This window comes from Mesoplodon densirostris, chromosome 5, assembly GCF_025265405.1.
Source record: "Mesoplodon densirostris isolate mMesDen1 chromosome 5, mMesDen1 primary haplotype, whole genome shotgun sequence".
In the NCBI taxonomy this organism is placed as follows: domain Eukaryota; kingdom Metazoa; phylum Chordata; class Mammalia; order Artiodactyla; family Ziphiidae; genus Mesoplodon; species Mesoplodon densirostris.
Window position 1 is genome coordinate 145,368,210 of NC_082665.1, and position 288,358 is coordinate 145,656,567.

At 41.5% G+C, this 288,358-nt stretch overlaps 2 protein-coding genes across 11 annotated transcripts; both read right to left on the reverse strand.

Annotated features, from left to right (window-relative positions):
* Nucleotides 1-15,481: 15,481 nt before the first annotated feature.
* On the reverse strand, nt 15,482-141,206 carry RASA2 (RAS p21 protein activator 2). Of its 3 annotated transcripts, none has more exons than XM_060099593.1 (24): nt 141,176-141,206; nt 116,132-116,249; nt 111,725-111,828; nt 101,973-102,067; nt 87,537-87,613; nt 70,570-70,653; nt 68,597-68,669; nt 65,246-65,322; nt 63,131-63,232; nt 52,787-52,943; nt 52,262-52,410; nt 51,137-51,251; nt 50,639-50,713; nt 50,069-50,192; nt 47,382-47,488; nt 42,603-42,686; nt 42,091-42,168; nt 38,565-38,638; nt 37,903-38,012; nt 22,493-22,575; nt 21,630-21,838; nt 20,862-20,965; nt 19,977-20,166; nt 15,482-18,486 (listed from the first exon to the last, which is right to left on the reverse strand). In XM_060099593.1, the coding sequence occupies exons 2-24, from the start codon at nt 116,206-116,208 to the stop codon at nt 18,456-18,458; spliced, it is 2,379 nt and encodes a 792-aa protein (XP_059955576.1). In that variant the 5' UTR covers nt 116,209-116,249; nt 141,176-141,206; the 3' UTR covers nt 15,482-18,455. The 3 variants fall into 3 exon arrangements, with proteins under 3 accessions (XP_059955576.1, XP_059955574.1, XP_059955573.1); XM_060099591.1 differs by lacking the exon at nt 141,176-141,206 and adding an exon at nt 140,826-140,989 and having other exon boundaries at nt 37,906-38,012; XM_060099590.1 differs by lacking the exon at nt 141,176-141,206 and adding an exon at nt 140,826-140,989.
* Nucleotides 141,207-178,950: 37,744 nt separating this feature from the next.
* ZBTB38 (zinc finger and BTB domain containing 38) lies at nt 178,951-257,059 on the reverse strand. Of its 8 annotated transcripts, XM_060099595.1 has the most exons (5): nt 256,730-257,059; nt 255,437-255,511; nt 236,528-236,593; nt 221,506-221,610; nt 178,951-185,516 (listed from the first exon to the last, which is right to left on the reverse strand). In XM_060099595.1, the coding sequence occupies exon 5, from the start codon at nt 185,514-185,516 to the stop codon at nt 181,923-181,925; it is 3,594 nt and encodes a 1,197-aa protein (XP_059955578.1). In that variant the 5' UTR covers nt 221,506-221,610; nt 236,528-236,593; nt 255,437-255,511; nt 256,730-257,059; the 3' UTR covers nt 178,951-181,922. The 8 variants fall into 8 exon arrangements, 6 of the variants coding, with proteins under 6 accessions (XP_059955578.1, XP_059955579.1, XP_059955577.1 ...); XM_060099596.1 differs by lacking the exon at nt 236,528-236,593; XR_009532609.1 differs by lacking the exons at nt 178,951-185,516; nt 221,506-221,610 and adding an exon at nt 234,871-235,914.
* Nucleotides 257,060-288,358: the final 31,299 nt, after the last annotated feature.

Here is a 288,358-nt window from a genome sequence, read left to right on the forward strand (position 1 = left end):
CCTACTATGATTGTGTTACTGTCGATTTCCACTTTTATGGCTGTTAATATTTGCCTTATGTATTGAGGTGCTGCTGTGTTGGGTGCATAAATATTTAAATTGTTATACCTACTTTTTGGATTGATCCCTTGATCATTATGTAACTTCCTTCTTTGTCTCTTGTAATAGTCTTTGTTTTAAAGTCTATTTTGTGTGATATGAGAATTGCTGTTCCAGCTTTCTTTTGATTTCCATTTGCATGGAATATCTTTTTCCATTCCCTCACTTTCAGTCTGTATGTGTCCCTAGGTCTGAAGTGGGTCTCTTGTAGACAGCATATATATGGGTCTTTTTTTTGTATCCATTCAACCAGTCTATGTCTTTTGGTTGGAGCATTTAATCCATTTACATTTAAGGTAGTTATCAATATGCATGTTCCTATTACCATTTTCTTAATTGTTTGGGGTTTGTTATTGTAGGTCTTTTCCTTCTCTTGTGTTTCCTGCGTAGAGAAGTTCCTTTAGCATTTGTTGTAAAGCTGGATTGGTGGTGCTGAATTCTCTTAACTTTTGCTTGTCTGTAAAGCTTTTAATTTCTCTGTCACATCTGAATGAGATCTTTGTTGGATAGAGTATCTTGGTTTTAGGTTTTTCTCCTCCATCACTTTAAATATGTCTCACCACTCCCTTCTGGCTTGCAGAGTTTCTACTGAAAGATCAGCTGTTAACCTCATGGTGATTCCCTTATGTGTTATTTGTTGTTTTCCCCTTGCTGCTTTTAATATTTGTTCTTTGTATTTAATTTTTGATAGTTTGATTAATATGTGTCTTGCCATGTTTCTCCTTGGATTTATCCTGTATGGGACTCTTGTGCTTCCTGGACTTGATTAACTATTTCCTTTCCCATATTAGGGAAGTTTTTACCTATAATCTCTTCAAATATTTTCTCAGTCCCTTTCTTTTCTCTTCTTCTTCTGGGACCCCTACAATTCGAATGTTGGTGCATTTAATGTTGTCCCAGAGGTCTCTGAGACTGTCCTCAATTCTTTTCATTCTTTTCTCTTTATTCTGCTCTGCAGCAGTTAGTTCCACTATTTTATCTTCCAGGTCACTTATCCTTTCTTCTGCCTCAGTTACTGTGCTATTGATTCCTTGTAGAGAATTTAAAATTTCATTTATTTTGTTGTTCGTCATTGTTTGTTTGCTCTTTAGATCTTCTAGGTCCTTGTTAAATGTTTCTTGTATTTTCTCCATTCTATTTTCAGGATTTTGGATCATCTTTACCATCATTACTCTGAATTCTTTTTCAGGTAGACTGCCTATTTCCTTTTCATTTGTTAAGTCTGGTGGGTTTTAACCTTGCTCCTTCAACTGCTGTGTTTCTCTATCTTCTCATTTTGCTTAACTTACTGTGTTTGGGGTCTCCTTTTTGCAGGTTGCAGGTTCATAGTTCTCCTTGTTTTTGGTGTCTGCCCCCAGTGGGTAACGTTGGTTCAGTGGGTTGTATAGGCTTCCTGGTAGAGGGGACTGTGCCTGTGTTCTGCTGGATGAGGCTGGATCTTGCCTTTCTTGTGGGCAGGTCAGAGTCTGGTGGTGTGTTTTGGGGTGTCTGTGACCTTATTATGATTTTAGGCAGCCTCTCTGCCAATGGGTGATGTTGTGTTCCTGTCTTGCTAGTTGTTTGGCATGGGGTGTCCAGCACTGTAGCTTGCTGATCGTTGAGTGGAGCTGGGTCTTAGCATTGAGATTGAGATCTCTGTGAGAGCTTTTGCTGTTTGATATTACGTGGGGCCGGAAGGTCTCTGGTGGACCAATGTCCTGAATTCGGCTCTCCCACCTCAGAGGCTCAGGCCTGACACCCGGCCGGAGCACCAGGACTCTGTCAGCCACATGGCTGGTCTTCCTAAAGCGGGGCCACCTGCAGCAACCTGACCAATGGAATATTCAAGTTGGACCCTTTGCCTTAGCACTGGGTGCTAGAGGAGATCTCCATCACTCCATACCAGAAATAAAAAAGGATAGACAATTCCCTTATATGTTGTAAAGACTTTTGACAATGGCAAAAAATCAATTCAATGGGGGGAAGGAAAGTCTTTTCAACAAATACAGGAGAAATAATTGGCTATGGAGAATCTTGATCTTTACTTCTTATCCATGATGCAAAGTTAAATTCTGTTCCTCCGGGGGAGATTTCAGGGTACTGCCCCTGCCACCACCAGTAATAGAGATGGCTTGGGAAGCATTAGAACCACCTCTAAGCTGGGGATTTTATGAATCTGAAGTGGCTCCTCCACTGTCTCTTTCCCTTTCTGCCAACGGAAGCAGAAGACTCGGAGGCTTTAGACCAGGGCGGTCCTCCTCCTCAACAGTGTCGAGGTCATCAAAAATGAGGGAAGTATGAGAAGTGGTCACAGCCAAGAGGAGCCTTGGCTTCCCGTGGCCACCCGGGCCCGCATCCCCAACAAGAATTGGCTCCGGGGCCTCACATTTCCAGGTACCCAGAAGGGGGAGCGCATGTCTCTTTTTGAATTATGGTTTTCTCTGGATATATGCCCAGGAGTGGGATTGCAGGATCATACAGTAGCTCTATTTTTTGTTTTTTAAGGAGCCTCCATACTGTTTTCCACAGTGGCTGCACCAATTACATTCCCACCAACAATGTAGGAGCATTCCTTTTTCTACACACCCATTTGCAAATGGTGCGACTGGCAAGGGGTTAATCTCCAAAATATACAAACAGCTCATGCAGCTCAATATCAAAAAAACAAACAACCCAATCAAAAAATGAGCACATCTCAACAGCCATTTCTCCAAAGAAGACACAGAGTTGCCAAAAGGCACATGAAAAGATGCTTAACATCGCTAATTATTAGAGAAATGCAAATTAAAACTACAGTGAGGTATCACCTCACACCAGTCAGAATGGCCATCATAAAAAGGTCTACAAAAAAGCTTTCTTTATATTATGTCTAAAGTATGTATTATCAGTATTCCAGAAGTTATATGAAATTCCTGGAAATTTTATACATCCTGACATAGAATGTTCTCTGTCATCAAAATTGAGGCTCATGCTAAAGGGACTGAACCCAAGTATTAGGGAAAGGCCCTTTCATGCAAAGGCAACAACAGAATGTCAAGATTATAGCTCCTGCTCTTGAAGTCCATTCAGTGTCTACAAAAAAATTAACCCTCATTGACAGACTTTTGCCATCCTGATGTCCTTATAACACGGCAACAGTCTGCTCCTAAATCAGAAATTAAGATGGGTAAGCAATGCTGTTAATTAAGCAGTCAGGGCTGTGGGAAATGCAAAACAGCCTCTTGGCTCTTCCTGGCTCCCTGGAAAACCCCATTATATTTGATGTGTTAAAGCCTTCCCTGGCTACAAGGCTGATGCACTTACAATGATAAAGAAACTGTTAGAAAATGTGTTTTCCACTTGGTATACTTTCCACAATCTCCAGTGAACAAGGTGGCACCCACTTCACTGGACAAATCATACAAGCTTTAACAAAAACCTCATCAACTTCTTAACTCTATCCTCAATCATCAGACAAGGTCAACAAAACTAATAGAAAAACTGGACTCAATCAGAACAAAAGTTAATTACATGGGACTGAATGAACTGATAAATATGATTATAATTTATATGACTTTTTGTCTGAACTGTTACTGGCTTTTAAACTCTGTTTTCCAGATAGAAGAAAACCTTTCCCTTTAAGCTAATTATGACTTATAGCAGTTTGGTAAAACATACATTTGTAACCAGAATGGAAGCATTTATCTTTTCTCTCTACCTGATTCCCCCTGAATTTAGAATCTCTTCGGTTCCTAGTAGGCTTTCCAAGTGAAAAAGGAAGGCCACTTCCTGGCAGAAATAAGAACCTCAAGATATTTTGGAACTCGAGAAGGGAGGAATGCACCTAAATCTGTAGGTATTCTAGGTAGAATCTAATGGTATGGCTTTCCTGGCCTTGAGAGGCCTTTTAAAACTTCAATTTGAGATCCCTTATGAAAAGTTCCAATAAAGGCAAATTTAACAGAGCCTATATGACAATTACACTTATGTAAATAATCAGGCCAAGTGTATAGAAACCAGACTTAGTTTGCAAAAACAAAAAATCTTAATTGACTATGGTCAAAATGAAGATAATTTAGAGAGAAAAATTGTTTCAGTAATACACCTTTGTGGATATTGAGGTTTTATATATACTGAGGCGTATTTACTACCTACATCCAAGAAACCGCTTTGTTGTTATGTCACCTTATTGTAAAGTTTAATTGAATTATTCAAAGGATATTCGAAGGTCATTTCTGAATCTGATCACAATGATCTATCTTTGGATGAAGGTCAGGTGCTCCATGACCTGCACTTAGGAGATTGTGCATACTGGAAAGGATATCATTTAAAGGACTATCTATCTCCCACCTAAAGAGAAGGATTCTTATCAGGTACTCTTAACTAGATCATACACAGTGAAACTGAAGGGAATGAACTCTTGAATTCATATTTCCCACTTCAAAGGGGCCTCTGCATTGGACTGGCTTATAGAGGGGACTGCTAACCTCAAACTCACCTTAAAACAACCATCAGGCCAGGTTGAGAAGCTGACGCCAACAGTGGTCAACAGCTGACCCAAGAATCCAGGCCAGGCCTGTGAGACCCATCCTACTGGTTCACTTGAAGTTATTCAAACGTTTGTCTCCCTATCAAAATTGAAAGTTACTCTTTTACTTCGAGCTATACTTTTGCCCCAGTATTCAGGATGGGAAGAACATTTTTTAGTAACGCTGTCACAAAGCGTATATACTGGGACAGGCCCTTCATACTACAATACCTATCCCTGGCTTTTCAGATGTTCCTCACGTTCCCACTCACCCAGACCAACTTCCCTCTGACCTAATCTTTCAAGTTTAAATTCTTCAACATATTAATATGTCCACTCCTTATCTGATACTCGCTTCAGTTCTTAGAGACTGAGCGCAGCTTACCCCGAACCCCCTCCCTTCCTCCCTTACTTCGTTGAAAAATGTTTTAATAGCTGACAAATAGAAGGTTTATGTTTATTAGAACATTATGCTACCCCATTGTCTATACATCAGGAAGGAGATGAACCTCCTTTCTCGCTTCTTTACAGAGTCAAGCAATCTATGTTAGCATCTTGGTTCCTAATGCAGGAGTGTATGTACACAAAGAGATGATCAGAAATTTATCGGCCACCATTGGTCAAATAGCTGAAAAGATTGCACTGCAGCACAATAGACATCCCTCAATTCCTTAGCCCAGTTAGAATGAGATAATTGGGTTGCCTTAGATTTTCTAGTCCTCACACTTACGGGTTAAATATTTTTTTAATTAGAATGGAGATAATAGTAACCTGTGCGACCTTGTTATTACAGTGATAATTCCTGAGATAATGGTCAGGAGAATGATAGTAAAAACAATAGGGTTTCTTAGTACTGAAAGGATACAAACCAACATTCTTGGGGTATGGGCCCGGTAGCTTAGTTAGCTGACTTTACTTTAGAATATAGTACAAACTGATAGCATGAAGAATTTAAAATTAAGGGTAGGTTCAATTTCTATGATTCTAGAAATAAGAGGGTTTAAACCTCTATTATTTACTTTATCAAAGTAACTCTTTCTTCAGACATATTATGTTTGTGGTAGGATGCCTGATGTGATGACAGGTAGTGAAACTTCTCGTATACACAGGGCTAATGTTAGTGGTAAAATTTTTTCATAAGAGATATATATGCTGATCATATATACGTGTGGCTGATTCACTTTGCTGTACAGCAGAAACTAACACAACATTGTAAAGCAACTACAATCCAATAAAAAAATTTGTGGGTAGGATGCTTGAATTCATAGAAAGGAGACAGGAGTGTTTTAAGGATGGATGACATTGTCTGTATAGAATTCTGGCATATGGGGGTTGTTAAATGCTCCTAAAAATAGGGTTGTTGTGAAAATATTTATTATAATGATATTGACATATTCTGCTAGGAAGAACGGTGAATGCGCCTGCTATGTTTTCTACATTGAAGCTAAAGACAGGTTTTGATTCTACTTCTGCTCAATGAAATGCAGCTCTGTTGGTTTCTGCTAGAGTAGAGATAAACATTCTAGCTAGTGGTCAGGATGGGAAATTTAGTCAAAGGCATTCTTGTGTAATAATTACTGTTGAAAGTGTAAATGATCCATTTATCAGTAGGACTGATAAGAGAATAATTGCTACTGTTACTTCTATGAGATTGTCTGTGCTACTGCCTGTAGACCTCCGATGACTGTATTTTGAATCCGAAGCTCATCCAGATCAGAGGATAGTAGAAATGGCTAGGCTTGATATAGCTACTATAAATAGCACACCTAGGTTTATATTAACTAGCAGATAGGGCGTGGGGAGAGGAATTCATACTGTGAGAGCCAGGGTTTAGAGCCATTATTGAGGATGTAATAATAAATACATAAACTGATGAGATCGATGGTCATAGTGGTTCTTTAATAAATAATTTGACTGCATCAGCAAAGGGTTGTAATAATCCATAAGGGCTGATGATGTGTGGCCCCTTCTGGTTTTGTATATAGCCTAGGACTTTCTGTTCAATTAATATGATGAATGCTACAGTGAGTAAAAGTGGAATAATGAGTGAAAGAATGCTGATTATATGTATTTTCTTAGGAAAAGGACTTGAACCTCTGCAGAAAAATGTTTTTTTTTTTTTTTTTTTGCGGTATGCGGGCCTCTCACTGTTGTGGCCTCCCCCGTCGTGGAGCACAGGCTCTGGATGCTCAGGCTCAACAGCCATGGCTCACGGGCCCAGCCGCTCCGCAGCATGTGGGATCCTCCCGGACCAGGGCATGAACCCGTGTCCCCTGCATGGGCAGGCGGACTATCAACCACTGCACCACCAGGGAAGCCCAATCGGTGGGATTTTTAAATGTTGGGCATTTGTGTTCCTATAGTTGAAACAATGATTATTTTTCAAGTCATTGGCCATGGTTACATTCCATGTAAGAGTAATGATGACAGGGACTTCCCTGGTGGCGCAGTGGTTGAGAGTCTGCCTGCCAATGCAGGGGACACAGGTCCGAGCCCTGGTCTGGGAAGATCCCACATGTCACAGAACAACTAAGCCCGTGCGTCACAACTACTGAGCCTGCGCTCTAGAGCCCATGCGCCACAACTACTGAAGCCCGTGTGCCTAGAGCCCGTGCTCTGCAACAAGAGAAGCCACCGCAATGAGAAGCCCGTGCACCGCAACAAAGAGTAGCCCCTGCTCGCAGCAACTAGAGAACGCCCGTGCGCAGCAACAAAGACCCAAACACAGCCAAAAATAAATTAATTAAAAAAAAAAAAAAAGAGAATAGGGCTTCCCTGGTGGCGCAGTGGTTGAGAGTCCGCCTGCCGATGCAGGGGACGTGGGTTCGTGCCCCGGTTCAGGAAGATCCCACATGCTGTGGAGCGGCTGGGCCCCTGAGCCATGGCCGCTGAGCCTGCGCATCCGGAGCCTGTGCTCGGCAACGGGAGAGGCCGCAACAGTGAGAGGCCTGCATACCGAAAAAAAAAAAAAAAAAAAAAAGAAAAATGATGACATAGATTGTATTTATTTTAAGCACTATTTTGGTAGTTAGTTTTGTAGGTTTTTCTTCAAAACCTTCACAGGTTTATGGTGGGCTTGGGTTAATTGTGAGTGGTGTGGTATTGTAATGAATTGTGGTGGATCGTTTTTGTGCTTAATAGTTTTTAAAATTTACTTAAGGGGAATGTTAATAGTTTTTGGTTATGCAACACCTGTCTACTGAGCAGGATCCTGAGGTTTGAGATTCTAATAAAACCCTCTTAGGTATATTTCTTTCATGTCATGATGGAAATGCAAATTAAACTCACAATGTGACATCCATTCACGTACAATAAATGGTCATAATCAAGAACAAACAAATTAAAATGCTGGCAACAATGTAGAGAAATTGGAACCCTGACACATTGCTTATGGAAATGTAAAATGGTGCAGGCAATATGTACGGTAGTGTGGCACTTCCTCAAAAAGATAAAAGTACAATTAGAGTTGGGTTCAAGACCTCTACTCCTAGAAATATGCCACAAAGAATAGAAAGCAGGTGTACAAACAAAAACTTGTGCACGAATATTCATAGCGGGCTTGTTGACATTGGCCCAATGGTAGAAACAATTTGAATATCCATCAGTGGATGAATGGATAAGCAAAACAGGATAGATCTATAAACTCCCATAGTATTCTGCCATATACAGAAATAGAGTAAGATGGTGCAGTGGATGTGGAAAACAGTATGGCGTTTTGTCAGACACTTAAGTTAACATATGATCACATCAAAATCCAACCCACAGGCTCACGTGGGCTCTCACCAGCTGTTTCAAACCTAGAGAAATGTCTTTTTGCATTATGATCCTGTTTTCTTCTTTTGGAACCATGACTGATACATCTCATCAACTTCACAACCTTGATGAATTGAAAGTGCACAGGATATGATCTGGTTTGCCTTTTCTGTGTGGTAACAAGCATCAGTGCTTTGTTCATTTTTTTTCTTGTGATTAATTGTACATACCAATTACCATTTAAAGCATTTTAAGTGCAAAATTCTATGGCATTAACCACACTCACATTGTTGTACAAATAACCTCAGAATCCACGTTCAGAACTTCTCCATTTTCACGGTGAATCTCTGTAGCCATTTGACACTAATTCCTTTTAGCCCCTGGCAACTGCATTTTAAATATTTCCTTTGAATTTGACTTCTCTGGACACCTCCTATAAGTGGAATCATATCGTTTTTGTCCTTTTGTGACAGGGCTATTTCACTTCTCCTAACGGCTTCAAGATTCATATATATTGTAGCACATGTCAGAATTTTCTGAATTTTTAAGGCTGAATGACATCCCTTTGTGTGTACGCCACGTTCAGTTTATCCATTGATCCATCAATGGATGGATACTTGGTTCACTTCCACCTTTTGCTACTATGGTTAATGCTGCTGGGAAGATGGTTGTACCCATATCTGTTCCAGTCTTTGCTTTCAATATCTTGGGTATATACCCTGATGTGGAATTAATGGATCGTACGTTAATTCTCTAATGAAGTTTTTGAGGAACTGCCATACTAGTTTCCACTGCACCATTTCTCTTGATCCCTTTTATGGCAGAATAATACGGCAATTTATGGGCCAACTGCATTTTGTTTATCCATTTACCCATTGGTGGACATTTGCATTGTTTCTTCCTTTTGAATATTGTGAACAGCGCTGCTATCAATAGATGTGTACACCTGTGTTTAATACTTTCTGTTATTCTAGGAGTGGAGTTGTTGTTCCATCTGGTAATTGTATATTCATATTGAAAACATAGGTGGCGCTCTCTTCCATGTCCACCATAATGATTAATGGTTCGAATGTCTCCGCATTTTTGCCAATATTAGTTATTGTTAATTTTCTTGATTATAACTATTTTAGTGTATGTGAAATAGTTACTGCCTTGTGGATTTAATTTGCATTTCCATCCTATCTTTTCATCTGCTTGTTGACCATTTGCATGTCTTGTATAGAGACGGGTCTGCTTAAGTCTTTTTTTCATATTTAAAACAGCTTGTTTGTTGATGAATTGTACAATAACAGTTCTTGATATATACTGGATAAAGACCCATCAGATATATAATGTGGAATTATTTTCTTCCATTCTGTGGGCTGTCTTTTCACTTTCTGGATTGGATCTTTTGATGCACAAAAGTTTGATGTACAAAGTTTTCCATTTTGAGGAAATCCAATCTGTTTCTTTGTTGTTGTTGCTTGTGCTTTGCTGTCAGATCTAAGAAACCATTGCTAAATCCAAGTATATGAAGGTTTATTCTCATGTCTTCTTGGAGGTTTCACAGTCTTCCCTGGTATTAGTGGGGGATTGGTTCCAGGACTCCCAGAGCTTACCAAAATCCATGGATGTACATGTCATTTTTATAAAATGGTATAGTATTTGCAAATAACCTAGGCATATCTTCCTGTATACTTTAAATCATCCCTAGATTATTTATAATAACTAATACAATAGAAATTCTATATAAATATTTAAAATACAATGTAAATTCTACGTAAATAGTTGTGGGCATTTGGAAATTCAAGTTTTTCCTTTTGAAAGTTTTTGGAATTTTTTTCCTAATATTTCTGATCTGGAGTTGGTTGAAAACATGGATGTAGAACACGTGAATACATGGGGCTGAGTGAAATTTTATTTTTTACATTTAAGCCTTTTATGTATTTTGAGATACTTTTCATATGTGGTATAAAGGGTCCAGTTTCCTTGCCCTGCCTATGGATAGCCAATTGCCTAGCACCATTTGTTGAAAACATCATTTCCCCCCAATTTCATGCTGTTTACTCTTGTCTAAAATCAGTTCATCCTATACAGATGGCTTTATTACTGGGATCTCCATTCAATTCCATTCATCTCTATGTACAGCTCATGCCAGTATCACAGTGGTTTATTTCCTGTTGCTGTGTACTAACATTTGAAATTGGGAAGTGTGAGCCTCCAACTTTGATTTTCTTTGTCAAAATTGTTTTAGCTGTTTGGGGTCTACTGAAATTCGATAGTTTGGGGTGTCCGATTCTCCCCTTCACATGTATGTACCCCAATTTCCTTAAGCATTCGTCTTCTGAAGAAACCCTGATTCCTGGAAGGTTTCGACGTTATGAGTAGAGCTTCTGTGCATAATATTGTTCCTTTTTCATTTGGATATAGTTTTTTTTTGTTGTTGTTGTTGTCGTTGTTGTTTTTGCGGTACGCGGGCCTCTCACTGCTGTGGCCTCTCCCGTTGCGGAGCACAGGCTCCAGCCGCGCAGGCTCAGCGACCATGGCTCACGGGCCCAGCCGCTCCGCAGCATGTGGGATCTTCCCGGACCGGGGCACGAACCCGTGTCCCCTGCATCGGCAGGCGGACTCTCAACCACTGCGCCACCAGGGAAGCCCTGGATATCGTTTTTCAAAGCAGTTCTGTGAATACTGGAGGCATAGAGATGGATCTCAAGGGGTGAGACTTGCTTGGCTTTGGAAAATACTGCCAAACTGTATCTCAAGCGGCCATATTTGTGTGCCATCAGCAAGGAAGGAGAGTTGCTGTTTTGCCCCATCCTCCAGTAATTGGTGTTGTCCTTTTGGGAGGAGGTTAGCAGTTCTAATATGTGTGTAGTGCTGTCTTATTGTTTTCATGTGTAATCCCCTAATGGTATACAACGTGGATCATATTTTTTCCACTTTGTAATCTTCTTTGGCCAGGTGTTTGTTCAGATCTTTACCCATTTTAATGCAGTTATTTGTTTTATAGTTCTTTGTATAATGTGGGTACAAATTCTTTATCAGATATGTATTTTTTTTTTTTTTTTTTTTTTTTGCGGTATGCGGGCCTCTCACTGTTGTGGCCTCTCCCGTCACGGAGCACAGGCTCCGGACGCACAGGCTCAGCGGCCATGGCTCACGGGCCCAGCCGCTCCGCAGCATGTGGGATCCTCCCGGACCGGGGCACAAACCCGTGTCCCCTGCATCGGCAGGCAGACTCTCAACCACCACGCCACCAGGGAAGCCCTATCAGATATGTATTTTGAAAATATTTTTCTCCCAGTTTGCTGCTTGTCTTTTGGCTTTCTGAGTAAAGGCATTTTGCTGAGTAGAAATTTCTAATTTTATAGAACACATATTATGAATAGTCTTACCCTTTTGTGTGTGGGCTTTACGTGTTGTATGATAAAATTCGAAGCTCATGATCTACGTGACCAAATCCATGGCCACGTCAATTTTCTTATATGTTTTAGTCTGTAATTTTTATAGTCTTATTTCTAAATGTGTGTGGACCATTTTGAGTGACTTTGGGTGTAAGGTGTAAAGTTTGTATCTACGTTCATTTCATTGCACATGGTTTCTAACTGTTCTGTAACTCTTTGAGAATTCATGGGACATTGCCTGCATCTATCTTTATTCCCAAACATTAGTGGATTCGGCAGGACTGCCAGCAGTGAACTCAGCCTCCACTAAACTGAGTGGGTGCGGCCTGCATTTCCTAGTTTGCCAGCAGAGGGCGACAAGCCCGTCTCTCTTACCAGTGCAAGGCCTGCCTGATATGCCCACAGACCTGGCTCTGTGCACAGCTGACAGGAACTGTGTCTCCTTAGGACGTACCAGGGATTTGGTTTCAGGACAATGCAGGTCTGCATCCACGTTGAGTGGATCTCGGTTTCTTTAGGACCTGCCGCAAGGTGCTGCCATGGGAAGAAAAGTGATGAAAAGTTGAGGAGAGTCTTTTGTGCATGGCTGACTGCTGGGGGTCTGTCATCAGAGGACCCAGCAAAGGAAGGGCTTCATGTGCAGAACTGTGTATTTCAGTTAGCTTTGTGTGCGAGGCAGACGATGTCCAGTGTCCTTCTGCTTGTGATGTTCCGTTTTCCAAGCAATTTATTGGGGAACATGTCCTCTGGCTACTGCATGTCCTTTGTATGGCAGCTTTGTCATAAATGAACTGACCACGTATTTGTGGGTTTATTCCTGGGCTCTCTATTCTATTCCTCTGGCCCGTGTGCCTCTTTTGTTTACTCCAGCTGCTGGTCTCCTTTGTCAGGATCCCCCCCTTGGTTGTTCGGGGTCCTCTGTGGTTCCATACGAATCTCACACGAATAGGCTGCTAGCCTACCCAATCTCCTGCTGCCGCCTATGCCTGCAAGACCTTTCTCAACACAGCAGCCAGAGCAATCCAAACAAGCCAAGTCCACCACATTACTCCACTGCTCAAAATGGTCTCTCATCCCAGGCATCCCAGTCCCTCTCTCACTCATTTCGCTCTGGTCACACTAATCTCCTTGCTGTTTCGAGCACACCACACATTTTCTTTCTTCTGCCTGGGAGGATCTTTCCCCTCATATCCTTAAGGCTCCCTTTGCTCACCTTCTTCAGATCTTTGTTCGAATGTCACCTACCTTGTGAGGGCCTGTCTGACCACCTAATTTTAAACCGTCTCCCAGCCCTCCCGGCCCCACATGCAGCACTCCGTCTCCCTTCCCCGCTTTACTTTGCTCCATAATACTTATCACCATCTGACATATTTTACCTGTTTGTTTAATCTTCCGTCTTGCCCCAGAATGCAAACTCCAAGGAGGCAGTGATTTTGGTTGTAGTTTTACTCCTGACAGCTACTTCTGATGTACAGTTTAATAAGAGACTTGGGATCAGGATTTGGAATTTAGCCCATATTCCAGTGTTTCCCAAACTTTGAAAACAAATGTCCCACATTAACACAAATACCTCAAGCTCCATATTGCAAAGGGCCTTCAGGTGAGAATCATGGTCTCACCTATGCTATTTGTACCAGTCAATATTTTGTTGACTTTTCTGTTCTATGAATTACAAAAATAGGTGTCTTTTGCATTTTCAAGTATAAAAATCATATTGACTCATGCCTTTTCAAACTACACCTGAGCCCTCTCTCTCCTCAGGGAGATTCTGATAGGCCTCTCGAGGGGTCACTTACCCCACACTGCATTGAGTCTGACTAAAATGATGGGTGCTTCTGTAACATTGCAGTGTGGCCTTCTCAGTTCTGGGTGGAGTTGAGAAACGTTAAATTTGGAAAACAATATTGTTCACTCCAGACAGAATTTTCCTTGATGAGCAAAAACTTCATGTATCTAAGACCATGTCAAAAAGTAGATAAATGCAAAGACAGCAAAGGCTTTGATAGTATGAAATAAAAAGGATTTAACATACAAGGCAGAAAACTGAATGAATCTTAATAGGACTTTAAACAGGTTACCTTCTCTGCTGTTAATATAAAATCTAGGTATAAGCTTAAAATATGATGGCAAATGGTTCACCAAACTGAGAAGTCACATGGCAAAATGACAAGCCAATGAATGAGACTTTTGGCCACAAAAGACTAAACCTCAGGTGAAGATACATCTGAGGAATGACAACCCGAGGTCTCTGGACATGGATCAGTTTATTTATTTATTTATTTATTTATTTATTTTCTGTGGTACGCAGGCCTCTCCCTGTTGTGGCCTCTCCCGTTGCAGAGCACAGGCTCCGGACGCGCAGGCTCAGCGGCCATGGCTCACGGGCCCAGCCGCTCCGCGGCATGTGGGATCTTCCCGGACCGGGGCACGAACCCGTGTCCCCTGCATCGGCAGGCGGACTCTCAGCCACTGCGCCACCAGGGAAGCCCTGGATCAGTTTATTTTTGAAGTACGTCATGTCTATCCAATGCAGGTATTCTCTGAAGGGCCACACTGGTCATTGAGACTTGGGGCAGTAGAGGAACTTACATCAGCCAATGGAACATAAAAGGACTCTGCTTGGCCTTAGGTGTCTCTTGTTTTGGAGTCATGAAACTTAAAGAGAAACCCAACAGAAGTATTGCCCCCTCTCTCTTTAAAGAACTAGTCTGTTATGTCATAGAATAGAACCCATACAGAACCCTCTGATGTTTCTATTCTAAGGTCTATTCTTTTCTTTTTTTTTTCTTTTGAAGGAACCAGTCTACAGATGTGCATTGTATCCAGTTGATTGATGTTGTTGAGTTCAACTGTGTCCTTACTGGTTTTTCTAAGGTCTATTCTAATACATGGGCTAGTATGAGTGGGATTCTGGTATTTCAGTAAAAACAAGATGCTTAGAGAGTCAGAACCCTATTCCTTCCTCTTTGTTAACCTTCAGTTTCTCTGGAGCTGCAGGGACTAGGTTTTATGGAGGTTGATTTGAGGATCCTAAGAGGCTGCTGAGGAGGCACTAATGGGGAAGATCCTGGCTTCTCTCGTTGGGGGTGCAAGTCAGCTCTGAACCATTCACTCAGAAAAGAGGGGGATGGGCCTCCCTGGTGGCGCAGTGGTTGAGAGTCCGCCTGCCGATGCAGGGGACGCGGGTTCGTGCCCCGATCCCGGAGGATCCCGCATGCCGCGGAGCGGCTGGGCCCGCGAGCCATGGCCGCGGGGCCTGTGTGTCCGGAGCCTGTGCTCCGCAACGGGAGAGGCCGCAGCAGTGAGAGGCCCGCGTACAGCAAAAAAAAAAAAAAAAAAGAAAAGAGGGGGATGTATGCCCACACACCAGATGTGCACGGCTCTAGGGAATGATGGGACCCTTCACAGCACCTGCACACTGTAGGTCTTCAAAACAAGTCTGCTGAGTGAATAAATGAGGACCTCAGTCCATCAAAAACCAGCCTAGATAAATGCAGAAGACGACTGCACCCTTTCCAGATGGTTTGCTCTTTGTTACTGAGGACTCCTCACTTCTGCTATTCCCTTCCTAATAGGTGAGGTACGATAATTTTAAATGAGAAGAAATTCTTACATCAGTGAGAAAGTAAGGTCACACCAAGAGGGGACAGGCTTCTTGTAATTTATTTGAGTTATTTCCAAGCGACAGCTACAAAAGTTCTTAATTTTTATAATATTTTGATAAGAAAATAAAATTTAAATAAAAATACATTCTCAACAATACAACATGGTTACACAAATTCACTACATTAAGTTTTGATAACTTACATTTTCAAACTGGACACTGTAAAAACCAATATTTACTAGCAACGTTAATTTCCAAAAGTTAATAAAAATGGAAGCAGATAATATCCATCAAGACTGGCAATTTAACTCTAGAATGAGTCCTGTATTTTTCACATACTGTAAGGACACCTAAAAGGCTTTGTAGCATTTTGTCTTTACAGGATGTACCATTAGAACAAATTAAAGGTGCTTTTACTTAAAAAAAAAAAAAAAACAAACAAAAAACAAAGAAATCTGTCTTCTAAAATCTGGCATGAATGAGCCTTTCTGATAAATGAATGGCTTCAGAAACAAAAACAAAAGCCACATCATTCATCATCTTTTTTTGTACAATACGGAAAGCCTTGTTTTGACACTTAACCACTACCCATGATAAACAAACAAATTTCTTTTCTTTGGCAAAGAAAATAGTTCAGTTTGATAAATTATATTCCTGGGAGTAAAAAAATGTTGCTATTGCCCATTATCATATTAAATGAATATTAAAAAAAACAAAGCTAAATGAAGAACAAAACAAACGATAACAACAAAACAAGCAACATACCAGCATAATTTCAAATGATAGAAATGGCTAAACTAAGAACCAGAATTGGCATTTATGGCAAGAGTTTCTCCATATCATCCTTTTCTTTTCTTCTTGGGGTTTTCAGGGTTTTAGGGTAAAGTGAGCTGCCATGTATTTTTTTCAAGTTTAGAAAAGGCAGAGAAAGCATATCAGGTAGTAAAAATCAAAGTACTCATAAGTAACAGCAGAGGAATGAGGAGCCCCTTGGAAGCAAGTAAGTACCTTGGTTATTTTGGGGTCCCACTGACATGGCCTCTTATTTCAGAAGACTTTCAAAGAAAATTTCATGTCATATTACTTGTTTTTAGGCTATGCCAAGGTGGTTAATTCCAGTCAAACTGGCTGTTTAAAAAGTGTCATGTGAAGAAAATAACTAGTAACTGAACTCTTCAAATTCTGAGTTACGTATTCACACAGCCTTGGTCCCTTTGAGAACGCTGTGATCTTTAAGAACCGTCCTAACTGAGGGCTTGACGTTAGAAATATTAGAAGACTATAACTAAAGAAGCCACTAGAGAGTAATGAGTGGTACCTGGCAATGCTCACATGGCCTTTCCAGGCAGACATTCAGAGACCCTTAAAATGAAATTTCAATCTGAATGAAATTTAAAAGTGAGAAATTTATTAAATGGTAAAATTCTTTCACAATGATGAATCAGTGTAGTTTATGGAATCTACAAGCTCATGAAATTTAAAAGACTTTTCAAACCTGTCTTTAAAATGGGCCAGCAATGACCTACCATAATGCAGACTAGGACTGATTCTTAAATAAAACCAACTGATTTTTACAAGTCCTTTAGAGACTTGTACATTAGAAACATTGCTCCATTATAATCATTTATGGAACAACTTTGATGACTGTGTGCGAATGGTCTTTAAAAATAATTACCTAGTAACATTATAATTTAAAAACAGTTACCAATAACATAATTGGCAAAGTATACCTTGAAATATAGCTTATGCTCAGGGAAACAAAAAAAGCACTACTAGCTAGATTTACATTAATAAGTAGTCACAGTTTTAAACAGAAACATGTAAAATACTCCAAGGTTCAAAGTACCACACTTAGAAAATGTTTTGAATTTAAAAAGACAAAATAAGAGTACCATGGTTTTTAATACTGATGAAGCAAAGTGCATACCTCTTAACTTCAAGGTGGCAACTCGCTTCAATTGCTTATTTACAGTTATGATTTTTAGGATAAAAGTAAATTAGGGAAAAACAGGATTCAAACAGTTGCTTGCCCAAATTCCATTTGGCTAGCAGGCAATAAGAAAACAGCAGTGAAATATAAACATTTTCAGGAAAGCACTATTTCTAGACTTAAACACTGATCATTCAACTGATCATAAAGATTAGATACCACAGAGTATCTAAAGTATAATCTGGGGTGGCCCAGATGAGTAAAGTGCGCCGAGTGACTGTTCTCGAGTTAGATCTCAGCCTCACGCTGGGAGGAGGGCGTCCTGTGGTGGTGGCCCTTATAATAATGGAGTAATGAGTGAAGTGGAGTGAGTTTACCACCACCTTTTCCCATTGTTTACTTTCTCTTCTTTTTCAAAAGTGAAGTCCTTAGAAGTCACATTAACCTGAACTCGCAAATCAAGAAAATGAGTACCTGATGTTTAAATAATGAAAAAAATTAAGTGGTCTCATTTTATTTCATCTGCCGTCACTCATCCCAAATGTAAACAAGATGCAGACAATAGTACATGTTCCCTGATTTCTCCTATCTGAGTTCTGTTTACATCATCTCGAAATAGACAAAAGATCTACCAGCTTTCAAGGATACCCTGGCAGTTTTCTAACACTTCTGTCGCTGTTCCTAGTGTAATCTGTAATGACCAATGGACCGAAAGAGATCTTTTTTTTTTTTGGAAGAGGGAGGGTCTAGATGAACTAAATGGAAAGCTCTGCATAGTCATGGATTGGAATATTCCAGTAAAACACAGTGTTGGCCGTATAGAGCAGGCGCTAATGGTAGTGAACAGCCCACAGAACACAGAGTTACAGGGAGAAATGGTTTCTTGCTATGGAGGAGTGCTCCTTTTGTTACAAAGCCTCTTTAGGAAGATGCTTTCTGTTAAAAAGAAGTCGCAGAAACATGGCTTTCGACACGTAAGACATGAAGGGGATCTTGGGTTTTCACTTCTCTAGGAACACATCAATACCAGGATGCCCACACAGTTAAGTTCAATTATTAAATATTAAATACAAGGTGAATGCAGGTGACAGTGAAGCCAAGGTTCATTCTTAAATACGATGAACAAAATATAGGATGAATTAAAAAACTCCAACAAAAATAATATTTTCCAGTTCTTCTGAGTCAACTGGTCAAACTCTAAAATGTTTTCCCAATAATTGGATTTTCCCTAGAGGAAATAAGATGAACAGATAAAATATTTAGTACAAGAGAGACTGGTATTTTTTAACAGAGGAAAATACAGCTGGGAAAGGGGGTGTGGGTACAGGGGGAGTGTGTGTGGCTACAGGGGGAGAATGCTATTTAAGAAGGATGGTCAAGCATTGACGAGGACCTCATATGGAAACCTGCCAGGGCTCCAAGAAAACTGGATTACTACTGTTGGAAGAGAACGAAGTATACGAATGTAGGAAAGACAGTATTAGGATGCTTACACTAATCTTCCTAATGTACTGAGCCTTCTAGCTAGGGAGAACACAAATATTTATACCTGTCAAACTGATTTTTATTGTTTATAAAATATATATAATTATCAATCCGCATAGGTAAAAAAAAAAAAAAGTAAAAATAGCAGGGCCAAGATTCAAAGCCCCTCCTTAATCAGCCGTATGACCTTGTGCAAGACACTTAACTTTCCTGAGCCTCGGTTTCTCTAGTTGTGAAATGGGAATATAACCCTGTTGGGCTGATGTGAGGATCAATGAGAGAGTGTGCATTGTGGCAAACACTTCGTTGCTGGTCCAAGAACCATCTCTCCCTATCTACCTCTGTGCAAATCGAAACCTGACTCTAGTGCTAGTACTGGGCAGCCCTGTGTTTCAGGGGAAGCTAGGGGTAACTTTGGGCAAGGTTTCCTTCCTCTTGAGGAGGAAGTAGCTTTTTCTGCCCCTGGTTGCTATTATTAAAAATGTGGGGCTCTGAACTATTGCAGCCCAGCTGTAACCATGAGGGGACAAGTTTGAGGAAGACAGAAATCATCTTGTTGAAGATGGTTGAGCGGCTGGATCGTCCTTGATGACACTGTTGAGCTGAGCTAACCGATTGTAGAAATCGGGACTTAATTTCTGAGGTTAAAAAATGTCCTATTACTTAAGCCACTTAAATTGGGATTTTCTGTTACTTGCTGCTAAAAACTATCTAACTGATGCAATGTAAAGTACTAGGTACAGTGCCCAGTAGTAAGGAGTAAGCTCCTTAATAAATATTAACTCATGCTGCTGTTTCCACCAGTGCCCATCTGCATCTGAGATGGATCCAAAGCATCAACTATAAACTACTTCCAGCACTACGTAGCTGATCCTTTTATTCTACTACTTAGTATGTATAAAGGTACTGTAAGAGATATAGAAGGAAGAGGATCAGCAAAACAAAACAAAAACAGAAAACTACTAAGTATTCAGTTCAAAGATTACATTGAAATATAACATTAAAAAGTGATGACGAAGTACTGCACCAATATAATGAAATGTTACCAGAATTGAAAAAGACAAAGATCCCTGTATGAGTGGCCAGGGAGATTTCTGCACAAGAGAAAGGTTCTGAGCCGGTTTTGAAAGACGAAGGTAAGCAGGAGGCCTGCACTTCAGGTGTGAGTACAGGGTAGCAGAGGCAATCTCAAACTATGTTGGAAAATGTTGAAAGTATCTTAAAAATACTTACTTGCTCCCATATTTTGCACTACTTGATCTTTTCTTCCTATACTTTTCATGAGGTTCATCTAGCTTCTCTACGACGCTTTTTATTTGTTGAATTGTCTTAAAGGTTGTTACAGAATCCTCGATTACAAAGTTAGAATAGTCATCAGGCTCTTTCTGTGGTCCTTGATAGACTGCTATAGTTCCACAAGCCTCTACAAGAAGCAATAAAATCTCTGATCAGACAACTAAATTCATTAAATGTAATTTCTATTGATAGTATAAGTAAGAACTTTTCGGGCTTCCTTGGTGGCGCAGTGGTTAAGAATCTGCCTGCCAATGCAGGGGACACGGGTTCGAGCCCTGGTCCGGGAAGATCCCACATGCCGTGGAGCAACTAAGCCCGTGCGCCACAACTACTGAGCCTGCGCTCTAGAGCCTGCGAGCCACAACTACTGAAGCCCGTGTGCCTAGAGCCCGTGCTCCGCAACAAGAGAAGCCACTGCAATGAGAAGCCCGTGCACCGCAACCAAGGGTAGCCCCTGCTCACCACACTAGAGAAAGCCTGCGCACAGCAACAAAGACACAATGCAGCCAAAAATAAAATAATTTATTAAAAAAAAAACTTTTCAAGGGGCTCAAGCTGGGAAGATCTCCCCTGGAAATGCATAGATAACCAAAATACATATATTTTATTAATTATGATAATCACATTTATTCAAAAACAGTATTTTTACTTGATGAATATCTATGAAAAAGGCTCCCTTTGGGAGTTTGTCAACTTTCATATAAGTAACATTTTGGTAAATCTATGAGGTATCTTTGACTTTAAGAAAATGCCAAAGCAACACTTCAGGCATTGGTAATGAAGGATCATGGTTATATAAAAGTATTTTAATTGTATAGTTACCTTCCATTTTCTGCAGCTTAAGTAAATTGAGGGTAAAAAGGGAATAAATTCTTTCTGTTTCTCTGTCTTCATCAATATCTATTTGGATGTCTGCAGGGACACCTCTATGGTAAAAATGAAATCAAAGACATTGGAAAAATATCACTTTGTTAACATACTAAAGACTTTTGATGGTTTGAGACTGAAAATAGAACCACAGAATTTTGCAGAAGGAACCTTAGGAATCTAGTCTAATTTGATAATTAAATAAAATAGGGCCAAGAGAGGTTTGGTCATTATGCGACTCTAACCGAAAGGAAGGGAATTTTAAAAGTGAAACCACTTTCATTACCTGTGCTTCATCCCATTACTTTTTAAGTCTACAGGGCTAAGCCCTTCGTCCTCGGTAGCTTGCTCAAGTTTGCACATCTATTTAAACATTGCCCTGTTTTTATTTTTTGACCTGTGCAACCACAATTTATTTGAGAACATTTTCATCGTCCCCAGAAGAAACCTGTATTCATTAGTACTCCCCATTCCTCCCTCCCTCTGGTCCCTCACAACCACGAATCTACTTTCTTTCTCTATAAATTTACCTATTCTGGATACTTTATGTAAATGTTATCATACAGTATATGGCCTTTGTGTCTGGTTTCTTTCACTCAGCATCTTTTCCAGGTTCATCTGTGCATGTATCAGGACTTCAGTCCATTTTATGGCTGAATAATATTCCACTGTATGACTATAACACATTTAAAACATTGCTTCTTTAATCAACAAGAAACTTACGCAGTACATGGCTTGCAGCCGAGAGCGTTTTCACTGGTCTCCAGACAGCAGAGCCAGTTTCCGTTCAGATATGCAGAGGGATGGTAAGAGCTGAGCCTGTTCTGATTGCATCGGCTCACCCTGCAGAGGACATCTATCCATTCATTAGCTTCCACACAATTATTTGCCTGGACATAGAGTGGTTTCTCCGTGTGTATCACTTGGAACATCTTCATAGGCAATTAAGACAAAAAGTTAGTGACAGAGTCTAAAAACCAAACAGTACAAAACACAAAAAGGTACATAAGAGAAATCTAGTTTGCTTGGCTAGGTAACTGTTGCTCAGGTATCTTATAAACTATTATGTTTCAAGCAAGTTAGTCCCTGGGACTGTCTGAGTCACATGGTACTAAACGGTACAACAGAGTATAATTTTTAGAAATCGCACAAATCCAAAGGAAGGAACTATCATATAATCAGGAATAAAGGGACAGAATTTCAGATGGAGGAAAGAAGTATGAGTAAAGACAAAGCAGTGGGAAAATAGAAACAAGGAAATCATCTTGGCTGACTTGAGTGTACTGGTATGTACTGAAGGGTAGCAGAAGATAAGGCTGCACAGGCTGGTCGGGACTATACTCTTAGAGACTTGCATGTCAAGCTGAGAAGTTTGAGAATATGCAAATATTGAGAAAAGTACCTTTAACTTAACAGGGGAGGCAGACTACATAAAGCATCAACAATAATGGACAAGTTTAAGACAGATTTCTAGCCACCAATTATAAGATATTAATGATTAATAACAAATACTAAAATAAACCTCTTTTTAAATTTCCAGCTAAGTAATATATGCACTTTAAAAAGCTTTAAATTATGTAACTTACATTTTTCTTGTTGAAAGAGCTCTCTTCCAGTTTTTCCACAGCAAGAATGTTTTTCACTGGAATCGTGTAAATTGCATCTTTGCCTAAATTATAAAAGAAGTAGGATAAAATTAAAATAATTTCCATCAAAATTATAGAGGTGAGAGGTTAACTCTATAAGATTTAAGATCGTTCTCTTGATGGTAGGTGTATAAGAAACTTACAGATTTCCAAATGGTGCATATATAAGTATCCTTTGTTTTGTGGAACAAATGAATTTTGATTGTTTTCTATGTGACTTCCTCTTTATTTTTTTAAAAATAAAATTCAAACATTTGCAAGGAAAAATGAGGGAATAAATCTGATCTCCATGTAGAAAATAAAAATGTTATTATATTTGTAACATTAATTATGTGGGGACTATACTTAGCAATAAAGGTCTACTCAAAACTTGCGGAAACGTGGAATTTTCTTTCATGGAGTTATTAAATAAACAATGAATCTGACTGTATCTAAGTGGATTTTTCTGCTTTTCCAATCAAATATTTAATTAAGGAATTAACCTTCAAAACAATGATTTGAAATTGAAAAATTGTTCATTACTATCACATAATGGCTGGTCAGCTGACTAGAGCTACCAAATTTACTCTAAGAGATACAGGAAATAAAAGTAAAATTTTATTCGGTAGAGTTAATCATTAACCTAATTTAAGAATTTGGGGACTTCCCTGGTGGTCCTGTGGTTAAGAATCCACCTTCCAATGCAGGGGATGTGGGTTCAATCCCTGGTCGGGGAACTATGATCCCACATGCCACGGGGCAACTAAGCCCAAGCGCCACAACTACTGAGCCTGCATGCCACAACTGGAGATCCTGTGTGCCGCAACTAAGACCCAACACAGCCAAAAATAATAAATCAATAAATATTTTTTAAAAAAAGAATTTGGAAATTTGGGTTCTCTAAAAGAGCTTCATAATAAGATGGCATGAGGATATGAAGCATTTCAACTTACAATTTACTTGAGAATAAACTACATTCATATAGTCATAGAAACTATAAGCAAATATAATTATGACTTTTTCTGATCATTTTGTAATGTTCTTAGAAAATCAAAGCTTTGCTTCCCCTTCCACCAAACTTTGCTTTAATGACATTTGGGTTGAGTGATGGAGGCTAAGACCTTTATATTATCCATGGATTAATGTATAGCTTTTTGGTCAAAGACACTAATTTGATTAATAAAGGTTTTCTTTCTTGAACAGAGAGGTTAACAGAGTATTTGCTAAGCCTGGTTCCTGATGTAAAATCTAAAATTTGTGTAATTCAAGAAGATGTGATATACAATTTTTTAAAAAAGATAAAGTCACTTAATTCAACTATCACACACTGAATGTTTACTATATACCAGACACTGTCCTGTAACCACTTGGGATACAGGAGTAAACAGAACGCATAAGGCCCCTAATGAAGTTTGCATTTAGGTCTGGAAAGACTGACGAAAGACAAATATCAGGTAGAGATGAATGCTATGATGACAACAACCCAAGGCGACATGATAGAAAGTAGCTGGGAAGTTACTTTAAACTGGGCAGGTAGGGAAAACTTTTCTGCGGAAACGACATTTCAATTCAACAAATACAAATTATATATACATGGGAAAATAAGAAAAGACTATCAACCGTGTCCTGGGAGCTACTAGCTACAAGATCAAATTTATGAGGAGGTGTGGGGAGTGGGGAAGGGAGTAAACTGGAAGAAGCCACAACCCAAACCACACGTAGGAAAAGACATCTGTAAAAGGAGGACTGGTTTAGAAAAGCTTCAAGCCAGAGTCAATGGACACAAGACAGTTGGCGGGGCGAGGGGGAACACATTCAGACATGTGTGATGACAGTCACATCAGGATGACTGATTGGTACGCTGCATCTGCAACAGCTGGGTCAGTTAGGTCCTCACCGCCCCCCTCGCCCCGCCACCTTGTGCTAAGCAGCAGTCAACAGAGGCATAGCCCCAGGCTAAAGCAGTAAGGATGCGTACTGGGCTGTAAAGCAGGGCTGCCACAGGTTGTTGAAAGCATCCACGCCAGAAGACAAGCACTAGCACCCTTGCCCCTCAGCAGCTCGTCCTGTCCCTCCCTCGAAATCACTGGCTGTAAGCTACTGAACACGCAAGCAGGTGAATGGACTGTAACACAAAGATAAGCAAATCGCCAAAAAAAATCACCAAACAGATGAGGAAAATCAGCACTCTGGAGGAGACACACATACAACAAAGAGAATAACATCTGAGGAAATCAGGGGTATAATAAATGAGGGGGCAAAGGAGACATGTCTTTCGGTACTAATCTACATGGGGCACCACAGAGATTGCAGAGAATTTAAAAATTTTGCAGGAAGTTTCTATCTTTAGATTTGTTGAATACACAAAAGCATGCCCATATCCTAGAATTGCTGTATTTGTTCATTTCTGGACAATACAGCATATGTAAAGAAAGTGCACTGCTCCAGGCACATATGATGTTATTAGAGTTAATTTCAGTTGATAATGTCAATTGGAATGAATTGCAAGGTGAATTAGTAAGATGGAAGATTTTACTGAGGACTCTAAATATATAGTACAAAAGCACAAAGAAACAGAAAATAAAAATGTTAAGAGCCATGATGGATGAACTTAGAAGTTTTGGTACCTGTCTAATAAGCATTCCAGAAACAGAACAGAAAGAGTGTTCAGAGTAAAATTACCAATGAAAATGTCCCAAGGATAAAGGTATAAAACTTCAGATTGAAAGGATCCATCAAGTGCTGAGCAGGATGGAAGAAAGGTAATACTTAGACACTGGGCAGTAAAATATTAGAGCTTGAAGAGTAAAGAAAAATCCTAAGAGTTTCTAGGGAGAAGAATCAAGGCTAAGAATCAGAATGACACCAAAATTCTCACCAGCAACAAAGGAAACTAGCAAACCATGGAGAAGTATCTTAAAAGTTCTGTGGGAGGGCCTCCCTGGTGGCGCAGTGGTTGAGAGTCCGCCTGCCGATGCAGGGGATACGGGTTCGTGCCCCAATCTGGGAGGATCCCATATGCCGCGGAGCGGCTGGGCCCGTGAGCCATGGCCGCTGGGCCTGCGCATCCGGAGCCTGTGCTCCGCAACGGGAGAGGCCACGACAGTGAGAGGCCCGCATACCGCAAAAAGAAAAAAAAAAAAAAAAGTTCTGTGGGAAATGATTTTAAATCCGATCTAACTTATTCAAGTGTAAGGGTAAAATAGACTTTTTTTTTAAAATATGCAAGGACTCATGCAAGGACTCAGAAAATTTATCAGCCCTAATGCCTACCTGAAATAATTCTTTGAGAACATACTCCTGCAAAATAAGTAAGAATTCAGGAAAAAGACAAGTACGTTATATCAAAAATAGTGCTGGGCAAAGAAATCAGAAAAATTGATAAGCATGGTTAGAAAAATCATTAAAACATAAAAAGGTAAAAGAAACAAGAGAACCTCTAATGATTAGTGATGTTGAGCATCCTTTCATGTGTTTGTTGGCAATCTGTATATCTTCTCTGGAGAAATGTCTATTTGGGTCTTCTGCCCATTTTTGGATTGGGGTGTTTGTTTTTTGATGTTGAGCTGCATGAGCTCCTTGTATATTCTGGAGATTAATTAATTAAGCAACTTTGTCAGTTGCTTCGTTTGCAAATATTTTCTCCCATTCTGAGGGTTGTCACCTCACACCGGTCAGAACGGCCATCATCAAAAACTCTACAAACAATAAATGCTGGAGAGGGTGGGGAGAAAAGGGAACCCTCTTGCACTGTTGGTGGGAATGTAAACTGATACAGCCACTATGGAGAACAGTATGGAGGTTCCTTAAAAAACTACAAATAGAACTACCATATGACCCAGCAATCCCAGTACTGGGCATATACCCTGAGGAAACCATAATTCAAAAAGAGACATGTACCAAAATGTTCATTGCAGCTCTATTCACAATAGCCAGGACATGGAAGCAACCTAAATGTCCATCAACAGATGAATGGATAAAGAAGAAAAAGGAATGAAATTGAGTTATTTGTAGTGAGGTGGTTGGACCCTACAGTGCAGTGAGTCAGAAAGAGAAAAACAAATACCGTATGCTAACACATCTATATGGAATCTAAAAAAAAAAAAAAAAAAAGGTTCTGAAGAACCTAGGGGCTGGATAGGAATAAAGACACAGACATAGAGAATGGACTTGAGGACACGGGGAGGGGGAAGGGTAAGCTGGGACGAAGTGAGAGAGTGGCATGGACATATATACATTACCAAATGTAAAATAGTGGGAAGCAGCCACACAGCACAGGGAGATCAGCTCGGTGCTCTGTGTCCACCTAGAAGGATGGGATAGGGAGGGTGGAAGGGAGATGCAAGAGGGAGGAGATATGGGGATATATGTATACGTATACCTGATTCACTTTGTTATACAGCAAAAACTAACACACCATTGTAAAGCAATTATACTCCAATAAAGATGTTAAAAAAATGAAACAAGAGAACCTAGTACTAAAATTTCAGATGACTTCATTAGGTAGACGCTAGGGAAAAATAAATTGAAAGCATGCTCATGTTCTTTCTCAGCTTGAACAGAGACTGTGATTAACTGCAGACAACATGGTAAACATGTAAGTTTAAACCTGTCTGTTAACAATTTAAAAGTAGAAATAGGATGCCCAAATTCTCTCACTAGGTAGGACAGGATGAACATGAGTGGGACTGATTATTCCAATTAAAAAGGCAGGAGAAAAACCCTCAATAAACAGAAAAGCCTAATAAACAAAAAACATAAAACAAAGTAGCAATTACAGTAATCACAATAAATGTGAGTGTATTAAATTTCCTTATTAAATAACTAAAATCCAGTTTAGGTTCAAATCATCATTACCTCCTCAAAAAGTTAAACATAAAGTTAGTTACCATAGGACTCACTGATTCCACTCCTAAGTACATAGCCAAGAGAACTGAAGACATATGTCCACACAAAAACATATATGTGAATGTTCGCAGCATTATTAAAAAAATGGATACAATCTAAATGTACATCAACTGATGAACTGATAAACAAAATCAGGAATATATCCAAACAACAAAATATTATTCAGCCATAAAAGGAATAAAGTACTGATTCATGCCATATCATAGATGAACTTTGAAAACATTATGCGAAGTGAAAGAACCCAGTCTTACAAGGTTACATACACATTGTTTAAGTCCATTTACATGAAACGTCCAGAATAGGCAAATCCATAGAGACAGAAAGCAGATTTGTTTGCCAGGGGCCGGGAGAAGGGAGGAGTGAGCAGTGACTGTTAATGGGTGTAGGTTTTCTTTTTTGGGGGGATGAAAATGTGCTGTGACTAGTGGTGATTGCACAACTTTGTGAATATACTGAAAATGGACTGTACACTTTAAATAGGTGAATTTTATGGTTATGTGAATTATATCTCCATTAAAAAATCATTACCACCCCAAGAAAAACAGAATTCCAGCTATATATCGGTCCCAAGGAACACAGATGAAATAAAATAACTGTGAATCTATCTTTTGATAGTAGTGTAAGGAAGCTGAGTAATTCCATTCCTTAGAAAGTAAGTATAAAACTGGGCAAATTGGGCTTCCCTGGTGGCGCAGTGGTTGAGAGTCTGCCTGCCGATGCAGGGGACACGGGTTCATGCCCCGGTCTGGGAAGATCCCACATGCCACGGAGCGGCTGGGCCCGTGAGCCATGGCTACTGAGCCTGCGCGTCCGGAGCCTGTACTCCGCAACGGGAGAGGCCACAGTGGTGAGAGGCCCGCGTACTGCAAAAAAAAAAAAAAAAAAAGCCAACAACTGGGCAAATTATTAAAAACAACCACTTCAGAGCGCTGGAAAATAACCAAAGGCAAGTAAAAATCTGAGACGTGTTTACTCAACAAACAACTGCTACCGCATAGGATAAGAACTGTGCGTTTACAGTCTTCCTCCCTGAAGGTGTTTCCATAATTCCCCAGATCAGTGAAAACTCACAGCTTTACTGGCTGGAGGTTACAAATTCAGTTTAAGGGTGAGATTTTGGAAACAAGAGAGCTATAGAAAGGCTGAGATAATAAACCTGCCACATCCTTGGCTGACTGCTAAAGATGCATGTATGTGGACCATCCCAGAGAGTCTGGCAAAAGTGGAAAGCCTGGGGAGACATGTGAATTTACTGTGCCTTTGAATGTGTTCCGACTCACAAACAGCTCAGGTGATAAAGGGTGGAAGACTTACTGGCTTCAGGTATTTGAGCACTATGCTCAAATCACTGGCTGATCACTAAACTAAGCAAGCTCAGGTGAGAGCCCTAGGGAGGTAGTTAGGATGAGGGAAAAAAAAAAATCTGAGCAAAGACAACAGCAGCTATACACTGACAGAGAGAAAGATAAAGAGAGACAGACAGACAGACAGACACACACACACACAGAACAGACGTTGCAGTCTGAGTTCTTCAGAAGAACAAACAGAATCCAGACACACTATAATGTATTACCTACAAAGCCCAGTTTTTAACTAAAAAATAAGATGTGGAAAGAAACAGGAAAAGTATGACCCATACTTGGGAAAGAAAGCAGCCAACTGAAACTGACTCTAAGTGGACTCAGATGTTGAATTTATTCTATTAGGGAGCAAAGCCACTATTATAAATATGTTCAAATAATTCAAGGAAAATATGCTAATAATGACTGAACAAATATGGACTCTAAACAGGAAAAGTGAAACCATAAAAAGAATCAAACAAATTTTAGAGCTGAAAAGCACAATAAATGGAATGACAAATTCACTACATGAGCTGAAGAGAAGATTTGAGATGGTAAATGAATCATGAATGTAAACAGAAACTATCCAATCTAAAGAACAAAGATAAAAGGGAAAGAAGACAAATAAGGGAAAGAAGACAAACTGTCTCAGAGAGACCTGTGAGACAATATCAAGCATGACTGAATAAGTATATCTGGAGTCCTAAGGAGAGAAAATGGACAGAAAAAAAATATTTGAAGTAAAAAATTTCCCAAATTTGGTGAAAAACATTAGCTTATGGTTTAAAGAAACTCAAATCCCAACAACCTCTTGAAAAATTTCAACTGCCAAGCAACACATTTTATGCCCATTATCATAACAAAAAAGAAAGAAAAAGGAGTGATGATATAAAGAATGGGAAAGTCTTACTTTAATGAAGTTCAATTTATCTTAAAAAGATGTTTAGTGCATTTGATATCCGAAGAAATCACTGCATACTCTACAGTTGCAAAGATATTCTCTTATGTTTTCACTGAGGCCTATGATCCTCTTATCTTGAATTAAATTTTGTGTGTAGTATGAGGTAAGGTGAAGTTCGTTTTCTCTTCGTTTATCCAGTTGTTCCAGCACCATCTGTTGAAAAGACTTTCCTTTCCCAATTGAATTGTCTTGACACTTTTGTCAAAACTGAATTGACCATATATATGTGTGTGTGTCTTTCTGGACTCTTGTCTGTTCACTGATCTCTCTAGCTCTTATGCCAAAATTTCAGACTTGAATTACTTAGTAATTAGTAGTCTTAGTAAGTCTTAGTCCTCCAACTTTGTTCTACTTTTTCAACATTGGCTCAGCCATGTTAAGTCCTTTGTTTTCCCATTGACATCAATTTTAGAATCAACTTATCAATTTTTACCCCAAAAAACTTGGGATTTGGAGTGGGATTGTGTTAAAATCAAGATGAATTTGAGAAGTGACTTCTTAAAAAATATTGAACCTTAAAATCCACGAGCATGATGTATGTCTCCTTTTATTTGCATCTCCTTTATTTTATCTCAGCAATGTTTTATAATTTTCTTTAAAGTCTTATACTTATTTTTAAAAAAATGATCCTAAGTATTTTAAGTGGGTGTTTTTGAAGGGGGGGGTTGCTACTGTAAATGGTATTATTTTTTAAATTTCATCTTCTAACATTTTGATGCCAGTTTATACAAATACAACTGATCTGTATATACAAATCATGTATCCCAAGACCTTGCTAAATTCACTTATCAGTTCAAACAGTTGTTGTGAAGATTCCTTAGGACTTTTTACGTAACTCCATACGTCCTTTTCTTCTTTGGGTGGGGAGGGGTCTTACTGCATTGTTTACAACCTCCAATACGATGCTGAAGAGAACTGACTGAAGTGCATAATCCTTGCTTTGCTCCAGATCTTAGATATGATGTTACATGTATTCTAATTACTTGTTACCGTTGGGCTTAACCTATCATTTTGCTATTTGTTTTCTATTTGTCCCATCCGGTTTTTGCTCCTCCGTTCTTCCCCTCCTGTTAAATTTATTTTTTGTGCAGGGGAGAGGAGATGGGTTATACTTTTTTTCTTTAAAGTTTTCTTCTAGAGATTAATATATACAGCCTTAACTCATTACAGTCTACTTAAAACTATTCTTGGGTCACTTCACATAAAATAGATGATCCTTGCGATAATTTACTCCACCCCCTTCCCTGGTGCTACTATTGTCATATATTCTACATCTAAATTTGTTATAAATGCTATAATTCAATGTTATAAATTCTGCATTAAACAGCTGTTTTTTAAAAAATTCAGACAGACATGATTACATTGATGTACACAGTTACCATTTTCAGTGCTCTTCATTCCTTCCTGTAGATCTAAGTTTCCATCAGGTGTTATGTCACTTCAGCCTGAAGAATTTCCTTTAGCATTTCATATAGTGCAAGTCTACTTAACAACTTACCTAAAGGATTATTTTCATTTTTGAAGGAAATTTTCACTAGAGTTCTAAGTAGAGAGCTTTTTTCCTTCAGCACTTGAAAGACATCATTTCACTGTCTTTTGGCTTTGGTTGCTTTTTGTTAGAAGTTAGCTGTCACTTGTATTGTTCTCCTGTATGTAATCTGTCTTTTGTTCCTCTGCTTTTGAGATTCCTCTCTTTATCTTTGGTTTGATTATTATATGTCTAAGTGTAGTCTTCTTTGTATTTACTATGCTTGGTGTTCACTGATCTTAGATCTGTATTATGTTTTTCCCCAAATCTGGGAAATTTCAGGCCATTTTTTCTTCTAGTATTTTTTTCTGCCTCTTTCTCTATTCTGCTTCTAGGATACCAACCATGCATATGTTAGACTGCCTGATACTGTCCCACAACTCACTAAGGTTCTGTTCATTTTTCCCAATATTTTTTCTCTGTGTTCTTTGAGTGGATAATTCTCATTGATCTGTCTTCAAGTCCACTGAATCTTTCTTCTGACATCTCCAAACCGTTGTTAAGCCCATCCAATAAACTTTTCATTTACAATGTTGTACTTTTCAATTCCAGATTTCCATTTGATTCCTTTTTATAGTTTCTATTTTTTTCTTTTGCTGGAATTCCCCATCTCTTTAATCATGATGACTATCTTTTCCATTAAAGCCTTGAAATATTTATAACAGCTTTAAAGTGCATATCTGATAATTCCAACATGTAGACCATATAGGGGTCTGCGTCTGTTAAGTGCTTTTTCTCTTGACTAGTGTTGTATTTTCCTGTTTCTTCTCAAACTTGTTAATATTTCACTGTATACTGGACACTAAGAATAATACATTGTACAGACTCTGGATTCAGTTATCTTCCCTCGAAAAGTTACATCATTAGCTGATCACTCTGAGGCTTGGTTTTATACTCTGTTTATACGATACTTTGTTAATTCTTAATCCTAGGGCATAGTCTTTACTTCTGAACCACCGCCTTCTAAAATTCCAAACTCTGTCTCTGAGGAGGAAAGCAGCTGAGATCTCTGCTCATCTTTTTTAATCTTTCAGTTATTGCTTTTCACTAGCCTCTCTGAAGTTCCCCCTAGCATGAGCAGTTCGAGTCAGCTGAGGATTTCAGGGGAGTTCAAAGCAGATTGGAAGGCTCCTCCTTTTAATCTCCTCAATTTCTGCCTTCTCTGGCAGCCTTGGACTCTGTCCTTTGCCATTTCAAGGCAATAAAACTATGACTTTCTGGGAATTCCCTGGTGGTCCAGTGGTTAGGATTCCATGCTTCCACTGCAGGGGGCATGGGTTTGATCCCTGGTTGGGGAACTAGGATCCCGCACGCCATGTGGTGTGCCCCCCCCCCAAAAAAAAAAAAGCAAACTATGACTTTCTGTTTGAATTCTAGCCACCTCATACTGCACAGATTGGGAGTGCTCTCAGGGGGAAAAGCCACATAAACATAAATCTCACCCAGCATAGTTCTCATCTTCCAAGGGTCAAATTCTTCAGAGAGTTGTTTTATATATTCTGGCCAAAGTTTTTAGTTGTTATCTATGAGAGAGTTAGTCTAGTACAAGCTTCTCTACTATTACCAGAACTCCCATGTCTATTTTTAAAAAGGCAACTTCATCAGTCTACTTGTGTAAGCCCAAATCCCTGGAGCTATCCTTGACTTTCTCTTACTCTTGATATCCGACCCTATAGCAAATCTGGTGAATACTATCTTTAAAATAGATCCAAGATGTGATCTATTTTTACAACCTCCGTTGCTACTAACAGGTCCAAGCCATTATCTTGTCTCCCCTGAATTAGTGCAGTAGCTTCTTACTTGGTCTCCTTGCCCCCTTCAGTCTAATCTCCACACAGCACTCTACATGGCAAGGGAGATCAATCCTATCAAAACATAATTCAAATGATATCATTCCTTTGCTTATCACTCTCCAGTGCCCTGCCATCTTATTCAAACTCTTTCAATGATCCACAAGCCCTATAATATCTAGCTCCTCCATGGTCTTTTTGATCTCAGTTCCTGTGATTACTCCCTTATTCATTTTTTTTTTATAGTCACAAAAGCGTTCTCTTGTCTCCTGAATACTCCAGGTGTACCTCTGTTTCAGGGCCTCTGTACCAGCTGCTGTTAGCTATGTCTGCATCACTACTACCTCGAATTTATCCACATAGCTCACTCCCTCACCCTCCTTAGGTCTGTGCTCAAATGTCACTTTCTCAGTGAAGCCTTCCCTGACTAGACTTTTTAATATTGCAACTCTCCTGAGTTCTCTATTCCCCTTCCCTGCTTTATTTTTGTTCATCTCATTTATAATCATCCCATATAGTATAAAATTCTTTTGTTTGCTTGTTTACTGTCGATCACTACTAAACTATAAGATCCACGGGGGTAAGGATTTTGGTATGTTTTGTTCACTACTGTTTTCTCCAGAGCTTGGAACAACATCTGGCACACAGCAGGCACCCAATAAAATATCTGTTGAATATAATGCACAGACAAATCAATGGTGTTCTTTAGTTATTAAAGAAAAAAAAGACTGCAGAGCCCTGTGTGTGAAAATATGAGCAGGTAAAAACCAAATCAACCTAAATGTATTGAGATGCGTGTTTAAAACATCATGGAAACTTCTTTTATATTGTCCACAGGTTATATGAGCTAGAACACTGATATCATATGGAAGTTCTGTAGGCTGTATGTATGTATCTGTGTATAACAGGTCATCCATAAGTAGACAATATCTAATCAAGTTTGGAGAACACAAATGGAGGTTCAGAGATGAATCTGTTTGTAACTTATTATTTAAAAAAATAACCTATTAGTAGTAAGCTTGGCAGAAATTTTAGAAACCCAGAGCAGTGGTTCTTAATGTATTCAGATAACAGCATATCTGGAAAACATGGTGTCCTCTGAAGAAAACCATTTATTAAAATTTAATAAATGCCTTAATGAAGGTAGTAAAAACATGGTCCTTACCACTGAGGATCTTAAAAAACTAGGGCAAGAGATAGATAAAAGTAATGACCACACAGTGTGACATAAGTTATCACTAATGTGCTAAAGAAACATAGTAAGAGAATACTCAACTGAGGTGGCCAGAAGCTTTATGAAAACAACTTCCATAAACAGCTGACACTTGTTCTGAGGGTTAAAGGACAACAGATCACACAGGTTAAGAAGGAAAGAAAGGGATTTCTAGATAGAGCAAACGCAAAAGCATGAATGTAAAAGAGCACAACTGAAAGGAGCTTCAAGAGTTAGTCTGGCAAAGTGACATATGGAGAATGCAATAGATGAGGCTGGATGAGATAGGAAAAGGCTGGAACATCAATAACTCATTTGATTCCAGCATACAACTAGAAGAACTTTTACTTGTAGAAGATGACCACGTTATAGTGTATCAATATAAAATCATGATCACACTCAGATCCATAAGAAACTGTCAAGGTAATCATGACTGATAGCTGACTGAATGCCCTATGATATTCATTTGCCACATGTTAATTTAGTGATATTGAAGATTGATTGCTTACTAAGTGGGCATCAAAATTTAATAACTTATTTGAGAAAAACCCTTAAAATTGAGAAAATTCTATTAATTACTTTTCCAGTAAACTGGAAAACTATTATTTGATTCTAAGTGTTAGAAATACTTGATTCAGAATACTAGCGTTCAGTAGGAGGAAAGAGTGAAAGACTCCATGATTTAAAGCGACGTTACAGAATATGTGGGAGGCGCTCTTTCAGACACCAAAGTCGTGAAGTGTAATAAGAGACTAATTACCTAGCAGTCTTAGCTATGCAAAAAACTGCAAGGAAACAGGAAGTAAGCAAAACAGTTGCTGAACAACCAAAGAGAGAATCCAAAGCCTATGTATTTTATTCACAGAGGAAAGTCCTGAAATCATCAATCAAGGCCTTTTAATCTTATGCATAATTTTAACAAACACAGTACCTACATCCTCACTCATAGTATATTAGCAGTAAAAAATGGCAGTAGGGGATAAGAGGTGGGAGTGAGATGCTATATTATTGTTCATTGACAGCACAAGAAATTTAAGGTGACAGCCTGAACACAGAGGGGATAATGAAAAACTGTATAAAGCAAACACAGGAACACAAAAAAGCACAGCAGTCCAAGGCATGTAGCTGGGAAGTAAACAGCTGCACACACCCATAAGCAGCCCAGAAAACATCACTAAATCAGAGTACTATATAATAATTAATATTATCACTGACAGCCCCAAGCCATCTAGAAAATGTTAACTTACGTTCAATGAACTCTTTTTTAGAAGGCAGGGAAGCATGTAATACATTTTGGAAAAATCCAACAAAATAGTTAAAAAAAAGCATGGATGCTTAAAACTGTAGGCTTTGGTAAATAATCTTGAAACTTCATATAATAGAGCTCATTCCTCCAATGCCATTCCAACATGTTAAATTTCTTAAGGTCTGAAAATAATGTAACTTCTAATGTGTCTATTTTATACTTTAGAGCAGTCTAATCATTCTAGAGAATTTTATCCTCATAAGATCACTGGATAGAACAGAAGTTCTTGAGAACTGTGCATGGACTCTGGGACTATGAACTCCCTGAAATTATATGCAAGATTTTGTGTCTACATTTGTTCATGAATTTTTCTAGAGGAAAAGGGTCCAAAGTTATCATCTGATTCCTAAAGCCTTAAGCCAAAGAAGACTTTAGAATGTTGGTTTAGATTAGAAAATACTTTAAATGGGGAGAAGATAGCCAACTTATTCACAGAGAATGACTAACTTACCTTAAACTTTATTTCAGTGCACTGCTGATGTAAACATAATTAGCATATTATGCCAGCTATTTTAAAAATGGTGCTATATATGTGAGAGCATTTATATAGTATTCAACATAAACTGTAACTTCTAAAACATTAAAAGTATGCTTAGCTTAAAGAATGCTGTCTGGAGGGCAAGTATGTAGCCGATTGATCCTTAGTCACTGGAATACTTATATTCCACAACAAATTATCTGGGTGCCTAAAAATATAGTGCATTTGGCCTCTTATGTCTTACTAATATATGTGGACATATGTAGTCATTCTGGCTAAGGATCCTCAGGAATTATGAAACAAAAAAATTTCTTTTCAGTTCACTCTTCTAGACTCTCCACTGAAGCACTCTGCTTAACTGAGTCTACGTTCTCTTGAAAGTATCTTATGTCTGGTGTTTGTTTTATCATTTCAGAATTTATACCAGAAGTTCTCTTAACAGATTTTACCTAACAGATTTGTCAGATTAACCAAGACTCTCCATTTCCTCTGTAGAACTTACTGAATGATGCTCATGGGATGCTGAATGCTTGTGGCTGCTAGGGTACTAACTATTAAGCTTGTACCCTTCTGTTTCCATTGGTTAGGCTGTTTTGATTACCAAGTCCATTGTGTTTGTTCCCAGACCTATTTATGCCATTTTTTCATGGTGTAATTATAATTTACTTAAACATTATGTAAAGTGACAAAAGAAGTGCCACCTACCAAGAGGCATACATTTATTTGAAAATCAGGCAAACACTCTGAAAAGCCTTTCAAAAAAGGAGACCAACACAAATAAAGTTGATTTATATGGGGGTGTGACAGCTGCAAACACTTAGGGTGACTATCATGACTCTAAAAGGATTCTATAATTGGACTACGTTTCAAGTATTTAAGTTCTAGCTTCACTTTAGAGAAATCAACCTGAAAACTGATGCATTAGGGTTATGTCTGCACAAGAAAGACAGAGGGGAAATCTAATCTATAGATCCATATTCAAAGAAAAGATCTTGGCTATCATAAGACTGCTAAACAAACATATAAATATTTAAGGTATGAATGCATCTTTTTGTTTGTTTTTAAGTGATTCTTGCTTTAACTGACCTTTCTGGTTAAGTGAACAACTTTGGATCCTGATCACTCTGAACAGAAGGAATTTTACTGTGTGTGATCTATGATCTAGATACTAAATTCTTGCTAAGGTATCAGAAACTAGTGGCCTTCTATGGATAATGCTTTACCCCCAAAGGAATAAACTTAAAAGGTAGAGATTTTAAGCATTATGTCAGTCCACTGAGGGACAAACTTTGCCTCTCCGAAGCCCTCAAATCACACTGTAGGAAGATGGCTCTCTGCACCCAAATAGATAGCCAATTTGTGCCTTTTCAGGGGGCAAATTACTAAAATTTTCATCTTGGAGTTAGCTTGGCAATAGTCTAGAATGAATCTTTTAACTGAATAGGAATCACAGCCTATGGTATGACTGCGGCAACTTCTGGCAAACCACTGAAACACTCTCATTTACTAGAAACTGATTCTTACCAATTTGACTCTGGAAGTTAAAATTCTGAGTTTCAAAATATCTAACTGTTGTTCCTTATGGATTGATTATAAAAACAGGGATTCACCAGGGATTTTTAGAAAACAGAGCATACGGTAGGAACACCTACCGTAGAGAGAAAAAGTGTAATTTACATGGTGTTACTTGTCAAATATTTATTACATTTTTAGTGTGTGTACATCACTGTGAGAAACCATGAACTACAGTAACATTAGTAAAAAGGTTCACTAGTCACATTAAGCAGCAGAAAAAGAAATCTTCAGTGGGAATCGGGAAAAGCCCCACAACAGAGCATAAACACAACTACCTGGCTGCTTGTGGTAGGTGAGCTCTCTGCTTGTTAAGCAGAACCACCGTTTCTTGAAATTCTTTTTTCCAATCCGAGTTCTTCCCTGAGCTCTTTTATACATCTCACTGCCAAAACAACAGAGTAAACATTTAGCTACAAATATTAAAATAATTAATCCAAATCAAAGAATTATCCTTTAATTTTAAATGACATGAAGAGCTGTCAAAGATTATATTAAGTTTATGAAAATGTCTTTGCCATCTATAACTCCTGCATTTATTTTGGCCATACAAAGGGAATAAAGTCCTTAAATAATTTGATATTTACAACTGTACTATCCAGAACTAAAAAGGCCAAGTGAGTAATTTTCCCCTTTAACTTCCAATGAAAACACTACTTTACGACTGAATAATGCTGTTACTTTTTTCAAAGTACTACCCTACCACCCCTAATCTCATTATATTTGCAAAACAACTATAGCACTGTATGGACAAGAAGTCATGCCCATCTGGTGTATAGTTTATAGGATAGTGAGGGTGACTTACCTGATTGATGTTACTTAGGCAGTTTTAGCACAGAATAAAGCCCAGATTTCCTCACTCCTGGACCCATGCTCTTTGTACTTACTTAATGTCTATACTGAAATATGACTTTAAAATCTAATTTCATTAAATTACCCTTCTTTCAGGTGCACAGGCTCACTGGTACCACTGGACACTTTAGTTTCAGTAGATGAAATTTCATCCAAGAACTAAACGGGGAAAGGGGCAAATATTACACTTTGTGACAAGGTACATCATAAATTCAGTTTATCAATGTCGCTGATAGATAATATCGTGAAGTTCTTCATTATTAAGGAATAAAGCAAAATACATATTTAATTGTAGGGGAAGTCCCTAATTTACATATGACAGGTATTCTAAAAGTTTATCGTTAAGTTACTTAAAACCCAGAATATATGTCCCTGTAGAAATAATTCAACCCATAATTCCTTAACTGCAACTCTGAAATCTAAAAAGCTCTGAGTACAAAGAGTTTTTTGGTTTGCTTTTGATTTACGGTAAACTCATTTACAGTAACTTAACCTGAACTGGTGAAAGGCTACTTACAGCCTGTATTTATCCTACTTAGTGTGAATATTCACTAATGTGCTACATAAACATTACTGTGTGACACACTGGGGGTATTATATAATATATAGCATATACCTATTATCTTTCAAAACTTTGAAAAACTGAATTCTGAAATACTTCCGTTCCCAAAGATTTCAGATACAGGATTGTGAACCTATACTGTGGGTCAGGAACTGTCAAACTATAGCTCAGCAGGCCAAATTCAACCCGTTTTTGTAAGGCCCACAAGAACAGTTTTTAAATTTTTAAAGGGTTGTAAAAACAAAGAAAAATATGTGGCAGTCTCCTTATGCAGCCATCAAAGCCTAAAGTATTTACTCACTGGCCCTTTACAGAAGAGTTTGCTGACTTTCATCATATATAATTGACTTTAGCCCTGAGAGCTAGTATTTCAGTTATGACTAAAGTGTAATTGGGTTCTTTGGAATAGCCTGAAAATCTAATAACCAGTTAGAAACTTCCCATGGAACATGTGGAAATGAGGTGGTCCAGAAAATTTGAAGTACCCAAATCTAGCAATGGCAAACCACCCAGTGAAAAGCATTTAAGCTTCAAGAATACGCTACCTCAACTGGTCAAGGGGTTCCTGACATGTGGCATCTCTTCATGGGAGAGGGAAATTAGTAGTTCAGAAACAATTCCTGTTCTTAGACAGGAGTCCTATTTTGCCCCATAAATGAACTATTTATTTGTTTAGTCCTTGTTTTTTCCTTTATACTTTTCTATGTTGTCCCGCTTAGGGTTTAAAACAAAAACAAAGTACATTCCGATAAGGATGACATTCAGGCACCAGTGAATAAGCTAAAGTAGAGTTTGTGGGCACAGTCATTTTCTCCTAAGACTGGCTGTAGATTGCCCACCAGACAATCTAAAAGACTGGCTGTAGATTGCCCTCCACTTGTGGGATTTTCCAGTGGAATGTTTACTTCTAGTTTGCTGGAAGAAATCTTGGTAACTGAAAGAACAAGAACAGAGTTTCTTTTGAATTATATATGGGTGACACAGAACAAGTATCCAAGGAAACTAAAGAAATGTCCTATTACCTCTTCAGTGCTCACAGATCAACCATCCACTAATGGAGCGTGAAAGAGTTATTTGAATATTTTATTTCTTAATATTTGCCTGCGGGCACTAATTTTCTTATTTGATAAATATTTATTATTTATTTATGGTAATTATTAAATTTATTATTTATTTGTTATATTGTTAAGGAATATGAGGTAAATCCACTTATATAAGGTGAAAGAAAACATAATAATTCAGATGGACTATAGGCAGGGTAAATATAGGCCTCAATTTGCTCAGGGCCATCCTTGTCTACAACTTTGGTCCCCTCATAATCAAAGTACTCCTTTTCACCCTTGAAAACTTTGTAGTTTTGGACACTAAATTATATGGTCAGCCTGTTTACAGACCTATTCAGGTTATTTTTCCTAAACTTTGTGGAAATAGTATAGGATTCAGAATTATAAACTATTTTCTTCTGGAGCAGTGATCAATGTCACTAGTGAGAACACCACTAATTGAGAAATTGGGTTTCATAAGCTTTTGTACTTTCTAGCACTGCACATATCTAGACTAGTAAATAATAAAGAAAATTCATATATTAGGGCAAAATATCCTATGTAAATGTGAGACAGGAGATGTACTACAGTGATAGTGCATGAGAATGTGAGTGGGTGACTCAGAGCAGATCAGGAACAGACTACACTCCTGGCACCCTTAAATACTTTCTCCACTGACATGACCAACTATACACATTCCGATTGTATCAGGAAAAAGAAATCAGATGCTGCCATAGCCTAGGTCATTAAAAAATGGAAAAACAACCCCAAAACAAAAGACAGAACATCATAATCTTGCCAACAAAAGTCTGCCTACACTGTCCCACAAACTGTTTCAACAATGTCCTGAGAATAAAAGGGCAGCTTTTTCTTTGCCTATTCTTTTGAGAGACTTTCTCCTCAGAAACATTCAATGGTTGCTTAAAAAAAAATTTTTTTTGGTTGAACTTGCGCTATTATTCAAGATGAAAAAAATCCAACTGGCTTTAATTTTTTAAATGATCACTTTCATTTACGAGTCCCTGTAAGAAATTTAAAAGCACACATAAAAAACTACAAACAAAATATACTCCTGGCAGTCACCTGTGAATTATGCTACAGAAACTGAATGCAATCTTTAAAATCTAACCATGCTAATTTAGATTCATTAAGTTAGAATTGTGATAAATAAGATACAGTACTTTCTTCAAGCTAAGTTTAGATGTACTTAAAAATAACTTTTCTTTACAAATTTTTAGGATTTTACAACAATGCTACATTTTGTTTGGGGTGATTCAGAACTAAAGACTCAAGAAATTAAAAATCTTCCCCAAACATTCTCAATTTCTAAGTATAGCAACTTTTGTTTGTTGCAGCTCTTTTGTTATGACCTTATATACTATAGACTTTTGTACATTTTAAATTAAAGTAACTTTCCTCAGGTTACTAACCACAAGCCTATATTGTTTATAAGATATTCAAATAATTCATATATTTTCTCCAGTGGCAAGTAAGTGCCCACTATACATCAGGTACCATTAAGTCTTTCCCCCTAAACCAAAGGTTCTTAATCAGAGGCAATTTTGTCCCTCAGGGGACTTTTGGCAACATTTAGAGACATTTTTAGTTGTAAAAACTGGGAACATGCTTCTGGCATCTAATAGTAGAGGCCAGGGCTGCTGTACATTTTACAGTGGACAAAAATGCCCCTCATAGTCAAGAATTGCCCAACCAAATTGTCAACAGTGCTGCTGTTAAGAAATATTAACTCTAGATATTTGTAATTTGTGTTACTAAGACACTGGCAATAGTAGCTGTTGCTAAAACTCATTTAGGTATTTTCACAGCTGAAAAACCCATAGTTCTGTATGGGAGGAGAAATATAGTAAAAGACAGCCTTTTCACGTTTGATGGACAGGTTAAACATTTTTTTAAAACTGGGGATTGATTCCTAGAACAATATAAAATGTTATTTGCCTAATGCTATATGATAAGAAGTTAATATTTCCAGAGTAAAACAATCATACCTTTTTAACTGCCATAATATATCCTTCTTCTTGAAACATTTTGAAAAATTCACACATGAATGTTTCTTTGAAACTTGACTAAGAAAAAAACACATGGAATTTATATATGTTAAGTAGAGAACTAAGAATATAATTGACTGTATTTTTAAACTTAGGATTAGGGCCTAAAGGGATTCAATCGTATATTTCAAGAGAGTTATAGGGCTTGGAGCTGAAGATTTCTCTCAACAGCTGCTGGATGATTATGGCACAAAAAGATAAATAAAAGGCTTTTGCATCTGTTAACTAGACTCTCTCTCCCATCTTAGACACATTAGTTTAAATGAAACTGTCTTCTGTAACAGGTGACTAAGACACAACATCTAAAAGACACCTATCGCCATCTATACATATATATGTTTTTGGTTCTGCTTTGTTTTTAATTTGAAAGGGAGTAAAGTGAGGGAGAAGGGATCACAGGGTACAACGACATTTAGAAGTGTGAATACAGAGCAAAAGATGTAAAGACTTACCTTGCTTTTGGACAGACTCCCCCAGCTTCCCAAAGTTTGAATGGTTTTTGAGATGAGAGTTAATGTTCTAACTGTCTGTGAATCCTAAAGAATGTAGAAAAGACACAAAAAGTCTTGTTAGGTTTTCAAGAAATAGAATTTGTGTAAAAAGTAGAATAGAGTGAACGGGCTACTTTGCTCTAAAACAGTGACTCAAAAATGTTCATTCAAACCAGCTAAAATCTAGCTAAGGTTTGGCACAATTCACTGAACTAAGGAATTAAGAGACTAAAGAAGCCACATGTAATTGACAGTTCCTCTCAAAGTAATTATATCTAATGACATGTTATACTTTCTTTTGAAAGCCATAATTTAATCAATATTAATTTTTGGGGGGTGGGTACAGTATGGCAGATGGGATCACGTAAAAAATTGTATTCACTTTTGGAATGTCAATGGCATCTACTTTTTTCTACCATATGACTTAAAATGGCAGTTTCCAAATTTTCTGTATTCAACCCACTTGTAAGCATATTCAGTACTTTTATGGCTTCTGCAATCAATTCTTTTCACCATGGAAGCAAAGACCTAAATTCAACTTAGGAAATGAGAAATCACTTAGTTCATGTAGGATCTTAGCAGAAGGTAACTATTTGAGTCTATTATCCAGGCCTATCTGCCAGAAAGAAGTAAATACAAATAAAGTTGACTAAACAGTGCTCCCTAATGAATCCTTGCTGCTTCCTTTTTTTTTTAAATTGAGGTATAATTTACATACAATAAAATGAACAGATTTTAAATGTATATAGTCTGATGAGTTTCCACCAATCCATCCATTTGTATAACCAATTCCCTTATCACTATATAAAACATCTTCTTTGTTTTGGAGATTCAAATACCCATAATCTGCCATCAAAAGACATGTTCAAGGGCTTCTCTGGTGGCGCAGTGGTTAAGAATCCGCCTGCCAATGCAGGAGATACGGGTTCGAGCCCTGGTCCGGGAAGATCCCACATGCCATGGAGCAACTAAGCCCATGCACCACAACTACTGAGCCTGAGCTCTAGAGCCCGTGTGCCACAACTACTGAAGCCTGCGTGCCTAGAGCCCATGCTCCGCAACAGGAGAAGCCACCGCAATGAGAAGCCTGCGCACTGCAGCGAAGAGTAGCCCCCGCTTGCCACAACTAGAGAAAGCCCACGCGCAGCAATGAAGACCCAATGCAGCCCAAAATAAATAAATAAATAAATATTTTAAAAAAGAGATGAAAAAGAATCAAAATAAAATTAAATTAAAAAAGCAAAAGACATGTTCAAGAAAATTTAGATACAGAAATGCTTTAGTTTAGTGTTTGGTTGACATTCCCTAATATTTTAGTATCCCCACACTGAAAATAGACAGTGACTGTGAAGGTGAAGAGATGACCAGGATGTAAGGCCATTCTGGAAAAGAAGGAATATCTGAGATATGATCATTACGATATACTCGTGAAACAGTTACACACCTTAATTAAGGTTATTCAGAAATATTTTAGCTACAACATCCAGAAAATATTTTAGCTACAATATCTATAAAAGGTCCCTCCAATTCTCTGCCTTGAAGAATATAAAATTCTTAACGATGTGCTAACAACCTGAATTTGAACTGAATTTCATCAAGACTTCCCTGTTCAAATTTGGTTTTGAAATCAATGTTTTAGCTCATTATTTTCCTGAACTGGAAAAAGTGAGCAAACCATATTTTGCATAATTTCTGCATGTCAGAGGTTTGTTTACACCAATATGGCCCTCACTACTATTTGACAATCGTATCATTTAGTTACTGCTGATTCCCTAGTGTACTCTACAAAGAAGCTGTTCTAAATTTTCACTCTGCTACTATCTGCCATCATAATTTTTCATAGATGCCCAGGACCTTAGTCATCTGGCACCTAGTACACAGACTAGCACTAGCATATAGTAGATGCTATATTACATGTATTAAATTGAACTGAAACGTTGACTCTGTCACCCCAAAACAACATATCCTATCCTTTTTTCCTTATATTAAGTTGAACCATGTGAAATTGCTGTTGACTATTTTTGATCTACAAAAAAACAAACCAAAACAATTTCATAGGATTCACCATAATACTTCAAAGGGGAAACTGTTCTTTCCCCCGGCAAGTTTATCCTATCACTTTTTCTTTTAAAGACACTCTTTCTGAATCATCCAGTATATGGACGTATTAGTAAGGCCCCTTCTGTCTTTAATTTCTCCCTTTCTGTTGGTCTCTTCTCCTCTATTTAAACCACACATAGCTTTTCCCATTTTTGGAAAAGACATCATTTGATGAGCTCTCTCTCTGAGCGACCATCTTTCACCTATCAAACATTTACTGAGCACCTACTTGTCCTAGAAATTGTGCCATGTGCTTGGGATACACAAATGTGAAAAAGATCCAGCCCTTGCTGTTAAGGTATTGACAGTCCACATGCAGAGACAATAAATAGATGATTATAGAACAGTATGACAAGTGCCATGACAGAGAAAGCCCCAGGGTGCTACAGGCACATATAAGAGAGGAGCCTAACCCAGACTGAAGGGTTAGAGAAGTCTGCCTTGGCTGAGTCTTGGAAGGAGATATCAGTGAGAGACCAGGGGACAGGATGAGAAGGAAAGTTCAATTTTTCTTCTTCACCGTGAAACTTCTCAAAAGAATGGTCTACCATGTCAATGTTACTATAACCCATATTTTAAAATTAGTGTTTTTCAAAAGAAGTATTTATTCATGTGTATATGCACACACACATGTACATGCTTGAATTTGCCCATGTCTTTTAGCAGCAGGGCAAGCTCACTTTTGATATATTTCCTAGGTAAAACTGCATTCACCTACTTATTCCTTAATCTTCTGCAATTGGATTTTCTTCTTTTCTACTTTACTAATATTCTCAAAATTCAAAGAACTTATAAATGTAAAATCTAACAACCTTTAATTGGTTCTCCTCCTCAACCACTCTGTAACTTTCAATACTAGTCCTGACAATGTCATCACCCTCAGGTCACTGGGATCATTCCTTGCTCTCAATTTCTGTAGTATGGATTGTCTATACTCCTTACTTGGTACTAATCAGGTGCTAGTTTTAGATTTAGGTATGTAGCTTTAGATTATGTGTCTTATATATTTGCCTTATTTCCCCAATTAGAATGAAAGGCTCACTTAAAAGCAAACAGTAAAGTTATATGACAGTTTGAAGCAATCCTTCTGACATACTGATTGGAAAGGTGACTTCAAGTACAGAGTCTGTGGTTAGAAGGACTTTATCATAACATCCGTTACAGGGATATGCAAATTCAAGTCTGAATATAAGGCGGGGTCACAAGCTCAGAGGTAGGAGTTCTGTTTATGTCCAGAATATCATCAAGCTTTTGATGCCCCACAGCTCTGTACAGCTTCAGTAACGTAGCCACAGAAAGGACAGCCCTGTGAACAGAAGGCACTGGCCCAATCCTCGGCTGTAGCTACTCAGAGACCATTTGTTCTTTGACAAGAAAGTGTGCGTTGCTGCCACAGCAGCATGGTTTTACTCAGTTCTCAAAGTTAAAAAAGTGGCCGATGTGTAGCTGTCAAGAGAAGCATTGGCTGCAGAGCCCAGTTTAACTCCAAAACCTGTGTGTCTTCCCTACACTGTATTAGTGAGTTTCCTAAGGGCAGGGAGTGTCTCTCCCTCATCACTGCATCTCCAGTGCTGAGCACAGCACCTGATACACTGCAGGTGCTCAAACACCTGACTGCCTAAGAGGCAGGAAGGAACACGGGTAAGCTTACAGCCTGGGAAGACTGAGTGGGTCAGTCAGTGAACTTTCTTAATCCAGTTCAAATTGAGTGAGATCAAATCATAATTTATTAGTTGTGTGACCTTGGAGAAGTCCTTGAATTGTGGTTTTCTTATCTATAAATAAAGATGAGAATAGAATTTACCTCACAGGGTTACTGGGAGGACTGAGTAAGTTAGAACATATAAAGTACTTAGAAGAAGGCCTAGTGCAAAGCAAGGACTACATAAATGTTGGCTTTTATTATTATTATTTGTTATAAAAATCAGCAACAAAAACAATTAGATAAGATTATAAAATGTTTGGAACATAAAAGGTTAAAGAATTAGCAATAATACACTGTAGGAGAAGGAAAAAGAAACAGCAAAAATAAGGAAGTTTAAAATGTTAAGAAACATGTACATCTATGCAGTGCAGATTCAGATTTAAGTAACTAAATACGACTTCAGAACAGACAGATTATATGCCTTAAGTTTTAAATCTCCTATATTTATATCATCATCTCAGGTGAATAAAAAGTAAAACTATGGAGATACCAAACAAATTACATTCCAATGAAAGTTTCTACACCTTTCAGAAATGAGCCTCTTCAAATTTCTGTGAGATTTAAAGCTATCTGCAAGATCAAACTAAACCTATAACTAACGAAAGAAAAAAAAAGACATCCCTGTATTACGGAAATTTACAAACATACAGAACAGCAGAGGGAGAAGATGATGAATCTTCTTTGTACCCATCACCAAGCTGCAGCTATTACCAACACAGTATTATTATTCATGTGCATATCTTTTAACAATAACAAAAAAATAGAATTTTCCGCCTTCTGTGAAAGAATGAAATGGCTAAGAAAAATGCCCAGTAAATTTAATTATCTGTTATAAGAAAACATAGCCAAGTGAAACTTGCCTGTTATTTTATCTTTTCTTATTTTAATAAAAATAAATTAAAATGGAATAAAGCTTTGAGAAGAACAACACTTACTGGATGATGAGGTCGCAAATGAAAAGTATGAGGTGATACTACCGCTACAGCAAAGAAACGAAGAAACACAAAGCTGCTCACTGCAGAATACTGAACATGAGGGTCATCTGCAGGAAAAAAATGGTGAAATGTCATGCACAAAAACACTGAATTAAAAAACAGATGACCAGGTAAAAAATATTGGAAAAACATGTAAATTAAATAGGAGATAAATATAATTTGTATAGTAAGAACTGAGTTGATGAAATGATAGTAATGGTTATGACTAAATTAAAGGAAAAAAATCCTATGACTAAAAAAAATCTGAAAGAAATAATAAATAATAAAGAAAGTGAAAGACAAAGCGGCTAGGTTGTCAGAAATACTTTAATTTGGAAAAATACCTCTTTCCTCATCTGCAAGAAGAGACTCCTGAAATTACAACAACAAAAATAAAGGTAGTATCTAGCACTACCTAGTGGTAATACTGAATCCCCTAAGACTAAGATAGGTGATTGTCTTCAGTTTTGGGATACTGTTTCAATTTTCCCCTCAAAAATCTTGACAATATCAAAGGTTATGTAATAAAAACAATTAGACAGAAATCTTTACTTTAAAAAAGCTACCAATATTCCCTATAAAAATGCAGATGAACTGAAGACAACTTGTGGCTTTGATCATTCAGCTACAGCTTTTGTTGCTGACTGGAGTCAACACTGAACAATCAATCAGATGGTAGAGAAGCAGGTGAGGGAAACAATGTCTGCATTTGGTCTGAGTTTTAACTCTTCTAAGTCACTCAGCAGGTGGTCACCCACAAGTCATTTAATGTGTAGTTCTTTAGTAACACTTGCTTCCCATGACTGCCTCCCCACTCCCCACCCATCTTCCCAGGGCAGTAAGAACAAATGAGAAAATAATGAAAATACTTTATGAGAACAGAACTATCACTACTGGAGTCTACTGAGAATATCTAAGGCCAACAAAAAGATAGTTAAGGAAATATGTTTGCATTTATTAAAAAATCATAGGATGTGTTTTAGATTATTCACATAAACAAGAATGAAACAGCTGATGCATACTGAAGGCCAAATTCACTGGGTAGTGTAGAGCACGGTGAGCAGTAGCATGCTTTGGAGTGGGCCGGGCCCAGGTGTGAGACCCTGCTCGCCTGCTGGCCATGTCACGGACCTTGGGCAAATTACTTGACTTCCCTAAACCTCAGTTTCATTAACTACTGCAGGGGAGCAGTACCTATCTCATGTGGTGTTGTGTAGGTGAGAGAGAGGAGATAGTGAGGCTAGCACTGTGCCTGTTCACTAAGTCCTCAATGTGGTTATTATGATCTAACACACTATTTAAAACTATAATTTCAGGGCTTCCCTGGTGGCGCAGTGGTTGAGAGTCCACCTGCCGATGCAGGGGACACGGGCTTGTGCCCCGGTCCAGGAAGATCCCACATGCCGCGGAGCAGCTGGGCCCGTGAGCCATGGCCGCTGGGCCTGCGTGTTGGAGCCTGTGCTCCGCAACAGGAGAGGCCACAGCAGTGAGAGGCCCGCGTACCGCAAAAAAAAAAAAAAAAAAAAAAAAAAAAAAAAAATATATATATATATATATATATATATAACTTCAGCCAGCATTTCATCTTTCCATACTTTAATGTCTCTGCTCCCCTTATTTTCATTACAAAGTCTAGATTTAGTATGCTTATTTCAAGTTAACTGTTCATATTTTTACTATAATTAGCAAAGACATCTAGGGCTGAATTTATCTACATGTTAGTTAGACAACTCAACCCCACTTTAGCTTTGGGTAATTTAGTGGAGCAGCAGATAACTGCACACACCTGTGTGCACACAACACTTAAAAAAATATGATAAAATAGCAAAATCTCTTCAGATGGTTACAGAAATAAACTTACAGTTTCACACGGCTGGATAAGACTGATAATTTAAGCAGCTGCCTTACCTCCTTACCCTCCCCCCCATTACAGGCAGATCTGGAAAGACAGCCATAGTAAGTTTATTTACTTAATCAGAGATGCATATAATTAGAATAATTCCAAGTACTGACAATCAGAGATAGCAGCTGTTAATTTAATTGAAATGTTTCTAAGCAAAGCCTTGACACAGGTGTTCTTGCAAAATTAAAGCATGCCAGATATTGATATATGTTACCTCAAAATTCTATGTATATTGCAACAGAGATGTTTCTAATGTCTAAAACCATTTTTGCAAAAACCTCTCATCACTAAGACCTTAGCATTCTCAAACTGTCAAATCTAGTTAGGTGTACAGAACTTAAAAATTCTCACTATTTTGAGTGCATGCAAGTGGAAAAGGTAGTTGGTACAAATAACAAAGCTGTTTTTGTTTATCATATTTAACAGTCTCATAAGCAGCTGGTATAAATATTTACTTATATACTGTTATGGTTCTAAATTTCTGCCTTTCTTAAAATTAGTGTTGATTTTGATTTGCTTGTATAAAGTTGCTATTATATTGAAATAAACAAGAGTATTCTGTTTAGAGATTACAGGAAAATTAAATCAGATGTTTCATTAAAAAGCTAGAACTATTTTGAAAAATGAAAGAAGACTATACTTAACAAACCATAAACACATTCACATAAACCAAATAGATAACAAATCTACAGAAAAATCAAGTATAGGAAAAAAATGGCGTATTTTAGTAAAACAAGGCACTTACTAGGAAATCTTTGAGTGGCCATTTGCCTTAGAGAATAAAAGATATCACACATTACAGTGGGGCAACTCATACTTGATTTTACAATTGTACTGAATAACTTGTCTACATAGTAGCGCAGATTCTCCTGTAGGATTTAAAAAGGTAAACATTAAGATTTTGACTTTTATGCATCTTCAATAGCCTTTATGGAAAAAAATTCAGCGAAAATGAGATATATTAGGCAGTCATCATCTAGTATTCTAAAGCTTTGCTTCCCTTCTCTAAACACACTCAGCTAAAGGACAATTGCATCCTGAACTCATTTAATGAATTAGATTTAGACTAGTTAGATATAAGAGGTGAATGTATGGAATAAAATTCATAAGAAGCAGCAGAGAATAAAATGATCCAAAGAGAAATGAGGGAAATAACATTCTAAAAACTAGACACAGGAAATGCTGCTAATAGTATGGGCATCATGCAAATGAAAAGCACTGCTCTCCTCCAAATAACATTACTACAACATAAGTGGGAGACAGGTATACCATTAAGACCAATTTTAATGCAGTTATAAAGGCAGCGAAGACTTACCTTATTATTTTCTACATTATCTCCCTCTTTCAATTTAATAGGATCAATTTCACAGGATTTTGAGGATTCACATATCTGGAAAATAGATCAATTTTTCATCTAATGCTCTAAATAATGGGGCAAAATGAAAATAACTATTATTTTTCTGATCATACAATTATAAAAATTAAAACTGTAACAAAGTTTAAAACCCCCATCCAGAAATAATGTATACAATATGCCTAAAGAACTGTATCAAAAAACATTTCTCATATATTTGAAACTCCAGCTAAAATAAACCCTATAACAAAGAAATAATTATGTAGAGTATACTACAATGTGCCCTTCAAGTAAAAATCCATTGATGGAACAGTAAATCATTTATTTTACTTCTAAAGTGTTCACCTGTGTTCTTTCACTAATGTGTGAATGGATATATCATCCCCATCAGTAGATAACTTGATGAAAGAGATGCTGTAATAAGGACAAACTATTAGTATCAGAGGTTATATTCTGTACCTCATCTAGAATAGGTTTTAATGTTACTTTCAGGTAGTGCCTTCCCACTATTTTCATCATCTCATCCAGACATCGGGTAGCCAAGGAATTTCCTCTAAAAATTGTGTTTGCATCTCTGAAATACAAATAGAAATAAGGTGAAATCAAGTGTAATAAACAAAGGCTGTAAAATCAATAATGAGGTATTTGACTTTGGTCATATAAACAATTTTAGTAATTTTTACCAACCTGCTACAATTAGGATTTTCAAACTTACCAAAAACATAAAAAAATAAGTTAGGAAAAAAAAGTAACCTATATTTGAACTACAAAAGTAGTGTGTGTCTAAAACAAGTGTTAGACTATGACAGGAACAGGAAGCCATCTGATTGCTTTTAATGTCACACATGGGCATATAAGGGTGCTACATAATGGATAAGGGGGAAAAAACCCTTCTGTCCTGGTGTTTTATTTGTGACATGTGACTCATTACAATAAAGAAGCAAAGATTAATAACAGGAAATTTTAACAATGAGTGAAAAAAATCTTTTAATTGTTAACTTTACTGTTGGTGGATACTGTTTGCTATCTTAAAGACCTGCCTTTTATTACTTGCTAAGCAGTTCTTTTACGACCTCTATACAGAAAGGCTGGTCAATACAAGAGAACTGAGATTACAAAAACAATTTGGGGGCTTCCCTGGTGGCGCAGTGGTTGTGAATCTGCCTGCCAATGCAGGGGACACGGGTTTGAGCCCTGGTCTGGGAAGATCCCACATGCCACGGAGCAACTAAGCCCGTGCGCCACAACTGCTGAGCCTGTGCTCTAGATCCCGTGAGCCACAACTACTGAGCCCATGTGCCTCAACTACAGAAGCCCACGCGCCTACAGCCCGTGCTCCACAACAAGAGAGGCCACTGCAGTGAGAAGCCCGTGCACTGCAACGAAGAGTAGCCCCCGCTCTCCGCAACTAGAGAAAGCCCGCGCGCTGCAACAAACACCCAACACAGCCAAAAATAAATAAAATAAATAAATTTATAAAAAATAATTAAAAAAAGAAATACTTAAAAAAAAAGAAACAATTTGGCAAATTAAGGTCCAATTTCAACAGCACATAATTAACATTTAGTAAAATATAACTCTTACTGTGTATCCTTCAAGTCTAATTCAGCTACTGCAGTGGCAAAAGGAACAAGTTTATCATGGTGGAGCAGCAGTCGTACAAGGGGCAAAACAGCATCATTTTTATCTCGACATATTTCACCCAAAATGTAAGCAGCTGAGGCAGATATTGGCTAGAATACAGAAAGGTAGAAAACAAGCACAAAATCAAAGAAGCATGATTAAATATTCAATCATTAGCCTTTAAAAAGTAATGCAAATATGTTCATTAATGGTAACTGTTGTATAGAATAATATTTAATATTCTAGATTTTTATCAGAGATGAAATTTGGAGCAGATATTGGTATATAGTACTCTGGTTCAGAATATATATATATATTTATATATATATATACACATACATACAGAGTGTGTCTGTGTGTGTATATATATATACACACGTATACATAGTTTTAATAAAACCTGATATTCTGAAATCTTTTCCACATCATTTACAGAATTATTTTAGCCTTTCCATATTAAGTTAACACACAACATTTTTAAAGTACCTGAACATCTGGTGATTTTAGCAGCAAAGTTTTCAAAGGACCATAGTACTCTGAAGGAAGCACACAGTCTTCTGTATAACATATATTTAATCGAAGGGATCCCAGGTCATCAGTTTTAGATGACTTGTTTCCGTTGTCTCTTGGTTGTAGCAAGTACCTAAAGTAAAAATAGAATCAATTCTATGCAATGGTAATGGGCATCAAAGTTGGTGAGGTAAACAAACAGCTAAGCTATCAAAAAACTAAATCAAAAAAGTCAACTTAATATTTAATGTTAGGATAATTCATTAAATAGCAGAGTATTCATTTTCAGAGGCTTAATAGTGGCTGTCTATTGAACTAGAAAGCTAAAAGTAGATTTTAATCCAGGAAAAAAAAGTATAGATAATACAAAAATCAAGATCTCAAAAGGACTGAATAAGAGTCTGATTAGCTTGCAGGTTAGGAAAAAAATAATAAAAAATAAAACACAAAATCCAACACATTATCAAAAATAACTCTTTACCAACTAAATTTAAGAAAGACGCATTTGGTTGAAATAGATAAGACATACTACAAGAAGGTATAAGTGATCTCATTTTAAAGTAAATCCTACATTGTAAAAATTTGAACTTTTTTTTTTTTTTTTTTTTTTTTGCGATACGCAGGCCTCTCACTGTTGTGGCCTCTCCCGTTGTGGAGCACAGGCTCCGGACACGCAGGCCCAGCGGCCATGGCTCACGGGCCCAGCTGCTCCGCGGCATGTGGGATCTTCCTGGACCGGGGCACAAGCCCGTGTCCCCTGCATCGGCAGGTGGACTCTCAACCGCTGTGCCACCAGGGAAGCCCTGAACTTATTTTTTAAAAGTTAGTGATTGAAGGTTTATAAAGGATTTTTATATTATTAAAGGATTCACAGTGCAAATATATTGAAAATGTTTTTATTTGCAACAATCAGATTTACATGAATTTTTTCAGGTAAGTAAAAGGCAAAAAATATATATGTACAAAATAGAGGCAGCTTTAAATTGGAATATTTAAGAAATATTAAAGGAATATTAAGGAAAGAGAAGTGTTTAAAAATCAAGAGAAATTTATAGGACCAAAACCAGAAATCTAAGTTATTTCTAAAGACCTTCTGTCATGGAAATTTAAAAATACATACAAAAGTAAAAAGAGTAGCATACTGAACTCCCATGTACCATCACCTAACTTCAATAATTATCAACTCAAGGCTATTCTTGTTTTAGCCATCTCTCTACTCAGTCCTCCCATCCCACTCCTGCATTATTTTAAAACAATTTCCAGGTGTTTTATAATTTCATCTATAAATATTTAAGTATATATAACTATATAACTATAAATATATATATAAACTTTTAAAAATCATTGCTATCCCGTCAGTATGCAAATTCTCCCAAACTTAAACAGTTTTCTATATTCTATTCAAATCCAAGTTTTAGAGATTGTAATTGGTTGATAGCTTAAGTTTCTTTTAACCTATAGATTCCCTCTAACCACTAAGAAATCAGGTAATTTATCTAGACAGTTTTCCAGACTTGGGACTCTGTTAACTCTATCTCCATGATGTCATTTAACATGTTCTTTTGTCTCCTCTGTATTTCCTGTAGTATTGTAGATAGATCTAGGAGCTTGGTTAGATTCTGATTTCATATTCTGGCAAGAACATTTCATTTAGAGTGCTGTGTAGTCCCACCAAGAGGCACTAATGTCTGACTGTTTTCTCTTTTTGTGATATTAGCAATCACTGATGACCACTGCCGAGAGTCATTAATCTGCACAGGTTGCAAAATGATAACTATAATTCTATCATCCCTCCTTCACTCATTAGCTAGAATGCTTTTTATAAAGGAGTCAGTAGTTTTGATATTTACTTTTGATGTCTTCCCCTAACAGACTAACTTGTTTAAAAATAGAAGAGAGGGGGGTTTTAATAGAATTCTAGCTTTCAGAAAGATATGATAAATATATAAAAGAGAACTAGAGAATTAACCAAGAAAAATTTAAAAGATGAAGGAATGGTAATGTAAGGAGAAGAAATTATACAGAAATTGTATCACTACCCACAAAACAGGAATTCTTGTCTCAGAAGACCAACCTTCAGAACTTCTAGTCTCTGATTTGAGAAATAATGATTTAAAGAATTTGCCTATGGAAATAATTGGAAATAAGCCTATTAGCAAAGATGACTCTGAAGTGCCTCTAAGGGAAGTCTAGCTGGCTGATCCACAAGCATCCTGATGTGGGCATCACTATGGTCAATTTCCAACAATGCAGTGTATGTTCTGTAGCTTTGCAGACTCAGATACCTAGTTTTAACAGCACATCTCAAAGTGAACCTGAATTGCAATGATTGAGCACAGAGACTAATATATTTAAAACAGAAGGCCAATTACTAAATTTATGAAAAGAAATACTGTTGACCCTTGAACAACATGGGTTTGAACTTCACGGTTCCTGGAAGTAATCCCCCATGGATACCGAGCAAAGACTGTACAACAGTCAAATGGCAAAGAGACCCACACTTTTTTGTGACTAATACATTTTATTATGGAAATGTTAATTCACAAAAGTAGGGAGAAGGGTGATAATATTAGTAAGCAACACCCTCACCATCACCCTCATGCACTTATCACTTGGCTTCAACAATTATCACCATTTCCCATAGTGTTTCATCTACATCTCCTACTTCAACTAATACCTTTTTTTTACCTGTTAATACAATTGTTTATGTTTGATCAGTACATTTTTTACCTATTGGTAAGCTATTTGGAAAGCCAAATTATTTATCGGAAGGTGCTGTGGTGAGTACAGAGACACAACACAGAGATCTAAGGAAATCTGAAGAATCTCTCAGCTAAGACAATTTTGCCAAGGAAAGAACAATACTTCTAGAACAGAATCCCCTTACCGCTCGACTGTGCTTGAATGGGCAGCAGCCACCCATGTTGGCCTCTTTGGGACACATTTTTATTCTGCCCCATCTATTTTAACTTATGTTTTCTGTATATGGAGGATAAAATTACTTGTGTTACAGTTAAAACCCAGACTCCCAGGGACTGCGCCTACCCATCCTAAACAGTGTCCTCATACTCTAGTCAGGTTACAGATTCTGTTTTGGTTTGTTCTATGGAAATTATACTCAGAGGGCATCTCTAATTCCCTTATCTCCGAATTACTGGGGGAAGGAATATGCTTTATCCCTCTGGTACTCCCATAAAACTACAAAATACCCGCAAAATAGGTCTACAGTCCTAACACGGCACATTCTTTGCAGAGGGATTCGGGCAGTGTTATGCCAGTTATTCGTTTTTATGCATACACTGTTCTAGGACGCTCAGGAACTCCAGAGGGCTTGCTCCTGCCACTCTTTTTAAACCTGTCTCCTTGGGTTCCTTTGGCAGGATAAGAAATTCCTATGGACAAAATACTTCACCCATGTCTACTTGAACAAAATACAGAATTTCAAAACTGTCCTACCCATTCCTTAAAAAGATCATTTTTTTAAATGAGAAGGGACCACTCACTCAATTTTCTTTTTAATAATATTTTATAAGCAAGGGACACTCAAATCTTTGCTGACAGCTTAAAACAGAATATTTTTGAGTTTTAAATATATTCAAAAATATTTATGCCAAAGTACAAATTTATTATGGTACACTGGTTAAGAGCACAAACTTTGGAGTCAAAGAGTTTGGTCCAAATCACAGCTGTATGACCTTGGGAAAACTGCTCAATCTCTCTGTGCTTGTTTCCTTACCTCTTAAATAAGGGGTAATAATAGTATCTAACTGATTTAATCCCTAAGGAGGTTATATAAGTAAAGCACTTAGAATAGTGCCTTGTACACAGTAAATGTTATTTATAAAACATTTATATACATATAACTGTTACCACTTAAAATATATTAAATAGCTTTTCCGGTAAACGGCCTGAGGTAACCTCTAAAAATGGTTCGTTATTCACTTGACCCAGAAAACCACAAAAAATCAGGCAAATCAAGAGGTTCAAATCTTCGTGTTCACTTTAAGAACCCTTGTGAAACTGCCCAGGCCATTAAGTGTATGCATATATGAAAAGCCACCGAGTATCTGAAGGATGTCACTTTACAGAAGCAATGTGTGCCATTCCATCATTACAATGGTGGAGTTCATAGGTGTGCCCCAGGCCAAACAGTGGGGCTGGACACAGGGTTGGAGGCCCAAAAGGAGTGCTGAATTTTTACTGCACATGCTCAAAAACGCAGAGAGTAATGCTGAACTTAAGGGCTTAGATGTAGATTCTCTGGTCATTGAGCACATCCAGGTGAACAAAGCCCTCCCAAGATACGGCACAGGATTTATAGAGCTCATGGTAGGATCAACCCATACATGAGCTCTCCCTGCCACAATGAGATGATCCTCACTGAAAAAGAACAGATTGTTCCTAAACCAGAAGAGGAGGTTGCACAGAAGAAAAAGATATCCCAGAAGAAACTAAAGAAACAAAAACTTATGGCCTGGGAATAAATGCTTCAAAAAAATAAATGCAAGTAAAAGTTAAAAAACATATATATGTAAAATAACTATACATAATGTCATTATTTATATAATTAGGTACATGTAATTTATTATTTTAAAACACTGTTACAAAAATCTCAATTTAAACAATCTAAAGGAGCCCTGGTGAATTAAGCAATCTTGTATGAATTAGAGCTAAAAAGAAAAACCTCGGGCTTCCCTGGTGGCGCAGTGGTTAAGAGTCTGCCTGCCGATGCAGGGGACATGGGTTCGTGCCCCGGTCCGGGAAGATCCCACATGCCGCGGAGCGGCTGGGCCCGTGAGCCATGGCTGCTGAGCCTGCGCGTCCGGAGCCTGTGCTCCGCAATGGGAGAGGCCACAACAGTGAGAGGCCCATGTACCGCAAACAAAAAAAAAAAAAAAAAGAAAAAGAAAAACCTCAAGATTTGTTAGGTAGAGGATATCTGGTGTGTCTGAGGTCTAGGGATACAAAAAAAAAAAAAAGAAAAAACAAAAAAAAACACCTCAAATATATTTTCTTCAGTGTTTGAATGAAGTGTTTCAGTGTGAAAGAATAAGGAACAGGAAACAAAGAGAAGTTATCAACTGAAAGTGGCACTCAGTTGCTCACATGTATTTTTTTCATTCATATTTAGACAAAAAAGCAATCCTAATGTTCTCAAGAGTCAGCAGTTTTGACAGCCCTTTAACAGAAAAAAAATCAGCATTTGAAAAATTTTAACAAGGTGTGTATAATTAAAATTGAGGTAGGCAGGCAAAAACTACAATTATTTGTGTATAATGCTGCCTAATCTGGAAAATAACTGTTCAGAGGCACCTTTACTAATACTTAAATGTTATTTCAGGTTCCAGAAAGATAATCATTATCAACAGATTTTTTACTAAAGATAGGAGATTAAAGATAGGTGCCAAAATTAGCAAACCAGAAAACCAACTCATCTTAAAGTAAATATTAACCTAGTTTTAAATGTGTATAAAGTGCTTAAATTGAAAAAAACTACAACCATGTGTTTTATTTACTACTTGAATCTTACTTTCAAAATTTTAAATTATAACATGAAAGGATGTTTGCATCTATTTTCTTAATGTTCATCTTGGATCATTTAGGAGGAAATTACTGTACCAGTGTGTACAGTCACACAAAGGCTTTGCACATGTTAAGTTCTCTGACACTGATGTAACTGGTGAAATGAGACTGAACTAGATGATCACTAAGGTTCTCTTTATTTATACCATTACAAACCAATGGAATACTGGTACCAAAAAAAAAAAAAGATGCAGAAATTCTATATGTACTGATGTGGAATAATGGTGATGACAGCAGCAATAACTATCATGATGAGAGCCTGAGTTATACCCACTTGTAACTTACTTTACATGAAACCAATTCATCCCCTAACAACTTTGGGAGGCAAGTACTCTTTGTACTATCCCCATTTGATAGCCAAAGAAAGCGAAGGCATGCAGGTGGAACAACTTGTCCAAGGTCACCCAGGTAGTTAATGACAGAGTTGGGATTTCAACCAAGGCAGATTCGTTCTGGAGTCCATACTCTTAACCACTATAAAAAGTCAACAAATACTTACTGAAGTTCTACTAAATTGAAAGTGAAAGAAAGTAAGGTACAGAATATGATACAGAATGTGTCCATTAAGGACCTAATTAAACTCAAAAGCTTTTGCACAGCAGAGGAAACCATAAACAAAATGAAAAGACAACCCACAGAATGGGAGAAAGTATTTGCAAACGATGAGACTGACGAAGGATTAGTCTCTGAAATTTACAAACAGCTCATGCAGCTCAATATCAAAAAAAAAAAACCCAATCAAAAAATGGGCAGAAGACCTAACCAGACATTTCTCCAAAGAAGACATATGGATGGCCAAGAGGCACATGAAAAGATGCTCAACATCACTAATTCTTAGAGAAATCCAAATCGAAACTACGAGTTATCACCTCACACCAGAGAGAATGGCCATCATCAAAAAGTCTACAAACAAGAAATGCTGGAGAGGGTGGAGAAAAGGGAACCCTCCTACACTGTTGGTGGGAATGTAAATTGGTACAGCCACTATGGAGAATAGTATGGAGGTTCCTTAAAAAACTAAAAATAGAACTACCAGATGATCCAGCAATCCTACTCCTGGGCATATATCCAGAGAAAAACATGGTTCAAAAGGATATGTGCACCCCAATGTTCATTGCAGCACTGTTTACAACAGTCAAGACATGGAAGCAACCTAAATGTCCACTGACAGATGAATGGATAAAGAAGATGTGGTACATATATACAATGGAATAGTACTCAGCCATTAAAAAGGAATGAAATAATGCCATTCGTAGCAACACAGATGGACGTGGAGGTTATCATACTAAGTGAAGTTAAGTCAGACAGAGAAAGACAAATATCATATGATTTCGCTTATATGCGGAATCTTAAAAAAAAAAGACACAAATGAACTCATTTACAAAACAGAAACAGACTCACAGACTTAAAGAATGAACCTATGGTTACCAGGGGGGAAGGGTGGGGGGGGGGAGAGTTAGGGAGTTTGGGATTGACAAGTACACACACTGCTATATTTAAACTAGATAACCAACAAGGACCTACTATATAGCACAGGGAACTGTGCTCAATATTCTGTAATAACCTAAATGGGAAAAGAATTTGAAAAACAATAGATACGTGTATATGTATAACTGAATCACTTTGCTATACACCTGAAACTAACACAACATTGTTAATCAACTATACTCCAACATAAAATAAACATTTTTTTAATGTGTATATTTGTGTAACGAATGGGAAAGAAGGATATATCCATGTTTGCCTATACTTACATAAAATATTTCCACAATCTCAAACTAGCGGCTGCCTCAGAAGAGGGAAAATGGTTAGCTGGGGGACAGGGGCAGGAGACAGACTTTTACCTTTTGAACTGCGAACCATGTGAGTATACTACATATTCAAAGAGTCTAATCAAATTCTGTGATCTACATATGATAAAGTTAAAACTAGATATTATCAACATTAATGAGCTAGAATATTAAGATTAGAAAGAATATGCCTGGGCTTCACTGGTGGCACAGTGGTTGAGAATCTGCCTGCTAATGCAGGGGACACGGGTTCGAGCCCTGGTCTGGGAAGATCCCACATGCCGCGGAGCAACTAGGCCCATGAGCCACAACTACTGAGCCTGAGCTCTAGAGCCCGTGCGCCACAACTACTGAGCCTGCGCGTCTGGAGCCTGTGCTCCACAACAAGAGAGGCCGCGACAGTGAGAGGCCCGTGCACTGATGAAGAGTGGCCCCCGCTCGCCGCAACTAGAGAAAGCCCTCGTGCAGAAACGAAGACCCAACACAGCAAGCAAGCAAGAAAGGAAGGAAGGAAGGAAGGAAGGAAGGAAGGAAGGAAGGAAAGAAAGAAAGAAAGAAGAAAGAAAGAAAGAAATATTTTTTAAAAAGGAAGAAAGAATATGCCTGAAATCCTGCAGTAGTTACCATCAACCCCACAAGGGGATGCTGCAGCTCTACAATTGACAAAGGAGGCTGAGTTTTAATTTGACTTAAAAGAAAACTGCATTCACATTTTTATATTTCCTTACATGCAAGGAAGTATAAATGAATTAGCAGATGTTTCTATTTCATGCTGTATAAATTTTAACACATACTTTTGGGCAGGTTACTTTTAAAATGTTATTAGCAAAAAAAAATAAATCTATGGGAATAAAATTAACTTCTGTTTGTTAGTGTTCTTACATCCTGCCTAGGTAGTTCTACAAATTTTGCCAAATTTGGAGGGCCTCCAAATTGGAGACCTCTTACTTAAAATAAGGCTACAATGGCACATTTCAAGTTCACTTTGAGGGGCCTTGGGAGGCACAATCACTCACATTTTATTTTGTACCAAGTGGAAAGGCATATCATTTTAAAGACTTAATGAACTGAGTTCAGAAATTTTCATTTTAAAATGTATGCTAGGGACTTCCCTGGTGGTCCAGTGGTTAAGAATCCACCTTCCAGTGCAGCGGATGCGGGTTCGATCCCTAGTCGGGACACTAAGATCCCACATGCAGCAGGGCAACTAAGCCCACGCACCACAACTAGAGAGCCCATGTGCCACAACTACTGAGCCCGCATGCTCTGGAGCCCACACACCACAACTAGAGAGAAGCCTGTGCAGTGCAACGAAGAGCCCGCACACCGCAACGAAGATCCTGCATGCCACAACTAAGACCCGATGCAGCCAAATAAATAAATGAATAAATATTTTTTAAACAGTATGCTAATTTTATAGAAGGTGGAAGAAGATTGGCAGGGGTGAATGACAAGCCTCAAATGTTCATCAGTTTTTCATAGTGACCAAGTTTCCATCTATGGATACATTTTGGAAATTACAGCATATAAAACGCCACCATAAAGACTAATAAATCTTAGATATGCATTAGCAAGAGGTAAAAATAAAATAAAATTTTTGAGACTCTAAATATCAGTCTACGGACTTCCCTCGTGGTCCAGAGGCTAAGACTCCGTGCTCCCAATGCAGGGGACCCGGGTTCGATCCCTGGTCAGGGGAACTAGATCCCACATGTTGCAACTAAAGATCCCACATGGCACAACTAAAAGATTCTTCCTGCCACAATTAAAGATCCCGTATGCTGCAACTGAGACCTAGGATGGATGGATGGATGGATGGATGGATGGTTGGATGGATGGATGGATGGATGGATGGTTGGATGGATGGATGGATGGATGGATGGATGGATGGATAGATAGATAGATAGATAGACAGATAGATAGATAGATAGAAAGAAATATCAGTCTACTAGGGAGAACTGTTTGAGGACAACAGAGTCCAGAGTGAAGAATGCCTGACGGCACTCAGGAGAAGCAAAATCCTAAAGGTAATGAGACTGCTGTCCACAGTAAGAAACATCTGAACACTCAGTTTCAACTCCTCTTCCAGGCACCTGAAACTGAGCCCTGAAAAGGGGGCCTTAAGAGGCAAATGAGAAAGGCATGCTGTTTATACTCAGTTGAAACCCAAGTCTAGCATGAGGGCTACTGGGCAACCTACTGGAAGGGAAAGGATATACACGCTTTTAAGTGCTGTAGACAGAAAAGAAAAAAAAAAGTTTCACACTGATTCTACTAAGGAAACTAACATCAGTTTAATGTCCGAACATTAACATGAGTTTAATGTCACTATTAGAAGTGACATGAAAAGGTAATATTGTAGCCAATATTGGGCCGCTAGAGCTCCTGAAAAGTGTGTTAACTGGATCAGCTCAACAACATCTAGATCCTAGGCATTTAGAAAATAACCTCAGAGCCATCCATGGTGCATTTCAATGGGATTTGGGGTAGGAAAATCACTGGTGAAATCCTACAATACACAATACACAGCTGAATCCCTACAATAAACCTTTTGCTTTCAAACATCTACAGTTCCCATGCCCATTAATAAAGCTTCTGAACTACAGATGATTTGTGATCAAGCATCTTCTCACATGGGCAACCCTTACATAATGTTCGAAATGTTTTATATTTTTTCTTTAGAGTTAAGATTAAGTTTTTGAACAGGAAAATATTCCTAGGCAATTCAGTTCTTTTATCTCAGTACCAGAGGACAAGTCATAAAACTAATATAATTGTACTTATATTTCTGCAACAATAAATTAATGGCCAAATCAGTTAATGTTAATAACTTTGGGCTTATCCATTAAAAACTTAAAATATGCTCAAAGTAAGCATTTATTTGCATATACAGTGCATGAAAGGGGATGACCTACTATGTAGTTCACTACAATGTTTGTCTTCTTACCAGGCTTGATGAGAAGAATCATTTCTTAACACGTTCACAGGAACCTTAATCTCACCGAGGAAAACATCTTGGACCAGGTTTCCATTGTTCCACAAGTCGATCCTGAAAATTTAAAAACTGGCTTTATTTTTTGCAAACAATGTGTAAGAGAACGCACATGACCAAAAAGCTTCAAATTACTATGATTCATATTATAGCATTAATTTACGGTTCTGGGTACTTCTGCCATAAGCATCTTTGCCACAGACGTCTGCCTCAAGCACTTTTTGCCGCAAACATTTTCACCACATAACTAATTGGTCAAAAGGCAATTCTGTGATAAAAGATAAAATAAAAAAATAAGAGAGACACTAAAAAAGACACAAACATAGGGCTTCCCTGGTGGTGCAGTGGTTGAGAGTCCGCCTGCCAATGCAGGGGACACAGGTTCGTGCCCCGGTCCTGGAGGATCCCACATGCCGCGGAGCGGCTGGGCCCGTGAGCCATGGCCGCTGAGCCTGCGCGTCCGGAGCCTGTGCTCCGCAACGGGAGAGGCCACAGCGGTGAGAGGCCCGCGTACCGCAAGACACAAACATAAAACATAAAAAATAAACAACAAAATTAAAAAGACTTTATTGCAAAATACAAAATTTGAATACATTCAAAATGTGTGTAAATTCATGGCAATGCTGCGCAAATACTGATTCTATTTTGTGGGCTGTACCTAAACGCTTATCTTCCAAGTCTTTCGTTCACAGTATTTCACACGTTGTTTTTGTTTTTGCTTCTTGATTTGTCTCCTCATTCAGCATTGCACTTTTTTCCTAAAATTTCTTCCTTCGTTAAGAGAGGTATGCGTTTCCAAACTCTAGGACGCGTATTGGTTTCTGAGTTTTGTACTGAAGCCTCCACACTGTTGTTTGTTCTTGCCATAGTGTCACATGTCTGCTGATGGATGCTTCGAAGTTCTATGTGAAATGTGGCTTTGACTCTGTGCCTTTCAGGCCCTCAGCCTCTTTCTCCTCCAATGTGGTCTGTTTCCAAATAAGAAACCAACCCTTGGGGCAAATCACTGTCACCTGTCCGCTCAATGAAGCTATCAATAACGTCGATAACCAGGAGAAATGCTAACACATTTCAACCAGTTGAAACCAAACTGTCAACCAGTTATTTATGGCCTATTAGTCATGTGGCAAAAATGTCTGCGGCAAAAATGCCTGCGGCAAAGATGCTTATGGCAAAAGTACCAGACATAATTTTACATGCTTAAAAACAAGAGATGTTAGCATTGTCTTATACCTCACTATCTAAACTAAGAAAGCAGAATACTGCAGTAGCTTTTACTTAAAAGCATAGAAAGTGACTATCTTAAATAATCTAAAAGAAAGCACTTAAGTTTCTTAGTTTCAAAGTCTACGCTTTATTTTAACCTGTAAAAATAAGGACTACAGAGTTCCTTTTTTGTTTTTGAGAAAAGAAACCAACACAAGACTACGGTTTCTTTCTCAATTAAAACCAGTTAATATGTAAAGACAGGTGATTTAGAAAAATACATTACCTGATCATTCCAAACATGTGATTAATACACCCTTTAGATGAACACACTGTTAACACCACACCTATACATGCATTTACAAAACTTTCCCCTCCCAAACAGCATAGATATTTAAGACCTAGGAAATAGCACAAACTTCAAACACATGCACCTGTTGAATCATCTTACAAGACTTCTTACCTCACTGAAATTTCTGTTAGACAGCAGATATGTTAAGAAGAATAAAAAAATTATTTCTAAATTGGCTAATATATAATTACTTTTCTATATATTCTTTGCATCCATTATGCTATGATTTTGAAATTTAAGGAGCAATTAAATTTGGGAAAAACTAAAAATAGAATAAAATAGGTGAAAATTAGCTCATTTTATTTTTAAAATAAATACACCTTAACTATTAGTGCAAAGAAATTGGATTTTGAAAGATTATTTGGGTTTAAATTAGATGCACATTCCTCTAAGTTTCATCGATTACGTTGCTAAAGAGAATTCTGTTAAGCTTGAGTCACCTTGTTCAGTTAAATTTAGGATTTTCTTTTGGCACAGAACATAGCAATTCTGTAAAACCCCAAGACACATACCTAATTTCCAGCTTTTCAATGTCCTCCTCTTCTACCTGAAACTGGGACTTTCTGGTGTAACTACTGGATCTGGTTACCTATAAACAAAATATTTTAGTAAAAAAATTTTTAAGTATCTTTTTCTTACATGAACTTTAAAAAACTATCATCCCTAAAATGTTTGATTGTGTATATTATAAACAGAGGAAAATGCCTAAGTAATATTTTACCCAAAAGATAAATACAAAAACAGCTATGGAAGTAGCAGAATGGCAAGAATAAGGTGGCAAAAAAAAATCAAAATCAACCTTACCTCCATACCCTTCCTTATCAACTCAATCTATGGCAACACTGGGTTCTCTGGCTCATATGTAATCTCTTGGTGACTCAGAGTAAAAGTGTTCTATTTCAGGGAAGCTGCATAGGCTAGGAACTGTCTGAAGACCTTCCCACATTTCTCAAGATACCAATGCCACCCGTATACTTCCTTCTCACATTTTTACCAAAAACATCAAGGCCGTTGGCAGGAACTTCCTCAACTGCTGTCCACCTGAACATGTCCGTTCCCACACAGGCCTGTTTACTGGATGAGTGTTCTCATCCTCTTCCAAACAAGATGAGATGATCCTCCTCTTTTCTAAGACTGCTCCGTCCCCACACAGTATGCAGTAATAAGCACGCAGTAAACACGCAGCAAGCATTCGATCTATTTTAATTACAGCTTTCTTGACCAGACTGTTCACCTCACTCAAGTCTAAGAAAAACTCTCCCCTTAAATTATGGTCTTCCTATCTCTTTCCTTTCACAGACAGATATCTCAAAACTGTTACCCATCCTTACAGCCTCCACTTCCTCACCACCCACTCACTACAGTAACTCCTTATCATCTGGCTTCCTCACAGATCACCCTCCCCAAACCCCTCTCTTACTCATCAAGTCTGGTGATGACATTCTTAGCTCTCACCTTCCTTGACCCCTTTATCTGGACCAGTGACCATACAACCATACTCCCTTCTCCCAGAGCTGCTCTGGTCTTTGAGTTTACCCAGCACTATCCTGGCCACCTTCTGCTCTCTTTGCTTCTTCCTCTGTTACTTCTTCCTCAGAACCTATAAATATGGGTTTCCTCCAGGGTTTTATATTTTATTTCGCTCTAAGAGCTGCACAGTGCTGTACAAAGTGCTTTCACATCCATTATCTCTTTTATTCATCAGAACACTGCTCTGAAGCAGGCAGGGCTAGATTTACTACCCTCATCTTGAAAATGAGGAAGCTGAAGTACAGAAATTAAGAGACATACTCAAAGTCGAATACCTAAGATGTGGCAGAACCAACCTTCTTCACTTTTCTCCTCTATTGTACACCTCTGCTCCCGTGGCTTTCTTTCCTGACTTGCTGTAAGCAAGTCTTGATTCTTTATCTACAACCATCACCCATCTCGGTCATGAACTTCCCATGGGAGGATTTTACATATCTGAGTTCAAGCTCATTATGCCCCAAACTGAACCACTTATGTCTTCCTCCTTAACTTTTCTATTTTTTTCCAGATTTGAAATCATGAAGACATTTGACTCCTCATTTTCTCTCTTCTTCTATAACCAATTTTTTATCTTGCCGTCTGCAGTTTCTTTCTCATCCATCTCTTCCTCTCATTTCCATATTACTCTCTTGAATCAGAGCCCCCCCACTTTCTGCTTTTTCCTTTTTTAAAAAAACACCTAAGCTACAACAGTCTCTTGATCTCTGTTCTCTCTCTCAGCCATCTGGCCCACAGATCACGGTTAATTCTTCCCAAAACAGTGCATTACTCATTACTTCCAGGTTCAAAAACATTCAATGGCTAACACAGCACTTCAGCCTGGCTCTCAAGGCCTTTCATTAGTTGGTCCTACACTTATCTTTTTAAGCTTAGTTCCCATTATTCCCTTTTAGTCAAATCACTACTTGCTACTCTTTGGACATAACTTTATGCTTTTCTGTCTCTCTGTCTCTGCTCAAAATGTTCCTTCTCTCATACTCTTTCCTCTGGCTTAACTCACCTAGAGCAGAGCTACCCAGTATCTACTACTGCATTTTACTGCTGAGTGTATGCACGCATGTGTATGCTTTGGGTCTCCTGCTCTCACTAGAGCACAGAGATTGGACTTTTATCTTTATAATCAACTCAACAAAGGGCCCTTTGAATGAATGGTTCAAGGCCTAATATGTATGCTTGCATATAGCAAAGAGGTCAGGTCTTGACTGTCAAAGGACCATCTGCTTGCTGCTGCAAGTCGCCCCTTCTTGGTTTTCTCCAGGCTAGATGTAACAGCCATTTGTAAGTACAGAACAACTGAACTGAGCAAGTCCTGAGCCGGGAAATGGGGCGTCTCACACTGGCGCACTTTCTTTTGTTTTCTTTCTTCCTTGCCCCCACCCCCCACGATTCCTCCTACTTCCATCTTGGCATTTCTTCAACTGTGTTCCCTTATTGAAGCACAGTAATCAGGCAGGGCTAGATGTGCCCTTGCTCTTTTCACTTTGAAACACCAAGAAAAACACACACAGAAAGAAGGAAAAGCACAAAATGTAACTCTTTTTTTCCAATCTTCCCTACATGGTAATCTCAACTGCAACGTATTCTATGGGTAGAACACACTCTTTCAGAATCGAGTTTGATTATTTTTGTTTTTTTCCTATAGTTAGTTTTCTAATAATATGAAAAAGGATTTATTTAACAAATGCTCCACAGTAAAGAACTCCAAAGCACTGTATTTTGGGCAACTTCAAGGCAGCTGACGTTCTCTATGAAAATAAGCATGTGTCCATAGAGTGATTTAGCTAAAAAGAACTTAATAATAAGGCCTTAATCATATAATACTTTATAGTCTCAAAGCATTTTCGCATTTGAACCTCCTAAAAACTCTGAGTTAGGTAGGGATGCTACTGGTTTCTCTTACAAAATTATCCTTTTACAAGATAAGAAATTTGAGTCTCCCATGTAGTGATTTGGGACCAGAACCCAGATCTACCAAGTGATATCGTACTTATTTAACTAGTGGTTTTCAAATAATATTCTGCACAAGAGTCCTGGGGCCACTGCATGTTAGGTCAGGGGCTGGATAAGGTAGGGTTCTGTGTGAAGGGGGTTGTGATATTGAGGATGACTGAAGAGTAGGTGTGGTCCTAGACCTCCCCATCCTCAAATCAATCAGAGCTCTGCCATTATTTGTTTTATGCACTGGGCCTCTACTGTGTTACACTGTGGTTCTACTGCTTAGAAATGCTTAGTTGCATTAGTTAATAAAATTATGACTATGGCCAGAATTTGAAAAAAGAAGTAAATCAGCATTCAATATTAAATGTTAACATTTAAATAAAACAAAATGTTACCTCAAAATAAAAGATTTCATTAAACTGCGGATTGCTTGTTTTCTTCTTTACTTTTGTCTTCTTTTGGTCATTCCTGTTCCAATGTGGTAGAGTTTTACCTTGTAGAACTTAATAGTACACAATTATAAAACATGCTATTTCCAACCAGGGAGCCTGACCTCTTTCTGTTTAACTGTTAAGATGACTCGGGGAAGGCAGTAGCTTTAAATATTACTTGGGGGAAAAAAACTGAGGTGTCTCTAAAACCTCAAATCAAAGAATACACAAATTGTGTATACCTGATATATGCCAAGATTTTATTATTCTATGGTTATACTAGATTGACTGCCAAGCTTACTTCAGGGGTTTTTAATAACACATTCTATTATATAAGCAACTCAAAATAAATGGTAGAAGGAAGACAATGAGATTCAGGGTACCTTTATCTATGCTGAAAAATACCAGAGGAACACGAAAAGCATTCTTAGTTTACTTCTTGGGCTTCAGCCACAATGTGGCTTTTTTTTTTTTTTTTTTTTTTTTTTTTTTGCTGTACTTGAGCCTCTCACTGTTGTGGCCTCTCCCATTGCGGAGCACAGGCTCCGGACGCGCAGGCCCAGCGGCCATGGCTCCCGGACCCAGCCACTCCACAGCATGTGGGATCTTCCCGGACCGGGGCACGAACCCGTGTCCCCTGCATCAGCAGGCGGACGCTCAACCACTGCGCCACCAGGGAAGCCCCACAATGTGGCTTTTTAAAAAAACTTTTTATTTTGAAATAATTACAGATTGAGAGGAGGTTGCAAAGAAATGTACAGGGAAGTCCCATGTAACCTTTCCCCAGCCTCCGCCAATGGTAACATCCTCCAAATGACAGTACAATATCAAAACCAACAGTGACTTTTTAGAACAAATTCACAACCCAAATAATTCCTATCTGTACATTACTAAGCAATTACACTAAAGAATCTATCAGGTATTGATTATAAACCAAAACCAAAACCAAAAATAGCTCCACTAGATTAAACATTTTTAACACACAAAACTCAATCCCTCTGATAGTATGAATGTTATAGGACTGAGTATCTGCGTTTAGCAAACAGGTCAGGTTTATATTTTTAAATAAAAAAACATCTATAATAATAATAGGATACTATTGTTTGAGAACCCAGTAAGTACCAGGCATGGTGCTTTACATACATAGGGACAAATACATTTTTCAAAGTGACTTACTGGCGATTTTCTAAAAAATAAGAATACATAGCTTGCAGTTGGGAAGAAGCAGTGAATGTCTATGTGTATATACATGTGTTTGTGTAGAGGGAATAGTATGCTCTTTTGTTTCCTGATTCTAAACCTTCAAGTTGTAGACAAATTTCAGACTAGTCAGGCTCTGAAAGAAACCATAATGAAATTATAAAACAGAAAATACTAAAAAGTGTGATAGGTTTTCCATAAATTATCATAAGTAATTAAAATCAATGATACAGTGCACTTCACCATGTTCTGGTACTTCAGCAGTTTGTCTACAGCTTGGAATTCTCTCTGTACAGCACAGATGCCATGAGCAAAAAAGGTATTTTTAGTCCTGAGTTGTTTTCCAGATAAAAATATAGAAATTCCTTTGCTATTTTGAGCTAGCATTTATTAAAACAGGATTCTACCTGCAATAAAATCTAAGACGTTTGAAACTAGGAAGGCTGATGATGAATGAAGGTCAGGTTTATGTTTTTAAGTACATTTTAACTACTATAAAACACAGGTTGCTCCCTATAGCCTGAGTCTGACAGATTTGAAATGGCACTCACTTTTTTTCATAAAAATAGGAGTTGGTTGTTTGAAAGTGAATAATAGAACTAACCGAAGATTTTTCTTTCAAAGCATTCGTTACTTTGTGTCATAAATAGCTATTTAGCAAGTTCTCTTAGAACTTTAATTTTGTAACTGTTAAACTTTAAAACTTAAAAATCTAATACTAATTCAATAAACATTACCTAGAAGGGCCCACAAGAGAAACTGTTGCATAAGGGTCACAGCTTTGTCCATTTATGAGAGGCAACCCATGGCATGCCTTGACACTAAGGAAGAATAAAGAAAAATCAACATTATTATATTCAAGTTAAACAACATAAAACATTTATATTCAAGTTAAACAACCTAAAACATTATCTTTAAATACGAATTAATACATTCAAAGGGTTAAAATTGTTTTCCACATGTCTGAAGTTGTATGCCTACATACCACCTACCCAAACATATGTACATATGCATTTATTTACTTTTGCTGTATTTCCAAATAGGACTAGACCACCACAGTCAGTACTGAGACTACCAAATAATATTTGGATATACACAAGGTCTATCCAACAAGGTACACGCTGTGGTTTGATAATAACATTAAAACTACTGTGGCTTCTAAAAAGGAAAAGAAAGCTGTGTGAACCTTAAAGGAGACACTACAAACCAAGTCAAATCTGTGGCATCATATCCTCTGCTAAAGCATGAATGAGAAACAAGGAAACAGCTGTGGTTTCCACTTAAAATCTGATTCATAAATAAAGGGCAAGCCACATACAGTTCTGCAGCCTCTTATTCTGACTCTCAGTAACAGCTCCTGCATCATTCTGTAGAAGTTTTAGACCATAAAAACCAAGGTCATCTCATCCACTCCATGACAACAGTCATTGGTATTTACAGAGAACACAGAATCTGACTGAATGACCTGCTCCTCAAATTTTCTCTTTATTGAGTTCATGAATTTAGTTTAGCATCTAAGGGTGTGCATTTCCCAGTGCCTACAAGAAACTCATGAGTGTTAGTGAAAAGTATTCTTTGTTGAAAGATGTGGGCTATTGAGCAACATCCTAATTTCTCTCCACAACCCACAGATCATATACGTGGGTGAGGTGCAAATGGTGTGCTGCCGAGTAAAGAAAGAAATGATAATATGACTCATTTCTCTTAAATTGGGTATCAAAAATCAAATTTAAAAATTTCTGAAACTAACCGAAGAAAGTACAGGCCAAGATAACAATTCTGATTATTAATGTCAGGCCTGGGAACAGTCAAATTTTCCCACTGTACATACTGTTTGAAATTTACACTTCTCAGGCTAAACCTCAAAATGATACCCGATTTTGATATAGTATTTGCAGTTTACTATTTATTTTCACAAAATGCATCAAACTCTCACAACTGCCTTTAAGAAGGGTATCATCATGCCATTTTAAAGAAGAAAGTAAGGCTCAAAAAGCTTACGTGAGAAAGTAACAAAATAAGGCTAATACAACTTGTAAGAAGTGGGCCGAGACTCAACTTCTACTTTCTTAACCCCACTTCTAAAATTTAAGTCCTCCTACAGTCCCACTGTGCCTGAATATACTGTATTACTTTCCTTCTAATACCAAATTTATCTCATGTAAACACTAATTATGTAAAATCTTAATCATAAAAACTCACTATAATTTTATGAGGTATAAAAACACTGAGAGGACTTCCCTGGTTGCACAGTGGTTAAGAATCCACCTGCCAGTGCCGGGGACACGGGTTCGAGCCCTGGTCCAGGAAGATGCTGCAGAGCAACTAAGCCTGTGCGCCACAACTACTGAGCCTGCGCTCTAGAGCTCACGAACCACAACTATGGAGCCCACGTGCCACAACTACTCGAAGCCCATGTGCCACAACTGCTCAAGCCCGCGCACCTAGAGCCCGTGCTCCGCAACAAGAGAAGCCAACGCAATGAGAAGCCCGTGCACTGCAATGAAGAGTAGCCCCCGCTCACCGCAACTAGAGAAAGCCCGCGCACAGCAACAAAGACACAACACAGCCAAAAATAAACAAACAAATAAATAAATATGTTTTTTAAAATAAAATTTTTTTAAAATGAGAATAATGGGGACTTTCCTGGTGGCGCAGTGGTTAAGAACCTGCCTGCCAAAGCAGGGGACACGGGTTTGAGCCCTGGTCCGGGAAGATCCCACATGCCGCGGAGCAACTAAGCCCGCGCGCCACAACTACTGAGCCTGCGTGCTGCAACTACTGAAGCCCACGTGCCTAGAGCCCATGCTCTTCAACAAGAGAAGCCACTGCAATGAGAAGCCCACTCACCGCAATGAAGAGTAGCCCCCGCTCGCTGCAACTAGAGAAAGCCCATGAACAGTAATGAAGACCCAATGTAGCGAAAAATAATAAATAAATAAAATAAATAAATTTATTTAAAAAAAGAGAAAAATGCTGTTCAGTATACAAACACTTCTTTAAGAATACCCACAAACCAAAAAAAATACCCATAATCCAAAAGTGTGAGTCTATAAAAATAATCAGAAGTACTCTTAATTTTTAAATCTAAGTATAAAAATTGGGTTTTCTGACACACAAGTAGTATTATTAAATACAGATTATTTTATCTGCTACGTATGTTATGAAATATTTTCCTAATTACCTAGGATACAACTATTCTTCTAATTGGTAAATCAAGCAATTTCACGTCATAAACCATGGATAAGCTGAAAATGAATGTTAAAATAAACTTAGTATGCTAAATTATCTTGTATTTTATTTATATATGACACATAACACATTTGATATTGACACATTTTTTAGGAATTACAAAGGAAAATAAGTTTAGTCCAGACTTGTTTATAATACAGAATGATCTGATTGTTTTCCTTGGATTTTTTTTTTTTTAACTAAAAGACAAATATTAACTTCTACATACAGGAGTACGTAGTACAGGGAGTAACAGGGAACAGATATATCCTCCCACCTCAAACACTTAAAAAAAAAAAAAAGGGTAGTATCAGCAGCTCAGGACAGTGATCTCTGATGGGGGGAATAAACAAAGTGAGCCCTCTAACTGTCCCAGCCTACTGTTAGATGGTCTCCCTGAGAAGAAAGAAAGGGCTGTCAGCTGGGGAAGGCCAAAGTGACTAGAGTTCCCAGGGCACAGTACTGGAGGAAAGACAGCTGCACAGAGAGAAAGAAACCTCCAGAGAGCTACAAAAGAACTGGCTCCCTGACCCACCCATAACCGGAGTCTCCAGCTGAGTGCTGATAAACATATACATGTGAGGAAACTATCTGAGGCTGGGGAAAGAACCATTAGAAAAGAGCAGAGGGAACAGTTCCAGAAGCCCACAAATGACTAACAAGAGATCGCATGGGCCACAGTAAAAAGCTGGTAACTATGGGTTCTGCCTCAGTAGTGGGAAAATATTAGTCCCAGACTAAAGGCCACTCTTGTTCCAGCTAACAAAGCGTATAAGCAAACCACAAATGAATCAAGCTATTTCCAAGTAAATAAGTCTTCAAGTATATTCATAGGAATAAAAAAATATCTAGCAACTTCACAATATCTAGCAACCAACAGAAAATAATCAGGAACACAAAGAATGAAGAAAACACAACCCATGATGAAAAAGAAAAACAAATCAGGAGTAACTGATCCAGAAATGACACAGTTGATAGAATTAGTAGACAAGGACATGAAAATAGTTATTATAACTATGTTTCATATGTTTGGTAAAGACACAGAAGACATTAAATTTTGAAAGTCTACAAGGTTTGACATGAAAAACACACTGAGTGGCATTAACAGAAGATTAGATATGGCAGAAGAAAAGATGAGTAAACATGAAGACAGAGTAACAGACACCTTACATAGATATGTAAATGGCCTAAGCATGCCAATTAAAAAGCAGAGATTTTCAGATAGGTCAAAAAAATTATACACTGACTTTAAGACTCCTTTAAATATAAGATAAAATTAAGTTAAAAGTAAAAAAAGTGGAAAAATATAAACCATACTAATTAAAAGAAAGCTGATTTAATGGGTAATAACAAACCAAATGTCCATTAGCAAGGGTCTAGCTGAATGAATTACAGTATCTATAGGATGGAATTTTATGTAGTTGTCAAAAAGAATGAGGTAAATCTCTATTCTCTAATTACTCTGATATGGAGTGATCTTCAGGATATATTCTTAACTGAAAAAAGAGGAAGTTACAGAACTCTATAAGTGTAAGAATGGAGTGAGAAACACGAATATGTATATATATATTTTTTGCGGTACGTGGGCCTCTCACTGTTGTGGCCTCTCCCGTTGCGGAGCACAGGCTCCGGACGCAACAGGCTCAGCGGCCATGGCTCACGGGCCCAGCCGCTCCGCGGCATGTGGGATCCTCCCGGACTGGGGCATGAACCTGAGTCCCCTGCATCGGCAGGCGGACTCCCAAGCACTGTGCCACCAGGGAAGCCCACGAATATATTTTAATTTTATTTATACATGTGCATATATTTATTTGCTTATACTTGTAAAAATACTGGAAAGAAAGGCCAAAACTTTTAAATATAGGAGTTAGTAGGGTAGAGGACTGGGAATGGACTTGTTCAAAGATACTTTTATATAGTTTTGAGCTTGGCAACATAGAAAACTTTTACATTTCAAAAGTAAGATTAAACTTAAGAAATAGCCCTTAAAAAGTAAACAAAAACAAACCTGAGAAACCACACACACAAAAAAGGGAATTAGTTCAAAGGACTAGAGCACAGTATTTGATTCTATATCCTTAGCGATATATTCTATATTCTTAGAACAAACAGCAGCAAGACCTCTAAAACTTCATTCAGTAACCTAATTATCAGTGGTAATACTGGTATTATTATTTTGAATCTATTGTCTATATCTTCGAAGATAAGGTAAATAAATAATTATGTTGTTAAGTATTTATGTAAAGTTAGGGATTAAGATTTTCAATGTTAGAGGAAAGAGATACCAGTATAAAATCAAAGTTAGATTAAAAATCTTGTAATATTAAATTTAGAAACATGAAAAAAAGGAAGAAGGCAAGTAAACCAGCCAGCCAGGCAGCCAGAGTGGCTATATTAATATCAAAGTAGATTTTGCAACAAAGAATATTACCAATATTAGAATAAAGAGGGTTATTTTATAATAATGAGTTCAATTTATCAAGCAGGCATAAAAATCCTAGATGTTAAGTTCCTATTATAGCTGTAAAACAAATGAAGCAAAAACTGATAGAACTGCAGGGAGAAACTGACAAATCCACAAATAGTTGGTGATTTCAACACCCAATAAAGCAATTAAGAATGAAAGTTTAAACAATACTGTCAACCAACCTAACATAATTAACATTTATAAAAAACAGTGTAGGGCCTCCCTGGTGGCGCAGTGGTTGAGAGTCCGCCTGCCGATGCAGGGGATATGGGTTCGTGCCCCGGTCTGGGAGGATCCCATATGCCGCGGAGCGGCTGGGCCCGTGAGCCATGGCCGCTGGGCCTGCGCGTCCGGAGCCTGTGCTCCGCAACGGGAGAGGCCACAACAGTGAGAGGCCCGCATACCGCAAAAAGAAAAAAAAAAAAAAAAACAAAAAACAGTGTATCCACCAAAAGCAGAAAACACTCTTCAAATGCACACAAAACATAAACTATATTTGGGGGAAAAAAATAAGTTTTGGTAAACTTTAAAGTATTCAGATCATACAAAATATGTTGACAACAGTGGAATTAAATTAGAAATCAGCAACAAAAAGGTATCTGGAAAATCCTCAAATATTTGGAAACAAAATTAACTTACCTCTAAATAATCCCATGGGTCAAAAAATAAAAGAAAAATTATGAAGTATTTTTAAATGAATGAAAGTGAAAACTCAGTATATCAAAATTTTTGGGATCCAGCTAAAGTAGTACTTAGATGAAAATGGACAGCACTAAGGAAAGAAGAAAGATTCCCAATCACTGACCTCAGCATCAATCAAAAGAAACTTTAAAAAGAAGAGCAAATTAAACCCAAAATAAATAGAAATAATAAAAGTGAAAATCAATAAAAGAGAAAACAGAAAATATATAAAAACAATAAAATCAAAAGCCATTTCTTTAAGAAGGTCATTAAAATTGATAAGCCTCTAGTTACACTGATAAGGAAAAAAAGAGTGAAGACACAAATTACCAACATTAGGACATCACCATGAAGTCTACACATATTAAAGGGATAAAAAGGAATAACTGAACGACTTTATACAAAGAATTGTACAACTCAGATTAAATGGTCAAATTCCTTGAAAGATACAAACTACCAAAATTACTAAAAAAATTTTTTTTGAATAATTATGTATCTATTAAAGAAATTGAATTCCTGGTTAAAAACCTTTCCAACAAAAAACAAAACAAAAACATTCCAGGCCCAGATGGCTTCACTTGTGAATTCATATATTAATCATATAAAAAATAAATTACATCAATTCTATAGAAACTCAGAAAATCGAAGAGAAAATACTTCCCAATTCACTCAAAGAGACCATTAATATCCTGATTGCAAAACCAGACAAAGACATTACAAGAAAAGAAAAGTACAGACCAATATCCTTCGTGAACAGAGATGCAAAAATCCTTAACAAAATTTCAGCAAATCAAAGCCAGCAATACATGACAATATTAACACAACACGACCAAGTGGACGCTGGCTTAACATTCAAAAATCAATCAACAAGATTCACCATATTAACAGATGAAAACAAAAAAAGCATAAGATCATTTGAATATCCATCCCTGATAAAAATTCTCAGCCAACTAGGAACAAAAGGGAAGTTTCTCAACCTGATGAAGGATGGCTAACATTGTACTTACCGGTAAAAAACTGAAGGTTTTCCCTCTAAGATAAGGAATAAGACAAGGATGTTTGCTCTCACAACTTCTATTCAACATCGTACTGGAGGTTCTGGCCAGTACAATAAGGTAAGAAGCAGAAATAAAAGGTATCCAGGGGCTTCCCTGGTGGCGCAGTGGTTGAGAGTCCGCCTGCCAATGCAGGGGACACGGGTTCGTGCCCCAGTCCGGGAAGATCCCACATGCTGCAGGAGCGGCTGGGCCCGTGAACCATGGCCGCTGAGCCTGAGCGTCTGGAGCCTGTGCCCCGCAACAGGAGAGGCCACAACAGTGAGAGGCCCGCGTACCGCAAAAAGATCACTGCCTGGGCTTCAAGTCACTCTGTACCTATCTAATTTTTGTTTTTCTCTCCAAATTTCTTGACCTCCCCACTCACTCCTCACCCTAATGAAACCCAGTTTTTTCTGCATTTGTCATTCTATGGAAAGTCTCCTCATTAAGGTCCACTGAGTGTCAAATGCTCTCCATATTTTTCAGGGCTCCTCTCACTGGACTTCTTAGCTGCACGCAATATTCCTGATCACTCTCTCCTTGAAACCCTCTTCTCTCTTGGTTTCCTTGACCCTTACTCTCCTAACTTCCCTCATGTCACCTATCTGTCTCCTTCATGTTTTCCTCACATGGTTTTCTACGTCTACTGCTGGATTTGCTCTCAGTCAACTGCTCTCTTCTCTTTATGCTACATAACCTGCCTTAAGCCTATTTCTACCACATCTGTTCTTACGGCCACAACTACCATCAACCATACATTTCTATATGAGCTCTCGCCACAGAGTTAAAGATTTTTATATCTAAATGCCTGATGGAAATCCCTACCTAGATGTTCAAGAGCCGCTAAAACTCCACTCATTACCATCTCTTATTAAAGCAGCTTCTCTTCCAGTATTTTCTCTTCATTGTGTATACCACCACCACCAACCAACACGATCTAGAAATCTAGAGCCACACTTAAATTCTCCTTCCTCCTCACTTTCTATATCTAATCAATCAGTAAGTTTCAGTGATTCGACTCCTTAAATATTACTTCATCTGGCCTCTTTTCTCACATCTGCAACTGTTGCTCTGGCACAGAAGCCATCACCTCTGACTTGGATCACCCTGACACCCTTCAAACTCACCTTTCTATACTTACTGCTGTCAAAAATCTCATCTTCCTAAAATGCAAATTTGTCCACACTCTATTGTCTACACTCTTCCAAGAGTTCCATAAGCGCATATAAGTTTTATAAGGTCACATGGTACCTACGCGGCTCTTAAGATCTAGCTCCAGCCTATTTACCAATTTCTGACCAATCTTTGACTCAAGGTTCATATATTAGGCAACATCAAACTGCTTTTAATTATACACACACACAAACACCATGCTGTTTCTTGCCTCCATATTTCTGCCTATACTATTCTTTCCTTCTGGGGGAAAAAAAAAAAAAAACCTCACTTTTTCTAGGCAGGCTACTTTCTCTTCATCCTTTAAGAAGACAGTGTTACCTTTCGTCATTTAGTTGCCTTAAAATTTATTTAGTGCCTATTAAGTGCCAGATGCTGGGGCCATGAGGTGAATAAGACAAACATGGCCCCTGCCCTCATGGAGCACAGAGTCTACCTGAAGAAAGAGAAGACAAGCAATAAATGAAAAATAATAACAATTAGAAATACTGGCAAGTGCTATGGAAGCAAAAGAACAGGGTACCCTATTTTAGAGTAAGTGATATTTAGGTTGAAACTTAAAGGACAAGAATGAACCAGCTAGAAGAAGAATGGGCATAACGGCATTCCAGGCAAAAGGAAAGGCAAATGTACATCTCTGAGCTGGAAGAGTAATGTCACGTTTGAAGAAGTGAGAGAAGGCCAGCAGGCATATGAAGAGGAAGCACGCCACAAAATGAAATCAAAGAGGCAGGCCGGGTCACTGGTTCTTACGGGCCACGGTAAGGAGATTGGATTTTATTCTAAAAGCACTGCAAAAATCACGAAGTGTTTAAGCAGGGGACTGCCACGATCTAGTTTATGTTTCAGAAGACTGCTCTGGGCTGCTTATAAAGAGAATGGATTGCAGACTGGAAGACCAGCTAAAAGATTATTGAAATAGTCAAGGCAAGAAATGATTGGTGGTTTGAAATAAGGAGATGTCAGTAAGTATTATTAAAAATTAGAAAATTCAAGAAAAATTTTTATAGAATCAGTAAGAAATAGATCCAATCTTGGGGGAGAGAGAGGAGAAAAGATTTTAAGTGACTCCCATATTTCTGGCTTGAGCTGTGGGGAGGAGCTGGATAGATACAAGAATCAATATTGCAGCTTTAAATGTGTTAAATTTGCAATGCTGTGAGACATCGAAGGTAGGCTGACATGTAAGTCTGGAGCTAGAAAAAAGATCTGGGTTGAAGGCATAAGGTGTAGATAATTTTTTTAAAACTTTTTATTTTGAAATAATTTCTGACTTCCAAAAAGTTGTTAAATAATATGCAGAGTTCCTGTATACCCATCACCCAATGTTAACATTTTGTGTAATCAGAGTAGAATTATAGAAGCAGGAAACTAACATTGATATGATATTAGTTAATAATAAATAACAAGTTGTATTTAGCTGTCATGTCTCCTTAGTCCCCTCCATCCTAAAACAGTTCCTTACTTTTCCTGCTTTGCCCCATGATCTTGCCAGTACTGGCCAGTTATTTTGTAGAATATTCCTTAAATTGAACTTGTCTGATGTCTGTTCATGATTACATTGAGGTTATGTGTCTTGGTATTCTTCTCAATGCAAATTAACAGGAGGTACTGAATGTCTCATTATCAGTGACATTAACTTTGATCACTCAGTTAAGATGGTACCTATCAGACATCTTATAGGGTTATTCTTTGAGACTATGCATATATGCTGTTTGTCATTACACTTATGCTCACTTACTTGGCATCTCTAGATGATTCGTCCCTGCACTAATTATTATTGTAGTGTTTGCTAATAGTGATGTTTCTATTTCCATCACTTGTCCTATATTCATCAATAAGGAAAAGCAGTCCTTTCTCTCCCATGTATTTACTTAATTGTTACATCAGCATTGGCTCATGGATATTTATTTTATTCTACAGGTTTTAATCCATTATTATCATTATTTATTTTGATGATCAAATTGTCCCAGATTTGGTTATTTGGAGCTCTTTCAAGTTGACTTCAATATCCTTTCCACATGCCCTCATTATTTTTTGAGCAATTCCTTACTGATTCCATAGATGCTCTGGGCTCATCTTGTATTTTTCTTTGCCCAAACCCGGAAACTAGTCACTGCTAAAAAGACAAAACAAAACAAAAAAAACCCCCTCCACGTTCTTTTTATTGGAGCAGTTCTAATACTGTAGCCATTGGCCACATTTAGCTATTTAAATTATAATTAATTAAAATTTAAAATTTAGCTCTTTAGTTGCACTAGTCATATTTCAAGTTTTCAATAAGCCACACAAAGCTCGTGGCCACCATATTGGACAGTTAAGACATAAACATTTTCATCATCACAGAAAGATCTAGTGCATAGTGCTGACTAGAGAATGGTATTTAGAAATCAAGATATGGGTGCTAAGTATGCTCATTGCTACTGGGATGACACTGTTTGCAGGCCTTCTCAGTGAACACTCAGAGCTAGTGTATACACACACACACACACCCATATCTATTAGACAATCTTTGAGAAGTCTGCATTCAAAGGAGACCAGAGAAATGGGGATGGTAGCTGGGAGAGGGGGCTGGAGATGAGGTCTGGGAAGGCATGTCTTTTAGAATGGAAGATCCTAGAACATGTTTACATGCTGGTGAGAACAATCTAAAAGAGCAAGTAAAGCTGATGAAACAGAAGAAGGGATAGCTAAAGGAGCAAAGTCCTTTGTAGGGGAAAGAGAAAGAATCCAGAGTTCAGATGGAAGAATTCACACCCAACAAGAAAAGGAGCACCTCATCGACTAAAACATAAGGACAAAAAGATGGAGGCCAATACAGGTTTGCAGATTTGGATTCAGGAAGATGTGACCAATTTGCAGTCTGTAGTGATGCAGAATCTCATAGGTGTATTAGAGAAGCACAGTAAAACTCCGTGATAGTTGTAAGTATCCATGTGAGGTTTGTGATCATGAATTTAAAGTAAAATTAGTCTTTCTGTGTGATTTTCTCCAGCAATATTCAGGTGCAGACTGAACAAAGAAGAAGTTGAGTTCATTCATATAAAAGGGATATAAATATAAAAGGAAGAGAAGATCAGGGGAGTTTAGGGAAACTGTAAGAAAATAACTATAGTGACAGATTATAGAAAAAGACCTAGAAGGAAGTAAAAATAGGAGCAGGTAAGAATGTGGTAGAGATTAGCAGATGGAGGTCTTACTCAAGTTCAGGAAATGCTACAGTGGGGAGTTTCCAGGTCTGGAGAATAATAGCAACTGCTGGGATATGAACCTTTCCACACACTACTCCCCAAAACTGTAGTTCAGCAAGGAGCACAAAGAGAACAATACATAAAACCATGCCTTGAGCATTACTGAAAAAACGAAAATACCACAAACTTCAAATACCTCTAAAGTTGAGAAATCAGCAATAAGTTCCACAAAACTACTACTGGAGTTCTGTTGCTGTATGGACAGTGAATATGGACAGTGGAGGCTTAAGTGAAAAAGAGAAGGAAGAAAAGAATGCAGATCAGCATATGTCCACATACAGACCTGTTTGTGAACATTTACAGCAGTTTTCTTTATAATAGCCTCAAATGGGAAACAATTCAAATATCCATCAACTGGTGAATGGGTAAACAAATTCCATACAAAGGAACACTATTTGTAAGTAAAAAGAAATGGACTGGTTTCCAGTTCTAGGACAAGATGGAGTACATGCATACCTCCTTCTTCTTCCCATTAAGCATTGCTAAAAACCCTAGATGTTAAACAAACATAAGAAAACTGAAAGGTGAAGAGAAGAAGGCAAGCCAATTAGAGATCTGGGGACCCAAGGAAATTGGAACCCAGCAGTGAATTCCCTGGGCTTTCTTACACTTTATATATCCCAGACTGAGGGCTAGAGAAGCTACCAACCCAGAAACACCCACCAATGGGAGCAGACAACAAAATGCCCTAAGAAAAGCCAGCTTTCTCTAGCCAAAGGACCAGGAACTGGGCAGCTTAGCAAGATAGAAACCATTTTTAGACAATAACCATCTACTCCAATCAAACACCATGAGAAACACTGTGGATCCACCCTCACCCCCCATCAACAAAGGCCAGCAGTTGAGGGGAGAGCCTAGACTTGTACCTCTGACAGGTTGTAATGAGCCCCTTCTTCCCATGGAGTCAGTAGGGACCACACGAGGAGCCTGGATTTCCATCACCAGCCAGCACCAACGAGGCACTCCTCTCCCTCCACGCCAGGGTGGTGTCAGAGAATGCTGAGTGGGAAGGCAAGACTTTCACCGCTTTCTAGGGGTAACAAACTCCCCCCGACCAGGGTGTCAGTGGAGGCCACGCGGAGCAGTAGTAAGGCACTCCTCCCTGTCCCACCAAAGTGGTAACAGGAAGGAATTAAGGGGAGCGTGAACTATGACTTTCGTTCAGCAGTAACAAGGAACACTTCTGACTCTTCCCCCAGGGTTATCGGGAGCGGTTCAGTCAGGAACCTAGACTTCTACCTCTACCTGACAGTAATGAAACTGGGACTCCTCTTCCCCCACCAGCAGAGGGTCAGAGGAGCCTGGCTCAAAGAGAAGATTTAAACAAGATCTAGAGTCTCATTATATAATACCCAAAATGTCCAGGATAGAACTGAAAACCATTCCACATATGAAAAACCAGACAATCTCCAACTTAAATGAGAAAAGACAACTGGCAGATGACAAGACTGAGGTAACATGGATGTTGGACTTATCTGACAAAAACGTGAAAGCAGCCACCATAAAAATGATTCCATGAGCAATTATGAACATGTTTGAAATAAATGAAAAAATAGAAAGTTTCAGCAAAAAAATAGTAAGTCTCACCAAGGAAATAAAGATATAAAGAAGAACCAAATGGAAATTTTAGGACTTAAAAATATAATAACCTGGGCTTCCCTGGTGGCGCAGTGGTTGAGAGTCCACCTGCCGATGCAGGGGAAACGGGTTCGTGCCCCGGTCTGGGAAGATCCCACATGCCACGGAGCGGCTGGGCCCGTGAGCCATGGCCGCTGGGCCTGTGCGTCCGGAGCCTGTGCTCCGCAACGGGAGAGGCCACAACAGTGAGAGGCCCACATACCGCAAAAAAAATAAAATAAAATAAAATAAATAAAAAATAAAAAATAAAAATAATTCAATAGTTGAGTTTAACAGTAGAATGGAGAGGACAGAGGAAAAAACCAGTGAGCTTTTAAAGACAGAACAACAGGGCCTCCCTGGTGGCGCAAGTGGTTAAGAGTCCGCCTGCCGATGCAGGGGATACGGGTTCGTGCCCCGGTCTGGGAGGATCCCATATGCCGCGGAGCGGCTGGGCCCGTGAGCCATGGCCGCTGGGCCTGCGCATCCGGAGCCTGTGCTCCGCAACGGGAGAGGCCACAACAGTGAGAGGCCCACATACCGCAAAAAGAAAAAAAAAAAAAAAAAAAAAAAAAAAAGACAGAACAACAGAAATAACCCAATATGAACAACGGAGGGAAAATAGACCAGAAAAAAGAAGGGCAGAGCCTCAGGGATGTGTGGGACAATAACAGATCTAACATTCATGCCACTGGAGTCTCAAAAGGGGAGGAGAGAAAGCTGGCAGGGCTGATAAATTTAACAAGAAATAATGGCTAAAAGTTTCCCAATATGGCAAAAGACATAAGCATATAGATTCAAGCTGAGCCAACATCAAACATGATAAACCCAAACAAATCTATAGTCAAACTAAAACACTTAGAAAACTAAAGACAAAGAAAAAAATCCTGAAAGCATCCAGAGAGAAACAGGAAAACCTGCATAGGAAAAACACTTTGAATGATAGTGGATTTCTCATCAAAAATCATGGAGGCTTGGGCTTCCCTGGTGGCGCAGTGGTTGAGAGTCCGCCTGCCAATGCAGGGGACATGGGTTCGTGCCCTGGTCCGGGAAGATCCCACATGCCGTGGAGCGGCTAGGCCCGTGAGCCATGGCCGCTGAGCCTGCGCGTCCGGAGCCTGTGCTCCGCAATGGGAGAGGCCACAACAGTGAGAGGCCTGCGTACCACACACACACACAAAAAAAACCATGGAGGCCAGAGGAAGTGGTACATTTTTCATGTGCTGAAAAAAAAAAAAAAAAAAAAGGACTATCAACCAAGAGTTCTATATCCAGTGAAAATATCCTTCAGGAATCAAGAAAAAAATCAAGACATTCTTAGATGAAGAAAAACTAAAAGAATGTGTCACCAGTAGACCTATCCTAAAAACAGTGGTAAGAGGAAATTCTCTACACATTAAGACAGTGATAAAAGAAGGGATCCTGAAATGACAGGAAGGGAAGAATATGGAAAGAGCAAAAATATGAGTAAATACAATAGACCTAGAATTCTCTTCTTTTCTAAACTGTGTTAATAACTGAAAGAAAAATTATAACACTTTGATGTGGTTTTCACTGCTGCACAGGAAATAATTAACACAATTATATTACAAATGGTGGAGGATTAAAAGGTAAGGTTTCTACATTTTATTCTAACCGCTAAAATGTCAACACCAGTAGACTATAAGTTACACACGTACAATGTAATACCTAAAGCAACCACTAAAAAAACTATACAAAGAGATACACTATAGATTAAAAAAACACTATAGATAAATCAAAATGTAATTCTAAACAATGTTCAAGTAACCCACAGGAAAAAGAAAACAGAGGGGACAGAAAACAAAAAATAAAATGGTGGACTTAAGCCTAACATATCCATAATTATATTATAAGTAAATGTATAAATTCACTAAATAAAAGACAGAAATTGGCAAAACAGATTTTAAAAAGTGACGCAACTGTATTCAATCTTTAAGAAACTTGTGCACAACTGGCTGGATCTGAGTGAAAAAAAGCCAATCTCAAAAAGTCACAAACTATTAAGAGTCCATTTACATAAGACTTTTGAAATGACAAAATTTTAGATACGGAGACAGATTAGAGGTTGCAAAAGATTAGGGATGGGGCTGGGGAAGGAGTGGGTGTGACTATAAAGGGGTAGCATGAGGGAAATATTTACAGTGATGAAATAGTTTTGTATCTTGATTGTGGTGGTGGTTACACAAATCTACACATGTGATAAAATGATACCCTGTCACTATACAATGTCAATTTTCCGGTTTTTATACTGTATTTATAGTTATGTAAGATGTAACCACTGAAGGAAACTAAGTGAAGAATCTCTGCACTTTGCAATTTCTTGCAAATCTAGGACTATCTCAAAATTAAAAAAAAAAAAATTAAACTGCCAGAGTTCAAATCCAGGCTCTACTCTCCCTGTACGAACCTGGGCTTATTTAACCCATCTGTGCATCGTTTTGTCATCTGTAAAACGAGGACAACAGTATCTACCAAGTTATGGCAAGAAACAAAGAAAATAATAACTAAAAAAGGATGAACTCCTGATACATAATGTGGATGAATCTCAAAAGCATGCTAAGTAAAAGACACAAGAGACTATATATTATATAGATCTGTTCATATGATATTTTGGAAAAGATGAAAACTATAAGGAGAGAAATCAGATCATGGTTGCCTAGAGCTGGATAAAAAGAGAGGGGACTGAACACATCTCTGAGTAATGCCTTTTGGTATAGTTCTGACTTTTGAAGTCATCCTGATAGTCTACATATTCAGTAAAGTAAAAGTAAACCAACAAGGATGGGGGAAAACAACATTAAACTAAATGCAAACCAAATCAATCTAATTAACTGTATTTCAAATGTACAGCATAACTGAACTGAGCAGGGCAGAGAGTAATCCAAATACTTTCACTATATACTCTCAGTCTAGGGGGAAAAATTGTAAACAAATCCTGTTTTTAGTAGGTAAATCCAAATTGAGGAACATGTGAAAAAACAACTGGCCTGTATTCTTCAAAAATCTCACTACCATGAAAGAAAAAGAATAGCTAAAAGTACAGGTTTAGGAGATTAGAGACATGACAACTGAATATAATACATAATCTTGAACTGTATCCTTTCTTGGAGAGAAAAAAAGTGTCTTAAAGGACATTATTGGAACAGTTGACAAAAGTGAAATATTGTAACTGTAGATTAAAGTATTGAAATATAAAAACTACAGATTATACTTTTATTGTAACAATGTTAAATTTCCTGAATTTGATAACTGTACTAAAGTACATTTAAATATTATATTTAAGAGAATATCCCTTTTCTTAGGAAATACACGCAGATATATTAAGGATCATAATATGTGCAACCTTCTTTAAAAGAGTTCAGAAAAAATTGAGTAATATTATATATAGTATTTTATGTATATATATAAGCATATAAATATCAATATGTATATTTATATATAGAGAGACTACCTCAAAGGATCTGGGGTGTTCATAATTAGGAGAATAAATTATAGTCTGGAGCAGAAGTAGGAGAGCAATATTGACCCTACTCCCTGGCTCTAAGGCATATGGGTATGGTAGAATACATAGCCTCAGACTGAGAAGGCAGTAGAGGAAACAGTACGTCAGGGGATATTCACGTATCAGTTAAGACAAAGAGGGAAAACATTCAGAAGTCAGGGATATCCCATTGTTTGTTGACAACACAGAGGAAAGGTTTGGGTGAGAGGGAAAAGGTGGAGGATTGGGCTGAAACAGATTTCCAGAACAGTTAGAAGATTAGAGTCGGGGTGATAAAAATAAGTTGAGAGAAAAGGGGAAAAAAGGAATTCAAAGTAGGTGAGAATCAATACTGGTAATCTCAAGGTACACATTTAGTTTTAGCCCCAAGGTCCCTAATGCTCTGCTGTGTTATATCTAGAGTTTCTAGAGGCCCTCTACTGGGAAGCTTTTCTGACTCGTTGCTGCTAGGTGGTTAGACACGTTTATCTGTGATCCTATATCTATCATGTAACACACATTACATAAATACTGGTTGAATGAATTAATGACTTATCATATGTAATCTGAGTAGACTAGATGTGAGAAAATAAAGTGGAAAACAAATTAATAAAGGAATGGCATAGCAGAGTTCATTTCTGAAAAAAAATTCTAAAGTATTTAAAATAAGGAGTTGGCTTAAAATTCAAAGAATACAAAATGGAGAATTATATCTAGTTGACTTTGGTAAAAGAAATATGCTTACTGTACAACAAGCTGCTGGCACACAGTTCCATTTTCTGTTATCAGTTCATTCAGTTTTAATTCAAGGTGAACTTTACCCTATAATGAAAAAAAATTACAAACTGAGAAGTCTATTTTACAGATAAAATATTAATTAAAGGTATGTACTTTTTCAAATGGTAGCCATATTTAGTTATTCACTAACTAAATACTAGTGATCCTTAGCACATGGCTTTGTCTCCATTAAATACTTGTTAAATGACTAATAACCAACAATGTAGATCAAAATCTGAAAAATAAGCAGTCAAATGCTTCTATCACACGTGGTATTAAATTTAAGAATTTTATGCCCAGTTCAACAAATATTTATCTCAATTATCATGAATCAAAAAGAAAGATAAAACTTATGTTTTAGGAAATTTTGAATTTAGCAAATTACAAGATGTAGAATGCTTTTTCCAGAGAAGATAATAAGTATAGAGACAGTATCATTAAAAGACAGAGAAATCATACAATTCTAAAACAATAAAACTAAGTTAAAGCTAGTAAGATTCAATTTGCCGACACTTACTTTTCTCAAATAATTAAGATGTATGGAATATCTACTACATTTTAGGAGGCACTGCGGGAGTGGGTAGGAATCCAAAGAAGTATAAAACAAAGTCACTGCTTATAAGAACTCGCAATCTAGTTGGGCAGACAATAAATAAAAGATAACAATATATGGCCAAGAGCACGATGAAAAAATGGGATACTGAAAATGAAAATAAAGGACTACTTTCTTAAACAGCCATTAATAAATGGATTTAAAAAAATTCAGTGGTATAAGTTTAAAGCAAACTATCAACTTCTCAAGAAACAAAGGCTTAGGAACAATATAATCTAGAGCTTGATATTTCTACCCTGCCACTGGTGATGAGCAATTCTAAACTGGTTATGAGCAATTCTGAACTGGTTAAGAATCAGTGTTGGATTACCTCCACCCAGCTGACAAGACAAACTGCCACACTGCCAAGTGGAGATTTCAGGGGTGTGATATCCAGGGACTACTGATATAAGTTATTTCATCAGAGATAGGAAAGTTTATTATCTAGTCACTGTTCCTCTTTGGAACAACCCCTTTCAGACATACACAGAAATCTAACCTGAATCAGCCTATTTTTAATGGGCATATTTTATACAAGAGTGAGTCTGAGGTCCACTAACTACAAATCTCAGGGTTAGATAGATGAGCAATAAACACTGATGGATCTCAACACAAAAGTCTGCATGAGAAAGCTAAGCTCTAAAAAACAAAGGTAATAGCTGTCATAAAATTAGCAGTTAGGTGGAATTGGAACTATATCTAGCCAACCTTCCACGAAAAATCTAGACACAAATATTTATAAAACCATACATAATTTATAAAATAGGTCTTTCATTAGTCCAGCATTTAATATTCACAACCCCTACTATTCAAGAGTGACCTCAAGAAGGTTCATGATATGTAGTAATTTATAATATTACTCAACCAGAATTTTGAATATTTGCTGTCACACCAGCATCTGTGTCACTTGACAAATGAGCGAGCCTAGCCAACTGCACCAACATTTACATCTCAAAGCAGTTGTACCATTTTAACATGTATGTATTTTATGGTAGAAACCGTATACTAACAAGGCACTCCCAACTGTTTCTCAGAAAATGTCTAGGATCTAATCTATTTTTAAAACAATATAAACTTAATATAGAGTAGGAAAAAAGTATAATAATTTCATTCACAATTAAAAATCACAGCACTGTATCAACTCAAGACTAGAAATCAGAAGGTATTTAATGGGGTTCTACCAGGAATCATTATCAGAGTCAGCCTACCTAATATGTTCATTACTCCCCCTGGCTGTTAAACAGAACATCCCGTTGGCATTAGTCAACAATAACGTAATTACATATTAACCTGGTCAAGAAAAGAGTGGGGAGAGAACAAGCAGACACAAGACACATACTATAAGGGTGGAACACTAAAATTAAAAAGCATTACGAGTTAAATTAAGGAAATTATAATTTCTAAACTATAAAACACTACCTCATTATATACTTTAACATGGAAATATATACATGATACTTAGTAGAAGGAACAAGTCACAAAAGAGGGTGTATAATACAATATTAATTTATAAAAATAAAACATACTATATATATTACTATATAAAATTACTACAAGGCTATCTACCAAAACATTGATAGAACTTATCTTTGGTTGGTAGGATTTCAAATTGTTTTATTTTGTTCATCTAGATTTTGTAAGTTTCTACTACCATTGTGTTTTGCTTTCTAATAAAGAAAAATGAACAAGAAGTTTTAAAAATTATTTGAAGCTACTTTTTAGTGTTAGAAACCCAAATTTGAAAACATTTAAGAAAAATTTAGTATTCCTTACTATGTTCACCTGACAGTTCAGTTTTACTTGCATTTGTCACCATTTTATAGATTTAGATTGTAGCAAAACAAGTTTATTTGTGGGGTAGGGAGGAGAGTTCAGCAAAACATTTCCTAGTTTCCCTTGAAGCCAGGGATAGTGGCTAAGGATAGCCATAAGATACAGTTCTGGCCAATGAGATATAAACAGAAGTTGCCGGTAGAGCATCCAAAGAAGCTTATTGAAAAGGACTCCCTAACTTCAGCAGTGGCTTGAGAGGCTGGAAAGCTTACTCAAAACTTTCCACAATCTCACACTGGGCATGATAAAAATGGGAGCCCAGGGCCCACCAAGATAGAGGGGCTCTCATAAACACCCAGGCTTTCTGTAGGAACCTTTGAAGGCCTATGCTTGAGTACAAAGGGTGAACAACATAGATCAGCCTTTACAAAGAGTAAAACTTAGCCTAGAATCAGCCAAATCCCTAACTGGATTAAAGTGATCGGCCTCCAGCCTAACCATATGCCAAAAGCTAAAGTAAATCTTTCCTGGAGGAAGAAAAAAATATCATCCAGAGTTTCAAGTTATCTCTAAAATAGTTCATATTTCAATGTCCAGCATTCCATCAAAAATTACAAAGCATGCCCTAAGACCACACACCAACCCACCCCCCACAAACACAAAAACCAAAAAATCAAAAACTGACAAAGAGCAGCAGATTCCCAGGAGACACAGATGTTGGAGTTAACAGACAGATTTTTCTTTTTTTGAAATAGAAAACAAAATGAAAAACTCAGCAAATACCTGTAAAGTATAAAATATGTCAAATGAAAAATTTAGAATTAAACAATAAAATAACCAAAATGAACATGTATTTAACAGATTAGCCACAGCTGAAAAGAGGATTGGTGAAATAGGAGATAGGTTAGTCAGAGAGGGAGGGAGTATAAGAGACATATGAGACATAGTAAAATGGTCTATTACTCATGTAACTGAAGTCCCAGAAGAGAGGAGAAAGAACGAACAGGGGAAAAAAAAAAGCTGAAGAGATAATTGCCTGGAATTTTCCTAAACTGAGGAAAGACATCAAGGCACAGTCATCAAGAGCCCCTAGGAACACCCAAGTAGGATAAAAAGAAAATCACACGTAGGTGCAGCATAGTAAAACTGATGAAAACAAAATATAAACAGAAAGATAAAAAGAAAAATAAATAAAGAAAGAGAAAATCGTAAGGCAACTAAAAAAAAACAGGGACATTACTTACAAAGAGGTAACTGTAAGATGCTGGCATGGAACTATATTTGGTGATAAACATGCAATGTGATTCGGTCCACAACAGCTTTCTTATTATCCAACCTCCTAGGGGAGGTTCAGTGACAAAGTAGTGACAAAATTTAAAAATAAATCAAATACTTAAAAGGTATTATTCTATATATATTTCATACCACTAATTATATTAGGTTGATATAAGCAATTATATCACATTAATCTGTATTAGGCAGCATATCTAGGAACTTATTACTGTCTGAAGGTTTATATTCTAACTTTATTTCAGTTATTGCTACAAAAATTTCACATAGAAAATTCTGTGATTATTTTAATTTTATAGTAATGTATAGTCTTGGTACCATTTAGAAGACATGTGAATTTCTGCATACAATTTGGGAAATTCAAATGAATATAGGTATTTGGGCAAAACACAATGCACGCACTTAAAAACTTCCTGAGTCTAAACATTTTTTTTGTTTTATCAACATTAATTAATTTAAACGACCATTAAATTAAATTTTAACAACCATTCCACAGAACTCAAGTATATTTCAACAGATGAAAATTTTTCTTCATATGAAGGAAACTTCTAGATTTCTGATGGATGCTTTTATATACAGTAATTAATTCTATAAATCATTTTGGACACAACTGCCTATCTGATGAAAAAATAAAGGTTTTACTTAATACCTTCTGTTTATGGATGGATTTGTTTTCTCTTTAAAGAAATATTTATTATGATCTAGAATGGCTCATTCCTTTATTATGTCATGTTTATAAATTTACAAATGAAGTTTTTTTTTATTTTTTTAATTTTTTAATTTTTTTAATTTTTTGCTTTATAACAAATTTAATCAGTTATACATATACATATGTTCCCATATCCCCTCCCTTTTGCATCTCCCTCCCACCCTCCCTATCCCACCCCTCCAGGCGGTCACAAAGCACCGAGCAGATCTCCCTGTGCTATGCGGCTGCTTCCCACTAGCTATCTACCTTACATTTGGTAGTGTATATATGTCCATGCCGCTCTTTCACTTTGTCACAGCTTACCCTTCCCCCTCCCCATATCCTCAAGTCCATTCTCTAGCAGGTCTGTGTCTTTATTCCTGTCTTATCCCTATGTTCTTCATGACATTTTTTTTTCTTAAATTCCATATATATGTGTCAGCATACAGTATTTGTCTTTCTCTTTCTGACTTACTTCACTCTGTATGACAGACTCTAGGTCCATCCACCTCATTACAAATAGCTCAATTTCATTTCTTTTTATGGCTGAGTAATATTCCATTGTATATATGTGCCACATCTTCTTTACCCATTCATCCGATGATGGACACTTAGGTTGTTTCCATCTCCGGGCTATTGTAAATAGGGCTGCTATGAACATTTTGGTACATGTCTCTTTTTGAATTACGGTTTTCTCAGGATATATGCCCAGTAGTGGGATTGCTGGGTCATATGGTAGTTCTATATGTAGTTTTTTAAGGAACCTCCATACCGTTCTCCATAGTGGCTGTACCAATTCACATTCCCACCAGCAGTGCAAGAGTGTTCCCTTTTTTCCACACCCTCTCCAGCATTTATTGTTTCTAGATTTTTTGATGATGGCCAATCTGACTGGTGTGAGATGATATCTCATTGTAGTTTTGATTTGCATTTCTCTAATGAGTAAAGATGTTGAGCATCCTTTCATGTGTTTGTGGGCAGTCTGTATATCTTCTGTGGAGAAATGTCTATTTAGGTCTTCTGTCCATTTTTGGATAGGGTTGTTTGTTTTTTTGTTATTGAGCTGCATGAGCTGCTTATAAATTTTGGAGATTAATCCTTTGTCAGTTGCTTCATTTGCAAATGTTTTCTCCCATTCTGAGGGTTGTCTTTTGGTCTTATTTATGGTTTCCTTTGCTGTGCAAAAGCTTTTAAGTTTCATTAGGTCCCATGTGTTTATTTTTGTCTTTATTTCCATTTCTCTAGGAGGTGGGTCCAAAAGGATCTTGCTGTGATTTATGTCATAGAGTGTTCTGCCTATGTTTTCCTCTAAGAGTTTGATAGTGTCTGGCCTTACATTTAGGTCTTTAATCCATTTTGAGCTTATTTTTATGTATGGTGTTAGGGAGTGATCTAATCTCATACTTTTACATGTCCCTATCCAGTTTTCCCAGCACCACTTATTGAAGAGACTGTCCTTTCTCCACTGTACATTCCTGCCTCCTTTATCAAAGATAAGGTGACCATATGTCCGTGGGTTTATCTCTGGGCTTTCTATCCTGTTCCATTGATCTATCTTTCTGTTTTTGTGCCAGTACCATACTGTCTTGATTACTGTAGCTTTGTAGTATAGTCTGAAGTCAGGGAGCCTGATTCCTCCAGCTCCATTTTTCGTTCTCAAGATTGCTTTGGCTATTCGGGGTCTTTTGTGTTTCCATACAAATTGTGAAATTTTTTGCTCTAGTTCTGTGAAAAATGCCAGTGGTAGTTTGATAGGGATTGCATTGAATCTGTAGATTGCTTTGGGTAGTAGAGTCATTTTCACAATGTTGATTCTTCCAATCCAAGAACATGGTACATCTCTCCATCTATTTGTATCATCTTTAATTTCTTTCATCAGTGTCTTATAATTTTCTGCATACAGGTCTTTTGTCTCCTTAGGTAGGTTTATTCCTAGATATTTTATTCTTTTTGTTGCAATGGTAAATGGGAGTGTTTTCTTGATTTCACTTTCAGATTTTTCATCATTAGTATATAGGAATGCCAGAGATTTCTGTGCATTAATTTTGTATCCTGCAACTTTACCAAATTCATTGATTAGCTCTATTAGTTTTCTGGTAGCATCTTAAGGATTCTCTATGTATAGTATCATGTCATCTGCAAACAGTGACAGCTTTACTTCTTCTTTTCCGATTTGGATTCCTTTTATTTCCTTTTCTTCTCTGATTGCTGTGGCTAAAACTTCCAAAACTATGTTGAATAAGAGTGGTGAGAGTGGGCAACCTTGTCTTGTTCCTGATCTTAGTGGAAATGGTTTCAGTTTTTCACCATTGAGGACGATGCTGGCTGTGGGTTTGTCATATATGGCCTTTATTATGTTGAGGAAAGTTCCCTCTATGCCTACTTTCTGGAGGGTTTTTATTATAAATGGGTGTTGAATTTTGTCGAAAGCTTTCTCTGCATCTATTGAGATGATCATATGGTTTTTCTCCTTCAATTTGTTAATATGATGTATCACGTTGATTGATTTGCGTATATTGAAGAATCCTTGCATTCTTGGAATAAACCCCACTTGATCATGGTGTATGATCATTTTAATGTGCTGTTGGATTCTGTTTGCTAGTATTTTGTTGATGATTTTTGCATCTATGTTCATCAGTGATATTGGCCTGTAGTTTTCTTTCTTTGTGATATCCTTGTCTGGTTTTGGTATCAAGGTGATGGTGGCCTCGTAGAATGAGTTTGGGAGTGTTCCTCCCTCTGCTATATTTTGGAAGAGTTTGAGAGGATAGGTGTTAGCTCTTCTCTAAATGCTTGATAGAATTCACCTGTGAAGCCATCTGGTCCTGGGCTTTTGTTCGTTGGAAGATTTTTTATCACAGTTTCAATTTCAGTGCTTGTGATTGGTCTGTTCATATTTTCTATTTCTTCCTGATTCAGTCTTGGCAGGTTGTGCATTTCTAAGAATTTGTCCATTTCTTCCAGGTTGTCCATTTTATTGGCATAGAGTTGCTTGTAGTAATCTCTCATGATCTTTTGTATTTCTGCAGTGTCAGTTGTTACTTCTCCTTTTTCATTTCTAATTCTATTGATTTGAGTCTTCTCCCTTTTTTTCTTGATGAGTCTGGCTAATGGTTTATCAATTTTGTTTATCTTCTCAAAGAACCAGCTTTTAGTTTTATTGATCTTTGCTATCGTTTCCTTCATTTCTTTTTCATTTATTTCTGATCTGATTTTTATGATTTCTTTCCTTCTGCTAACTTTGGGATGTTTTTGTTCTTCTTTCTCTAATTGCTTTAGGTGCAAGGTTAGGTTGTTTATTCGAGATGTTTCCTGTTTCTTAAGGTGGGATTGTATTGCTATAAACTTCCCTCTTAGAACTGCTTTTGCTGCATCCCATAGGTTTTGGGTCATCGTGTCTCCATTGTCATTTGTTTCTAGGTATTTTTTAATTTCCCCTTTGATTTCTTCAGTGATCACTTTGTTATTAAGTAGTGTATTGTTTAGCCTCCATGTGTTTGTATTTTTTACAGCTCTTTTCCTGTAATTGATATCTAGTCTCATAGCATTGTGGTCGGAAAAGATACTTGATACAATTTCAATTTTCTTAAATTTACCAAGGCTTGATTTGTGACCCAAGATATGATCTATCCTGGAGAATGTTCCATGAGCACTTGAGAAAAATGTGTATTCTGTTGTTTTTGGATGGAATGTCCTATAAATATCAATTAAGTCCATCTTGCTTAATGTATCATTTAAAGCTTGTGTTTCCTTATTTATTTTCATTTTGGATGATCTGTCCATTGGTGAAAGTGGGGTATTAAAGTCCCCTACTATGATTGTGTTACTGTCGACTTCTCCTTTTATGGCTGTTAGTATTTGCCTTATGTATTGAGGTGCTCCTATGTTGGGTGCATAAATATTTACAATTGTTATATCTTCTTCTTGGATCGATCCCTTGATCATTATGTAGTGTCCTTCTTTGTCTCTTCTAGTAGTCTTTATTTTAAAGTCTATTTTGTCTGATATGAGAATTGCTACTCCAGCTTTCTTTTGGTTTCCATTTGCATGGAATATCTTTTTCCATCCCCTTACTTTCAGTCTGTATGTGTCTCTAGGTCTGAAGTGGGTCTCTTGTAGACAGCATATATATGGGTCTTGTTTTTGTATCCATTCAGCCAATCTGTGTCTTTTGGTGGGAGCATTTAGTCCATTTACATTTAAGGTAATTATCGATATGTATGTTCCTATTCCCATTTTCTTAATTGTTTTGGGTTCGTTATTGTAGGTCTTTTCCTTCTGTTGTGTTTCTTGCGTAGAGAAGTTCCTTTAGCATTTGTTGTAAAGCTGGTTTGGTGGTGCTGAACTCTCTCAGCTTTTGCTTGTCTGTAAACGTTTTAATTTCTCCATCAAATCTGAATGAGATCCTTGCTGGGTAATCTTGGTTGCAGGTTTTTCTCCTTCATCACTTTAATTATGTCCTGCCACTCCCTTCTGGCTTGTAGAGTTTCTGCTGAGAGATCAGCTGTTATCCTGATGGGGATTCCCTTGTGTGTTATTTGTTGTTTTTGCCTTGCTGCTTTCAATATGATTTCTTTGTGTTTAATTTTTGACAGTTTGATTAATATGTATCTTGGCGTATTTCTCCTTGGATTTATTCTGTATGGGACTCTCTGTGCCTCCTGGACTTGATTAACTATTTCCTTTCCCATATTAGGGAAGTTTTCAACTATAATCTCTTCAAATATTTTCTCAGTCCCTTTCTTTTTCTCTTCTTCTTCTGGAACCCCTATAATTCGAATGTTGGTGCGTTTAATGTTGTCCCAGAGGTCTCTGAGACTGTCCTCTGTTCTTTTCATTCTTTTTTCTTTATTTTGCTCAGCATTAGTTATTTCCACTATTTTATCTTCCACCTCACTTATCCGTTCTTCTGCCTCAGTTATTCTGCTATTGATCCCATCTAGAGTATTTTTCATTTCATTTATTGTGTTTTTAATCGATGCTTGATTCATCTTTAGTTCTTCTAGGTCCTTGTTAACTGTTTCTTGCATTTTGTCTATTCTATTTCCAAGATTTTGGATCTGGGAAATAGAATCTTGGATCATCTTTACCATCATTATTCTGAATTCTTTTTCAGGTAGACTGCCTATTACCTCTTCATGCAAATGAAGTTTTTAAGATACCTTTATACTCATTATGTCTTAATTGAGCAGGTAAAAAAACCCCTTGATTTATGCATTATTAGCTATAATCTTTGGATTTTTAAAAATGCTTGCTTGTTTTAAAGAAGGGCAGAGGCCATATTACCAGCCCACACACACCAAAAAAAAACACAACCTATAAAACAATCAATAACTTATGGCAGGATCCAGAAATTCAAGATAAGCTTGTTGGTAAAAAGACTTAGTAACTAAGTAATTACATCAAAAGGATGTGATTGATATTGCATCTGGATTTACTGCTTGTACAAGTTGTGTGAGACGAACACCCTTAATTAATGAGAGCACCAACTTCTCCATATGAGAGATTTGGCTTAATCAGTCTTATATGAAGGCATACTTTTTATCATAGTACCTAAAAAATAAAGAAAGGAAAAATACTTGAAGTTATTGTGAGTTCCAGGACCAAACAGCTAAAAGCATGGCTGCAGATGACCTAAGCCGAAAGAAGATTTATAGGAAGGGGCACCGACACAAGTCATATTAACCTCATTTACATGGCAGAGAATACAGAGAAAGAACACCAAGCAAAATAGGATGATAACCAGGACCACAAACTTAAGGAAGAAAATGCTTTGAAAAAGAGGGAGCAGTCAACAGTATCAAAAGTTGCTGAAAGACCATGTAAGAGGAGGACTAAAAAATGTCCACTAGACTTAACACAGTGTCATGCGTAACATTAGTGAGAGCTGTCTACGCTCTCCCTCCAACCCACTGTGGGGTTTGAAGGCAGATTAGAGTGGGTTGAGAATAGTTCAAGCCACAGAGGAACGCTGCAAAACAAAACAAAAAGAAAAGGAAAAAAAAAGTGTCGCAAAACACACTCATGAAATATTATTAATATTGTCTTGAATGTTTGAAAAGAAAACTGAAAACAATTAGCATTCACAGCAATAATAAAGCATCTGGGAAACAATTCAAGGTAAGAGGTTAGTGTTCTTAGCAATTTTTGCACTGTTTTGGTATAAAACCCATCTTACTACTATGGAATCCTTTCATCTGAAGGCTAAATTATGTTTCTACATGTTACTTCCCTAGAACTTTAGAACTGAAGGGAATCCTATATACTGAAGTTCTCATGTCACAGTTGAAGATCCTCAGACAACAATAATTTAGCAACTCTTTTGGGTACAAATGCCAATTATAGCTAGGAAATCAAACATCTCTGAAGTAGAAATACCAATCATTTCCTCTACCTAAATCCCTTTCTTAGGGGACAACGCCCCAAAACTTTAATCCCCAATCATATCAAATTAGACTGCAGTGGGCATCTGACCCAAGTCTGCCAAATTTTCTCTCTAAATTGTGGCAGAGAACTGAGCCAGACCTTAAGAGGGTGAGGGGGCCGGCCGTATGCTCAAGTAGGCTCAAAGACAGATGTGGCATTTTTTAGCTATCAACAAGAAATTAGGGTGGATTTATAGAGAGAAGCAGAAGGGAGAGACATGTTAGTCTCATAAGACATACAAAAAGAATACCATGGAATCTCATCATTAAACAACGTTTTTTTTCTTTCCCCTTCATTTTGCAAAGTGAATAGTTATTAAAATTAGAGCAGGGGCTTCCCTGGTGGCACAGTGGCTGGGAGTCTGCCTGCCAATGCAGGGGACACGGGTTCGGGCCCTGGTCTGGGAAGATCCCACATGCCTCGGAGCGGCTGGGGCCGTGCACCACAACTACTGAGTCTGCGCTCTAGAGCCTGCGAGCCACAACTACTGAAGCCTGCGTGCCTAGAACCTGTGCTCTGCAACAAGAGGCCCCTGCAATGAGAGACCTGCACATCGCAGCGAGGAGTGGCCCCCGCTCGCCACAACCAGAAAGGTCTGCGCGCAGCAACGAGAACCCAATGCAGCCAAAAAAAAAAAAAAAAAATTAGAGCGAAAAATAGAGAGAAAACATTAACTATTCACTTTACAAAATAAAAGGGAAAGAAGAAAAAGACTATTTAAACAGTGAGCACTTACACTCAAGGAGCACAATGAGCACATGAGTAGGGGGAAAGGAATCAGTGGGTCTCAATCCTATGTGCCTCCTGCAGTATCTACTGCTGTGTTGAGAAGTCTACACTTTAAAGATACAGTATGTATTTTTCATTCACCGTGGTGCTAAACGCAAGCCAGCTATTTTATGTGGTGGTCAACCAAAAACAAACAAACCACCCATTATTTTAGTTCATTTTATAAGAAATTAAAGTCTTTTCAAAAATAATTCTATGCAAACTGTATCTAGTCTATTATAGTAAGAAACCTGATCTCCACTTAGGATGCAGCTCCTATGTAAATGCCTGACAACTTTCTAGCTCTCACTGGCCATACTGAAATTCTGGTAATTATACTCCAAGGAGCTTCCCAGGAACTTCCTAATGTCCCTCCCTTTTTCTTTGAGCTAATTTGGGTAAGCTTCTGTGCTTTATACTCAGATTTTCCTAAGTGATTCTCTTAATAATCTATGTTGAAGCCTTTTTATGACCAACAGTACAGAATAGTGAAAGGTAGTAAAGCACCGTAGTTAGGAGTTTTAGAATCAGACATGCTCTTTATGGGAATGATGGTTCCATCACTTAATAGTTTTGTGACTTTGCAGATGTCATTTAACGTCTATGAATCCATTTTCCACATCTATAAAATGGAGGTAATGCTACTTACACCTCATAACGCTAATCTGAAGATTAAGTGAGATAAAATATATTAAGTCCTTAGTACTGTGCTAGATATATGCTGTTCTAATTATTAATAGTAATTATTAAATTCCTGCTGAACTCAATCTGTCTCACAGCTTTCTCCCATGGCTCCACCAACTGCTCTTATTTCCATGATATTTTTATGAAATTTTATAAAACTTATGCAAGTGAACAAATTCATTAACAAAATAGGATTTGTATGAATCAGGCTGCTTTTCTATCTTTTTTAGACTCACGACGCTGATTTAATATTCCTAGATCAGCTTTGGAGCGAAACAATATTCCCAATGTACCACATTAATGTTGTAAGTGTCATGCACCACCTCCCATCCCCTAAAGTACTCTTCCTTCTAAAATTTATTTTAAATAGTGAGTAGATCTTACAAATCAACTATCATTTAAGACAAAAGAACTGTAAAGGTTAAAAACTCATGGTTATGAAAATAATTCGTAGCAAATAAAAAATGTCATGATATCTAACGGTTAAATGCTGTTTGCAGATTTTTGTGTTTCAGCCATGAGTTTTATACATACAATCAAATAAAAAGCCTGTTACCCAGTACTGATCTCTAATACCATCTCCAATAATTATATAAAGAGTATTCTATAGAAATTTCTAACTTTGGAGAGCTGGGTCCCTTAAATCCTTTAGTAAGTAACACTGGCCACAAGAAAAAGAATGGACTTTAATAAACTACATCTTAAAATAATCCTCAAATTTCATTTTAGACCAAATTCTCAAAGCCTTTTCTTATCTTTCTTTTTTGTTAAAACTATTAAAAAGAAAAACTAGCACTTCAAAACTTTCATGTCTGCCTTTTGGTAAAGGCGTATTAGGGAAATGGACACCTGACTAACTGGTGGTAAACAGACATTTTACATTTGTGTAACTATTAACAGCTTTCAAAATACTCTTAAAGGTATTTCATTTAATTCTCACAATCATATGAGTCAACATGGCAACTTTCATTCCCATTTTATAGAAATAAAATTCAAGGTCAGTAGAATAACCACATATGAAAATTAGGACCTCAATTTTTAGACTTCTACTTTAAAACCCTTTCCACTTCATCACATTGCCTCTCACCTGGATCATTTACCATACAGTATAACTGGGATAAGAATAAAAGTTATCGTCAAATGGAAAGAAAAGAACATTAAAATGGGGTAGGGTGGAAAAACAGGAGAAGTTTCAATTATATTTTGTACTTAAGAAGGGGTCTTAGCAAACAAATACTTAATTTTTTGAGAATTTAATCAAACAGAATGCTTGAGAGGTTATGAGGAAACAGACACAGGCACTTTATTTGCAAATACCTGTGGGTGTGTGTGCAGTACTTTTTTCTTGCCTAAAACTTCTGTTTGAGTCACAGTGTCAAATTATAACTTCTTTTAGAGAAGAATTCTGCTTGCAGTTATGCCCTTGGGAAATGGTTTCACAATCCTTATCATATTTTATAAATAAATAGGGTTACAAAAAAAGGATTCCCTTTAGATAGAAATAATTTCTACGAGTAACTCAGACTTTTCAGAAACAAATACAAAAGTTAAGCTACATGGCTAAACATACATCTTTATTCACACACAGAATCTTTAAGATCTCTTATTTTGGCAAAAGGAAAGAAGAGCTTTAAAATAAGTAACAATACCCTTTCAAATAAAACGAAAGATGAACAAAAGGAAGGGTGGGTATGGGAATGAAAGCTCTGCATGGTGGGCTCAGGCATGGTTTGAATGAATAACATTTTCCCAAGTCTAGTGTATTAGAGAGTAAAGAGAGCATCCTGGTTGGAACAGATGAAATAAATCACAGACTTCTAAGGATTCTCCTCAGAGTTAATAAAACATATCTTTTCCATTAAAACCATTTCCCCATCTAAAAAAATTAGTAATTTGCTACTGTGACCCAAATAAAAGAACTATGGAAGGAAAAAAAAATGTCCTCCTAATATAACCCCCCCCGCAACACATACGTGTGCACATACACGTAAATCATTCTTGATTTCATGTGGCGAGGCATTTCCTTCCAGTTATATGTTACTTCAGAGGTCTATAATATTTGGTGCCAGAATTTAAAATAAGGTATGATAAGCTCTCTCTAAATGAACTACTATAATGAGTTCGTTTTTCACTCATTTTCTGTGTGTAACAATCTCTTCCATCACTTAATCCTTAATATTTACCTGAACCTCTGAATTGGAATCAATAGGCTGTAGTGAAAACCAAGTTTCTCTGCCACTGTGGTTACACAAGTCTTCTTTTTTGATGGCTACTTTTCCTGTTAGAAATAAGTAAAACAATGAGGAAACATATTATATATAATCATTAGCACTGTTACATATAATACTTTGTAGAAAACATTGAAAAATAATTTGTATCTGTTGATATCAAAAAATCCATTTTTATAAAGCATTGTTCTATATCCTAAAAAATGAAAAGGTGCCTCATTTCCCTCTACCCATTGGCAGACCTTTCTCTGGGCCATTTTGAATTAGGGGTTTAGACCAAAACTCAGTTGTATTTATATGCAACTGCGTTTTCAATGTAGTGCAAACTAATCCTCTCAACTCTTTAACACACTATGAATAAACCATACGTTCTGTCTGAGCAGACATATCTGCATTTAATAAGAGTTTATAAGCTCCAATTAAGAGAACAGAAAAACAGTATCATATGGTCACTAATAATTTTGAAAACTGACTTGAAATTATGAGATTAGAACAATTTTATTAAAAATTTGCTTTATCAAAACACTGTAAACACTGCTTATGTTGCTTCAATGCATACACACACACACAAAAAATCAAAGCAGTTCCCTAAAGAGTTTCTACATCTCAGAGACAGATACAGTACAATGAACAAAGTAGTATGAGAGGAAGAAACAGAAATGTTCTTATTATAATGAAGTATTTGCCATGTTGGTACAAAGCATTTCCTTCCTCAATTCAAGTTTTAAGAAGTAGACATAGTTTTGCATATGACCGACAATTTATTCCAACACTCAACATAAAAGCTTCAACAAAGGATATATGCTAAAGTAAAAAATAGTTCACTTTATTTTATCAAACAAGAATTTTCATTTTAAGTATCCTAATTATACTTCATACCCTTTTCACTTATGACCATCTTGGTCTTCTAGTTCAACATTTGAAAACTTTTAGAAAACAGTAAAAAAACTTTCTGTCAAGATATATCAATTTTTGTGTATCAAGTGGAAAGAAAAGGCATAATAGGAAAACAAACACAGAAAAACTGTCTTTAAAATTTTATTTTAGAATTAGACAGTGGTAATGGTTGCACAACTCTGTGAATACACTTAAAACCACTGCATTGCACACTTTAAAAGGGTAAGTTTTATGGCATGTAAATAACACATCAATAAAGCTATTATTTAAAAGTTTAATATTATAAGACCCTTATTCTACAATTTCCAGGATTTTTAGTTTTATACATAATTTATGAATGTGTATGTAGATGTACATACATGTGCATGTATAATGCATACAAACATCACTAAAGCAAGCCCCCAACTTAAAAAAAGGGCTTTTAAAAGAGTTTATTCAGAAGTTTTCTGGTTTGATTCATTTACTCATTCAACAAATAATCACAATGGCTTTGTATTTTAAATGGTGAGTTGATTTCCAGACTTCCTTAACCAAAGTCTATTTAACCAATAATGCTTCTAAAAACCCGAGTAGGAATCTACCTGTTCTATTTATAACTCACAACTCAGATCACTGGAAACACATCTTCTTTGTCACAAGTGCCTTCCCAAAAGAGAATCCTCTCTTAGTTCACAGGTAAAAAAAAAATCCTAAGGCAAGGACCCTCTTCCTCCTATTTCAAGTCTCATGCATCCATGGTACTCACTGTCACAAAAGAATTGAATGGTTCTTGTCTTTTGAGAGGGAAACTCTTTTCTGACTAGCCGTATAAACAAGCCGTTTGTAAGGTGAGAAAAACCTGCAATTTTATTGCCAGCTCTTATTCTTATCAAGTTCCTTTTAAGACGTCAGTTTCTAAAATGTAAAGATTTAGTCAGCCTGAAGAAGAACACATGATCTCAGGAAGTCAGAGAAACTGACAAAGAACAACAGAGAAAAATAAAGAAAAATATTTGAAGTCATTAGGTATTAGGATACCTGCAACATGTTCAGCACTTCAATAGGCAATATAACATATGAAAAAGAAATAAATGTCATCAGCCCTAGGGAATCAAACAGGGTAGAGAAGGGTGAGGAGGGGAGGGAGGGAGGGAAAATGAATAAAAGAATGAATGAGAAAGGTGGGAAGGTAAAGGGGAAAGGAATTTGGAGAAGGAGGAGAGGAACAGGGAGGGGAGGAACAAGTGTCTGAAATACAAATAAGACCAAAAACATCGTTCATCATTCTTATTCGTTGTGAGCTGTCCTTAGTTAAACAGGTTAGATGACAGCTTTTAAATATTAAAGGTAGGCAGCCTGATACAGTGGAAAGAGCACTGAACTGAAAGAAAAGCCAGCATTTACTGAACAGCTACCAGGTAGTAAACAGTCTTACATATTTTGTTTAATCTTCAGAACAATCTTGGGGGAAGAGGATATATTACAAATGAGGAAAGCTGAATGATATAAAAAGCCTGCCCACTAATAAGTGCTAAAGCCAGCTTTCAAAACCAAGGTACGCCTACCTGTTCATGTTCCTTCCAACACAGACACTAACTCTGTAGTGTCTATACTACAGACACTACAGACACTAATCCTGTTACTTATTAAGCTGTGTGACCTTGGGCAATTTATTTAAATTCTACATCTCATTTACCTCCTCTGTATCTGAAACAACTTTCAGCTCTAATGAAACCTATTCCATGCCTCCAACGGTCTCCAAAGTGTTTTAGTTTAATGTTTACTATTTTAAACAAAGTTAACTCATTATTTCACTAGCTGTGAGATCACCAACATTGAAAATAAACAAATATATAAATAATCAACCAACCACCCCAGGAACCAAATACCCAACACATTATTTAAAGGTACCATTTCATTTCCCCACTGTACTGACAAACCCATAGACAGAAAGAGCTTAGACCACATATATACACACATATATACCAGATGCTATATTAGTTCCTTAAAACCAGACAAGGAGAGGAAACACAAAAAGAAATGAAGGAACTGTGGGCACAGAAACCATTTCTGTTGGTCTCTAAGTAAAAAAAAGTATTCTTAGCTTTCCATTACCACTTCTAAGCAGCATTTTCTTACCATCTGTAAATATCATGTTATACTAGGCCCCCATTTTTAGGCACAATATATTCTTAGAAATTTCATCCTGATACAGATCACCAACTGGCAAAATCTTGATGGCCTTGTTCCTACTTGACTACTAGTAGAAATGGCTGAAAGGGTAGATAAAAGTAGTGATAAGTGTGACTGCCTATACAAGATGAAAAAGAACCAGAGGACTGAACAAATTCTGGCAGTATCAATAACAGCAATTCAATCGATGGCAACACTTAGATGCCTTCGTGTACAGGGTTTAGATTGATACCTTTTGGTCTCTGTGGTAGACTGGTATATTAATGACTTCCAATAAATCATACTTCCTTGTTCTATGCCACTGTGTGGTCCCCTCCAGCACTGACTCTGGGTTTGGCCATGCCACTTACTTTTGCCAATGGGACATCAGCAAATGTAATGCAAGTAGTCTTAATAAGCACCTGCAGTAGGGCTTACCCTTTTGCAACCTCAATACCATGTGGAGTGGAAGGCCCAGATAATGGACAGCACCAGCCATCAGACATATGGGTCAGATCATTCAGCCCAGTCAATTTTTCAGGTAACTGCACATTAGTGACCCCAGGTGAGACCAGCAGAAGAACCACCCAGTTGAGCTTGGCTCAAATTGACAACCTGCAGAATCATGAGCAAATATATGATTGCTAAATTAAGCCACTAAGTACTGGGGTGAGATTTGTTATGTAGCAATAGATAACTGATACAGTCCCTATGCAAGCAGACACAAAAGTGTAGTCATAAGCAATTTTTAAACAGTAGGTTTGACTTAAGAGCTAAATGCCAGGAGAAATTACAATTCAGAGGGTTTAAGAAATACCTTCGCTATCTTAAACCCAACCTTATTTTATAGGTGAACAAGGCCTAAGAAGGTAGAGTGACTTATTTAAGGTCACAAAGGCAGTTAGTGATAGAGTCATGAAAGGAATTCAGGTCTCTAATATCCTAGTGAAATTCTCTTATAACATTCTAAACCATGGGGAAAGAAAAACAAGTTAACCAGTCTACTAAGATAACCATGGTTTAACTGCTTAAGTCTAGATCCCTCTGAAAACTAAAATAACTAGAAAATACACATTAGAAGGTTAAATATATATGTTTTAATATTATTAGGATCCTCACTGGAAATGGAATTTTATTCTTACATGAAGTTTTTCTCTTCTCTTTTTCTCTTTTAAGGGAAGAAGACACTATAACTTAGGACAATATATCACACAGTAAAAGACTTTTAAAGCCTTAATTTTACAATTTTCTATCTTTTTGCAGCATGGTTCCTATGTTTCAAGTTTTCAATTACTCTATAATCAAGTTTTCATACTAACTGTTCCTGGCATATAAGGATCCCTAATATGAAAAACTATGCCCCATATTAATAACAGTTATTACTTCCAGGAAGGGGACTGGGAGGGGGGTCAGTGGCCAAAATTAATTGTCTGTAATACTATAATTAAAATTTTTTTTACAAAAAGGAAAATATCCATATATTATTATACAATTAAAAATAAAAAACAAACAGGCTGGGCTTCCCTGGTGGTGCAGTGGTTGAGAATCTGCCTGCCAATGCAGGGGACACAGGTTCGAGCCCTGGTCTGGGAGGATCCCACATGCCGCGGAGCAACTAGGCCCTTGAGCCACAACTACTGAGCCTGCACGTCTGGAGCCTGTGCTCCGCAACAAGTGAGGTGGTGATAGTGAGAGGCCCGCGCACCGCGATGAAGAGTGGCCCCCGCTCGCCGCAACTAGAGAAAGCCCTCGCACAGAAACGAAGACCCAACACAGCCAAAAAGAAAGAAAGAAAAGGAAGGAAGGAAGGGAGGGAGAGAGGGAGGGAGGGAGGGAGGGAGAGAGGGAGGGAGGGTGGGAGAGAGAGAGGGAGAGAGGGAGGGAGGGAGGGAGGGAGGGTGGGTGGGAGAGAGAGAGGGAGAGAGGGAGGGAGGGAGGGAGGAAGGAAGGAAGGAAGGAAGAAGCTTTCATTAAAAAAAAAACAAAACAGGCTTTTAAAGCTATTCAACAAGTACACCTTCTTAGATCTTCTTAAGTTTAAAAGGTGGCTCTCTCAACCCTAGCTCAAATTTCATTCCCAGAAAATGCTATGGCACTGTTTAGCCTACAATTGGGCAACTCAGTTATAAAATAATTGAGGGAACTCAATTTCCAGTAGCTCAAAATTAAAAAAAACAAAGTACCACCTAACTTTATGAGTTAATGGCAAAAGAAAAATACGTTAAAGTAAAAAAATGTAAAAATTTATAAGTGAAAATATCAAGATTATTTTCCAACTTTAAAGGCTATGTATGAACTGTGTTTACTTTAATAATAATTCCTATCTGTAAAAGGAAAAACAATTTCTACTAAATGTAGAAATTTTATTTCTTAATAATAATAAACTTTTTTTTTTAACAGTTCCCACACCAAATTATGGCCTTCTGATACCACTCCTCAAAGGACTGATTTTTACTTTAAAAACAAATAAAAAAACAAAACAAGGGCAACTTTTGGAAATCATAATTATAAACCTCAACTAAAGGCCTTTCCAAGAAATACTATATAATGACTACTTGTAAATAGGTAATGAAAATTACAAAACATTTTCTTAAAATGTTTAGTCAATCAAAGATACACACTCTCTCAAGGGTCATTAATAATCACCAACAGCCTCTATCCCACCTTTATCCTACTCTACCTCTCTCTAGTCTTGCCATTAAAAGATCTCCTTGCCTTCTGAGATATTCATCTCTTCTATCTCTCTTCCAACTTCCTGATACAGTTAATCAATCTTCACTAAAGCCTCATTTTCCCTGCAACCCTCCTTAAATGCTCCCAGGGCAATTTCATTCATTCCAGCAGAGGCTTCAAGTATCACTCAGTGCTAATGACTCTCAAATCCATACCTCCACATCAAATCCAGATTTCTTCTCTGAGCTTCAGATCTGTATTTCCAAGTCAACCAACATGTCCACCAAGATACGCCCCAGGTAATGCAAGTTTAACTTGTTTGAAATTTAACTTGTTTGAAATCAAAGTCATCCTCTCCCTTTCCCATCCTGAATGCTCCTTATCTCAGTTAATGACAACCATAGAAACAAGATCATTTTTAACTCTTTCCCTTCTTATATCCTCTTTATCTTCTTAGTACCTAAATCCTATTTAAAGCTACTCCTGTGAAGTACATTCCTCATTTGCATTTCCACTGCCACTACCCTACTCATCTCATTTGATAATAGACTCCTTGATGGCCTCCCTGCCTTTAACTTCTCTCCATTCTAAAGCATAAACTATAGATCAGGGGTCCCCAACCCCCAGGCCACAGACCCATACTGTTAGGAACCGGGCCGCACAGCAGGAGGTAAGCAGCAGGCAAGCTAGCCAAGCTTCATCTGTATTTACAGCCGCTCCCCATCACTCGCATTACCGCCTGAGCTCCGCCTCCTGTCGGATCAGCGGCGGCATTAGATTCTCATAGGAGCACGAACCCTACTGTGAACTGCACCTGCGAGGGGTCTAGGTCGCGTGCTCCTTATGAGAATCTAATGCCTGATGATCTGAGGTGGTGCTGCTGAGGCAGTGATGCTAGTGCTGGGGAGCAGCTGCAGATACAGATCGTCATTAGAGAGAGGTGTGACTGCACAGAGACCATAATAAATCAATTGCCTGCAGATTCATATCAAAACCCTATCAGTGAGTGGCAAGTGAAAACAAGCTCAGGGCCCCACTGATTCTGCATTATGGTGAGTTGTGTAATTATTTCATTATATATTACAACATAATAATAATAGAAATAAAGTGCACAATAAATGGAATGTGCTTGAATCATCCCGAAACCGTACCCCTCCCCCAGTCCATGGAAAAACTGTCTTCCATGAAACGGGTCCCTGGTGCCAAAAAGATTGGGGACTGCTGCTACAGATGACATATTTAAAGTAGATGTTCATATACTTTAATAATATGTGTATATATAGTTATATATATGTATATATATGTATACACACTTTAAATACGTAACCTATAGACTGACTTTGTAGTTTGAAAGTTATTATTTACACCACAGGAAGTTGTTAAACTACAAAACTATATTCGTATATGCAGTTATATATGATTTTTAAAAGGTTCCTCATTCTTAAAAGGCTCAACACTACTGTCTACAGGATAAAGTCCAAATTCCTTAACACAGCTTTGAGGGTCCACCACAACTTGGTCCAATTCATATTCCCAGATTCATCTTCTACCACCCTTGGCCTAAGTAATTTACATTTTCCAGCAGATACACCACAAACATGATCCACTTTTTCTTCTCTGCTTCTGCTAATCCCTATTATCTTGAAACTTCTTCCTTTTCCTACCTAGGTAGTCTCTGTTAATCCTCCACCAAACAAAATTAACTCTTCTTTACTCTGTGCTCCCAAGTACTTTGTTCCTACCTCCAGCACAGACCCTATTAAATATATTAGTATTAGAGTATAAATCAGCCTGAAAACCTGGGAGCAACTTGAATCTTATTCACCTTAATATCCCCATCTTTTGTACGCCACACAGACAAGTGTTTGTAAATGTTTGTTTAATTGAATTAAGGATGGAGCCTCAGGGGTGATCCATAATTAAGGGTTTGCTACACAGAGAAAAGTCTACATATAAGTAAAGAAGTCAGAAGGAAGACAACTAGGAAAATACAATGTCATTAAACTGCCTTTTCCTTGGCTTTCAACAAGTTGAATAAGCAATCCAAAGAGTCTAATGTGACACAGAGGCAGACGAGGATTGAAAACTATGAAAATGCCTTTTGTGACAAAGTATTTGTTATGTATATAGCTGACAGAAGTTAACATATTTATCAAATATGGATGCATAAGAATAAATAAAAGATAAAATTCCATCCAAAAGAAAAATAAGCAAAAGAATTAACAACTAATTCATAGAAGAAAAATGTAAAAGACCAATAAACATATGAAAAAATTCCTCAAGTTCACTAATAATCAGAAAATACAAGTTAAAATGAAATATTTCTTTCACCTATCAAACTGGAAAAAAATTTTTTTCAATGATAATATCCAAGAATGACCAGGGTATGGTGAAATGATTACGCCCATGTCATGTTTGGGGGAATGTAAATTAGTACAATATTTCTGGGAGCCAATGGAAAAATATACATAGAAAAAACCTAAAAATATTCAAACGCTTTGGCTCAGTATTTTCACCTCTAGGAATTTATCCTAGAAAAAAAGGCATGCAAAAATTTATGCAGAAGGATGTTCATAGCAACACCATTTAGAGTAACAAAAATCTGGAAACATAAATCTCTACCACGAAAAGAGTGGTTAAGATAATACATTCCTACAGAAAGGATATTTTAAAATTTACTTGTGAAAAATATTTAATGACATGGGAAAAGGATCATTAGATGATATTAAAGGAAAAAGGGAAAAAACTTGAATAAACAGTACAATGCAATAATATAAATGTGTGAAATAAAGAATGGGAAGAAATACACAAATTATTAACTGTAACTGTTCTCACGCAGAGTCATTACCAATCCCTTAGAACTTGTAATAATTTTACAATTAAGAGAAAGTATTATTGTTTTTAAAAGGTTATTTTATCTGCTCTAAAATGATTTTTGGCAAACTTCAAAAACAAGTTTGTCAGAAAAATGAAGTCAGATTACAGCGATTTAAAAAGAAATCAGTAGTAAGCAGAAGGATATAGACCATTTGTTAAGGAATTCAATAGCAAAAGCAGAAACAAATTAGACGGTAGTTAAGAGGTCAAAGCCAAATAAAGGGTAATCATTTAAACTGTAGGAGATGAGCATGTTTCAAATGGGAAAGGAGAGATGGAGATGATGAAATTCAGGACACTAAAAAGGGAGAGTGATGCCTGTAAATTAAAGACCTCTACCTGTTATTCAAAGATAGTGGTGCAAAGACTATGAACGTGACAATACGTGGCCAGTTAGTTTTGCCCTAGTCGATGCCTACAGATCATACCTCAGACAATTACTTAAGAAACAGTTACCGGTCACCAAGATAGCCAGAGAGAAGAATATGACTAGATTAAACCAAATTATTACTTCTATTAGAAAAACTTCAAAAACAGATGTTCTTTGGTGGGGATCAAATACTGTGATCTTTGTAAAAAACATTCTTTGAACCATTCAACAATATTTACAGAGCATTTACTAAATATAAGGCACCCGGGCAGTGACAGTCTCTGCCTTCATAAATATCATATATATTCAACTAGGGCACCTAGGCATTAAACAACAAACTGATTTGTCAAATCAGATTCATATAAATCAGAGTTCTACCCAGGACCAAGCTTTACTAATAACATAAAAGAAGTAGACAAATAGACTCTGATACACCTGAAAAACAAAAAAACTGATGAACAACTATAATGAATACTACAGAAAGGGACCCACCAGGTGCTATGGAAACATATGGTACCATGACCAGGGGGAAATTGGTTATGTCACTTCCCTGAGGAAGTGTCACCCAAGCTGAGCATTCAAATTAAAAATCAGATCCACAAATGAACATGAAGTCAACAGGAAAGGATTAGAAAGTTGAGAATATATTATTCTGTTGTTTTCAACACTTTATACTTAGAGAAAGAATGAATATAAACACGAATGTTGTGATTAAAAGACAATTATGAATAGTACATACCTATACGAAGGTCTCTTTGTAAAACATTCTTATCATAAACATAGAAAGACAAATACTGGAAAGTTCTTGGAATCTCAAAGTAAAATTCTTCACTGAAAAACGGGCTAGAGAGAAAAGGGGGAAAGCTCATTAAATTTAAATTCAACAGTGTCCTCCTATAATATTTTCAATAAAATAAATTAAAATTACAGATTAAACACCATAAAGAAAAGCTTCAAGAGTTCCAAAATAATTCTCTATGCTAAGTTTCAGCTAAACCCTGTACAAACCAAGCTGAACTCTGAAAGGACCTCGATTGCCAGGCTGGGCTCTGAACAAACAGATTTTCTGGAGTCCTGTGGACAGAAGATCCAGTAACTGCCTGGGGTCATGCTCACCTAAAGTGGACACAAATGAGAGCTGAGGACAGTGTCATTCACACCATCATCATCTCAAAAATATGTAAATCACAATAATACATAACACCTAAAATGAATAATGCTACGTAAAATGTTATTTTAAAACATACTTTAAAAAATTAAAATAGGTTATTTTTAATCAACTTTACTGAGGTATAAACTACATAAAATAAAATCTAATTTAAAGTACAGAGGTTAATGACTTTTGATTAATTTATAAACCTGTATAGTGTCCATCCCAATCAAGATATACAGTAACATTGCAACTCCCCACAAAGTTCCCTCTTGTTTCTCTGCAGCTACTCCATCATACCTGTCACAGGCAACCAGTGATCTGATTTCTAGCACTAAAGATCTGGTGTAGGATTTCATATAAATGGAATCAAATAGTATGTACACTTGTGTCCAGCTTCTTTCACTCAGCTTAACGTCTATGATATTTGTTCCATCTTGTTGTGTATATCATTAGTTCATTTGTTTTAAGTGCTGGGTAATATTCCATTTATGAATATTCCACAATCCATTCATTCTCCTAGTGATGGCATTTGAGTTGTTTCCAGTTTGGGCTATTAAAAATAAGGCAGCTATGAACATTTTTATACAAAGCTCTTTTATGTGTTCAGTTCTTTTGGACAGGTAACTAAAAATAGAATTGCTGAGTTAAAAGGTAGGCAAACTTTTAATTTATGAGAAGCTGTCAAACTGTTTCCAGCGCGGCTGTGCTATCCTGCATGCCTACCAGCGAGGGATGAGAGCTCCAGCGGCTCCACATCACTGTTAACTTTTGCTACTGAAAGTCTTTTTAAAATTAGCTACTCTACAACACTATAAATCAACTATACTTCAATAAAAAGTTGTTTTGAAAAAAAATTAGCTGTTCTAGTGAATGTGACATGACAAATGTATACACCTGTGTAATCTCTACCCCAATCAAGATAAAGGACAAAGTTCCCTTGTGCAATGACTCACTCCATACTGTCACGGGGACCAGTGATCTGATCTCTATCGTGACACATTATGTTCAAGAATGTGTAGTGACAGAAATGGTTTTAAACTGCATTTCCCTGATGACTAACGATGCTGAATATCTTCTCCTGTACTTGTTGCCCATTTGTATACCTTATTTTAGGAACTATTTGTTTGAGTTTCCTCCACATATTTTACAAGGTTTGTCTGTCTTCTTATTGGGTTTTTGGTCTGTTTGTTTGTTTTAATAAATTCTGGATGCAAGTCCTTTGTCAGAATATTTTCTCCTAGGTGTGGCTTGCCATTTCATTTTCTTGACAGTGTCAAAGAGCAGAAGGCTCTGATTTTGATAAAATCCAGTTTATCAGTTTTCCTCTTTTATGATTGGTGCTTTTGGCATCCTAAGTAAAGAAATCTTTGTCTACCCCCAAGTTGCTAAGAGTTTCTCCTATAAAACAGCTTATTTTTCTAAGTTCATTTTAAGAATGCTCTTTTGATATTTAAATTCTCCTATGAAGACATGAATTTCTGAAATTCTAGTTAACATCTTTTGTCAAGAGTACCTCTTTCCTGAGAATGTTTAAAGAACAAAAGGTACTTTAAAAATGTCACCATAAAATGCCATCTCTTCAGGATGTCACAACTTAAAGAGAAGCTAAAATGCAGTCATTTCTGACCCTGTCCAGAAAACAGCTGACTTAGCTTTTTAGTTGTTATAATACCTGGTCAACTTTTGTCAATATATTTTTCACTTCAAATGTAACCAAAATAAACTTAAAAGGTGGTATGTCAAAATAGTCTTTCTAATTAGTCTCAATATAGCAATCAACACAAAAACAACTATTAGGCAAAGACAGGTTTAGGTATTTTTCTCTTTTGCATCATTTTATACACAATTGAGAATTTCCTTTATATATTATACATCCACACTCAAATATTATTTTTAAAACACATGCTAAAGCCAAATAAGAACAAGATGAGAATTATTCACTAAGTCATCTGTATCACAGTATCATCACAATCTCAACAATCTAATCCCCACATATGGGCGCCCACATCTTTATTTTATAAATAAATTAATTAATCAATCCATTTGAAAAAAGTTTTCAACAACGTTGGTTAGAAGCAATAACTAGACATATAGTTTTTATAAAGCAATACTTTACTGTTATCACTGACCTATAATCCTGCATATCACTCCTAAGGAAATTCCTGGTGTGGGGAAGAGAAGCACTAGGTACAAGAAGTGTTGCTACTCAATTTGTTTATAGACCACCTACTTCTTAAAAGGATTTGAGGTAGAGATTTAGGAGCTATGGATTCCACATGTGACTCCTACTTACCTGCCACGAAAAATTCTATATCCAGACTACCTATAAAAACTATAATATTCAGAACCCATAAAAGATCTAAATGATATCTACTGACTTTTGACTTAACAGCTTATCACAACATTCACAAGGGTAGAAAACACTGAAAGGAAAGCAAGGTGAGCAAGGGTTTATACTACAAATTCTTTCACCCTATTCCATAAGGAAGAATGCTAGGAGGCACCTAGAATCCAAGAAACATGTAGTCTAATTATACTGAAATGACCTAAGGTAACCATTGCTAGCCTTAAAATATCTTCTAAGTTGCTATGCATCTAGCATAATAATTTAAGATGGATAAAAATACTTGGGTTTTAACATTTCCCCCACACAAATATCTGGAAAGGCAGGCAAGAGTTCTGGAAAAATAGTAAGCTTATTTTAGTTACTCATTTACAAAGCTATATTACATATTAGAAACTACCACAAATATTCAATTTATTGAAAATTACTAGTTTTGTATATAACTGATTTTTGTTTGATACGGAATCAACATACATTAAATAACAAATCGAGATTTAAATAGTTTCAGGTCCCTATCCCAGTTTTGCTTCTAACTTCCTTTATTACATGCACAAATTATTCAGGCTTTTGGTGACTCAGTTTCATCATTTATATAAATAATAAGAAATTCTAATACAACAGGAATAGGTGATTTACGATTTAAAGATGTGAAGTATATTACTTCAAATCTCCTTGGGTTACTAAATATTTCATCCACCATACGTTCATTCCAACAACTCTTCATTCCCTTATTTTAACTCTTGTCTCTGAACAAGACTGCATCCTTCCAGTACAGCTCTGCATTAGAATTATATCCACAAACACTATTACAGGGAAGAGGTGGCACATCTCAATTTTATGAATTATAACTTACTATGATACTCTCGCAGTGCTATTACACTTCCAAAAAATGACAAATCTACCAAAGAGTTCATTCCCTTACAATGCCCTACTTAGTTAAGTGACTTTTATAAACGTTAAGGGGTAATTTATTCTCAAGAGAAATAAAATAATGATGTACTTTGAGACAAGTTCAAATGAGTGGGCAAAATTTAGCCTAGAGAAAAAACTGAGGTATATGGTAGTTGTTTTCAAAAACTTGAAATCGAGTGTCACGTGAATGATGGATTAAACCTGTTCTCCAGAAATCCAAGGGACAGAATTAGGAACAATTAAGAGGATGATATATTTTGAGGCAATGAAAAGCCACATGAAAGCAAGCACTGTGGCTATCTTGTTCTTGTGGACGTATGAATAAATAGCACCCAGCAAGTTCTTGGCATATGGTAGGTTCTCCTTTTGACAGACATTAATCAATTAAATGTAAGAGCTTTTCAAGAATCAGAATAGTTCTAAGACCTAACAGGCTGCTTTTAGGAGGCAGTGAACTCCTTGGTCACTAGAACATTATTAAGCAAATGCCATATGACTACCTGTCAAAAATAATTGTTGGGAGGAACTAAGCGTAAGGCATTTAGTCCAGCTCAATGAACATTAAGGTTCCTTCAAACTCTGAGATTCTGTAACTCTAAAAATGAACTCAGAATCTAAAAGGAAAATAAAAGTTTCAGATGAAGAAAGTCTTCTTGCTGATTACAGTCAGGAAAATGTGTAAAAATTTTTATTCAATATATATCATATGAATGATAATTTACCAATTTTTTACAAACCTTAAAGATTTTTCAACAACTTGGGTACGATACACTTCTTCCTGGTCCAAATTTATGGTGCAGAAACAATCTCTCATTTTGTTGGGTCCAAGATATGGCAATAAATTTTTCGCTTCACCTGTTGGCACAAAAATTAAAACTGGTGTTAAATATCACCAGCTGCCTCATGCTAAGCCTTATATGGGACACATTAAATCCAAAAGAACATACAAGATATAGCACAGAAGAAAAAATTAGTGATTAAGAAAGATAATCAACTTGGTCTAAAGGAATCTGGTGAGACGGAAGGGAGGAGCTGTGTGTAAAGGGGCATGTGAGGTCATGTTACACCACCACATCCCTGATCCTAGAAAAGAGCAATGTCCCCACTTATGTCCTCATCCCATCCCACCAGCACCACCCTAAAGACATGTCTCCACAATTAATCCTCCTTTCCTGTATCATTAAGTTTCCTCTCTACTGGATCATTCCTGTCAGCTCACAAACAAACTTTGATATTTCCCAATTTTAAAAAAAGCACAAAAAAGGGCTTCCCTGGTGGCGCAGTGGTTGAGAGTCCGCCTGCCGATGCAGGGGACACGGGTTCGTGCCCCGGTCCGGGAAGATCCCACATGCCGCGGAGCGGCTGGGCCCGTGAGCCATGGCCGCTGAGCCTGCGCGTCCGGAGCCTGTGCTCCGCGACGGGAGAGGCCCCAACAGTGAGAGGCCCGCGTACCGCAAAAAAAAAAAAAAAAAAAAAAAAAAACTCCCTTGACTCCGTCTCCTCCCTCATGGTATCATTCCATTTCTAGACTCCCTTTCACAGCAAAACTTCTCAAAAACTATCATCTCTAGCCATTGTCTCTAATTCCTCACCTTCCATTCATTCTTTGACCCTCTCCAATCAGCTTTTAACCCCATGACAACAGTGAAACTGCTCCATCTAGGGTCACCAATGCCTTCCATTACTGCCAAACCCAATGGCATTTCTCTGTCCTCATCATACCTGACCTGACAGCACCAGTTATTTAATATAAGTGAAGGCTAACATCCCTCCTTAACACTCACTCTTTTCCTGGCTTCCACAACACAGTAGTTGTGGCTTTCTTCCTACCTCATGGACCTCTGCTGACTTCTTTCCCTCCTCACCTCTAAATGTTGCAGTGCTTCAGGGCTCAGTTCTGGACCACCTTCTCTTCTTTCCCTATGCAAAATTCCTTCAGTATATGGTGTTCATGCTGATGCCTCCCAGACATGCGTTTCCAGGCCTGATTTCTCCTCCTCAACATTAGATATGAATACTCAACTGCCTCCCTGGATATCCAGTAGGCTTCTCAAATTTAACAAGTCCCAGACAAACCATCTGATTTCCTCCCCTAAAACCCACTCTCCCCCCAGTCTACCACCACCTTCCTCTCTTTTTCTCACCATGCTCCCCAAACCTCCCACCCCCACGTCCAGTCCATCAGTAAATCCAGCAGAACTCCAAAATAAATCCCAAATGCAACCACTTCTCCTTGCCTTCATTAGTATCACCCTACAATCCACTCTCCATCAAGGAGTATGATCTTTTAAACATACTTTTCAAGTCAATTACCCCCCTACTCCAATGCCATTCCATTTCACTTAGAATACAATTCCATTTTTAAATGCCCATTTTCATGGTCTACACAGCCCTACTGAACTGTCCTCTCCTCTCTGACCTCTTCTCCTCCCACTCTCCCCAGTGTTCACCTTCTTTCCATTCATCAACCATGTCAAGCTTGTTCAAGTTCAGGGCCCCTGCCTGAAATGCTCTAACCCTACATCTTCATGTGGCTGCCTTTTCCTATCATCCAAGTCTCAGCTCAAATGTCACTTCCTCAGAAACCTTTCCTGACTATTTATCTAAAGTAAATAATCCTGCTACCATATTCTATGTCTCTGTTTTCTTCAGAGCCTTTACAACTATCTGGAACTCTTAATTTTTACCTAAATGTTTATTTCTGGTTCCCTCATTAGTTGGGAGTTCTTGGTTCCCTCCTTCAATGCATGAGAACTTACTGAGCCCCAAGATCTGAAATAGTGACTGTTAAATACTGAGAAATATTTGCTGAATGAATATTAAAGAATCAAGTAAGTCTAGTTTCGAAGTTCTTGTGAGATGCTCATTGGCTAAAAGGACACACAAAACTGTAGGTGCTGAAATCAGGCACCAGTGTACTAAATTAGGAAAGCAATGTAGTTTGCATAAGGGAAAGAGCATTTCCGTGAGAATCATGAAGCCAATGTTCCTGTATTACCTCTGCTACTAAGTAGACAAATGACTTCAGACAAATCTCTGAAGAACAGTTTTCCTAACGAAAGCCTGGGCTAGATAAACTCAAGTCTCTTTCTGCTTACCAACTTTAAAGCTAAAGGCCAGGGACTTCCCTGGTGGCCCAGTGGTTAAGACTCTGTGCTCCCAATGCAGGGGGCCCGGGTTAGATCCCGCACACCACAACTAAAGATCCTGCATGCTGCAACTAAGACTCAGCACAGCCAAATAAATAAATAAATAAATAAATAAATAAATATTTTTAAAATAATAAATAAATAAATAAAACTAAAGGCCATTTAAACCAATTATCATTTAAAGAAGTCTAGCAGAAACTTAAGAAGCACTTATGAAAAACTCAATAAACATGATTTTTTTTTAAAATTAAAATTAGAAAAATCAGGGAACAGTCCCTCAGAGCTATCTGAGAGGCTGTCTCTCAGGCTTAAGTCCTGAGTAAGTCCACCGAATAAAACAGAATTCTCAAAAACTAAAAGTAGAATAAAATAAAATTAGAAAAATCAATGGAAAGGCACCAGTAAGATAATCACTGTTATTAAGCCTGTCACTGAGAGATTAGGGGAAAGAAATCAAGTTACGTCATAGAATAAGCATCTCAAGTCAAAATAAAGGAATCTAATCTTTTAAATGACCCCCAACTTGCCTAATATGGGTTGGCCTTTACAACTTCACGTTTCCTAACAGGAAAAATAATATATATTTGAATTTGTATCCATCCATCTTCTCTTCCTCAAAAGACTACATGTCCCTCCCTATTATCTAATAGGTCATCCATCCATCTACCTGTGCTCTCTCTACCCCATTCCCTCCCTCTCACTCCAGGACACTGCCCAGCAATTCTGTTTTCATTACTTTCAACCTTCTCCTTTAAGTCTCTCCTTCTTTGCCGTCTCCCCTCTGTGTAATCCAGAGGGTCTGCGTTGTTTTTTTTTTTAACTAAAAATCCACCTAGGTCACCATATAGGGCCTGGAATATAAACAAATTTGGAATTAAATCATAATAAACATGCTCCATATCTAATGAGGGAATCTTAAATACTAAATCACTGCTCTTGAACATGTTGCTGTTTCATTCACACTACTGCAATTTGAGAAAACTACACTATATAAATGTACACATATTCCACCGCCCACCTTTCTAAGAGGGAGACAGTGGGGGTTATTTTGTCTACAGAATCCAATGAACTTGACATTATCAGATATTTACTCAGAACAATTAAAATTCAAGTTCTACGTAATATATAAAATGCACTCAACATCACTTCCTAGAAAAGCAGTTGTCATAATCTTTGAATATCTGTCACTAATGTTCAAGATAAACTACAATGAAAAGTAAATTCATCTAATCAATGCCAGATCACCAATTAATCATGCTAATATATGTTGATTAAATCAGCTATCAAGACTTTAAACTGTAACTCCAAAATACAGTGGTAATTAACTGGCACTTTATAAAAAACATAAATCAAAATTAACTGTCACTTTATTTTAAAAAATCAAAAGTGAAGTAACTAATGGTTAGAGAATTAACAAAAACGACGCTGTACTCAATATATCTCTAAGCAGAAAGATTAATTTAATAGCACACACTTTATATTAAGCTACAAAGAAGTGAGGAACTTTAGAAGATTATACCTGTCCTGTGTGTGATATTTTCATAGGGCCTCACTAGTTCTAGTTGATTATTGTATATAAATAAGCAAGTGCATTGGACAAAAACCAAACAAACAATAAACTACTGCTCCTTAAAAGGTAAGCTTCCAGAAAACTTACTCTATAATCTCTGCTTCAATCCTTCCCCTCCTACTCACAGCCTAAACCTACAATTTGGCTTCTGATCCTATTTCTTTACTAGAACTTTCAAGAACACTAATAATATTAAGTGCTACCAAATCAAGTGACTGTTCTTCTGGTCCCACCTTATTTAATCACACTTCAGTGTTTGATAACACTGACCTTTCCTCAGCTTAGGTAACCCATTTTAATTTTTTTTTTTTGAACTCCCTCTTTCAGGCTTTTCATCCACTACCCACACTTTAAATGTCAGGTAACTCTGGGCATCCACAGACCACTAAGTTCATCATATAGATGGAGAAACAATTTCAGGCATTTTTTTAAATATGTCATTATAAAACAATTTAAAAACTATACTAAAATACAAATATTTGTAAGTTTCTCAACATTATTTGATGGTATTATGTGCCATCTTTCTCAATTTATCTATAGCGCATTTGATGATGGCTAGCCTTCAGGAGAATCAGGGTCTATATCTGTGGCAGATATGGTGGGTTAGTGTTCATCATCTGTTACAATGTCCTTTGGCGTATGATTTCCTGTACTGCAGAGACTAGAAAGCTAAGAACTACATTTCCCAGCCTATTTTGTAGTTAGGGTTGTGGATGTGATTTAAATTCCGTTAATTAGATGCACTCGCTGGAAATTTGGAGGACAAAAGAGAAGGGAGGTTGCATTTATGTTGCTTCTACTAGCAAGTACTGTCATGGAGATGTCCAAGTTTCCCGCAGTAGCACTGGCTGCAGTCCTTGTATCCAGTCACAGGTTTCATAGATGTCAAGAAGAAGGATACAAGGCATCCATTCTGTCACACACGTTGTGGCCAGTGTGGCTTAGCTCTAGGGCCAGCAGCAGCAGGGGAATTCCCTGGCAGTCCAGTGGTTAGGACTCCGTGCTTGCAGTGCAGGGGGCACAGGTTCGATCCCTGTCGGGGAACTAAGATCTCACAAGCTGCACGGTGTGGCCAAAATATAATAATAATAATAATAATAATAATAATAAAACCTACTTCTAGAGCCAGCAGCAGTGACAACAGTTTACCGATGAAGATGGTTGCTTGTCGTTGGCTGTTTCCTAATAGTGGAAGATTCCTGATGATGGTAGAGGTGGCAAGGTTCTAAGACTAGCAGCTAAAAGTTACAACTTCCTAATTTTGCAGGCACCTTTCTGATCCAAAAAGAGGTAGCAAATCCCTTCGTGGCCCAGATGCAATGTGGCTTTTGAATGTCATTCTTGAAAGTTGGACTAGAGTCTATTTCTTCAGTCTTTCTAACAATTCTGTAAGCCACTTAAAATCTTTTAGTTTAAAAAAAATCTTTGATTAAATCTCTTTCTGCTTACACTAGCTAGAGTTGATTCTGTAACCTAATCCTGACTAGCTTCTTTTCGTATCCTTTCTACCTTTTCTAACAAATTTGAAAGTCCCATCTCACATTACTGGTCATCAGAGTTTGGTAAGTCTTTCAACTAGATGTGGCTATCTGGATCAAACATGGACTCAGAAATTATAAAGCAGTATCTCACTGACAACCACTTTTAGGGTTCCACTAGACAATGAGTTGAATAGCAGAGCACACTCAAAAGGTGAATGCTTCAACTTGGGAAATGGAGACAAATGGACCCTAACTCTCTGCATGGTTGTACCTGCCTTTGGAAAACATTTCTTCATTTCCTACTGCAACATTTGGATGTGGTTTTGAAAACATGCTCAATAATACAATATCATGTTTCCATGAATTTGGGAGTGCCAAATTCTCAACAACCAAACCATGTGCACCATTTGAGTACCTCCATCTTATCCTTAAATTTACACATCCTATTTTGACTCTAAAGTAAAAAGATTAAAATGTGTTCAAGACATTCAATATATTGCTAAGATATGACACTTGAGCAAGACAGCTGAAATAATGGAAATAGTTTTTACTTGCATCTGAAGGAAAGTAGAAAATGTTTTTGGCTTATTCTTGATTTTAAAAATTCTGTGCATGCCAGGGTACTTCAATAGGCAAAGGCAGATACTTCTACAAAGACAGATGTATTATTGGCCCTACAGCAAACAGTATAGCTCTGACTACATTTACAACTGTTGCTATTTCCTTCAACAATGAATCAAGAGCGGGAGGCATATTATTGACGAAACAACCGTTCCTCTACAAAGAAAGGAGGCTGGCCTTCAAGCACAAGATCTTTTACTCTGTAACAACATCATTTCTTGTTGAATTCATAACTGGTACTCTTTAAGAACTCTTCAGTCTACATGACTTACAACATAATTGTTAGCCAAATTTTTTAAAAAAAATCTTCTCTCCTAAAGCATGGATTTTTAGAGATGAACCAATCCTCCACCGGGCATTTCTTCTCCCTCACAGATGTACTGCAAGTAGGCCAAGAACACCTTCACACTACACATCACTGGTTTTGTCAACCATAAAACGTGACAGTAATTGTTTCCCTGCATCATCCGTATCTTGCAACTTCATAGACAGAGTATATAACAAAATGCTGTATTTAGCTTTGACCCCCTTCCTTCACACTGTTGCCAGTTACTTTTTTAATATGTAAACATATATATCACTCCTTGCCCAAAAATCTTCAATGGCTCCTCCATATCTACCACTGCCCACCTTGCAGGATAAAACCTAAAATTCCTTCATCTGGCATAAAAACCCTTCATAATCTGGCACCATCTACTACTTAATCTTTACCCCCACAAGTTATGCTCCAGCAGTACTGTATTTTTAGTTCCTTGAAAACACTGTGTTCTCTCACGCCCCTGTACATTTTCAACACTATCTTCATTGCATGGGATGCTCTCACCTGATTTTTTTTCTCCTGAAAGCTCTGCTTAAGACCATCTTTGTAAAGTCTTCCCTCCGCTCCTAGGTAGGCATGTCACCCTTTCCTCTATTCCCTAATACATCTTATATGCACTTCTACTCTAAGGATCGTATTGTATTGCACTTGTATTTCATTCAACAAATATTTATTAAGTGCCTACAGCATGCCAGACACCCTTCTAAATGCTGGGAATATAACAATGAACAAAACTAGGTCTCTGCCCACATGGAACTTTTATACAATGGAGGCAATGAGGACAAGCATCATAAACTCTTAAACAAGTAAGTATATAATATTTATTGCCATGGAAGAAAATAAAGTAAGGTAATACAGTTAGGGAGTGCCAGGCCCAGAGGGTAGAGAGGGAGGAGAGCAATGTTATTTTATACAGGGAATCAAGGAAGGCCTTTCTGTGAAGATATTTGAGGAGATACTTGAAGGAGGTCAATGAGGGAATGAGTCACGCAGATACCAGGGGAAAGAGATGGACGAGCAGAAACAATAAAGTATGCAAAGGCCCTGAGACAGGATAGTTTGGCACACTGAAGGAATAGCAAGGAGGCCAGTATGGCTGTAAAACAGTAAGCAAAGTAGGAAGACCGAGGAAACAGTAAGAGATGAAGTAGGATTGGGGAAGGAAACAGGTTAAATAGGGTCTTGTAGGCCAATGGAAAGTCTTAGGTTTTTCAGAATGAGATGGGAAGCTATTGAAGGATTATGGGCAGAAGAATGGCATGATCTAACTTTTGGTCTAAAGAATCACTGCAGAAGGAAAAGGGTGGAAGCAGGAAACTAGATAGGAGGCTATTGTAATAATTTTGATTAGAGATAACTGAGACTAGGGGCGCAGTCCTGGCATGGAAAGAAGTGGTCAGCTGGGCATATATGTTGAAGACGGAGCCAACAGGATTTTTGAGAGTTTGCATATGGGTGTGAGAGGAAAAGGGGTCAAGGATCACTTCTTAAGGGGTTTCAGCCAGAGCAGATGATCTGGATGAACAGAGATGCCACTTCCAGAGGAAAGAGTCTCTTGTTGGGAAAGAGGGGTCAAGAGTTTGTATTGAGTATGTTAAGTCTGAGATGCCTATTAGATATCCAAGTGCAAATGCAAGTGGGCAAAGAAGTGCTGGCTAGAGATAAAATTTGAGAATCATTAGCAAGTACATAATATATCCCAAACCTTAAGACTATACAGGATCACAAGGAAGGTAAATGTGGAGAAAAGAAAAGAGATTTGAAGACTGAGCCTCAGAGCTCTCCATCATTTCGCATTAGTAGAGTTAAGAAGGAGCCAGTAAAGGAGACTTGCTACATGTCTCTTTGCTGAATATGAACTTAAGGGACAGGACTACTGCTTAGCATCATGCTTAGCTTATAATAATAGATAATGAAATATCTACTGAATAAGTATAAGTATGTGTATGTTTATAACTTTAGCATGGGCAAAAAAAGAGGTTCTAATATCACATCACGAATTATAAAATTGCATATAAACTTCTTTTTATAAGTTTGATGTAAGTGTATCCATGTCAACTGCTCCAAAGTTTTAAAAAGAAAATGTCTCCTGTATACAGGTACCAAAAGCACTAAATTTCAGAATGTTTATAGTGTTAATACAGAGATATCATATTGAAAACAAACCAACCAGTCCTGAAGTGCACACATTCAAACGTTTACTGAGTGCCTGCTCCGATGCCAGGGACACAGTAATGAGAAGAACAGAGAAAACCGTGTCCTCACTGAACTAACACAGATGGACAGATATAAGATAAATCAATTAAAATGGTATGTTAGTACTAAGCAGGAATGGGCACCACAGGAAATGGCAGAGGGAGGGGAGCCAAGGAAGGCTCCACCTGGAAGGTAACTTCTGCTTAAATACCTGAAGAAAGAGGGGAGACGAGTAAATATTTTATAGAAGATAGCTCTTAGTCATTGGGAAAAAGTAAACAATTTAAACCAAGAAGATAAACACCATTGGGAATCAAAACCAATAACCTAGATTAACAGAAACAGAAAGACAGCCAACTCTCTGTGTACAAGATCAATGATTCTGTGCAAAGGTCACAGGTCCAGAGCCTACCATATAAATTTTACCTAGGACTAGAATTCCAAATATCAGGGTATTGGGTAGAGATTCCAGTGTTATGCTTCTGGGCATGGATGTGAGTATGCATATATGTGTTTATGTGTATGTTTTGGGGGGACTGTGTGCATGCATTTATATCTATAGGTTTGTATGCATGTTTCTGTGTGTCCTAGAGGGGAACACTACTGGGATAAGTAAGAAAAGAAGATAAATATTTATCAAGCAGTTGCATGCTCCGAGACAGTTCTAAATATGTTCTCAAATACCTCATTTGGTTGGTACAACAACCTTGTGACATATGCATTACTGTTCTCTTTTATAAACTAAAAAAAAAAAAAATCACAGTTACACAGCTGGCACAGTGAAATGACAGAAATCAAATTCCAAAGCCTAGTCTTTCCATTCCTATTAATGTCTTTCTGAACACAGCAGTGTTGAGAGGAACAGATAGCTATTCCTGTCTGATACTATCCTAAGAGATCTTGTAGAATCTCCAATCTATTTCAAAGGATACCTTAAGCACCGAAATAAAAGCCAATACAGACCCGCCAGCGTGATTAACTCCCAAGAGAAACTGCAAAGGGCCAGGGTCTTGGACAAGATGACCCGAAGATAAAGATTATTTGAAGTGGGAGGAAAGCTAAATCATAATAATAGTTCACTATATTCATTTATCAAATAAATAATATATTACACATAGATTTTTTTTTAGGGACTTCATATATTTTATTTCACTTAATCTTCACAGTAACTTCTTCCAAGTAATTTTTTTTAAATACAGAAACTGGGAATGGAGGGATAACATTCCAGGAGTAAGGCAGGCACAGCGTGAACAAGCTCGGGAGGTGGAAACAGGAGGAGCACCTTCAAGGAGGCAGTGAAGAGTACAAGTTGGCTAAAGCGTAAAGAGAGATGAAAGGGTTATAAGAAAGGATGAGACTGTAAAGGAAAGGTGGCATCAAACAGAACCTGGAATGCCAAGCTAAGCAGTTTTAACTTTATTCAGGAAGCAACAAGGGTCACTAGAAGTTTCTGTGTGATCAGAACTATGCTTCAGGAAAATTACTAACAGTTACCGGGCCTAAACTAAGGGAATAAAGGGGAGACGGGAGGAAAAGAAAAATGGAAGAGGTACTACAGAGAGAAAATTCACAGAATTTGGCCTGAGTGACTTAGGATATGATGTTCTAATAACTGGAATAGCAACCTAAACAGAGGATTAGACCTTCAGATGGGGGGGAAGATATAAAACTATGCAAACATTATCATTTACATACACAACAAAAAAACGGAGTGAAGGAGAATGAATCAAACGTACGCTTAAAAATATAACAGTTTCAGTGCTGACAAGCTTAGAATAAAAGTAAAATGCTGTTATGCCATCTAATTATAGACAAAAAGACGATCCTATATGTGTTTTGTTTGTTTGTTTGCTGCACTGCGTGGCATGCAGGATCTTAGTTCCCCGACCAGGACTCAAACCCATGTCCCCTGCAACGAAAGTGCCGAGTCTTAACCACTGGACTGCCAGGGGAGTCCCAAGACAATCCTATGTAATGTTAACATATAAGGTCTTTCAAATTTTCGTATGATGTTTAATTTTTGCAGTAAGATGAAAGTTGCACAAAATTCTGAAAACATATACAGTACTGGTGCAAGTTAAACAAATTCATTTTGGAGACACGAGTTTCAACGTGAGTTTCGTACTTAACGATCTGCGTGTCCCTAGTCTCAACCTCCTGCATAAAAAGAGGTAATTATAATGCTTCAAGGACTACTGTGACTATTAGCTGAGGTCAAGCACTTACCACCATACCTAGAACAGAGTAAGCCCTCAGTAAATAGTAACTAGTAGTGCCCTTCCTTGGTTAGAGATTCCTAAAAATTAGCATCTGTACACAATTCCATTCACTCAAGCCATTAGGTCCTGACCAAAGATAATCTGTAATTTAACAACTAGATATACCAGAGAAGCTCACTTTTTTTAAATGAGACTTTTATTAAAGAAATAATACATTTCTACTAGAGGAAACAGATGCACCAACACCTGACCTTTCTATACCTCGGGCTGCACATCTCTAAAATGAGGGGTCTGAACTATTTCAAATGGGGGGGCACAATTTGGGGTTCAGCTAACCAGAGATTTATTTTGTCTGTCTTGCATAGTGTTAGGAAAAATGTAGCCAACATCTAGAAACTGGGAGAGTTAATAATAGATAAATCCATATTTCTGGTTTCTCTTTAATAATCAGAGACCTGGCAATGTGGTTCTGAGTAGAAACTGTAGACAGACAGCCTCTTTCGAAATCCTAACAATCCCCACCTGGCTTTAACTTCACTATGCCTGGTCTCTGTAGACTGGAGTTTGCAACGCCTTAACTAGTTAATCTTCTAGGCTCCCGTAGCTTTAAGATCCTGAGAGATAACGCCTGAAATGTTTTAAAATGCACGTGGCAACACTGATTTCAAATGTTTTTAGATATTGCTACCTGTGGCCAGTTTAATCTCATGAACACTACAAGAACTGGATATACATTTATATTAAATAGCTATTCATCAAGAAAACTATGAATATATATACTTTACCGATTATCACTACTGCTTACGTTACAATGAGCCAGGCACTATAGCAAGTCATCCAATCTTTCCACAACCACTCTGTAAGATTAGAATAACTACCATTATGAATTTATACAAAAGGAAGCTGAGGCTCAGAGAGGTTAGGTGATTACTAGAAAAGTAGCAGAAAATCATGTTTTCAACATGCTACATTTTCATTTATCGTTCAATCAATTTCTAGATACCTAATAAATACTTCCTATAAAGAAATCTTACACAAGAGCTCTCTCTTGTTCATTTTTTACAGTTCTCAATGGAGAAAGGAAGAGAAAAACTGCCGTAATCACACATGACCTTCCAAAAGGTTTCCTATGTACCCTCTCCAGAGTATGTGAGATTGCCCCAGGTGTACAGTAACAAAAAAGGAGGGGGGGGGTACTAAGAACCACTGAAGAGAAAAAAGTTACATAGCTGTTATTTCGTTCTCTAGTTGTCATCTCGAAAGCACCACTGGGAAGTTATACATTTATATTTGTGATACTATTGAGGCAGAGAATGAGACGCCAACAGGCATATGGTGACTGCTGGAATATCTACTAGTAAGTAGGGTTTTCCAATGCATAAATTAACATAATCAGATAACTAGATTGTCAAGCAACTTTCCTCACTCCCAATAAATGATAAATTACCTTTAAAAATATAATCTGAGATTCTATAATCCCACTCAACTGGTAATCTTTAAAAAAATCAACACATTACATAATTGCTAGCAGAAATCTGGTTCTACCGAAGAACAGGCACTATGATATCAACCTGGGACCTGGAGGTTAAAGAAACAGGGAATAATAAAGTTTCACTAACACTACACTCCTACTCCATCATGGAAATAAGGTTCTGTGCAATCACCAGTAAAACATAAACGAGGCCATAACACTGAGTGAGCACTTGAGTGGGCAAAGGACTCCAGGAATCCAGTATAGTTTAGGTGGTTAGCCTAAACGCAGTGAGCAAAGAACTGTCTTGTGGTTATAAAACCTGAACAACATAAAGTACAACTCTTGACAAGGCAAAAAGTCAAGGTTAAAGCATGAATTCCATGGCAACTCCTCAAAACTGCCCTACTAGGTAAGATGCAGCTCCTCAGTGTGAAAGTCTACAGAACATAGTTAGGGGCCAATTGTTGTACACAAGTCATGTGCATAATCATTATCATACAGTTATCTATATTGCTATCATATTAATCACCTCTGACTGAAGATTAGGCCGGAGCACGAAGTTAGGAAACTACTGTACATAAAAAGGCAAGTTTCGCAAGGTATTGCCAGGAAACCTCCATGGGTTACAGAGAGACGTCACCAAGTTGCAGGCAGGATCTTCCTGTGGTTTGCCTTGCCCACTTCTGGTTTCAGTTTTGAACGTGTGCTGATCCCTAAGCTCCCTACAGCCCCCTTCTCAAGTAGCAAACCAAACTCTGAAGCACATATGGCAGAAATCTCTCCTAGGATAGGCCAGTGGTCCCTACAGCTACAAGAAACTTAAAGGCTCCTAAGCTGACCAAGAGTCACTAGTATGGCAAGCAAAGGAAAGGCCCAAAGCCAGGTGGTGAAAGAACTAAGGGCTACATGGACGGGCCACGTATGAGATAAGGCTACTACTTCTGATAACAGCATCCAGGAAGCCAAAATGGGACTCAGTCAGGATCCAGAGTTTTAAAAAAAAAAAAAAAAAAAAAAGTGGCACCTAGATATAAAGAAGTTGCACCCACACAGGTGCATGTATATGGGGTGTGTGTGTGCATGTGTGTGTTTTCTAAGAGAACCGTTAACATGCACAAACCCACGTGAGCACAGCCAAGCAGACAGAAGAATAACATTTTTTGTGAAACCCCAAAACAGTACTGAAGATAAATTTTTATAGCATTCCAACATTCTAATTTTATTGACATTAGACCATAACCAATTTAGGGATAATTATTAACTTCCTGAAAACAGAAATGTACTCATCAGTTCTTCCCAATATACCAACTCACAGGCAACTTGGTAGAGAAAAGGACATGGACCTTGGCATCTTAAAGACCTTCTGAATACCTGACCCTGACCCTGACCCTTTGAACCCTGAGCAAATAACCTTTCCATCTGCTTCTTTGCTAAAATAGGAATTAATAACAAACTTCTTCATGAAATTGGATTAAATGAAATAATTTACAAAGTATCCTAACAGAGTACCTGGAAAAGAGTAAATACTCAATAAATGTGAGTTCACTTCCCCCATCTACCAAGAAAGTTTTTTTTATAAAATAAAACTGTCCAGGGACTTCCCTGGTGGCACAGTGATTAAGATTTCTAGCTCCCAATGCAGGGGGCCTGGGTTCGACCCCTGGTCAGGGAACTAGATCCCACATGCATGCAGCAACTAAGAGTTGGCATGCCACAACTAAGAAGCCCACGTGCTGCAATTAAGGAGCCCGTGAGCCACACCTAAGTCCCAGCACAACCAAATAAATAAACATTTAATAAAATAAAAAAATAAAACCACCCAAATTCAAAACGAGGAGGTTCCGAACCACCCACACAAATGTTAACAATATTTTAAGGGATCAAAATTATTCTTTTTACTATATTCCTCTGAAACAAAACACTGAATTTTTTTAAAGTTAACTTTCTGAATACAAACAATTGGTGAAAACAGGCAGAGCATATGGGAATTCACTGTATTACTCTTACAGTTTTGTGTGTGTGTGAAGTTATACCAAAATTAAAAGTTACCCAAAAAATTGACAGAAAAATTGACTTTATTTCTATGTGAACTCAAAATGTTACCCAACCTAACATCTGGTTGCCCTTATTTTTGCAGATAGGATAGTCTTCAACAGTTAGAGAAAGAGAGGCTCTCACAGAATAAGACAAATATTGTATCAAATTCACTTACACAAATAGTCATTTTTTGATAACATACCTCATACACAAATACACTCTCCAGAAAAGTAAACCTTTATAAGGCCAACTCCCTTTGTCCACCACTGACATAACCAATGTTGTTTATCTTTTCAAACATCTTTCTGTGCATTTTTCCATATACATATACAGAAGTCACATACAACTATACATACCACCCTAACAACTGGCTTCTTTCTTATTCAACGGTACCTCTTGAAGTTCTTTCCTTTCATACTATAGATACATCTCATTCTTTTTAGCCATATATGGGATAAGGCTACTATTTCTGATAACAGCATCCAGGAAGCCAAAATGGGACTCAATCATGATCCAGAGTTTTTCAAAAAAAAAAAAAAAAGTGGCACCTAGATATAAAGAAGTTGCACCCACACAGGTGCATGTATATGGGGTGTGTGTGTGTGTTATAAAATATGTATATGAACATACTACTTAGCCATCATCCTACTGATGGACACTTAAATTGCCTCTGTATTGTTTTACCAACAAGGTAACATTAAACATGTTTGTATATACCTCTTCTACAACCGTGTGTTTCTGTAGGGCAGATATGTAGAAGTAGAAATGCATAGGGTATACACACTTAAATTTTTAACAGATATTGCCAAAATGCTCTCCAACACTGCTTTCCAGTTTAAATTCAAGCAACAGTGAAGAAAGTACCCGTTTCCCTAAACCCTCACCAAATACTGAAATCAATAAGCTCTTCTTTTTTCACAAACTGATGACTTTTTAAAATCTGTATTTCCCTGATTAATTTTTGTTAAACCTTTCCAGTATTTTCTTATGTTTACTGGCCTTTTGTATCTTCTTTTCTGTGGAATGCCTATTCATATCCTTTATTTTTCTAATGGCCTTTTCCTTTTTAAAATTTGGATGAACTTTTTATATACTCTGGACACTAACAAATAAGAAGTATAGATAGCAGGTTAAGAGTAACAGAGCCAGTCTACCCACGGCTCACTCACTGTCTGATCTTGACAAGTTACTTAGTTTAGCCTCAGTTAAACTAAGGCCTCCGTGCCTCAGCTTCCTCACCTGTAAAACTGTGGATAATAACTGTTACTTATAGAGTCACCGTGAGGATTAAGTTAGTTAATATACTTAAAGTGCTTTCTCTTTTTTTTTTTTCAACATCTTTATTGGACTTAAGGTGCTTTAACACAGTGCCTGGCACAGTATAAGTGTTATATAAGTGTTTTCTTTTTTTTCTGTAGGATTTGCTGCAAGTATCTTCTCCCAATCTATTGTTTATCTTTTAGCTCCTGTTTATAGTTAAGTCTTCATTTACTTTTCCTCAAACAATTCTTTTTCCATCTCTATTCTAACATCAGAAATTATATACGTAGATGAAACAAACAAAAGACTGCCCTCACTGGATCTCATAACCAACTTCTCCTCAAGAATAAACAGAGACATCAGCCAAAGCATCTAAATTTAAAAAAATCTTTCCGCTAAAGAGATAGCTAACTTCCTTACTGCATAAAGCATTCCCACACATCAGTAAGATGACTGATAATCCAGCAGGGAAAAATGCAAACCAAATAAACACCAAAAAATGGGGGAAAAAATGGCTCTTAAAAACATGAAGAAAGGGGCTTCCTTGGTGGTGCAATGGTTAAGAATCCACCTGCCAGTGCAGGGGACACAGGTTCGAGCCCTGGTCTGGGAAGATCCCACATGCCGTGGAGCAACTAAGCCCCTGCGCCGCAACTACTAAGCCTGCTCTCTAGAGCCCGTGAGCCACAACTACTGAGCCCGCGTGCCACAACTACTGAAGCCCGTGCGCCTAAAGCCCATGCTCTGCAACAAGAGAAGCCACCACAATAAGGAGCCCGCGCACTGCAACGAAGAGTAGCCCCCGCTCGCCACAACTAGAGAAAGCCTGCGTGCAGTAACGAAGACCCAACACAGCCAAAAATAAAAGTAAATAAATTTATTTAAAAAAATATGACAAAATCCTCAACCTCATTTAGAAGTGCAAATTAAAACTAAATATTAGGTGTTCCTTTTCATCTTACAGACCAGTAAAGATCAAGAAGTTTTAAAATACACACTATGGGGGTGTAAAGAAACAGGCATTCATATATTGCTGCTGGGAGCATAAACTGTTATAGTTTCTATGAAAAGCAATTTGCCACTGTCCTTTGAACATAAAAATGCACATACCACTCAATTCATCAATTTAACATCTAGGAGTTTATCCTACAGACACATGCATTCATATGAAAAATAAAATACCTACAAAATTATTTATTGCAGTAATGTTTGTAATAGCAAAAACTGGAAATAATCTAAATGTCCAGTCCAGGGGACTGGCTAAATAAACTGTGGTATATAGAGATGATGAAACTTTATGCAGCTGTTAAAAAAATGAGGCAGTTCCCCCTCCTTCCCTCCCTCCCCCCATATATATATACACATATATTTATGAAAAATTATCAAGCTACTATTAAGTGTAAAAAGGCAAGATGCAAACAATGTGTGTATTTTGTTGGGATATGTATATTGGTGAGACAGAGATATTAATACTCATACACTTAAGTATAAATGCTTAAATAACCTCTGCATGGATACAAAAGAAATTAATTGGTAATGCTTGCTTCTGAAGAGGGAATGGCTAGGGGAATAAAAGAAGTAAGAAAAATTAACTTTTTAATGTATACCCTTATGTACCTTTTGAATATTGTACCAAGTATTTGTACTATCTAATCAAATGAACAAATAAACCTTTAAAAATAATCAAATGAAAACCTCTCTGTGATCACACCAAACTTCCTACTGGTACCCTTTATTCTTTTTTTTGGGGGGGGGTTGTTTTTGCCATGCCACGCAGCATGCAGGATCTTCTCCGATCAGGGATTGAACCCGTGCCCCCTACACTGGGAGCACAGAGTCGTAACCACTGGACCGCCAGGGAAGTCGCTGGTACCCTTTAAATGGTCATGCACAGCAGGTTGCTAACATTCAGGTAGTTGGTGGCTAGTCTGTTCAATGGGCAAAAGCAGAGGCTCACTATCCTAGCTGCCCATTAACAAACCCTGTGGAATGTTTTAAACCTACAGGTGCCCAGGTACCACCCCAGAAATTCTGATTTAGTAGGTCTGGAGTAAAGCCTGGGCATCAGAATTTTTTAAGTTCACAGGTGACACTGATGGGCAGTCAGGTCTGCAAACAGCTGAGTTAGAGCATAACAAAAAAAGGTAAACAGGGCCTCCCTGGTGGCGCAGTGGTTGAGAGTCCGCCTGCCGATGCAGGGGATACGGGTTCGTGCCCCGGTCTGGGAGGATCCCACATGCCGCGGAGCGGCTGGGCCCGTGAGCCATGGCCGCTGGGCCTGCGCATCCGGAGCCTGTGCTCCGCAACGGGAGAGGCCACAACAGTGAGAGGCCCGCATACCGCAAAAAGAAAAAAAAAAAAAAAAAAAAGGTAAACATCCAGGCTCAGTCTCCACCTAGATTACAACCACAGTTTCATCGCTAACCCTAACTACTTCGCAAAGTTCTTAAAAAGGAACAGATGACAGTATGTAGCTGGCACAGTGAAAATCTAGGACTACTTCTGGATATTATCATTAGATAGGCAGTGTAATCTTCATATATTAAACACAGTACTTTTGCAACACTCATACTAATGAGTTCATCTTATGCAGCATTTTAGCAAAAACTTTGATAGTAGTGGACTAGTGCCCAACAGGCCATTAACTGTGTGACAGTGGAGTCTCTGAGTGTCAACTTCTTCATTTGTAAAATGAGGGGACTGAACAAGATATGTTCTCTACCTTCCAGCTCTAAACTTTTATAATTCTCTAAGAATACAGGTGTCTAAAAGCAACTATTGCTTTAGGATAAACTAGTAAGAACCTTTTTCATCTCATTCACTGCTTAGGCCCATTTCACAGTCCAGTAGGTTGGTGCCCTGACACACACTCAGATATGTATTGTGTACTGCTGAATAAAGTAATGGTCACAAAAAACAAAACAAAACAAAACAAACTTGTTAGGATTCAAACAACCTTATCTAATAAATCTTAGTGCATATTACACACAATAAGTATACTAAACACATTTAGTATAGTGTTTATTACAGTATATTGCATAATACACACAATAAGTACACTAAACACATTTAAGCATTAAAATAAAAGCATCCAGGGGCTTCCCTGGTGGCGCAGTGGTTGAGAGTCCGCCTGCCGATGCAGGGGACACGGGTTCGTGCCCCGGTCCGGGAAGATCCCACATGCCGCGGAGCGGCTGGGCCCGTGAGCCATGGCTGCTGAGCCTGCGCGTCCGGAGCCTGTGCTCCACAACGGGAGAGGCCACAACAGTGAGAGGCCCGCGTACCGCAAACAAACAAACAAACAAATAAATAAAAGCATCCAATGTACTGTCTTAAAGTATTAATAAATGTTTCAAGTTAAAAGGCAACAATCGGGCCTCCCTGGTGGCGCAGTGGTTGGGAGTCCGCCTGCCGATGCAGGGGACGCGGGTTCGTGCCCCGATCCCGGAGGATCCCACGTGCCGCGGAGCGGCTGGGCCCGCGAGCCATGGCCGCGGGGCCTGTGTGTCCGGAGCCTGTGCTCCGCAACGGGAGAGGCCACAGCAGTGAGAGGCCCGCGTACAGAAAAAAAAAAAAATAAAAAAATAAAAGGCAACAATCAAAGACTCAGGGCTGGACGGGATGTTAAAGACCACAACCAAACCCTTCATTTTACAAGTAAGAAAACAGAAGCTCAGCAAAGTTAAAGAATTTGCCCAAAGTCATTCTGTCATTAATGATATTCTTAGAACTAAGCTCACTGTAACAAATTTGTCAAGTATTGTTCATTCATGTTTGCATGTCTACTGGTATAGCCTTATAAAGTATATTATTTTAGCTAGGGATTTTGGTGAAAATAATGACATACAAAACGAAAGATGTATTGTAGAAATTTCTTAATATACATAAAAAGTTTCTTAATTTACATTAATTGATTACTATACAACAAAACTGATAGCAGTACTCAAAAGCAAACAGAATTTCATTAGTAGATAAAACATAATCTGCTATTATTGTCAAATAATTTCACAAAGCACATTAGCAAGAAATAGGATTAGCATCTATGATTAAAGGATAAAACGACAGTTTTATTTCAGCTACGTTAGTTCCACAGTCTCTTAAGAGTCTATTCAAACAAAACAAAACAAAAAAACAAAAAACAAAAAAAAAAGAGTCTATTCAAAGAGTTCTAAGTTAAAAAAGAAAAATTCTATGAACTCATTGAGGTTTACCTCCTGTCTTCCTCAGAGCAAATGATTAGCAGACTGCTCTGTGAACTTTTACAAAGAACCCTTTTCTCTCATTTCGATCCATCTAAAAGATGGATTCTTCCTCCATCTTAAATAACTCATCATCTCATTTCAAATTTCTGACAATAATGAGTTCTTAGCATGAACAAACCCTTCTTTAATCTCTATTAATTTATTAAATAACATCTCATTTCAAATGTCTGATAATAATGAATTCTCAGCATGAATAAACTCTTTTTAATCTCTCCCTCTCAATTCGATCACATTGGTCAATAAAATGTTTTGATTTATATGTTATTACCAAAAAATTGAAACCTCCCATGACAAATAAAAATATTTAATGTGTAAGGTGGGATTATTAGATTTTTCTTTTACAGGCTCAGGACCAATTAGTAATAATATTCATGGAATACAGTCAGGTGATAATATTCAATCCCCTAATAATAAGCAATCAGAGCATTTAGATAAATTTAATCCTTTTCCTAATAAGGCAACTTTGGCATCAATTCAAACCTAAGCTCAGTTGGAACTGTGATTTTGGAAGGGATGAACTTCCTGCCACAGACCCATGTATTTTTTTTTTTAATAATACTATCATCTTCTAGTTTGTTTAGCTGTAAAATTTACAGAACACTTTCACATATAGTACGTATCTCAAATCCTCCTCAGGATAACATAGCGAGAAGCAAGACATTTTCTAAAGGCCTATTTTGTTCTAGGCACCATGCTGACACCTGGACATTAAAAAACAAAAACAAAAACAAGAATGAATTCTACCTTGGAAGAACTCACAGTCTAATGGGGGAAAGAAATGAGTTCTATACAATGTGTTACAAGGAAATCAACAATTTGTGATTCCCCAGCGGTACAAAGGCCTACCACATTCTCTCCAGGAATGAGGGTAGCAATGTCCCGCAAACACGGCTTTGGTCAGGAGATCACATGGAGCAGGCTTCTGAAGGATGAGTAGGAATTCCCTGGCATAAACATGGGGTGGAAGAAAGGAGGAGACACGCCCAAGCACAGGGAACATACATGAACAAAATGGCTAGTGATGAGGCATTATTCCCATTTTAAAGGTGAGGAAGATAAGCTCAAAGGTAAGTGAGCTGCCTAAAGTCACATGAATAATAATTAACAACGTATGAAACAGAATTCAAGTCTCCTGATTTTAATCAGCTTTGTACACCAGGAAATGCCAGCACATGTTGGACCAGAACGTAAAGTAAAGTTTTTAGCTACTACTTTATTACTCCTTCCTAAGAGATGGCCCATATCTGATTCAGTTCCTGGGGGGATGAAGAGAATGACTGGGGAGGGGATTTATTTAATCCTCAAATCAAGCCTGTGAGATAGAGGTGTTTTAACTACCCCCACTTTACACACAAGAACAGAGAAACACACAGATGTTAACAAAAGTCAGAAATTAAGTGAAGAATCAAATCCAGGTGACTAACCTGACCAAGCCTCTAAACTCAAGTACTTAACCATATCCCACGGATCCTACACAGGGAGACCACGTGAGTTCTGGGACATATCGTGGTCCCACAGACCTTGTACTGTACCACACATCTCAACGTTCACATAAATCCTCACCGGCTCCCTTATCAGTCTGGTCTTCCTTGAGTAGGTCAACCCATGCATAAGGTGGTCTGGGCTCTCTGAGCAACATTTTTACAACATGATTTAACTGGATGAGAGCAACTTAACAAAAAGCAGTAACCAAAAAGGAGGACATGACAAAATAACAGCATGAAGCCTGAAAGTATAAAGGAGAAAGCCCCAACCCCCATCTTTCACTTGTGTATGGGTTTTTTAGGGGGATGGGGCCAATGTCAAAGTGCTTCAAGAGGACTAACATACCGGCCACTCACTGCACAGGAGTTCAGACCAAAGGATGGAGTCTGGAGTACAACCTTGCTTTCCTCGATCAAAGGTTCATACAACTCTAAGACATCCAACAACTAAACCTGGCTCTTGGATATTAATATTTGGAGCTGCCATGGTTTTCCTACTGCACTAATATGACTTCAAGGAATTAAGGGTCCGCACATAAGCTCAAATACTGTAGCAACACTGGATTAGCTAATGTCAGTTGATTGTTTGAAAGTGACCACAAAATGCCATTTCACCTTGTGAAGTATACGGAGAATATATGGGATATATGGAAATACATGGGAAATTTAATAAATACTGGAGTGATATGCCTAAAGAAGGTTGGGGACTACTATTCTAGAACTCTAGAGAGATATAAATCCAACCCTCCCACTTTCTGCTGGAATAATCTGGAGTTGAAGGGTCCTACCCAAGTCCAGGAGAAAGAACATTTCCTTTCAGGCTCACTTTCAGACTTAGGAATCTATAATTCCCCAAGTCAAAGGCTCTCAATCAGCAGCTGAAATCTGCCAGCACATCTCCAGGCTGGTGGGCACATCAGGTTTTCCTCCGAGGTCTCTCTCCCAGCATGGTGAAAAAGAAAGCTGACACAGTTACCCACACCCCCAAGCTGCTTGATATCTGCACAGTCAGAACCGCTATCATCCCATTTCTGTGACTTTAGCACCTGCTAATAATGACACTTCCAGCCCCCCAGCCCCCAACCTGCAAAACCCACATGTCAGTTTCAGGGAAACAGAAAACAGCATCTCTTCACAGGGTTCTGAAGGTCAACCAATTCTAGATTACACCAGCTAAAAGGAGGGCAAAGAAACGGAGAGGGAGATGGGGAGAAGCTTCGTATATAAGTTCCCTAATATGCTTTTTCTATGAAACAGACACTAAATGACCTGAGCTATAAGCTGAACAATTCAAAATCCAAGAAGCTGACTGCGATAACAGATGTAATACTTCGGCTATGGTTAAAGAGGTAATATCATTCCCAGCAACTGGATGTTCAATCTCCAAGTCTGGGTAATGGGGCTGCTCTCCCATAGAAACAAAGTTGAGTTTTTTTATTTGTAGGCCCGAGTTTCACTCACAGTGATATCACTTACTGTGCTATCTTTGCCATGGAGCAGGTGAAAGTGCAGGGCAACTAAGTCCTTCTGAAAACAGCCCAACCCTAACCCTTGATTCCAAGATATGTGTACATGTAGTTCCATGGTACAACCCGCAGCTATGTAAATCAGCGAGGCTCCAATAGACACTGCCTAGCATCAAGTGACACTAAAATGTAAAGCAGTGAAAACCTGAAAAATCAGATCAGTGCGGGGTGCTCTGGCCCATTCATTTATAGTTTTCCCAAATATTAAATTAGATATATGCAAATATTAAGCATAAGACTTAATCTGAATACTGAAAAGATTTTATACCCTAGTAGGTTGTGTTGGGATCTTAGATATAGACAAGATCTCCTTCTCTGGTGTCATTTTTCCAGGTTTTAAGAATTGTACTCTCTTAAGAACCCCAGCACTACTTCTGGAAATAAAAAGGTGAGAGAATTTAACATGCCTGCTTCTGAGGTTTAATACAATCCCAAATACTTGAAAGGGGGATCAACTTGAAAAAGGCAAGTGGGGAAATCCAAACTCACTTAATAATATCACTATTCAGGAAGAGGAAAATTTTACATCCTGTGCAAGAAAGAGCATTGTTAACCATTTTAATGCGATTCGATTTGCTTCATACAAAGTAAAAAGTACTCCTAATGTCTAAGGGCTATTTACATGAAACATGAAGCATGTAGCATGTTTCCAATCTGAGGATACTGAATCAAGAAAGCAAAGCTAATTTTCGACCAGAGCAAAAATAAACTGTATTGATATATCTTAAAAACAGCCCCCCCCAAAAAAGTGTTTCATCTGAATAAACTACAGTACTGTGAAAACATTGGCAATCTGACGCCAAAGGGTCATTTTTATTTTTTATTATTTTTATTTATTTATTTTTTTTTCAAAGGGTCATTTTTTAAAAAAAATAAATGTCCAAATGACTGGATTCAAATGGTCTGTCTACAGTAATGCTCAGGGCCTCTGAGCAAAAATGTGAAGGCAGCTAGGATGGCTCACTCACGAAAGTAACAATTAAAGGCATAAGAAAGAAAGGAATTAAGTGGGTTAAGTGCGGGCTGGATGACTGTTTTGAGACCTGCTCACAGGAAGCCACTACATCCTGCCTGAAGTCCCTGTCAGTCACGCTGTCTCTCGATTCAAGTCCCCGCCGCAGCGAGGTGGGGCGAGTACAGGTGTCCGGCCCCAGCCCCTCCCGGAGCGCTCACTCGCGAGCACCCGTGCGGCGGCCTCTCGAATCCCAGGGCGGCCCGTTTCCCCAGCCCTGGGCGCCTTTTCCACCCTCGCCCCGGGTCGTGAACCCAGAAAACAGGCAGCCCCCTCCCCTCGGGCCAGCCCCAGTTCCCCGCCCTCCTCCTCCTCCTCCGGCCGCGCCTCCCGGTAATTACCGCCCGGCTCCCACCGCGGGACCGCTCCCGACGCCAGCAGCCGCCCGCAGGCCTGCGTAGGAGGGCAGCCGGAAGCTCCTCACGCCCCCGGCTCACGCCCCCAGCCGCAGCCCAGGCCGGGGCGTCCCAGCGTCCAGGCCGCGCCCCAAAGCCGAGCCCCTCACGCCGGCGCTGCCCCCGCACCGCCCACCCCCCCGGTCCCCGGCAAATTCCCGGCTCTCCACTCGTTCCGGACTGGGGCAGCCTCAGCCCACGCCGCCCCGTCCGGGAGACGCCTCCCCCAACACACCCCCCTTTCAGCCTCCCCGGGCCGGTCCTCCCCGCGCGCCTCGCCCGGCCCCCGCCCAGGCCCCTCTCGGCCCCGGGGTCCCAGCGCGGCTAGGCGCCGCCACTCCCACGCGCCCGGCGCCCCCTCAGTCCCGCGGCCGCCGGCGGCGTCGCCGCCGCCGGGTGGGTTCCCTCACCCCGGCCCCAGCTTACAGATCTTGCCCCGCAGGCTCTGCAGCACTCGGACCTCGCGACTGTCCTCGTCCCCGGCCTCCGGCTCTGCCGTCGCAGTCGCCGCATCGGAAGAAGCCGCAGCAGCAGGGGCCGCCGCCGCCGCCGCCATGGTGCCGCCCGGCCTGTACCGCAGCCGCCTCGCCGCCTGCGTAGCGGGGCGAGGCGGAGCCCAGCCGCGGCCTCCGCGAGGGCGAGCCGCGCGCCTGGCCCCGCCCCCCGGGCCGTGGCCGGGCTCGCCCCGCCCCGCTCCGCCCTGCCCCCGCCCCACCAGGGGCCCGGCAGTCGCCGCCCCCGCTCCCCCGAACCCGGGCAGCCAGGCGCGAACCCACCTCTTGGCTTTCCTCCTCTTGGCCCCGTCAAAGCCCAGGCTCTAGCCAAGTGTGGCTCCGAGTCGTGGCTATGAGCAGCCTCAAAACCCCGCTGAGAAAACACCGGCCCTCCCGAGATTCCCCAAATCCTCCTGGGAATTACTCCCCCCTCCCGCCGTCCGCGGATTTCCACATCTAACGCTCAAGGGAACTCCCTGTGGGAAGAAAGAATGGAATTTGACAGTTGCGTGGACCTCCAAAGTACCTTATTCAGAAGGAGCCGAGGTGCCTTAGAGACTCCCCCAGTAATGTCCACGTGCCCTCACCCTCAAGCCAGACGCCACACACACACAGATTCTTACTTTTAAGTCAGAACAGTGTTCGTTCCGCAAAAGCTGGTTCAGAAAAAGATCCCTCCCCCCAATCTCAACCTGAGTGCAGCGCCGGAGACCCTCCCATATTGAAACGTTGAAGCCTCTACCACCGCTTGGGTACTTGGGAAACAAAGAGCAAAGAAGGGTCGGGTCGCATCTCCCATCCCCCCGCCCATAAGTGAGCTTGTTGAAAAGTTGATTGACACTAGGAAATTCGTAAATCTTTGACTAGTCTGTTAGCTTTTTTTTCAAGGGAACTTTTTGCAGTGAGTAAACTGCATGAATAATACCCTGGTATGTAAGGAGGAAGATGATTTCCTAGTCTTGAGGTTAACTGCAATGCCCTAAGAAGGAAGAAACTGTGACTTAATAGGGCAGGGTGGTTGTTTTCTAGGGCAACAATAGGAATCAGTCTGTCAACAAATATTTTTTGAGGGTCAGACTTAACAAATGATAGCTTCAGAGACTGCACAACGTCAAGGTGAAGGCAGCCCCAGCTCTCCAGCAGCTCAGTCTGGGAGGAGACACAGAGAAAGGCAGAGGCACTGGGAGAAAAGAACTGAGATGATTAAACTGGGGAGTCAGGGAAGTCCTTCCTGGGAAATGTACTGCAGGATGAACTGAAGACAAAGGGGGAGAGGTGGAAAGGGGCCAAGGAGCAGAAGCTGCTTGGGCAAAGGCTGGACAGCCTGAGAGTATGGCCTTGGTATGTGTCTGTGGCCGAGGAGTGACACTACCAATTCTGCGTGTGTTGCCAGTGACCCCATGTGATTTTTACACATGTTGGAGAAAGTGAACCTGCCTCCTCCTATATGAATGTTTTGCTGTCGTTTCACAAATAGGTCCGAAGCTTAATTCCCTACCTTCATTTCCAAATCTGAGTTCACAGCCATATTCTGTTATCTGGGCTATAGAAACGTTGACTCTTTTTTTGAATCCCTTGTCCCCATACAGTTTTCAGTTGCCACATCCTTCTGACTCTGCCGAAATCTCTCCTCTCTCTTCCTTCCTTTCCATTCCCTGTCATTGTCCTTATTAAAACCGTCCTCATTTGAGTAGTGTCAACATGTCATAGTATTTTGTGTGTGTTTTGTTTTCAGAAAGAAGAAGCTTATGAGACTGACTTGGGTCGGAGCCTAATGCTATCATTTTTACATGTGTGATGTTTGGGCAAGTTACGCAGTCTTTCTGAACCTGGTTTTAAACTGTAAAATGGGAATTCTATACTTACTCCTCCCTCCTCCAAGGGTGATTCTCAGGATTAAATCATTCTTGAGAGTGTGTGTGAAGCATCTAGTGGAATGCGGGGCAGGTAGCAGGATTAACTCAGCAAACATCACCTCCTGCTCTTGACTGGAACTCTTAGAACAGGTCTCCCATCCCTCTCCTTCCTCCTACACATCACTTAAGCTTTCTAAAGCAAAAATTGGAGTTTGTCACTTGTCTGCTCAAAAAAGCATCAATGGCTTCATTCATCCCTTAAGCCGGCAGCAAGCTACACAGTACAGGTCATGAACAGTACTAGAAACGACGAAGAGTAAAGTTCACATTCCTCGGGCGAGCTTTCAGGGTTGGTCCTGGACCCAGCCTACCTGACTCCTCTTATCTCCGGCCACACTGAGCCACTTTGCCCACCAGCCGGACTCTGTTAGGAGGGCCCTTCCTCCTCCCGGACCAAATGCTGCTCCATCCATCTCTCTTTTTCTCTCACAGACAGAGGTTCTGATCTGTACCTGTTTATGGCATTGATCACTTTCTGCCTGGTGTTATGTTACCTGTGTACTTGTTTATCTCTTCTTCTAGATTCATTTTTTTTAACTCTTCCAATAAATATCTGTTGAATGAATGATTTGAATCATATAGCTCACTTCCTCTCCTCTGCAGACTCAAAATTTTCCTGTTTGGGAAATTCTGATTTGTATTTATTATTCATTTTCATACCTGTCCAAATGGTAAAAATAGGAATGGGAAACCTTAATAACAACCTATAACTGAAAATTAAAAGCTAGTGTTTAAAGGTTTCTTCCTTTCTTTAAAATAACACCTGTACAGATTCTCCTAATTTCCTTTCTTTTCACTAGCTTAACCCCAGGTCCATAACTCTATCACTAAATTGTTTGAAAACAGTTTTACATGAAGTGTAAAATTACACATTTTTCCTCCCAGGCAGCCTTCCTGTTGCAGATTTCAGAATTATCATACTCTTTCACTAAAACTCAGAAACTTCATTTTGTCTTCATCCAAAATCATTCCTAATTACTCTAATTCTGAAGAAATGTTTAAGGACATTAATATTCTTTTGCTGGTACTGATCTGCTTTGCAGAGATTTTTAGCAGAGTCAATGTTTCCTTAATGTAAAATATTTGGGAAATAAGGTTTTGTAAAGACTCGAAAGATTTACTCACTATGACAAGGAGGCTGTTGCCTCCCCCTCCCTTAATCGCCCTGGCATCGTGTTTTAAATTCAACTAGAGTTCCTCTCATTTCTTCACGATGTTTAGTAACTGGAACAATATTGCATCATACACAAACTTGCCCTTCACTTCCTTCCTCAAATTATTAATGAATGTGTTTAAAGGCCCTCACTCCTATCTCTACCCCCTCCATTCACTACTTTGTCTTTTCCTATTTCTTCACCGGTGTTTAACCTGTTCAGTCTTTCACCATAACTTGGCAGGCTTCATGGTGGCCAAGGTAGGGAAACTCTTAATAAAAATATGTCCCGCAGCTAGAAACTAATCCCAGAACGTGTCAGTTATACAGCATTGTTTTGAATCAACAATAGCACGCACCAACCTATAACTTGGCACTATACGGGGCTATCTCCTGGCCCTGAGTTATTTATTCACCTTCTTCCTGGTGAGTCAGGGGAAGAGAAATGTGCTTGCTTTTCAATATTTAAATGTAGATCATTTCCATAGGACTTTACACACATGAAGCAGAACCGATGGGGAGGCAAGTTCCTTTGGTCATTGATGACTTGGTTTCCCATTCATCTCATTAGAGTACTGTTTGTACCTCAAGCATTACACACTCAGTCACATTGTACAATTAGCCTCTACATCCAATCAGCATTTTTCTTTTTGATAAGTTAGGGTGGTGGAAGATGAGGTAAGACCTTAAGTATTCAGAATATTTTGCAGAATATTCAAAATATACTTTTTTAAAAATTTATTTTTGGCTGTGTTGGGTCTTCATTGCCGCATGCGTGCTTTCTCTAGCTGCAGCGAGCGGGGGCTACTCTTCGTTGCAGTGTGAGGGCTTCTCATTGCAGTGGCTTCTCCTGTTGCGGAGCACAGGCTCCAGGCGCGCGGGCCTCAGTAGTGGTGGCACTAGGGCTCTAGAGCGCAGGCTCAGTAGTTGTGGCGCACAAGCTCAGTTGCTCCGCGGCATGTGGGATCTTCCCGGACCAGGGCTCGAACCCACGTCCCCTGCATTGGCAGGTGGATTCCTAAGCACTGTGCCACCCGGGAAGTCCCTCAAAATGTACTTTTAACTGTTCACCTCAAGATCAAACAGAGCCATAACAGGGATGTCTTCAAAAATACTCATACGTTTTTTATCCTAAAGCCTCCAGCTCCTCCATTAAAAATATTTTCAAATTTGCTCAGCTCCTGGAACAGGACATTGAAAGCCTGAATATTGGAGCATGGGACAGTCTATGCCCTTAGGCCTGCCTGACTTCAGTTGTTTCTCAGCCTCCCTCCTTTTGCACTGTGATGGTATATCCACTACGCCACCACTGCACTTTTCTTGTTATTTTAGACTGATGCACTAATCGGTCTGAAAAGAAAACTAGAAAGTTGGACAATCATGCACTTGTTTCATCTCCTACTCTGTACTCAAGAAATTTCTGTATTTTTCTGGTCAGAGTTGTCCATTCGTCATGAACCCTGGAGACATGCTCCATCCAGCTGGCAAGAACCGGACCAGGGCCCACCTGATTTTCATGCTCTGAAGGTGTAGCTAAGGTCTTCTGAGGCCAAGAACCCCATCACTTGCCTGGTTGGTACACATTTGACTTTGTACCTTCAGCGGTCATTCAAAGGAGGATGGGGCTAGAGACCCACCTGGCTATACTCATGGCAGGTTGGAGATAAATGTCATCCCCTACCCCGTTCCCTCCCCAGGGCCAAAGGAGAATAATGGAGTGGTGCTTGGATAGATGATGCCCTTGAGTTCTTCCAGACTCTGAAGGAAGAGAAAAGGAGACTTGGATGGAACTAGAAAGGAGCTGGCTACAGAATGGCCCAAAACCTCAGCAGCAAAAGTCAGTGGTGGGGAAAACATCCATAAGGAGAGAGATTCGATAACACAAGCCCAAGAGCAACCTCTCTGAAAAGTATCTCTATCTTCTGGCAAAACACAGAAACTAATAGTGCCCTGTATTGAGCACTTATTTGTGCCAGTCTCTTCACATGGACCCATACGCGTTGATATTATGGTTGTTTATTGTCGCTTTTTTTGTTGTAGTTATTCTATGTCTCTGAGCACAGAAAGGTTTAAAAAGTCCCCCAGGTCAGACAGCTAGTAAATAGGATACCTGGGATGGGGAACGGATGCACCTCTGACTACAGTGCACACTCCCAGTCGCGCCACTCCAGTGCCATCCTAGGAGGATCTGCATACCACTGGGCAGTTTTCCCGGCCGTAAAAGGTTGGGAGAGCTCAGTTCTGAAAGGCAGTCAGTCATTCCTGATGGTGAGAGGAACTTCTCAGCAGCTTGCCTGGTATTTTGGAGGTGCAAAAGCTGTTTGGGTGCTTAGCCCCAACGCAGCAACACCGGCTCCAGAAAAGAACCATAGGAGAATCTTATTTGAACAAAGAAGGGAACAGGTTGCTCCTGTAGACAAAAAGGACTCCAGAAAGAGGGGGCCTGACTGGGGGGTCAGAGGCAGCAACTCCTGCACTCGCCGTTTGGTTACATAAGCAGGATTCTGTGGGTACAAAACGGTTTTATTTCTGGCTCCACGTCCTTTTCTCCCTGCTCTGCGACTACTTCGGTCCCAGCCCTCGGTGAAGTCTCATACAGGTTACGCTGCTTGTCCCATCACTTTTAGTTACCAAAAATGTCTCATGACAGTAACTTAACTGTCCAGCTCAGACTAATAATCAAAACTTCTCACTTCAAAGCTAAGCCTTCTCCTCTGTCCAGATTTAGGCCTGTCCCAGGCTGGAGGGTTTACAGGAGGAGGGCAGGGTGACGTTGAACTTCTTGCCTTTTTTCTGGGCTCCTGCACTCAGTGAGGTTGCTGACCCCTTGGGGATAGGCAAGGTCCAGGGGAAGAGGACATGGGGAATGACACCGCCTTAGACGACCTTCCTGGCATGACGTGGCATTGCTGCGCTCTGAGTCTGACGATGCTCACAGCTGCCTTTCTTTCATGGATCCCTTAGGTGGGTTTCCTGGAGATGCTCTGTTCTGAATCTCAACTCTAGTCGTGTCACCTCCAGCCAGCAGCTGATAACTCCAAACATTTGGCCCCTAGATTTCCTCAGCCCACCCCTCTGCTGGGTCAATCCGTCTGGCACCTTCCACTTTGGATGAAGCTCTTTAAGTGACGTCTCCAGTCAATCCCTCCTGGGAATCGTGCGCCCTCTCGGTGGACGGGAGGCTCCCTCCCACTCTCCCTTGTTCCTGCTCCATACTCCTCTCTCACTTTTGCTGTGCTCTTCTGCTACCTAAGGGCAGTAGCCTCAGCTTCTTGCCTTTAGATTTCTCAGGTCTGTCACACTCCAGGGACACCCCCAGGTGCAATGAGGAGTCCCTTCGAGGTCACTTTCACTTGTCTTGATAAGAAACACCCTCTTTGCCTTTGCCCACAAGAGGGGCATGGAGAAGTGCCACAGCACAGTAACAACTCTTTCTGGAAGACTTCTCCAACCTCTTCCTGTTATAGGCCAGAGTGAAAGATGGCTAAAGCCGGCCCATGGAATGGCTCCCCCTGGCTCTTGCAGATCCTGCATAGGAGGTCTGGCCTCCCATATTAGGATGTGAGTACTGTCCTGTCACACCAGAAAAGTGAGACGGGAGAGGCTAATCATGCCACTCATCACACCCAGACCACAGAAGAAAATGATGGAACTTAAAGGAGGCTGGCTGGGGAAGGCCTCCCAGCCATCGGGAGGGAGTGGTCCAGAGGCCCTCTCTGACTTCCTGAGAGGAGGATAGTCCAAAAGGGTGAGGCACAAGCAATGATGAGCTTGATGGCACTGGAATCCTGAGACTGAGCCAGGAAGGCATCAGACCCCAGACTGCTCCTGCAAACTGCAGACAGCATGGGAAGGATGCTCCCTTCAGGAGGCCCTAGGTCCAGGGGACTCTCAGCCCCAGGGCACATAGAGTCTCAGAATCTGAATGACTGGCTGCTCCTGGGGAAAGTAGAGTGATGGCCTGCTAGTGTATATCTTTCAGGGAGGCTGGAGAGGCCTACAAAGGCGCATGAAGGGAGAGTGAAGGTTAGATGACCTGAACCCAGGAGATGAATTTGCCGAGGGCTCACTCTCCAGGACTGGAGGAGGAATGCTTACTCAGTCCAAAAAAGCACTAGGGCTTCCCTGGTGGCGCAGTGGTTGAGAGTCCGCCTGCCGATGCAGGGGACACGGGTTCGTGCCCCGGTCCGGGAAGATCCCACATGCTGCAGAGCGGCTGGGCCCGTGAGCCATGGTTACTGAGCCTGCGTGTCCAGAGCCTGTGCTCCGCAACGGGAGCGGCCACAGCAGTGAGAGGCCCGCGTACCACAAAAAAAAAAAAAAAAAAAAAAAAGCACTGAACCTTGATAACTACAAGCACTTACATCTAACTTGTCAAGTAAAAAAATCTATTATTTCAAAACACTTTTTCTTTAGATATCATTTTAGGCTTATATATACCCTTTATCTAATTCTCTAAATGTTAACATTTTAAAATATTTACTTTGCGGTCTTGCCATTTATTCTCTCTCTCTCTCTGTCTCTCTCTCCCTCCCTCCACCCATTCCTGAAACCATTCCAGAGTATGTGGTGCCTCTACCCATAAATACTTCCATGTATATACCCTAAAGAAAAAAAAGAGTTCTCTTATGTGACCTAGTGCAATGATCAAAATCAGGAAATTAACAGTGATACCATTTAGTAGGTAATCTACAGGCTTTATCCAAATTTCATCAACTGTCCCAATAATGATCTTTACAGAAAAAGAAAGTCCCGGATCATGAGTTGCATTCAGCTGTTATACATCTTTAATCTGGGACAGTTCTTCAGTTTTTCCTTGTCTTTCACAAGCTTGACATTTTTGATCAGTACAGGCCAGTTATTTTGCAGACTATCCCCCAGTGTGTGTTGTGCATTTTTGGTAGGAACACTATATAAGTGATGCTGAGTTCTTCTCAGTTCATCTTTTCAGGAAGCTCCTGGTGACCATCTATCCCACTACTGATGATGTCAACTTTGATCTCTTAGTTAAGATGGTGTCTGCCAGATTTGTCCTGTGAGATCACTGTGTTCCCATGTCATGAATAAGTATCTCATGGGCTGATACTGGATATTTAATAAAAGCAAATTTCTTTGTCTCCCCATACATGTTCCTCCTTCCATATTCTGCTTGGATGAATTACATCTTCACTTGGCCAACGGCCTAAGCTAGAAACTAGGCAGTCATCACTGTTTCTTCTTCCTTGCCTTTTGTGTTCAATAACCAAATCCTATAGATGCTGCCCCTTTCATGTCTTTCAAACTGGTCTTCTTCCCCATTTCTACTACCACTGCTTAGCTCAGCTTCTCATCATCTTTCCCTTGAGTTACTGAGGCACCCCTAAGTAGGCTCTCTACTTCCGGTCTAACCCTCTCCCCACCCTACCCACCTTTGCCACCAGAGCTGTCTTTCAAAAATGCCAATCTGCATTTTCCTACTTAAAAATCTTTAGTGAAGTCGTTGCAAACTGGAGGTTTTCAGGCAGTGATGGGAACCGTATGACACATGTACTACAACTCTGTACCATAACAAAATACCACAGACTGTGTGGCTTTAACAACACAAATTTCTTTTCTCACAGTTCTGGAGGCCAGAAGTCCAGATCAAGGTTGTAGTCAATTCTACTTCTGGTAAGAGCTCTCTTCCTGGCTTTCAGATGGTGCCTTCTTGCTCTGCCTTCACATGGCTTTTCTTTGATGCCTGCACATGGAGAAAGAGAACGGGCTATCTGGCGTCTCTTCTTGTAAGGAGACACTAATCCTATTGGATCAGGGCCCCTCTCTTGTGACCTCATATGACCTTAATTACTTCCTTAAAGGTCCCATCTCTAAACACAGCCACATTCCACAATACATATTTTAGGGCTTCAACATGAATTTCAGGGAAACACAGATGTTCGGTCCATAATAGGCTCCCACATCTCCCTTTCTCATACCCATGGCACACACTGTTAATCAATTGCAACACTCTTTCCTACTGAATTTGAGTGAGCCTCAGAACCTTGTGTCCCACCTTCTCAAGGTCAAAGTCTCTCCTGAAGCTGGGCCGCATGCATGTGACTCAGTTTCCCCCAGGGAGCTTTAGCCATGAGAGACTTTAATTCAGAGGAGAGAAATATGAGGAAGAAGAGGACATTGTTGGTGAAGGCAGTAAAGCATAGCAGAAAGACCTCAGGCAGTAAAAGTAGAGGCCTGTGTTACTGTATCCTGTGCAAACCACAGTGCCTGCGTGTGTTGACCAGATGTGTGACTTGGGTATTGTGCTTAGATGAAAAGCTTTCCACTTGACTCTTTGACCCTCCAAGAGATTCTTAGTTACCCAGAACCTTTAATGCATTTGTTTCCTGCTTAACCTAACTAGGATGGGTTCTGTTGTTACAACAACGGATACAAATGATAGAGTCCTGCACTTTATGTGCTGATATGTCAAGCTCTTTGCAGCTTCCTAAATGTGCCAGGTGGTTCTGGGCAGATTTGCTGCACTCCACCTGAGCCCTTTGTCCAAGAAATCCTCCCTACCCCAACCCCTCACCGTACTAGGTAGGAGGCTTTTGGCTACAAGTAACAGAAGAACTGTCAGAAAATGGCTTAAACAGTTACAGTATATTTTGTCCATAAAAAAGTCCTTATGGATCCTCAAAAAAATTAAAAATAGAATTACTATATGATCCAGCAATTCCACTTCTGGGTACATACCCCAAAGAACTGAAAGCAGATTCTAAAAGGGATTTGTACACCTATGTTCATGGCAGCACCATTCACGATAGAGAAAAGTTGGAAGCAACCCAAATGTTCATTGACAGATGAATGGATAAGCAAAATGGGGTATATACATATAATGGAATATTATTCAGCCTTAAAATAGAAGGTAATTCTGATGTGTTACAACATGGCTGAAACTTGAGGCTATTATGCTAAGTGAAATAGGCTGGTCATCAAAAGACACATACTGAAAAATTCCACTTTTATATGGTACCTAGAGTAGTCAAAATCCTAGAGACAGAAAGTAGAATGGTGGTTGCCAAGGGCTGAGGAGAGAGAGGAAGGGAGAGTTATTGTTTGAAGGGTACAGAGTTTCAGTTTTGCAAGATGAATGGTGTTCTGGAGAAGGATAGGGGTGATAATTGCACAACAATATGACTATACTTAATACCACTGAATTGTACATGTAGAAATGGCTAAGATGGTACATTTTATGTTATGTATATTTTACCACAATAATTTTTTTTTTTCTGGTGGGGAGTCCTTAGGTACACAGCCTCAGGATGATTAATTCATCACCTCAACAATATCAAGCTTCTGAGCTAGCTTCTTTGCCATGCTCCTGGCTTTGACCTCATGAGCACAAGATGACTGCTGCAGCTCTAAACATCTCAACATCCAATGACAGGAATGAGCATTTTCTCCTGAAGTATCTCTCTTTCTCTTTTTTTTATTAGAGGGGAAAACCCTTCCCAGACAGTTTTTCTGGAAGTCAACCCCACCATTACACTCCCTGCAACCCGGACCAGGTGTCTTCTCCTTGACATCACATTTGCAATCATGATGAATGTATAATTGTCTTAGCCTGATCAACATCAATACCCCTGAATCTGGAGATGGACTCTCCTTCCCAAAGTGCTTTTCTGCCTGAGACCTGAACTAAACCAATGTTGTGAGAAAGAAAAGGGAACAGGAGCCTCAGAGTAGACAGCCAATTCTGTACACCATATCAACATACCTACTTATCTTTCAATAATAAGTTCAACTGAAAATATTTCAATAACGCCTAACACCAGAGATTCATCTGGTTTGCTCTGTAGAACTGGCCTCTTCTTTCTTCGTGTCACTATAGTACCCTGTGTGTACATTCACTGTAATGCCCAAAGCACATTTACCTTTCCACTTGTTCACCTCTATGTAAGATTCTCAAAGATTGTGTTACCAAGTCCAAGCTCATACTGCTCACTGCACAACAGACCAATAAATCGAGAGCCGAGTCATCGGGGCAAGGAATAGTGACTTTATACAGAAAGCCAGCAGACAAAGAAGATGGTGGACTAGTGTCCCAAAGAAACACCTTACCCAAATTTGAATTCAGGCTTATTTTATACTAAAAGGGGAGGGGGTGTGGCTAGTTGTTGCAAACTCCTTGGTGTCAGAATCCTTTGTTCCTGCAGCTGTCCAGGTAGATTAGGTCACGATGTTCCTGTAAACGTCCATCCAAGAACACAAATATTATTCTCTGTTCTGCAACTTTTTATCTCTATATGATTGGAAAAGTATTATACCTTTAAAGGTCGGAGCCTTGAGAATGGGCTATCCTGTATATTTCAGACTATAGGCTACATTCTTAACTTGTAGCAAAAGCAACAGAATACAAAGTTTAAAGTAAAAGAAGCAGTCCAATATGGAGTCAGATTTGTTTTTCCCTATTACAACTGGACAATATTTTATTTGTCTTTGCCTCTCTTGTGCATAGAAAACATGTAAGAACAGAGAAGGCACTTATTAAATGATTGCTGAATGATGAATGAATAAATGAATGAATGAATGAGCAAATTAATTAGATGGTCTGTTCAGAGAAGCTGCTAATAAATGAGCTCAGAATTCTGAATTTAAAACCCACAAGGGAAACCAGAGCAGACCACATAATCATGCTGAGCTGAGCCTGAGCTTTGCAGAAAGCTTAGATGCAAAGAAATGGCAACGTCTCAGAAGTCAGATGAGGAAGGTGGAAGGGAAGGAGGCAGGGTCTGGGGTTTGCAATCCTTCCCCTGGGCTGGGCCTGTGTATGTCACAAGCAGCTCATTTTGGGCAGAGGTAGCTGAGGAGAGCAGAATCTCATGGGTCATGAACTGTTGTCTAGTAGTGGGCTAGATCTAACCATCTTCCATTTTTTGGTGGGTTGTTGTAGAAGCTGGAAAATTGATTTCAAAGTTGCAAGTTGTTTTCATACTTGTTACAGATGGTCAGATCTCCAGGGAGCTTTATCAGCTTGTGGCTACATCCTCACTCCCAGTAATCCATTTTAGTAGATGTCTTATCTGGAACAACACAAAAGAAATTTATTAGGATCTCAGTGAAAGTGTGCTGAGCGGTGGGATGGGAGGAGAGCTAGATGCTGAGGATTCTCTAGTAGTGAGCAAAAGATGGAGAGTAACCATGACTACTCATATTTATCACATCTTTTGATTTTTAAATAATTTTTATTGGAGTATAGTTGCTTTACAATGTTGTGTTAGCCTCCACTGCACAACAAAATGCATCAGCCATGCACATACAGATATCCCTTCCCTTTTTTTTTTTTTTTTTTGCGGTACGTGGGCCTCTTCACTGTTGTGGCCTCTCCCGTTGGGGAGCACAGGCTCCGGACGTGCAGGCTCAGCGGCCATGGCTCACGGGCCCAGCCGCTCTGCGGCATGTGGGATCTTCCCGGACCGGGGCACGAACCCGTGTCCCCTGCATCGGCAGGCGGACTCTCAACCACTGCACCACCAGGGAAGCCCAATCCCTTCCCTTTTGAACTTCCCTCCCATTTAGGTTACCACAGTGCATTAGGTAGGGTCCCCTGTGCTATACAGTATGTTCCCATCAGTTGTCTATTTTATACATCGTACCAATAATGGATGTGTGTCAATCCCAGTCTCCCAATTCCTCCCTCCCCACCCCTTTCCCCCTTGGTATCCGTACAATTGTTCTCTACATCTATGTCTCTATTTCTGCTTTGCAAATAAGATCATCTGTACCATTTTTCAAGATTCCACATGTATGCGTTATTATACGATATTTGTTTTTCTCTTTCTGACTTACTTCATTCTGTATGACACTCTCTAGGTCCATCCACGTCTCTACAAGTGATCCAGTTTCATTCCTTTTTATGGCTGAGTGATATTCCATTGTATATATGTACCACATCTTCTTTATCCATTCCTCTGTTGATGGACATTTAGGTTGCTTCCATGTCCTGGCTATTGTAAGTAGTGCTGCAGTGAACATTGGGGTGCATGTGTCTTTTTGAATTATGGTTTTCTCTGGGTATATGATCATGTCTTACATGTGATAGTTATTTAATGTGGTGTGCTAGGTTTATATTTTTATATTAAGAATAAAAATATGTATAAGGGCTTTTCATGAATTTTCTAGAAACCTTCATATTCAACTCTATTTTTTCACAGGGTGTGGAATTCTTCAATAGAAATTCTCCTACCTTAAATGTTTTTAAGAACCTGAATTCTATGATTTGGCTGATATTACTGTATGTATGTAGTGCTGTTTAAGAATTAATATCACAAACTTGAAATGTTTAAAATGGAAAAAAAAAGCTGTCTTTCATTTGGTCTTTGGGAAGAGAAGATGTAAGGAAACAACAGCCTGTTTCCTCCATTTTTCTGTATGAGTTTTTCAACTGTGGCCTTCTTGACATTTTGGCTGAGATAATTCTTTGCTATAGGGTCTGTCCTGCACATTGTAGGATGTTTAGCAGCATTCTGGCCTCTACGCACTAGATGCCACTAGCATCTTCCCTGTTGTGACAATCAAAAATGTCTGCAGACATTGCCAAATGTCCTTTGGGAGGCAAAATCGCCCCCTACTCTACATTAACACATTTCTTATATAGTAGCAGGGTCATTGTGTGTGTAAGTCAGAGACCTGTCAAACCTGAGATCCACATGGCCCAGTCCCTGAGGGGGTGGGGTTCAAAGAAGCAAAGTCCTGATGGGATTTCTACTCTTCATCTCAAGGAATATAAATAAGGGTCAGTATGTAATCTAGAGCAGCTCTTATCAAAATACCTTTCCTTTTCTCTAATATCCAGCCCTCCATTTCTCACCCTCTTTCCCCAGAATAGCAGCTCTCACCCACCCAGTCTCTCCCTACATCTCTCTGTGGCCTCCTCCCACACTCCCACTTGATGCCTCTGAACAACATTCATGCCCCCTACTCTTCATTTTTTCCCTTAGAATCTACCCGTGTGGCTTACACCAACTCTATCTCTCTTCCTTTCCCCTGATTCTCCAAAGATCCGATCTGGACCTTCCAAGCTCTTCTCCCCAGTTGGGTGTGGGTGGATGGGAGGAACTGGGCAGCCTGAGCAGCACCAAATTTAGCAGTGGGGAGGAGGGTGGGGAAAGCTGGCAACACTCACATGTGTGAAAAGTTGCAGATTTTTTCACCCTACTCACAAATGTGCAAAGAAGATGTAGCATTTCCTTTCTCCAAAATTGTTCTCATCTTTCTCACCAGCTTCCAACCACTAAATAGAAGGAGAACTATTCTGGCACAATTTAAATAGACATTGTAGGTAAATGGTCCATCTCTTTAGGTAAAAAATGCTACGTCTCTCAGGCAACTGCTGGGGCTAACAAACCCTGGAGAGACAGAGAGCAGAAGATGGAACCCTCAGATGCATGCAGCCTCTTCGGCTTCCTTGCTGCTTTCTGCTGTGGGAGTGGTCTGGGCACTCCTGGGTTGTATCTAACCCATCCCTGGGAGTTCAGTAAGGACCTGCCGTTGAGGCTATATTTACAGTACCCATGGTCTGGTTCCTCCTGGCTTGGAAGCTCATGGATGACTCTGTCGCTGCTCTGGCTGCTGCTGCAGACCCCTCATCCTCCATCTGGCTTTTGCCTAGAATGTTCACCCAGGATCTTGCTGCCGACTCACCTCTCCCTCATGATGGCTGAGGTGTGGCCGCCTCTTGGCTCTCAACTCAGCTACTTTCCAGGCCTCTTCTATGGACCAGGTGGAAATTCCTTCATCCAGTTTATTCCATGCTGGTTCTAGGGGCAGCCCAGGGAATGAGATTCTGCCTCTCTCCCTGCAGAATTGTGCTGTGCTATTGAGTTAAATCGAGATGTAGTCACTCCTGCAGGGTGCCAGCTAACCTGCAAGGTAAGCCCCTCCCAGAGTCCCAGAGATGAAGGCTTCAGAAGCCCTCAACCTTTCTCCCACCTACTTAACAAACCTGCCCACTTTGGGTGGAATCAGGAGAAGGGAGATTAGCATCACCTCTGACAACCTAGGACTAGTGGGGCGGCAGGGATGGGGTGGGCATTCTTTCTTTTCCTTGTCTACTTCCCTGTGTAAACTCTAGGATCAAACTGACTTTTGATATGCCAACAAGAGAAATAAAGGAATCTAGAACATCTTTTCTCTCCCTTATGAAACCTAGCTTTTAAGATCATCTGGTGGAAAAATACTAAAATCCTATTTGGAAGCTGATACTTAATTTTTTTTTCTTTTTCTTTGTGTCCCTCTGTAACAACACTAAACCTCCCTGAGGCAAGTGGAAACCGCTGGAAATACAAGGCAGGGGGAAGGGCAGTATAAGGAAATAAAAAAGAAAGTAGCATATTTGGGTATTTCACGATGAAATTATCATCATTATATAGATTGATAATTTTTCCTATCACATTTCATGTTCTAACGTGGTAGTTCCGTAGAGGCCTGCAAGGCCAAGACCGCAGACTGTGGGCAGACTGCGTCTGTCCAGCGAATGGCCAGAAGAAGATGTGGGTCCTCAGACAGGAAACCAGAACTCTGAGGGCAAATCTTAACATATGGGAGAACTGTTTACCATCCTTGAGGTCTCTTGACCTGGAATCACAGAGCCTCAGGACTAGGACAGCCCTCCCAGGTGTGGGCTAATTTTCTCTCCCAAATGAAGTCAGGCCAGAGCCTGCCAAGAGGGACTTCTCTGTAGCACTGCGCTTCCCTGATTCTACAGTTCAAAAGATCTATGTCATAAAATGTTTTTAACAGGAAGACTAACAAAGGGTTATCAATTTAAAAGAAAAATTATTTTCTTGCAGTATAGTTGATTTACTATGTTGGGTTAATTTCTACCGTACAGCTAAGTGATTCAGTTATACATATATACACATTCTTTTTCATATTCTTTTCCATTATGGTTTGTCCCAGGATATTGAATATAGTTCCCTGTTCTATACAGTAGGACCTTGTTGTTTATCCATTCTGTACATAATAGTTTGCATCTGCTAATCCCAAACTCCCTGTCCATCCCTCCCCTCGCCCCCTCTTGGCAACCACAAGTCTGTTCTGTAAGTCTGTGTGTCTGTCTGTTTCATAGATATGTTCACTTGTGTCGTATTTTATTCTTTTTTTTTTTTTTGCGGTATGTGTCGTATTTTAGATTCCACATGGGAGTTATCAATTTTTTATTTCGCCAAGCAAGTATGTTTAAAACCCACCCCTATTCCTATCATGAATGTTTTGTGTGTTTTTTTTAAAAGGACTGTAACACCTCAAAAGCTGGTGGTTTTGTTTTAAGGAAGGCATCATTATTGGTAAGGAAGAAAGCTACACAGATGCCTGGAACGGCATGGAGCAAAGGCATGGAACAGAGCCAGGGAAGGGAGATAGGCAATGTCTATTCCAGGGTGGTAGATATACTAAGAAATGCCTATAGGATTTGTATAGGGGCCTATGGGAAGCAGACTGAAAGGAAGTTAGAGTATGTCATGGAGATCCTTCAGTAACAGGGTGAGAAACTGGAATGTCAGCTTTTTTTTTTTTTTTTTTTTTTTTTTGCTGTACGCGGGCCTCTCACTGCTGTGGCCTCTCCCGTTGCGGAGCACAGGCTCCGGACACACAGGCTCCGCGGCCATGGCTCGCGGGCCCAGCCGCTCCGCGGCATGTGGGATCCTCCGGGATCGGGGCACGAACCCGTGTCCCCTGCATCGGCAGGCGGACTCTCAACCACTGCGCCACCATGGAAGCCCTGGAATGTCAGCTTTGAGAGAGTCAGACCTTCTGACTCTTTCATGAGAAGGGAACTGACACGAAGAAAACCACGTTGGGGAAATTTAAGTTGTAGGTTACGTGCAGCCTCTGATGGAATTACTACATTTTGAGGGAGGGAGGCTAGAGGAAGGAAAGCCATTTAGGAGAGAAAATATGGCTTCATCCCAGACTTTGGCTGAAGTGTAATCTTTAGTGGGAGGTGAATGGGGCTCTTTTTCTATGTCTGTTGGTTATTGTGTCTATTGGTAACCATGGCAAGGGTGGTGGGTGATTTTAAAGAGTGCTACGTATACTCCTAATGACTTAATATGTAGTCACAGGGTAGACTTTAACATTTTAGACAATTCCTCTTTCATGCTGTACAGAAGTGCGTCCATATTTATGCCGCCTTCCTGTCTTGATTCATCTTATCCCGGTGTCTGTACTGTTATATGGCTTGTACGTTTCCTTTGGCTCACTTACCACCCTTGGTGATTATTTCATTAACATGAGCATTTCAGTAATGTCTGTTTCCTCCACTAAACCACAGGGACAGGGTCCATGTATTTTCTTCGCGGTTATATCTCCAGCCCCAAACATGGGACCCACCCGATATTTGATAGGCACTCAGTAAATATTTACTGACTGTGTGAATGAGTGAACGAATAAATGAATTTAGGAAGAATGACTGGAGTCATCCTCCTCAAGCACACTTCACCGAGCGCCTCTCTGTGTGTGGGCCTGTGCTAGGTTACGTCTTGTGATGGAGGGAGGTCCTCGAGGGCCACAATCAAACATAAATAATAGATCCCATGATCACTGCTACAGGAAGTGGGCTTCGTGGCTCCCCGTGGCCTTTGCCCTGCCTGTGTTTATGAGGCAGGGTGCTAGTGTAGCGCCACCTGTTGGAGAAAACAGAAAATCCAGCTTTTTGCTCAATCGCGTATCTGTTTACAAACAAACACGTTGCAGTCCGATCTAGTTTTTGCCGACTGAGGATCTTCTCTGGCATTTGAAACTTTTTACATTTTAAAACTTTGGCTTTGGGACTTCCGTGGCGGTCCAGTGGTTAAGCTCCGCGCTTCCACTGCAGGGGGACCGGGTTTGATCCCTGGTGGGGGAAATAAGACCCTGCATGCCCTGCGGCAAGGCCAAAAAATAAAAATAAAAATAAGTAGAGGGAGGGGATATGGGGACATGTGTATGCATATGGCTGATTCGCTTTGTTGTACCACAGAAACTAACACGGTATTGTGAAGCAATTATACTCCAAAAAAGATCTATTAAAAAATTAATAATAATAAAATAAAAATTTGACTTCATTTCCTCACCAAAATGTACCGTTTTCTTACTCTTTCTCTATTAAATAGTAGCTTTAATTCCATTCTCCATGTTTCAGATAAAGGAATCTTCTATATTAAATTGTAGTAAAATTTCTGTTACACAAAAGGAGTCAGGGAGTGGGACAATGACTAGAATTACCTTATGTGCCATGTATGCATGAGTGACTTGAAGACACAGATATCTGTTCTAGAAATACATTCTATAGCCATGGTGTGACGGCACAATAAAAGATTATTGAAAGGGAACTTCAAGAACATGCAGTTCCTCAGTCATTATCGTAAACACCTGTTACTATACTGGAAAAGCGCAAACATAGCAGTTAATGGAATCCTGGCCAAAGATGTTATTACTTATACTTTACAGGGACACATATATTTTCAAACATTGTATGTCAAACACATATGCACACCTTGGCCTATTTGTCCGTTTTAGGAGAAATGCATATTGGCTTAAAGAATGCTGAGTTCCCAGGGTCTCTTGTCAGTGGTTTTCTCATGTCAATGTCAAAGAGAAAATGTTGGCTTGCTAGTCTGGACAGATTTCCAAACTCTTTTTAAAGTCCTATGTTTTGGTATTTGATATTTTATCTTTATTTGCTTTCCTGGCTCCAGGTTCCATATCAGAAGTGGAACCTCTTTCTGATCTTTTTATTTGGGGAGGTAGGAGGAGAAGCATATTTTCTCCTTATTGATTTCTAGGAAATATTTACATACATCAGATTAGAACCATTTGTATGTATATGTGACCTGCTCCTATTTTCTCATAGTCTGTGTGTGTGCGTAGCCTTGTTTGTAATATTTTCATAGAAATTGTCAATTTTTATGGATCCAAATTCCATCTTTTCCTTTGTCATAATTTTTATGACCACTTTGTTGCTCAGAATATCTTTTCTTTCCAGAGACCAGATATATGTGCACTCAGTTTTATTTTGTTTTTCTGATTTTTATATTTTCCATTGTGCTCTTTAATTCATTTGAAATTGAGTGTACCGTTTGAACCAAGCTTCACATATTTCCCCCAAATAGGAAGTAATCTCAACACCATGTGTTTAATAGACCACGTTCTTTTCATTGGTTTCTGTTCCTTCTTTAATTATAAACTTCATAATCTTATACATAAAAATAAATTTCATGACTTTTATTTCTGTTCCAGCAGCTTGTCAATTATTGTGCCAACACCACACATATTTAACTCCAATAATTATTTAATAACTTTCAGTATCTAAGTCTTCCTTATTACTATTCCCCTTGGAATTTTTATTACCTATTCTTGTTTGTTTTTCCTTCCAAATGAACTATTAGAATCATCTCACTATTTCCCAAAATACAACTATTAGAACTTTGCTTCACCCCTTTACATCCTATTCAACAAGTATTTATTAAGAATTGATATGAAGGAGCTAACAAACATTGACCAGATAATAATGGCATCAACATTTGTAAGTGTGTACTTTCTTATATTTGTAAGACACTTTAAATATTTTAAAGGGTATCTCCTTTCATATTGTTCATCAAGGTGTTTCAGAATACTTGAACACAAGACAATTAAGGCAGCTGTAAAGAGGTGAAAATCTTTTCACTGATTTAAAATGTGTTATTACTTATAATTCACTTTTTAGTAACAGCAAAATTCACACATCATACAATTCACTCATTGAAAGTTGTATACTTCAACCGTTTTTAGTATATTCACAGAATTCTACAACTATCATCACAATCAGTTTTACAATATTTTCCTCACCCCAAAAAGAAACTCCATGCCTATCAGGAGTCACTCCCCATTTCCCTCCAGCTAGCCCTTGGCAATCACGGATACTTTATATCTCTGACGATTTGCCTATTCTGGAAATTTCCTATAAATGGAGTCATGTAATATGGGATCTTCTGAGTCTGGATTTTTCTTATTCTTATTACGTTGTTAAGGTTCATCCATGTTGTAGCATTAGTACTTCATTCCTCGTTATGGCCAAATATTATCCCACAGTGTGGATATACCACATTTTATTTATCCTTTCATCAGTTGATGGGCATTTGGGTTGTTTATACTTTGTGGATACTATGAATAGCCAAATGCTGCTATGAACACTCACGTACAAGTCTGTGTAGACATATAGTTTCATTTCTATTGGGTATATACCTTGGAGTGGAATTACTGGGTTATATAGTAACTCTATGTTTAATCTTTTGAGGAACTGCCAGACTGTTTTCAAAGAGGCTGAAACATTTCACACTGCCACGAGCAGTGCATGGGGCTTCCAATCTCTCTACCTGCTTCCTAACACCTGCTATTATATTTCTCTTTTATTGTAGCCTCTCCATTGGGTGTGAAGTGGTATCGCATTGGGGTTTTGATTTGCATTTCCCTGATGATTAATGGTGTTGAGCACGTTTTCATGTACTTACTAGCCATTTGTGTATCTTCTTGGAAAAAATGTCTATTTAGATCATTTGTCTATATTTTTTCATAAACTTATTTATTTTATTTATTTATTTTGGGCTGCGTTGGGTCTTTGCTGCTGCACACGGGGTTTCTCTAGTTGCGGCGAGCTAGGGCTACTCTTCGTTGCGGTGCGTGGGCTTCTCATTGCGGTGGCTTCTCTTGTTGTGGAACACGGGCTCTAGGTGCGCAGGCTTCAGTAGTTGTGGCACACGGGCTTAGTTGCTCCAGGGCATGTGGGATCTTCCCGGACTCGGGCTCAAACCTGTGTCCCCTGCATTGGCAGGCGGATTCTTAACCACTGCACCACCAGGGAAGTCTCATTTGCCATTTTTAAATTGGGTTATTTGTCTTTTTATTATTGAGTTGTAATCGTACTCTATATATTCTAGATATAAGTCCATTATCGGATATATGATTTTCAAATGTTTTCTACCAGTTTGAGGGGTGTCTTTCTTTCATTTTCAAATGATGTCCTTTGAAGCAAAAAGTTTTTAATTTTGAAGATGTCCAATTTATCTATTTTTTTCTTTTGTTGCTTTTGTTCTCATATTTAAGAAAGAATTCACTTTAAAAAATTATCATGATGTGAAAATAGATGTTATTTGTGTGTGTGTGCGTGTGTGTGTGTGTAGTAATTTAAATACCTTAAGCTTATATGTACATTCTTAGCGACTGGAAGTCCAGAAAACAAGATATGACCCTAAACTCAAATTCCACTGAAGAAGAGAGGCGTTTTCTTTCTTTCTCTTTTTTTTTTTTTAAGGCCGCACCATGCGGCTTCTGGGATCTTAGTTCACCTACCAGGGATTGAACTCAGGCCACAGCAGTGAGAGCGCCGAGTCCTAACTATTGGACCACCAGGGAATACCTGAGAGGCATTTTCTATCTGAGACAATTGCTTTAAAAGTTGGAAGAGGATGGGGTGGGACTGAGGGGATGGCAATACTTGTTATAACAAGAACAATAAATGTGGGAAACATTTCTTGAGCTTCTGTGATATGAAAATATTTTTTACCTGGAAAATTATTAAGTCCAGGAAGCACCATGAAGAGGTTTTCCAAGATTGGGGGCAGGGGGCGGAATAATAGTTTTACTCACAGTTATCATAAAACGGATTTGGTGAATTCTTTAAACCCAAAATCAGTAGAAATTTGTTTTTCTTAGGACTGGACACTAGATATCTCAGTTACCTTGAGTCTGTAATGAGAAAAGAAGAATTTATTAAAAAGATTGGCACAGAAACGTGAGCTATGTAATCTTGTATATGATGTAGCTTTTTATTTGGGGTACTGAAATTTTTTTTTTTTGGCCACGTGACATGGGGGATCTTAGTTCCCCGTCAAGGGCTCAAACCCGTGCCCACTGCAGTGGAAGCGTGGAGTCTTAACCACTGGACCACCAGGGAAGTCCCTGGGGTACTGAAATTTAATTTCAGTGAAACTTTCTTTGAAAGGCTATGGTTATTACCTTTAAAATTCTTAACTAAAAACTCATTGAGGGCTTCCCTGGTGGCGCAGTGGTTGAGGGTCCGACTGCCGATGCAGGCGACATGGGTTCGTGCCCCGGTCCGGGAAGATCCCACAGGCCGCAGAGCGGCTGGGCCCGTGAGCCTGCGCGTCCGGAGCCTGTGCTCCGCAACAGGAGAGGCCACAACAGTGAGAGGCCCGCGTACCGCAAAAAAAAAAAAAAAAAAAAAAAAAAAAAACCACCTCATTGAAATGCCAGTAATGTTCTGCAAATTCCTGGATGAGGAAATAAAAAGAAAGACATTTAGAGATTTATTAAAAGACTTAGCTGAAAGTGGAATTAGAAATCAGGGTACAATCCAGAAATTACCGGCTTCCTATACGATCCCCTTGAAAGCAGCTATTTCCATTGAGTAATTTACAAGTCTTGTTAATGTAAAAATAGAAAGTGCTCCAGATGAGACATATATTTATCAGAAGTATGATGTGGTGGAGCCCACAGACTTGATTTTTTAATACTGAAATCACTGCATTTACGCTCCAAGATGCCATTCGTTCAAATTCCCTCCATCTGGGTCCCGCTTTCCTCCAGCGCTAGGGGGAGTTCAACATTCTTTTCCTGGAGGAAGAGCTCAAGAACCAGTGGAATTCTCACGACCACCATACAACTTACAATTTTTTTTGGTAATGAAAAGTAAACAAATGCATATCTATTAAACTAGAAAATGTTCATCTATCCTGAAGTAATCTTGGGTGCCTCTAGTGGCACACATACATAGCCTGTTCTTGGGGCAGTGGGCTCTTGACCCCCGCAGTCATGGCTGCAGACAAGGGGAAAGGATGAGAGGAGAAGCCGAGCATGGATGAAGGTAGAAGAGAGGCCCAGAGAGGACACGACATATACCTATTCTTCTACCCACTTTGTCTCATGGGCTCCTCCCAACCCTGCGGGGGAGGAAAAAGGAGTGGCACTCGACCCAGGGTGACCCCAGGGGGTGGGTTCATTACAGCAGGTGCCACTCGATCTCTGGCCCTGCCCACTTCCCTCCCACTCACACACATACCCAGCTCCTGGTCACTCTCTAACACACACATACACACACACACACACACACCCTGCACCAAGGGTAGCCTTGGTCCTGCCTCCATAACTGCTGAGAAAGGGTGGAAATAAAAGGCGAATTGTTAGTACATGAGCCTCTTAGGTGGCATTTTTGGTACTTCCTGGGAAATCACCCCTTGCCCTCAACCTCTGGCCCTCCCAGGGTCATTGCCCACTCCGCCCCCCAATGCCTCCCTCACGGGGCCATTTATCCAGGCTCCCGTGGGTGTGCTCTTGAGTCAGAGCTGGCCAGGGAAGCTGAAGGGTGCTCGGTTCTGTTCCCAGGCTGCTGAGTTTCACTGAGAAGGAACAAATGATGACTGTTCTGCAAGGCCATACAATGAGCTGCTTTCTCCGAGAGCCGTGACCTTTACCCAGGAAGAGGCCAAGCACACTTATCAAGTCTCTGCATTTGCCTCAGAGGAGCTGTGATAGAGCAAGAAGGCCCTCATTGTCACCGAGAGCTTCCAGAAGCCACCAGAGCTTTTTACACAGAGCTCTTGGTTGCCTGGTCCGTGGCTGTCATCCAATTTTACTATGGAAGTGGATTATTTAAACTTAAAAAATAATTTATTTAGTTCCATTTGGATTTGCCTGGATGATCGCCGGTGTCTGCCCATGTGGCCGTGCATGTTGGCTGCTCACTCATAACTCATCTCTTCTCCTGCTGTGCTCAAAAGAGCTCAGGTTTTATGCAGCCATTTGGTGACCATGAGCCCAGTTCAGGGGATAACACTTATTGTGAACACCTGTTTCCTCTTTACCAAGGATTAGCCTAAATTGACGGCTGCTGAGGACCTTTGAGGAAGGGAGAAAAGCCCTGCCGTAAGCCCTGCCGTGCTGCCCTTTCTTTTTGCTCTTGGACTTGTGTAAGAGTCCGATGCTTGGACTGGCTTTGGCCATCTTCTGTCTGTGAGGGTAGATATTACGGACAGCATCAACAGATGTAAATAAAGGCCTGAGATCTTGCTGACACAACTGAATTTCAGAATTGCCTACTTTGAGACTTCTCGTTAAGTTGGTTTTTCTGTGGATTGCAATCCAAAGCCTCTTAACAGATATATATGCCTTCCCCCCTCAGGGGATCTAACATCATTAGTCATAAAGCCAACCCTTCAGCAAACAATTTATAAATACTCTGGTTTCATTATGGCTTAAAGCAAGAGGCTGGACTCCAGAGGATTTCCAGGGAGTTTGATTGTGCAGTTACACTGCAGAGGAACTGGAAATTGATTTGAACAATAAGCATCAGGTTGGATGGCCAGGGAATCCCCTTTCCTGTCACGATAACAGCCTGCTTACCTCAGAACTGGCTTTCTTCTTTGTTTAGTCCTTTTTCTCTCCCTGAAGGATTTGGAACAGAGATCCATCCATCCATGCATCCATCCATGCATCCATCATCCAGTAAATATCTATTAAATTACCTTTGTGTGAGCATTTGCCAGCGTGGCTATGATGGGGTCCCCTGGTTTCCCTTAGCCACGGGCTGTGTGCACTGTGACAAGTGTCGCAGTCCTGTAGGCCATGGGCTTTTTGGTTAGCAGCGTCCTGCTCCCAAAGCTGGGCTCTTCTGGAGGCAGGGTCAAGGCGGCCCTTGGGGGAACTCAGCCTAACAAAGATGTATCCCGTTTCAATCATGCAGGGCCCCTGTGTCAGGTGTGGGGTAAAAGTCATACTGCAATCGTGATACAGGTGCTATTACATCAAAACATGCATAATGGGGACTTCCCCGATGGTCCAGTGGTTGAGACTCCACGCTTCCAAGGCAGGGGGCACGGGTTCAATCCCTGGTTGGGAAACTAAGATCCCACATGCTGAGCGGCCATAAAATAAAATTAAAATTAAAAAAAAACTTTATCAAAAAAACATGCAGAATGGGTGTCACTGGCTTGGAAGAGGTCTCTGAGGAGAGAGGTTAGAAACGCTGCCTCACTTACTTGAAAGATGAGGACACACACCCAGAGAAGATGAGTCACTTGGTCTACATATGTTAAATCCATCAAGCTGCCCACGTGAGATTTTCAAAAAGAGAGAAAAGCAGAAAAGAACAAAATGACCCTAGGTATTTTTTTTTACCACCACACACACACACACAAAGAAATAAAGGTGGAACATTGAATAAAGGAAAATCAATGATACTTTACATATTTAAATGAGTAATCATGGGAATAAGCCAATTAATTTATCATCCTCTCCAGCTGGAAGCCCTTCTAAAACTTAAGTTGAAGTTTCAACTTTAATTTCAAGGAGATGCTTCTCATTGTGTGCTGTTTTCTACAGGTGATTGCAGTAGAAATCCTGGTCTCTTGGTGTTGCTCTTAGAGTTCGAATTCATACCTTGGAGTTGTGGGCTCCCACTCTGGAGTGAGGAATGGTCACCAAGATTCAGAATGGTCTGGATGTTTGTAAGAGAACAACCTCCGGTGACCTTTTGAGCCTGAGCAGCTTGCCCCGGCTGACTGGTTTTATCTCAGATCTACCGGCATATCAGGAATCCTAAGGGTATCAGGTGCAGAACCTGCTCAGAGAACACCTACCTCGTCTTTTCCACCTCAGGAGACACAGGAGTGCAGTTCTAATGGGCACAAGGCGAGTCCATTGCCTTGCTGGAAACCCAGGAGTAACATTGACGTCAGGTGTGGCTGGATTCAGGGCTCAAACGGTGTCATCAGGACTCAATTTCCCTCTGTCTTGAGGTTCTTCCACTGAGATCGTCATGATCTCAGGACCTCCAAAGTGGCCCCACTCAGCTCCAGGCAAGGAGGAAGCAGAATCTCCAGACCCTGTATCTCCCTAGCTCCAAGTCCCGTCAGGAGAGAATCACGCCTTCTCTCTTACAGCATTTCCAGGAGTCGCTGAGTCTCACTGGCTCTGAGTGGGTCACATGCACACTGCTGAGCCAATCACTGTGACCATGGAAATGTACTGCATTGATCAGCTTAGGCCTAGATCACACGCGTCTTCCTCAGAACTCTTCCCAAATGGACACCTACCTCCCCTCCCAGATGGTTTCCTTCTGCTTTCACGGGACCATCACAGGTCGACTGGCCGGTGGCTGTGAGGTGCAATTACCTGGCTGGCTGCGTGGGGAACAGTCCACATATCCTAATGGCTTACAAAGGTGGTCTTCTCACCTGGCCTCTGAGACTGGCAGCATCCTAGCCTTGGCCAATATATGAGACGGGTGCTACCATTGGACAATTCAGTGGTTTTCAGGTACTTTGTTATGCCCTCCCCAATCCTACAAATGTAGTTTCTTCCCTTCCACCCTTAATGGGTAGATGGCCCGTGGTGGCATCTCTTTGCTGTACTGGTGGCCACTTGAGAGTGCTGGCAAGTTGATCCATGGTCTGCAGCTATTGTCCATGGCTAGTCTTTGGCCCACAAAGGGCTCATAGATACTCCTCATTCTCTGCAAGCACGTTCTCTTTTCACCCTTCTGGGTGTTCCACGCCATGCCGTACCGTGGCACCCGGCCTTACTCTAGGGGTATTTGCACATACCCTCAGCCATGTGTGTGTGTGTGTGTGTGTGTGTGCGTGTGTGTGTATGAGCAGTGGGTTCACCTCCCAGTCATCCAGGTAAGAAGCAAGTGTAACTAGTTTCTGGAATGGTGGTCAGGTGCAACCCAAGTTTGAAGCAGAACCTGATGTCCTGTTATTGTCTGTCCTGTTCTGAGTATTAGTGTTAATCTAAAAACCCTTAAGTTCGGGATATCAAAAGGTAGGTACTACTGAGAAAGTTGCTGATAGCATGCACGCACTGGGTCAGTGCCACAACGACATTTATTTCCTTCAATAAGTGAAAGAGGGAGCAAGTTACTCGAAAGGGAAGAGGGGCAGGCTGTCCTGCTGAGTCCCAGCTGGAGCATCAGTGCCCTCTGCTGGCAGGATTTTCCTCTCTGGTCCACACAGGGTTAGAGTATCCTTCAGGTCTGTGTGTCTGGTTCAGGATTCAGAGAGATTTCGCAAGACTGATCTCAGAGACGGTAGGGCAGACTGGGTACCAGGGGGTTGGAGGTCACAGCAGTCAGGAGTTTAAGCATAGATCCTAACCTGCCTCCACTGGCTTTCTCTCAAATGTGAATGGCTTGTTTACAAGACTCATTTTCCAGATATAAACATGTTTTCTTTCTTTTTTAAGGAATACTTTTCTCAAAAAGAACACATTAAAAACACAGGTTTCACATAAACAAGTGTATAAAATTTCTTAAGAATAACATGTTTGCAGTTTGACAAAGTGAGGTGAAGACACTCTGTCAAAATAAGTTCACTTTTTTATGTAAAGGATGAGGCGTCCTTTACAAATACCTCTACCAAATCCCACACTTCACATTGTCATGCGCCCTCTCACCCACAAAGACCTGTGAAATGCTGCTGTTGGTAAGGCCTGAGCCCACCTCCATGCCAGGAGACTTCTTTTTTTTTTGGCTGCATTGGGTCTTCGTTGCTGAGTGCAGGCTTTCTCTAGTTGTGGCGAGCAAGGGCTGCTCTCCGTTGCAGTGCGTGGGCTTCTTATTTCAGAGGCTTCTCTTGCGGAGCACGGGGTCTAGGCGCGCGGGCTCAGTAGTTGTGGCTTGCAGGCTCTAGAGTACAGGCTCAGTAGTTGTGGCGCACGGGCTTAGTTGCTCCGCTGCACTTGGGATCTTCCCGGACCAGGGCTCGAACCTGTGTCCCCTGCATTGGCAGGCGTATTCTTAACCACTGCGCCACCAGGGAAGTCCCAGCAGACTTTTTTATAACTGCCTGGGTACAACTGCAGTGGGAGACTGGGGTAGAAAGCTGGACAGCAAAGTCGAGGCCACCATGACAGGTTTTGAGGGTCACACTGATGCAGTTACTGACTAAGCAGCTCTTGTCCCCATGGGACCACGTGATGGGCACTTGAGGGCCTCTCCCAGCCCACCTGCCGCCTCTGATTATGGATCATGGTTTGCCCTCAAGGCTGGGTCTCTGCAGCCATCTTCTAGCGGGGCTCTGTCTAACCAGAGTTCATTGGACCAGGAGTAAACTGACCGAGGGGAACCAATCCCTTCAGTGGGGAGTTGCGGAGGGTGGGAATCAGATTTCCTTTTCCAGAAATTGGCCATTAGGACACAGGCATGGCAGTCAGTCTCTGATAGAGACTTTGCGTGTCCTGTAGAGATGGCCAGCACCTTCCACTGCGGGCATGGAGAGGCACAGAAGGCCAGCCAGCACAGACAGAACCGAGTAAATGTGAACACGGAGGGGACACAGAGATGAGGGGACGGGGAGAGAGAGAAGGCTTCTGCTTCCTGATTCCAATTTTCATCCGAGGTCCAGGAACTGCCGGGAAACTGGGTTCTCATTTCCTATGTCGATTCTCATGGCTCAGAGTGGTGAAGGCCTTGGACTTGGACCTTAGCACCTATTAAATGGCGAAAACAGTACTTTCTTTTCAGGTTCTTCTGAGGAATAGAGATGAAAGCATCTGGCGCAGTGCCTCGCTCAGCTTTAGCTGAATGCTGTGTGTTCTGCGGTGCTGATGACTGACTTTACATCAAAGTGTTCCTACTAACAGAGATTATGAGTGTCAGCCATGATGTTGGATGTCCTGGGTTTGAATCCAGACTCTGATGGGTGGGGGAGGTTATTATTAGAAATGTCTTTGCTCTTTTTGAAGACTTTTTTGCGGGGAGGAAAACTTTATTCCATTCAGCATGGACATCTTTACTATCAATTGCAGAGAACCAGCCTGAGACTGAAGCCAGAGGAAAGTAAAGCAGAGAGAAAAGGGAGAGAGAGAGAGAGAGAATAGAACTTTGCCTGAGCCCTTGGATCCAGTTTTGCTTAAAGCCAACTATTCTGTCTATGGCAATTGAGAAGATCCTGACTCAGTTTCTTTGTTCTTGTGTTGAGACGTAGACATACAATGTACTAGAAACTGTCTTGTATTTCCCACCCACCCAGCCCCCGCTGCTCCCCACAGGGTCTGAAGGTAGGGGTGAGGAATAAGGGATTGAAGGGTGGTTTCTAAAGGAAGTTCAGGTGCTTTAACGATAAAAATAGAAAGGGACTCAGCAGGAAACCCCATCCACCCCACTTGGAAGGACAGATGGGGGACTTGGGGTGGGGTGGGAGGGGGAGGCAGGGAGGGCTGAGAAGGCTGAGACAGGCCATCACTTACCCTCAGAGTGGACTCCACGAAATGCCTTGTGTGGACTCCACGAAATGCCTTGTGTGGGCATCTGGAAGCTGTGTGATGGGCTGGGTTCCCCAGAAGTTTCTTCAGAGAAACGAGACTAGAGGGAGTCTTTGTGAAATAATTAAAGGATTTTAGTAGGAGTTGCCCCTACTAAAATCCTTTAATTCTTTAAATTAAATCATTTAAATGAATAAGTTAAGTATTAAACGGTGAAAACAACACCTTCTTTCCAGGTTCTTCCGAGGAATAAAGATGAAGGCATCTTTAACCATGCTTGGGCCTCCATTCTCCCAGCCCAGACCTGCACAGCCTGGCTAGATTTCCATGTGGTCTAGAAGTTTCCTTACGGCTGAGGGGTGGACGGTGGAAAGTCAACAGTCCCGTTAATTGTTTCAAACTGAAATTGCCACTTTGTTCTACTCGTGTCCTGGCCGCCGATGCCCTGTGTCTTTCTGAACAGCTTCTTCACCATGAGGGTCACCAATCATCCCGATTTTCCCAAGACTGTCTCGGTTGAGCACTTTGAGACCTGCATCTTGGGAAAACCCTCCTTCATGGATGCACCGGGATGGCTGGTCACCCAAGGATGGGGACCCGGCACTCCTCATGTTTGAGAGCAAAGTTCTGATGCTGGAAACGTAGAGCTAAATGAGCCAGCTCTGGGCTCAGCCTGGAGGGGCAGGTTGTCTGATAGCAGGGCTGGAATTGAAAACGAATGATCTCGGATTGCTGTGTGGGACTGAGGCAAAGGCCAGCGGAGGTCTGAGGGGCTGGGGTTTTTGCCCTAGATGTTGAGAAATGATTACACCTGTGGATAAGGGGGGTGGTGGCGGTGGGGATGGACATTTCATTATGGCCCAGAGCTTGGACACAGACAGTGTGATGGAAAGCCAGGCATTTTGAGGAACGGTGCCCAAACATTTGCAGGGTTGAGGGCAAAAGCACATAGACGGAGGCGTATATATCATATATCAAAATATTTAAAAGTTATAAATCAGGCTAACAAGTTCTTAATTAAATACACTCTACTCTCGGGCTTCCCTGGTGGCGCAGTGGTTGAGAGTCCGCCTGCCGATGCGGGGGACACGGGTTCGTGCCCCGGTCCAGGAAGATCCCACATGCCGCGGAGCGGCTGGGCCCGTGAGCCATGGCCGCTGAGCCTGCACGTCCGGAGCCTGTGCTCCGCAACGGGAGAGGCCACAGCAGTGAGAGGCCCACGTACCGCAAAAAAAAAAAAAAAAAAAAAAAAAAAAATACGCTCTACGACTCTTCCCTTGACAAATATGCTTTCATAGCAATCTGAAAGGCCAGCTTTGAATTAGGAATTCCCATGTCCTCGGTGTTCTGGGCTGGAACAAGGCAGCACGAGAAGCGCTGGGCCCTGGCCTCCCTCCCGTACCTTCCTACCCTCAACTGTGCTCCTTCCCACACTGCCGGGAGGCCTCACGTGGACCCGGAAACTATATCCCAAACTGTGTCCAAATCCCCTTCAAACAGCTGCCCCTTGCCATCCCTGGGACCTCGCAGAGTGACACTGGCAGAGAAGAGGCCTGAGCAGCCCTGGAAGGGGACAGGGAATTCTCAGGTCCTGGGTACTCTGAGTGCGGTCTGGGGAACGGCGCAGATTCTGGGTGGGCCCGTCTCTGCTGGCCCTGCAGACCCTTTGTCCCGAAGGGAGGGGACCTCTGGAGGAGGCCAGGGCAGGGCCCTCTCACTTGGGGTCAGAATGATGCTGAGTGGTGAGCAGTTCCCAGTGGCTGGAACGTTGTCATATCAGCATGAGCAATAGCAGAACAGGAGGCTGGTTCTCACTGTGATGAGAGATGACAGGAAGAGTGGCCCCGAATTCTCACCTTTGCTCTTTAGGAGGAGAAACGTCAGACAACACCTGGGAAATGGCCCGCCACCCTTCCCACTCACCACATGTACACAGGAGCTGGGCACGTCCAAGTCAACGTGCGGGACCTGGCCTTTTGACCCAGTAAAACTGAGAAGCTAGAAATTAATAGGACCTAAACTATATACTCTCTCAGGTTGTCAGGGTGAGGGAAACAGGCCACTTGGGAACGAGTCAGCTTCTCTCTGGCAACACCCCGTTGCTCCAGTGAAGTGAGTAAGCTTTTTGAAGTAGAGACGTCCTTTCCTTGTCCTTCCGTAGAGGGCCAGGACCTGCCTAAAGTTAAGTGACGACCCAGACTTTCAGGGCTATGACGTTGTACAACAGGGGGCGCTGACGGAGCTTGAAAAACCTCTCTGAGGCCGCTCTACACCTCAGTTCTACCTCTTCTGGTCCAGCTATAGGCTCCCCCCATGTCTGACCCTTTTGAGCAGATGTCTAAAAGTTTTAGATTTCAATTACTTATAGGGAAAACAACACTCACACACACACACGTGCGCGCGTGCACACACACACACGCACAATTCCATTTCCTGATTGGAGAGAGACAAGCAAAAAGTATGAAGTCTTCCATTTGCCTTGGGGCACACAAGGCCGTATTTTCACCCCCAACATAAAAAGAGCCTTGTTTAGATCATCCTTGAAATTTGGCCCAGTTTGTTCTCTCCTCGTTTCTTTCCATTCGTAGTATTTTTAGAATTTCTTCCTCTCTCCCAAACTCCTGATAGATAACCCCAGGAACTCTCTGGTTCTACTATGGATAATGCTGTTCTCTTAACCATCACAGCTTTGCTATGAGAGGTTGTGCTGTGCTCTTGGGCTCCAGGACCCTTTGACTCTCCCATCAGGCTCTGGAACTCAGATGCCTGGGATTAACTCCACAGCGGGTAAGCTGTAGGACCTTGGGTAAGTTATCTAACTTCTCTGTGCCATGGTTTTCTCAAGGGAATTATCCCTTGCAGTAGCTTGTCTCTAAAGATGCCTGCTGTGGGACTTCCCTGGTGGTCCAGTGGTTAAAACTCTGCGCTCCCAATGCCGGGGGCCCGGGTTCAATCCCGGGTCAGGGAACTAGATCCCGCATGCATGCCACAACTAAAGATCCCTCAGGCCGCAACAAAGATCCTGAGTGCCGCAGCTAAAACCCAGTGCAGCCAAATAAATAAATAGATTTTTTTTAAAAAGATGCCTGCCATTAATCCCTTCCCTCCCCGTATGTGCCCCTGACTCCCCTATCGAGAAATGGCCTCCATTCCTCCACTCTCTTGGATCTGGGCTGGCTGTGACTGCTTTGATGCCCAGTGCAGTCAAGCCCTTAGTTGACTCCACCCCACCAGCATCTGACTACAACTGCATGGGAGGCCATATAAGAACAGGTTGCACTGGTCATTTCTTTTTCTTTTTTTTTTTTTTTTTTTTGCAGTACGCGGGCCTCTCACTGCTGTGGCCGCTCCCGTTGCGGAGCACAGGCTCCTGACGCGCAGGCTCAGCGGCCATGGCTCACGGGCCCAGCCACTCCGCGGCATGTGGGATCCTCCCGGACCAGGGCACGAACCCGTGTCCCCTGCATCGGCAGGCAGACTCTCAACCACTGAGCCACCAGGGAAGCCCGCACTGGTCATTTCTTAAGTAACTTTAATTCAAAATAATCAATATGCCATTGTGGCATATTGTGGGATGGCCTGTCTTGAGCCCAACAGTGTATATTGCAAAATGATCACCATGATAAATCTAGTTACAATCCATCACCATACACGGTTTTAATTTCTTTTTTCCTGTGATGAGAACTTTTAAGGTCTACTCTCTTAGACCACGTTCTAAGCACTGGAGACACAGCAGTGAAGAAACACCTAGATAAATATTAGAACCTGGAAACTGCGGCAATTCTAAGCCTTCACTATGTGGAACATAGATTCTTTAGCCTTTCCTGAGACACCTCATGTCCGACCCTCCATTTGTGTCTGTCACATACTGAGGTCTCTGCACGTCCTTAAATTAAACCCAGGCTCCACAGTTCTTGGCTACAGCCAGCCTCTCGCCAGTACTCTTAACTCCCTCGCCACCTCATCCTCTGTTCCGCCCTGTTCCACCAGGTGGAAGCCCAACCTTCAAACCCTGGTTGCCTTTGTCTGTCTTTCTTCTCCCCTTCAGAGCTGAGCTTCTTGAAAGAAGAGTCTCCCTCACTATCTCCACCTCCACCCCCGCATCCACCCCTCAGTTCCTGCCCCATCACGCTGGAGCCACTCGTGCCCAGGTCACCAGATGAGTCACTAGATCAGGCTCATACCGGCTCCTATGAGCCTATTGGATGCCTCTCTTCCCAACTTCATGTTTACTGACACCGTGTTGGTGGCTTAAAATCATCCAGGGTGGGAGTATTCACACCACAGACACTGGCGCACACTATAAATCAGGCTTTCTCCCCCAACAGGGCTGGGGTTAACCATTTACCAGCCACCTTCCAGTTGCTGAGGGCAAAAGGGCATTTCTCAGACTTTCCTTACTTGGCTTGATCTCCACTCGACATAATTGATCATTCTCTCCTCTCTTAGAGGTTCTTCATCTCTGGCTTCCTAGGCTGCCACGCCCCCCATTTTCCTCTGACTTCTCAGCCCTGTCTCTGCCTCAGCCTTTAAAGACTTTCATTTAACTCGTCTTTCAAAAACTGGTGTTTTCCGGGATCCTGTCTTCTTCTCCTATACAAGCTTCATAGAGGACATCTTACATTCCCATAGTTTCAACAATTCTGAAACCAAAAGGTCATCCTGGACCCTTCCCAGTCCTCCTTCCCATATCAATCCAACATCAAGTCCTGCTGACTTTTTAAATAGCTCTCAAATCCTCCCCCTTCTCTCTATGTTCACTGCCTGTATGCAGTCCACACCACCATCATCTCCAGCCTGCGGTGGCTTCCTAACGGCTTGACTCCCGGCTACTACCGTCCTCCAATTCATGCTCTACATTTCAGCAACAGTGATTTTTCACAATACAAAACTGGTGAAAATACCTCTTTGTGTCCTAATCTGCTTGAAACAATTCAGTGGCTTTCTGTTGCTCTTAGTATAAGATCCAAGTCCTTAGCATGACCTGGGAGGCCTGCATAGCCTGGCTCCTGTCCTCCAGTCTCATCTCAGACCTAGCTCTCTTGCACCACTGATTCCAGGGCACTGTATTCCCTCTAGAAGCAGACTTTTTGTACATGCTATTCCCTCCACCTGGAAACCCTCTCCCCCTTCAACTCTCATTCATCCCTTAGATCTCAGCTCAGAAGTTACTTCCTCAAGGATGTCCCTTGGACTCCCAGACTCTGTTAGTTCCCCGCATTAGATGTTCTTATGGCACCATGTAACTCTTCTTCACAGCGTCTATTGCAGTTGTAATTATTTAGCTTTTTATGTTCCCCACTAGATCACAAGCTCCAGGGACTATCTGTTTTGCCCACTCTTGGATTCCCATTACCTAGCTCATATATGGTTTTTTTTTTTTTTTTTTTTTTTGCAGTACGCGGGCCTCTCACTGTTGTGGCCTCTCCCACAGGCTCCGGACGCGCAGGCTCAGCAGCCATAGCTCACGGGCCCAGCCGCTCCGCGGCATGTGGGATCTTCCCAGACCAGGGCACGAACCCGTGTCCCCTGCATCGGCAGGTGGACTCTCAACCACTGCGCCACCAGGGAAGCCCCTCTCATATATGTTTTGAATGAATGAAACATAAGTTTTAGATCCATACCTGAAGCCTGTCTCCTCTTCTGAACTTCTGATCCGTGTATCTAGTTGTCTGCTTGTGACTCCATCCTTCCAATTCCTCCAGCCCAAAGCTTGGAGTCATCCTTGACTCTTCTGTTTTCCTCACCCCCTGGGACCTAAACCACCTGCAAGTCTTACCAGGTTTATCTTCAAAGTACCTATCCTACCTCAGCTACACTGTATGTGCCTCCTGATGGATGAACATAACCCAACCTAGCAAGTTGTCTTGCTACTTCTCAGACAGTGAGAAACTCTCCAGGACCTAATTTCCTCAAAAATAAATTGCAAAGGGGGAAAAAAAAAGAGATGCGAGGAACCGAAGATTAAAAGACACTCAGCTGTATCAACCAACTGTAGTGTGGGACCTTATTTGGATTCTGATTCAAATTGCAGGAAAGATTTTGACAATTATGACGATCAGAAATTTTAATGGATGGATTTGATAATATTAAGGATTTTTAAGGGGTTATAATGGTATAGTTATATTGAAAACGCTTACTTTGTTGTTGTTGTTGTTGTTGTACGCGGGCCTCTCACTGCTGTGGCCTCTCCCGTTGCGGAGCACAGGCTCCGGACGCGCAGCCTCAGCGGCCATGGCTCACGGGCCCAGCCACTCTGCGGCATGTGGGATCTTCCCGGACCGGGGCACGAACCCGTGTCCCCTGCATCGGCAGGCGGACTCTCAACCATTGCGCCACCAGGGAAGCCCGGAAACGCTTATTTTTTATCAAAGGTACATTCTGAAATATGAACGTATTTACAGATGAAACGGTATGATGTCTGAGATCTACTTCAAAATAACACAGTACAGAGGGGAAGCAGGTGAGGGTACAGATGAAACAAAATTGGCTGTGAATGGTTGATTGTTGAAGTTGGATGACGGGTTCACTGGGGTCCATCGTACTATTCTACTTTCGCATGTTTGAAATTCTTTAAAGACTTAAAAATCATCTATCCAGAACGTGACCTAGTCTTACCGCTTTCGTTACGCCCACTCTTAACCAAACCACTGTCATCTCTCACCTGTACGGTCCCAGCCTCCCATCTGATCTCCCCACCCACGCTTGCCTCGTCCTGTGGTCTCTACACTGCAGTGAGCATGATCCTTTAAACACATCAGATGGTCTCCTCTCTGCTTAAGCCCTACAATGGCTCCTCATCTTGCTTGGACCTGTGGTACACCTCTCTGACTTCATCTCCTGGCACTCAGCCCCTCACGCTCTCCCCCCAACCCCTGCTATGGTCCTTCTACCCTCAGGCTAGAAAGCCGGCCCCCGAGGCCCTGGTGATGTGTCCTTAACATGCCACTCCTGACTCACCACCCCACACCCCAGGCTTGCAGGGTCTATACTCACTTGTGGTTTCTTTTAGTCACAGCTACCTGGACCTGTCCCAAATGGGAAGCCCAGGCTCCATCAGCCCCAGCTAGGAGCTTTGGTTCTGAGCCCCTAGGAGCTCAGAGCTTATCTTGTAATCATCTATTGCCTCCTTCCCCGGACTCAAGTTCCTTGAAGTCACAGGCTACCTCTTCTATCTCTGTAGGCTTGACAAAATGCCCGACACTTAAAATTCAGCACATTTTGAGTAAATGAATTAAAATTCTTTGTAAGTTAGCATGGTACATCTTTTAAATATACGTACCGAAGTTTCTTGGAACAGGAACAAAATATTCATAATTACACAGAAGTCATCACATAAAGATTATTGAAAAATATGCTTCTGACTTCTCAGTATAATATTCTAAATAGAATTACTTGACATCTCAGATGTCAAGAATGAAATATTAAAAATGTAATCACATTTGTTATAACCAGTTCTTCCATTAGTTGTCTAAATTTGGGGTGTTGAGTTTTAAAAATTGCACACCCAGTCAACTTGCCTGCTCCCTTGACCATCTTGCTTGAAGAATCAGGGTCAAAGGATGCAAACTGGGGAGGGAGGGAAGGGTCAAAGGAGCTTGATTAATAGATGTCCAAGATGGGGGGTGGGAGGTGAGTTCTTAGGTAAGGAGGAACTTGAAATGGAAGAATGGCTGCCCCTGCAAAAAGGAACTGATAAGAGACAGGAAGTGGAACCAAATCAGTCAATAGGGGATGAAGAAAGAGGAAGGTGAGCGAGAGGAACGAAAAGATCTGAAATCATTAAAAGAATATGTACAAATAGGACTGCTTTGCCGTGATGCTTTTATGCTTTTAATCCAGTTAGTTTCCCAACTGTTATGAATTCTTTCAATATTAATTCTGTTGTTTTGATAGATAATTAAGTTCCTTTTAGCAGAGAGTAGTTAAGAGAATTTTTGGAGAATTCAGTTTGGGTTGCTCTTCAAATACAAAATTGATGCTGTGGGCCAGCCCTTAGGGCTGGAAATTTGAGCTATTTTCCCTGTGCTGCTGATGGGCTGTGCTGCCTGAGCCACTGGCCCTCCTGTCATATCACCCACTGTGACTGCCTGTATTTGCAGATGCTTAGCTAAGGTTGCAAGTGATGACGGGACAGACTTTATGTGAAAAATGACTAGTTTATCATAGCTTTATAATTTCACCCTGTATTCAAAAAAAAAAAAAGTGTACAAACTCTTACAAACTGAGTTCATAGGGCAATATCCTCAAATATAAGAGAAACCAAATGCCCGAAGTACTGAGGCCTCAGTGAGTAAATGAGAGTTGAGTCCAGGGAGGCTGAGCCTCTTTACAGCGGTCATTGTGACAACTGCCATCACAAGCTGCATCACAAGCTGTCTCCTTTCCTCACTCTCCGCTGAGTTTACATTAAGCATTTCTCTCTAAGATGCTGAGAAGGAACAAAAACATGGGCTCTGGAGTCAGGCAGCCCTGGGTTGCGATCCTGGCACTGTCTGGCTGTGGGGTCTGCTCAACGTCACCATAAAATGCAGATAATGAGGTCTACTTCCTAAGGTCGCCGGGAAAGGACTGAATGAAATAGCCCGTGGAAAGAACGCTGCCGAATACCTGGTAGTTAGTGAGTGTCCTTTGTTTTCTGTGGGTGTCCAGAGCAGAATACTTCCAACACTCTGATTTATCATAAGATCAGGCCTATCCAAAGCGCTAAATGATAACAAGAGTTCAGTCTCTTTTATTCTGCTTTTTTTTTAATGTCATATTCCATTTGAGTCCTAAGCATGTAAGCAGGTACCATGGAATGTAAACAAGAAAGGAAACAGAAATATATTGAATGACTCATATGTGAAACAATGCTGTGACTCACACAGATGAAATAGCTGCTTGGCTGCACAAAATAATTAACACTAAAACGTTTAAAAAGAGACAACATAGGAATAAGCTATTTTAATCAAGCCAAAACAAATTTATATCCATTAGTTCTAAAAATAAAATTAGACTTTTCCAACCCTTAACATCTGTATTTAATAATATCTTCTAACCAAAATACAGATGCTAAAACAGCAAATTACAATATATCTTGTACAGCATACAGTATGTTCACTGTTCACACTTACTTTAATTCTAGTTGGTCGTTATGTACTCAATGCATAAACATCACTTAGAATAAAATTTTCACAATTAACAAAAAAGGCGACAAGGCTGTCTTAAAACGGCTCTGCTATAAATTGTATAGAATATACAGAATTACAAAGTCAAGTATTTTTTTTATCAAAATATACACCCCTCCCTGAAACTAACACAAGCTATCAACATTTTAAACGAATAATACAATTATAGAAAATATTTGCAAAATTATTTTTTCATGTATAAATATTCTGCCATATTTACTTTGGTCTAGAATTATCAGCATACAAGTCCACTTAAAAAATATCCACATGGAAGGGCTGGGAGACATCAGTACATGTAATCATTTTATATTTGGAGTTACCTCAAATCAAAATGACTGAAACACACAGTAATTCTCCTTGATTCATAAGCCTAATTGAGATAAAACAAATTAGTAGATCACAGGATCGCTTATTCAATTTTCTAATTATCAATTCAAAAATTCATAAGCCCTTTGCAACTATCTTTTTAACAAAACCCAAATGAATAGTGCAGGTATACATATATACAACGTATAAAATAAAGTTGAACTCGTTTGCATTTTTCCATTTTCCTCTACTACATAATACTGTTTGTAAGTGAAAGCAGATGAACAAAAGATAAATGCAAATACAATATTGGGGTTATTTAACAGCAAAGTACTACAGTATAAAAAGGTCAGCTTTGATCATGTCCTTTTCTGGGTGTTTAAATGCTTTCTTGCCCACCCCAATCCTTATTAAGTCTTCTTCATGGAGATATCACAACGCTTGAAGAGAGAATCTGGAGTCCTTTGAGCTACTTCTTCACAATGGTAACCTTGCGACCTTGGGTAATCTTGGGTTTCCAGCTATCACATCCCATGAACATGAATGGCTGCAGGTCATCCTTGAACCGGGTTCCAGATTCTGCTCATACTGGTCATCAAAGGATAAGAATGTTTTCTCTCTCTCTCCTATTCTGGCAGTTTAAAAAGTAAGAATCATGACTTCCAGCCTCCCAGGAACCTAGTCCACATGATGGAATATCCTATAGGGCAGTTAGATTTTGAGGGCAGTGTCGATGGTGTGGGTCAGCATAAAAGAACATGAAAAACGGAAGTGGTTTTTAGCAAGCGGGCTAGATGTCTGCAAACATTAAGACAAGGCATCTGGTTTGTGGATGTTATTTCTGAGTCATATCAGTAAGTGATGGAACCTTGTCACTCCACATTCTATCTCCCCACCCCCCAAAGATAAAGCTCTGTTCGAGGCAAGGAAGGTCATCACACTCTCTGCCCCCTCAAGTCATTAATGGGTGGGGTGGGGTGTGTGTGTTTCTCGTCCTTTTTTTTTCTTTTTAAATAGTATGAGCTTGTGGGCTGCATAATCTCCAAGAAGGCTAACAATTGTAGGGATTGGGCTTTCTGTCACTTTCAAGTGCCTGGGAATTCACCACCGTACACATGCTTTGCGCTAAATTTCCTGGACACTCCTTCAGTGGCATGGAAGGCGTCAGGTTTTACTTGAACCCTTGAGACTGGTTAAATCTATCTGGAAAGACCTCCATGTCCATGGCCTTGTGATGGATGGAAGACTGCAGGGAGTTTCAGAAGAATCTGACCTTTCTTCATTTTCTGAAGTGAGGCCACTAAAAAGTAATATACAGCACAGCACAGGTAACCACAGGTAACTTCTGGGAAGGCTCTCCCCCATGGATAAGGCATGACCTATGTTTTCTGTGACTTGAGTAGACCAGTTCTAGTAACAGCTCAGCCATAACTTCAAGAGAACAGCATTCCATCTAAAAGCATACACATGCTCTTAAGTAATATTCAAAATGCTTTCTACTGATTTTTACATCAGTCCTCATTATTGGCAGATCTATTGCTCATCATTATAATTCACTACAGGGGACATGGACAGTTAAAAGTTAGAGTGATTTATATATGTATTTTACAAGGTCTGTGTTGCAGAAAAGTAGTTCTAGATAACGTATGAATGTCCTACTCGGGTTACTCATTTCACACATATTTTCAACTATATTATTTCGTATGTATCCATTAATTTAAACAATTTTAATAGAAGCTGGTTGGGAATAATGACTGTCATAGCTCATTTACCTTTGAACTTATTTATGAAGATGACATTTTCATGACATCTGACCCTTATTTTCTCCAGTGACTAAAGACAGTTCAGCAGCCAGTTCCTATTAGCACTTATTAGAAAGTTTTAAATTACGCTAAAATTAAACTCTTTTCTTTTTCCCGACTGGCAGAAATATCATAGCTGAGAACTTCATAAACTTTCACAGGTCACTTGGGATATTGGAAGATTCAGCTACTTTGTTTTTGTGTACTTTGCATGAAGTTAATGCTAAAACCCAAAGTAGATATGAGGATCCTTTTTCTGGGATTTTCAAAAATGAGATTTTCTTTGTTACATTTCACTCCTTCATGACTGTTATGTGAACAAAATTAAACAGAAACAAAAGAAAATGGCTAACTTAAAAAAAAAAAAAAACGAAAAACCCAAACCCACCAACTTATAGTTTCAAAGATTTTTCTAAGTATCACCATTCAAAGGACATTATCAACAACGGTTTGTCCGTGATCCTTTTGGTCATTGTCTTCTGAATCAGTGAAATGTGGATTCTCCAGGGGATTTGAGTTTTCGTGGCCCGTGTCACCTTCCGTTTTCTCCCGCTGACTTGGGCTTTTGAATAAGTGTTTCTTCTGGTGCATTCCAAGGGCAGCAGCTGTCTTGCAAATTTTGGGGCACTGGAAGCAGGCATAGCCCTTCCCATCATGCTCTCGGATATGCCTCTGCTCATGATTCCTTTTCGTGGAGAGATACAAAAAACTCTGAAAGCAGAACTGACAGTGGTATCGCTTTTCGCCAGTGTGGATTCTTTCGTGGATTTTGAGGGTCTCGTTCAACGTGAAGGCCTTGTTGCAATACTGACAGACAAACTCCTTCACGCCCAGGTGGATGCGCTCGTGTTTCTGTAGGTTGCCTTGTACCGAGAAGCACCGTCCACAGGTCTTGCACTGGTACGGCTTCTCTCCCGTGTGACACCTCATGTGCATCTTCAGGGTGGAGGGGCTCTGGAAGTGCTTAGAGCAGAGCTCACACGCATAAGGCCTGGCCGTGAGATGCCGGTGGGGCCTCCCTTGATTCCCAGCCCCCGAGGCTTTGTCTCCGTCACAGAGTTCACACTGCAACTTGGGCATCTCTTTATTTTCTTCTTCCTCGAAGGCCTTCTCCTGGGGAGCCTTCCCTACTGCGCAGTCCAGTTCGGCCGGGTATTTACATTTGCTGCTCGGGCTCCTGTTTTCATGCTCCTTCCTCCAGTTGGCTTTCCTCATTTTTCTCAACTGTCTGGATTTCTTTTTGGGTTTGTAGTTGTAGTAAGGGCGCCACGGTTTGTCCGTGGAATCCTGGTCACTGGCATCATCAAACATCTCACTCATCTCCACGCACTCGGACTGGCAGAGCCCGATCGGGCTGTCTCTGTTGGTTTCCTGTTCACTCTCTCGTGGCGGAGTCTCCTCCTGCATTTGGTACTTGGGCCTCCTGCCTCTTTTATAGAACAATTTAGATCCTAGGATGTGCCTTTTCACAATGGCTTCGTTCCCGATTTTCACCGTTATCTGGCAGAGGGGCGCGACGTTGCTGTTTGTGGAGGTTCCCGGGAGAGCAGGCTTTGCGATGTAAGTTTCAATTTTACTAGTTTCTTGAATGATATTTGTGGTTTTGCTCAATGACCCTCCAGGATCAGCAATGTATCTGGACTCCTCTGGTACTTCTCCCCTGTTACACAGGATGGTTTTCTTTTTCTCCTTCATGCTCTTGGGTCTGCTGACAACCCTCCCCACTTTGTCTGGCTCGGGTTTGCCATCGTCTTTCGGGGTCTCACTGCCAGCCAGGTCTGAAGGGGCTCTGGGGTTGTGGCTGCTTGTGGCAGCAACGGCGTTGCTGTGCATTATCACCGATGAGAACTGGCTGCTGTGCACGATGACCGAGGGGGCTGGGCCACTGTAGCTGATCACAGAGGTGGAGTTCTCACTGCTGTTACTCACGGACAAAACGGGCGTGTCCCCTGCCCGGAGGCCCGAACTGACGGCATTTTCAGCGGAAGAAAGCGACACCTCTGTTGAATAAAAGTTATTGTCCAGATCAACTTTCAACTCTCCCCTCTCTCCCCATTTGGCACCCTCTGTGTTTTGTGCACTGGTGGAAGTGGGTACATCATGATGTGCTGGTGTTTCCAGTGGGATGGCTGGACTGTTGGTCAAGGTGTTTACACTGTTTTGGAAGTTCAGAGTAGGCAATTCAGAGCCGTGTGGACTCTGAATAACATAGGGACCAGGTGCAGACTCGTTCATCTGACTGTTTTCTCGAGTATTTTCATAGGAAGAATGTCGGTAGCTCTTGTAAGGGGCCCTCTTGCATTTCATGGGCAGGAGCCTATAAAGCTTATATGGATAGACACTAGGCTTCAAGCCCCCGTTTGCTGTTTTTTTACTGATGGAAAGTCTGTGATCGATGGCATGGAAAGACTTCTGGTGGTTCTTGAGGATATAGTAGGTCATGAACGTTTCCAGGCAGAAAATGCACTGATACCGCCTTTCTCCTGTGTGCCAAATCTCATGTCTTGTCCTGTACTCAGCCAATGCAAATACTTTGTTGCAGTAATGGCAAGGATACGTTCTTCTCCACGAGTGAACATTGGCATGTCTTCGGAGGCTGGATAAAGTCACGTAACTACGTTTGCATACTACGCAGCTGTAGAGCATTTGCCCGTTGACGAATTTAACCATGTGTTCTGTTTCTGGCAAGGTACTTCCGGGACTGGAAAATTCACCAATCCTATTCTCAGGTAATAAAGGTTCTGGACCTGTGAATGCACCTCCATTCTGCCCAATGGTGGGATAGTTTTCTAAGAAGCGCTGATTCCCTCCAGGAACGGGCATGTGGCTTGATCTCATACAGATCTGCTCGTGCCGATCCAGTCTGTTGAGGGTGCTGAACTGTTTGTTGCAATGCTTGCACACCAAGGGCTCCTGGGTTGGCTTGTGAAGCTGCATGTGGGCGCTGAGCAAAGTGCTACTGTCGAAAGATTTGGAACAACAGCTACAATTGTAAATGAGAGGCGGCACCTCTGGGGCTGGCAGCGTGGGGACATCAGAGGATTTATTTTCATCTGCCCTGGGGAAATGGACCTCTCCTTCGTTGTTGTTGGGAGATTTTGAAAGGGAAAGAATTGCAGCTGGCTGTGGACTTCCTTCTTGATTCATTTCCAAGTTAGTTGCCGGAGGGGGGGGTATATTTTCTGGAGGTGAATCCGAATCCTGGGGTACGGAGACTGTCTTTGGCTTCCGGCATGTTTTCGGTTTTGCTGCAACAGCTTCGCAGTTTTCTTTCCCTGTTTTCCCAGGTGAACTGCTGTCCGGTTCCCGTACAGGCAGACTTCTGTAAGCCTCAGTCACGGAAGACACGGCGTAGGAGTGCTCGGCGAGGGTGTGCACGGGCTCCACCTCGTGGCAGACGTCAGTCCTCTCCAGGCAAAGGCTGGTGGTTCTCACGGAGTCGGAGACCTTTTTGAAACTTGCCCTCAAGTCCAGTGGAGAAAACATGTTATTACTATTTTCTGTTTCGATGATGGAAAATGCATTTGTGATCCTTGGCCCGTTAGTGATGGCTGGTTCTTCATGCCTTTTTTCATTTTTTTCTTCTTTAACCACTCCCTTTTCGGTAATGCAGAATACATAGGGACCTGGGGAATTTGAAAAGTTGCGATCGGTAAGATCTTCCAAGAAGGATATTCCCAGCTTTTTTCCTGCAGCTGCAAGATCAGTGACTGTTTCTTGTCTCTTGACGACGACTGTGGAGCTGTAGATATAATTAAGGATTTCTGTAAACACTTCGGCTTTGAGATCATCCAGCTCCAGGACATGGCTGGAAATACAGATGGTATGACTCCAAAAGATATTTTTGAAATAAAGGCTTGAAGCAGCCAGGACATTGCTGTGGGCTTTAAATTTGGTGTCTTCCACAATGATAGTGACATCACATAAAATGCCCCGAATGCGCTGCTCATTCAAGATGGAGAGTACTGTGTCGCTGTGAAAGTCGTCCTTGAGGTCCCTGGAAAGGGACATGACTGTCATCTGAAACGAGAGGAGAGAAATGGTCAGAGACCCTTCCACAAGGAGCTCCTTTATTTGTAGGCTGTTTTCAATTTCTTTGAAAAAAGTTTTTTGTATGAAAATAAATGTTTTTTTTTTTTAAATCTCATTCTGTTGCTGCTCCCAAGACTTGGAGTCGACCTTAGAAGTTTAATCTTTATCTTGCCCCAGCCTGTTCCTCATACCACTGCTAAGAGTTGTTATAGTTGGAAATCCTCCCAGAACTTTTTCTCCTTCTTTCTCCAAAGTTGTAGCTTGGAGAAAGGTTCCCCCCGCCAAATGTTAAAGGTCTCATCATCACGCAGGGCTGCTGCATTGAACTCTTATTAGAGTCGGGCAATGCCATGGTCCTACCACAAGCCTCCTTATCTATTTCAGAAGATCGCCCTGATGATCTGATCCAAACGTAATTCATGAAGCAGGAAAATGATTTTTTAGAAGTTTTCCCTAAGTAAGCAGTACCTGTGAGTAAAGGCATTGGCTGCTCGGGAAAGAAGCAAGAACTGGAGGAGCCATTCCTGATTTGTGGCTCCGAAGGGTTTCTCAGTGTAAAGTCTCAGTCTGCATGACCAAGTCTGACCACTAGGGGCACCCTGCCCTCTGGCCCTTCCTTGTGGGGACCCATCCTGTTCCTTCTGATTTCGCTTTTATCACAGCCAAAGTAGACTGGGGTGTTCAATCAAAAAGGAAACAAAACAAAACAAGGAAAGTATATTTCTGAGTTTACAATACCGTGTCTAGTCACAGGTTCCTAAATTAGCACAATTTCAAGGCACTGTGGCTCTTGTTCTGGTCTGAGGATCCTACCTCCGTTGTTCCCAGAGCCCGGGTCTTGTTATCCTCTATGTTCTATAACGAGCCTAGAATGGCCAGAGCCTACCCACTAATATTCTAGTGAGGGACAATCCAAAGCAGTGGCTTTCATAGCTACCCACAGTAAAAAAATACATGGTACAGGGCTTCCCTAGTGGCACAGTGGTTGAGAGTCCGCCTGCAGATGCAGGGGACGTGGGTTCGTGCCCCGGTCCGGCAAGATCCCACGTGCCGCAGAGCAGCTAGGCCCGTGAGCCATGGCTGCTGAGCCTGCGCATCCGGAGCCTGCGCTCCGCAGTAGGAGAGGACACAACGGTGAGAGGCCCGCGTACCGCAAAAAAAAAAAAAAAAAAGATGGTACACAGTGACTTAAGACAGAAATGAAACCAAAACTTACCCTTACTATGTGTGATGCAGTCTGTTCCGTCCTATTCTCTTTCACTTAAAAAATGCTAACAGCAACTCACCAAACTAATTCCACTACACACTAATGGAACACTCCTGCACTTAATCTGTACCCCACCCCCGCCAAATACCCGCTTTGGTCTAAAGGATATACTACCCAGCTGTTCATCAAGTCTATCTCTAATCACATGATGTCCAGAAAGCCATATATCTTGCTGCTATTTCTTTAACTCCCAGTGGCAGTGTATTCCTAGCACTGGAGTATAATGTTTAGCCCATGGCATTTAATTCAGTTGGAAAAGACCAGATGGCCACATAAAGGATCTCTTTTTACCTTTTTGTAAGGATTATAAGCTCTGCCCATTATGTTACTTAGACAGTCCTTTATACAAGAATCCGTTCGATAACTTCTTTTTATCTCATTCAGCCATTGGAAAAAGAGCATTTCTACTAACAAATTCTTCATTATTCAGATAATGAGAACAATGTACTCACCACGTTTATTCTCTCTTAATTCTCGAGACAAGGATGCTTAGAACTAATGTTTACCATCGACTGTTGGAGCCACTGTGAGCCTGGGTTTCTGGTGTGACTACTGTTTCACTCTCTTGATTTAGTGATGGCTCTTTCACTCTTGTTTTCCCTGCCTTTAAGTGGAACCTTCCATGAATCTTTTCTAGGGATGTGGGAGATTAAATATTTAAATAAAATTAAATGAAAAGGGATCTCTGGGACTTCCCCGGTGGTCCAGCGGCAAAGAATCCAACTTCCAATGCAGGGGACTTGGGTTCGATCCCTGGTCGGGGAACTAAGATCCCACATGCCACAGGGCAACTAAGCCCGAGCGCCACAACTACTGAGCTCACACGTCTCAATTAGAGTACAGAGCCCCTGCGCTCTGGAGTCCACATGCCACAAATACAGAGCCCACCCACCCTGGAGCCTGCGTGCCCTAACTAGAGAAGAGAAAACCCGCATGCCACAACTTGAGAGAAGCCTGCACGCCACAACTAGAGAGAAGCCCGTGCTCTGCAATTAGAGAGAAGCCCGAGGGCCGCAATGAAGATCTCGTATACCACAACTAAGACCCAATGCAGCCAAAAAAATAAAGAATATAAACTTAAAGAAAAGGGGATCTTTATGGCTTCCTCTGTGCCCTGAAGGGAGAAAGGTTCACCCCTGAATGGATAGCAGGAGTCTATCCTTCACTGGCTTATAGATCAATACCACACTTGGCCGGTGCTTGTTTGGCCTTCCTTGAGGTCTCTCTGTTCTGGGCCCCTGTAGGATCTACTTTCTCTCCTGACTCGTACCTTCTCCTGTTTGGAAGGGTCAGCCCAGACCATAATGGGCTCTAGAGGACTCCCCACAGCAAGTTTTATATTGCCAGTACTAGTTATCATTAAAAGTTATCATCAGGTTTGAGTTAAAAAAAAATCACTCAGGGGCCTCCCTGGTGGCGCAAGTGGTTGAGAGTCCGCCTGCCGATGCAGGGGATACGGGTTCGTGCCCCGGTCTGGGAGGATCCCATATGCCGCGGAGCGGCTGGGCCCGTGAGCCATGGCCGCTGAGCCTGCGCGTCCGGAGCCTGTGCTCCGCAACGGGGGAGGCCACAACAGTGAGAGGCCCGCATACCGCAAAAAAAAAAAAAAAAAAAAAAAAAAAAAAATCACTCAGGATCACTTAGGCTGCAGTGTGTTTAAAGGATCAGAGGGAGGCCAGCTGGTTGCAAACCAGCTAGTGAGGCCGTCCTAGTGGTCCAGGTAGAATTAATCCATCCACCCCAGACAGAGTGGGAACCTGGGAAGGAGCAACGCCTCCACCCACACCTAAGGAAGTGAGGCCACGGGGGTTAGTATCTGAACTCAAAATTTACTTTAATTCCCTCGACCAATATTTATTGAGCTACTGCTAAGTACAAGGCATCAGGCTGAGTGCTGTAGGAAGACAAGAGTTCATCTCTCCGTTGAACAGATGTTTACTGAATATCTACTTCATGCTTTGGGACAGTAGTTCCCAAACCTGGCTAGGCATCAAAATCAGCTGGGAAGTTTTAAAATAGTACAGGTTTACAGAGTCCCCCTACTCCGCCCCTGCAGAGAGTCTGGTTTGGAACAGCTGGGGTGAGACCCTGGAACCCATATGTACTTTTGTACCTTACTTCGTGAATAAGTAATACATTCATATGATAACAAATTGGAAAGGCACACCGAATAAACACTGACAAGCCTCCTTCCCACATTGTCTCAGAGGCTCTTCAGGTGGTTTTTTATCAACCAGCCAGAAACAGGCCTGGGGGCTGACACTAAAAGCCAGGGCCGCTAGAGGAACAAAAATACTGCCCCCAAAGGTTTGTGGTATAGCAGGGAAAATAAGATGTGTTCACTAAAAGCCGTAAAACAAAGATTCCCAGGGAAGGTGAAGGATCAAGAGCGCTGGGAGAAGGTTTCAGGAGTCAGGGGAGAGTGGCTTGGGAACAGGTGTGAGCTCAGCAAAACCTTGCAGATATGGACAAAGCTGAGGAAAAGGAATTTCAGTCAGAAAAAGGCACAGTCGAGAGTTTTATGCCCTCAAGAAGCCTGTAATCTAGGAGTCAGTGTAACACTTTATTTTTATTTTGTTGTTGTTGTTTGCTTTTTGTTTTTTGCCACACCATGCAGCTTGTGGGATCTTAGTTCCCCAACCAGGTACGGAACCTGGGCCCTCAGCAGTGAAGGCGCGGAGTCCTAACCACTGGACCGCCAGGGAATTCCCAGTGTAACAGTTTAGGACAGAGAATCCAAATCCGCAAATGCGAAGTGAAAAAGAGGTGAAAGTTGTTGAAGATGCAATTTCAAGCCATATTCTGCCTGTCCAACGTGCAACAAAGAAATAAGCTAGGAGTCTGTAGGCCAGAGGGGACCCACCATAGGCCACAAGCACAGCTGGTCCCCACAAGCTGTGTTTGACCCCCATGGTTTTTGGAACGATGTTTTTGAAAAAACTGAGCTCATGCTGAAAACCAGTAAGATTTAACATAAAAATCAACATATCTTTCCTTGAAAAATAGGAAGACTGGACGACGAAGGGGTTGTTGGCTGCCTGGCAACCGTGTGGCTGTCTCCCTGTGTCACTGTCACCTGCACGCACGTGCTACCACCTGTCCAAGTACTTACCGCCCAGCAGCTTCTCTCAGGAAAAAGCCCAGCCTGGCCCCTTTAGGCAGTTTGGTTTGGGCAACTGGTAAGAACATTAAACAGAATCACTTTGCACCCACAGTTCTGAACAGACATACTTAACGATATCCCTAAAATTAGAATTAAGACATAAATGAGCTCGTCGGGGGGGGAGGCAGTCATTCTCACCAAAAACAGTATTCTTTGACTTCAGAAAAATTAAAGTGATCTCCTCCTCCGTTTTATTTCTTCATGGAGAGTAAATGAAAACAGAAGTCTTAGGAGTGCCTGCCAATGGAAAGCCCACAACAGACTTCAGAAAAAGAAACAGAAGTTGGAAAGCAGATGAGACTCAATTCACACGTAATTTTCTAAAACGTGTTCAAAAAAGCAAGTTTCGTGCAGTATATTTATTATTTTCAGTAGTACTGCTGAGATGGAATAAATAAGCATGAAAAAAGGCTAACAAAAATGATGTAGATGCAAAAATTTTGGTAAGCCAATATTTAAAAAAAATAAACTGGGGCTTCCCTGGTGGCGCAGTGGTGGAGAGTCTGCCTGCCGATGCAGGGGACACGGGTTCGTGCCCTGGTCCGGGAGGATCCCACATGCCGCGGTGCGGCTGGGCCCCTGAGCCATGGCCGCTGAGCCTGCGTGTCCGGAGCCTGTGCTCCGCCACGGGAGAGGCCACAACAGTGAGAAGCCCGCGTACCACAAAAAAATAAATAAATAAACTAATTTGTAATTAGATAACTGTGGTCATCTGACTTATGTTTCTATTTTCCTGAGTTGGTATTTTAGTTGTAATAGCTTTTAACATACACCTTCTAAACACATAAATACACATATGTATATATCCACGTGCACATACCAATACATCTATGACTATATAACTATATGAACATATGCTGTATGTAAATATATTTTATAAGCACATCAAACAGGATGAACTTTTAATTCAGCATCTAAAACACAGGATACTTGGACTTCCCTGGTGGCACAGTGGTTAAGAATCCGCCTGCCAACGCAGGGGACACAGGTTCGAGCCCTGGCCCGGGAAGATCCCACATGTTGAGGAGCAACTAAGCCCGTGCGCCACAACTACTGAGCCCGCGAGCCACAACTACTGAGCCTGCGTGCCACAACTACTGAAGCCCGTGCGCCTAGAGCCCGTGCTCCACAACACGAGAAGCCACCGCAATGAGAAGCCTGTGCACCACAACGAAGAGCAGCCCCCGTTCGCCGCAACTAGAGAAAGCCCGTGTGCAGCAACGAAGACCCAATGCAGCCAAAAATAAAATAAATTGAAAAAAAGAAAAAATTAAAAACAGGATACTTAAGAGAGAAAGGGGGTGCAATTAATAACTATGCCAGGGCAACAGGTACACACTGGGACTGTACCCTGGGAATTGAGGACGAATGGTCATCCTGTTTTCATATACATAAATATATAAACAAAAAATATATCTCTATATAAATTAACTATAAAATTCTAAAGTTATAATTACATATATGTACATTTACGTAACGTATACTTTATAAATATGTAAATGCTTTTAAGAATTTTATAAATATATGATAAATGTACTTTATCATTATACTTCATATAAATGCCACTGGGAAATTCAACTTAATTAGCATATTTAGCATCTGCTGCAGCTTTTGTCTCCTGCCATATTCCAGCCTTATACAATACACATCCATCTCATGCAAAGGTAGGCACTTAAATAAGATGCTTTTGATGATTAAAATGACTTTTCTTCACCTACTTGTAGAATTAACTAGTTTCAGAAAAGTAAAATAAATCTATGCTGATGGTAAAGTACGCAAACAGTACAGAAGTGGATTAAGGTACAAGGCAGAAGGCCCCCTCCCCACGCCAGCCTCCTCAGTACACCCACAGCACACGCAGCACAGGGACTCCCTATACGGGTCCTTTCCTCATGACTCGGGAGGATTTCTACGCTCTGTCTGTATGAAGCTTTAGAAGAAACACTGTACTTCCTCTTGAGGTTCTTCTTCTATCCTCGCCCCTAGCTCCACTGCCGGGCAATTCCTATCATTCACTCATCTCAGATGACACCTCCTCTGGTCAGCCTCCTTCCTCACGGATTTCTAGTTTGGGGTTCCGACCTTTATAGTTGCATGTAATGTTGTGCGTCTGTCCACAACTCTATCTTTCCCTGTTTGCTCCTTAAGCGCAGGGACAACCGAGCTCATCTGGGTACCCTCTGCGCCCGCAGGGCGGGTACAACGCACTACTGATGTCGACAGTGAGCAGAAACGCACTGGCTCCTCAGACCCCGGGCAGCAAATGCCTTAAATAACATACTGTGCTTAGAAAGGTTTCTGGTTTAAAGCTTTAAAAACTAGACCTAGGTGAACCCAAATGCTACTCTAGAGAAAGCAAAATTACCAGGAAAATAAAAATAAATTCCTGTTCTTTTTTCCCCCCCTAGTTTCCTTCTAACCTGATGGTTCTCAAAGTATGTTTCATGGACCTCTGTGTCTCCCAAGACCCTATCGGCAAGCTCTTGAGGTCAAAACTGTTTTCACAGGGGCAGGACAGGAATAAAGATGCAGATGTACAGAATGGACTTGAGGATACGGGGAGGGGGAAGGGTAAGCTGGGACCAAGTGAGAGAGCGGCATGGACATATATACACTACCAAATGTAAAATAGATAGCTAGTGGGAAGCAGCCACATAGCACAGGGAGATCAGCTCGGTGCTTTGTGATCACCTAGAGGGGTGGGATAGGGAGGGTGGGAGGGAGACACGAGGGAGGAGATATGGGGATATATGTATATGTATGGCTAATTTACTTTGTTATAAAGCAGAAACTAACACACCACTGTAGAGCAATTATACTCCAATAAAGACATTAAAAAAAACTATTTTCATGACAACACTAAGATGTCATTCATCTTTTTTATCATGCTGACATGTGCATTAATGGTGCAAAAGCAAAGACGGGGAAAACTTCCGGCAACTTAGCAAACATCAAGCCAGTAACACTTGGATTAAGGAGTAAAAATTATTCATTTTATTAAATCTTGACCCTTGACTATACGTCTTCTTACTGTTGTGTGATAAAATGGGAGGTACACATAAAACACTTCTGGTGCATACTGCCTTGAGAAAAAGCACTTGGGTGTTTCTTTGAGTTCTGAGTTGAACTAGCCAATTTTTTTTTCATGGTACACCATTTTTACTTGAAAAAAATGATAAGACAAACCATGGCTATTCAAATACGGGTATTTGGGCAAACACTTCCTTGAAAATGAACTGAGTCTGTCATTTCAAGGAAGTAGCCATTTTGTTGCCAGTAACAAAAGACTGTGAAGCAAAAACAGAATTTTGGAAAACCTGCATCTACCACAATGAGCTCAACACTCCTCAGTACATAACGATTTTTCTGATGATGTTGGTGGTGATGTAATGAAAGTGGTTTCTGGATACTGAGTAATGAACCTGGAAGATATGCATGGCTCAGTGAACCAACATTTTCCAAATGACCAATGCATATTACCAAAAAAATCATGCAGGGGCTAAAAGGCGTAAGAGGGAGCAGTGGCTTTAAATGTAACAAAGTACAGAAAGTTCATTGATATGGATTCCATGTGGCAATTAACCTTTAAGAAATTCCCACTGGTAAATTCTGGTGTAGTATCAAAGAATATCCACAATTAACTGAAAAGATTATTAAAAAACTTCTCCCTTTTCCAATTACCTAGTTGTGTGAGGCTGGATTTTCTTCATATAACTCAAGTAAAACAACACATTACAGCTGAATCCAGAAGCAGATTTGAAAATCCAACTGTCTTTCTCTGAAGTCAGATATTAAAGATACAGCGTACCCTTGAACAATACAGGTTTGAACCACTCAGATCCACTTATACCCTAATGTTTTTCACTAAGTACATACTATAGTACTACACGATCCACGATTGGCTGAACCCACAGATGCAGAACTGTGGATATGGAGGAGGGGAGACTGTGCGAATTTTCGACCACATGGAAGGTCTGTGCCCCTAACCCCTGTGTTGTTCAAGGGTCAACTGTATTTGCAAAAACATAAAACAATACCATTCTTCTCACTATATATAGATAGATATATATAAGATATTTTTCATGTGGACCATTTTTTAAGTCTTTATTGAATTTGCTATAATATCGCTTCTGTTTTTTATGTTTCGGTTTCTTGGCCAAGAGGCATGTGGGATCTTAGTTCCCTGACCAGGGATCAAACCCACACCCCCTGCATTGGAAGGTGAAGTCTTAACCACTGGACTTCCAGGGAAGTCTCTCACTATATTTTTTGCTTTAGAAAATAGTTATTTTTAAAATACATCATTTTATCATGTAACTGGGTTTATCATAGTTAATTTTCATAAGTTAATTGTTTTAAAATTCTCATTTAAATTTTTGAATATGATAAATATTGATAGATATAATTCAGATAAACAAAAGCTCTTTGGGTCCTTAAAGATTTATAAGGGTGTAAGGGGGTCCTGGGAATAAAAAGTTTGAGAACCACTTCTCTAACCTATAAGACAATGCTCAAAATCATTTTTAAAGAAACTATTTAGAAATTATTTTACTCAATAAAATGAATCATATATAAGCCTAAAGGAACTAAAGACAAAATAAAAAGTGTGTTAAAATACAAAGCAGAAACACCCAGGAGACAGAAGGAAAAACCAAGGGATAGAGAAACACAGACAGACACACCTACAGTCACACGTATACACACCCTCTACAGCTGTCTTTAATTTTCCAAGCGTGAAGCGACTGCTATCTATCACTTGAGGTTGAGAAGGGCTGAAAAACAGGTGGACCAGTTTGCCTAGTGTGGTCCTTCCCACACTACGCACTCAGGTGAAAATTGTTCCTTGATTTGCAGGGCTGCTGCCTATATTCTGTTTGCACAATCTATCATTGCTTGAATCCTTGCTTTCCAAGCATCAAAGGTTAGCTTGGTCACAGCATTCCGTCTGCCCTTACAATTCTATCCATTCATCTACTAAATGAGCCCCTCCCCATTATATCCTGGATACTCGTCCTGGTTTTGAACTCGAAATCAAAGGAAACAATTCTTGGCAATGATCCAACCAACAAATTCCAGTATTTCCACCTTAATTAAATCCCTCCCCAAATTTGACAAGGCAATTTTACTGAAATACAGAGAAGTCAAAAAACTTAAAAATGATAGTTTCCATAAAAATTTTAACTCTCACAATGTCAACCAAAAAAAAAAATTGATAAACCTCAAGTTGTTTAACCAGTGTAACTATTATGTAGAACTTTATAGACCTTGTTAATAAAATCTGGTGTCCTTTTATTAGCAAATCTTTAAGACATGACAGATGGAAAGTGAAGTAACCCTGTCCAGTCTGCATTCTTAGTGAGAATTCGAAGTCACTTATTCAAGGCCAATCTCCAGGGCCAGACTGATTCCCACTTTTCTGTATCTTCTGATCAGAGAAAAAGCCAAGAGCCCTCTTGCAGCACCTTGGCCACTCAATTCCTAACGTACGTAATAACGAAACTAAATCAACAGAGCAACTTTCTCCTCTCTCTACTACAAGTCTTCTATAAAAAGACACTTAGAAATAAAACCCGACTAAAAAAGAACACACTGTATTAGGATACTGACCTGGAATCCTGCAAAAGTCAAACTCACAGTCCATTTTGGGCCAGCGCGGGCCCCATATTCAAGTGGAATCTACTGCATGGATCTGCTATTCTCTGCAGAAAGTGTTCTGACAAAGGACACTGCTTCAGTGATCTGGCTCCACCATCCCACACAAATCTTTGCAGTGCATTTTCTCATAGTCATGTTGGGTGGCTACGTCAGACCTCCTCACGTGATGGGGTGTTAGAAACACATGCATCAGATCTCGAAAACAGATTACAAAACAGAAGCCCTTTATAGAGTTCAGCTACGTCTAAGAAAAGGAAAATCCTCTTGATTTGCCTTCTAAATGCAGCCCAAAAGGAGCAGGGAAGAGCTGCATTTATCAGACTTTCATGCATTTAAGCTATCAGATTCAAGAAGGTGTAGTATAACAAAGGAGGTTTGTTTTTCATCTGAAATTCAGGTGGTTGGAAAGACTAACATCAGGAAGCCGCTAGAGTCCATCCAACGGCGGGGCGGGGGTGGGGGGGTTGGCTTGAAACACCTTAACTGAATACATCCTTTTGAAGAGGTAAATGTTTGGTCTCCAGACCTGCAGTTGCGTGCATATAGACTGTGAGAACGAGTATTATCAGATTGACGGGTGATGCAATGTGCCCAGTTAAATATTTCCAGTTGCTAGTTTGGAAAGATGAAAGGGGGAAAAGGTGCTTTGTTTCTTTTTTTTCGTTTTGAAACACAGCAGTGTTTAGGGTAGCCCTTGGGGTCATCTCACCATCAAGCTTGCCTGGACACCTGCTTGCTTAAGAAAGCGGGAAAACGGGCTTAGAGAGTCTATCTCTGAAGCCCTGAAGTGCTGCGTCCATTTCTTGTCTCCACCAAATTCCACTGACATTTAGAGATGCTAATGTGAAAAAGCATTTTAAATTTGAATGCTGTGGGAACTGAGTTACCAGAATGACCCGGACAGGGGTCTTATCCCCTGGAACTTCTCATTTTAGGGGTAAGCTTATCATCTAGAGTTGGTTTCAAAAGCCAAATACCATTTTCTTAAAGGGCCAGCTGACTGAATGGCCCTGTTCCTCTCAGCTGACCTCTACCTGTCAGGGAGGCTGGAGGGAAGAACTGTTGTACATTCTGGCTTCTGAACAACAACGAACCTCCTGCGAGTCACAAGACGGGTTATCCTAAAAAAGGACAGAGACCGACTGCTGCTTTGGTGTTAAACCACCTAAATCCACCTGCCATCGCACCCTTGTTCTCCACCCCCAGCTCCCCCTGCACCCCAGCTTTTGGGGGACTCCTGCAAGACAATGAATCACAGTTTGCATGGACTCTTTCTGGACAAATCAGAAACTGGGCAGAGAGGAGTGAACCAAGAAATGCACATGAAAAGCACCACACACAGTGCTTGGCACACAGCAGGGGTTCGATGAATGTGGGCGGGAATCAGCTTGAGAACTGAGGGCGTCCTCCTCACCTGTGACTACGGAGAGACCTGCTTAGGCACAAGGCGCACAGGGCGGCCTTTTAACAGCACAAAGGACATCCAAGTCAGGCCCTACTTAGAGCCCTTCGGTGGCCATCCCCACAGGTTAGGGTAGAATCCAGACCCCTCGCTGTGGCCTGCGAGGCCCTGCAGTGCCCACGGGTCCCAGCCACTCTCCCCAGACTCACCGGTCCCTCTGCCCAGCTCTCTCTGCTCACACTCAGGCCTCCCTGGGCTGACTCCACCTTCCGAGTCTCTCCCGGCTCTGGTTCCGGTCCCGCCCCGGGGCTGGCTCACTCCTACTTCAGGCCCAGCTCAAATGTCAACGCAGAGGCCCACCCCATCTCTCTATTTGCTCCCGGCTTTACTTGCCCTCGCATCACCTGGTTTACTTCCTTCAGGTCACACACCTCAACCTGCAATTATCACATGTACTTGTCTGCGTGTTAACTGTCCACTGTACCTGCCAGAAAGTGAACTCCAGGAGGGAAAGGACCTTATTCGTCCCATTCACTGCTGTGTCTCCAGGCCACAGGGCACGGCAGGCACTCGGGAAATATTTGAAAGCAGAGAGACTCACCCTGATGAGAAAAGCGACCTGCACTCCTGGCCCCCCTTATCTGTCCTGCTTGTTTCTCGTGCACAGCACTCATAACGCAATGTGCTCATGATTCATTATCCATCTGCCTGCTAGAACTTATTAAGCTGCACGAGGGCAGCAATCTTTGATTTTCTGTACTGATGTATATTAAGCACCTAGAACAGTGCCTGATACATCGCAGGCCCTCAGTAAATATTCATGTACTAAATGAACCATCTGTACTATAAACAGACGTTTGCAAATCAGCTCTATATACGGATAGGCACTGTGAGTGCTGCGAATTACAATCTTCACCTGTGTGAATTGCCCCAATCAAGTTTGAATAAAACTGCTTTCATCTGATACACTTCAGGTTGTAAAGCACTTCACGTTACTTTAATCCCCTTCGTAATCCTGCGAGGAAGGCACAGAACATGGAGATGCTACTACGGACTCACAGGGTTAAGTGAATTAACAGAGTCAGTGCTCACCATATGGAAGCTGTTACTCTCATGCCCACAGTATAGATGTGGAAACTGAACCCAGAGAAGTGCCTCGCTTACAGCAGAGTTGTAATTTCTGAGGGCGGCACCGCGCCCAGCCCCCTGCACTCTGCTGTGTCAGGAGCCTGCGCGCACACACACAGCAGGAGGGAAGTCAGAGCAGCTGACTCGCTGTCTCCAGCACAAAATGGCTCTGCACCAAGTTCAAGCTGCAGGCCGGTTGTACAGGATCACCACTGCAGAAGCCCGCGGCCGGGAACAGGCCCAGGTGTGATTTAAGAGCTAAGGCCATCGGGGGCAGCCTGCGTGGGTCCCATGCCGAAAAGTCACTGGGAAATGTTGCCTGACATGAAGCAGTATCTGCCAGAGGGGTCCGCAAAAAGGGCAGCTGAGGATCAGAGTTCATGCAAGCAGACCCCTGACCACGGGAGGCAGTTTCCGGGGCAACCCGAGCATAGCCAGATGATGGGCCGTGGGCTTGGGGCCCATCACGGCCGGCCGGGTATACGGTAACGGGGAAAAAGGCGTTTTCAAGGTGCCAGCCGAACATGGAGTCAGTCACGGTGTTTGCCCCACAGCCCAGAATTTGCTAAACACCCAACGCCAAGGCCTTTACGCTATACTCACATGTTGCCAACTTAAAATCTTTAGTATTAAAAAAAAGTTGATTTTTAAAAGTTTGTTGCCAATTCAGTCCAAGCACTCGAGAGACAAAAGCCAAGGGTGTGCACTGCCAGGATTTACTAATCTGAAGCGAATGCATCAGGAAGATGAGTTTTCATTTTCATTTCATTTGGGTACTCACCCATCACGGGTACTTAGATTTAATCCTTCCTTTATGGGCCTGGGGATGATACGGTCTCAAGGATCATAAGGCTCATGCTGGGGACTTGTCAGGCAGGATAAAGCATGAGACCCGTGGGTATGAAGCATGAGGGGAGCTCCAGAGGAAGAAAATCTCCAGGGTGGGGCCAGCTTTGGGAGTGAGCCTTCTCCATGACAGAGAAAAGAGTCTCCTGGCTGACACGGAGCTGAGACATGGCCAGTGAGGCTCATTAAAACCCTAAGCCCAAATTCCAGTATCTTTACTAAGGCATATAAGGTCCTCTGTGATTTGACCTCACTTCCTGCCACTCCAACCCACACCAGCCTCCTTTCTGTTCCTTGAATGTGTGAGGATCTTCCCACCTCAGGGCCTTTGCACATGCTGCTTCTGAAGCCAAGAATGCCTTTGCAGCCTAGGCAGCAGCCTATCCTGATCTCTATCCAACAATCCCTTCCCCCTCAATCAGGTTCACCTGTCCTATACTCTCAGCATACTCTTCTTTCACAGTACTTACTACTATTGTAATTAAGTATTATTTGACAAATGTGTGCTTTACCACAGGAGTATAAATTCTGTGAGGGCTGTGAGACTGTTTACCACAGTCTCCCCTAGCTCCTAGCACCACACTTGGCACATAACAGTGCTGATAAACCTTTATGAAATAAATGCAAAAACAAAAACCACCCAAACAGTAAGCTCTCTAGAGCCCACCATACCTGGCACTATTACCAAGCTCTCTGGATCCAGCATTAGGTCAACGCGAACTGCCCTACTATTTGTCACCTATGCTAAAAGGGAGAAACACCTTTGTTGAACATTAAAAAAATCAAAAAGGTTGTTCTGACATTGTAAAAGGAAAAAAGAAAAAACACACACAGGCACATATCAACTCTGCTGGCCTAAAGCTGAGCTGGGTAAGACAAGCCAGGGCCATCCACTGCTACAAAGTATTTACTGCTCACACAAGTTAAAACAATGAAACATAGCTTTGAAACACTGAAATTGCTTACTATTATTGCTTTGGCTCAAAGACAGGAAAAGAACACTCCTTTAAGCTCTAATGATATGCTTTGTTCTGTTAAAGACAAAACAACAGGCCCAAAATGGAGTTGCTTATGCTAAGCCCCATGTCACCAAACGGAAACTTAAAGTTTTGGCTCTTCCTGCAAACAACCCTAAACTAGGTATCAGCTTAAATCAGGAACAGACTGATCAGCACTAGTTAGGTAATCTGCCTGACAACCCCTGTCATCCCCTATAAGGAAAGGAACCTTGCAATAATCAACCCACCTTTTTGCCTAGTATAATTTCCTTGTTCTGTTCCCTTCCTCCAATAAAATCTCTCACCTTGTATAGCTCTTTGGAGCTCCATTCTATCTGCTAGACTGCATGCTGCCTGACTCATGAATCACTAAATAAAGCCAGTAAGATCTTTAAAATGCACTCAGTTGAATTTTGTTCTTTTGCCTTTTAAGCTCCAGGGATTTGGCCTTTTGTCTACTGAGTGCTTGGACTGAATTAGCAACAAACTTTTAAAAAGTTAACTGTTTTTTTAAATACTAAAAATTTAAAGTTGTCAACATGTGGGTATAGCATACGGCCCTGGTGTTGGGTGTTTGTAAGGACGCTGTTTCTGTATCTGTCCTCCCTTCAAGCACTCCCAGAGGGGTCCACTCTCTGTAATCACTTCTCAGTTCCTTCCAATGTTTCCCTCACTCAGCCTCCTCTCATGAGAAGCTGATCTGGAGAAGGTTCTGGGCTAAGTGAAGCACAGCTGGGCTTGTGGCCTGCTTCCGGGTCCCCAAACTGTGGATGCTTGTGCTTCCTGGTACACCAGTCTGTGACCCACTCCAAAGGCACACACAAGCCCTCTTCCCCCATCAGGCAACCAACAGTAAGATGGAAAAGGCACTGTAATGTGAGCTTATAATGGTGGGTCTCAGTGGAGCCGCACCTCAGGCTCACCTGTGGAACCTCAAGAAGACTATGTGCCAGGTGACGCTGTTGACATTGAATCTGTTTCGGGAACAGGGTCTGGGCGGGCAGGCTTGTTGCATCCTGCTGAAAATTACCCAGGTACGTTATGCACACAAGCTGGTCCACGACTTCTAATTACACTTTGAAGAATCAGGTCACTGTGTCCCCTGCTTGTGTTGGAGCCCCTCTGGGCAGCCTTCCTGAGGGCTGCTTTAAAGTGACATCGACATCCTGCCACAAATGCGCCAACATCCCCAACTCGACTCATTTTGTGAAGGAAGAAGTTCACCTAAATATGCCAGCCACGTGCCATGCCCCCAACACCAGACGAGCCCACCCCTGTGCCGGGTACTGTTCTACACACTCCGTATACACCATCCCGATGAAACCTCACAGCGACCTTATTTTGCAGATGAGAAAACTGAGACTCAGAGAGACCCTGTAACTCGACCAAGGTTATTTAGCCAGTGAGTGGTAGAGCTGGGATTAAAATCCGGGCAGGATGACCCCACAAAACCACACTCTTCACTGCAGATTCAGGAGCACCAAGAAAGCAAGCATTTAGCTTTTCCAGCTCTTTCTTGGCATCAAAGGCTCCTATGCTCACGATCCCAGCCTACCTACCGGTGTGTGAGTGCTTTGGCAATCGGTAGCCTGGACTTGAGCAGGGCTGCCGTGTGCAGGGGGGACAGGTCATGTCCTGTGGTACATTGTGAGGGTAAAGGGCGGGGCTGAGAGCCAGTCCGCACTCTGCTTGGCCAGGCATGTACCCTGGTGAGGGCTGCATCCCCCTGCCAGGAGAAGCCATTTCCCCGATATGCACAAAGACTCCATATGGACCACCAGATGGCCCTGGGGTGAACACTTCAGGGAAATTCAGCATTTTCCATAAATTTCTACTTTTATTTTCTCAAGAAAAGTAAACTTCAAAGTAATAGCTGGCACTCATGAATATTATCATTTTGATCCACTTCCATTTCAAGGTAATATTTATCGAATGCCTTACCACACCAGTTATTGAGTGTAACATAGGGGCTTCCACGAGAAGTGGGCCCAGAGGGGGCGGAGGGGGGAGATTAAAGCTACTGAACTAAGAGCGCTGAGGGACCCCACAGCACTGCATTAGTCCACTCCTGAAACAGGGCTCTCCCGAAGGATAAGCTGGGACAAGGCAGCCCATGTCCACTCTGGCACCATGGCTAAGAGCCTGAACTCTGGTGTCAAGGGGCTCTCGTCACATTCTGGCTGTGACCTTGGGCGAGTTTCTTAAACTCTGCACCTCAGCTTCTTCATCTGCAAAATGGGGCTAATAATAGAATCTACCAGGTTAACGTGAGGATTAAATGATAATACCGATAAAGTGCTTGGCTTAATGTCTGACACGAAATCAAGCTTAATAAACATTAGCTATTATTAGTATCACTATTACCAATTAATTATTATCAGTGGTAAATGCCAGCAGGAGCAGATACTACCAAGTCTTGGCCCCCAGGCCCCAAATCTAGGGAATGTGAAATTCCTCAATGGCAGGGACAAGTATTCTATTTCACTGTGCACCCAGGGTTCCCCAGTCCCCACCCCAGTGTGTAATACCCCAGAGGGGCTCGTTAACTAATCATTCTTCTTTAATGCAGAGAGCAGTTATTACATTTGCACCTTAGCTCATATGTGGGCATTTAGTTACAAGTATCATTGAGATGATTTTCTTTTTTTAGTTGCATCATTTGTTAGCATTTCTTCTAAGCCTATGGAGGAAGGCATTAAAATTTTAAATAAAAATTATTCATGTTGGCTATTTGCAATTTATTAGCAATTCCAGTAAAATGCTTGATAGAAAGGAAACTAAAATAATGTTTAAAACAAATACTTAAATCATCTATACATTTCCAGTCTGTGCACTTGTCCTTTTAAGTCAGAAGGTCACTCAAATTTGGCTATATAAACACGGCCAGGTGCTGGCCGTTTATGGGGTCACGTTCCTATTTTAGATGGCGATATTCTTTTATTTCGTAAGAAAGCCTCCCCTGTGATCTGCTTCATCACCTCTCCTGTCTCTTTAGACTCCTGGCAGACCACATTTGCTCCTTTGCCCTCACACCAAGGAGGTTTTGCGGGGATAAAGTCTTGAGACCTCCTCTCTCTTATTTTAAACTAGGAACCTAATAATATGTCAATTTGGTTATGATTTATTTTAGAGAACATTTTGATGTTTCAGTTTTTTGATTTAAAAGTCTTTTTAGTTTATGTCTCAGTTTAATGGATTCATTAGCTTGTGGCTTATTCAGTGAAAAAAATTTTTTTAATTTGGGTTCAGCCTGGGGTTTTGCACATTTATGTGCTGATTTTGGATTCTGGTTCAAGCTTCCACTGAAGTCCCTGATTAAAACTTTTGACAACTGTCAGAGGTAGTCAACTGTTCCAAGCTTTCCCCTTCCTGTTCCCTGGGGGCCGTCCTTTCTCCTCCTGTAGAGATATCTTTATCCTCAGAGGGTAGAGCAGGGCCCCTGCTTACATACTCCTGGGTTCCAACTCCAGTTCTGCCACTTGGTAGCTGTATGAGTTTGAACAAGTTAATTAGCATCTCAAGACTTGTTTTTTTTAATCTATAAAATGGATATAATAGTGCAACTTAATTCTTAATAGGATTAGAAGAGACAGTCCAGATAAAACGTAGTATCTCATTCTATTGCTCTTTTTCGCCCTGATAATTTCCCATGAAAATTCCAGAAAACAAAACAATTCCTACAACCCTTTTCTCTGGCCCACCTCATTATGATAATAGCAACCAATTTAACGCTTGTTGGTTGAAAGGGTGTTGGAAGCAGGGATCATTTTGTAAGTGGGGATTTCCCTGGGGCTGAAGTGGAGAGATGAGTGGCCTGGAGAGTCCCCGGCTTCCAGGGCTTCTAGGGAGCCCGGGCAACTTAGCTCTGGGCAGGCTGGACGGTCAGGAGCTATGGGGCTCAGGCCAGGCTGACCCCAAAAGAAGGGAAGTTAGAAGAACATAATTATGGAACATAAGTGCAAAAATAAATATTTAGCAAAATAAGGGACTGTGGGTAATTCATGAAGCATTCCTATACTAAGGTCTTGGGAGAATGTTAATATGGGTACAGAAATGTAACTGAAAGAACAAATAACTCACTTTTAAAGAACAGGTACATGCATCACGATGTAATATAATATCAATAGAGCCAATAACTGTGTATTAACAAATGCAAAATGAGTGACTCTTATTATCTTGGGGAGCCCTGCATGCCATTACACATATTCCCCCAACCCCCTACCAACCCCACTGTGAAGGATAAGCAGAGAAGAGGAGGCTGGGCTTCTGAACATCCAGAGAGGGCTTCTACCCTCGAGCGGCCTCTCTAGGGCCACAGGTTGCTCCTTCCAGTCTGGTAAAGGCGCTGAGCAAGACGGCCCTCGACCGTCATCCTCACCCTGCATGAGACCATTACTCAGTTTCCTCCCGCACAGACATAGCAAGAACACGGCTGTGGCCAGCCTCCCCAGTCCTAGGAGACAGGGTGGGGGAAGGCAGAGCAGTTGTCAGCCCAAGCACTCTGTTCCCTTCACACCTTCGATCTGCTCCATCCTCACCTCTTGGGGAAGGGGGCCTTTAAGCACCATAAGGTAAGTTATGCTCCGAGTGGCAATCAATACCAGCAAGAAGGAGAGGGGGCAGGGCAGCGTCCTAGACCTGGAGAGGTGAGGCCGGATGCAGGATACAGGGGGAAGGAGGCCAGAGGGGAAGCGGCTCGGGGCTCCCTCTTGAGGAGGCCTCTGTACTGATGCCCCCTGTCCCCCGCCCCAGAAACAGGACCCTGGCTGTACTGTACCACAACTCTGGAAGGGTCCGGCTTACTGTGTCACTGAGCCTGTCCACTCTGCTCTCCCAGGTGTCGTGGGCATAATAATAGGGTTAGAGTCATAAAAGTAAACTCCCCAAGGCAGATCCTACCTCTGGAAGCAGGCAGCCCCTCTTCAAAACATGATCCCTAGACAGAGCCTTTCCCAGGCAGCAACTCTTTCAGGATTGTGTCCTGAGGTTCCTTTACATTTGATGACCAGAGTCCATTCCCAGTTCACAGTACCATGTCCACAAGATGGTGCTGAGTCCACACAAAGAGATGCTCTTGGGTCTTGAGTAACTGGGAATCTAGTCCCCCAAACCTTTCTCAAAGTGTCAGATGAGGGAGCCTCCCTTCAAAGTAAACAGACCTTGGGTGTTCTAGATAACAAAAAGCAAAGGGAGCAAGCTTCTCAGTGGAGCGTGCCTTCTCACTCCTTCTTAATTTGCCACAGGTGGATTCTAGAGATTCTGCAGACCAGGGGTGAGGACCACTCCACCCAGTGTGGGAATTTCCTCCTTAGGGGAGCAGTCCTCACGGGGAGCCCTCAACTGTAAACTCTGCCATGCGACAGCCCTTGGAAGGTTTGCATGTCCCTTTCCTGGGCTAAGCATCTCCCATTCCTTCAACTATGCCCTAGCAAAGAGAATTTTATAAGATGAGGAACTTCAGATTGTTTAGTCCAACCCTCTCATTTTAGATATGAGAAAATGGAGGGACGGAGAAGTAGAATGACTTGCCTAAGGTCTCATGGTGTGACCAAAACAGGTTTCTACCCTTCTGGCTCCGCATGCCTTACAATGCACCATACTCCTCAACTGGCAGCTGCTGGGACCCGCTCACTGACAGCAGGACTTTGCAAAGTGCCTGACCTCCCTAAGCCTCAGTCTCTTCACATATAAAATGGAGCAAATCATACACACCTCCTGGGGTGCTGGGGGGATTCAATGAGTATTGGAACACCCGGTCAGTGCAAGTGCACAGCAAATGGTACGTGCACGATAACTGATTTTATTTATAATATACAGAATTTTTTTTTTGGCATGGAGTTCTTCTTTCTGTCCTTGTGTTCTTCCTCTTTGGCTTCCCAACTTCCAAGACTGAATTTTTTTTAATTGACACTCAAAAACTCACTCATTCTGGTCAAATTTAATGGTGTTCACTTGGTCCATTATCTCTAATCTGTTGGAATATTTTAGAACAACAATTCCATCTTAAAATATACCTACTGATTCCTGACAAATAATATGCTGACTCCCGCTCCAGGAACTTCCAGGTAAGTTTAGGGTGGTGATGTCTGTGACAAAAAAAGCTGTTTCCTATGCTCTCCTCTGGAGAGTGGCAGGATGGGATTCAAGTTCAGAACTGTTATACTGATGACGACTTAGAAAATATTCTTCAATCTATTAGAATAAAAAAGATAAAGCCTCGGCTTCATCTTTAAAGAGGAAGGAGGTTGAAGCCACACAGTCACGAAGTCACCTTGACCCTGTGAAGACAAACTCCGGTGTCTTAATACATTAATATGCTTGGAATGGAGACGCTAGGACCTCAGGGTAGGTGAGCTTTTGCTCTGAGACCCAGAAAACCTCAGAGCTGCTGGGGGTGAAACTGCTGGGAATAACCTACAAGTAAAAGAACAAGACATCAAGCCCCTAGAGCTGATCTGTGGTCCCTGGGTTGGTCCTTGGTTACAGGTGACCCAACGCAAAACCCTGACGGTTACATTCTCTCAGCTCCATTGTATCAATAAGCACAGCAAGACTCTAATTTCCAACCATCCTTCTCCTTCCACATTCTCCCTAACTAGCCTGGGCCACTTTGTTTTTTCCCATCCCAGCATCCTCAGACCCTGCCGCACCGGGGAATTCAGCCAGCCTGCAGCTGTTCCAGTGCCCATATCTGCTCACCCAGAAAAACACTGCCTTCCCCGTCCTGACTGTTCCCAGACGCCAACTTTCTGGACCCAAACGCAGCACAGAGACAAGAACTCCTCGCCTTAGTCCTGTTTAGCCCTATACCATTTACAAATCACTTTCATACACACCATCTCCTCTCCTTTCTCATAACACCCCCGTGGGCTGTGAAATAATATTTCCATTTCAAAGATGAAGATGCTAAAGCTCAGAAAAATTAAGCCAAAATCCCAACACCACATGGCTTGTAACTGGCAAGGTTGGGTTTTCAACCCTGATCTTGTGACTCTGGGTCACAACTTCCTTCTAGCACACTTAAAAGGAAGACTATATTTATGTGATTCCAAATGTTAGTAAATATAAACCACCATCTCATTTATGATTGATACGTTTAGTGTTTTTTATGCCAAATTCAGCATCGAATGTGGACTTGTCACTAAAAAAACTACACATTCGCTATTTTTACCAATAAAACCAGTTTTTCCTGATCCGTCGATATACCAGACATACTGCTGACCAAGTGGTCATTTACACATTCTCCTTCATGTTCTCTGCCATTTTGCATTACCTGACCACACAGCATCTTGTTTAGTTCATTCTGTCAAGTGGGAATGACACCTGAGATGATTACCATGATAGTTAAAGGAGGCAATGACTATAGAGACCGCAGCTAGCAAGTGTTCGCTTAATGGTATTACATACTATCACTACCACCGCTACTGCTACGACTTCATTACGTTCATTAAAACCAAGTAGTTTTGTTTTCTAAAAGGTGCCTGATGAACCATAAGGCAGCGTGGATACAATGATTCAGAGAAGCAGAAAAATGATTTTGTCCCCTCGGCCTTGTTTAATCCTTTCTTTCTTTCCCTTTTCAGCAGCCTCCTGGAGCCCACAGTCCAGTGGAGGAGACAAGACATGCAGACAAACAGCTCCTCCATGACGATGGCAGTGCTCTAGTGAGCATGCCCAGGGGCCTGGAGCAGGCAGCCTTAAGTTGGGTTTGCGGAAGGCGAGTCAGGGAGGGTGAGGTGGAACCGAGTCTTGGGAGATATGGAGCATTTTTTTGGAATCCAAGAGGGAAAAAGGCATTCTATTCTAGGGAAAGGTCAAGCAAAGGCAAAGAAACAGGAAATGGAATGACGCATTTGGGGAAGGGCAAGGAGGTGGGATGTCTGTGGCATGGGGTGTGGGCAGGGCTGGGTGGGAGATGAAGGGCGAGAGACTGGCAGGGACCCAGTTGTGAAGAAAGCATCGACTTTGGGCTTGATCCTGTAGCCCAGTAGTTCTCAACCCTTACCTGCATACTGGAATCACCTATGGGAACCTGAAAACATATCAACAGTCGGGCTCCAACTCGAGATTCTGATTTGTTTGGTCTTGGGTGGATGCTAGGTATTGGGATTAAAAAGAAAAAAAAAAACAAACAAAAAACCCTCCAGGTGATTCTAATGTGCAGCCTGGACAATGGTGAGTCATTTACCAGATTTGAAGCAAGAATCATTTGACACATTTGCAGACACGTCATTCTGGGAACAGTTTGATGAGAAGGATGTCTGGAGGGGATCTAGAAAGAAGGTAAGGAGACAGGTGGGGATGACAAGGAGAGAAAGAAGTGAAAGCTATTTGGATGGAAGCATCAACTAGTTGGACACTGGAGGAGAAAGAAAGAGGGAAGAATGAAGGTTGACACACCAGTTCTGTTGCCTACATGTGCCATTAACAGGTAGGGAGCCAGACCAAAGAGCTGGTTTGGAAAGAGGAGGATGAGGCCTGTGTTCCCTCTGAGGGGCCTGTGGAAGACGCAGCTGGCAATCTCCACCAACAGGCCTCCACGATGGACTCTGATGCTGAAAGGAAGCTGGGCGGAAGATGCAGCTGTGCGGTGCACTGACACATAGGAGGTGGCTGCACACACAAGCACGGATAATGCCCAAGGAAAGCGGATAAAAAGGAAATAGGGCAAAAGAAGGAACTTGAGGACTACCAATCCTGAGAGGGTAAATGGATCTATCAGAATCACCTGGAGGCTCTTACTAAAAATTCAGTTTCTTGGTGCCACCCCAGACTGATTGCATCAGAACAGCCACAGGGTAAGACCCGAGGAACTGGTTTTTCACAAGTTCCCAGGCACTTCTGAATCAAGGCTAGGCTTGACACTGTATCCGTTTCCAAACACGGCCATAACAAACTACCACAAACCTGGGGACTTAACACAACAGAAATTTATTCTCTCACAGTTCTGGAGGCCAGAGGTCCAAAATCAAGGTGTTGGCAGGGCTGAGCTCTCTCTGAACGCCCCAGGGAGGAGAGTCCTTCCTTGACTCTTCCAGCTTATGATGGTTCCAGGGTTCCTTGGCTTGTGGCTGCATAACTCCCAATCTCTACCTTCATCTTCACATGGCCCTCTCCTCTTTACGTGTCCCTCTTCTGTGCGTCTCTTATAAGGACACTTGTCGTTGGATTCAGGGCCCACCTGATAACCCAGGATGAACTCATCTCAAGAGCCTTAAAAAATTTCCATCTGGGGCTTCCCTGGTGGCACAGTGGTTGAGGGTCCGCCTGCTGATGCAGGGGATGCGGGTTCGTGCCCCGGTCCGGGAAGATCCCACATGCTGCGGAGCGGCTGGGCCCGTGAGCCATGGCCGCTGAGCCTGTGCGTCCGGAGCCTGTGCTCCACAACGGGAGAGGCCACAGCAGTGAGAGGCCCGCGTACCGAAAAAGAAAAAAAAATTTTTCCATCTGCAGAGACCTTTTTTTCCACAAAAAGGTCACATTCACAGCTTTGGGGATTTAGACATAGCTTTGGGGATTTAGACATATCTTCTGGGAGGCTACCAGACCCCACGGCAATAACTCATCTGGGTGGATGGGACAGGGGACTGGGGGCCAGATCTCCAAGCTACGTTCCCCAACAGTGGCAGGAAGAGGTGGAAGAAAGAGAGAGAGCCATTTCTGGAACCGCTAAGTATACAGCTCCACTGCCGAGTCTCACGGAGCCCTAAGGACCCCAGGCCACTAAGTGTCCAGTGCCCCAGGCCATCTGAAAGTGCAGTACAGAAAGGGAAAAAATCACCACAATCATAAATTAACAAAATGCTAGACCACATTACCCTCAAAATACAGGCGAGAGCTTTGAGGGGCTGAAAAGGCTTTTAGTTAATTCACTTTCTAAACTAAATGAATTTGATATGAAGCTAGGATTTCATCTCTAAGGTACTGTGGTCATTTTCTCCTCACCACCTTAGTAGCTTCCAGTCCAAACAATAAGCTACCATGGCAGAATGGGTTCGGTTATTTCTACTTTTCAAAATGTTTCTTAGAAGCAGGCAATACTCTCGGTCACCAACATTAAAAAACGTTCAGTGGGCTTCCCTGGTGACGCAGTGGTTGAGAGTCTGCCTGCCGATGCAGGGGACATGGGTTCGTGCCCCGGTCCGGGAAGATCCCACATGCTGTGGAGCAGCTGGGCCCGTGAGCCATGGCCGCTGGGCCTGCACGTCCGGAGCCTGTGCTCCGCAACGGGAGAAGCCACAGCAGTGAGAGGCCCGCGTACTGCAAAAAAAATACCAAAAACAAAAAACACCCCATCATACATCCCTACCGTATAACGTAAAAGGCACATCCCTCCCCAGCGTCCACCCCTAAGACTGTACTAAAGTACCGCCTAGTTAGCAAGTCCACAAGGACCAATCGCTATGCAAGCCTGTCTCTGTACTTCACCACGGTGTCTAGAGTAGTGCTCCCCAAACATCAGCGCGCAGGAGTGAGCTGGGGATCACGTGAAGCGCATTTTCTGACACAGGGGGTTATGTATGTGTGGTCCATTTTCCTTGATGTCAGGGTGCTGGTGGCAGAGGTACACGACCAAGTTTAAGGTTTAAGGAAACCAAGTTTCCGTATCCACTGGGGAAATGACAAGGGTTATAATGGCGGTGACGATGCCAGTGACAATAAAAGCTAATATTTACTGAGCACTTTCTACACGCCAGGCCCTGTGCTAAGTGCTTTGCAGATATTATGACTCACTTAGCACCGAGAGAGCTGACGAAAATGAGAGTGATTAAAAGATGTTTAGAAAAAAGGGAAGACATTATAAATTCCAGGATGTGCAGAAGGTCAACGGAGTGTCAACAGAGAGAGAGGACAATTCTCACATTGTCCCAGCCTAGGACGAGTTAGGAAGTTGCTAACTGCCTGATATTTCAGAAAGCATCCTTGGGCCAAGCAGGTCAATATCAGAAACCAGGTATATCAAGATGTGCCCACTGTCCTCTGCTATCACCCCATGGCCCAATACCATCCAGGTTAGCCTCTGCAGGCTTGGCTCCATTCAGCTGCCCTGGGAGTGACATGGCCGGGTAAGGCAGGGCTTCCACTGGTGGGTCCTTCCTGTTCCGTCCTGAAATGGGCACACGGAGCGCTGGGCAGCTTAGTCAAGGCTGCTCTGGCTGATGCCTCTCCAGATGTCCTCCGACATACAAGGTGTGTTCTGCTGCTGCAAATCACTTTGCCTGTATGACACGGACATACTTCGTATCCAGAGTAGCTCCTTTATTTGCCGTGACATGGAGAAGGTTCAACAGCCATGAATTTTTCTTCGGCTGGGTCTTGGAGAGCTCCACGCCCAATGCTCTGCAGGAAGACTGGGCAAGCTGCCATTGAGGAAACCCAGCCTGGTGGACGGAGTCAGACGGTGTAGCTCTATAACTGCCGTGCAGAGCAGCAGTGCAGAAGCTGAACTCGGCCTGCAGACCCGTTTCATTCAACCCCAGAGTATTTTAAAATGTTTTAATGCCCTCCAGTTTGCCACGATCTAACCATTCTATCTTCCTATACCCAGCCCACGTTGAACATTTATATTACCCTCCTGTCCCTGGATGTATCTGAATTTTAGACCCTAAACTATAACATAAGGATAGATCACTTAAGCCTGTAATATATCAACCTCCATACAGTGATTCATAGTCCTCCTAAAATTTAAATGGTGAGATACCAGTATTCAAGCTTGCAAAACTACCAAAGTACTCCATCTTAATAAAGAAGAGGTGGTGAGAAGCCTTAACATGGAATATATTTGGGTCACATAGTATTTCTTCAGGATCCCTCCAGTTTGTTCATTCCCATGTGGGAAATTTCCTGCTGAGTCCTGGGGGACAGAGGGGCAGGTATCAAACTCTCCACTTTGCTTTAAAGTCATTTTTTAAAAATTATTTATTTATTTATTTATTTGGCTGTGCCGCACGGCTTGCAGGATCTTAGTTCCTGACCAGGGATTGAACCTGGACCCTGGCAGTAAAAGCACCGAGTCCTAACCACTGGACCACCAGGGAGTTCCCTAAAATCTTTTTTTTTTTTTTTGCGGTACACGGGCCTCTCACTGCCGTGGCCTCTCCCGTTGCGGAGCACAGGCTCCGGACGCGCAGCTCAGCGGCATGGCTCACGGGCCCAGCCGCTCCGCAGCATGCGGGATCTTTCTGGACCGGGGCACGAACCCATGTCCCCTGCATTGACAGGCGGACTTTCAACCACTGCGCCACCAGGGAAGCCCCCCTAAAATCATTTTAATGATACAGTCTGCTCAGCCTTCGAGAAGGAGATGACAACTCCTAATCAGCCCTCCACACGATCAGACTCACTCTCAGAGGCACCCAGCTCTCCATTTTAATAGAGCCTTCGGTTCCATATTCATCATAAGCAGGTGATGTAATAAGGGAAGCAATAACTGCTGAGAATGCATAGCTGCTTAGTGGGTCAGAGTATTCTGAATTGATATCATGCTCCATCACAGCGTCACAGAGACAACAAGCCTAGAAACTAGATCACAGAAATGGAGCCTGGAGGTCAAATAATGGGGTCAACACAATCAAGCATATCCAGCAAGATCATAAGTGTCCTCGGGGAATCTCAGAGAAGTATTCAATGGAACAATGGCGGTCAAGCCAAGGAAGCAAACCCCGCTCTAGAGACGTCGAGGGGCCTGGTGTAGAGCTGACCCACTTGGCCTGGAGAGCGGACTAAGCCTCTGTCATTATGGGGGGACCTCCTGGAGAAGAGCTGCTGATGCTGTTTTTTTCTTTTTTTTAAAGCTGTACTTTATTTTTTTATTTAATTTCCTTCTTGGCCACACCATGCGGCATGCAGGATTTCAGTTCCCAGACCAGGGATCCAACCCACGCCCCCTGCGGTGGAAGCAAGGAGTCTTAACCACTGGACGGCCAAGGAAGTCCCGAGCTGCTGGGGCTCTTGCCCAGCTCTGCCATGCCTCTTCCCCACCATCAACAGACAGCCCCACATTCACAGTGGTTCCCCACCTGGATCCAGACACAAAATGCCAAATGCACAGAGATCACTTTTATAGACCTGCGCTCCCAGATACTTAGTTGAGTCCACGTACATACTTTCCTTGCACACACATTTCCTTCTCTTCTGTTTTCCACAATCCCTCCTCCCATGTTTTCCATCATTTCTCTTCCACCTCCCGTTTTTCCAGTTTGAAGCCACTGCTGGCAATGCCGCAATCTCTGGAAAGAAGCCAGGCATGACAGCACACATCTCTGAAGCAGCACGGGATTGTGAAAGTCACTTCAAACTAGGCTTCAGGAGACGCAGGTGACTGGCAGGGCTGTCAGGCAAGCCCACCGGCCAGTCGGACGTACAGTCAGAGGCAAAGAAGCTTTTCTGTACTGCGGAAATGCTACAAAAACTCTGGCCAGACACACAAATGGATGCACGATGGTTTAGACAAAAGAAACGGACTGGGGAAAACTGTTGGGCGGGGATGGGGGGCGGCGGGAGGGAAGAGTATGAAAGGAACTAAGTTCCAGTTGGCTTTTGCCAATTTTACCCCCAAAGAAATTTGATTAAAACTAAACGAAGGTTTCTGGCAGTAGATATCCAAATAGTTCCCCTGCTTACCTGCTTTAGAGTGAAATTATCTGGGGCTGAGGGGAACAGGGAGCAATTACATCAATAACTATGTTGTCTGCATTTAAAAAAAAGTAAAATTCCCCGAACAAACCCAAACCCAAACCCACTGTAGATAAAAACCCACAATAGACTGTTTAGAAAAATTATGCTTTAGATACACTGATCTAAAAAAAAAAAAAAAATCTAAAGAACAGGCTGTTCTGTAGAACAGCTCGAGTTTCTGCCTGTGCTTTCATTTTAGAAAACAAATGCTCATAGACTCCACAGGGGGAGGAGTTTAACACAGGGATTCAAACTCACAGAAAATGGCCACCGGGTTTTAGAAACCTGAACGTAACAAACAGGGGCACTCTGGGGACCTTCTGGGAACACAGGGCACTTACCTTTCACAAGAGTCATTGTCTAGAGGCAGATATAACCTCTTTTTCCTACCAGCAACATAAATCATGGCCTCCGAAGTATTTGTTTGCTGAACGCCACAATGACTAATCACCCGACTTTTATTTTCCTCCCTGAGTCAGGAAACCTCATGGGGGGAAAAATAGGTCATTTCTAATGGAAGGTAGCTGCTAGGATTGGATGTAAGACTCCCGTTTAAGCTTCATAAAAGAGAAAAAATTAAAGGCCTCGAAAAGTATTTCCTAAAATAGAGAGACGCGCACATCATCTTATTGGAAATGCCTATCATCAAAAAGAAAAGAAAGTCTTAACACAGATCATTCGAACGTGGTACAAAGCTCCTGAGTGATTTCCTGAAAAAACTTCAAAAAACAAAGATGAATATTAAGAATATTAAATAAACAACAAAACAAGGTAAGAACTCACTTCGTAATGCATATTCATTTAGAGAAAAAAACGTTCTCCCAGATAATTTCTGAGAGAACATTTCACTCTTTTTCTGTGCAAAAAGTCAACTTGCAGAATACAGGGGCTAAAGAAACTCCAGAATTGCTAGACCTTGACAGGAAAAACTTTAAAGGTCAGGCTTTTTTTTTTTTTAACCTGATTTAGCACAGCACCCGGGGTAGGCCAGTTCTCTAACGTCTGAGTAAACCCCATTCGGGGCTTCATCGCACTGCCACGTCATCCCTTTTCCCATGTATCCCAGTGCCTTCTGCTTCCTCAGAGTGGTCCTCCCACCCCTTCCCGTTTTAAAGCAAAGGTGGAACGTGCATTAGTGCAAAGGAAAGGGCAGAACACACAACAGGAGGCATCTGCAGCAGGCACCCGGGACGCAGCTATGACTGGCTACTGCCTACCCCCACGAGCACCAAGGGCCACCCGAGACCTTGGCACCCCTGCTCTCCGAGTTCGGGTCAAGGACCACAAGACCAGAATAAATAGGTCTACGCAGGGACAGACCAGAATGCCGAGTAGGTTTTGAAAGCAGAAAATCCTCACTTTGGTCTAGAAGCGAATCAGCATTCTATCAGAACTAATCAGAAATCTCCATGCTTGCATGAAAAATGCTTATACGTTTGGGGAGACTGATTCTGAACGCCAGTCTCTCTTGCCCGGTAGGATAATAAATTCAGCTTTGTTTTTACTGAATCGCTGGTCTTATTTTATCTAGTGGTAATCAACTCTGCAAATAATCAGAAGTTGTTCTAACACACGAACAGGAAAAATAACACAAATAAAACGGGACCTAGAAACAACATCCAACTCACAAAGCAGGAAGTGGCAGCTCCTATCCATCTCACCTGGCACAAAGCCGGCCTTCAGGGGTTACTGAAATAACCCCAGGATGTCCCTGTAGCATTTGTACGGCCACTGGATTTCTCATGACAACGGGGCACCCTGCGATGAACACGCACATAGGCATGGCCAGCAACGTGGGGTGTGCGAGCCGGGTCTTCCTCTTCATACTCCCTGAGAAAATGTTTCATTCCTCTTGAAACTACATTATTGTAGACCTTAGCAATTTTCATTTACATAAGAGAGGGAAAATGCTTTTAAAAACAGGAGACAGACTTCTGCCTCTCCCAGATTAAAAAGAAATTGTTCTTCATTATCTTAGTTGACAAGAAGCCAAGGGCTTCGGTGGGACGGGAAGTGTGCACTGCAGTGTCCTTTTAGCGAATGTCTGTGAGAAGCCCAGCGGGCAGGATAGGCTGCGCTCCCCAACAGAATAGCTGTGGAATGCCAGTGCCTCCTTAGGCTTTGCTTACTGACTGCCACTTCCTGCTCTCCTGATAATCTGCCTTAGGACAGGACCTACCTGTTTCTGCAGACAGCGTACTGGACGGGCAAGGGGCACTGGCTTCTGTTCCCAGTTTGCCACTAGCGGTGTGACCCTGAGCAAATCCTATGACTTCCCTGCACTTCCGGTCCCTTATCTGGAATGCGAAGAGGTTGGGCTAGTTCATTTCTAAGGTCCTTCTTAGCCATGAAATTTCAAACCGTGATTCCCTACCTCCCATTTTGTCACCTTTTGATTGATTCCCAGCCAGTAAAAATCCTTATTTCCTCCAAAGCAGACAATCTCTCTCACTCTTAAATTCATGCACTTTCCTCAAAGGCGTATGAGGTCTGGCCAGTACTCGTATCCCTTCGCGGACAGTCGGAGGAAGCGCTGCAATCCGGGACCCCTGGCATGCCTCAGACATGGAGTTACCATACGCTCGCTTCAGCACCTCTGCTTAGGGGCCTTTGCCATCATTGAGCCAAACCTTCTCCAGTTACAGCTGAGGAAATCAAGCCAGCAAAGTGACATGACTTTCCTTCCCAAGGTTGCACAGTGGGTCACGGGAAGAACTGCCAAGCCTCCAGTCCTGTCTCATACACGGTGGTCTTTTGACCTCTCCCCAGACCCCTTCTGCAGGGCTCTGGGCTCCTTCCCTCGCCCCCTGTAGACTTCCTCAGGGTCTCAGAGGGTAATCAACAAACACTTATTGTGCACCTCCGGGCAATCCCCTAAGGAACTGTTTTAAACTTTCAAAGTGACAGAGAGACTCTGGGAACACTTAGCCCCACACAGGGACCGGGATAGCTATAGCAAGACCCAAATCTTGATCTTATCAGTGCAGAAATCCATTGGTGTTTTCACTCTAAAAGAAAAGCCTGCAGCAGCACTAGGATGGTAGATAAGAATAGGTGACAAAGATAGGGAGGGCCTACGAGGGTGGAGTCCTGATCTGATGCCTGGCACATAGTTCATGTTTGTTGAACTAACTCAAGTTTGCACATTACCTTTGTCCATTTGCTTCTTGTCAAAAATTCTGAGTCTACTGTAATACCAGGGACAAGGGTCTCTAAGCCACAATCAGGAACAATGATCTATTTCATACTCTCGGTATGTGGCTGGGGAAACTATGCGGGGTGTGGAGAGAGGAGGCTGGACTTTGGAGCCAGATAAGAGCTCAGGGTGTGAAAATCTCATCTCTACGACATCTGCCGCATTACTGAACCTCTTTGCCTCAATTTCTACCACACCAGGTTATTTGGAGATTCTAATAAGATGGCTGAGATAATGCACATCAGGTATAGAATGGACTTCATGAAATTCAGTTCTGTCTTCTCTCCTCAAGGGCTATGGGGATAGATGGAGAAACCCTGATTCTAGGCAAGGCTCCAGGACACTGGCATCCTGCTCCAAAAGAGGCAAACCATCAATGGAATGCCAACAACAGTTATAAAATGACTCAGTATAGTTTTTTAATAAACATATCCCCATTGAGTCATTTGATTTGTAAATTACGTACAAGGAACGTAAAGTGCAATATACACAAGTCATATATGTTTTATATTCTCCATACATAGCTTCACACCAAGCATGTATATATGTCTCAATCCTTTCCTGTGAATAAGCAAAGAAGAGAGCTGGGACCAGGAGGGGAAAAAAGGATAAATTACTCTCTCATCTATAAAACGAGGTTGGGAACAATGTGAACTAAAAATTATATGATTCCAAGATGCGGAGAACAAAGGATATATAACGACACAGATGTTTATCAACCAGAAGACACAGAGTCAGATAGACAAATGCATCAAAATATTTTAATGGCGTGATTGTGCACTGTTACTGCCATTAAATATATTATTGGTAACGACATTTAAAGTTACGCTGGTTTTGCAAACTCTGGGCATAGTGACAGGGTGTCACCACTTACTCTGCAGGGAAAAGAAGATGATTTGGGGGCTGTATGTCACCCAGTACTGCCGTGGATATACCGCGGATGGCGATAGGGGGGTGCGATAAGACCACCGTTCCTTCACATCTGGGATCCATATGTTTTTATCTCATTGCAAATATAATCCGTAAACATGAATAACACAAATGTAAGAATTTCGAGCACAGGCATATCTTTACGGAATTGAAATCAGCCTGTCAAGTCTCAGGTTTACACCCTTCCTCTGCTTCCTAGAAACTGACATTTGTTAACCTTCATCACAGCAGTGCTTGTTTAAAATGAAGATTCTCAGAGGTCCCACCTGAAATTTACTGAATTCGAATCTCTGTGCTAGGGGCCTGGGAACCTACATTTTAATAAATTCCCCAAGCGGATTCTTACCTGTACTAAACTGCTGGTCACTTGAACTCTCACAGGATAGGTTAGCTATCATGGGAGGTATGCTCTTTCCACGACAAAACTAACCCACTAAAATAAATCACAAAGATAAGGCTTTGGGTATAGATGAATATTATGCAAAAATATATATACCTAAAAAAAGTTTTAAGGGGAAGGGAATCAGCATTTATCAATTGCCTACTACAGTATAGATCCTGACCAAATTATATATTACTCAATCTTCAAAATAATCCTATTTGAGTTATGGATGGAAAAAGTTAGGCTTAGAGAGTAACTTTTCTGAAGTCACAACCCTGGAAAATGGCCCAGCTAGGTTGTGAAACTAGATTTATCTGACCCCAGCCTTCTCATTCCATTGTACTAAGCTCATATGCCCATGAAAACACACACACACACACTCACACACTCACACTCTCTCTCTCTCTCTCTCTCATGTCATACAACAGCCATATGGTAAAAGGCAAAATACAAATTTAATTACTGTTAGAAACCTTTGCGTCAACAGAAATGTAGTTTTTAAAAAGCTTTCTATCAACGGATCGTCTTTGGTCAATCTGTTGACAACAGAATAAAGTGGATGACTACTATTAAAACCACATTTAACAGCCTGAATTTTAGTAATCAGAAGTGTGTTTTGGGGCTTGCAAGGATCAAATTTAACAGTGACTTCATTTGCGCAAGCTACAAATTTTTTGCAAATGAAACCACTTGATATTCATTCTGCAAGGAAAACACCAACAAAGGAAAGGAGAACATCAACAAGTGTGTGATCTAGCACTTGTCAAGCCAGTGGCCCTCCTGGGCCTCATCCCTCCTCCTCCTGCATCTAACACTCCAGGCTCCCTCCTCCGGGAAACACCCTGCTTCTGGCTTCTGGAGCCCTGTTCTCTTGTTCTTCCTCTTTTTTTCTTTTTTTTTTTTTTTTTGCGGTACGCGGGCCTCTCACTGTTGTGGCCTCTCCCGTTGCGGAGCACAGGCTCCGGACGCGCAGGCTCAGCGGCCATGGCTCACGGGCCTAGCCGCTCCGCGGCATGTGGGATCTTCCCGGACCGGGGCACGAACCCGTGTCCCCTGCATCGGCAGGCGGACGCTCAACCACTGCGCCACCAGGGAAGTCCCTCTTCCTCACTCTCTTGCCGGACTTTTCTCTAGGTCCTCCCTGGGTCCTTCTTTTCTCATAAGGCTCCACCCTCAAGCTTTGCTTCCCTACAGTCTCCCACCAGAAAAATCTCTTCTCTCACCTCTCAACTTTTTCTCACAACCCAGTGTCTCCCAAACTAGCCCTGGTCTTCCTCCAGGGTACAAAGTCGCTGATCGTCTGGGGGACATCATACTTCAACACTTCAAACTCAGCCCCTCTAAAATGCAGCCCCTCACCTCCTTCCAAGTATCTTCATGGGTGCCGCTGCTTTGGAAATCTCAGTGTCAACTTTAGCTATTTCTTCTCTACTCAGATTTCCAATTGAGTAGATTGGAAATCAGATGTCAGATTGTGTCAATTTTTCCCTTCATGTCTGTTCCTTTCCTGTTTCACTGCTATCACCCATTTCCGGGCTTCCCTGAGTTTCCCCCAACCCTGCCTTTTCCTTGGTGGACTGTGGTACTTGTCTTAACTGGTCTCCCTGTCTCTGGTTTCTGCCCTGCCTTTCCTTCCGCTCTCATAGTAGGTACTCGATAAATATTTGCTGTAACATTACAGAACTCCTAGAAGTTTGCAAAGCACATTCATACTCAACATCTCCTTTGTTCCATTTGGAGCTTAAGTTTATTACAGGTAGCATTCAGGCTTACAACCTGATTTCTGTTACTTAATGCAATCATTGGAGCTACCTCTAACTTTGTACCTCGTAAATTAAAGTAGCTCTTAAATTGCTTTACTTCTGAACATTCAGTGTCTTGTGTGGCCTACAAGCTAAAAGTGGAGAGCATTTCAAGTCAAAGAAAGCCCCCTCGCCAAACTGCTTTTTTCTCTGCCGATAGGTTAAGTGGACAAAGAAAAGGCCTCTATGTAAAGGTGACAGTAACAGCAGAATCAAAAAATTAAAAGAAATTCCTTTCTGAAGATTTTAAGATTTTAAAAAAGATTTTCCTTCTTATCCAGCTGGAATCCTATTTATGGGTTAATCTCCAACATCCTTGCAGCCAATATTCTAGCATGTTAACAGAAAAATTCTAATAGTTGAACGATAATTCCTTGCTAAGAGAATGCACATGACCATTATCATGACTGTAAAAACGTAAGTCATATGTTTGGTCTTGAATACCCAAGTAAGTGCCTTGTAGGAGCTCAATAAACATTTGTTGAATGAACAAATAAACAAATGAATTCAGAGAAGCCCTTACTATTGTTTATAAATTGAAAGCGTATGTATTCACAAGTGGATGGAAATGTATGTTAAATTTGAATAAAATGAAAACTTGCATTGAAGGGCCAGAACTATGATATATCAACTACTCTGGTCTCTTCCAGATCCGCTCCAACTGACTGCCGGGGAAGCAGGTGAAGGGGAGAGGAGCTCATGTCAGGCATTGCCCACCTGACTCCACCTCTCTGGAGTTAAGGTTATAAGCTCCTAGAGGGCAAGCACTTTCCCTTGAACTTCATGGTCCTAGCACTGTGCTTTACATACCGAATGTGCATCCTATGTGTGGTCTGAGATGCAAAGCCCTCTATGACCTGCCTGCATTTTCACATTTCAATCCTTCACATCTCTTCTTCCTTACTTCACAGGGGTATTGTGAGGAGTGAGTAAAAACACAGCACTTAAAGCCCTTAACACACTGCTTTGCACTCACACACAAAAGTGCTTCATAAATGGTAGTTGTTATTATCACTATCTGGGGCCCTGTCTATGCCTCAAAGGTGAAGCTTAGTGTTCTGGGCTGTCAATACTCATCTGTGCAAACAGCGTGTGTCCCAGGGACGGGCTCTTCGCGCTTGTATCCTCAGCGCCTAGCACGGTGGTCACCCTGCAGCAGGCCCAGAAGCTGACTGCATGACTAAGCAATCGAGATGCGAGCCCCAGGCCTGTCCCCACCCAGCCCACTGGGTCTCTCTGAAGAGTCATTTAACCTCTCTGGGCCTCAGTGACATCTGTGGGTCCTTCCGGCCTGAAGAAGAGACCTACAGAAGCTCCCACGACCGTCACTGACAGAACTGGAATGAGAAGCCCTTAGTTCCCCCTTCATGTCTCCGTAACAACAGCTCGCCTAAATGTCACTGTCACTTTGTAATCCCCAAACCTGGTGGATTGCTGGCAACAAATCATAAGCTCCTTGGGAGTGATTCAGTCCCTCAGAAAAAAAATTTCCTATTTCACGTAGAGTACGGAGAGATGTAAATTCAGTTACCTCAGTTAGAACAGAGCAGGCTTAACAGAGTTAGTTTCTCGTGCTTTGGAAGAAATCACTTGGAAATCCTTGGTTCTGAGTCTTCCATCTCCACCACATCGAGATCTAAAAAGAAGAAAAAGAGCAGTGTCCCGTAACTGGGTGCCAGGACTGAATATATCAGCAACCAAAGTGATTGCAATTAGCCTGTGTACTGAACACCTACTGTAAGCAAAGCACTGGGCAAAATGATTGACACATGCGGCTTCATATAGTCCTCACAGGAGACATTCCCCCATTTTTACAGCTACGTAAAGAGGCTCTGAAAGGTCACGGAATCTGTTCAAGGTCACAGAGCTAGTTTATGTTAGACCTGGGACTTAAATGCAGGTTCAACTGATTCCAAACCCTGGGTTATTAACCTGTTAGTCAGGGTTTAGAAACTTTTTGACAGTGGCCCACCGTTTTTAAAAATCATATTATATAAACTGAAACCCCAAAGCCTAAAAAACAATACTGACTCTTATTACGTGCAATGCACTCTGATATTTTCTAGTCTACTCTATTATTTTTTATATTGCATTATATATTCTATATCTTCAAAAAAATCCAGGAGTAACCCACTAAACTGATTTCACAATCTTCTAATGGGTCCCTACTCTTGTTGGAAAAACACTACACTCACAGATAGTACCTCACCAGAAGTTTCTCTGAAACCGCGGACTTAATCCTCCTATGCTTTTTAACCATGAGAACCTGACCGAGCAGTTGAGCTTCATAATTAGGAGAAAACTCTTTAACCTTTAAAATATACATAAAGCACCGTAATACGTATCATTCATAATGGATCCTTAGAAGAGATATTCAATTTGGGCCAAAGTCCAGAATGGAATTAGTCACTTACCTATAGCAGAGGAGTTATAAAGTGGCACCGCGGACAGACTAAAATCTCAGGTGATTTATAATATACCCTGCAAAGAAGTGGCTAACAGCGGGCGGTCGTGCTGTACCAACAGAAGAGACCTAACTACTGCCGAAGTAGGAGGCTGAGATTGCAAGCCCCTGGGGGCAGGGCCCTGCCTTTGCACGTCCCCTTCAATTCCAGGGGCTCTGGTGTTCGACCAAGGAAATGCTCAGGTTCCCCCGATGGGTCAGGACCGGGGTCCGAGTCGCAGTCCCGGAGAGGGGAGATGCGGCTGTTAGCGCAGTTCCCGAGCCTGCTGGACCGGCGCCCGTCACGTCCCCAGCCCTTGGGTGCGCATTTGTCCCCGGCCCCCCGCCTTCCAGCACAGCCGCGCAGATGGGCCACTCGCTGCGGCGTAACGTGCCCGACCCTGCGGCTGGACCCCCTCCCCCAGGGCGCGGGCCCGGGCGTCCCGGCACCTGCGGGCGCCGGGTCGCCGTAGCAGCTCGGCTCTCCGACGTCCGCGGAGCTCCCAGCCCCGCGCCAGCGTTCCCCGGCCGGGTTTCGAGGCTCCCTCCTGGGAGAAGAGGGGTTGGGCCGGCCGCGTCTCGCCCACCCGTCCCGCATACGGCCCCTGCGGTGGCACTTACAGGGCTCGGCCGCTGCCCCGCGAGCGCGTTCCCCGGGGGTCCATGGCGCTTCCGGACCCGCGAGTCAGGCCGCGGCGTCTCGCAGCACCGCCCAGAAAATGGACGCCGGCGGCTCGGCTCGGCCGGCCCGGCCCGCCCCCGGCGTGGGGTTGGGGACGCAGCCTGGCTGGGAAGAGGGCTCCCCGGCCTTAGCCGCGGGCCGGATGTCGGAGCATCAGCGCGCCCAGGACGCGGCCTCGGGAGGACACGGCGGGGCCGCGGCGGAGGGACGCACCACGGCCCTGCGAGGCCTCAGGCCCAACCTGGGTGCGACTGGGGGCGGGGTGGGGGGAACCCACGACGGCCCCAGACGCCAGGAAGGGAGCAGCGGCCTCCGCCTCCCTCTCATCGGAGGAGAACACAATTCAGAACCTGCCGCGAGGGCAGCCGAGTTAGGGGATTTACGGCCACAGAGCCTAGTCACTATCAGAACCAGGCCTGGGTCCGCAGAGGGTTCCCTGGGTTCTGCACCCAGATCCCAGAGAACATCCAACCCTTGCACATTTAAAAGAGGCAAGCTTCAGAGAAGTCAACTGCAGTTTTAATTTAAATTCTCGGGAATCGAGTGTCACCTGCGCTTTCCCACGGCTGACAGGAGAGGCCTAGATTGATTTTCCTAACGTGCTATAAAAGCTAGTTCACGCAAAAGACCCGGGCCTCTTCCTTGAATAAAGCGCACTGACTGCCTGCTAGGATCTCTCGTCCAAGATTCAGGGACTGCTCATTGAGAAAGTATTTACTGAGGCCTGCCACAAACTCGCCTTGCGGAGAAGCTAACAGCCTAGTGCTCTAATGTACAGGTTTTGTTTGCTTGTTTTCTACACAACCATCCGCGCTCCCTGCGTTTTAGTAGTATGAATCTTATTTTAAAATTTTCTTTTGAAAAGATTCATTCCCAGGTTACAATTTATAAAGGATAAGAAGTAGGTTCTTTGCACGCCTTACATCCTGTTTTTAGCGTGGAATACAGCATACACAATTCTGCATCCTAGCTCCTGATCACGTTTTAAGATTGTGATCATTCTGATGAATAAAGGAGATTCCAATATTGTATACAAAGCGGTTAAAACATAATCACAGAGAAGTATACGGACTTAAAATCAAATTAAAGCATCATGTAATTTAAAAATAAAGACAGGGTTTTGAAGGTTGATAGATGGGCAACCTGCACACACATGTACACTAGCAGGTCGCAACCTCCTCAGAGCCAAGTGCCCTTTATTCTTCTCCGAGGGCCACGTTCAGAAAGAGCTATTCCACTAAACTGCATTTATTAACTGATGATTCATCTTTGTACTTAAAAAAAACCCAACAGTCCTGCAATGTTTTTGTATACGTAATTGCCAATCAGAGCTACAAAACCTGAGCGAACATGTTGTTAATCATGGATTCCAAACTAAGGAAATCTGTGGTCTGATTGCAAGTTTATGTGTTTCCACTGAGGCTTTTGGGAAAACTAAGGCATGGGGATTAGGAACTTCTAGTTGGGAAGTGCCAGTACGAGGTGCTGTTCTCTGTGCTGCCCAGCGATTGGAAGGTGGGAGGTGGTAGAGTGGGGCAATTTGGCCTTTGGATTCTGCCTGCCTGGGTTTAAAGCCCAGCTTTGTCAATTACAAGGCAAATTACAAGTCACTGTGTGACTTTAGGCAAGTTATTTAACCTCCCTGAGCCTTGGCTTGCTCATCTGTAAAATGGGGCTGATTTTCATATTACGCTTACCTCGTAGGGCTTTTTGACAGTTAAATGGGGTAACACGAGTGAAGCATCTGCATACGGCTGTCGGTGCTCGAGGTCAAGTATTCAGAGTTCTAAGTTCCTACCATCCAAGCAGTAAGAATCGTAGTTCCCGTATGTAAAGCAACTTTTATACCATGGAAATTTTCCATGGGTAGGCTGCCAGGGTCACATGGTGAGTGACATAAAGGGATTTTAAATATAGGTCTGACTTCACAGTCCACTTTCTGTGCTGCTAACATGTTTCAGGTGGTACCTTGATCAGATGCTGTCAACAGCTTGTTAAGGGTGAAATCGGCTCTGGTTTTCCTAAGAGGCTTAGCAAGTGAATGGCTCCTTACATCCACTTTGGAATTCATAAACAGTGGCATTTCTTTCTCACTAGGGCCAAAATGTTTCTCCAAAAGCGAGTAGATTTCCCCTAATTTGTTATTAACAACTAAAATATCACGGCAACAGTTTTAAACACCACAGCCTAAAACTTACATAATCAGACTGTCCTTCAAAATTTTCCACCCTTCCTCATAACCGGTCACAGATTCTCTCTCTTAATCATGCTTCTTAGTATGGGGAATTATCTGGAAATTTCCAAGAACGTCCCAACTTGTCATCATTTTATTCTTTTCTGTAAAAATTTATTCCTTTCAAAACAACTAACTGTGATATATTTTTATATCCTTATAATATTTTTCATTTCAATGCATTTGCAAATAAGAAAAAAATATCCTAAGACTTTTAAGATCCTCTCCTCTCTTAAATTTCTACTAGTTCTTCAACATCTCCACAGCATGGCTCCTGATCCTTTTCTAGCGGCCTTTTCTAGGAAGAGGTCCTTGATTTGTACCCCATTTCATTTAATCCCCACATGATTTCTGTTATGTTACAACTGCCTGTTTCAGCTTTCTGATTTAAGACTCTTGGCCAATTTATTAACTGCGCCCCTTCTTTCTCTTTTTTAAGGTTTCAATGTTATCATTATATAGGAAACAATCTAAACTGTGGCCCTTTGAAACCCACTTGCTTCCTTTGTTTCCCACCGTGGGTTAGGAATCTGTAACTCATTCCGCCTCCCATTCTTCACGCACTATTAATTTAATTTATTGTTTTACTTCTCTCTTCCCAGCATCCTGGGTACTCACCAAGTTCTGTCGCTTGGCTTCCTCTTATATGGCTGCTTCTCTCTTTCCCTTTAAGCATTTTAAGAAAGTCCCTGTCCAAATCATCTTCTCTAATCTCCACCACATTCCTGAAAAGCCTCCTGTGATGTCGTGTTGAGAAGTCTACCAAGGGCCTTGCAGAGGCAGTGTGTAGAACGCGGGTGGCAGCTTCCCTCCCCAGGAGCCAGGCAGGAAGTAGTAGGAACTGGGGTCTACAGGATCATTCATGTCTCACCTAAATGGGGAATGGGGTTGTCACGACCCAGCCCCAGACCAATTGTTGCCAGATGGGAATGCCAGATCTGCAGAATTTTCCAATGAAGCCCAAATCAGGACTTTTATATAAAATATATTCTGTGTCTTGATCAGGTCCTCTAGCTGTAATGACCAATTTACAGAAAGTCTCTGAGACAGAGGAACATGTAAAGCAGTTGGGGGGGGGGATGAACTGGGAGATTGGGATTGACATATATACACTAATATGTATAAAATAGATAACTAATAAGAACCTGCTGTATAAAAAATAAATAAATAAAATTAAATTTAAAAACAGAACCAAGGAATGTAATCTGAAATTTCCGATTTGAGGAAACTCTATGAGTCAAATTGTTTCTTCAACAAAATTTTTATGACAATAGCAAGGATGAAAGAAAGAGAGGGAAGGAAACCTACAGATTAAGTGAAATTTAAGAGAATATTAATTGCACTGTATGGACCTCATTTGGAATTGTGCTTTGAACAAGTTTTTTTTTTTTTTTTTTTTTTTAATGACCTAACTGGACAAATCTGAATGCTGACTATGATATTTGAAGTTATTAAAGAATTATTGTTATTTGTTGGTGTGATAATGATGCTGTGGTTCTTTTTCTTCCTTTTTTTTTTTTTAATATAGAAAGTGTGTACATGTCAATCCCAAACTCCGTAACTCTCCCTACCCCAACCCTTCCTCCCTGGTAACCTTAAGTTCTCTGTGAGTCTGTTTCTGTTTTGTAAATAAGTTTATTTGTAAAGCGATATCATGTGGTTATTTTTCTTTCTTACTAATCGACATTTAAAAATTTTTTTTTAGTTTTTAAAACTTTTAATTTAGAACTATTTCAAAGTTATAGAAGAGTTGCAAGAATAGTACCAAAAAACTATATACACTCCAATCATATCTTTTTAGCTATTTTTTTTCTTGAATCATTTGTAAGTTGCAAACATTCTCTCCCACACCTAAATACTTTAGCATTTATTTCCTCAAAAAAAAAAGTGTCTTCTCTTAGTATCCTTGTCTTTTAGAGAATCATACTAAAATATTTAGCAATAGAGCGATATGATCTGGGATTTGCTTTAAAATAATACAGGAGAGGACTTACATGAAACAAGATTGGCCAGCCATTGAGAACTGTTGAAGCTGGGCAAGGACTGTACAGGGGTTCATTAAACCAGTTTTTTCATTTTTTTTTTTTTTTTTTTTGCGGTACGCGGGCCTCTCACTGTTGTGGCCTCTCCCGTTGCGGAGCACAGGCTCCGGACGCACAGGCTCAGCGGCCATGGTTCATGGGCCCAGCCGCTCCGCGGTATGTGGGATCTTCCCGGACCAGGGCACGAACCCGTGTCCCCTGCAGCAGCAGGCGGACTCCCAACCACTGCGCCACCAGGGAAGCCCATAGTTTTTTCATATTGTATGCATGTTTAAGATTTTCATAATAAAGTTTTAAAAGATTATGTTAATGAAAGACTTTAAAATGATATAAAATGCTTATGATATGATATTAAGTAAATGAAAAGAAGATACAAAATTGTCTATATTATCTCAATTATTAAAAAAATCGCCAGGCATAGATAAAGGACTGAAGGAATGCACGCCAAAATGTTAACATTCCAAATTATTTCAAAGTAGATATATATTACTTTTATAATTAGAAGTAAAAAGTACAATTCAAAAAATAGAAAACAGAAAGTTGGCAATGGATTCAATTAAAATTCTTGTTAGAAGTCAAGCAAAGTACATATATGGGTTGGACTGACCAATGGGCCCCCAGTTTGCAGCTTTTGACTTAGAAAATGGGTCCACAAACTACGTCCTACAGGCCAATTTCGCCTGCCACTTGTTTTTGTACAACCTTCAAGCTGAGGATGGTTTTGACATCTTTAAATGACTGAAAAAGTAAATCAATAGTAAAATAATATTTCATGGCATGAAGATTACATGAAATTCAAATTTCATTGTCCATAAGTGAAATTTTACTGGGACACAGGCATGGCCACTCATTTCTGTATCTATGGTGCTATGTGTATATATATAAAACATATATAATTATTATTATACTTCATATTATATATTAGTATGTTTTGAATTTCATCAATAAAGAGTTAATAGAAATTTGTTTTCTTTGTTGTTATATAAATACCTACATATCAACCTCAGTTTTGCCTTGATCCACAGAGCCTAAAATATTTACTATCTGGCCCTTTACGGAAAAAGTCTGCCAACCTCTGGCTTAGAACTGGGCTTCCCATGTGACCTAAAAGCAGCTTGGTTTAGCAGAAAGTGCACTGGACTGGGAGTTAGGCGTGGCCACTTAACTCTCTGAGTGACCTGGAGAAATCAGAACTTCTCCGGGCCACAGTTCCCTCAGTGACAGAATAAAGTGAGTCTAAGTTTCACACAGCAACTGAAGTCTGTGCTTCATGTTCCCGTGAGAGCTGAGCAAGAAGTACTGGCTGAGTAATATTCCATTGTATATATGTGACTCAGCCATAAAAGGAAACGAAATTGAGTTATTTGTAGTGAGGTGGATGGACCTAGAGTCTGTCATACAGAGTGAAGTAAGTCAGAAAGAGAAAAACAAATACCATATGCTAACACATATATATGGAATCTAAGAAAAAAAAAAGGTCATGAAGAACCTAGGGGTAATATGGGAATAAAGACACAGACCTACTAGAGAATGGACTTGAGGATATGGGGAGGGGGAAGGGTAAGCTGGGACAAAGTGAGAGAGAGGTATGGACAAGTATACACTACCAAACGTAAAATAGATAGCTAGTGGGAAGCAGCCGCATAGCACAGGGAGATCAGCTCGGTGGTGCTTTGTGGCCACCTAGAGGGGTGGGATAGGGAGGGAGGGAGGGAGGGAGACGCAAGAGGGAAGAGATATGGGAACATATGTATATGTATAACTGATTCACTTTGTTATAAAGTGGAAACTAACACACCATTATAAAGCAATTATACTCCAATAAAGATGTAAAAAAAAAAAAAAAAAAAAAGAAGTACCGGATGATGGCAGCATTACGTGCTGGTGTGCCAGCAGGGGCAGTGCTTCTGGAGACCACGGAATTCAAACAATCAGAATATCCACTGGGGATGGTTTACCGGGCACTCAGACCAGGGCCTGGAAAGGTGGGTGAAGAGTAAGGAAGACAGGCTTTGGGGGCTCCAAAAGCAGAGCAGCACACCTGTGAGGGCAACATGACTTTGGGCAAAAGAGTTTCTAAAGTCTGCTGCTTAAAATGGGTATTTTGGGTCAATCTCCAGGCTGAGGAGCTTTGTGGACAACCAAAAGCATTTGGTCACAACCCCTGTAAACATCTGCTCATTTAAAGTTTAACCCAGCTCTAGTCAAGTGACGGCAGCAGGGCTGGGGGGTGGGCTCTGGCATCCTCAGCATGTAGAATAGGAGCCTTGGGATAGAGACTGCATAAGCTTCTGGGATAAATCACCCTTAAGGATGCCCATCTGTGGGCTTTTCATAACAGTCAACGTGGGACGGTTAAGCCCTAAGGCCAACATTGCGGCCGAACCAGACAGAACATGAGAGCACCCAGGCCCTACACAGCAGGCCCGCAGCCTGCATCTCAGGGGCTCTCCCAGCCTCCTTCTACGCGTTGCAACGCTTCCCACTCCTCCCTCGTACCCCAGGCCCCCCAGCTGCAGGGTGCAGCACAGCAGCCTGCCTCCCGACTGCCCGCTTTGTTCCCTCTTCCTGATTTTCCGCACGCCCCTCCCCGCCTCCTTGCTCCCCACTTTGCCTCCTCGATGGCCCTTCCACAGTCTCCCCAATATCCTGCATTTTCTGATCTTTCAGTGATGCCCCTCTCTTTCCCTACTAAAGGTCCCCTGCTTCCCTCCCACAGCTCAAGAAACAAGAGAAAGGGGGAAAAAATGACAAGGGCACTGCCCTTCTGGGATTTAACCACATTCTCAGCTGGTGGCTTTTGTTTTCTCGTCTCACTGACTTGTAAGGCCCTCGGGGCAGGGACTCTACGTCATGCTCAGTGCTGGGGAAGATGGGCAGGACTGTGAGGCCTTAGTTAGAGTAAGGCCTCAGACAGGGTAGAAGATTTGAGCAGGCAAAAAACAAAAAAACAAAAAAACGGAATTTCAAAATATCTATTTGGCAGCAATGACCACGGGGTAAGGAAGAGGTTTGTTTAATCATATAAAAAAAATCATGAAAGTCTTCACAGCATTTTATGAACGCAGAAAAAGTATTTATACTGGCATTTTAAAAACAAAACCGAACCAGAAAACAAACTTCCTCCACAGGCCAAATATAGTGACTGTAGACCCAAATGCTAGTCTCGAACCCTGAACAGGAATAGCTGCAGAAGCAAGAAAGTCATGAAAGGAAAAGATGCAAAATGAATTACAAGATCAAAAGAGCCATTTTCTGGTCAATGAGACGTTTGGGCCGTGGCAGCGCCATGCTGGGATCACCTAACAAAGACAAGCGCTTTGGCAATTGGTCTTTGATTTACCTGCTTCCCACAGAAGCAGAACGGCCAGCAGGGAGACCCCCACTGTCTGTCAGGGAAGGTAAAAAAGCAGAAGCATCTTGCCTGCATCACGAATTCAAATGTTTGCATTCAAGGACTTCTCAACTTAACATCTGCTCATGAATGCGAAAGAGTGGCAGCCATTATGGAGGTCACCTGCTAGGCCAGGCAGACCAGCTTGGAGACGGGCAGCCAGACATACGGTGGCTTATTAGGAACCAAGACATTTGGGGAAGGTGATTGAGGATGAGACACAGAGTCCCAGGGAAGAACCATCGTTTCCATTGGTCGAGATGCCCCCAAACTGAAGGCTAGCCTTCAGGAAACAGTATAAAAGGCCACTAAGAGAGCAGCATGCCATTCATTTCTTTCTGGAACAGAGAGGATATACAATTGTACCTGTCCATACAACCCCCTAGCCTTGTGAAAGTGGACGTGAGCTTCACGGGGAATTTCGTGTCACATTTCCATTCTGCCTGGGTTGTAGTGGTGCCTATCACACAGTAGATGCTCAACAAATATTTGAAGAAGTGAACTGAACAGTTGAAGCCCCTCCCCACTGATGGGCAATATTCTACTACAAAGAACTAGAACATTCTTCATGCAGCGGAATGTTTTATGGCTAGTCAAAACCAAACGAAGTGTAAGGAGTCAGCCAGGCTACTTCTAACTTGTGATAAGCAAAGCCCACTAAATTGTGAATCAGTGTTAGAAGATGCTTCTGAAACACTGAGAAGACTTTGAAGGGTCTTATGGTTTCTAAGGTGTAGAGCAAACCTATCCCTTTGCTCTTGGAGCTTCATTAGCAGATGAACCTAAAAGGCATGAAAGAGTTCTGGTTCTGAATAATTTCCTTAGTATTATTTGTTCAAATAGAGAAAGAACACTCCAAGCAGTGAGGTCTTTACAAAGCCACCAACAGAGTTCTGCAGAAACTGAAGCGTTTGAGGTGGTCAGAGGTCAAAGACAATTTACTGGCAAGGTGGGACAGACCCTTCCACCTCTTGCCTTTGAAAACAAAAATTAAAGGAAGCGGCTCTCTCAATGTTTTGCCACGAATTGAAGTTCTGGAGTTCTTAAGGAAAATAAAGCAACAGGCTTCCCAGAAATTTCCTTGCTCCGGGATTCCTTTCTTCTGTGGATTTCTTGGGCTAGCACCGAATCTGTGCCCAAATTTTAATACCACCTAGGACTGCAAAGTCCAGAACTTTACTGTACCTTCTGAGGCTGTGTTGCGGTGGGTCTGGGTCAAAGGCAATGACTCTGCCAGCACTGAGTCCTGGGAATTTGACTAAAACCAGCCATGCGGGCCTGGCCCACTGTCTCGGTTCGGGGGCAGCTTACCTAAGTCGGGCTCAACGCACCACGTCCTCAGAGCTGGCTCGGATTTAATGGCAGTTACTCGTAGAAAGGAGTTTGTGGTCTGAGCATGAGCACCCCCTCTTCCTAGCAACGCTCTCCATCAGCCCTTCCCCTGTCTGGATCCATGTCACCATCCAGGTCTCCACCTAAATACCACTCCTCCGGAAGGCGTTCCCTGGACAACCATTCTAAAGTGGCTCTTCGGGCTTCCCTGGTGGCGCAGTGGTGGAGAGTCCGCCTGCCGATGCAGGGGACGCGGGTTCGTGCCCCGGTCCGGGAAGATCCCACATGCCGCGGAGCGGCTGGGCCCGTGAGCCGTGGCCGCTGAGCCTGCGCGTCCGGAGCCTGTGCTCCGCAACGGGAGAGGCCACAACAGTGAGAGGCCCGCGTATAAAAAAGAAAAAAAAAAAAGTAAAAAAAAAAAAAATAAATAAAGTGGCTCTTCGCCTCGCGACAACACACCCTTGTTTTTTTTAATTTCATCTTCTCTTTCTCCTTTGCACTTGTCTTCTCCAATTAATTGTTTACATATTTATTTTTGTGCCCCTGGCCCCTACCACTCCACCACACTATGGGTGGGTCTATGAGAGGCAGGCCCTGGTCTCTCCTGCTCATTACGGTATTTCTAGCCTCTGGAATATGCCTGGTATGTATTATGTACTCAATATATTTGTTGAACGTTTAATTACCAAGAAAGCCATTAAGAACGGCATTTCCCTTGGAAGGGAGCTGCTAGAATGAACCATATGGTACCAAGGAACTCAAAGGCTTACGTATTAAAGAGAAGATCATCTTTCTAGATCCATCTCCCCATATCAACCAGCCCTAAGATGTGGTCTGGGTACCCATTTCCTCTATGGGGGATCCATGGAAATCGCTGAGGTAGATCTACATCCCTCTAGTAGCAAGAGATGCCATTTTGGTAATTTCACTGAGTTAAGGCTTGGAAAAACAATTCCTATTCTCCGAAAAAAGAGTTGAGAATTTTAGACTACAAATCATTCAGGCAGAAAACCACAGATTTGCCCATTTTGTTTTGGTGAGAACAAGGCAGTTGTTTGCACATTCTTCCTGTCGCACCTGCTCTGGCCTGCCCAGTGTAAACACCTTAGCCAAAAAGTATAAATGGGCTAAGCACTGCCTTTTCAACAATGAGAAGGGATAAGTGCCATCCTCTACAATCGGCAGGAAATCCAATGATAATTGTAAATGGGTAAGTTTAGAAAAGCTTTATGCCTGGTGAAATATGAAGGCAAAGCATTAAGGCGAAACACAACAAAGTAATAAATAATAATTATTCTTCCATTCACTGGTCTATTAATTACAATGACAATGGTACAGTATACTTCCCAACAGTCTTATTTGGCTTTCAAGCTCCTTGACTTGTGTTTAAAATTCTTTTAGGAGAGACCAAGAGCAACATAAATGAATAATGCCACAAAAAATCATGAGGTATGAAAATCTATAAGGTAACACAACCATGCCTGAGTTAAAAACAAAAGGATCGACATTTTACAGAGAAGAAATACACTGTTGAATCTCTCAGGCATTCAATTTTAGGGTAAAACAATTCCATTGAATCCATCTAATCTTGTGATTAAGATTCAAATGGGTTCAAAATGATTAATTTGTACCAGCCTATTAAAATAGAAGACATTGAGTTGTAATCTTTTCGAACAGCAATAGTGTTTTAATTACAAATGCTGGGCTCATTATTTGCTCAAGAACGAGTGACAATTAGCTTGATCCTACTGCAACTGTTAATGCTACTGATACTAAAATAAACAGGCAATGCTGAATCAGGGTTCCGACATTTCCCTTCAGTTTACGATCCTCTGATTGATGCTATATGCAAAATGTACTTAGTCTTTTTAAGTCACAGGCGAGAAGGAAAATGGCTCCCAAACAGCAAAAAAAAAAAAAAAAAGGTATTGCAAGAAGGATACTTCATGGCAAGCCCAGAAAACAAAATCACTGTGAGATGAATCATGTTCTCATATAATTGAACCAGAGAAAAAACTCCAAGCAAAATATTTAAGTTGGCCTCAAAACAACAATACAACAACAACAACAAATCTTTAGTCCATTAGAGGTTTGATTTTATAGACAGTGCTTTGGAATATTAGACAAACTGCTAAGATAAAGCAACTATTTACCCAGATGGTTCTGCAGCTCGATGTTCTACATACTGGAGCAAACCTCAGGGAGGTTTTGGGTTTGGCAGCATCTCCCTCCTAACACACCTACAAAGATGGTTGCACAGAGGCTCCATGTGCACTTATAGTTGGGGCTGGGGTGGGCTTGGGTTTGGGTTCTTCTCTACTGAGAGCTCAGAGGTTACCAATGGAGGAATCAGGCAAAACAACAGCATAAGCATTTTCTGATTCTCAGAATGTCTGAGATATCTATTGTTTCAGTGGCGCTGGTGAACTCGTGATAATGAAACTACACCTTTGCACACAAGCTTTGACCAGCATTCTGGAGCACATGACAAAGAAAACCTTAATTTTGAAAGTGCTGAGCACAAAGGGGAAAAGAAAAAGCTCTACTGTGCAAGGTTTCTATGTATAGAAATATGGCTTAATTTTTAAGGCTTGAAGACCGCATGTATAAACGTCTAAAACCAGTTCAGACTCTACATGAGAGGAAAAAGAACTGCAAAATTTTCATGAAACATTTTTTTTTTAAAGACTATCTTTTGCATATCTGTTACTGCATTTTAAAATAAGATGTGGTTACTAAAGAAACAGGTTCTGGCCCAGTGTTAATTTGAAACTAAAATATATTTGAGAAGTTAAGCTCAAAGGAAAGAACCCATGAATTTATTTTGAAAAGTGCTAGAATTTGGTGCTTACAGAACCACAGCTGTATGGTTTGCAATGAACCATTCTAGGGACTCTGTTTCACTCAGTGAGGCTATTTTTCTTCTAACAGAGCCATCTATATTTAATATTTCCCCCTTTAAAATTGTGATTCCTCATCTCCCCAAATAATACATATACAAATAATGCATTTATTCTTGTACATTATCTAAAATTGATTTTGGAAGCCTCTAAGTTTTTATTTTCATCTTTCATATAACACGTTTAAAGACCGCTTCTTAAAATTTAAATATTTTAAATGTTTCTTATTAAGCTTATTTGCGCTGTTCAAAATTATCTCCAGAAACCCATTTATTTTTAGTTTCAAGCTAAAATGGAGCTGAATCCACAGACTTTTCAAAAAATTCTTTTGTGGTCTAATGGCGCCACACCTATCATATATATGATTTTTTTGGAGGAATCATCTCACTTGTATAGCAGAATCATTTTATAAGTTTATAAAAGCTATATATTTGTATAGTATCTGAATAGGAAAGGCCATCCAACTGAATACCCTCCCCTCCCAATCACAACTGTCTTATTTAATTTGTTTTAAAAGTCATATTTCAATCTATTTAATGTTCTTGCTACATGGCTCAAAAAAAATCTATAAAACATGCAAATTTCAACCTACCTGTATGTATCACTTAATGCATCACAAGACATTCAGCCATTTTTATGTAAAGCGATGGAGACCAACTGATTTCTCCGTCTTCTTGCTCTCAAGTTTTAGATGCAATTGTCACACACACACAAAACCATACGCAGAACAGCTTGAATGTACTGTGATCACGAGAACTGAATTTATCAACAGGAAAACAGGTTTGAAAAAAGAAGTTTCTCATCCAAGGTTTCTCTGAGGCTGCAACCAAGGAAGTAGCGTGTTGAATTTTTTTCCCTTCCTCCTCTGAGAGTTCAAAGCCTGGAGCTGACCACTGCAAAGGCCACTGTCACAGCTGCTGAAAATCAAACCACTGATACCAGTACTGAAAATACAAATTTGAGAACCAAGTTGTTTGTACACCATGGAGTGCATAAGAGTTAAAAATAGATTCCACCTTGCCTCCTACCCGCATAATAAACATGTAAGTTTCAAGTGTTTAATTTGATATTCACATTAATTAACAATACAACATACATTATTTAAAAGACAGCAAATGCAAGAAGAAAGGGGAGACACCATCTGGTAGCAGAGTTTTGTTGTTGTTTTTGTTTTTAGGGTTTTTTTTTTTTTTGGCTTTGTTAAAAAAAAAAAGGTAAAATTCTATTTTGAATGTGATGAAAAGCAAACATCCAGAGGCAAATGAATCGGAGCTGAAAGGTGATGCTGAAATAGCTAAGGCTGTAATGAGGCAAAAACAAGTCTTCGCTACCAGATGATATGGCATCCCGAGCATTTACATACTCACATCTGAAATACTAGGCAACGTGTAATGAATTCTATACACAGCATGCACACACAGCACAAGCACGGCTAATCCTGCCTGCCATCTTAGGCTCGCAGAAGCAAGATACGCACTGCAGGCAGCACACGAGCACTGGGGAAGGAGGAGGCAAAGGACAGCTCACCTTAAATGCAGTGTCTGATTAATGTTGTAAGTGACATTGCATATCAGCCTCAGAGTCTTGGTTCAACTGGGTAGGAGGGAACAAAGAAAAATGTCATCAACTGGTGATGCAAGATGAGCCCAATCACTAAACACTGTTTAGCAAACTCCAAATTCTGCAACCAGACAGTAGAAGGCATTTCATACAGTTCAGCAGAGCTGCTGCACAATGAATGTGCCCTTCTGCTTCTGAGAATCAAACAATCCTTTTGCTAAGGAAGAAAATAAGCTGGAACGAATACTGTCACACCTTCTTCTTGAAGAAAGCTTTCAATACAGTATGTATCTGGTTCGGGATGCATTTTATAGACTGTTAATTTCATAGAATGGCTAGCAACAACGACAAGTACAAACCTTTTAAGCTACTGCAAAGTAAAGAATAATATTATAAAGGGTGTAGCATTTCTAGATTATTTTTCAGAATCCTAAATGGTGCCGGCAGGCTTGTAGAAGAAGGCATGATCAGCTGTCTGTATCCGTGCTATAACCTCTAACCACAAGCCGTGTAAATGTATTCTGCTAGATGTATCTGCAGTACAGAACGGCAGATACCTCCCCAGTCGGAATGGTATTAAAATGTGAATGAATTTGCTTAAACTTAAAAGCAGAATAAAAGCACTTACAGAAAAATAAACTGATGCTGAGTTCCTTTCGATGTATAGCTGACCATCACGAGCGATAAAATAAAAGCTGTCCTTAGGACACTGACCTAAATATGTTACGTCTTGCAACAGCATACTGTACTTGCTCAGAACCGAGGAAATGCAAAATGATTTTTCTCCTTCCTCCTCCTCCAAAGGCTAGAACGTAAAGTAACCAGCCATTAACAGGAGTACCAAAAGGCTTTGTGTATATATACTGTACATAGTGTAAGGGAAGAAATGGTGTTGAGCTGACATGCAATGTTTCTTTGTTTTACTTTGAGGCTTAGCTACGCTCCCACGATGACATTGACATCATGGAGGTCAGGGCTGACACTGGGGTGCTATCTGTTTTATGAGTGAAATGTTTTCCGAAAATTAAATCTCATCTACTCAAACACCGAATTTCATGTCTTCTTCAATATCCCCTCCCTACTGCCGCTGCTCAAGACTGATGGGCTTTACTTTGGCTGTATGTAATAAATTGGAATCACCTTCTGTAGAGACTCCAATACATAATCGTAGGAATTAATTTTTTAAACAAAAAACCGTCAAGAATTCTGATACATCCCCCTTTCAATCTTTCCTATCAACACACACACACACACGCACACACATGCACACGCACACAGGCGAAGCTCAAATTGCAATGAAATGTTTAACATGTGGAACAAAAAATGTGGAAAGAGCTGCTTATTCAGGATTTTGAAGAAATGCCTAATAAGCAAAGACTGTTTTGCTACAAAACCAGTGTCACCATGTTCCAAAAGAGAGGAAAACAGAACAGCTTGCTAGCAAAATTTGCTCCAGATCCTGCCGGCAGGTAAAAATCAGAAAAGCATTTCATTTACCATGCTGTATAAAACATGAAGTCTTTTATTTTTAAGGAAATGGAACAGATTCTTTTCTACTCTTTCTTCAGCTACAAAGAAACCATACCCACCCCCAGCCTTAGATCCTGGACATAAGCCAACACTTTTCGAAAATGTTATGAGACTGATTTTGAATATATAATACGTACGTTTTTCTTCTTCTTATTTCTCCAAAAGTCTTTAATTGCCTATTGCATCACTAAATATGCTAATGTTAATTAATTTTAACACGTGCAAAAATGAATTAATCTTTTCTGGGGTTGCCTCTCTCTTCTGTAAGAACTGGCTGCAAATAATCAGGTTAGCAAAACATTTAAGTTGCCCAGAATTTTTTTAAAGGGGAAAATGTATTTGAACATCTGAACTTAGGTACTAGGTTTCACAGCCGGATCTTTTGTTTCTAGCTCTCATTCTGTCTCCTTCCACCGAACCCAAGTGATTTTTTAGCTCAATGTATGGAAAGTATCCAGCCCACCTCTATCCCGTACACTTTAGGGTCTCTGAGCTGGGTTGTCCAGATGGTCGGTCATACCTGAACCACTCCGAGTCCTCTTCGCTTTGGAGCACATCTCTCTCCCACAACTACTCCAGAAATAAACGTGGCTTTAACGGAAACAGTAGCTCCTGGTCTAACCCCGATGGTGGACCCATCTTCCCCGCCCCCACCATCATTACTCTATGAGCTCTGGTTAGCATTGACAGCGACAGAAAATTAGGATGGAGTATCCGTAGGCTAATTCCTCCTTCACCATGGAGGTTGAGAATTAGTGAGCCTATAACGCTCAGTTGCAAGGTACCAATTTAATATATGGTCATCTATAAAGCAGGGTCCTTCAAGTGGGGTTGGAGGAGGTTGAGGTGAACACTTAGACGTTTGATGCCCTTGATGTCTGTCCAGATAGTCCTCATCAGTAACACTTGAAAGCTAGACATTCACATTAAAATACTCACAAATTATTATCATGCAAGCTGAATATACATGATACGGAATCTACTCTGACCACATAGAATGAAGCCGCTGCCTCCTCTGCTTGAGATAATAAATGACAGGGACAAGGACAGTAATCCAGATCAGGCTCCCACAAAATGAGTGAATAGCGTTATGTCCGCTTTACAGGGGCAGGGTGGTGAATGTGGTCAGGTCCCTTACTTGTGCTTGTAAGCCGGATGGCAGGGCAAGTGGTTTCCAAACCTCCCAGTGGGGTTCTCTGTCTACCGTCTGTCAAATCGAGCCTAAAAGCCACGTATTGGTTTATTTTGTGATGTTCCAAAACATTCAACGAGCAAATGTGGCTTGTTTACCGAACCTGCTTGTATTAAACAAATTTGAGCTGTAGTTGAAAGCATTTAGATGGATGAGCTTGTTTAGACAGACATTCTCGACTAGTAAATCCTGTTTTGCACATAAAAAAAAAAAAACAAACCATGCTCATGCCCGAATTACTTAAGCTTTGTCATGATTACAAGTGGCAAGGGTATGCACTCATTTATGATTTTTAAAAATTGTGTGCTCACCAACCTCCTCAGGGCATAGGCACAAACGTTCATTTAACAGACAAATCCCTTTTCCGTGATGAAAATTTTAACCTGTTTTTGCCTCTTTGATGAGTCAGGCACAAGGAACCCAAAATCCGGCAGGAGCAGGCTGGAGAAGGACAGAGCTAGCGGTAAGGGCTGCCTCTTTCACTTTGATTAATGTGCCCTTACTTGCTTACAGTCTCCTTCTGCAGTCGGTCTGAGCTCATTCTCTTTTCAGTCCTGTGGGTTAAAGTTAAATTGCATGACTTATGCAAAGTACATAATTCAAGTATGAACAAAGCTTGACTCTCTGTTTAAAAAAAAACATAAAGTCAGGGCACTGAGTCCCCGAGGAGTCCTTGGTTTATAAACATTTGGATTGGTTTGCACATTTCTTTGCTCCATTCACTGCATTAAAAACTACAGCTGGTTTCCGTTTATACCTAATATAGATATTCAATATTTGTGGGTAAAATTTGTTATCAGGTTCGGCTACTATAATCTTGATTTTTTTTTTCCTAATCTCGATTTTTAAAAATAAAATGTTTACCAGATGTAACATTTTTGTTTAAGTTCTTTGAATTTAAAAAGTTTAAACATTTTTATGAGGTTGGTTGTTACATTTGTTTGTAGGATATTCATGGAAACAATATGGTGACTTAATTTATCAATGACTAAAAATGCCTTTGAATGATATTTTAGCCTAAATTTTTAGGAAAGTCCAATGCTACTTTGAACATCTACATTTTGCCTAGATATCTGGGCAGGGACTTCTGCTTTCTACTTTGATCAGAGCTAAGTCTATAGTAGCTACCATTTTTTGAAAACCTACTATGTACTCAATATTTTAGCTATATTATATTATTTAATTCTAACCCAATAATCCTGCAAGGTGGATATTAGTTATCATCAATTTTAAGTGAGGAACTAACTGAGATTACCAGTCACACATAGCAGAGCTAGGATTCAAACCCAGTCCAATTGATTCCAAAGTCTGGGTCTTTCCACCAATCCTAAAAGGATAAAACCTCCTCCATCCACATTCTGTCCCGATGTACCGATAGGAATCTTCTGATTGTGCAGACTCCTGGTAGAGGGAACCCCTATTCCCTGGAGCCAGGACTACCCCTGTTTAGATGAACCAGCCTCAACTCTCCAAGCCCTGGGAATTGTGGGTACCAACTGGAGAGAGTTTGGACCAACAGGTGGAAAAGACTAAGAGAAGAGGAATTAACTAGACCATGTTGGAAAGTTAAGGATAGAAAGCAGGATAACAGTTTTGGTCAGAGATTTGTCATAATTTGGAAATGTTTTATCAGGCGAAATAAGTGGAAAAGCTTACACATCCATTTGAGCAAACTACTTCACCTAATGAAATCCAGTCTTTTCATGGTACAGATGAGGAAACTGAGACTATGAGAGATCTGGTCATTTGCCCAAGATCACACACTTAGTAAGTGAGTTTACCCATTTGCTGTATTAAAATTCTTCTACAAGCCTGCATTTGTGAATAAATTTGTTATCCAGTTGTTAGATTAATCTAATCTAAATTATCAAAGAGGGATTTCCCTGCTGGTCCAGTGGTTAAGACTTGGAGCTACTATTTCAGGGGGCACGGGTTTGATACCTGGTCAGTGAACTAAGATCCTGCATGCTGTGCAGCCAAAAAATAAACAAACAAACAAACAAACAAATACATAAATAATCAAAGAAAACTCAGTATAACAATCAAGACTGACCTGGTTTCAAGCACCTTATGCTAACATATATATATGGAATCTAAAAAAAAAAAAAAAAGGTCATGAAGAAACTGGGGGCAGGACAGGAATAAAGACTCAGATCTACTAGAGAATGGACCTGAGGACACGGGGAGGGGTAAGGGTAAGCTGTGACAAAGTGAGAGAGAGGCATGGACATGTGTACACTACCAAACATAAAATAGATAGCTAGTGGGAAGCAGCCGCATAGCACAGGGAGATCAGCTCGGTGCTTTGTGACCACCTAGAGGGGTGGGATAGGGAGGGTGGGAGGGAGGGAGACACAAGAGGGAAGAGATATGGGAACATATGTATATGTATAACTGATTCACTTTGTTATAAAGCAGAAACTAACACACCATTGTAAAGCAATTATACTCCAATAAAGATGTTAAAAAAAATAAATTAAAAAAAAAGACTGACCTGGTTTCTACTCACAAATAGTATTTCTGTCCTGAACAGAAAACTTAAGTCCGTATGATGAGTCCCTTCCCCAACATATTTTAAAAATGGACTTTTGAAAAGCCTAACTTTTGAGTAAGAGATTTTCCAAGCTTAGTGTTTCAAATGCATCATTTTAATGATTGCCTCTCTATGGGAACATCTGTACATTCTGCCCCCATTTAAGATCCCTTCCAGCTCTGAAGGTTTGTGATTCTAAACAATCCAGCCCCGCTTGCTTGCTTTCTAGGTTGGTTAGGCCAAGAGCTGGACTCCAAGTCTCCTGCCTCCTGGCTTGGTGACCAGATGACTGTCTCGCTCACTGGCAGTAATTTTAGATGCCAGCCAGATGGCTTGCAAAGGGGGCTTTCAAATCAACTCCATCAGCTCCACCCTGCTCGGAATATGAGAGGAGGGTTATCTCTCTCAGTGGTCCTGAAGCAGTAGAACAAAGGCTTGGGCGAATGGACATGTGGGAGGGGTTTGAGCTCCAGGAAGCCTGCTCCAATTCTCAGACAGGAGGTTTCTCACTTCCATCCATTAGCATCTGTGTAAGATGAGGGCAAGGAGGGCACACTTGACGGCAAGGACCGGGCAGCAAGCCTTGGGGACCAAACTGAGGTTACCCTCGAGGAAAGAGTTGGAGCGAGAAGGGAAATGTGAACCATGTGGTCTTCAACCGAGAAAAAGTGGTATGTGACTTAGGGTTGCCAGGGAGACTGTGGTGGACAACATCCCACCCCAAGCTAATTCAGCTCAGACTCTCCCGTGGGAATATCCTCAGCATGGCTCACCACCATGTTCGATGTCACTACCTCAGCTTTAGCAGCAGAATAGTCCCTGCTTTCATTTTGCAGTGCGTTGGAAATGTGGCACTAATAAAGACCTTGCGTGCCCATGGAGATCAAGAGCATTCCTGCATCTCTAGTCACACGTTCATCTGCAGCCATCACTGTTTGCCACTCCCCAGATGGAGAGCAAATGAAACAGCAGGGTCTTCTAGATCCTGAATGGATGAAAGCAAGAAGGCTGAGTTTCTTCTTTCCAGAGAGATGAGCAGGCAACCAGGTTGAAGAGGGAAGGTGGTGACGTACATGAAAGTGGAGAAGGAAGGATTCTTACAGATGGGGTAAAATCTACCCCACGTGAGAACATCATCCTCTCCTCATGTCTTTCTTCATCCTGGGCAGCACATATTCCAAGACAACCCGGGAACCAATTCATTTGCTTCCTCTTCTCTCAGATGAATGAATTTGTAGTTCGGAAAGGTCACAACCATGAACCTCTTCTCACCAGAGCAGCCTAACAAACCTCAGTGAATCTTCACTTCCTTTGGACTAAAGATAAAAGCACAATATGTTTTTGCTGTGTTGAATTACCTGCCTTGACTTGCGTCTCTGGCTGGCATCCTGTGAGATCTCTGTATCTCCCACAGCACCTAGAGCATTGCCAGGTGCAATGGAGGGGCTTATATGGGTAGGATCTTGATTAACCAACACCAGATTAGGGGTCCTTTCTCTGCTCCGACCACTACCAGTGGAATCTTCAGCTTTGTCCTTTGAAACCACTTCCTAAAATTAGAGAACCTGTTCCATGAGTTAAGGAACAGATCTGGAGACTAAAAATACCTATGGAAGTCTTTCAAGTTCTTAATCACTTGTTTACCAAGTTGGGGGGAGGGGGTGGGGGAAAAGTTGTCTGGCAAGCAGACCACAGGCTTTGTTTATATCTGTCCCTCCTAGAACAGGGAAAGGGGACACAGAAATAAGGGTGGCTTGACGACTACACCACTGCCTCCAAAATGTGCCTCAATGTTTCCTCGGGCTCTCAATGGCATAGCGCATTTCACAGAATTATAGGATAGGCAAGGCACTTCAGATGATGTCATCTGAACCCCTTCTTTCTTTTTCTTTTTTTAAATAAATTTCATTTATTTATTTATTTTTGGCTGCGTTGGGTCTTCATTGCTACGCGCGGGCTTCCTCTAGTTGCGGTGAGCGAGGGGCTACTCTTCATTGCGGTGCGCGGGCTTCTCATTGCAGTGGCTTCTCTTGTTGCAGAGCACGGGCTCTAGGCGCGTGGGCTTCAGTAGTTGTGGCTTGCAGGCTCTAGCGCACAGGCTCAGTAGTTGTGGCGCACGGGCTTAGTTGCTCCGCGGTATGTGGGATCTTCTTCCCGGACCAGGGCTCGAACCCGTGTCCCCTGCATTGGCAGGCGGATTCTTAACCACTGGACCACCAGGGAAGTCCCTGAACCCTTTCTCTGAGGGAGGAGAAAATCAGATTCAAAGAGAGTGTGATATCTGAAGACCTCAGCAACCAGGATAAAAGCCGTATTCCTTAATTACTAGTATTCTGCTCTTTGTAATTCAACACACTGGCTCAACTAAAAAAAAAAATCCACTTTTCACCTAAATTGCTGCCTGACAAATGGTTATAGAATAAGTGAATTAATGAATAGATTCCAGTATAGAGGGTTTATAACTTCTTTCCCAGTTCCTCTCAGAAGAAAATGTTATAGAATACTTAATTTTTTTTTTACTTAATTTTTTTTAAAGCTCAGCTAAATATAATTTTTAGCAAAATAGTAAATATTAGGCAAAATATCACCTGGGACCAAGTGTTATTTGAGAAGTATCAGAGATAATAGGCTTGATTGCTATATTAAGTCAATCAGATTAAGTTCAACCAGCTGAAGTAGGCTTTTATCCTATTTGGTTTGCAAAGAAAAATCTCATGAGTTAGCATAAGCAGCTAAAAATAAGTTGCAGGTTTCATTTTCTGTTGTTCAGTATGGTTTTGAAACCAGAAGGTGCAAAACTAGGAGATTCACCAACACCCACTGAAGATCAACAATTCGAATAGTCCCCTTTCTGGCACAGCAACCTGATTACAGCTCACAACCAGGCCTAAGACACGTACACCTATGTCCCTCTCACCATGGTCTCTTGAGATGGCTGCCCCTAATGAATAAGGCATGGCAGGAAATTAGGGACTGAGGCCAGTCCTGGGGGACAGTGGCTTGTGTGTGTGTGTCTTGTCATATCCAGACGGGATGCCACATAGACATCAGCCCCATATGCACAGCCTCAATCTTAGGTGGTGCTGGGGACCCCTCCACAAAACAAGGGAATAAATAATGCTAGAATTTCACTAAGATGAGGCCCTGAAGGTAGTGAGCACAGCGGGTACCCCTCGACCTAAATGCCCAGGGCCTTGTGCAGTTCCATACTGCAAACCCAGGGGGCTCACGATACGTTTAATTTCAAAACTGTCTTCCCAGGGCCAAGTCTGGCAAAAGGGTGTTTGACAGAGGCATAAATGCTTCAAAGGGAAGGCAGCCATCTCACACTGGAGCGTTCAGCTGAGGTCCGGGGCCTGGGGACAGCAGAGCTGGTGAGAGAAAGCCTTCAGCGGAATGAGATTGAGAGGGGGCAGGGAAGGGTTAATCTCCTTCCATTAGAGGAGGGGCCGTTGGTGAAGGTGAAGGGAATAATCTGTATGAAGAGCAGGGAAGACAAAGAGCCATTCCAGAAGAGAAATTACCGTGCAGGGGTGAGAAGGAGGATTTGTCCTAGATTTTTCACCGTGAGACCATTTCTTAGATCTGAGTCTTTGAAGTTACAGTCTCAGGGTGGAGGAGGGGAGAATATTCACACTCAGTGCTGGAAGACGAGCTGTGATTGGGTCTGAGATGGGCTGACTCTGACTGACTCTGAGAAGCAGAGGGTGAGGCCAAAGCCACCAGGATGCCGCCGTAGACGCCTAACCATAAATTAGAAAGCGGCAAAATAAACAATAGGAGTTGCTCATAAAAGAGAAGCCAGTGGAGTGGCTGAATCCCCCTTCCTTGGGGTGAGGAACAACCTCCCCCTTTTTTTAAACCTAAAATAAAACTTTCAAAAAGTTGCTTTTAATCATTTTTTGGGAAAGAGTTTAAGATTCACAAGTTGCAACAATAGTGCAGTAACCGTATGATGTCATCTGTCTTCCCAGAATGGTATTATCTTATACTACTGTAGTACATTCTCTAAACCAAGAAAGTAATATTGGTACGACACAGTTAACTCAGGTACAGACTACTACTTCAGATTTCACCAGTTTTTTTTTTTTTTCGGTACGCGGGCCTCTCACTGTTGCGGCCTCTCCCATTGCGGAGCACAGGCTCCGGACGCGTAGGCTCAGCGCCCATGGCTCACGGGACCAGCCGCTCCGCGGCATGTGGGATCTTCCCGGACCGGGGCACGAACCCGTGTCCCCTGCATCGGCAGGCGGACTCTCAACCACTGCGCCACCAGGGAAGCCCAGATTTCACCAGTTTTTACATGCATTCTGTGTGTGTGTGTGTGTGTCTGTGTGTCTAGAGCTCTATGAAATTTTATCACATGTGGAGATTAGAGAAGCCATTAACACAATCAAGATACAAAACTATTCTATCACCACAAAGAAACTCCTGTGCTATCCCACCATAGTCACACCTTCCACCAACCCCAACCCCTGGCACTGATCTGTTCTCCAACACTGTAATTTTGTCCCTTTAAGAATGTTATGTAAGTGCAATCATGCAGTCTGTAACCCTTTGGAACTGGCTTTCTTTCACCCAGCAGAATGCCCTTATGATCCATTCATGTTGGATGGGAAGATGTGCCTTTTTACTGCTGAATAGCAATCCATGGTATGGAGGTACGACAGTTTGTTATCCACTGAAGGACACTTGGTAGGTGTCCAGTTTTAAGCTATAACAAATAAAACTGCTATGAATATTCATGTACAAGTTTTTGTGCGAACCTAAGTTTTCATTTCTCATCTGTAAATATCCAGGAGTGGGAATGTATGGTAAGTGTATGTTTATTAAAAACTATCAAACTGTTTTCCAGAGTGGCTGAACCATTTATACTCCCACCAGCAGTGTATGAGCAATCCGGTTTCTCTACATCCTCACCAGCATTTGGTAACATCAGTATGTTTTGTTTTAGCCATCCTGACAGATGCATAGGGGCTCCTTTTGATGGTCCCCAGTCAAGATGGCAGTCAAGTGTGGGGCCTTCAGGCCTTGCATGGCATGGCTTCAGATCTCTCTCACTGTTCCAGCTTTCCTAATACTTGTCTACACAGCAATGTGGGCTGTCTGGCATTTTGATGATGGAAAATGGGGCTCCTGATATGGGGTGAGGTTTCAGGTTTGTCTGGTTCCTCTTGACGGCAGTAGAGGGACATTGCCATCTGGGAATGTTGGGCTTCTTTGAGGCAGTGCCTCTCGGCCCAGCAGGCAGACTTGAGAGCAGTGATACTCGCTCCCGTGGGGTAATATGAAGGCCCTGATATGACAGTCAAGGGGCAGTGACGGACTTTGCCTGGGCTGGCGTCCTCCTGCAGCTTTGGCCAGAGACCGTCTAAGTGCTTTTTATTCCTAAAGTTGGTAACTTATTAGCAGGATGTGTGTTTGTTCCGGCAGGGTGTGGGGAGGGGGGGGACATGGAGTCAGCACAGACAGGTAAGGATGGGACCACCAGTGGCACTTGTCAGATGTCACAGGCCACACTGAACACTTCTTGCCCTTGGACCTCCTGCTCTGTTGACCACTCAAGACTCTCCAGCAGCATGTGGACACCTTGTCTGGATGTCACGGAACTCTGACGTCCACCTCCTGGGAGTTAGACCTGCAGGCATGGCTGTCACCACCCCGTGGATCTTCCTAGCCTAGGGATCCAGGTCCTGCCGGCAATCAGAATTCCATGTGCAGCGTCCGGAGCCTGTGCTCCGCAACGGGGGAGGCCACAACAGTGAGAGGCCCGCATACCTCAAAAAAAAAAAAAAAAAAAGAATTCCATGTGCAGAGCAGAAGGTGACTCAGCCAAGGAAGTTGTTCAGGACCCCAGGGAAATGGGCTTTGTAAAGGGCCAACCTCATAGCGATAACTCGAGTTGGCCCAGCCGTGTCTGGAAAGTCACCTTCCATCTGCTGTACCCCTGATTCAAGGGAGGCTGTGGACCTGCCCAGAGTCCATACCCATCATGACCTTGGCTCCACAGGTTTGGACCAGGAGGCCAAGAATCAGGAGGGCGGTGATCCTGCATGGGGACAGCCAAGAGATAATGCAGATCATGCACAGAAGCAGGGAAGCTCTGTGATCCTAGGCAAGTTCCTTCAGGCTTCTGTGTGTAGGATGGGTGCACTGAACGAAGGTGCTCCTTTGGCTTTTGGCTCTTGTGCTTTACCTGGTGCATTCACAGGACATGGACGTGAACTTGGGCATGGAGGAACCTAAGTGGTGATATATAGAACCTGACCGTGAACTGGGGACTGTTGGGGGCTGAGCAGTCTGTGAAGGCTGAACCCAAAAGTCAAATGATACGATAGTGGCCCTCCAGAAGTTGAGGTAGTATTGATAAAATGAGTGGAAAGGCAGCCAGATGCTATCAGGTGACCAGTGGGTATGGCCTGATGGCGGCTTTGAGCAGAGTTATACAGACAGGATGGATAGTCACACTTCCTCTTAGAAGGTGGTGAGAATTTTCAAATTTGGTTGTTGTTTGTTCACTGCGTTCTCTGGTGTAACAGAGAATCTTCCAAGTTTCCATTCTTGGGTACTGCTTCTGTGGCCCATTGTCCCCGTGCAGCCAGGTGCTCCTACTTATCTGCTGTCAGAAGGCAGCCCAGCTCACAGCACCTTTCGGATGTAATGAGGGAGGCGCAGACTGGGGCAGTACCTTCCCTGGCTGTGAAGTTGGGTAATGAGACTCCATCCTCCAGGCTGAACGCACGGCAGCTCCCCCCAGCTCTGGCTTGGTCTTTACAGCTCACGCTGCTGCGACCTAACTTTTGCCACAGTATGAGTCTTGCCCTTGCCTGCCCCTGCTCTGTTCTCTTGGCTTCTGATTCTGGACCCGACCTCATACTCAGCCCTCATGGTCTGGATCCGTGTGGCTATCCTATGTCCTCCTTGGTCTAAGCGTTACCACCTCGGGGGGCAGGGCCCAGAGTGGTCTCGTGAGGTGACCCTTGCAGGGTCTGGGCTGCCCACACATGTCCTGAGGTATGCCCTGCCTATCAGAAGGCAGATAAAAATTCCCTGGTGGAAGCAGGTGCTCACTTCGGGAGTCAGTCTTCTCTCGGCGCCTTGTCTCTACCAGTGTCACAGAGAAGAACAAAGCTGACTCCATAGTGGATCTATACCTTTAGCTCTAACCTTTGTGCTCTGTGGCCTGTGCTTAGTCATGCTGGCTCTGAACCGTTTGTAAAACAATGTTGCCGATAGCCTGAAATATACGTGATAGCCCATTCTCAAGGCTCTGACCTTTAAAGGTATAACACTTCTCAGAGAATAACCTTTGTCTTGTTGGAGGTTTATGGGAACATTGTGACCAGACCTACATGGACAGCTGCAGGACCAAAGGATTCTGGCACCAAGAAGTTTGCAACAACTAGCCACACCGCCTCCCCTTTTAGTATAAAAGATGCCTGAATTCTAACTCTGGTAGGCTCGTTGTTTGGGACACGAGTCCACCATCTTCTCGGTCTGCTGGCTTTCTGAATAAAATCACTATCCCCTTGCCCCAATGCCTCGTCTCTCGATTTACTGGCCTGTCATGTGGCAAGCTCCTGCTACTACTACTGACCTTGGACTTGGTAACACTACCCAGAGGTTGCGTGGATCAGGGTCCTTTGTTTATTCAAGTTCTAGTTCTACGTTTGCCACTAAATCTTTGGGTAACAACCATAAGTGAGTAAATTAACCATTCTGGGGCTCAGTTACCTCATATTTACGATAAGGTTTCCTAACTCCCTAGCTGATAATCTTTCAACTATACTAAACCATGACTAAGGAGAAATTAAAATTAAAATTCAGATGCCAAAAAGAGCCTTCAAGTTAAATTCTGGTTTAGATATATTAGCTTAGGGTTAACTATTTTCTGTCTAATAAGTGTTGCTGAAAATGAATGTTTATTGAATTGAATGCAGCATTAACAATAGTTCTCAGGCCTTAATGTGCGTAAGGATTGGGAGGGTATATTAAAATGCATATTCCTAGGCCCCCTCCTCAGAGCTTTTGATGCCACTGGGGCCTAGGAGCATGCATTTTAACATGAGAAACTGAAGGGGACTTTTAGGTTTTGAAATAGACATTGGTAATGTTTTAGAGGCTAATTTATCAATATGCATTAGGAACTTTAAAAATAGGTCGTTTGGGGATTCCCTGGTGGTGCAGTGGTTGAGAGTCCGCCTGTCGATGCAGGAGACGTGGGTTCATGCCCCGGTCTGGGAAGATCCCACATGCTGCGGAGCGGCTGGGCCCGTGAGCCATGGCCGCTGAGCCTGCGCGTCTGGAGCCTGTGCTCCGCAATGGGAGAGGCCACAACGGTGAGAGGCCCGCGTACCGAAAAAAAAAAAAAAATAGATCGTTTGACCTACTGATTCAATTCTAGGAATTTTGCCTAAGGTGTCCACCAAGATTTATCTACAAGAATGTTTTTGTGTTTATAATAGTGGAACACTAGAGGCAATAAAAATGTACATAAAAAAAGAATGGATAAATTAAGATATATCCATGCAATGGAAACACAGCCATTAAAAATCAAATTTTCAAAATCATTTAGTAACTTGAAAAAATGTTTACAACATAACGTTAAGTGGGGTGAAAAAGAGCACATAAAATAGCATTTCAGTAATGTTTAAAAGAAGAAAAGAATATATATGAAAAATTGAAAAGAAATACATTGACATGTTAATATTGAATTGTTGCTTGGTTGTTAGATTACTAGAGATTGTTGGTTTCTTCTTGATATTTTTCTGTACTTTCCAAATTTAGATTTTGTATAGTGACTAGTTATGGGTCTTTTAACAAATTTTTTAAAAGTAAAGAAAAGGAATTTGCCTCATGTAGAGTGAAAAGAGAGGGAAGAGAGGCCTCTTAGGAGCCCAGCCCAGCCATGGCCTCACTGCTGCAAGAGGACTTGGAAGACAGATAGACTGAGTCCGGTGCTGGGGTGAATTTTAAGCTACATTCTCTTTGCAAAGTACCTTGATATAGTCGATGCCAAGGAATTTGGGTCAATGAGAAAGTCCTTTTCACTAGATACTACTTTCCTGCTGCATTTGAAGATAACAGACTATAGGAACTGGAATGTGGAAGGGAATTCAGTTTCCACAACATCTTTACTGCTCTTGGGTTGATCTCATGCTTGTTGCCTCTGTGTGTAATCCCCCTGGCCCCTACCCAGAACACCAAGCAGAGAGACTGCACTCTGCTTAGGGGCTTCTGGACAGATGATGGGCTCTATTCCGGCTTGGGAGATACCACTCAGGGCCAGTGCTTCTGTGGAGTGTTTTCAAAATCTCCTCTGGCCAATGCACTGGGAGCCCCATCGAATGCCAGAAAGCATCTTTTTTTGGCAGAGAGATGGCTCAAATCTACCCTCCCTCAAGGATCTTAGTGAATCCCAGGTCAAATGTCTCTGAATAAGATTAGAAGCTACGCGGTTAGGCCCCTGGCCTAGAGCCAAAGCTTTTCAAATGTGCTTGAAAATTTTACACCACATGCTTTGGCTAGTTAGGAGGTGGTGCGGCGACTTCCCTGGTGGCGCAGTGGTTAAGAATCTGAATCTGCCTGCCAGTGCAGGGACATGGGTTTGGTCCCTGGCCTGGGAAGATCCCACATGCCGCGGAGCAACTAAGCCCGTGCGCCACAATTACTGAGCCTGAGCTCTAGAGCCTGTGAGCCACAGTTGCTGAGCCCGTGTGCCACAACTACTGAATCCCGCGTGCCTAGAGCCCGTGCTCTGCAACAAGAGAAGCCACCGCAATGAGAAGCCCCCGCACCACAATGAAGAGTAGCCCCCGCTCACCGCAAGTAGAGAAAGCCCGCGTGCAGCAACGAAGACCCAATGCAGCCAAACATAAATAAATAATTTATATATATATATATATATATATATATATATATATATATATGTATGTATATATATAAAGGAAGTAGTGCTAAGGATTTCAGATGAAAGTCAATTTAGAGAGACCAAAAAATAAATAAATAAATAAAAATGATGATACTTAAAATATTAATAGCAATATCAAAAGCCAAACGCCAATGCTGACCATAACTATGGTACTTGTTTTCATCAACATCTTGACTTGCCACACATTTTCCTAAGTTGCCCAAACTATTTCACATATATTACCTTACTTATTCTGACAGAATCTCAGTTTTACATTTTTTAAAAATACCATTTCGGAAGCGGGAGGAAGCTGTAAAGTTCTGATGAAAACCAGAGGCTTGAGTTAAAAACAAAACCCTGAAGTCTTCAGTGTGGTGTTTTCCAACTGCGTTCTTGACAAGAAGTCAGGGGATTTCAGCATGAGAAATTACGAAGCCCCATTACCGTGAATTCTTAGCTTTGGTGTCTGTGATGTGGCCTGATTGCAAAATCCTCCAAAGGGAGTAACAGGACATTCATAATGCTGACCCAGAGCAAGAGGGGAGCTTGTACTTCTGTACCATGAAAAGTATAAAACCTCTGGGGTTAAAAATAACCAACTGGTCCAGGCACTGCCTACGTCAGGCAGTTGTGCCCAGACCACGTCTGCGTATCACAAATCAACAGGGATGACCTAAGCTCTGAAAAGACTATGAGGCCCCAGATTTGAATTCTACCCCTCATATGGAATTAAGAACTGAAAAAAAAAATTTTTTTTTTGCGGTACGCAGGCCTCTCACCGTTGTGGCCTCTCCCGTTGCAGAGCACAGGCTCCGGATGCGCAGGCTCAGCGGCCATGGCTCATGGGCCCAGCCGCTCTGCGGCATGTGGGATCCCCCTGGACTGGGGCACGAACCCGTGTCCCCTGCATCGGCAGGTGGATTCTCAACCATTGCGCCACCAGGGAAGCCCAAAAACAATTTTTTTTATATAGATAAAACTGAATCACTTTTCTATACACCAGAAACTAACCCAACACTGTAAATTAATTATGCTTCAACAAAAAATTTTTTTAAATAAAATAAAATATAAAATTATAAGTTAAGAAAGCTCAAGAAAGTCTAACTTTCCCCATAATGTCTACTTTGACGCTTTTTTGAAAATGTCAAAGATCAAAATATTTACAAAGTGTGTGTTTGTTACCCCTGCCTTGCTGGTGGGTCTGTGGTGTCACCCAGTGCGCTCTTCCAGTTCCCTCTGGAGGGTTCGTGTTGGCGGCAGTAAAACTTTGATTTGGCGGCTGCACTCCTCTCTCTGCCATGCTAGGCAGCTAGACATTAAAAATCAGCAGGTTAGGGCTTCCCTGGTGGCGCAGTGGTTGAGAGTCCGCTTGCTGATGCAGGGGACATGGGTTCGTGCCCCGGTCTGGGAAGATCCCACATGCCGCAGAGTGGCCGGGCCTGTGAGCCATGGCTGCTGAGCCTGCGCGTCCGGAGCCTGTGCTCCACAACGGGAGAGGCCGCAATAGTGAGAGGCCCGCGTACCGCAAAAAAAAAAAAAAAAAAAAAATCAGCAGGTTGAACCCAGCTAACCCCTTCTACACACACTCACTTGTCAATTCCTGCATACTTAGTGCTTTGAGGAGTCATCATCACATGGCAGTTGAAATTAACAAGCTACGACTCACGAGTCTCCCCAGTGAATGGACCCTGACTCCTTTTCCTCCTTGACCATGGCCTTTGGCCCTGCCCTTCCTGGCAGACTCCTTGAGGCTTGTACATGCAGCAACAGATCGTCCCCACTTGGCTCCAGCTTTTGAAACCTGGTACTTGTTCTCAACTTTCTCCTCCTGGCTGCTCCCTTGTTACAGGCACTGTACTCTCCCGTTCAAGCTGGTCTTATCTTTAGTTTACTCCGCTAGCCCAGCCAGCTCTCCCCGCTCAGTAGACACTTCTGGGACCCACCAAACCAAGAAAATGGACTTTCAAAGGTTGAAGCACTTCTGCAATCAGTAACTTGTCCTTCTCTTCCACTCCTCCTTAGCCCACTCCAGATGTGAGGGGGCTGGGCAGAGGCAAGGCAGCAGTGATAGGACATGAGGCCAGACGTTAGGCTCCATGAGAGCCTGAGAGCTGTGTTAAACCAGCCAGTAGCTGGCCTTCCTGCACAAGGGACAATGTATATTCTTCAGGGTGTGGGTCAAGTCCAGGGGTAAAATATAATCAGAAACCGGACGGTCGAGTCAGATATTGACAACGAAACTAGAGAAGTAGGTACCAGGCAGCTCAGGCAAGGACTGGAGTCCATTTTTAGAGTGTGTGTGCTGTTGAAGTGAGCACATATAGTCCATTTTTATTGGAGGTCTTTAGGATGCCTTGGGACCATCATAAAGGCACCACCATATGGTTTCTGATATTTACCAGTGAGGGGGATACTGCACTAAGACCAACAATGGTGAAAAGGGTACATAAAGTATCAGATTCGTTCAGGGTTCTTCAGACAGGGCTTATAACCTTACCACTCATTATTTCAGTAAATGTTTTGCAACTTTTCCTGAAAAGAAAAAGCTAGAATTATATATCAGATCCTTTGGGGAGCGTTAATCTCCCCAGACAGAGCCATTTTAGTCTGCTTTTACATGTTTCTCTAATAACTTGATTTGAAGATCCCATCTTGTCAGGAATTCCCTCCACTACCTCCCAATATTAAAAAGTATGCCAAGATCTGGAGGAGGGTAGCTTCCCAACACCCCCAAGAGCAGACAGAACCATGAGTTAAGGAAACCATGAGCTCTCCTAGTGACCACTGGTGGAACAGAATTCTGATGGACAATTCCAACAACCATGACTAGACCCAGGACCAGGAAACTGAGCCAGAATGGTCCTAAACCAAGAGGACCTTGTCGGGGGGAAAAAAGGGGGAAGAATGTCCTTCGTGGTTCACTGGCCACTGGTGGCTTGATGGTGCTCATGTAAATGCTTAGGGTCAGAATGGACCGAGGCATCTTGAAAAATCTCACCCACTGCTCCTTGCCCACTCTTTACCTAAGAGTGTCTGTTAGAGAATTTTAAATATCTGATCACTGTTTATTTCTCCCACTGCTTCATTCTGCTCTCCTATCCTTGAGCATCTCTAAGTTCCTTATTATGCTGTGCCAGAGAGGACTACCTCTTTTCTCCAGAAGCTCTCCTGAGCTGTCACTGGCAAGTGGCTGCTCCCCACCCCAGGGACTACATTTCCCAGACCTCTTTGCAGTCAGATGTGGTCATGTGACCAGCATTTTAGCCAATAGAGTATGAGTAGAAGTCTTGTGCACCCCTTCTAGGCAGGGGCCATGAAAGTCTCCATGTGCACCTTTTCACTCTTTTTTTCCTCCTCCACTGGGAAGTGGAAACAATCCCAGGTGACCTTGGAAACCACATACTGCAGAAGGTGGAGCCTCTCTCAACCCATGTCTCTGAATGAATGCATGAAAGAGAGTTGCCCCACTAACCTCTACCGTTACAAGACCAAGAAATAAACTTCTATTATGTTTGAGTCATTATACATTTTTTGGTCTATTACAGCAATTAGCCTATCTTAACTATTCCTGTTACCCTCTTTGATACAGCTGTTATCATTGTGTGCAGAAGTCCCTGTGCCTTCTCCCCTTTCCTTAAACCTTACTGCAAAGCAAAAGAATAGATTTAGTAAACTAAATTTAAGCAGCCATTAGGGACAAATGACACTCACCAAATTAATGGTCACAGCATTCAGCTCTTACAGCCAGAAGAAGAGTGGTTTAGCAGAGCCTCACTTCAAGACAACCTGATATATGAAAATAAAACAAAAAGTAAAGTGTAAGACCTACAAAACAGATATATTGGTGTGCCATGGTTAATTTCCAAAGGGTGTTTTCAGTTTATAAAGGAATCTGCCACTGTTTTTCAGTAAGCAACGAGCTTCCCTATTGCATTCACAACATAAGATACATTTTAAAATACCCTCCCACCCCATCATTATAAAGCTGAATTTATAAAGAACAATTCTCCTCTGCTAAGTAAGCTGTACAAAGACTAGATAATGACTCAGGAGATGACTTTGGAAGCCAGGAGAACTGGGCATGATTTCTATGTCTGTGTGCTCTGCAGTTCTTATGTACACGTTAAAACTGTTCTCTCGGGAATTTAACTCTCTTGGGTAGAAACTTCCAGAGCTTGTAAAATTATAGACTATGCAGAAACTTAGGATTTCTTTAGGTGAAATTAAAACAGACACCAAAGATACATTATAATCTGTCTTTGTGTTTAGTATCATCCCAGAGGCGATGGCAGACGTAGGAATGAAAATAAGCTCTCTGTAAACAGGGCAGTGAGACAGTGGAGGTGTACACACCAGAACCACCACAGGCAACCAGAAGCACGCCGGGTAAAGGCAGCTGGCTGTGGTCGTTTTCTTACCAGACCTGCCATCTTTTAACGGGTTAGGTGCGAAAATACCATTTGACGGCATGGGGCACGTATTTGCCTAGAACGGGGTTTATTTTTGTGTCTGATTACTTGGTATACGATCCAGGAAGCAAAGAGTTCGGAACTGAACAAACACTCTGGCCGTCCAAAACACAGCACTAGGGCAGGAGGAGGAAGAGGAAACAAAACAAGAGCAGTGACGGGGTGGAAGGCACGACGTGGGCCATTTTCCCCAGAATTCAGCCTTAGTGTGTGTGTGTGTGTGTGTGTGTGTGTGTATACACAGATACACACACACACAGATATATATACATATATATGTGTGTGTATATATATATATTTTTTTTTCTTTCTTTCTTTTTTTTTTTTCCGAGAGGAAACGCATTCTTGTCTGGTCCTGTGGAGAAGAAAAAGATCAGAGAGATCCCTTTGGTGCCATATTCGGAGGGTCTCCCAGACGCAGCCCCCATTCCCTCCCTCCGGGCTGGGGCCTGCCAGGCACAGGTGTCAGGGAACAAGATGGCGCCCCACAGTGAAGGGTGCTGAGTGAGGGGGTCTGGGGGTGGCCTTCACTTACTCGGAGGCGCTGGCTCCTCTGAAACCCAGACGCTGCCAACTGCCTGGACTCAGGAGTTATAACCGCCTTCTTGCTCTGGGTTCTTCACTTCTCGTCGAGATCAGCTCCACATATCTTTCTGATGATGTCACCCATTCTGACTTCCTACATTTTGAAAGTTGATCTATAAGTAAAACCTTCCGTGAGGCTCCAAAAAAAAAAAAAAAAAAAGCAGCAGCAGAAAAGAAAAGAAAGGTGTGCTGGGGGGCGATGGAGAGGAGGAGGGGAGAGGCAGTTGCCTCCTTATTGTGAGATTTGCTGCAGCCTGCGAGTGCCACTCCCCAGCCAGTTTCCTGGCTGCAGACGGAGGCCAGTGGCCGGGCGTGGGTGACGTCAGGGCCAGGCCTGAGTCATCGTCAGTGGCCGGTCTGCCCTGCCACTCGGAAGGGGACAAAAGGAATCTTTGATGTCCAGAGGCCCTCCTCTCGGGACACTCGCCTGGACGAGCAGCAGCCAGAACATTCGTGCCTCCTCCCCACCCCCGGCCGCCCTCCCTACTTCCGGAACCGTCCCAGGCAGATTCTGCAAGGCCTCCCCAGGGGACATGGCCCTCCTGCATGGCAGAGGCATGGCCGCTCTCTGCCAAAGAAGAAGCAAGGGAGGGTATTTCTCTGGAGATTTCTCACCCCACCCTCCGGCATCCCCCCGCTTCCCTGTGGTGCCACCTTACCCAGGGAGTTGCCGTGGTACTCAAAGAGATCTGGGAAGGTGGCAAGTGCTCTCGTCACCCACCCTGGGCAGCAAGCAGTGCTCAGTGTCTATTCTCTGCCTTCGTACCATGACCCTGGGCCTCCGCTCTCTGCTCTCTGGGTACCAGCGTGAGCTTGTACATCCTGGATTGAAGGGGGCCCCCTCTCTTTAAGAGGGGTATTTATATCCCAGTGCCTGCCACGGGGCGCAGTAAACACATGATGTATAAGTGAATGATCATTTTAAAATAAAATAGTGAAGAACACGTATCGAATACTTGCAGTGAATGTTGGAGCCTCTGTGCTAAGTGCTTTAGAGATGATTTCGTTTATTTTTATCATGACAAAGCTATGAGGTAGGTACTATTATTATTCCTAGTTCTACAGATGACGTGCTCAGAGAGATTAAGACACTTCTCTAAAGTCTCATAGCTAGTTAGTGGCGGAGTCTGCATCATCTGATCTCAAATTCTGTGTTCTCAACCATGATGCTGAGTGGCTGAGCGAACGAATGAATATTGACCAGAAGTAGCCTGTGCAGGTGAGGGGAAATGAGGGTAATGATGGGGCTTGAAACCAAATCCTATGAGGAAACAGCGGAGCAATTAGGGATGATCTGTTTAGGGTAGTAGGCCTCAAGCTCTTTTGATGGGTCAGCACGATGTCTGAAGCTTGGATACTCAGAGTGGCCAGGGGGATGCGGCAGGGGGCGGGCAAGTCTGGTCGGGTTCAAGTGGCGGTCAGAAGCTAGAACCAGAAGACAAAGCTAGGGAGGTCTGGTGGTGCGTGGTGGATGCAGTGTCTGAGAGCACAGTGGGCAGAGTAGCTCAGAGGAGCCAGGCACAGACTTGTCTTTATTGCCCACTGGCCTCAGGGGTGTGGGTGGGAGGGTGAGTGCAGCTAAAGGCACAAGCCTGCAGCAGACATGAAGACAACGGGGAAGAATGATACAAGAGCATTCTCAGAGACCCCGAGACTTGAAGAAAGAGCTGGAACTGCCATGTGGTTTCAAAGCACCAGGATGGGCTGGAAGTGACAGGAAATGGAGCTGGACCTGACAACGGCAGTCACTGCCCTGAGCGCCACCCTACCAAGAATCAGCTGCCTTTCTGGGACGGGGTGAGAGTCCCGTCCGTGGCTGTACTCAAGCCAAGGCGAGGAGGGCTGGCAAGAGGAGAACATCCATTTATGGGGGTATCCGGGCCCTGGAGAAGAATGACCTTTGAGGTACCTTCTCCCCCTATGGTTCATGATTCTGTGGTTTGTACTTTTCCATGATTCCAAGAGCAAGATAAAAGCCAGGACTTTCCAGCCCCTTGTGGCAGTGGGCAGAGAGGTTCTGGCCTCCTTGGTGATGCCACTCTGTGGCTCTCCTTTCCGCTGTGGGGCAGGGTGTCTGGTCACGGGATTCCTCTCCTGGGCTCAGGAAATCAATCCCTCTGATCGTTGGGGACGTTGTTACTTTGTTCCTGGAACTGCTGCCAGTTGCCACTCTGAGGACTTACACTTGTGCTGTGGGGTCTGACTCCCCAGGCAGGAGGAATTAGCAGAGGTGACTTTCAGAAGAGAGAAAGCCACGTGCTTTGGATCAAGGCAGCAGCAACCCGGGTCACTGTCAAGGTCCGCACAGAGCCTGACCTTGGGCTGAGGAGAGTGCTTTAAGTTCCAGGCATTTCTGACAAAGGCTTGTTGATGCTTTTCTTCTCTCTGCAGAAAATGCCCCTGGGCACTTCCCTGCTGTTTCCCCAAAGGCTCCATGGCCTTGCTTGTTTCATATACACCGGTATTTATTTCTCTAATTAGATGAACGGAGGCTGATTTTTTTTTCAGTCTACCTTGTGGGACCAGGGTAATGTGAAGAGAAAGATAAAGCAAAGAAGGAGAAATGACGAATAAGCTTAAGTGAGACGCAGCTCCTTGCATTGTATGCTCTGGGGTTGATTCTAACGGTGAGGATAAAATCAGAGAACTGGGCAGAACATCTATTTGAGGACACAGAGATGTAAGTACAGTGACACCGCTAACCTCTACGCCATCTGGAGAACCCTCCTCTTTGGTACAACAAATGCAGTTATATACTGGACATGTAAAAAACAACAAGAAAGACTTAGAAGACTTGTCTGTACTTGCTGCCTCCAATTTTTCTCATCTCAATCACTTTTTAAAAAACAATTTATTATTACGGTATAATTTATATGCCCTAAAGTTAACCCACTTACAGTGTACAAGTCAATGGATTTTAGTCTATTTGTAGAAGTGTGTGATCCATAACCTCATGGTGGAACATTTGTATCACCCCAAAAAGAACCCTTGTGCCCACCAGCAGTCAGTCATTCCTCATTTGCCTACACCTCCCCACAGTCCTGGGCAAACATTAATCTTCTCTCTGTCTCTGTAGATTTGCCTCTTCTGGACACTTTGTATAAATGGAATCATGCAAGATGTGGCCTTTTGTGTCTGGCTTCTTTCATTCAGCATAATGTTCTTAAGGTTTGCCCACGTTGTCGAGTATATCAGTACTGCATTCCTTTTTATGCGTAAATAATATTCCATTGTGTAGCTATAACCACATTCTGTTTATCCATACATCAGCTGATGAACACATTGTTTTCATTTTTGGCTGTTACAAATAGTGTTGCCATGAACATTTGAGTACAAGTTTTTGTGTGGACATATGTTTTCATGTCTCTTGGGTGGATACCAAGGAGTGGAATTGCTGGGTCATAAGGTACCTCCGTGTTTGACATTTTGAAAACCTGTCAAACTGTTTTCCAAAGAGCTGTACCGTTTCACATTCCCATCAGTGATGTGTGAGAGCTCTGATTTCTTCACATCCTCACCATCGATCTTATTGCCTGTGTTTTAGATTCTAGCCATCCTACGAGGTGTGAGGTAGTATCTCATTTTGGTTTCGATTTGCATTACGTTAATAACGAATGATGTGGAGTATCTTTCCATGAACTTATTGGCCATTTGTATACCTTCCTTGGAGGATGAGACAATTCAAATCCTTTATTAATGTTTTAATTAAATTATTTGTCTTTTTATTTTTATTTATTTATTTATTTATTTATTTATTTATTTGCTGTACGTGGGCCTCTCACTGTTGTGGCCTCTCCTGTTGCGGAGCACAGGCTGCGGACGCGCAGGCTCAGCGGCCATGGCTCACGGGCCCAGCCGCTCCGCGGCATGTGGGATCTTCCCGGACCGGGGCCCGAACCCGTGTCCCCTGCATCGGCAGGCGGACTCTCAACCACTGCGCCACCAGGGAAGCCCTGTCTTTTTATTTTTTACTTGTAGGGCTTTATAATAGATTCTGGATACAAAGCCTTTGTCAGTTATATGTTTTACAAATACATCTCCCTGTCTGTAGGCATTTCATTTTCTTTATGGTGGTTTTTGAAGGAGAAACAAACTTTTAACTTTGATGAAGTCCAAGTGATCGATCGTCTCTTTCATCATTCGTGCTTTTGGTGTCACATCTGAGAAACTGTTGTCTAACCCAAGGTCATAAAGATTTACACCTGAGTTTTCTAAGCGTTTTCTAGTTTTAGTTCTTACGTTTAGGTCTATGATTCACTTGAAGTTAATTTTTATGCAAGGTAGGGATCCAAATTCATTCTTTGCACATGGATATCCAGTTGTTCCAGAACCATTTGTTGAAAAGACTATTCTCACAAGAATCCTGTATACCTAAAACGGATCTAGAATTTTAAAAGTTATTTAAATATAGTCTATTCTTTCCCCAACAAATTGTCTTGACCCCTTTGTCAAATCTCAACGGACCACAAATATTAGTTTACTTCTGGACTCTTAATTCTGTTCCACTGATCTAGATGTCTGTTCTTACACCAGCACCACACTGTTCTGATTACTGTCGCTTCATAAAAAGTTTGGAAATTCAGAAGTATGAGTCAACCAACTTTATTCTTTTTCACAGTTGTTTTGGCTATTCTGGATCCCTTGCATTTCCATATGATTTTCAGGATTATCTTTTCAATTTCTGCAAAAAATCCAGCTAGGATTTTGATGGAGATCGTGTTCTACCTATAGATCAACTTGGGGAGTATTTTCCCAAATTTATTAGCTATATGAGTTTAATGTTACTTAGCCTATACCAGCCTCCTTTTCTAGTCTGAAAAAAAAACAACAACCCCAAAACCAAAAAACAACACCACCTCATGGGTTTGTAATGCGGATTAAATAAGATAGTGCTTAGGTAACCCTATTAAGACCATGACCCACCTGGCCAGTGTCAGGATGATGTTATAGTCTGAGAAATCCAGCCCAGTCACCAAAAAGTAACTTCAAGTTAACTTATATTCAATACTTGCATTTTTCAAACATCCTACAGAGCCCCCTGCAATTCTTCTTAACAGCCTTTTCCCCCTCATATCCAAGCCCTTTATACCCCACAGCTTTAGCCTCCCCTTCCTTCTCCCAAGCTCCCTACGAAGCTTTTTCTCCAGCCCGAACCACTGTTCTTCCAGTCCCTCTACTTCTGTCCAGTTCTTCTTCTGATGGGGCAGGAAAACAGACTGAACAGGCAAAGCCAGAACGCTTCTTAGTGAGCAGGAAGGAAGGAAAATCAGGGAGCACGCAAGCTTAACTTTTTTTATTTTTTTAATTTTTAAATTTAATTTTATTTTTCGTGGTACACGGGCCTCTCACTGTCATGCCCTCTCCCATTGCGGAGCACAGGCTCTGGACGCACAGGCTCAGCGGCCACGGCTCACGGGCCCAGCCGCTCCGGGGCACATGGGATCTTCCCGGACCCAGGCACGAACCCGTGTCCCCTGCATCGGCAGGTGGACTCTCAACCACTGCGCCACCAGGGAAGCCCTCAAGCTTAACTTTTGTCCCATCACTTATATAAAGTGTTTAGCGCAATGTCTGATGTATAAGGAGGGCTCAATAAAGGTAGGGTTTTTATTTTTTGTTGTGGTGGTGATTACACCATGCCCATCCAGACGTTACGTTAATGGTGTGGGGTTTAGATCAGGACCTCTGAGAATCGAGCCTGGAGGCTACTGCTCAGGGGCCCATCCTCACTCATTTAGGTGAATTGGGGATTTTTGCTCTTTTTTCTTCCTCCTCAAAGAATCAGCCCCTAGAAAAATGTAAGAAGTTCATCTTTGAGGCTCCCTGAGTCATGTTTGGGGGCCATATCTCTGTTTCTTCCCTTACCCAGCACCAGGACCCTATGTTTCCTCCTCTTCTCCCATGAAAACTTCTGGTACAATGCTTTTAAAACTGGAAGTCAAGACCCACTGTCTACTGTGTCAAAACGAGCATTGGTTTCCAGTGACAGAATAGAAAATTTCCAAGTGCATTACACGAAAGACTTCTGTTTCAGTTTTATAATGTGTGTGAGCTGGGTCTCTCTGTGAAACCTATTTCTTACTGTGGTCCAGGGTTTTTATAAAGTTTAAAAATCAGTGTTGGAGTAGACTTCTTTTTAAATTAGTTAATTAATTAATTTTTGGCTGCTTTGGGTCTTTGTTGCTGCGTGCGGGCTTTCCCTAGTTGCGGGGAGCGGGGGCCACTATTCATTGCGATGCGTGGGCTTCTCACTGAGGAGGCTTCTCTTGTTGCGGAACACGGGCTCTAGGTGCGCGGGCTTCAGTAGTTGTGGCTCACGGGCTCAGCAGCTGTGGCACATGGGCTTAGTTGCTCTGCGGCACGTGGGATCTTCCCGGACCAGGGCTCAAACCCGTGTTCCCTGCATTGGCAGGCGGATTCTTAACCACTGCGCCACCAGGGAAGTCCCCTGGAATAGATTTTTCACTTTCATTAAGGTGTTTAAATATCTCATAAGAGCGTAAAGTAACACCCCTCCAAGTGGCCTGTTCATTTTGATGGGGATTGCAACCTTATGTCCTGTCAGTAGTAAAAGACTGGGGGACATTGAGGCCTTTTCCTGTAATTTATAACACTTTGATGGAGGAATATCTTCTGTAACCTGTTTGGACCTACACTTACCCAGTTCCCTCCCCCCATCTTCCACCCCCGCCAGGCTATCTCTTAGCTATCACCTCTTCTCACTCCCACAGTATCTGCAAATCCACACCCTGAACTTGCATGGTGGTTTCTATTTTTCAGAACTCTTTCACCTACTCCATCTCATTTGATTCTCACAACTATTCCATGAAGTCGACAGGTCAGATCCAAATCCATGCTTGACCATTTAATTCAGTATTTAACCTTAAGTAAGTAACTTCTCAGCCTATCTCCTCAGCTCTCTTATATATAACCAGAAAGGTTAAGAGACTTGGCCAACATCACACAGCCTGGAAGTGGCAGGACCAGGAACAGAACCAGATCTTTCACCTTTTACAGACTCTCCTCATGGAGAGGCACAGCTTCTTTTTTGTGGTATGATTCATCTAACTGCCTTACAAAGAATGTCGAAAAGTAAAGAACATTTTGCACTCTTCCACCATATCTAAAACAACGACTTTTATGGCACAAATCACAAGACAAATAGCTCTTCATGCCTCGTGGTTAAGGGTTATCACTCTCAACATCAAAGGCTATTTATTAAAGGCTGGGGCGTTGGGAACCGACAGCAAAGTCCAAGGAGGAGGGGCAAACAAGTTCCTCCAGGGCTCTGTTTTGGCCTTTGTATTGCAGAATGCTCCCCCTAGTGGCTCTGGAGGAAAACAGATTATGGAAAGCACATTTCTAGATTCCATCCATGTTGATGCCATCAGGGAATGCTGGTGCTTCAGGCGAGCGTGGAGAGCGCTTGGTTCAAGGTCTCCCGTCACTGATGAGAAACTGAGGACTAGAGCAGTGGTTCTCATCCAGGGTCATTCTGCCCCCAGGGGACATTTGGCAACGTCTGTAGACATTTTTGGCTGTTTTTTGGTTGGGGCTGGGGGGATGTTACTGTCAGGGATACTTAGAAGCCAGGGATGCTGCTAAACACCCTACAATACACAGGACAGCTCCCCCATACCCCCAATAAAGAATTATCCAGCCCCAAATGTCAATAGTGCCGAGGTGGATTAGAGAAATGGTGTGACCCTCCCAAGAACTTGCATTTTTTCCTCCCCGCACCCGCCGCCCCGCCCCAGCTTTATTGAGATATGATTGACACATAAACAAAGACTTGCAGCTTATTCACAGCTTTGACAGCTCAGGCTAAGTGCTCTCATTCATTCCTTTTAAAGTGTTTTTATTAGAATTGAGAAAACTTCAAAAGTAATACATGCTTATAATTAAAAGCAATGTAATAGGGCTTCCCTGGTGGCGCAGTGGTTGAGAGTCCGCCTGCCGATGCAGGGGACGCGGGTTCGTGCCCCGGTCCGGGAAGATCCCACATGCCACAGAGCGGCTGGGCCCGTGAGCCGTGGCCACTGAGCCTGCGTGTCCGGAGCCTGTGCTCCGCAACCGGAGAGGCCACAACGGTGAGAGGCCCGCGTACAGCAAAAAAAAAAAAAAGCAATGTAATAAAAGATTTTCCATCACTCCTTCACATAATCAGTTAACATCCTTAGTGGTTTATTAGGTGGGGCTATATTAAAATGCCAACTTTAGATCATTTCTGACTTACATAAATGGCAATGTCCTGTGGTAATACTTAAGATATTCATGGGACTTCCCTGGTGGTCCAGTGGTTAAGATTCCATGCCTCCACTGCAGGGGGCACAGGTTCGATCCCTGGTCAGGGAACTAAGATCCCGCATGCTGAGAGGCCAAAATAAATAAATAAATAAATAAATAAATAAATAAAAGCTCTTTGAAAAAATCATATTTAAAAAAAAAGATATTCATCCACTTCTCCATGTGCTTACCAAGACAAACTTCAATCCATATACGGAGGGTCCTTTTAACTTTGCTTGTTGTACAAAAGCTGGAATTGACAACAATTTGCTTTTTTTTTTTAATTTAGTAAATTGTGAATCTCTCTTCAGATCCTTCAGATAAGGATCTCCTGTATGTTTCCAGAAGTTGGGGATGCTCGGTATTGTGGGCTCTAAGGAGATTAGATGGCCTATAACAAGGCATCAAATGACACTGCATCACGTGGTGCGTGTCTTTAATATCTCTCTGACACTTGAGAGTTCACTTTTTTTTTTTTTTTTTGCTATATGCAGGCCTCTCACTGTTGTGGCCTCTTGCATTGCGGAGCACAGGCTCTGGACGCGCAGGCTCAGCAGCCATGGCTCACGGGCCCAGCCGCTCCGCAGCATGTGGGATCTTTCCGGTCCGGGGCACGAACCTGTATCCCCTGCATCGGCAGGCGGACTCTCAACCACTGCACCACCAGGGAAGCCCCCTGAGAGTTCACTTTTTTGTAGAGAGCTTGGCTCAGGATTAAGATCTTCTGTAGGCCATGCTATCTAACTAGAAATGAATAACATCCTTTTGTTGTTGTCGTATTAATTATTATAGATACTTTCTAGTTACAGCAAGTAATATTGGTTTTCTATTGACTATGGTGCTATAAAAACTTCATTTCATAACAAATTCCTACGTACTTGTCAATTTTATGTGTCAGCTTGACTGGATCACAGGGTGCCCAGATATCTGGCTAAACATTATTTCTGGGTGTGTCTGTGAGAATGTTTCTGGATGAAATTAGCATTAGCATTTGAATTGGTAGACTGAGTAAAGCAGATGGCCTTCCCCAGTGTGGGTGAGTGTCAGACAATCTGTTGAGGGCCTGAATAGCACACAAGGCAGAGGCAGGGAGAATCTGGCCTCTCTCTGCCTTTCTGCTTGAGCTGGGTCATCGATATTCTCCTGCCCTTGGACTGAGACCTATACTATGGGCTTTCCTGGTTCCCAGGACTATACCACTGGCTTTCCTGGGGCTACACCTTGCAGATGGTGGAACATGGGACTTCTCAGTCCCCATAATTCTGTGACCAATTCCTTATAATAAATTCTCTTTCTCTGTGTCTCTCTGCCTCTCTCTCTCTCTATATATATATATGATAATATAACCCCTTTTAGTTCCATTCCTCTGGAGAACTCTGAAGCCAACTCAAATAAGAATGTTTTAATGGTATAAGGTTGATTCAAGTTTGGGAAAGAGTGATCCAGCCCTTGGTATGGCCAGTCATATGTTGCTCAATCATTCTGATAGACAAAGAGGCTTTTTTTCCCAGATATTTTTGTTCATTTGTTTGTTTTGCCATTAGAGTAATGCTGCAATAGATATCCTTGCACTTATACTTTCATATTTTATTCCTATGGAATAGACTGTCCAAAGTGAGATTGTTGACTCAAATTTTTTGTGTGTATTTTTAATTTTATAGATATTTCCAGATGGTTTTCAAAAAAGCTGAAGCACGTCATACTCCTACCAGCAATATATGAGACTGAACATTCTCTCACATCTTTGCCATCACTGTGTATTATCACTCTTTTTAAGTTTTACCAATCTGATGGGTAAAAATTGGCATCTTGCTTTTGTTTTAATTTGCATTTCCCTGACCCTAAGTATAGTGGTTAAAAGCAGAGTCTGAAGCCCAAATATTGACACTTAATCAAGAGTCTTAAGATACTTTTCACATCTGTCAAATGGAGATAATCAAAGTACCCCCTTACAGGGTTGCTATGAGGATTACATGAGTAAATATATGTAAAGCTCTATGAAAAGTGCCTGGCTTATAATGAGCACTGTATAGGGGTTAGTATTATGGGTGAGTTTGAATAACTTTTAGTAAGTTTATTGACCATTTTTATGTCTCTTTTGTGAATTGCCTTTCCATATCCTTTGCCTATTTTTCGATTGATTTGTTTGTCATTTTCTTATCAATTTGTAGGTTCTCTTTGATACCTAATATAGGTATCTTTAGGCACATATTAGCTGTGTGTTGCAAATATGCACTTTTCTCTATCATTGGTCTTTTTTTTTTTTTTTTTTTTTCTCCGGTACGTGGGCCTCTCACTGTCGCGGCCTCTCCCATTGTGGAGCACAGGCTCCGGATGCGCAGGCTCAGCGGCCATGGCTCACGGGCCCAGCCGCTCCACGGCATGTGGGATATTCCTGGACCGGGGCACGAACCCGTGTCCCCTGCATCGGCAGGCGGACTCTCAACCACTGCGCCACCAGGGAAGCCCTATCACTGGTCTTTTGACTTTGTGTGTTGTATATACTTACATATACAACACATTTAAATCTGTATGTAGTCAAACACTTTCCTTTATGGCTTCTGTGTTTCATGTCTTGCCTAAGATCCCTTTTGCTTTAACGTTAAACAAATGTACTCCTAATTTGGAAATATATTTTTTAATTATTTATTTTACTCCACTATTTAAATCTCCATGATCATGACCTATGGTAGTGAGAACAAAAACTGCAAATTAACATCTCAATAAGTTATCTTGTTATCCACAGGAATCTTTCCATCTTGAAAAACACTTTTCATTTGATCCTGTTGCCCGATTTCTCTCCTGCTTTCTCTTTAAAAGGTCCCATTCTTTTTTTGCCATCTATCTCCTCTCTTCTCAAAACTCTAATTTACTATCTTCTTTCCTGTTACTGGAAGATAGTAATTAAAGGTTACCAGTAACCAACTACTAACCAATTCCATCACCTTTTTCTTGGTCTTGATCCTTCTTGCCCTCACTGTGCCATTTGACCCTACTGGTCACTCCCATCTTCACTTTAGTCCTTTGTTGGACTAAAGATGCTGGTCTAGCCTGACTCTTCTTTGGCCCTTATAGCAAACATCATTGTTTGCCTACCCAAGAACACGTCCATCTCCCTTCCTTCTTGCTAGCAGAGACCACCACCCATCACAGAAGATGATAATATCACATAGACACATCTTCGGCCTACCTAAGCTAAGGCACAGATATATGCTGTGGTCCTGACCAGTGGTCCATGAGGGAAAGTCTGTTGGGTGGGCTACAGGGAAAAAGTTTGCTCTCTTATAAAACAAAGATGAATATTTTATAAGCAACTATATGAAGAGGTGATACCTTAAAGAGCAACAAGGCATCTTGCAACAATGAGGAGAAAAGTCAGAGCACAAAACACACTACACTAAGATGATAGAGAGAAAGATGGAAGAATGTGGGTCCTTGGCAACACTGGTAAGCCATGGATCAAATCTAGTCCCATCTCCAGATTTCTTGTGAGTAAGATAATATGTCCCTGTTACTTAAGCCATTTATAGTTCAGTGTCTTCTTACTTGCAGCCCAAAGCTTCCTTATTGAGCACTCACATGACCCCATAACAGCTACTTACTTTTATGGCCTCGTAATGGCTCTCCTTGGCCTTCCAGCCCCCTTCCACCATCCAGCCCCCTTCCATCATCCTGTATCTAGAACATTCTCTCTAGAGCCACTTTGATTGGAGAATTCTGTTGCATACACCATCACTGGTAATATTATACCAAGCAAAAGAAGCTAGTCACAGAAGACCACATATTATACGATTCCTTTCATATGAAATGTCCAGAACAGGGAAATCTATAGGGACAGAAAATAGATTAGTAGTTTCTTAGGCCTGGGATGGGAATGGAGGGTTAGGGGGAGACAGACAAAGGGTATAAGATTTCTTTCTGAGGTGATGAAAATGTTCTAAAATTGACTGTGATGATGGTGGTACATATTTGTGAATACACTAAAAAACATTGAACTGTACACTTTAAGTGGGTAAAGTGTATGGTATATGAATTATATCTCAGTAAAGTTATTTAAAAAAATAAAACCTTCAGTGGTCATCCATTATCTAGAGAATAAAGCATGAATTCATTACCTTGGTATTCAAGGCTTACCATCCTCCAGCCTCAAACTACCATCTAACTTAATCCTTCGCTACTTCCCTATAAGGCAGACAACCAAACAGATCATGAGTGGTTCCAGAAATACAACCCATGCTTTTCTGCTTCTCTGCCTTTGCTCCTATGTTCTCTTGGCCTAGAGGCCTAGAATCTCTCCCACCACCCTGGTCTCTCAAAATTTAACTTGCCTTCAAGGTCCAGTTCAAATGTTCTCCCTCGTCTTCCCAGGCAGAATTGTCCCTTGCTCCTCTGAATTCACAGAATTCAACATACTTCATGTGGTGTTTATCTGTCCCTTTTACAGGCTTATAGACACACAACCTCATTGACTGTATTAGCTCCACAGTTTCCAGATCAAAAGTTGGGTGGTAACAATGTGTCAGGAAGAAAGAATATTGCAAATCAAGACCATTTCAGAGAGTTTAAGTTATGCGGCTGCCATAATAGTCTTCCCATGAGAGCGGACCATCTCGGTCAGACACAGACGAGTGCTACATATCCTTTCCTCCCTTGCAGAGTGCTCACCACTGTCTCTCAGGTGGATGAAAGAGCTTCGTTTCCCTTTTTCTCCAGGATGCATGGAAAAATGGGCTTAGGGGCTTTTAATGAATGGTCTGTGTTAATGAATGGTCTAGTGGTTAATGAAGCCCTGTGTTATACGCCACATAAGTAAAAGCTAGGTTGATTATACACACATTTTTAAAGACTATAAAAGCCTTTAAAAAAATAAAAGAGAATATTTTTTATAATCCTATGATGGAGGAAACCTTCCTAAATATATCACAAAATCCCAGGTGCCATGAAGAAAGTCAGTGATGGGGGCTTCCTTGGTGGTCCAGCAGTAAAGAATCCGCCTTACAATGCGGGGGACAAGGGCTCGATCCCTGGTCGGGGAAATAAGATCCCACATGCTGTGGGGCAGCTAAGTCCGTGTGCCACAACTACTGAGCTCGCGTGCCTCAACTAGAGCCCGCGTGCCACAAACTACAGAGCCCACGCACTCTGGAACCTTCGTGCCACAACTACAGAGCCCATGTGCCCTGGAACCTGTGGGCCACAACTAGAGAGAAGCTCACATGCCTCAACTAAAGATCCTGCATGCCTCCACGAAGATCCCGCATGCCGCATCTAAGACCCGACAGAGTCAAAAATAAATAAAATAAATAAATAATAAATAAATATATTTAAAAAAAAGTCAGTGATGGATTTCTCTCCATAAAGACCTAAGCCTTCTGGATGGCAAAATATACCATAAACAAAGTTAAAGGACAAATGACAGACTCTGAGAAGATATTTTCAAGAGTTATAATAATTAAAAGATGAATATCGGGCTTCCCTGGTGGTGCAGTGGTTCAGAGTCCGCCTGCCGACGCAGGGGACACGGGTTCGTGCCCCGGTCTGGGAGGATCCCACGTGCCACGGAGAGGCTGGGCCCGTGAGCCATGGCCGCTGAGCCTGCGCGTCCGGAGCCTGTGCTCCGTAACGGCAGAGGCCACAACAGTGAGAGGCCTGCGTACCGCAAAAAAAAAAAAAAAAAAAAAAGATGAATATCAGTACTAACTAAAAAACAACACATTAAAAAGGGCAAAGAATATGAACAAGTGATTCATAGAAAAAATAGAAATGACAGTGTATGAAAGATGCTCAACATCGTTAGCATCAGGGAAATGGAGACAATGCAATGAAGGTTTTTTGCTTGTCAGATGGACCACCATGGAAAAGATTGAGACTATCCATAACTGTCAAGCATATGGGGAAAAGATATAGTAGTGTTGCATATATATTTTAATATGTATAATTTTTTTTTTTTTTTGGCGGTACGCGGGCCTCTCACTGTTGTGGCCTCTCCCATAGCGGAGCACAGGCTCCGGACGCACAGGCTCAGCAGCCATGGCTCACGGGCCCAGCCACTCCGCGGCACGTGGGATCCTCTCGGACTGGGGCATGAACCCGTGTCCCCTGCGTCGGCAGGCGGACTCTCAACCACTGCGCCACCAGGGAAGCCCCTAATATGTATAATTTTTAAAGAGCAATTTCGTAGGATCTAACTATTTTCTGCCACGAACAGGTATTACATTCATAATTCCCAAATCAACTTTAAAAAAACCATTCTTGATGGTTAATGAAGGAAATCTCAAATCCCTCCTATCCCAATTTCCCCATTCTAAGGGGCTTATACTGAGTACACTTTTTCTTTCTCCCTTTTTTCTTTCTTTCTTTCTTTCTGCGTTGGGTCTTTGTTGCTGTGTGCGGGCTTTCTCTAGTTGCAGTGAGGGGGGGCTACTCTTCGTTGTGGTGCACGGGCTTCTCACTGCAGTGGCTTCTCTTGTTGCAGCGCATGGGCTCTAGGAGCATGGGCTTCAGTAGCTGTGGCTCGAAGGCTCTAGAGCTCAGGCTCAGTAGTTGTGGCTCATGGGCTTAGTTGCTCTGCGGCACGTGGGATCTTCCTGGACCAGGGCTCGAACCCATGTCTCCTGCATTGGCAGGCGGATTCTTAACCACTGCGCCACCAGGGAAGCCCCCCTGAGTACACTTTTAAAGATAATTTTCAGGTTGCTTACAATACTGAATAAGGAATCCTGGCAGGATCAATCGTCTTGAAAAGCCCTACTCTATTTCTTTAAGTGAGAATTTAATTTTAAAATTCTCCTTTGTTTGCCTGAACTGATATTAGCCATATTACCTGGCTTCTTCTTAATATGGTGCACAACCAACTGACTGCCTCTATGGGGAGGGGCAAGGGTGGGGGAGGGACCGGGGAAGAGAGGGAGGAGAGGATGGGGTAGTTGCTGTGTCCCGATTTCCTTCTGCCTGGCTTCCCTTGATCAAGGCTCAGTTGTATGGATGCTTTTCATTTCCCTGCTGTTGGTTTCCCTACTTTAATATAAGGTTGGGTCTCAGTAAAGAGTTTTATAATCTTTACAGTCCACCAAATACGCAGACTTTTCCTGAGCCTGGTCCATTCCTTTATCCCACTGTCCTTCCTAAATAGGGCCATATCAGTCCTATAACACATTTGATGAGTTAGAAAAGGGTGTCCCCTCAGGCACAGCCCCCTGCCAGGCTGCAGGGCTCTGTGAGTGGAGCACAGGGGGTCTTCAGGCCCTCCTGACCCCCGGGCCACTATACTAGCAGCCCTGTTCCTCACACGAGCCCTAGACCAACGGCTGCACAGGAAATCTTTGCAAATTGCCGTTTCCTCATTTCGAATGGTCACAGGACACAGTGGCACCTGCTACAGTTAATGCTGCAGACACGTGGCTTGGGTTTCTTTCCTGGCTGCTCCTGCTAAGCTGCCCTTTGAGATTTCATCAGGGGTGCAAATCTCCTGCGTTAATGCTTTTAGCCACTTCACCGCTCCCCCCAGCACACACACAAAGACACACCCCACAGGCTCAGTGTTCACCCATGAAACAGAGAGTGACGGAGAAGTCAATCGGTGTCTTATCCTTTTTACTGTTGTGCCCTTATCAGTGAAAAAGAATGATAAGGTAATTTTCATCTCGGCCTTCAGTTTTAAGTTCTGGGCTTGTCTTCCTCAGGGGAAAAGAAATAGTCCTTTGTACTTCAGAGTCTTAAACAGAGACATTTCTAGGTCCCAGGTGAAGGTCCTTCACTCAGATCTTCGGTTAGAAACCAGTCATACTAAGAAGAATTTTTCAGGCGGAAACAGTTGCCGTTTGAAAGGAGGGATATTTGGCCCAGGCTTATTGGTAGCTTCCCTGAGATGGAGAATTCTGTGTGTGTGTGTGTGTGTGTGTGTGCGCGTGTGCATATGTAGAGGTAGTGGGTGCAGGTTTCCAGGGTGGCAGGGGCGTCTGTGTCCCACCATCTCTGCAGGAACTCAGGTGAGAGGCTACCTGAAAGCCAGCAGGGGCTGGACACCACACACTCCTGCTTTGAGAGCGTGGATGGGGGTTTCCATGGCTACCTGTGGCCAGTGGCAAGAGGAACATAGCAACAAGAAGCCTCTCCATGGTCCTCCAAGCCAGAAAAGGCCAGCACATGGGGTAGCAGAAGAAGCAGTGGTAACCATGGCACCCACCATGCCCTATGAATCAGGATATGCCCTCTTTCCTGGGCCTGTTAGAGCCTGGGAGCCAGGGACAGGGAGACCCAATAACCATGATATTGGACTCTTCCCCAACCTTGGTGCGTAGGAAATTTGAAGCCAAGTTTAATTTGATTTTAGAGACATAGAAAAATGTAGCATCCTTTGCACCTGGGTATGGTGGAGCAATTCTTACCTGTCACCCGCATTTCTCTCTATAATGTAATCTATGGAATTTCCCCTTGGAATGAGAGGGGCTCCTACATTTTGACCAGAGCTTCCTAAACTCCTTCCTCTGACCATAATATTCACCTCTTAGAAATTCTCTCTTGTCTAAACAACATGCAGGGGACTTCCCTGGTGGTCCATTGGGTAAGACTCCACGCTCCCAATGCAGGGGGCCTGGGTTCTATCCCTGGTCGGGAACTAAAATCCCGCATGCTGTGCGGCATGGTCAAAAAAAAAAAAAGAGAGTGAGAAGAATCATGAAAATGGGGTCTGGAATTGGGGACACCAGCCTAGGCCTAAATCTTGATGACACTAGTAACTCTTCCACTGCCCAGGAGGTACAGCTGGGGACAACTGGATGAACTGCAAGTCCCTACACAAAGGGATTTAGTTCGAGTCAGAGTTTTAAATTAACACTCACTGCACAAAAAGGCAATGTGGTACACACTCTGCAGATACAGAGAAGTAAAAGATATGGTCCTTCCAGGAGGAAGGCACCAGCTCACTGGAGATATAAGACTATGGGCCAGGGCTTCCCTGGTGGCGCAGTGGTTGAGAGTCCGCCTGCCGATGCAGGGGACACGGGTTCGTACCCCGGTCCGGGAGGATCCCACATGCCGCGGAGCGGCTGGGCCCATGAGCCATGGCCGCTGAGCCTGCGCGTCCGGAGCCTGTGCTCCGCAACGGCAGAGGCCACAACAGTGAGAGGCCTGCGTACCGCAAAAAAAAAAAAAAAAAAAAAAAGAGACTATGGGCCATGAAATGCAGAATGGGGCTGAGGTGATAGGTAAAACACAGGGAGCCCAGGGAGCCACAAAGACTGGATGAGTCAGGGAAGTCTCCCTGGAGGAGGCGTCCTGGGAGGAAACCCTTGTCCCATCCAGTTTCCTGATTTCAGTTGGCTGGAAGAGAGGGGTGGAAGGGAAGGAGAACTTTCCAGGGACTTGAAAAAGGGACAGAGGTGAGAATGCTCACTGCTTGGTTGTGAGATAGATGGTGATGCTGGGAGTACCAGGGGAACACGGGAGTTCGATCTGGAGGGTGGGACCAGATCGTGCATGGCTTTCAATGCTGGGCAGCAGAGTTCAGACATGAGGTGGTTAAGTTTCCAGCACGAGAACTCCATGATGAAAGCAGAGTTTAAGGTGGATTAGCAGGCAGCTCCCATGAGAGATGCCAAGTGTTAGAGGTTCTCTGGGTTAGTAATGATTTTTTTGTAATGATGCCTCTGGTATTCAAAAAAAAAGTTGACTTTGAGACGCAAGCATTGTGTGTGTTGTGCATAGAACTTCTAAAGAGGCTTATTCCTTGATGTGACTTAATCCATACTATTAGTAAAGGAGAGGAAAGGGATTGTTGATTTAGGAAATCAACAAGTCCAATCAGGAGGGTCTGGGTTGGAGGAACCTGGGGACCAGCCTAAGACCAAGTGCCCAAGTGTTAGCTTCATAAGGTGGTCGTGAGAAACTGCGGAAGTTGGCTGATGACCATGTCGTCCTGCAAGACCACACTTGCAGGAGGAATAAAGGGAGTGTCCCTGGAGACAACTGCTGGAGTGCAGCACAGCTTCCGAGAAACCGTCCCAGCTAAAGGTGAGTAAGTGGCACCTGGGGGCAACCTCACTGCACTCAGTGTCTGATTTTGCCCTGTGACCTTGCTCATTCACTCATTTACTCAAATGCACTCCTTCATTCAGGTATTTGTATGCACTAAGGCGCTATGGAAGGTGCCGACTCCAAGAATGAGACAGATGTGCACAGGGAGGATGGTAGCTCAGAGCCACTGTCCTCTCTTTCCTTTTTCCCCCTCTCCCTTCCTCACCATCCCCACCCACTGGAAAACTGAATTCGCTCTTGTATTGGTAGGTGACTGGTTCCCAGTTTTCTTCCATGAGTTCCAGTGTCAACTCTTGCTTTCTGTCTAGTAACATATAAGTGAAGACATTCAACAAGAAGTTTCTAGAATTCCTTCCTTCTCTGTTTCTTCTAAGGGGTGTGGGTGGGAGGAAGGGTCTTTGGTTTGTCTGAGCTGAGGTAAGGGATGCAAAAGGGAACAGGCTGGAGAAGGGGGGAATCCCCCTTGGGGGAATGGGGTCAGATCTCCCTGAAAGAAGAGAGGATTAGGGTTGGGTAAAAGAGGGAGAGGAAGGAGGGAGGAAGAGAAACAGCGAGGGTGATGGAGACAGAGAGCGTGGAGGGGAGAGGAAGAGAGAGAGGGTCTGAGCAGTCCTGGTGAGTGAGCAGACGGGTGGGGGAAGGGACTGCTGTCCCTTTGGAGGAAGCTTTGCTGTGTTATGCTGTGTTGCGCTCCCACCGTGGCCTGCACTGGGCTACTTTTCAAGGCTCTTGGGTGGGGAGGAAGGTTTTCCCACTGTTTGGGGGTTTTTTGGGGGCTGCAAATCAGTACTAAGCCTGAAGGCAGCTTAGTCTTATTTGGGGGTGTTCCTGCTTCAATTATGTGGTCAAGTTTCCTCAGCCTTCTCTGTGCATGTTTGATGTCAGAGCCCATTCATTGGCCTGTGGGCCTGTAATGATTACAGATATGACCTTTATGACGACAGCATGGCTTGAAGTTCTTCCCCAGGCCCTTCACACACCAATACTGTTGTTTCTGCCATTTTTTTTTTATCCCTTCCCTCTGCTCAGTCTAGCCAGCCATCCCTTGATGAATGTTTCTTCCACTTCTGTTTCCTTCCTCATCTTTCTTTCAACTTGAAGCCCTTCCACTGACCTTCTCCTCATCTATATATCTTCACTCTACAACATACTTTGAATCCTAGGATTCCATGAAATTTGGATTCTGAGAGGTCAAAAGATCACCTGGTTCTTTCATAGCCTATACACACCTCGAGGACAGAAATATAGACGTTTGTGTGTCCCCAGAAGCAGGCAAGGTGCTGGGATGATTCTCCTTCCCCAATATAACCCCATGGCTCCTCCCTCACTGCATTCCAGTCTTACAGGGAAAAGCAGCCCTCCTGCCCACTCCCCAGCTCATTTTCCTGCTTTATTTTGCTTTATCACCTGATATATTATACATTGATTTATTAAATTGCTGAATATCTGCCTTCCCTGCTCCCCTAGAATGTAAGCTCTATGAGGACAAGGACCCCAGCTGTACCTCAGGCCTAGAATCAGGCTGGCATAAATACTTATGAGTATATGAATTCCTGGTAGTTTCAGGTACACAGTCAATGTGGAACTGAATTAAAGAATTGGAAGTCTACTTCTTGAAATATAACCTCAAAAAACGAGGCTTTCACTTTGTGTTGAAATCTTGAGCAACCTGAGGTTCAAACTGCATCTTCTCTTTCTTTTCCATGGAGATTTTTAAAACCTCAAAAAATATCAGCTTAACTCAGATAAAAATAATACATTGTTAGATGAAGATTACACTTAATACTTAATATTTTCAGTTTATGATATTGAATCTGAGAGAAACAAAAAGGGGAGATGGATGTTATTTATAATTATTTCTGATTGTTTTGTATTGTATATTGGACTTGGACTATGTATTTAAATTGGGCTTTGGAATGAAAGTATGCCATATGCCTTTTTTTAAAAAAGTGTGATTCATTTGTCAGAAGAATTCATGAAACATGTAAGTGTAAATATAAAGCAAAGACTTTATACTTATAAAGGATAAGTGTAAGGCAAGCAACTGGTTAATAGCCCCCCCAAGTCAAATGGCAGTGAGGTCAGCTCTGCAGGAGCCCCCAGCATCCCCTTCCTGAGTCCTGGGCACAGCTCTCTCCCTGACCCAAAGGTAACACAATTCTGACTTGTGTGATCGTCTTTCACCGCTTTTCTTTATAGTTTTGCAACCCATGTCTTATAATTTTTAAAGTTTTGTCCAAATAATCATGCACATTGTTAAGAAAAAAAATAAAAGCCATGGTTTTCTGTCTTTCCCAGTCCCACTCTGCAGAGGCAACCACTTCTTACCTTCCAAGACATTTCTTCTGGTAGACATCTCCATACCTTTTAACAATATGCTTATGTTGCTATGGCATGAGGTACCCATTTTAAGAGGGTGAGAGTAGAGAAGAGAAGTGAGCTTACCAACAGAACAAAAATCTGAATTATATCTGACCTGTCATTAGCAACACTGGATGCTAAAAGACATTGGAGCAATTTTTCAACATTCCCAGAAAAAAGATTTCAACGTTAAAATCTCCTGCTAGCCAAGGTATCAATTAAATGTGAAAATTGAATACAAGGTGGAAGAAAATTGATTGCCTACACATCCTTTCTAAAGAAGGTACCTGAGGATCTGCTTCAGTAAACCAAGGGAGTAAGACCATACAGAACAAGATGTGGGGTCCAGGAAGCAACTGAATCCAGGGAAGATACCGAGTGATTCTGGTGCAGGAGACTGGAGAGCAAACTCTCCAAATAGGAGTGTCTCAGGAGCAAAGAAGGGGATTTGAAAGAACGCCTGATCAGATAAGGAGATTAGGTAGACTTGAGAATTAAATAATGGCAAAGATTCTAACAAAGGCAAATACAAACTCCAGGGAGGGAAAAAACCAAAAAGCTCTACAGGAAAAAACATGTCATCAGAGTGATTACTAGCCCAACGGCACACAATATTTTCACGGTCACAGTAATGTAGACCCTGTTACTCATTTTCAACTTCTAGACTATTGAGAGAGCACCAAAGACTTAGTTTTGATCTCAGAACAGATTATAAACATCATAGGGGACCTCTTCTACATCCTCGATGTGTAAAATTTATGACTATATGTCTAGAAGACTCATGCCCTTCACCTCTGGGAAACATCTTACATTTCACATTATCTAATTTTTCTTCCTGTAACTTCTGTTGGTCAGATGTAGGACATCCTGGATTAGCCTCTAAGACTTTTTTCTCTTACGATTTCCATCCCTTTGTCCTTCCTCTGGGAGATTTCTTTGAATTTATATTCTAATGCTTCTGTTGAATTTTTTAATATAAGTGTGGTTGTTAGTTTGAAGGGGCTATTTACACTTCTCTGGTTATCTCTTTTTCATTCATTGTATCCTGTTCTTTTACGATGAAATCTCTTTTCAGATTTCTCTGAGGACACAAATTGGAGGTTTCTTTCTTTGTGTTTCGTGTCTTTACTCTTTTCCTCTGGATCACACCTGTGTTTATTTCCATCTAGGTTTCATGTTGTGACCTTTCTTCACAACATCCTCAGTTGTCTTTACTTCAGAATGAGGCAATAAGATGCTAATTGGTACTTTTTTATTGCACATGGAGGGGGCTTATTAGTTGCGCGTTTACATTGTGGTGATCTAGCTCTGCTAGTTACTTGCTGTGCGACCTTAGGCAAGTTATCTAACCACTCTGTTCTTCAGTTTCTCCTAGAGCTGTTGTGAACATTAAATGAATTAATATGTAATGTATTCATTACAGTGTTATATAACTATTTACTGCTTCTATTGCTTTTTACTATAATTACCTGGCAAAGACCCAGCTAGGGAACTCCTAAATCCCAGCATGTCAGGGTCTTATCTTTGGGGCCATTACATTTTGTAGAGAGAAGAACAAGGTAGTTGTCTTTTATAGGAAGGGGGAATGTGTCAGGGGCGGCCTATCTGGCTGTCAAGTGGGGTGAGAGGCCAACTGCTCCTTTGTGCCGTTTTATCAGTCACCATAGTTTCAGCCCCATCACTCTCACAGCTGCTGTTTATGAATTGCCTGGTATCCCAAGTTCTGTCTTGCAAAAGATTTCCTTCTCTGTCCTATCTGCCTTCAAATCCCCACTCACATAAGCTTAGCTTCCTCTATTCTCTTTCTTCTACCATCACTCCTCTATCCACTCTCTACCCTCCAGAAATTCTTTGAAATCTCTTATCTGCTGAGAGTCCCTTTGCCATTACTGAGTATTTATCACTTTTTAAATGTCATTCTTATCATTTTAGTGGGGTTTTTGGTGAGGATAGAATCAAGCATGCTTCATCTGCCATCTTTAATCAGACATCCATACACTCTCTTGATAGATACAGTGCCAGTTCTGTGTTTGAAATCCTGGCTCTTTTACACGCATTTCTTTCACTTGTAGGGTCCTTTAAACTTGGGCAAGGGACTTCCCTGGTGGCGCAGTGGTTAAGAATCCATCTGCCAATGCAGGGGACAAGGGCTCAAGCCCTGGTCTGGGAAGGTCCCACATGCCGCTGAGCAACTAAGCCCGTGCGCCACAACTACTGGGCCTGCACTCTAGAGCCTGCGAGCCACAGCTACCGAGCCTGCATGCCATAACTGCTGAAGCCCGCACGCCTAGAGCCCGTGCTCCGCAACAAGAGAAGCCACTGCAACGAGAAGCCCCGTGCACTGCAACGGAGCATAGCCCCTGCTCGCTGCAACTAGAGAAAGCCTGTGCACAGCAACGAAGACCCGACACAGCCAAAAATAGAATATAAATAAATAAATTTATTAAAAAACAACCACACAAAAAAAAACTTGGGAAAGATGCAGAAGGGAGGGAAGACAAGAAGTGGTAGCCAAAGTGACTTGCTATAGTTGAAGGCTCTTAGAAGATAGTCTACTAATGCGTTCCCCTCCTGGAATGATACAGTCGATCTGAATTTGCAGTCAGCAGCAGTGAGGGTTTTAGGCAAAGGTTCAGGAAATATATTGCAAGTAATGATAAACGTAAGTCACTTAGAGAGGGAGATGTAAATTACTTCCCAGTTTCAATGTAGTTATTATGAGTATTTCTTTTACTGTAACTACTACCAGATCATTCCTCTGTGATATTATTGCTGGAAGTCAGTATGTACTTTAGCTCAAGAATGAATGTGAGCTATTTTTGCAAAATACAAAATAGTGGTAGTTCTATTTTGAAAAACAACCATTCGTGGGCTCGTGATGCACTATTTCCATTACATTTATCCTATGAATGTACTGAGTAAAATTAGGCCACTGCTTTGAGGCTCAAGATGATAGAATTCACAACCATTTATTTATTTAAGCATTTTAAAATGCTTATTACTGGCAAATGCTTATTACTGGCAAGAATAACTTCAATAGATTCTGAACTGCTCTTCAAACAAATAATTACAGATAATAATACATTGGTAACCACAATGCTAATTAAAGAATTTGCTAGTGGCTAACCTACGTTAAAGAAAAATACTTTTTTTAAAAATTGGAGTTGATTTACAATGTTGTGTTAAAAATACCTTTTCACCATGACATATGTTATCAGTCAGGGTCTACCCAGAACAACAGAAATGACCACACATATTTAAAACAGAGGGAATTTAATGCAGGTAATTGGTTACACAGTTGATGGACACTCTGAGAAGTTTAGATGAGTGACCGTGGACGTCACTGCCAAGCTTGGGCCAGAGGGAAAATCAGAGGAGGTGCTGTTACCGGAGACCAGCGACTCTGGGCACTGATGTCACTGATGTCGGCTGGAAGCACAGCTAGCCCTCCTGGCAGGAGCTGGAGCCTTGCTACAGCTACAGTCAGAAATGTCATAGAAGGGCCGGAGGCTTCCTGGGAGAGAAACACCCTGGCCTTTCCCTTCCCCCAGCCCAGCGCTTCTCATTGGCTGAGCCCAGCTGGAACACAGGTGATCTGGAAAAGCCACAGTGGCCAGTCCCCCTGAGACACCGAGCAGAGCAGGGGAAGGTAAGGAATGGATCTGAAACCAATGGGCCTATGACCCGAGCAACATGTACATAGCATTACACATTGTATGGACATTCCTTAGGTTAAATATATGTGTCTATGTATAATATGAATATATATGTGTGTACCTCTGCAGCTCTGTGTGCACTCAGATTAAATTGGAGCCATAGTCTTGGCCAGTTGAGCCAGGGTTATCTTAATGGGTTAAGATCAGTTGCAAGTGAGCCATAAACTATTGCTAATATAATAACTATTGCCAATTAAATGACACTTTTATTTTTTAAATCAGAAAACATATCAACCAGCCTTTGGACATGGAAACCATTTCTTTCCTCTCATTTTATCTCTAATCCTAATTCTAGGAGCATATAATCTAAGATGCACAACTACAATTTCCATGATGGCATAAATGCCCACCCACACAGAATGCACACACCATATGACTTCTAAACCAGCACCACCAAGTTTAAGATTCTTGGGGCTTCCCTGGTGGCACAATGGTTAAGAATCTACCTGCCAATGCAGGGCGACACGGGTTCGATCCCTGGTCCGGGAAGATCCCACATGCCGCAGAGCAACTAAGCCCGTGCACAACTACTGAGCCTGCACTCTAGAACCCATGAGCCACAACTACTGAGCCCATGTGCCACAACTACTGAAGCCCATGTGCCTAGAGCCCGTGCTCCGCAACAAGAGAAGCCACTGCACCGTGAAGCCCGTGCACTGCAACGAAGAGTGGCCCCCGCTCGCTGCAACTAGAAAAATCCCATGCTCAGCAACAGAGACGCAACGCAGCCAAAAAATAAATAAATAAATAAATAAATTTTTTTTAAAAAGCCTCTTCGGTAAATGTAATGAGACTATGAAAGAATAATATTCTGAAACCCAGGCTTTGCAACAAAAATGAAGAATAATTCTTTGACTCTTCCTTTATAAATGCTAGTAGTGGAAGTGCTGAGCTGGCTGTTTTCCCACACTAATTTCCTCCTGGCAGACAGCAGAATAAAACATTCACAGTAGACAGTGCCTTCTTTCAGAGATTGTGAAATCTACCGGGTATGTGTAGGAGCCTTGAGCCTTAGTCTCCTTCAGACCTGAGCACTACGCCATAAAGGAAACCCCGAGAGTTTGAGACATGCCCTTGGCCTGTGCTTTCTAGAAAGTCGATGGTTGGCTACATGGAGCAGACCAGGCTGGGCCACACTGGACATTGACTCATTTCCTATTTACCCTGAGTCTGAGCGTCTCACCCCAACTCCCCTCTGCTCATTCAGCAAGACTTTCAAGCCAAGAGGAAATAAAAACGTTAAGAAGCTGTAGACTGTGCTGCCTTTTCTCATCCTCCCCCTTTGTTGCAGTGGAACAACAGCTTGGATGAAAGGCAACTGTACAATGAATTCTAAGTAATTATAATAAAAATGGGTAGAAGGGAGCAAAGGAGAAAGGGTAGAATAAATGAAAGGGGAGGAGCTAACAAAGAAACTTCCCAGCTAATGGGAAACGTTTATTTCAATGCTGCTACCCTCACCGGCACCCCAGCCTCAAGGTTATTCACAAAGAAAGTCTCCTGGTAACTGGTTAGCCCTGCCGGCTGATCCCTGGAAGCCTTAGCCAAGCCAGTTAAGTGAGAGTCTCTGGGGTGAGAAGCCAGGGGTCAGTATGTTTAAGGTCCCTGTGATTCTGACGTGCAGACAGGACTGAGAACCGCCGATGTGAGCCCCTGCCTTGGGCAGAACGTGGTCAAAGGCTGAACGGCAGGAGTTTGGGAGGTGATCGCTCTCACTGGTAAAAAAATCAAGTCACTACTTAGGGAACTGGCTGCCAGTCGGGGGTTGTTCCAGGAAATCTCTTCCCATACAGTGGCCTCAGTAAGCCAGAAACTGCCACCCCAGCCCCTGCGGAGGACAGGCACTGCCCTCTGCTCATAGGCTCTGAGCACAAGTTCTCCATGCGGATGATCTTGTCCCCTGAGAGGCCTTTGGGAACTCCACGGGGGTGTTTTCAGTTGCCACCAAGATTAGGGCTTGGGGAGGAAGCTAAGCGGTTGGAGTGGGTAAGGGAGGGGTGGGGAAGGAACTAATGTTGGAAAGCTACTGCGTGTCAGGCACGGGGACGGGCACTTGGGAGAGGAGCGGGATCCCACCCTCCCACGCCTCCGGCCCCCAACACGCACGCACGCACGCTCACCCACACACCACACCCTTCTACAGATTTTCTGAGTTCAGGGAGAAGTAACACGCCAACGCATGCCAGCTCAGAGATGGAACCCGAGGGGGAGACGGGAGAATACTCTCCTTGCACAGTGAGGCAGGAGAATTAGTTCACACGAAAGCAGCTCAGAGTTGAATGAACAGAAGCACCGTGAATCGCACGTGCAGGCAGATGGGGCCGGGAAAAGAGGACTCTTTCCTCGCACCATGAGGTCTGCTTGGCTTCAGATCGTGTGGGACGGAAGGGCGGCAGCCAGAGCAGAGCTCCACCTTCTCCAATGCTCACAGCCCTGCATCCTAACTCCACCTTCTCCAATGTTCACATCCCTGCATCCTAACTCCACCTTCTCCAATGCTCACATCCCTGCATCCTAACTCCACCTTCTCCAATGTTCACATCCCTGCATCCTAACTCCACCTTCTCCAATGCTCACATCCCTGCATCCTAACTCCACCTTCTCCAATGCTCACATCCCTGCATCCTAACTCCACCTTCTCCAATGCTCACATCCCTGCATCCTAACTCCACCTTCTCCAATGCTCACATCCCTGCATCCTAACTCCACCTTCTCCAGTGCTCACATCCCTGCATCCTAACTCCACCTTCTCCAATGCTCACATCCCTGCATTCTCCACGGGCCAGGGTTTGCCTCTTCCCAGCACAGGTGGTCCAATATCAGCTGTCCAGGCCCAGACCTTCCATCCCCAGGGGGCACCTCTGTGGTCACTCCCCACCTGTGTTCCCAGGACTGACTCTGACCAACCCTCTCAAAGCCTTCTCTGTCTCTGTCTGTCTGTCTGTCTGTCTGTCTGTCTCTCTCTCTCTCTCTCTCTCTATCTATCTATCTATCTATATATATATATATATATATATATATTTAAATATTCTGCCTTCCTAGGAGCACTGCATCTCCCTTTCCTACAGAAACCACCAGAGCTTCTTCCCAGACCAGACATCTATCCAGAGTGGCTGCCTCGTCTTTTCAACCCACCCAAATACAGCTTTACCCAGCTACTTTCTTTTGCAAAACGTTCTCAGAAGCACATCTGGGGCGGGGGGAGGCAGTTTCTAACTCTTGGCAATACTCAGCAAAGTCTAGACCCTCGATGACAAGAAGTGTCTAGATATATACCAGGCCTAGCTACCTGCTCGGGAAGATGGGAAATCACTCTATTTCTTCCCTAGGATTGACAGAAGGGCTTCTGGCCTCACCAATTCTGGTTGGCAGAATGATGGCTCCCCCCCGCAAAGACGTCCACGTCCTAATCCCTAGAACCTGTGAACATGTCACTTTACATGGCAAAGGGGGCTCTGCAGAAGTGATTAAGGTCATGGACCTTGAGAGGGGGAGATTATGCTGGATTATCTGGGTGAGCACAATGTAATCACAGGAGTCCTTCAAAGCAGGGAGCCAGTGAGAGGGGGCCGTGACTATGGAAGACGGGCCGTGCGGACACACTATCACTGGCTTTGAAGAGGGAGGACGAGAGCCATGAGACAAGGAAGGGGGCCAGCTTCTAGAGCTGGGGAGGGTGGGGAAAAGCGTTCTCCCCTGGAGCCCCCAGAAAGAAACACAGCCCCGCTGACACCTTGACTTTAGCCCAGTGGGACCCATGTCAAACTTCTGACACGCACAACAGTCAGATAATAAGTATGTATTTTATCAATGCTTGTTCAGCAGTCAGTTGTGATTTTGGTGTTTCCGTAAGAAGAGGTGAGCTCACGTCCTTCTACTCTGCCATCTTGTCTCCTCTATCAATAAGTATGTATTTTAAGCCACCAAGTATGTGGTGATTTTTACAGCAACAGTGGAAAATTACAGAACTGACTAAAACGTAGCCAAAAGTTGACCACAGTTTAAGGTCTCCTGTCCTGCTATTACTAGAATACAAAGTACACCCAGGTTCCTAAGGTAAATGGAACACATGAAGCAGATTTTATGCTTTGGACCTACTATTTAGAGCCACATCTGCCGGAGTTTCCAGAATCCAAGTTTTCTCTCCTCTACTGTTAGAGGCTCTTGGATGGAAATGTTTGAGAATCACTGACAAGAGAATCCATTGGCCTCCTTCGTGGAATTCACACAGTGGAGCATGCCATGGGGCATACAGGCGAAGGAGACAACTGCCATGAATTTGAGCCACGCAACCTTCTCAAGGTCACACCACGTTTGAAGCAGAGCTTTTGTGAATATTCTTTTCCCAGAAGGAGAATCATACTTTGAAATCTGCCTGGCCCTGGCTCCACTGTGGTTGCTCAAGATGTCAGTCCATTTCTTTCTCTGCGGTGGCCCCACAATCTTCAACCTGCTCTGCCCTGGAATCGTCAACCAGCAGGGAGCCTAGGATACCACCCTCTGCTGGTACGGACCAGAAGACCATGCGTGGACTAGAAGCCTAAGCATGCTGTGGTCTTAGATGCCATCTTCCAGCATCTGTGGCCACCAAGGAAGAGGCAATCCACCTGCTCGGCCCTCTTTGTTCAGAGTCCTTCTCCACCATCTTCCCTCCCCTACTCCTGGGAGCTGTCCAGCCTTGCGGCCTGGTCAGCTCATGTTTTGGCCTCATGTCATCATCTAATCTCCAAGGGCCCTGTGACTGCTCCCTGAGGCTCCCGCCACACTGACTTCTATGACTTAACACCAAGCTCCAAGCTCCCCAGTGATGCGGCTGCCTTGCTCTTTGGATGGAACCCCCTGGAATCCCGAGGAAGGTCACAAGATTACACTGGAGTCTGACCCCACTACTGGGGTCTTGGATGCTGTGATTTGCCCATTTTTTTCCCTTTGCCAGTTTTTTAATTGGGTTATTTGTCTTTTTATTATTAAGTTATAAGAGTTTTTACATATTCTAGATACAAGTCCCTTCTCAGAAATATAACCTGCAAATATTTTCCCCTATTCTGTGGGCTGTCTTTGGATGCTTCTTAATCATCTTTACACCCATAGTCTCTAGCACAGTAGGTACTTAATAAATCCTTATTGAATTCAACTGAATTCCTCTTAGGTCTTTTAGGCAAAGTCTTTCACCATCTTTTTTACTCTCCACTCAACTTCAACTTTCTTTCCTAGAGTATAAGAAAATATAAATAAAAATGAACAATATGAACAATGTGGACTGGACATAACGCATTTTTGGAAAAAATCTAAAATGTAAGCGGTGGGTTGTTGTTTTGTTTTTGTTTTTTTGCTTTACTGGCCGCACTGTGCGGCTTGTGGGATCTTAGTTCCCCGACCAGGGATCGAACCCGTGCCCCCTGCAGTGGAAGTGTGGAGTCCTAACCACTGGACCTCCAGGGAAGTCCCTTAAAATGTAAGTGGTTTCTAAACAACAGATTTTAACAAAGCACTTAACCTCTCCAGGCCTCAGTTTCCTCCGCTGTAAATTGGAGAGCGTTTTGGGAGCTTGAACATGTTCATCTCTAAGCTGGCTTCTACTCTAACATTTAACAAATTTAACAATAAAAGAGGTCAAGACCATTCCTGGTGGCATGCTGGGCTTAAAGCAAGTCACTTAGAGTAATTACCACGTCTGTCTTGCTTGCTGCTATATTCCAAGCACGAAGCACTGTGAGCTACCCATAGTGGATAATCAGCTAGATGAATAGTTCTACTCAATTCCCAGTAAACTCATTAAGTGCCACACCTGTAAATGTATCAATGCCTCCCAAATGTATCTCTAATGTGGATTCTTTCTGATGTATCCATTTGCTGATTCAACACTTCTGTCTTCAGGTCTAACAGTCATCACAATGCTAATGCGTCAAATATAGAACTCTTGGGCTTCCCTGGTGGCGCAGTGGTTGAGCGCCCGCCTGCTGATGCAGGGGACACGGGTTCGTGCCCCGGTCCGGGAAGATCCCACATGCCGTGGAGCGGCTGGGCCCGTGAGCCATGGCCGCTGAGCCTGCGCGTCCGGAGCCTGTGCTCCGCAACGGGAGAGGCCACAACAGTGAGAGGCCCGCATAATGCAAAAAACAAACAAACAAACAAACAAAATCTTAAAAATAAGAAGCCCCTTTTGCAACTCACAGTCCCCTTATTCTGCTTTACATTCATTCACAGTACTTAACGTCCTCTAAGTTACAGTATCTGTGTGTTTACTTTTTTTTTTTTTTTTTTTTGCGGTACGTGGGCCTCTCACTGTTGTGGCCTCTCCCATTGTGGAGCACAGGCTCCGGACGCGCAGGCTCAGCGTCCATGGCTCACAGGTCCAGCCACTCCGTGGCATGTGGGATCCTCCCGGACTGGGGCACGAACCCGTGTCCCCTGCATCGGCAGGCAGACCCCTAACCACTGCGCCACCAGGGAAGAAGCCCTGTATGTTTACTTCTTAATCGTCTCCCCGACTAGAAGGTAAGCTCTATGACAGGAAAGATCTCCTCTTTGTTTATTGCTCTGTTCACTGCTGTATTCCTGGTGCTGGGTACCATTTCCAGCACATTACAGACATTCAATACATATTGTTGACTAAATAAGTAAATCATCGGTAACACAGTTTATCATCTGAGAGCAAGCCCTGGGTTTGTGCCCCAACTCTCCACTCAACAACTGAACAGCTTGAGCCAGTTGTCTAACTTCTCTAGGTCTCAGTTTTCTCATCTGTAAAAATGAGCTAGGGATACCTATTGTGAAGGATGTTGTGAAGCTTAGAGGTAAGGGATGAAAGTGCTTAGAGATAAGGGATGAAACTGGCATTAGGCACTCACTGCATAGACCTACAGTTACTCATACAAATAAACATCCTTCTTCATGCATTGCTTCGTTCAGGGGCAAAGGTGATCATCAAACCTGCTCTCTTAGAACCACAACTTATTGATGGAAAATGGTACATTAGAGGCTGAGGAAGGAAAGGAACCCATTGCAGTGCAGGAGAGTTAGAGAGCTGGGCTTATCCACAAGCCAGAGTAGCCAGGCTTAGAGAAGTAGCCAGGCTACTTCCAAATTCAAGTCAAGGCACTGCTTTGTCCTGTGGACAGCAGCAGGGTTGGAGACAATGATTCAAAACGACCTCAGCCTTTGTCTCATCTGGTCCTGTG

What these genes read in the sequence shown, in the direction of transcription:
- RASA2 (XM_060099590.1), bottom strand. Translation starts at nt 140,955, where the DNA reads ATGGCGGCGGCGGCGGCGGCCCCTGCTGCTGCGGCTTCTTCCGATGCG. An exon ending in ATGAAATCTTTTATTTTGAG is followed by an intron (nt 65,323 to 68,596) that starts GTAACATTTTGT and finishes TTTTGTTTATAG; the next exon opens with GTAACCAGATCCAGTAGTTA. An exon ending in GGCTGCAAGCCATGTACTGC is followed by an intron (nt 20,966 to 21,629) that starts GTAAGTTTCTTG and finishes TTTTTACCATAG; the next exon opens with AGGTGTCCCTGCAGACATCC.
- ZBTB38 (XM_060099596.1), bottom strand. Translation starts at nt 185,516, where the DNA reads ATGACAGTCATGTCCCTTTCCAGGGACCTCAAGGACGACTTTCACAGC.